This window comes from Scomber japonicus, chromosome 12, assembly GCF_027409825.1.
Source record: "Scomber japonicus isolate fScoJap1 chromosome 12, fScoJap1.pri, whole genome shotgun sequence".
Taxonomy (NCBI): domain Eukaryota; kingdom Metazoa; phylum Chordata; class Actinopteri; order Scombriformes; family Scombridae; genus Scomber; species Scomber japonicus.
Window position 1 is genome coordinate 13,998,999 of NC_070589.1, and position 236,901 is coordinate 14,235,899.

General features: G+C 38.6%; 4 protein-coding genes across 5 annotated transcripts; 3 read left to right on the forward strand and 1 right to left on the reverse strand.

Moving 5' to 3' along the window:
* The first annotated feature begins 24,091 nt into the window (after positions 1-24,091).
* Positions 24,092-59,400, forward strand: LOC128368957 (SPRY domain-containing SOCS box protein 4-like). Its single transcript, XM_053329888.1, has 2 exons — positions 24,092-24,824; positions 58,905-59,400. The coding sequence occupies exons 1-2, from the start codon at positions 24,092-24,094 to the stop codon at positions 59,030-59,032; spliced, it is 861 nt and encodes a 286-aa protein (XP_053185863.1). The 3' UTR covers positions 59,033-59,400.
* Positions 59,401-71,225: 11,825 nt separating this feature from the next.
* Positions 71,226-215,101, reverse strand: clstn2a (calsyntenin 2a). Its single transcript, XM_053329745.1, has 18 exons — positions 215,026-215,101; positions 144,596-144,718; positions 112,610-112,805; positions 107,738-107,849; positions 107,482-107,578; positions 102,377-102,526; positions 100,098-100,283; positions 99,106-99,363; positions 97,832-97,953; positions 83,779-83,941; positions 77,477-77,643; positions 76,848-76,996; positions 73,422-73,627; positions 73,142-73,309; positions 72,662-72,807; positions 72,268-72,388; positions 71,647-71,837; positions 71,226-71,462 (listed from the first exon to the last, which is right to left on the reverse strand). The coding sequence occupies exons 1-18, from the start codon at positions 215,099-215,101 to the stop codon at positions 71,226-71,228; spliced, it is 2,868 nt and encodes a 955-aa protein (XP_053185720.1).
* A 3,060-nt stretch (positions 215,102-218,161) lies between these two features.
* nmnat3 (nicotinamide nucleotide adenylyltransferase 3) lies at positions 218,162-226,321 on the forward strand. Its single transcript, XM_053329347.1, has 5 exons — positions 218,162-218,205; positions 219,824-219,967; positions 221,986-222,169; positions 223,786-223,871; positions 225,550-226,321. The coding sequence occupies exons 2-5, from the start codon at positions 219,856-219,858 to the stop codon at positions 225,963-225,965; spliced, it is 798 nt and encodes a 265-aa protein (XP_053185322.1). The 5' UTR covers positions 218,162-218,205; positions 219,824-219,855; the 3' UTR covers positions 225,966-226,321.
* A 2,172-nt stretch (positions 226,322-228,493) lies between these two features.
* Positions 228,494-236,055, forward strand: LOC128368513 (retinol-binding protein 1-like). Of its 2 annotated transcripts, none has more exons than XM_053329349.1 (4): positions 228,494-228,566; positions 229,087-229,265; positions 230,015-230,116; positions 231,547-231,597. In XM_053329349.1, the coding sequence occupies exons 1-4, from the start codon at positions 228,494-228,496 to the stop codon at positions 231,595-231,597; spliced, it is 405 nt and encodes a 134-aa protein (XP_053185324.1). The 2 variants fall into 2 exon arrangements, with proteins under 2 accessions (XP_053185324.1, XP_053185323.1); XM_053329348.1 differs by lacking the exons at positions 228,494-228,566; positions 229,087-229,265; positions 230,015-230,116; positions 231,547-231,597 and adding exons at positions 234,011-234,167; positions 234,532-234,710; positions 235,668-235,769; positions 235,940-236,055.
* The last annotated feature ends 846 nt before the right edge of the window (positions 236,056-236,901 follow it).

Genomic DNA, 236,901 nt, shown 5'->3' on the forward strand with positions numbered 1-236,901 from the left:
TTTTTGTGTGCAAATGATAATAACGTCACTCCGACATCTGTCTCTATATGATAATTGCATTGAACTGCAGGAAGCAACTTCATTACCATGTGAAAGGCCTAATTATGCTCATCAGTGTGGTCTTGTTTTTATGTGGAATATCACTTTTGGATCTTGCATCCAGACATGAAAGACGAGTTCCTTTTCATGACTACAGTAACCGTCTCTGTGTTACTGTTAAATATCTGACACAGACTGTGCAAGTTCTGCCGTCCAGCTCTTTTGAGTGCTGTGGTCGCAACAGGAGATGGGGCTCGTCTCACAGCCACCATGTGTGAGCTTTCATCAGGCCACTTCACAGCCCTCTGAGCGGAAACCAGACCACCACCACATGCTGTGGAGGCACGCTGCTGCTGCACAGACAGTGACACACACACACACAGGGATGATTATGAACGCCGGCGTGCGCTCAAAGACATGCGAACACACGTGTCAGCGCCACTTATAATGGACCACAGACTGATGAGGTGTGTCAGCAGTTTGAGAAGAAAAGCCCACTCTGTTTGTGTGTGTGTGTGTGTGTGTGTGTGTGTGTGTCAGAGAGAGGGGGAATTTGTTAGCAGTTAGTAATCACTTAATCATATAATAACCATCAGTGTTCATCAGACACCAACAGAGAGTCACTGTACTGGACATGCTTATAAGTTCATTCAGCAGCTGTGTTTGGGAATATTTATTAGCTCCCAGTAGAAGGCAGGATGAAGTAGTGGACGTAATGTATTTATTTATTTATGTTTATGTTTATTTATGCATGCATTATATTAGCTGAGGGTTGAGATAAATAAAGCTTTCCATAGTAGCTTGCAGTCTGTCAGAAACCCTTTTCAAGTGTTTTTGAGTGTCCTCAGCATCAGATATTGCTGCGTTTTAGTGGGGGTTTTTTAAATGTGAGGATATTTTCTACTAGTTTCCATTTTAAAACCAGAGCTGGTGGATATTTTTGAACCTAGAGGGGTGGGGGGGATAGTTGTTATAATGAGAGTGTCAACCAGTACTTGTCATCGCTCTCTGTCACACACACAACGAGTTAAGCTGGCAGTACAATACAAAGGAAATGGAAATTGTGTTTTTTTTCCTTTTACAGGTGTTATTGTGTAGTGGGAAAACAAGCTGATGTTTGTGTAATTCATGTAGAAATCTGTGTGATCAGTTTATTAATTACATACTGGCTGGTGGGACCGATGTTGAGACCAATACTGTTTTTGTTTTATACATTTTAGGGCTCTATTGTAATTCACACTGTCCATATAGCAATGCTGTAAATGTGGAGGTGTATTAGCATCATTTATCATGCCAGCACATGCATGTAATCATTAAGGAACAAAACCAGTCAGTTACCATGTGTACTTGTTGTTTGAGGTAGTCTAGATGATGATGTATACTGCTTGTGCCCAGGAGTCTGGGATCATATGTTTGAGACTGGTTCATGCCCCATATGTAGATTATAGGATACAAACTATAGTGTCTGAAATGTATTTCACATTAATGACAAAGTAAATCCTTCTTTTGGTTTTATGAAATGATAATTTTTTAAACAGCAGGAATAGATGGACATGTTGAAGCCACTCTAAACTGTCTTTAGTTTAGCTGTAACTCCTGGGCCACAGTGAGTATGTGCATAATAAAGGTCTTATCGGAAAAGAAACCTCCCAAAGTGACAGGAGATTTTCTCAGAAACACATAGGCAAAGGCAGCGTGGGGCTGTAAGCAAAATACTAATGAATTCCCACCTCAAAGTTCAAGAAGATGACACACAGTATGACGATTCTTCAGTGTTTTTGTTTTTGTTTTTTCTTCCCATGAAAAGGCCCACGCAGATTTCCAAAAAGACATTTGGAGACTACATGTTTTTGTAAACATGGGATCTTCCTGATTGCTGCAATACCACAAGAGCAATAGTGAGATAAGAAGGGAAGATAAGGGCCACTAGAGGATACAGGTGTTTTAGTTATTTAGGTTAATGAAAGTGGTCACTTCCTTTAGAAGATCAAACTGGCTGGCACACAGTCACTACCTCATCCTTCCTTCTCCTCTGTGGCTATAAAAGATTAATCTCTGTATTCTGTCCACTTTTTGTTTTTAGGCAATTTTTTTTTGCCTTGTGTTTTTTTCCCCTTCTGAATAAATTTTACTAGAATTGGTCTTAAATTATCTTCTTCCTCCTGTATTATTATCATGACTGTCAGCACAGCTGGAGCTTCTATTGTTTTTGTTTGCAATTTCACAGCAGGGATCATTTCCCTCATTGTTCACTTTCCAGCATAGAGGACATACCTCCAGTGGGGCATTGGTGACCAGCTACACCTTTGGCAGTCTTTGAGTACCACACCAAACTGGATTTTATAATGAGTACGCTGGAGCCTTTTGAAAGCACTCATAACAGAAGCACTGTGTCATCCAGTCAGCACTTTGTGATTTACTACTGAAATGATTCCCTATATAACTGTGTGTGTGTGTGTGTGTGTGTGTGTGAGAGAGAGAGAGAGAGAGAGAGAGAGAGAGAGAGAGAGAGAGAGAGAGAGAGAGAGAGAGAGAGAGAGAGAGAGAGAGAGAGAGAGAGAGAGAGAGAGAGAGAGAGAGAGAGAGAGAGAGAGAGAGAGAGAGAGAGAGAGAGAGAGAGAGAGAGATATGAAGAAAAATACACTGCCACTTGTGAGGGATTACAAGAGAGGAGCTCTCAGTGAAGCAGAAGTGTGAGAGTAAGGGAATGTCTGCATTTATGTGATGGAGAGAAAGAGAGGGACAAAAGGAAGCGGTACGAGATAGAAAGTTCATCAGGTTCACCTAACGTGGAGCGCTTCTGTTGTTGCTTATGACTTATTCATTCATTCATTTTCAGTTTTTCATTTAGTAAGGATCTGGGTCAGACGCTGTTTGTGTGTATGTATATGAATGAGGAAGACATTCGTAAGGACAGATGTTTTTGTTCAGTTTTGAATACTGGAATTTAACTGGATAGACAGATGAGGCTGTTGGCAGGTCAGTGGGCAGATGTAAGCAGGATATGAGACAGGCTCAGAGACGAGGAGACAGACTGGCATTCAAATAGATGAACAGACAGACAGACATATGCAAGCCAGCTGGTTCTCATCTCCCTTTCCACGGCCTCTTGGTTGGGACTGAACAGGTGCTTTTATTTAGATGACAGATGCCCATAATTTGTGGCAACATGTTGTGTTAAAGTGTGATAAGAAATGCATTGCATTTGCTTCAGGGCTTATCTGAGTGTGTAACAGATCTGACTGATAGCCTTGAATAAGTCAAAGAAACACGAGGTGGCAGTGAAACTTGAGGCTGTACATGCAACATACAACGTCTGTGTGTGTGTGTGTGTGTGTGTGTGTGTGTGCACATTTGTGTGAATATTAGACAGCAAAAGGGTGGATAAGGGCTGAAACAATTGGTCAATTAATCTGTTGACAGAAAATTCACAACTATTCTATTTTTAGTCTGCTGGTCTCATCTTCTCAAATATGATGATTATCTGCGTTGCTTTGCTTTATATGATTGTAAACTAGATTGGACCAAAGTGATTGGACAAAGCCAGCAATATGAATGCCTTACAATTTTGGGAAATTGTGATTATTTACTATTTTTATAAACACCACATGATTAACAGAGAAAGCAATCACAAGATGAAACAGTATTGAAATTGGCCATTAGTTGGGTCCTCCCAAGTGGAGCTGCGAAGATCAACCAACTGACAGAATATTATCCCCTATTACTGTACTATCTGGTAATTGATTAATTGTTTTGAGTCCATTTTTTCAGGAAAGGTTGAAATTCTCTGATACCAGCTTCTCAAATGTGAATATTTTCTGGTTTATTTAGTCTAAAACTAAATATCTTTGGGTTGTGGAATGTTTATCAGGAAAAAAAGAAGACATGTAAGGACATCATGTAGGGCTTTGACATTTCATACCATACCATAGCTGTTGTTGCAGTCCTTGATTCACGTTTATTTGTGTGTCTCTTTTTTTGTAGATGTTTTATGCACACTTTGACCTGGTTCCTCCTGTCAACCAGGAAACCTCAAGAAAGTTTATTAAAAAAAGGCAAAGAAGCAAAATCACATTCTGTCTACGTTTGATTTCTTTTCAATTCAAAAGTGTAAAAAAAAGACTGAAATCTACTACTGTATGTTCCACTTGTAAGCGATGTGCTGATTAAATTGCTAACTGGATGAAAACTACCATTGGCAGTTGGCAGACTTGAGTATTCTCTGGTTCAGGTGTGGATAATGTAGGGGTTTTTTTTTTCAAGGAGAAGCTTCTTTTGTCACATAATCGAAAATTCCTGGTGTAATATATCTCTTTTATACAAAGAGTGGCCCTGGGGAAATATTTAGTCCCATCGAAGGGGAAGGAGGAGAGGAAAAATGACAGGGAGATGGAGCGATGAGGAAAGCACAGGAGATATGGAAACGATGGAACAGATGATAAGAAGCTCATTATTCTGTTCCTATATTTGGCTTCTCCATATCCTCCTCTCTTAGTCTCCGCCTATAGCGAAGACATCCACTGTGTAGGCCTATAGTACGTCCTACTGAAACCTGTCGACTGCATGCCTGTCTATCTCTACATGTATGCGTGCGTTTTCCCCCTGTACTTCTGTAGTTGTCATGGTAACATTAGATCATCTGGCATATAAGGGTATTTTCAGTGGGGTTGATGTATAATGAGCTGAGGTCTTTGTTTTCACAGGGAGATATTCATCAGTTTGACCTTTTACCCTCAGTGGAGCAGAGAAGCAGTTTGAATGTACGAAGCTTGTTCTCTTTCTGCAACGAGTTTTACTCACTTGTCTTGTTTTTGTAGCAGCTCTCGTGTCGTCACAGCAACATCTGCGTCTGACTCACAAGCACAAAACTGAAACGCGTAACCTGGAGCTTGTAGTGTTTAAATGTTTACTTACGATCTCAACCCTTGCTGCTTGTATTGACTTTTTTTTGCCTGTAGGAAAAAAGAGACATTAGAAGTACGAAATAATCCATTTAAGGGTAATCAGATTCCATATGAGACAATAGTCTAATTAAGCAGCATAAATAATTACTTAGCCCTTTTTCATGTTCACCCACATTTTTTTGTTGTGTTTTTTTTTGGTAGAGCAAACACAGCCAGACAGTTTTAAAGTAGCATGCATGACACTTCACAAACATGAGCAACCTGCCAGGTTTTATATAGTAAAAGTAAAAAAAGTCCCAGCTTAACCTGCTTATCTAAACCATGTATTTGTGTGAACTTTACATTTTTTACCCAGACTGGCAGCTGTACACACAGCTTCATGTTCAACTATGACATATCAAACAAAACAACGATTTTACACTGAATACCTGTCTGTTCATTTGTGTTGTGATACCTTTTTTTATTCTGTTTTAAAGTTGTGTCCAAATATAACCTTAACCTGACAGTGGTAATCCTGTTTCTATGGTTCTTCCTCTGAGTTTAGAGCACAGTAGAGCAGTTATTTTGGGCATTCAGGGTATATTAGGTAAAAATCCCTTTAAATGTTTTTATAGACAGTAGAGAAGACAGAGCTACAACTGCCAGGGTAAGAAACAATCACACACCAAATGTCCAACACCAAATCCTGTAGAAGCTAAAGCTTACACTTTAAAAATCTGATAATAGATTCATCAACATAAAATCCTTTTATGTTTGTGTTTGCTTTCTGATGAAATTAGAAATGATGGCACAGTGTGTTGTTACCAAATACAAAGACAAGATACTGTGGTGAATGAGTTATTTTGTTGGAGAGGTCAAGAAAGAGATTGACAGACGGACATACAGATGGATGGACAGAGAGTGACACCTGCATAGAGCTGCTAATCCCTAAGTAAAGTAGATTACTGTAGCAGCCTGGGCCCCCCCTCAAAAAGTCTCTCTAGAGGAAATGTAGCTGCCCTAAGCTTCTGAGAAACTGCTGCCTGTGCTGACCAGAATGCTGCTCAATATCACTCAGCTCTTCTCCGAACTCCTTACCTCTTTTCTAATCTCTCTGTCATCTCCTCCATGTCACTCTGGCAAGGTCTGTCTGTGTGGCTGCTGTCAATGTGGTCTGTACTGCGGATGTATTTCTGCAAAGAGCCCTTGACTTACTGAACATCGTGTGTTTGTAAAACTTCCAAAATACATAAATATTTAATCTCTGGTGAATACTCAGGAAATACCCCCAATGATCTTTTTTTCTGACCCACATAGTTTCACTTCATGTTTTTTCTTTTGTTTTCAGTTGTACTTTTGCATTGATATTATGGCCCTTTGCAATATACAGTACATGGATATGATGGACATACTGTGCGGGTTGCTAATCATAATTTAGCATAAGTAATAATACCATGTCTCTTTTATGTGTAAAACAAATCCAATACAGTAAATCTAAAGAAGTTTTTGTCTGGATTTAAAAATCTGTAGCCACACTTAATAGCTTCATACAGAATATCAATACTGAAAGGCACCTGTGGAGTTTTTGACCACTAGTGTGAGGCACTGTTTGATTGTTTGTACTGTGTGAGCTTGTGTGCACACCTGAGGATGCATGCACAGTCCTTCTGCCAGTTGTATTGAGAATTGGTGACAGTAGCCTTGTCCAAATTTGGTTGTGGTTGTCATCTTTGGTTGACAATCAAAATTTTCCAGAATAGTTACTGGCCATAAACAATAACAGGACATGACAGGGTAAGAGATGATGCAGGTGTGCACATCTTAAATTATGGGTGCAAGTGATGTTTATGGTATGACATGGTTACAGCTTGGTTTCACATAAACAAGCAGAAATGTTGTCTCGCCAAGTGAGACAGACAAAAACAGTGAATGTGTCACACTTTGAGGGGGAAAAAAGACCTCTATGTGGACGCTGGCAGCAGTGTCGTCACACAGTATGACAACAGAGCAGACAATCACAATTTGTAAACGGGTCTCTTTGCAGTCAGTGGCAAATATGAAATTTGAAGATGATGGGATCTTTAATTGCTGTTCTAACACATATTGTATGACCTACTGTGACACAGTCTCTGACACATTGATGAAGGATAAGGCAGTAAGGACAAAACAAGTTGCATAAACACACAGACGTCTATATATAACTGATTTGCTGAGTGTATTCCTGATAACATAGTTTCTGTGTCTGGTTTACTGATGCCTGTCATCCATGAAGTATACATGCTTGGCTGATCTTTCACCTTTGGGCTCAGCTTGTACACTCACATACTGGATAAAGACATGTCAGTGTAGTCTAAACACTTTAGGTGAACTGTGAGCTGGATATCTATAGGATTTCAGTCCTAAATATCATTTAACAAAGCTCAAAGTGCACTAACCTGGTATTTTCTGAACCTTTCAGCCATATAGAAACCAAACGCAGACAGACAAATAGAGTGAGAAATTAAATCAGTGTAAAAATCTATAATCCTGATAGATTTTTACACTCACACACATTAACTTGACTTTTTATACCTATGTGTGTCACAATTTATTCATATCTTACAGTATGTGACAAATTTATCTGCACTTGACAAGAGATAAAAGGAAATCTTGTTCTGCAATTTTAGTGTGATAGTGAAAGACATACCCTCAAGCCAACATGAATTCTCGGCGTGTCCGTCCAGCAGCTTCTTCCTGTGTGTGTGAGTGTATGTGTGTGTGTGAGTGTGTGTGTGTGTGTGTGTGTGTGACAGAGAGAGAGAGAGAGAGAGAAAGAGAGAAAGAAAGAGAGAGAGAGAGTGAAAGAGAGTGTATAGAGATAATGTATCTCTGTCTCCACCGATTACCTCTGTCTCTGTCTGTGTTTTTTCAATCTGATTGTCTGAATGTCTCCAACCCGGTTTCTTGTTTTGGAGCCATGACTCGAAAGTTTCAAAACAAAAGTTGTTTCAGTTAAAAAATGACTAGTGTTAAAAAAATTGTTGTTAAAGTGAATGTGGGCTTTAAGTGTGAGGTGCAGACACAAAGAAAAGCAGATGTGTCTGCACTTGACCAGTTAGAGGAGGTAATGCGGTTTGAGAGATTCCTTTTCTGTGTCGTCTTCAGAGTTGTTGGACCTTGATGTGAAACGAAAGATTGAAGCTGATTTCACACAGTATGACATGTTCATACTTGTGCATCATGCTGACAAAAGTAGTGAAAATCTCCATGAGCCATTAAAAGATGACTAACAAGTCTGTAGAACAGCATGCTGGAAGCAAGTTGATACTATAAAAATAGTGTAATTATCTTATACTGGCTCTTTATTACAGCCCCTCAGTTCAGCTTCTGTCTGAAACAGGACATTTTAGCTCCTGTCTCTTTAAGGACACCCCCCACCCACCCAATGTCCCACCCTGTTCCTATTGACCTCTTGAGGCCTGGCAGACTATGTAAACAAAGAGTGGTGGTAGGGTTACAGTTCTCTCTTTTGGTCTTTAATCAATATGTGAGCTTTTCAAATGCAGCCTGTTTGAGTCTGTATATGATCCAAAATATGTGAGTGAACAACACGTACAACCGTAGCAACAATGGCTACCAACGGATGGCCATTTGTGGGCGTGCAGAAATGATCTGACATCATCATGAGGAGGAAGTAGAAGTAACTTGGCAACCGAAGCGCTCAGAGCAGACTGATGCCCCGGCTTTTGACTTGCAGGGAGCCTTTTATATATGTTATGGCAGTATCATCATGATGTGCCTGTAGCCGTAATGTAATCTGCTATTTTAGAATTACATCTTTAATCCATTGAGATTCTCTGCACATGTTGTCCTGGCCTATTTAATTGAAGGATTTGCCCTTTGTAATGACATTTAATTGACGAATGATACAGTGATGTAATGAGAGTCTGCAATCAGACGTAGAATTCGTGTGCTTTTCGCACTCTGTGGGAGGGAGGCGGCTACCTACCACATGCTGTTATATATATATGTGTGTGTATGTGTGTGTGTGTTAATGATTTAGGGTCTCTGTGGGACACTGAGAGGAGGACTTGGCACGTGGCAACGAGGGGTCAGGAGTGACAGACACAGACCAGCAGCTGTCGAGGAAAAGGGAGGACGGAGGTCAAATAAAGGGAGGAGAACAGAGAATAAGGGCGAGGTGAAAAGAGGAGGTTTGGCAGTGGAGTGAAAAAATGGTGGGAGGAGAAGAGTGGCAAGGGAGGTGCTGGATTGATGGATGGATGAGCAGAAATGTGAAGAGAAGTGGGGGGGGGGGCATGAGGAGACGGAGATGAGGAGGAGGCCGTCGGACAGCTATGAAACAAAGAAAAGACATAAATTCAACTGAATTATATGTTAAGGTTTTCTTTCCAGCTTTTAGCTTGCCAGCACATACACCATGAAAACAGATCTTGCTTTCGTAAGTGAATACATTTGAAAATGCTGATCTCATGTAAACAGGAAACGCTGACGTATGATTGTCAGATGATCCCAGGCCTCTATTTGTCATGTGAAGAATTTTTGAGAACTCTTGACTTGCTGACATGATTCATTCTTCAGTCTTTCCAGTAACAAACAACCCCTAAAAATGGTGGAATACAGTTTGGTGGTAATTTGACATAACTGTGCGCTCAATGTCCAATAACAGAACAACAGGGTTTCAGGAAGTGTCTGCATTATGGCCTAAAGTGTGAGAGAGAGAGCTGTATATGGTACAGACAGCAGGAGATGTGGCACCTAGTGACAGTACCAATGAAGAGCTTGAAAGGAAGAGAAAAATGCATGTGTCTTGTACGAGTGAGACTGTGACTCATGAAGAGAGCTTTCCGATAATGAAACAAGACATGGGAAGGTTGTGTTTTTAATGGAGAGAGTGAGAGAGGGTGAGAGAAGGAGGGAAATGAAAGCAGCAGATCCCTGTCTGTCCCTCCTGCTGCCTCCATTTACCATCATTGATTGTGCAGCTGGGCTGAATTAATGTGTGCCTGCTGTACTCAGATGGCCGGCATCTGTATCAATGTGTGAGTGTGAGAGAAAGGAGTGGAGTACCCGTGTGTTTCTTTTGTGTTCACACAGTACGACAGCTGACTGCTGGTGTTCTCATATTTCTGTTCTTATGAATGTTCCTACAGGCAGAGAAAGAGGAAAGGAAAACACTGACATGAGGGCACCGTTGCCCTTTTGTAAAGGTATTGTTGAGTAGGGGTTTGGGGTTAAGATAAAAATTAAGATAAGATTTTGCTCAAATAAGGACTGAACAGGATTGAAACACAGATTTAGGTTTAGTGTTGGAGATGATGAAAGATGAAAAGGTTAGATGAACAGTAATGCAGCTTGAGGTTTTTGACAATAATAATGAAGTAATAATGTGGCAAATATGAAGCTACAGCGAGATGACTGTTAACTGCTAACCTTAACACTAAGACTGGAAACAGGGTGAATAGCCTACCAGTGCATAAAGCTCACTAATTAACATGCCATATCTTGTTTATTTAATCTATGCGAAAACCAAAGTGCCAAAATGATTATTTGTGATGTTAGGGGGAGTTATGTGCTGGTCTATTTACTCCAGTGACTTCCTGGAGTGTCTGCTGGTTTCCTGATAGTGAAACACACAGTGACTAATCCCTAAGTGGGCCACAGTCCAGCACATGATGCCAGTAGAACCACAAGTGGTGCTGGTCTTCTCATCTAACTATTGGCAAGAAAGTGAATCAGTGAGTTTCCCAAAATATCAAAACTATTCCTTTAAATTAGGAGTAAAAGCAGTTTTAAGTCAAGGTAGATAATTAGGAAAGACTGCAATTAGTGAGAAGTCCTCAAAAGTACAGAATTATAAATATGTGGACAGAAAGACTGATTTTGTTTAGCATAAAATCAGCATCGTCCTTCATTACCGCTCTTTGACTGTCAGCTTCTCCAAACTGGCGAGGCTTTGTCGCAACCATCTGTACATGGTCATTCTATCATTTACTGTTTCTTTTTTTTCTATATGCCTCTGACTCTCTTTCCTCACCCTTCACCCTGAGGCTGCGTGTTTAAGACCCCTGGTCCTCACATTTCCTTTCTTCTGCGCTCCTCCTCTCCCCTTCCATCCATCCATCCATCCATCCATCCTCCTTCTCTCCCTTCCTCTCTGTCGATCCTTCTCCCTTGGGCCATGTGGACAGTTGAATGGCTTTGTGTTTGACACGTGTGTTGGCAGGAGTGAGTGCACCCACACACACACACATACACACACACACACACACACACACACACACACACACACACACACACACACACACACACACCTCCAGTTTCTATTGTCAGTAAGCTGCTCAGCTGTGAGGCCCCTAGCCCTAATTCTCTGTGTAGGGTGAGGACAGGGTCCCCATTGTCCTGCAGATTAACTCTCTCTCTCTCTCTCTCGTTTGCACACACACACACACACACACACACACACACATACACATACACACGTGTCCCCAGACCCCATAGGGTCCCTTAAGTGTGAATGTGCCTTGAGGCAGAAAATCAGGGGGCAATTTACGGCAGTGTCCAGCAGAGAAGATGGGGGATGTACCTCTGACTCAGTCCACTGTTTGAAGCTTTGTGTCAAACTAAATCTTTGATTTTCTGTTAAAGATGATACAACTGAGTCTGAATCATTTTATTAGATCATAGAATAACTGGAAAAAGTACAGGAATTTGTTTTAATGGTGTGTGGAGGAGTGTACTGACAGAATTGAATTTTACATGTTTCTAATGATGTATATTGAGCAAATAAAATAATATATAATACATACATTCAGGGTTACTTCTTGGAACATTATCCACCATGCTGTGAGGTAAATGTTTGTACCAAAATAGTCATGTACTAAAATATCTAGCATGATGGCTTGGAGGAAATTACTCATGTTTGTCCCTATACACTACAGTGTAGACACGTGCACCATACATGTTTTTTTTACACACACATCTAAACAGTGCTGCAAAGCTGTAGGAGTGCTCAGGGCAATCTGAGGTGAAGGAGAGTCAGCCACAGACCAATTTGAGCACTCCTAGTTTCGATTGGCACTGTAAACCAGCTTGGTCTGCCTGGGGTGTTGGAAACTATTCCTTGTCACCTAAGATGAATTTTAATACTCTAAGTCCGTATAATCTTTCTTCTTGCAATATGTCTTTTTATCGTGATTTAGGTGAATTGTTAAAACTGTTAAATTTACACAGTGGAACAATATTACTTGTGGATATTAACATGGATTGGCCAGACAAAGGCAATAAGAAAAACACTCAAAATGATCACACCAAAATATAACTTGCATGAAATGACAAAACACCCAAGAAGACGTACACGAAAAAGTCAAAAACGTATGGATGTAATGCTTATGAATAAACTTATTGACAGGTCTATCAGGAAAAAGACAAAGAAGTTTTTGCTGTAGACCAAACGTCAATAATTAACAGAATAGAAATCAAAAGAATGAAATCACTCAGTTTGAGAGTGAAGTACAGAATATTAATTGTGATTAAGTTCTACAAACATATGATTTTAATAAATCAAAGAGCACGCATTATGCTGTTGATTGCACAATTGGGCGGGCCGGAATAGTTCATCATAGCATAAACATATTGATGGACTTTCTAAACGAGTCTAATCAGAGAAAATTAATAATTCTACTGAATGAATCAATTAAATAATTCAAAGGTTATTTTTGTGTATACTGATATTATGATAACTATAACACATTATGATACATTTATCCTAGGGAATGTTCTCAAATATTTAAACACGAAATGACTCTAATTCTTAAGTCTGGAGAATCTGACCAAGCTTGTAATTATAGGCTGATGTCAATTCTCCCTGCGATCTTTTAAAAAGTTAGTGACAGAGCAGTGGATGAATTTTCTTGAAACAGCTTCTTCATCCAAAACAATTTGAGCCAAATATCTTTCAGTATGCTCTAAGCTGGTCTTAATTATATCTGGAATCCTGGGAGCAATGTGTCAAAATGTATGGTATGGTGTTAATAGACCTGGGACCACTGCTGTTTTGCTTATACATGAATGAGCTATCAGACAGCCTTAAAGAGGTTGGCTGTCAAATGTATGCAGATGATGGAGTCATTTATGTATGGATAAAGACTCCACAGCAGACTGCAGAGTGAGTGAATAGGGAAATGGTTGGTGTTTCTTCCTTCAAAAACTTCCTAACTCTGAACTATACAATTATATTGTGTATTAGGAGTGTCCAAGACCATCAAGACTAATCCTAACTTTTTAAAAAACTTTTCTTACCGTTTGGGGCCAGGCAACCCAATCAGTAATGAAACATATGTCATTATACAAGCAAGCTTTGAAAATACTGGCTCAGAAGTCAATACAATGGTGAGATTGTAAAATTGTGAATGGCCTTGACAGTCAAATGATTTTATAATATAACTGTAAGGGAATCACTGTAAGGGAAATAGTTGAGATGTCAATTCAGCAAAACACAAAACCACACTACGTCAGTCCTCTTTTCCAGTTAAAGGCCCGCAGATTTGAAATATGCTGCCATCACAAATAAAAAGAAGAAGAACTCATTTTAAAATTTTCAATTATATATAATACTTTCTTTCTTTGCCTTTAGTTGTTCTTAATCATGGTTTTATTGTTCTTCATTTGCTTTGTTGTCTCAATTACTGTTAGTATTGGTTGTTTGTCTATGCCTGTTTTATTGTTGATCTCTTCTCCTGTATTAGAGTGAGGTAAAGGGACAGGGGATGCAAATTAGCTATGGCCAGAAGTCCTGTACACATTGCATCGATTGCATTCTATTTAAATATAGCAATGCCTACATGTATTGTCAAATACATTAATAAATAGAAAATAAAAATATGTTTTATCAGGGAACATTTGCCCTTCAAGTGATTCTAAATAACCTACAGTATGTTATTGCTCTGATGCTGGACGGTACAATCCATTTCTGTGATCACTGGTTTGAAGCAAATTAAAACCCAGAAAAGCCTTTAATCCAGTAGAATTAAGGGGATGAGTTTGTATTTTACATGAATTAAATTAAACTGTAAATTAGCGGCAATGAATTAACGACATGAACCAGAAGATGTAGTCGAACACCTTGAAATTCGAGCTTTCCTTTGTCGTACTCTATTTAAAGCTGATCCTTTCACAACTGCCTAAAAATACTGAAGGCACTCCTTCATTTTACAGAGAAAAATAATCAATGAAATATGCCCCCAAACCATGAAACCTGGCCTCACAGCGCCATGACTCTCAGATTCTTTGCCAGATTTCTAAACTCAATTCCTTTCTCTCTACCTGTGTGTATTGTGTTAAGCCTACAGCGACTGTTCACATTCAGAACCACTGACCTACATCGACTGGTGTCTAGAATAACAGGGAGCCGGTTAGGAGGTTGAGGTCTGCATGTGTTTGTGTGTACGTGCTCAATATTTGTGTGTGTGGGGCTAAGGTAATGTGTCTTACCCATATGTCTGCTTCAGGTGATCCATGACTGACAGTGTGTGTTTGTACAGATTTCCTCTTTTCCAAATCTGTCCGAATGAGGCGGAGTTTGTTTATAGTTATATTATGTCCAAAACATATATATTTTCAGACTTCTATACCTATCTTTTACTTTTTTAACATCTGCAAGAGTCCCAAAGTATAGGCCTGTTTCACTGACCGTAAAGTGGATTTATGTATCCATTGTGGCTGCAACTGATGGTCATTTTCATTATAAATTAGTCAGTCATTTACTCAATCAGTTAATTGTTAAAGCTATGAAATAACATTTTGTCACAGGTCAAGCTGACTTTTTCTGCTTGACCAACAGTTCAAAACCCATAGATATTCAATTTACAGTGATATGAAACAGAAAAAAGAGCAAATCCTTTCATTTCAGGAACTTGAGCCAGCCTTTTTTTTTTTGCATTGTTTGCTTTCAAAAGGACTGAAACAAATAATCTGACTGTCAAAATAGTTGCTTATTCATTTGCGTTTGTGAGTTTTTGATGGGTGAGGTTGTTCATTTTGATTGCACCAGCCCTTCTTTGTTAACTGCAGATGTCTCTTGAGAACATATGTATGATTTAAAATGTGCAGACATGTGATGTAATAATATGGTAAGAGTGGGAGAAGTGGTGTCGTGGGAAGTTTTCTGGTTTTTTTGGTGGATGCAGCAACCCTGGGAAAAGGAAGTTCTTACAGGAAGTGAGTTGACTGGGCCTCAGTCTTGCATGACTGCAAACATTGTTGTCTGTCTTACCACTGTACATGTGTATATATGGAAGAAGTAAGTGTGCACATGAGAACTTCTGTACATTAGAGAGAGAGAGTGTGTGCGTGTGTGTGTGTGTGCGTGTGTGCGTGTGTGCATACTCATGTTTGTGTGAATTGTTTTGGATGCCACATGGAGGTGAAAAGTTCTAGGAGTATAAGTGAAAAAACATGTTAGGACAATATGTGTGTGTCTTTTTGTGTACACTGTATACATGTGGGATTTAGTTTGGAACGAGCATGTGCTATTTCACATAATTTTCCCCATCTTTGTGAATGAGTGATGTAGCTTTGGGAAAAGGCTCTGACAAGGAAAGACCGATAAATGCACTTAGTCATCACATCACCTCTGAGCCAAGTTATGTAGTAATGTGCAGATGTGGGGACAGCAAATAACCGGCGGCAATACACAAAGAATAGAGCAGATCGGTTGTTGATTGCAGAAATGTAAGAAACACTGTATTATGCAACAATAATCTAATAATGTGAAAATAGCACTTTTTCTTTTAATAGTCTGCACATTTACTGCAGATTCTTGTTACTTTGTATTCTTGTTTTTCCACTTCCACTTTCAACTTTTTGTGCATCTATATATGGAATGTATGTCACATGATAGGCATGTTTCAGCTTGATGCCTATAATGTGCCATATGCCCTGCTCATGCAGTAAATGTGGCACATGTTGGTGTGTGTATCTGTGGACATGTGTGCCTCTAACAGGGATGGCGAGGTCGGTTGCGGTTGGTTTGGTTGGTCTGCTTGCTGTGAGCTCTTTGTAAAGAAGGGGGGAGGCAGGAAAGGGGGTGGGGGGGAGTGAAATGGGTGTTTCTCTCTGAGCTGCCTACCAGTCTGGTTGCTGTTGGTAACTTTGCTTGATGAGATCAGAGGGGATCGGCTTTCAGCCCTTCATCTCTCTCTCTCTCTCTCTCTCTCCCCTGCTCTCTCTTTCTCTCTCTCTCTCGGAAAGTCTGAAGTGGAACTGAAACAGGAGTGGGGCTGAAAGTCTGTTCGGAGCTGTAGTTGTCAGCGGAGAACATCGTGACAACGCTGCCTTGGAAACACAATTTAGAGTCGGAGTGCAAGTGTGTTGGGGGAAGGTGAGAGCAGTAGTGGGGACAAGGAAGAAGTGATAGCCTCGGGACAGATAAGCTCCAGGGAGGGAAAGAGGGAGGGAACAAGAGAGGGAGGGAGTGGTGGGCAGCTCTCTGAGGAAAGAGGGAGCCTCTCTGTTTCTGTCTCTCAGTCAGACTTGCCGGCTGCTGCTCTGTTCTTCCTCCTGTCTGCTTGGGCTCTCTCGCCAGCGGCTGACCAGAGGAGTTTAACTGTGTTTTGTCTCCTGACTGGATTCGAACATGGACTCGAGCTGAACAGCTACACGCAGCAAGACATGAGAAGAGTCACTGGAGATTCACTGTAAGCAGTTTGATCTGTTGTGTTGTGTAAAAGGTGTACTGTGTCATCGCTGAAACATGTCACTACTCATAGAGATTGTTGCTATTTCAAGCTGATGCTTTGTGACAGTTTATACAGTACATATTTAATCTCTGAGAGTTAAAGTATGATTCGTTTTTCCTTCTATTCACATCAGCTCAATCACTACTGCTGCTGCTTTTAACCTTTTCTCAATATACCCAACATTGTCTTCTCCTGTACATACTACCATGCAGTCAGCTTCTCCTCTCTCCCCTCTCTTGTTCGTCTTCTGTTGCCTTTAATTCTTTTAATGGTCTCGAGGCCCCAGCTGGCCAGCTGGGATACCCCTGTGTGTGTGTGCTATGTGTGTGTTGTATGTGTGTGTGTCTTTTGTTTGGGATAGATAGAGAGTTGAGGGTTCAGGGATAAGCTATGCCAGGATTTCCCCCGCTCACATACAATAATAGGATAGATCCTGCTTTCTATTTTTAAACACAGTGTTTGTCTATACGTTACAAACACCCCTAATCTGACGGCTCACTCCGCTTCGCCTGCAGTAGCTTTTCTCTCAGTGTTGTGTTTAGTCTATGGATGGGTGGTTTGAGGTGGGAGGGTGTATTTGTGTGGTCCATACTGGGATAGAGAGATAGCAGTTCTCCTTTCTGACTTTACCCCTTTGTTTTGTCAGCTGCTGACCTCTGTTTCTCTCTCTCTCGCTCTCTCTCTGTTTCTTTCTTTCTTTCTCTCTCTCTCTCTCTCTCTCTCTCTCTCTCTCTCTCTCTCTTTCTTACTCTCTACATCTCTTCCATTGTTTGTGTTCTCTTTCTCTCTTTATTCATCTCAGATCCAAACAGCCTTCCTCCACCGCAGCCTCTGCCTGCTTTTTCTTAGTTCATTCCTCTATTTAAATGATGGCTCTTTTTTAATCCCTTTTTTGTATCTTTCTCTTGATTTCCTATCTTTCTCCAGAGTTTTCTGTATCGCACTTTGTGCCGTTGTATGTGTGTGCATGCTTGTGTGGCTGTACTTTTCCCTTTCAAATTCCCCTTAATAGCACCCTATGTTCCACTGTGCACGGAGCAACTTTGGAGAACACCGTGGCGAGTGAGACAAGTTCCTCAATCATAAAACATGTGCCGTGTGTGTGTGTGTGTGTCACAGAACTGTAGCTGTCTGCTATTATTTCCATCGTCTGTTGATTATCTTTTGACTAATTGATGAATTGCCTATAAAATGTGATGTATGGAGCAAAGTACAAATTGAGATGTTACAACTTTTAGAAGACTTTCTAAAATAATTATGGCATTAGTCCCATCCATAATGCTGATTGGCTAATCGTGAATACCCCGCCATTGGCGAGGAGACCACTGTTTCATTTCATGATGCCAGACCAGAATCAGTTAAGGTCTGGGCCCATGAAAGAAAAGAGCAGTAAAACCTTCATTTGAGAAGCTGGAACCTGCAAATGTTGCTGTAATGACTTAAACCGTTAATTAATTATAAACATTGTTGTTGATTAGCTGATTAATAACTTTAATTAGCAGAAAATTAATCTTTTAAGCTCTACAAAGAAGTATTGGCAGCTCAGTCTCCCTCTCTTAAACCTGCAATTACTGATTTTTGGAGGCAGCAAAAACTGTTAGCACACAGACTTTTTGCTATCTAGTTAGCAAACAGTTGCCTATTTACACCTCCAACAGATGCAGAGCATTTTTTTGGACTTGCGTTTTTTTTCACCAAATGAATATAAGTCCAATATTCACTCTGTTTTAAGCTCTATTTTGTTCTCCCTCAACTCCTGAGAAGAATATCTGTTTAGCCACTAAATGCTAAATACTCCACTATGTTCACCAGTTAGTTAACTTTGTGTTTTTGGTGCAGGGCAGGTAGCATGCAGTCAGTTTTTAGAGCTTTTCTTTCTGAAAAACAGCTGCCGTGACCATGGTATCACTATGATGTTGATATAAAAATAATATTGTTGATATATGAAATATTGATTATGGCTGCTTCAAGTGTTGTTCAAGCCTTTAAACCACCAGAAAAAACAACATACACATACCGACAATTTTGTGTCCCAAATTCTCAGAATCTATTCCGTCATGCGTGACTTCATTTCTGGTCTGATGTTTGACTTGTGTGGGTGTGACACATTTCATCACACTGTTGTGTAAGCAGTTGGATGTTAAATGAGTAACGTTAAGGCATAGGCTGTGCATCATATTACGACAGAGTTGATTCAGTTTCATTTCTGCTGAGGTTATGAATCTGTTGCTTTATGGATGGCATATATAGCTATATGTATGTCTGTGTGTGTGTGTGTGTGTGTGTGTGTGTGTGTGTGTGTGTGTGTGCGTATATATATATATGTATATGTGTGTGTGTTTGTACTGTATGTGTGTGAGAGAGAGAGAGATGAATAGATTTTGTCCATAAAGGAGTGCTCAGTCACTGCAGCACTAATGGTCTTCCCTTAGGGCACAATGGATTTTTGAGGTGTATTAGCATGCATGTGGTGAATATTAGAAATTAAGAGCAGACACACATATGTGTTTTTAATGCATCTTCTATATTTCAGCCAATTGCTCAAAACACACTGCATTTAACTAAATAGGCAACTATTTCATTTGAATTCCTACATCACCAATGATGCAAATTAAGTACTTAAGAAAAAGAGCAAGGGAGATTTAGGAGGGAATTTTTATTTCAAGAGAAGAGCCGATTAGAGCAAGCGGAGGAGGAGGATGTAGGAGAGGGAACATGATTCATTAGGGAGGCGACAACTGGAGTTACTTGGTAAAGAGTAGAGACTATATGATGGAAGAAATAACGGTGTGATTCTGCTTGTCTGAGCTGTTTGAATACAGGAAAGTGATGCATCAGTGATATTGCACCAAAGGCAACTTGGGCATAAAGGTCATACCCACATAGTCAATTTCATTTTTGTCAGAGGGGGCTTGTACCTGTCAGTGAGCATGAGTGTACATTTACTAGTGTACGTGTGAATTTCCCTGCACTGTGCTTTTCCTACTTGCTGAGCTCACATTGATTGCTGCATGGTAGACGCTGGGGCATTTGGTGGCAGGCCTGAGATAATTTGTACCAATTGATAGGGTGTCAGCTCTGCTGTGGTCTCCATGGATTTACTAGTACAGTAAGGTAGAGAGAGAAAGACAGACAGAGAAAAGTGGATAGGCAGATAGGGAAGAAAAAATCGAGTAGAGCGGGGAAGAAGGATAGAAAGTTAGTGAAAAAAGAGGAGACAGATTGTACAAAAGCAAAGAGAGATGGAAAAAGACAAAAAATGAAACTTACCAAGGAAGATGGTGATAAAAGGGTGGTGATATATCTCCCTGTACAACTGCTCAATAAGTACAGAGCTGTGTTTATGGGTTCTTTTCATCAGTTGCAAGATAAGTTTAAAGTCAGAGTCTGGAGTCTCTGTCTGTATTTTGACATCGTGTTAGTAGCCAGACGGTACAGTTTATGTCTAACTTTGGCATCTTCAGCTACCCAGAGATTTACCTCAGTAGGAATGAATGTCAGCAATGTAGAGAGGATGGTAGTTTGTATAATCTAGTGGGCACATCTGTTGCTATGAAGAGATATAATATAAATGTGTGCGTGTATGTGTTTGTGGTCGCGTGTCAGCTCTGTTTTTAAACACTGTGGCACCAAAATGTCCCCCCAGCAGTGGAAAGTGGAAGAAGTGACCACTTTGTGATTCATTTTTCAGGCGTCATATGAATTAGGCAAAGTTATTATCATTCAGCAGTTAACCAACAGTTAAGGTTCACGTAAGGTCAGAGCTGCTTTAAAATCAGTTATGTAATTGTGGTGGTAATGTTTGAGCATAAAGGCTGTGACCTTCTTGTGGGCAAAGTGCCAGTTGTTAGCATAATTTATGTTTTTGCCAGAGAAATTCATTATCAGCTCACTACCACACTGGCCTTTGGAGGACATGATTTGGGCCTTTGCCTGTTCCCAAACTTTAAATTGTTCTCTTGTTATTGAGTTTCACTGCTTTTCATGATCCAATAATCACCAACAATTCATATCTGAGTGAGCAACTTTGAACTAAATGCACACAACCTGATTTTGTACTTAAATCAGAATTTGTTCAGTTCAGATTTGTTGAATGGTAAATGTATGTTAACATTTGTAAGTGTCTCAGTTGAGGAAGCCCATTGTTTCCATGTTTTTCTGGTGAGAAAACAGCTGTTTCTGCTGCTGTCACTGTGTCTGCAGGTGCTCAGATGGTAACTTGTGGACCAGCTGATCTGGGATGAAAGACACACGCACAGACTCTCAGAACAGACATTCATGCATGAACTCAGAATTAGCAATGTCTAGCCGTGATCCTGTGTGGCCTTATGGCTCTCTGGCTGACCTTAATTGACCATCTCAGACACACACAAACACTGTTAATACAGCTGTATTCTCCGTATTACATGGAAAACTTGGTTTCTGTTAGTCATACGTTTTTAAAAAAAACATGTAAACATGGTTTCTTGGATACTCTGGAGTGCTGGGCATGATTTCTGTGGAAAAGCCCACAGACATCTCTGGTCTGTTTTCTGAGGGTGATGCAGTATGAGGCTCCTCAGCAGTTTCCTATCCCTATATATGTGTGTGTGTGTGTGTGTGTGTGTGTTTGTTTGTTTGTGTGTGTGTGTGTGTGTCTTCAAAGCCTGTCTGCCTAGTCAGAGCTTGTTGGACAGTTTCAAATGAAACAGTCTGTGAGGCAGATGCACTTGCACAGTGTCCTCCTCTCATGCAATGTAATACTCTTACAGACACACACACCGCCCTCACACACTTTGTGTGACGGGAGCTTGTTAGCAGTGCAGCAGGAGAAGCCAGATGAAGCCAGCCCACACACCAGGTGCTCACTGCTCTCTGTCTGTATTTTATCTGCCTTCTTATCTCATCCTTTTTGATGAGGCTTTTAGAATAGTTTTTACTTTAATGTAACACGTCTTTTAACTTTTGGCTCACATTGACTGGCCCAGTTGTTGCACCTCTGTCAATCCAACTGATATTATTGGTTTGTGGTCACACTTACTCATCTTACAATCTTTCTCCCAGTTTCTCTTCTCGTCCTTTGTGTTACTCTTTCTCCTCAATTCCTCCCTCATATCCACCCCCAGAAAATCTCTTTGTGTAATATGATATTTACAAAGTAATTACCTATCCCGCGTCACAGCATCACCGGCATTAGATAGTTGTGTATGTGCGTTTGCTTGCATGCAGCACCGTGTAATCTGCTGTCCCGTCCGTACCTGTCTAACCCAGTTGAATGGGCAGATGAAGGGAGGAGACACGAGTGTGATTGGTCCTAAGTGATTTGGCTACAGAAAAAGAGAGAGATAGGAGGAGGGAGGGAAAGTAAACAACAGATGGCAGAAGCATGTTGCCGCTATTCACAGCAGCAGACGCTGTGCCAGCCCACCAGCCTGTTGAGAGGTTACTATGCAACGGTGACCATGAGGACACAGGGTCAGAGGTCAAGTGTCTACTTGATGACAGCACGTAATGCCAGATTGTCATTCACATGCTGTGCCAGCCTGGACCGACTGAGACACACACACACACTTCAGAGTTTGTACAGTGCTAAATAGTGTTTTCTTTAGCTCAATATTGGCAGTAATGACTAGAATCTTCCTAGCAGCATCCACCGTTAACCCACCTGCCAGCCACGATGACACACATAGAGGCAGCTGTCTGTGTCTGTGTGTGTGTGTGTGTGTGTGTGTGTGTGAGTGATCTCACTCTGTGGTAGTTGACTGGTTTGCTGGAAATACTTGTGCTTGTGTCACCAGTATTTGATTCAAAACAGAAAATAGTGTATGAACTTTGCTGAACACAAATAAATGTGTGACAGATCAGGTACAGACTGACGTCAGAAAAATCAGACATGTGTCATGAGTGGTGTCATCCACTTCCTCGTATGTCCGAGGTGTCACTGTTCCTGTGAACAGGAAGCACCTGCTTACATTCCTGGAAGAGGCCAATACGTCATTTTAAGTGCGCATATGTATGTGTGTGTGCGATTATGTTGCGATTATGATAACTGTTAACTACAATAACAATGAACATTACACTATGTGAACAAATTAAACAAATTCAGTGTATACTAATTTGTTTTTATATGTTTTTTCTAACACATTGTCACAATAACCGAAATGCCGTGAAACTGCAAGTGGAAGTGAAACTAAGTAACAACTTCCCCACATGGAAACTAACACATTATACTGAAAATGAAATCAAATGGAAATTTCATTCTGAAATTAAAGTCTACCTCACTATCTATTTTAAAAATCTTTACTTTCAGGGAGGCATTTTCATCTGAAGTCTTATTACTATTTTCTTTATCTTGTATTTTATTATAGATTTTTATTAGAGAGCTTAAATCTTTTTTTTTAATTCAAATTTTTATCATTTATCATATTTTCTCACATGTATTGGTCACTAATTGTTCTTTGTTTTTGTATTGTACACTTCTCTGTCTTATTATCAGTGAAGTTTGAAAAGTGTAGTACAAATTAATTATATTATTATATTAAACCTGGTTATTGCTCACTATGATTAGAATTTATTGTGTACATGGACATTTATTAAGATGCTGGAGCACAAATGACCTGCTGCTGATACATACACATACTGTATCATATAGCCTTCTGTCTATCTATAAAGTGTGAGGGTAAGTCAAACTGACTTTTTCAACTGTTTTACACTCAAGAGGGAAGGTAAATTATTACCTGGTGTTTTTGTTTTGCTCCTGTTGTGTTGATATTTTTGCAGACTCAGGCAATACTCATTAAAATTACATTACCTAAAGGAGAGCATGCCAGCTTCAAATCTGTGCAGTGTTGCACAACTGGGGAGTGTTGGAGGGTTGCATGCGTATATTGGTATCGGCATTTGGGTTTGCTGGAAGGATGCGGGATGAGTCAGAGGAAATGTGTCTGTGCCAGTGTGTGCATGTGCTTGTTCATCCTGTTCATTGTTTATTCCCTTCAAAACAGCAAACTTAATATGAAATCTGCAAAATAAGTTTTACCAACACCATTCTTCTTCCTCTTTCTTTGTTCCTTTTGTATTTTCATCACCATCTCTCTTTGTTCTCTCTCTAGCTTATTGCTTAGACTATTGTTTGTTGCTAAAAAACCCAGTAATGATTAACAGAGGAGTTACCTCCAATTTTGTTAATCTTTATTTTTCTTTTCCTTCTCTCAACAGGAGTGGCAGCAGCTCTGTCTTAATGAAGACATTTGTGGCATGAAACCAGATCGTATACATCTTTCATTCATAACCTCCACCTCCTTCATCTCCTTCCACCACTCTTCAGATAGGAACTTTCACCTCAGCTCCACCGCATTGATGAGGTAACGTCAAGCTCCACGCAACGCAGCGCCCACCTGCAAAAACACCACCCGTCCTTCCCCTCCTTCTGTCAACCCTTCCATCGCAGCCATGGGCCAAAAGATCTCTAGCAGCATTAAATCGGTAGATGTACGCGGGGAAAGCGGCGGCTCTCCATCTTACCGGCCCTCAGCTCATCGACGGCAGCACCCAGAGTTGAGGGGACCAGATTTCTCCAAGCCTCCAAGACTTGATCTTTTACTGGACATGCCATGTGCTGGACCGGAGACCCAGCTCCATCATGCATGGAACCCTGACGACCGCTCCCTTAACATTTTCATCAAAGACGAGGATAAGATGACATTCCACCGCCATCCGGTTGCTCAAAGCACAGACTGCATCCGAGGGCGGGTCGGATACACAAGGGGTCTCCATGTTTGGAGGATTCACTGGCCCTCCCGGCAGCGTGGCACCCACGCCGTGGTCGGGGTGGCAACTTCTGAAGCTCCTTTACATTCTGTAGGGTACACAGCGTTGGTGGGGTCAGACTGTGAGTCCTGGGGCTGGGATCTGGGACGCAACCGGCTCTACCATGACAGTAAGAATCGGGCTCACAGCTCGCTGCCCTCTTACCCTTGTTTCCTGGAGCCAGAGGAGTCGTTCACCCTCCCGGACTCTTTACTAGTGATTCTGGACATGGACGAAGGCACACTGAGCTTCATGGTAGATGGACAGTATCTAGGAGTGGCATTCAGAGGGCTGAAGGGCAAGAAGCTATATCCCATCGTCAGCGCTGTGTGGGGACATTGTGAGATATCTATGAAGTACATCAATGGCCTGGATCGTAAGTACCACATACATTTTGTTAACTGACACATGAACACATACTTGAGTGCTGACGGCTAAGCTCAATGTGGGTGTTTGTGGAATAAGTGTATACAAGAAACTCATGATGAGGAAATGCCAGCGTTATCAACTTTCAGCAAAAATATCTGCTGAATGATGTTCCAAGAAATTATGAGCTGGGTAGCTGTTAATACCAGAATAGGAAACCAACTGTGGCAGCCAAATCAGATTCTGTTATCTCACATGTCCTCACATGTCCAATGCTGTGGTAAGACTGGAAATGTATTATGTAACCCTGTAAACTCAAAGCTTGTGCATTTGATGCACTTATTGGCAGCTAACAGGTTAGTGTAGGTCCAGTGACAAGGTAAAAATTCCAGGTGTGACAATAGGACGGGCAGCACCACTCTCTACAATATACGCTGAGGCAGGTCAGTGGTTTAACTGCTCATCATGTTTCATAATGCTCTGGTTTTGCTCAGTTTGCGGTAGAAATCATCTTTCTTTGAAGCTAAACAGTAGATGATGTATCTTTGCAGACAGGCTGTTGACTGTTGGGAAAGAAGAAGGCATCTCCCTGAGGGTTAACTTTGAGGTACAAGAGTTGACATAAGTGAAGTTTCTCTTCCTCTTGTTGCATCTTAAGCTCATTTATCATAGTATCATTGAGGCTCACTACATGAGAAAGCTCTTAAAGATCTTTTTTTCATATTTAATCTTACAAATGGTGCCTGCAGCTATCAGCTGCATGTTTTTTTTGGCTGCTTCAGTGTTTTTTTCCTCTATCTTTAGTAGAACGATTTGCTCTGCATTTAACAGTCCCTGAGTGTAGCAACACTACATTTTACTGTACAACTGTACTGGAGTTCAATGTCTCTGTAAAACAAAAAAAAGTGTAACACAGGAGACAAGTTAATGTTATGTTGCTTTCTTTAGTTTAGCTACGTGAATAATATATGTTGTGTTCTCAGGAGACTCTGCTTCACTGGCTGTTGAGAGGAGAGTCAAGCCTTTCCTCCCATCGTAGTCTAAACACTGATTCTTTGAACAGCTTGTTAGAAGAGCTATTACACACATGGACACACACCTGCCAGGAAAGGAAAGTGTGTGTTATGAAAACATGCTTATGATCTGACTCTGGCTGTCTCCCTCCCACTCTGTTTGCACAACCCCATGGGTCTTATTTCATATCACAACAGGCTGTGTTTTCTGTTACCTGGCAGAAAGCTGAAAGGAAGCCCATCTTTTTCTGTATATTGTTAGGTCTGATCAACTTCAAAGTTTTCCTCCACTCTCACAGGTCAACATAGTATTTACCACATTAAGAGCATATTTTCTACCATTTAAAACAGGTCACATGCTTAAATTGGATGTTTTGGTGAAAGAGAAACTGCAGCTGGCCAACTAAAATATGAAGCAGAATGAAAAGACAAAACACATTGCTGCTTTTTGAGACTTACATTTCTTAACCTGTGGTTTAAAATCTGCCTGACTGTCTGTGTGATGTCTGGTAATCTCCTCCACTCAGGCTTAGTTCAAAGTTCATACATTAGCTTTTGAAAGCATCTCACCTCAGCCCATTTCCTATTTATGGAGCCATCTGCCGGATTTCACGGCGAGTCTGTGCGATGGGCCACCTCGGAGGATATGGAGAATGTAGAGTCTGCTCAAAGCCTTCAGCTGAACAAGAATATAGATAGACTTCATGCTGTAAAATGAGGTTTGACTGTTGAAAATGTGTGGAGCTTAATGCAGGCAGGAGAGTGATGGTTGAAAGGCTCATCCTGAGAGGTGTATCTATAAAAGGAGGCAAGAAGGGTTGTGTGTGTGTTTGAGAGAGAGAGAGAGAGAGAGTGAGAGAGAGAGAGAGAGAGAGAGAGAGAGAGAGAGAGAGAGAGAGAGAGAGAGAGAGAGAGAGAGAGAGAGAGAGAGAGAGAGAGAGAGAGAGAGAGAGAGAGAGAGAGAGAGAGAGAGAGAGAGAGAGAGAGAGAGAGAAATAAACGGATGAAAAGAAATTTCAAAAGACACATTTGTAATCACAGTGCAAACGAGTTGAGATAAATTTGCGCACGATTACATGCTGCATCGCAAATCAATCTAAATCTAGTGAATGAATTTTGGTCTGTACCATATAGTTAAAGAAATGCTGACTATAAATAGTTTCAATAATGGATTTCAATTTCATGAAACTGTTCAAGTGAGACTTTTTCAACTTGGACCCTATTTTTGACTCATTTTGGGTCTAAGTGTGGTTATGAGTGAATGGAATGAGAAACCAAAAGTATTGTTTTAGACTTGGTGGTCCAATTGGATTTCCCCTACAGTCTCCCAATAAGGCCTTTGTCTAATCAGTCAGCACACAAACACACATTTGATTTTACTTACTTGGTTTTGGAAGTCAAAGTTGCATAATGATGTTAAATTTTAGACTGATTTCTTAAAGGAAAGTTTTCAGGTTACAATGCTTAAGGGGAAACTCCAGTATTTTTCAATAGGGAAAAGGCTGAGGCTGGCTAGACCAAACCCTCAGCTCAACACGGTAATAAAAATGTGATTTCAACACGTAACTGTGAGCAATTACAATATGTGTTACTCATTTAGCTACGCACCCTGGTTTGATTAAATATACAAGGCTGATTTTCACCACGGCTGGACTGTAAGGAAACGAAAAAGTTAAGCTTAATGCTGCTACAGGCGGCTAGTTCCTCTGTTTACTTTCGTTGTCAGACACTTACAATAACAATCTGAGCCTGTCAGCACTTTTAGTGGAAATACATTGACAATTGCCCCCAAAGATTACATTGTAATTTTGCAGCTGTTGACTGAAGCGCTCTAGCTCACTACTGAGCATTTCATTTCATAAATGTTTGTCCCCATTAGTCACTTAGACCCGAACTGATGGGAAAATAGGTTTCAGGTTAAAAAGTATTGTTTCTGTGCTGTAAGTTTGCCTTCAAGGGTTATAAGCTGAAAATAGTCTCCTTTTAGAAATCTCATTTGAAATGTATCATTAAACTTTGAATTCGTAAACTTATAAACAAAATAAGCCAAATCATATGTGTTTGTGTGCTGACGGATGAGACAAAGGCTGTGTGGAGAGACAGGCTGCAGGTAGGGGAAATCCAATTGGACTACTAAATCTAAAACCATACTTTTAGTTTCTCATTCCATTCACACGTAACCACATTCATAACTGAGAGGTCCTTTCTGGTTATTAGTGCTCCAGCCGGCGCTGTGAATCTGAAGCAAAGCTGTGTGGTGGGAGTAATATTTCAATATTTCATTCAGAGGTGAAGTAAATAGCCCGGAGGTTTTCTCTTTGTCGAAGAGTGGGCAAACAGAGTATGATTACAGGCTGTGTAGCGGCTTCATTCAATACCAGTTTTGAATTGAGTCAGCTTGTCTGCCCTGTAGATGACTCTTATAGTGAGAATGAGGTCATAATTGCTGTCTGCCTGTGAGTGTTTGTGAACAGCAAACCAGCAGTATGTGGTCAGCTAGACAACAGACATTGTATCATACTGCTTTCCACATTACTGGCTTAGTCCTTTCTAAAATGTGCGTGTGTGACTTTAGGCCTCATTAAGTGTACCATATAAATCTGTTCGGTGTGTTTGAGTGTGTGTGTGTGCGTGTCTGCTCATGAAAAATCCTCTGGGTTGTACGGTAATGACTTTGTCTAACAGGCCTTCCTATGAGCAGCAACTATTGGATTGTTTGTGAATTATTGTCGTGAGGGGAAACAGCGTGACTGCGGGGTATTAAAAAGAGATTTATAGAAGCAGCTTCTTCTCGCCACAAACGGCTTGTTTTTCTCATCACTCGGGCTCAGGCCTGACGCGCCACAAGCAGTTGATCATCACTTTGCTCCACCTCAGATCATTGCTCCCATTCCTACGGTAACATAACACACACATGTGAGACATTAAAAACCTACAACACTCCAGAGTCAACATAAATTTGTGAAGATCAGACAAAGCAATCAGGGTCAGATAAGTCGCTGTGATAAGCACTAATGCAAATAAATGCTGAGCGAGGTTCAACTGGTATTATCCTGTTAATGTGATGTAAATTATTCATCCTTCCAGACTTCAAAGAACTTCTTTCTTCAATCTGGAGGTAAACTAATCCCTCTTTGCCAGATAGTGTATATTTCACTTAATTGTTGCGGCAATACATAAACAGCATGCCTAACTAATTTATTTTGCTACCTTGAAGCACACTCATCTGCCTCTGTCTAATGTGCGTGCATGTCTCTCTCACTCACACAGCTCTCTCGTCCTGTCTCTATAATTGTACCAATTAGTGGTGCTTTGATTCTATACAATGGGAACTGTCTTAGCTTCAGCCCCAATATGTGCCACTTCCTCTCCTTTTCTGTTTCTTCCTCTCTCTTGTCTTTGTACTCAAACTCGCACCAAACCAAACTCCATTGCAAAATCTGTCAGTTAAATGTTGCCTTTCCTTATCAGCTAATATACAAACCACCCAGAATATAAATTTTAGACCTTTGCTGAATCATTAGAGTCCACTGTTGGGCATACATAGCTGTTATCAGGGGAAAAACTTTGTAAATCCAATTTGGGGTATTGGTTATAACTTTAGTTAAAGGATTACAAAGTCTGTTTCTTTCCTAGTGATGAAGCTCATGTTGGTGCAGATTTATAAGCTGCTGAGAAGTTGACATTGAAGGTTCTTCATCCAACAGCTGTGATATGATTCACCGGCGCAAACTAGTTTCAGTCTCAGACAGTTTAGCTGACCGGATTACAGGACCAGTCATTACTGTCTCAAAGTCTGTGAGGCAGGCAAAGAAAAAAAAGGAAACAGTGTGCAACAGTGAGGTTAAGTGTAAAGAGGAAAGATAAACAAGAAAGATGAGGTGGGGAGTGACAAAATGCAAGAAGAGTTACTGCAAGTGTCAACAAGTAAAAGCAGGATGAGATGTAAAAGTAGCAAGAAACACTGACCTTTTATTAGGGGAAGGATGGAAGCAGGATGTGAGAGGGAGGGTGTGAACAATGACAGAAACTAGAGAAGAAGCAGAGCTGTGCAGTTGTGTGGAATGAAGTAAACAAGGCAGTGTCATACTGACAATCAGCTGATCAGCTTCTTGATCTGACTAAGGAAGGTTAATCATCTTTTCAAAAAAGTTTTCTGAAACTGCAACTCACCCACATCTTTTTGTCTATGTTCACTGTACTATGTGAAAAATGACAAACACACATTGAGATCGCTTGACTTCCAAATGTGCTGAAAGAAACGTGGCACTCGCAGCCTGCACACACTAATACCAGGTTTTCCTTGGCAGTGATGTATTCATACTTCATAGTTAAAATCACAACTAAAGGCTTATTTAGGCGTCACATTCCAGCAGATCTGTCAACGAGAAGTGACCCACTTTTTTTCCTTCTGTAAGCCAGCCTGACATTCTGACCTCCCTCCTGCTTCCCTACTGTTTAGTCTGCATCACATGAGCTCAAACACTGCGGGTCAGACCTAAACCAGATGCTGCTGCCACTGCCGCTGCTGCTGCATGCAGCCACCCATTAACCAAAACTACAGAACACTGAGATCCATTCATGCCTGGCTTGTTTACATGAAGGCTACAGCAACCTGTGGAACCATGTTTTTGTGCTATTCAGTATGGATTGTCTGCTTGTATGGTTATTGCCATTTCTCTACCCCAGCAGCATTTACTTCTGGTAACATCTAGTCCGAACTCATATTCTCCCTAAAATTGTACTTACTATAGGTGTAAATGGGGGTTTTGCTTGAATAGATCAAGTGTGTATGATATGTTGTCCAATAACATTGAAAGGCAAGAGTGAAGAGCTGTTTTTAAATGGCCAAACTCAAAGATGGGGTGAAAAGCCATCCCTCATAAAGAGGGGGAGATGTGATAATAGTTGTGATAATAGGGCAAACCTCTAGACTGTCCTTCCTGGAAAGAATCCGTAACACTGCACTCAATTGAACACATGAAAAGTGCCAGAATCAGTTGGGTAAAGGATGAAAAATAGAGAGTGTAAGTCAGTACAGTAGTTAAAACTCTGTTTACTCTCTCACAAGCTAACACACTGTCTCTGTGTACCAGTGCATTAAGTGTTGCTCTAAAGACATTTGTTAAATTGCTGAGTCACCATTACAGTTACAAGAAAACTTATTTTCTCAGTTGCTCCATGTGGCATTGAGTCATGCAGATTTGGATTCAGTTTTATCTGTTGAGGCTTTTAAGGTATCTATCCCTGAGACTTCTGCCACCATCGCAATACAAAGGAGGCAAAATTTTATTTGCGCTGCTCAAAGCACTGCTTATATTTGGAAAATTACATTTGGAAAAACTCACCAGCAATCTCCTTCCAGAAAATACCTCTGATGAATTGGTTCCAAATAAAACTGCCCGCAGCGAGGCCTGTAGATTATCTGGTGTGACTGTGGGGAGACTGTCTCTGGAAAAGGACATTACTGTTGAGTTTTTCTAATGTAATTTTTCAGGCAGCTCTGTATTTAGATAGCAGCACAAGTTTCAGCACATAACCGAAACTGTCTGACTAGACACTGTTAGTCAGAAAATATTTTGACTTAGGTGAACTGATCCTTTAATACCAGAAGGGTTTGAAACGTTTCGGTAAGATTAGATTTCCCTCTGCTCAGGTATGACTCTTAAATTTGACTCAGGTATGTTCATCAGTGTTTGAATCATGACTTGACTTCTCCAGTGGCAGCCTGGCAGTTAACAATCTAGGTCTGAGAGATTCACACCAAACTGCTGGCTGTGTGATATATGGGTCAGTGGGTTAGTGCATCAGCTTAATTTAGCCGCTAGCCGCAGGGATAAATGGCTTGCACTCTGCTTTTTATGCTTCCCTGATTTGTCTTCGACTGCTTTTTACTGTCACGTGTACCTGCTCGTATCTTTTTGGTGGCTTGTCTTTCTCTTTCTTGTTCAGTCCTATTAAAGTGTTGGCACATTAAGACAAGCCATCAGCAATTCCTCACTAGAGCCCACGCTCTGTGAAGACCAGAGGAAGGTTCATCTGTGTGTTTGCCTTATACTATTCAGCCTGGACTTTGAGTTCCTTTAATGCACATTTTGAATGCATTTAAGATCAGGGTCGATTAATAATATGAAATGTAAACACATGCTAATGTTGCCCTAAATTAAAGAGAGCAGTTTTTGTTTGCACCCGCACTATAAACCACACAAAATCCATTACAGAAGCTGTTTGTGCTTATCTGTATAGTGGCTTATTTACAGTGGCCCCCCAGTTTTATAGAAGCGTCTGCAAATCGTAAAAAGTGAAAGTTGTGACTTCAGCAGATATTCTTCCCAAATTCAATGTCTTTGTTGTAATGAAGCCTCCGTCTTCGCAACTGTGGTTTGTGATGTTGCTCCTCTCGACATAGTAGAACTAATAAAAATGTCTGTGATTGGTTTTTCTGAAAGCGCTCCGCAAGTGAAATGACACAGAAGAGGCTCAGATGTATGTATATGTTCTTTCTTCATTCTCTGCTTTGACATCTAAACACCCCTCGGCTCCAGCAGGGAACAGTGGTGTCATGTCAGTGCAGCTCATGATCAAATATTTAACAGCAAAGATGAATAGAGGAGAGAAGAGAAATGAAAAAAAGATGCAAAGAAAGACATAAAGAATAAAATAAAGCAGAGGAAGAAAAGAATAGCAGAAGAGTGGGGAAACTGTGTGACATGTGAGAGAAGAAAGACAAACAGGGAAGCATGTATAAAATAGAAAGCCTGAAAAATGAAGATGGTGATTTCTTTTTGCTTCGCTATCTAGTGTCAGCACTTTCAGGAGAGATGTCTACTGACAAAAAGAGGGTATGAATAAATGAACAAGTGTGAGAAAAGAGAAAAACGTAAACCAAAATATATGGACAATGAGACAGGGGTAATAGTGAGAGAGATCACGGATCAAAGCGAGGCAGCTTGAATGAGGAGTGATAGAGACAGGATGATAAAAGACAAAAACACACAGGAGAGATAAAGAAAATGAGATGTGTAAGGAGTGAGAGAGGGGTAAATTGAACATTATGTCAAGCGACTGCTGACAATTCTGTTGGAGATCACATGATAAGTGATAGAGGAATCAAGGGATTCCTCTATCATGAAGGCTGCTCAGGGAGGATGGAGGCAGTGGAGAAACTGGGTGCAAATGAAGGGCTGCAAAGCTTCAACTGATTAGTCAAGGTAAAAGTGACTAGATTATAAATTTTACACACAGACAGTAAGAAGCATCATTCTCAGAATCCAAATCATCATAATCACATGTACTCAACGGTACATTACAGCTTATAAAATCCACCCTCTCTAGCAGACACAACCTGTATTTTGATTGTGCTATTTCATTCAAAAGCTTCAAAGAGAAATTGGAATGACCTTTTTCTGTGTGTGAGCAGTTCTGCTGAAAATAGCGACTAACCTCGACAAGGTAACCTGTACTTATTCTTTCAGACCTGCTGTTAAGTGCTGCCTTTGCTACAGTCAAACATTCAACCTTAATTGACTGTCTGAGGCTCTGGGTCGGCATTACAGGCGTAGCACTGATCTGATTCAGCTCCTGAACTTTAGACCTGATTCCCAGACAGAAAATAAGCTAGTTCTAGACTAAAAAGGAGGATTTACAGTATGAGCCAGATCAACTACTTGCGGTTTACTGGTTTTCTCAGAAATTGTTTATGATTGATTCATATTGAAGAAATTGAAGAAATTCTCAGAGGTCAAATTAGAGTCAAGACTTTAGAAATCAGCTCTTTATGCTCAATGATTGAGTGACACTCAGACACTATCGGCTTTTTATCGATCCATTACAGCTTTTATGAGCACCCTTATGAAGAAGAAGCATGTGCATCTGCTCTTACGAGGACTCCTCTAATGAGGACTAATACAGGTGCTTGACATTAATTAAGTTTAAGTCAGTCCAGTCCATTTTTCTTAATAACTAAATAAATCCAAATCCTTTTTTCTTTTTTTCTTACAGAAAGTTTTTTGTGAACTAGTGATATCTGGTCTAGTTTAACACCTGGTTACATTTCCATCTTATCCAGGAAACCAGAGACATAGTTATGATGGTGCTTCACAGATATATCTGTCTCTATAGCAACCTGACTGCCAACACCTTCACCTGGGCGCCTTGCAGATATTAAAAGCTGGAAGCTTTTGTACAACATGGAGACAATAAATCAAAACTAATTTTTGTTCCCTCTGCTTCGGTCTTAAAATGAGCCAGGAAACCTCTTTTCCAGTGTATTATAGGATGCAAGTAAATAGTGGTGTGATATCAGCTGAGATTTGATGATCCTGTTAGAGAGTTTATAAAAAAAAGTAGAAATAATGACCAGTTAATGTAGGGACTGTACTGTACATTTTGTGCTTTTTAATATATTAGAATAAAATTAACATGTAGTTGTTTCGTTCCGTTTGTAGTGTTGAAAGTATCTTAATTTGTGTATGATCTAGTAGTTTGAAAGACAAGGTGTTTTTAAATAAAAAAAGAACATTTACGTGATTACTTTTACGTATATTGCATACCAGTAATTGAACTGTACACAGACATGACAATCAAAAAAAATATGACAATTGAAACAACAGTGATTTGCATTATAGATTAGATTATCAAATTGATATGTATTTGTGTCTGTGGGTTTTGGTTTTGCCTGCAGAAGGGTTTCTGTGCCCTTCTTTGACACACAATATGTGAGTTTATGGTTTATGAAACATTTTGACATTAGACAGTACAAGTATGTTCCTTGCATAATTTGGATGTGTTTGTATGTGGCACATGTATTTTCTCCTCAATGCAAACCTGCTATAACTGTCCAAAGAGTCCATGTGCAACAACGCATCTTCAGTTTGCTTTCTGGCAGTCCGTTGCCAGCTAACAACCAGAACATGCCAGGCGTGGTAGCTTAGTTACCAACTGTCACGTCAATATTTCCCCCCCCCCCTCAATATTGGACTGTTGAATAAAAACTGGAAAAATCAGAAACACCCACATTGCATCATTGCATCATTTTTAGTTGACATTACCATCTATTACATCATTTCCATTTAACCTTTTTATTCTGCAAAATGATCATTCACATGAATATATTTGTATAATGAGTGGAGATGGAGGATAAAGAGAGGTACATTGACAGAAGGATGGAAAGGAAGTGACAGATCAGCTGAAAAATAATAAGTAGCTCAGGGAGAAGAGATGAAGGCATAAAAAAACGTCTTAAAAAAGCAACAGTGAGAGATGGAGAACAGAGTAGAAAGTATGAAATTTTATACACAGATGTATCCAGGGGAGTTGTCACATACCAGAGGGAGCCAGCAGGCTGTGTGTGTGTGTGTGTGTGTGTGAGTGTGAGTGTGAGTGTGAATGTATGTATTAAAAGCCAAGCTATTAGTTCTGTTAGTTTCATGTAGAACAGAAGTGGCCCTGTGCGTTCAGAGACACTGAGAGAAGATGAGAAACAGACCGAATTACTGCAGAAAGAAAACCAGAGTGATTTCACACCTGATTATCTCTCCATTTATCCCGCTGTCTGTCAGGACCGATCCATTTCCTCTCATCTGTTCCACCCAGTGTGTGAGTGTGTGTATGTGAGTCATGTATAGAGAGAGGGAGAGAGAGTGTATCAAGACAAAGGTATTGCTGTTGCATTTACTGTATTACAGCATTACCACTCTGTCATTTATAGTATTAGCCAGTCTGCGAGAGACTCATTTAAATGCAATTAACTTCCAGAAATACACTCTAAACAGCCATAAAACCTTTTTGATGGATCCGTTTTGCTTAGCAGTCAGTTATGCACCACAAAACAGCCGCCACCAGAGATTCAAAGAAATGTGTGTGAGCAGGGAAAGCTGAGGGGCTGAAATCGGTTTTGAAAGCTCAGCAGTCGCTTTTTTACAAACCCATAAATCCCACGTTTAACGCTGCCACAGACTAGAATATGACTGTGAGCCACGTTTTTCCCAGACATGAGTGACCTCTTTTAGATTAGTTTTTTTTTGTTTTTTATGTAAAGATAAAAGAGGGAAAGAACTGTTTTCTATATCTGTTTGATATGCATTGAAAAACCAGAACAAAACATTTGAATACAAACGAAACTTGATTATGACGCAAATTCAGAATGTCATTGTTTTCATTTATTAAACCCACCACACACGTACACACACACAAGGTCCAGCGTTATTAACAGGGCCATCCAATCACTCTCCATCTCTGTAATGAATGAGAGCAAAGATTATCCTCCCCAGTCATCGTCTCCCTCTGTCTTTGTCCCGGGAAGCTGTAGGATTGGCCTCTAATCAACACTTCAATTTGGCCTCCTGACATTACCAATTTACAGACAGTCCAGATTCCTTTGTGTCTCCTCATGGATTCAGTTCTATTTAAAGGTCTCTCGGCCCTTCTTTCCTCTCTTTGACATTCTTCTCCGCCGTGAATGAAACTCATCCAATTTATTTAACTGTTTCTTCATTTACTTCTTTTTGTGGTTCCTTTTGAATTAGATGTGCAACATCAGTTTTAATCAAAGCCAACACTGTGCTGCTACACCACTAGAAAGAAGGATTCAGCTAAAGCACACCTGTCGACACTGAAAGCTTGAAGGTCATCAGGGACATCATCAACTGTTTCATGCTTTATGGTCTTTCAGCAGTTCTGTTTTTCCCTCTTGTGACACATAAAGAGGAACTAAAGTCCATCTATGAACTGACTCGGAATTACATCCATCTGTTGCTGTTGAAGACGAGTTGCACCATTTCCATGACAACGCTTCTTTACCGTTTCCTGTTTTCACATAGAGTGAGAATGATGTCATGATTTCAGTCAGGTGAACGGGTTTGCCTTTGTGCTCAGGAATCCTTGCCTTTGTAACAAAGAGCAGAGACATGATGTAATGGACTTAAAGTCCTTGAAAAACATTTTTCAGTCGTGGGAAGTTGACAGTACGCTTGTTTTTTTCCAGCAACTCCCTGAATTAGGGTTGACTGCCTGGCTCAAAAGCACCTCAACACTCTCCTCTTACAGCAGTCAATCCCACTTCTCAAAACTATGATGTTTTTTTGGCTCTCAGTGTTAATAAGACAATGGAATGATTGTAGCCATGTTGATATTGTAAACTTAATGAAATCATATGAGACGTGCCTTGCTATATATGTTGCTTGTAATATTAAAAATAAAACAAAAAATGTAATGTGGTTCTGTGTGCAACTGGATCAGATTTCCAATAGTTTTTTCTGTTTGGAAGCTCAATGAATACATATCGTGTGCATAAGAACACTCTTTCTGATGTCTACAATTAGTCACGGTATTGCTTTGAATAGTCCAAAAACTGTTTTGCAGGGCCGTAACCTTGGAGACCAGCAACCGTTGTGGCCGTGCAGAACGAGTCTGGCCTCTGTCACAATTTCTCTCGAATAGCACAAACTTGTTCTGGCCTTTGACACTCTTTCAAAAGAAAAATTAGTCAAGGAGGAAGCAAACGAGGACTTTCTCCTCAGTAAACACAGTTGATGAGCCATAGTTTGTGTCACGTCTTTCACAATTATGTGAAATCTTGAGAAATTCTATCTTTAGGTGAAAAGTTTCTAACATTGTAACATACATTCTCCTCAACCTCCCAACTGTATATTGTGATGTCAGACATGACATAAAGGTAACGGGCTAAATCCTGACTTCTGGTACACTCCTTCTTAACCATTTCACCCTTTTTAATCTTAAATTCAAACATAAATTCAATGAAATATCCGTCTCACTCTTAACTGAAGAGGTAGTTCATTTCTTAAATAGTTGAGTGACACTTTGTTGATAGCTTAGGAAAATGAGATCATAGTGAAGTTTCCATGCTTTGACTTTTTTGTAATTTACCCACCAGTCTTTGCAATTTGGAGTAAACATTAACACTCATTCCTATTCAGCTGGTTCCTGTTCAGTGGTCTGAAATTAAATCTGATAAGAGATTCTGAGGATGTTAAAGTCGGTGTTAAGCAATGGAGCGCATATTTTTTCACCTTGACTGAAACTCCTCATTATTTGCAGCTCTCACACAATTGGAACGTGCAACACTGCTGGATTCGATTATCCTCGTAAGTTTGTGGTTTGCACGAGTTATGTTGTGCCAGCTTCCACATGACGTGACCGTTCTAGATAGATTTGGCCTTTTTCTACTCTCTATGGGCTGATCACTGCAGGGTGATTTCTTCCACACACATGTTACATCTGTTAACTAGAGATAATCAGCATTTTAATCTGAAACACTTCAGTGTCTGTGTCCTGTCAACCGTGCAGCTGAGCATCATAGTGCACATGTGATGCTACATGTAGAAGGATGGCAGAAATACACTGAAAGGGTTGGATACACCTTTTACTTGCTAGGTGACTTTTTACTTCTGTATCTCTAGTATAACACCAGAAAGACAATTACCTTAAAAGTGAAAGTATTACATCTTAAATGTTTTGGGTGCTTTGCCTGGGAATGTTGAAAAAATCATACCAGGTACTGAGCAGATAAGTTGGTGGAATGTCAGAAAACCAATTCTGATTTCTGTTCCCACATGACTGACTGAGTTGACAACTGGGCACCTTTTGAGCAAACATTGCAAACTGTAAACACACATGTTGTCAGTCCAAAGAAAAAAAAAGAAAGTAAGTGCATCACAGATACTTTGGTGTAGTTTTCATCACATATACTTTCTTTACATTTTATTGAATCTGTTTTAAAACCTTGGTACAAGGTTTATATTTGAAACAGGAGGCTCTCATTCCCCCACACAGTAATGTGTGCAGGGCTAAAGGTAATACAAGTATTATGAATTTTTTCTTTGAGGATACTGTTTTATTAACTGGCGCCAATCCCTTTATTAGTCTGTGATCTCCTTTAGGATCCATCCTGCCTGTGTTTCCAATTACGTTTCCTTCTCACATTTTCTCGCACAACACATTTTTCCTTTCAGCATCTCTGAAGCAACAGTCATGGATTTTTCTCTCTCTGTTGTCTATGTTGTCCCTTTACTTGCTCTGCTGCCCTCAATGACCCTCTCTCCTACTGTACGTCCTCTGTTTTATTTGTCATTCTACCTCTAGTTATCCATCACTTTATCTTCGTCTCTCTATCTAATTCACATTGCCCCTTCATTCCCCTCGCCCTCTGCTGGGCTCTGTGCCCAGGCAGCTACAGTAGCTCACTCCGTTGGCCAGCACTGCAGCAGACTGGTCCAACCCCACACTGCTGCCTCGTCCTCTGACTGCTGAAGTTACTCACATCAAAAGAAATGTTGAGACTGCGGTCAGAGAGTTGTAATTCTGGTTTCAATACTAAAGCGTAGTTCATACAGGTTTGTGATTTTCTTTTTAGATGTTAAGGTGATACTAAAGTAAGTGATGTAGGAAGACGTTAGCTGCTTAACATCTTCTCTTTGCACTTGAGTTTCATGTTCACTTTTCTTGACATGTCTTATTTAAAAAAGAATTGATTGTGACAAAATTGTATGAATGTACTTTAATCCTGTGTGTGTCTGTGTGTATGTGATGGATCACTGTTATGTAGTATGAACATCCATTGTGAAGTGCGCTGGAGTGAAAAGAGTAGAGTAAGTCACCTTGCAGTGAATCATTACAGACTGAGAATGTGCTGTCATGAGTCTGTTGAGCTCATTTCACCTCAACAGACTAGCTGAACAGTGTTTGACTTAATGAAGTAACTAAACGTTGAGCCAGTTAATAAATAAATGGAGGCAAGTCACAGCAAAGGTAAAATAGTAGTTTTAGCCTCACAGTACATAAAGAAGCTACAACACTATCTGAAATGGATTTACACACATCAATAACAGTAAATAGTAATAATGAAAATAATAAGAGTTCCATAGGCGGGGGGCAGATCGGCTGAAGGCTCTTGAACACATGGTGGTTAAGTTGGCAGATGGGACAGAGAGCTGGTTGGCAGAGGGGGATCTGAGAGTTCGGGTAGGTGTGTAGATGTGAATAAGTTCAGAGAGATATGATGGTGCCAGGTTGTGAACGTGAGGAGTAGAATCTTAAAGTCAATGCGAGATTTGATAGCAAGCCAATGAAGTTGCTGCAGGGCAGGAGTGATGTGTTCAATAGAGGGAGTTCTGGTTATGATACAAGTGGCTGTGCTCTGTACCAGTTAGAGTTTATGAAAGATTCCCACGGAAGACCAAAGAGGAGAGAGTTACAGTAGTCCAGACGAGATGTGATCAGGGTGTTTACCAGGATAGCGGTGCAGGTTGGTGAAAGTGAGGGACGGAGAAGATTGATGTTACGTAGATGGAAGTATGCAGACTCAGTAACATTATTGATGTGGGCTTCTAAAGATAATGTGCTGTCCAGGATGACACCCAGGCTCTTTACCTGAGGGGATGGAGGAACAGTGGAATTGCTGATGGACATGGAAAAAGTGTTATTAAAGAACCAAGATAAAGTACAGTTTTAATTAATACAGATTTGGAGTTTAAGTTATACATTCTTTCAATTTAGCTGAACCTAGACTCACAGTTTAATAGGTGCTGCCAGACTTTACATTAAGTCAGGCTAATCACATCCTGGAGCTACTGTGACTCTGTCCTGCACAAACAGTAAAGAAACTGAAATCTATCACACAAACAATGTCTTCCCTTTTCCCTGTTTTTGTCATGAATGCTTGTTTTAGCTGGAGCTGTTTAATGTAAACTAGTTCCAAGAAGAGAAGAATGTAACTTTTGTGTGTAGTTTATGGTGGTAGGTCACACATGTGGTTTTCTAGGTCACTGGGCCACGTTGTGACCCAGAACTGTGTTTCTCAGTATCCGTGTCTCGTGAATATGCTACATGCTCATAAACAGGTCCACTGTACCACAAAATGAGGAAGAAATTCATTTTTATCACATTACATACATGCTCATATTCTGTTGTTCAGTGTCAGATTTACCAAAATGTTTGATAAAGTGGTGGGAAAGAGTATTTATTAGAATTCAGTGCTATTTAGGTTACTTTATTGGCCTTTTTTAGACATTCATGCTCTGCTTTTGGCACTCACTGCAAAACAACAACAGTATAACACTAACTACAGCAACAAGACACCTGCAGTATTAAAGTTTTACCCTTCTCATACACACCAGTTTGTTTACTGTGCTAATTACTGAAGGATTAATGGTCATTGTTATTTTGGAAATACAGTACCTTTAACTTTGAGCCTGATGGCATACACTCTGTTCAAAGGAGGATGAGCTGCATCATTAAAAATGGATGTTATGCAATATTAGAAACTGATTTGAGTTCATTCCTTAACCAGAGAAACAACAAAGTCAAAAAGAGTAGCCTCCCCCATATCTTTTCATGATTCCACAGAAAAATACATTTTCATCTTAATTAGAACGAGCTGAACAGTCGAACTTAGTTACTTATTGACCATTGACTGTTGATGTGTAACAAGTGACACCAGAATAAGTAAAGCTATACTGGGCTGTATTCAGACCACTGGCCCCTTCATCTCCTGCTTTCAAAGGCATGCCGATCTTCATCCTGTTGCTGCTCTGAGCACAGACCATGTCTTGCACTCAGTGCTGAAAGTTAAAAATACATCAGCTTTTAGCTAAAGAATACTGCATATCAAAAGGGTTGTCCGTTGTCTCATAGCAACAGTGGTAGCCATGACAAGTGCTTCCTCCAAGCAGCAGTTGCATTGCCAGCTGCATTAATGTGCCTCTGGATCAAGAACCAAAGTTGTTTTAGCTCCATGTTGAACATTTTTTGGAGCAGTTTCTATTACTGTACCTCACTGATTTAAACCATTAAAATGTGAAATTGGTATTCCCATTAATTAATGACTCTGTTTTAGAGAGAAATGGACTCCTGACTGAAAATAATATTACATAAGACAGTTTACTAATAAACATTTAATTCAATCGGCTATTATATAAGCTTATGCGAAAAGCAATAAATATTATGTAATACCTTAAAAGATAAGACAGTACAGTATGTGCCCAGAGTGCGTCCTAATTTTGGTCAGGTGGTTCATAGCAAACGATAAAGCTGATAATGAGGAGCTGCAGTATTACCTGAACATGTTCTAGGATATCGCAATGCAGCACAATAAAAATTATGATATGGTATCAAATTCCATTTGATTTGTAATGATGTCAGATTTGTCACCAGAGAGACCTTGAGGACAACGTGGTCAAACCTTGAAGCTCTGCCATACAAAAACCCCCAAAAAACCTCAATTATAATTATATAATGTGAATACATGTTGGATGTGTTATTTGTCAGTTCTACCTTTGTTGTACCTTTGTATTTACAGATAAATCGACAGATGAAGGGTCAACTCATACTGTATTTAGGTGGTCTATTTCACTTTTCCACATCTCACATGTTAAAGCCTCTGAAAACTTGATTTCAATTATTTAAATAGTCTCTATAATGTTAATTATTAACAACTAAATCGCAACTTCCAAAAACTCAACTAATCTGCTACATCAGGACTGTGTGGATGTGGTTTGACCACATTTGGTTGACTGTGGTCTGGCAACACAAACAACCAAGCTGTCATCACATTTTGATTAAAATGTTGCTTAATCCTTATTGGTATGCAGAGTTACATGATATCACCTTTTTCCAGCTGAGCCCCAGCCACTTCAAATCAGCGTGAAATGCACACACAAAAGACAGAAAAGACAGAAATCTGTCATGTGAAATAACCAAAACTGTTCTGACTTTTATAGAAAGACAACATAGATAGAAAGAGGCTGATTGAGAAAATTTGCTACCAGGGCCGTTCAGTTCCCTAATATCCTCTAATAAATGAATTTCTTCATTAGTTTTTGGCACCAGACTGCATCATTTGCCATCCCAAGGCTTTGATCCCAACCAGACACTCCAGAAACTCAATTCTCTGACCAGAGAGGAACTGACTGCTGAAAGCATCTGGTGAACTCTGGAAACATGTGTCTCAGTGGCTCCTGTTTACACAGAAGTCTTCTCAAACCAAAGTAGTGTCAAAGTGGCTTTCTATGCCAAATTTAAAGAAAACAATTGGTATATTAGATTAAAAAATATATAATATACACGTTGTATTCACTCCATACCTCTGTTTTCAAATTATTTTAATTTTCTTAAAATAAATGGAAACCACTCACCGACAAGCTCAGAGCCCTTGGGCAGTTTTTTATGCAGGTAGAGAGAACTGAACTAGCGTGAGACTATCAAGTTTTTTGATATGCATTTGAAAAGCCTATGTCTGGTCTCGCCCGATGTCCTGGCTGAGACTGACCTCGTTGGTTACAACATGACTGACCTTGCATGGCATCATGACTGTGAGCCAGAGATGAGGATTAACTGTCTGTGTCAGCGGAAGAGAGGCAGCAATTCCCTGAAGCCAATTGACAATTTGTTCAGATTTAATGAAATGGGTGGCAGACTGCACGTCCATCAACTCTGGCATAAAACCTGCATGTGCTGACAGTGATTGCCTCGTTTTTCAAATCGAAAAAGTAAAAAAAAAGAAGAAAAGAAGAAAAACATGAAAGAATAAGCACACTCTGTGTTCTGCAAATCTCCTTCATCAGTTCATTCTCAACTTTTTCTTGCATAACAGCTTTGTTTTGATACATCTGCCTTTCACAAGCTAGAAAATTAGATTTTAATTCCTCGAATATAAGCGAGTGTTGCATGTTCTCACATTTCATAAATTACCAGCAGCATTCAGGAATGTGCTGCACATAATTAGGGAGAGTGCCGAGGTCTGGGATTACACAGTGTCTAAGATTCCTGATGATTTTAGAGGCAAAACCAATCCAAGCACTCCTGCTATGAAAGGCTTTATAATTACAAACCTGCATGGGCACTGAATGTGCAACCAACAATAGATTCACCACAGAGCAGAGTGACTAGAGAAACTATTCAAACCACAATGCACTGAGCAGAAAAGAGCTTAATTTATTATTCACTGCAGATGTATAATTTATAATGATATTGTGCCTAATGGGAGTTTTACACAGTTTTGAAAGTTTATTGGACATGAAAAAGACACTCTAGAGTCATGTATGTTCTTCCAATACATTAACCATCCTCACTATCTTAGGAGTGCATTGGTCTTTGTGCGTTGGCTTTTGAAGCTCAGTAAAGGTCCACAATTGTTGTTAGGTTGGTGGGTCATCACATGAAAGGAGTTCTCATGGATTTAGTGTCACGACATGAAAGGCTGAGTTTTCCACTGGTGACCACAGATGTTTCAATATCTCTGGCCATAGTGGCAGTTAAAGCCGAGCCAAGCTGCCCAGTTGGACGAAAAAGAGTGATTGGGATCAGTTAGTTTAGGCAAGCCTTCTCATTGGACTAAAGCTTAACTTTTGTTGCCCATTTGGCTGACATGGAGCCATTCTTCCAGTGTTCACTTCTCTCCTCCTTCTCCACTCTCCCCTATTCCTCCCTCTCTACTCCACTGTCAGAGCCTGTATCCCATCCTTCCTCCACACTGCTCTGTCTTCTCCTAAGCTCTACCTTCACTCTCTCCCCTTTATCTTCCTCTCTATTCATCTTCCTCTCCACACATCCTCCCTCATTCTCTTGCTATCCTCATTCTCTTCTTCATATCTCTAACCTCAGCTCCTGCTCCATTTTCACCTCCATCTTTTATTTTCACCTCACACCAGTCTCTGCTTCCAGCTGAGATCTCAGCTCCTGCTCTCTGCGGCTCCATTCCTCCTCCAACCTTTGGTACATGTGAAGAGAGAAGTGCCATCCTCCGTTCTCCTGCAACATGTCCTCCACTTTACTCAACAACTCTCTAACCTGCTGCTGCTCTGCTTCCTTTTTCCAGTCTGTCACTTCATTCACCTCCTGCTTTACTGTTTCTTCCTTGCCAGTAATAGCTGTTTTGTTGTCCACCACGTAGTATCGATAGCGACACTTCTCCATCAGCCAGTGCAAGGCGGAGCCCCCTGATTGGATATGCTCCTGCACGCTTTTCCCTTTTCCCCTCAACAAGTCTCCAAATGTGAACAGTACAATTGTGTGTCTCCACACTGCAGAGGTCAAGATCTCCATCCTCCTCTCCACAGCTCTTCTCTCAGGCTCAGTGAAGTCCAGCAGAGGGATTACTAACAGAACAACATGAGGTCCTCCGTGTCCACACAGAGACAAGGCCTGCAATAATTCAATTTTTTCCTCTTTGGGCACAAACTCCTCAGATGAACCCCAACCTTGTGCATCCACCACAGTCAAATGACGTCCAGAGGTGATTGCACTAGCAGCTGTACTGACTCCACCTCCTCTGGTTTCAAAAACCTGTCCCCGGCCCAGCAGGGTGTTTCCAGCAGAGCTCTTTCCTGTCCGTCTTGGTCCAACTAGAACAATCCTTAGTTCACTGGAGTCTATTTAAAAGAGATCATAAGAAATTAGGTTTTTAATCTGCATCTTATTGCTTGAACCTTATTTTATTCCATAGATTTGTGAACATTAATAATTGAAGTATGTTTTTTAGAGGTTGTAATATGACTGAACTGAGTGGAAGTACTGAATCTTACCCTCCCACAAGCAATCATATGTTTCACCTCAAATGAATCATATCCATCTCATTAGCATTTTCATTTTTCTGCCCACTTGTTTTCCCAGAAGATGATTCACTGGAGGTTTTCATGAGCAATACTTAAGTGAGAAAACATTTGTCATGTTGCTAACATACTCCTGACATTGCCTTTGACAACAGAGCTGGTACTAGATGTGAAGCTAATCGCTGCTGCTCCTGATAGTCACCATGGTTCAAAATTATGAGTAGGATTTCTGGGTATGAATAAGATTTGCTTAAAAAAATCTACTTAAGCCTTTGTGGAATATTTCAACTAATTTATATCTCAGAGTTAGAAATTCACTCACCAGCAGTTTCAGGTGAGCTCCAGCTTCCCATTGTTGCGGTCGAAGCTGCAGAGTAAAATTCTTCCACAACACTACATCAGCAAAGCACATTCACAGGATGAAAAACCTTTACCGTTAAGTCTGGTCTGAGTATCGTCTCTCTAACTGCATGCCCGTCTTTGTTGATGTACTAAGTGAAGTCTGTGCTGACACACGTTTCTCTTATCAACACTTTTATGACTTTCAATGGCCTCCCAGTTTTTGTTGCCAACTCTGGAGGTGCATAAAACTATCAAACCTTTTTTCTGATTCTGATTGAACTGTTGTTTTTTCCTCTCTTTCCGGGAAGGCTTCATCTGAATGCTGACACTTAAAGTGTTTGACAGTGTTATTCAAGATTTCCATCAGTGTCTATCATTGTTTAACTAGTGTTGTTTGCTGTTTAGTTTGACAAGCAGCATGGAGCATAATTGCAATAGAGTGAGTAAAGTCTTGGCTGTAATTCATTATAACACAACAGTCATCTACAGTATATAGAGCTGCATCAATTAAGTAAGGGTTACTGTTATGGTTTCAGCACATCCTGGATTTATTTCTTTGTTTATTATTGAAATATATAAGTACATTACAACAGCATAGAGCATGACTGAAATGTTTTTACATATGCATTCATGCTGGTATATAAACATGTTAAAATCATCATCATTTGTCAATCACTTAAACTTAAACTCACAACAAATCAGTGGCATTCTGCGATTTATGACCAAAAGTAAACAAGTGACGTGTTATTGTGCGAACACTCTCATCACCTGACTCTGTTTATGTGCACAGTAGCTTCCTTCTCACTTATTTACCTCCACCGTCATTGTTTTACAGCTGTTTTAAGACAATGGGCCTCTCACATTTTATGCATCTCAAGGCTCTTCCACATGACGTGTTTCTGTGAATTTGCTGGTATCCTCACTCTCCCTCTCACTATTGGTGCTCACATGTTTGGCCCGTCTGCGACCTTAATCTGAGCGTGTGCACCTCACAGATTATAGTTGACACTCTGGATGTGTGCATGTGCTGTGTGTCGACTTTTGTTTTTTTGTCCCTGTAGTTTGATATGTGTGCGTGTGTGATTCAGTGTGTGCGTCTGTTCGCATGCATGTTTCTATGGAAGCTGCATCAAGCTGTAAACTTTATCTTTATTCTTTTAACAGGGCTGCGTGTTGTTAGCTCAGTTAATTTGGCAGAATACAGGAACTAATTGTCTTGCATAAGTAATGTCAAAACCATTTAGAAACAATTTTGAATTATGTACTGTATTTGTGTAAAATGCCTGCTGTAGAAGAAGATTAAAGAGGCACTTATCCAACTTTACACATAAAGGTCAGTTTACTCATTAGCACTGCTGCAGTTGTAGCTTTGGAAGAGCTTTCATAGTTAATAGTAAGGTTAAACTACAGTTCTATAAGAGAATGCCTGTATTACAAACTGGAAAAGAGACACTTTTAAACTGTATTATGGTAAGTGTAGGAGCTTCAGCCATCCAAAGGACTAAAAAGCCAGAATATTTCAGCCTCTACTACTGCAGGTTGTACTTTCTATGGAAGTGGAGATGAGCATTAATGATAATAATATATAATGTACATCTTTCTTTTACCTCTTCCAGTAAATCAGCTGTTTTTTTTAACTGGGGCGAAGGAATATCAAACTACAGTGTAAATTTACACCTCTCTGTGTCTCCAGACTCATTTACCTCCCTCTGTTTGTTCTCTCATCTTCTTTTTCTTCTGTGGTGTGTGTGTGTGTGTGTGTGTGTGTGTGTGTGTGTGTGTGTGTGTGTGTGTGTGTGTGTGTGTGTATGTGTGTGTGTGTGAGCAAACATCCACACAGATAAACACACACACGCTGACCTGACAGGTAAATCCTGTGAAGGATCAGCTGGGTTTTTATCCCAGTCTGTTTCTATCAGATTGTTGGTGAGATCTTTCCTGCTGTTCGTGCACACGTGTGAGAACTCAGGCTTGTATGCGTGTTAAATGCACGTGTATGTGCGTGTATTGTTTTTCCGCCTTTATTTACACACAATCAACTGAAGTTACAGTCAAAGGGAGGGGTACTGTGTTCTGTTTTGATCTTTGCTCTCTGATCTCTGTCTTTGTTCTTTAATTTTATACAGACAGACAGACACACACACACACACACACACTCAGCTTTCCTAATCATCATATTATGTGACCTTGTCTAATAATGCTGCCCATCACACAAAAGATGATCATATCCGATTTGTGTAGCAGTTTGACATATGAAATTTGAAATATTTGCATTAAATGGAAAAAACTGTAATCTGCACTAATTTTTATAGTTAAAGGACCTAGGTATCAAATGTTGAGGTGTCTATTGGCTGAAATGGAATATAATATTCATAAGTATGTTAGTTTTGTGTGTAATCACCTGAAAATAAGAATAGTTATTTTTGTTAGCTTGAGTTAGCTAACTTTCTTCTAAATCCTACTAACTGCTCCTTTAAGTCATATTTCTAAACTCAAATATCAACTGTTCTCAGGTTCCAGTTCTTTAAATAATGTGTTTTTCTCATTCTTCTCTAATAGTAAACTGAATAACTTAAGGTTTTGGACTTTTACAACTTTGGTTTATTGACCAAATAAACTAGTAAACATTTTTATGAGCCTTTGCTGTTTGTTGTGTTTATGGTTAATTAGCAAATGTTAGCATATTATCCAGCTAAACATGATGATGAACATGCTAACATGTTGTTAAACATAAGCATGTTAGCTGGTTTTTTGAGCATGTTAACGCAAAACTCCACTGTGACAATGTATAACTTTACAGAGCTGCTAGCATGGCTGTAGTCTTTTATTTTTTATTCAGCCATAAAGTCTGTTGAGCTCTCTTTTACAACAGACACCTTGTAAATCTTGTAGTTCCAATTATTTACTGGACAGTCTCATAAAAACAGTTACTACACTCAATGCCAGTGTTATTGACACTGAGTGCTAGCAGAAATTAAGCCGTCACATTACACCTACATTTTCTTATGAACGTTTAACAGTTTACTCTCATCCTCAGATGAGTCACACTGTGACCAAGTTAACTTGATCACAGTTTTGAAATGGACGCTAACAAAATGCCACAGTGGCTCAACATCAGCAGTTTCTCTGTAGATCACACACAGAGATGAGGTGTGTAGCATAGGATGGTTTATCATGTTTGCAAAACTGTGCGTAAGCAAGAATATTAATTGAAGTAGTGCTTACTAAATTATACCAACAGATTTCCTCTAATATTGACATTTTTATGAACAGGGGCCTCCTACCTGCAGTTTGTCACTGTCAAGGATATCTGAGGGTCAGACTGCTGCCTCTTCTCTCATTTCTATCTCCTTCTTTATTTATCACCCTCTCTCCTTTTTGTGTTCATCCTCCTCTCTCATCTCACGACTTCTTCTCATCATTTTCTGCTTCATCCCCTCCCTCACTCCAGTCCTCCTACTTCTCCTCCTCTGTTCCCTTATTTTTCTACCTCTCCTTCACATCTTTCCTCCTCCTGTTTCTCTTATCACTTTGCTTCTCCTCCCAGAGGAGACAGTGAGCAGTGGATTTACAGTAATGCAGGATGGGAAAGAGAGAGCAGGGCTTTAAAAAGAAACACCACCATGGCTTGTATTACCACCAACTCCTCTATACTAGCCAGCTCTGCCCACAATTTCCATCTTTCTGTGTGACAGCAATATGGCTGGTAAGATATGACTCATACCACAGGAACGATTCAAGCACCAAAAGTTAGTTTTAGGCAAATATCTCAAGATGGAGTTTGCACAGGAAGGACTTCAAGGGGAAAAAAGGATTTTCACACCTTCCTCTCCTAAATCTGTGTGGGATGGACTTAGTGCAACTATATTTGTAGCCATTAGTCCTCCCACCTTGTGGCTTCATCCTTTTTTTTAAGTACAAAAGGGTTTTCTAACAAATCCTACATGAATTGTGGCAACATTGGTGCATTAGTCCTGCCTGCACAACGGCTGCTTCGTTGTGTCTTAAAGTGCAATTGTGCTTAAAAACTGGCAGTGTTTCATAGTGTGCTGGGGAAAAAGGATACAGGACACCAACGGAGGTACATTAGTTATGGATAACGCCAACTTCCCTCTGTGACTGTGAAGGACGTTGGTGTTTGGCAGAGTTCAGTGCCTCGTGTGTTTGAAAAGGAGGACGCTGTGCTCAAAGAGTAATGCTACACCTGCTGCTAATCCCCTTCTTTGTCGTGTTGTTCCTGCTTTAAATACGGTGTCAATACGGTTCTCTTCTCTTTGCTGTGAGGAAGAAATTGAGCTTGCTTTTCTCAATAATACCTTTTGTGTTCAGAAAAGACTTTCATTAAGCTGTTTAGATTAGTCATTGGTCTGTATGCAGGGCAGTAGAGCTCTTAAAAGTTTACAGAGTCAAATTTATCTTGTCTTTCTGATTAACCATTTAGGTATAATGATTTCAGGCTTTCAGTTCTGCTCCTGTGTTGATTTGTGTTACAAAAACTCCCCATCACATTACAAAATCCAAATGTCCTCGCTTCAGGCCCTCACATTTCATGTTGGTGTTTCAAGAGAGCAAAAAGCTTCTGCAGAAACTTCAGCTAAATGTCGTCTTTCTTAAACCTGGTAATCTGACTATTTAAGCTGAATTTGTATAAGAACTTTAAAATTAGTTAAATAATTGACCCTCTTATCTGTGTTGACTTTAAAAAATTCTGTATTTATGACAAGCGCTGCTCTAACAGGTTGATATCCACCCATCCATTTTCAATACCACTTATCCTCTGGAGGGTTGGTGGAGCTTATCTCAGCTGACATTGGTGTGGCACTGTCCTCTCTTGCTGTGAGGTGACAGTGCTAAGCATGCTACTCATGACAAAAGTCAAAGGTTTTGCTTCAGCTCACATGCTTATTTTACATATGTAATGTACAAAGCATCAAAAGTCTAGAGAAAACTTTGGGTATGAACAATGGTAGCTGTAGAATATGTTGTTGCATTAGGTTTCACTCTTGTTGCTTGTACGCTAATTCATGTTCTTATCTGGGGTTCAACCTTCTAGCTAAAATACTGGTAGCCTGTATTGTCAATGGAGCGGTAAACGACAGGACTCTCCTCTAAAGCTCTTATTTGCCGATTATCTGCCGTACAGCTGCAAACATTTATTGTCATTAGCAAACTATAATGTGAATTGTAGAAAGTTTTCTTTGTTGTATGGCAAACTTATCAAACCAGATCCAGCTGTACTGTGGAAAATGTAAAAAGTTTGGTTCAGACGGACACATTTTGGTTGGAGCCAAGAAAGGACTGAAGTACAAAACCCAGCCCTACATGTGCCTCTATTGGACCTATTTGTCCTTAACAGAGCTCATAGCCTCTATATGCATAACAGGGAAGTGGTGTGTGTGTGCCAGTGTTTGTTTATTTTGCACAATGAGTCTTTTTCGATCTTTCCTGTATTTGATCTTTGCGAACGTCAGTTTGATTTCCTGTATTCGTGACCTTGCATACGTGTTCTCACTTTGTGCCACTTTTTTCTGTGTGTCAACATGTTTGCAGGGCAGGTTTGTGGATTTCCTTTCTGCAAATGTTTGCTCTTTTATGTTCCTTTGACGTGTTTCATTGTACAGGAAAACTGTAGCGGGTCAATAGTATGGCATTGGATTAGCAGATAAAAAGCTCAGCATTGGTATGAAATATGGTCACATTATTGAGCTCTGGGTAGTTTCAACCTTGATTACACTGGATGTACAGTACAGTGTGTCAAAAGAGTGTTGCTGTATTTACACATGCATGTGAGTAGGCCCTGGGGTTTTGCATTTTACAACATTTGACCACTGTTACAGTGTTCAAGTCCTGTAATGGCTCTTTTTAAAAATTAATTTTCATATTATATTGACTTTAATTAAAGGATTAAAGGATTACACACTCCTCTACAAGTTCACAAAATTCATCAACCTCTTGAGCTTAGGATACTCTTCTAAAAAACAGCTGGATAATGATTGAAAACTGCACTGTCAGACATACACCTGTTTTTCTTTCTCTGGTTGACACTTTGAAGATAATGCCACTTTCACCCAACAGTGAGGATTTCTAATGTGGCAGAGAAGATCTGACCTTGGACAGCAGAAAAGCATTAAAAGGATAAAAAGAAGAGTGTGAAAGAAGGGCAGAATAAAAGAGATGACTAGCAGAGAAGAAAACAAGCCGAAGGGTTTCTTCTTTGCTGCAGGAGGAAAGAGGAGAGAGGTGTATTGTTACAGATGAGATGGAGCTGTGAGAAAGAGGACAGGATCATGTTTTCCTGAGCCTTCCATTCTACATTATATGTGACGTGTGTTTGTTAGCTCCTTCAGTTTTACACAACTCTGCTTTTACTTTTAGCATTTCCTCTGCAGTGCAGTTTTCTCCTCAAACTCACTGATAGTCTGTCAGGCTTTATTTAGCTCCCTGCCCTCCCCTCAGGTCAATTTTTACATCCATCATAAAAGCGAAGCCTCCGTTGCCATTTTCACCCTCGCTCCCATTATCATAGTTCACAGACAATAAATCCTGCTCTGTGCTGCTGTGCGCTGCATCTCATTACAGGCGTCATGTCACATTTTGTGCCCCTATTACTGCTTGTTCCCATTGTAGCGGACCTGGGGTCTCGATTCATATCCATATAAAATATCTCATCAGGGAAGAGGTTCCTCACTAGTCTGAACCACTTCACTCATGGTATCGATCTAATATTGCTCACTAGCCCTCATCAAGAAACCCTCTCACAAAATTCATAGAGGTCTTAAGGTTTATATGAAGGTGGCTTCATATAAATGGATGAGAGCAGATTATGAGAGAGGGGAGGGCTCATCACTAAAGTTTTGCTTGGTTTGATTCCCAACATATGCTTGAGGAAAGGCTCAGAAGAGGGGAGAAAGCACTTAATGATTCTTGTTTGCAATCTCTTTTTTCTAGATGTTTAGTGCAGTAATTGCCCAGTTTTCCCACAGGGCTTGTTCGGGATTCATCTCTCTGTTCAGCTAACAATTTTTAATTCAGCTCTGGAGAGTTCAGTGAAGAATAACACATTCAAATCTGACCTGACAAAACTCTGTTTGTGGTTTGCACCATTTTGATAGCCAATAGCATATTTTTGCCACATAAAAAACACTATAATGAATTGGAGACCCTTAAGTCTATCAGCTCCACTGTAAAAGACCAATGTTATAAATTTAAGAGCTTGACTAAATAATCAGATCTCCTCAGCTTGATCATCTATATCTGATAATGGTTTTTTACTTAAGTGAAGACATACAGTCCTGCAGCATTTTGTAGCTTAATTCATTTTAATGCACTGACTGTTTAATGTTGCAGAGGTAAATGCTCTACTGTATATCATCCACATCCTCATTAGCATCTCCTACCACTTGAGGACATGCTGATAGTGTAAAACATCATTAAAAAAATATGTCATTAGAATGAAATCTTATCGTTAATGCACTGAATATTCCAATAGAAGTTATTAATCCCAGCTAATTACTTGTATAATGGAATAAAAGGTCATTATGCACATCTGGAGGGCAGCAAATGATTAATGTGGAGATTATTCCAATTTATAACAGATACCAGAATAATATTATGAACAGACACCTGGATAATATTTTCTGTGGAGCCCATTTGATGCATTGTACTATGATGTAACATGTAATGCACATAAAATAAGCTTTTATAATGTATTTTGTTGTCCTCTAACAGCTTGAGGTGTGATCACAGTGATTTACAGATTCAACAGCTGCCATGGCCATCAAGATTTTCACTCACACAATTATTATGGAAAATGTATGACCTGAAATTCCTAGTAATTTTTGAAATGACCGGTCTTGGATTTTGACAAAAGCAGGCGTCTCATTTGTAGCTGACAACCGCCAATTTTTCCAACTAAAATGACTGTTGCAGGCAGATTTTATTGGCTGTAGATAGCTAGCTAATTAAGCTAAAGTAAACTCTGACTGACTGACTTTTCCAGTTTACAGCTGATCAGCAGAATGAGAAGCCTGTTAAAGAGGGTGTACTGTTAATGTAACCTATTCTATTCCTATCTAACCTATAATACTTTTCTAACTTTTCTAATTAAAATCTGCTACGTTAAATACCAAATTACCAAATACAAATACACATGGATGTAACCCCTGTGTAATCACCAACATTTTAAATAAATAAACATATTTTCAGTAACTCATTCAGCAACTGTAACAGATTACAGTTACATTTATTTTGTAATTTAATTACATAACACCCTCACATGTGACTCGTTATACCCCAATATGTCTGGCTGTCAGAACATCCTGCCTTTAATTCATTTTAATAAAGACTTATAGAGAGTATGATACATAAGGTTATCATTAGAATTCATTATTCAGGTATGAATAATGCATCATACAGTAGATATGGTCTTCATAGAAAGTACTCCTGATACTTGACATTATCTGGCAGGTCATTTAGCGATAGAATTAAACTCTTTGTGAGATGAATTTGTGGGCAGTTTGATTTCTTCCTTTCGTTGTAGTAGTAATTAGGTCTCTGTTGTACAGACTTTGAGTTATTTATGTCAACTTTTCAGTTATTATTTTAAGTTGTTTCTCTAGAGGGTAACAAAGAGACAGAGAGTTGACAGTGGCTCCTTCCTCTTAGCAACCACAGTGATGTCTGCTAAAATTGTCTTCACATTACTGAGCACTAAAGAGCTGACGAGCATGCTCAAATTAATTGGATTTGGTACAAAATTGTTCCCCTTGATAGGTACATGCACATGTCACACACACACACACACACACACACACACACACACACACACACACACACACACACACACACACACACACACACACACACACACACACACACACACACACACACACACACAGCTCACTTGTTTAAGCCATAATTACCCAAATTGACATTTTCTGACACAGTCTTCAGTGGTTTCAGTTGACCCTTCCAGTCAAATAGCTGCTTTTTTTCTGTAAGTCGGCAGAACAAATTATTATTTTTCCTGCAGAGCAGCAAATGAACTAAATGTGCATGTAGAACAATATGACTAATTCTTTTCATCTGCCTGTTTAAATATCATGTGTTTGTTGTGCGAATGTAATTATACCTGTCATTTTTTGGTCTTTGATCATATTACCACAAAAAAAAACCCAACATTTTCCAGATTTGATTTTTACATAAAATACAACAACTCTTTCAAGTAAACAAATACTTTTGTCAAGCATAATGATGGACTGATCAATATTCTGTTCTCATACCAAAAAACTTTTTCCAATTAGTGAGTCAGTAAACACTTTTTGTGTCATTAGCCAGGGTGGCAGTAAAGCCAGCTTAGCATCAGTGTTTATTTCTGTTGACTCTATATTTAGGGCGTTAATGAGAGCTTGTAGTGTTGTTTACAAGCCTTTACATTGTAATCACGTTTAACATTAACCTGAACTCGCGTGAGCTGTGCTTTATTAATCATTCTGTATATTTTGATATATGTTAGAGTTGAAACAATTGTTGATAAATTGAAGCCAATCTTAGCTTTTCCAATTTTTTTATGCTCGTAGTTTAATGTCATTGTAGATTGAATTCGGACATTGTATAGACTAAATCGACAATTGACTCTTGTTTTTCTCTTTTAAATAATCAACATATGAATTGATAGAGCCCTTGTATATGTGCTTCTATGAGAGCACAGATGCTGCCCTTTACACCCTAATGACTCTTTCAACTCACTTGGCGTAAATCACTTATCTGCATGCTCACTGTATCTGATGTTGATGCCACTCAGCCATCATACAACAGCATTTATCTACTGCGTGTCCTATCAATGTGACGAGAGCAGCTCTTCTAATGGCAGAGTAACTGACAGTCAAGCAGAGGTCAAACTAAAACCCGACCCGGTGCTGGTGTCATCGTGACAGGTACACAAGTGAGGAAGTGTTTTTTCTGCAAACGTGAATGAGCATTAATGCACACTGAGGTGTGTGTGTGTGTGTGTGTGTGCATGTGTGTGCATGGAGTCTTAGATGTCCTCTATCCTGTTGGTTTAACCTTGAACGCACACACACAGCATCTACAGAAGCAGGTGGTAGCGGGTGTCCACAATTACGTGCAATGGCAGTGTGTTTTTTTCCTTAGACAAGAACAGCAGGAAGACACAGACTGATAGATTTGCAGTCTATCACTCAGGATCCTCACACAGCAATTCACACCTCCAAAATAGTGATATCTCCCACTAATTACAGCCTGTTTCTTGATGAAGTCATTTTCTCATTCTTATCCCAAACTATGGTACTTACTTTTTTCTGAGACAACGTTCTAACTTGGATACTCTATAAACACCCTAAACTGCACAAACTTGTCATAAATTGCTTGCTTTCATGCCTCCTGTGCTTGATTAGTTTCCAGTATATGAGATGTAATCATTAGCATAATCAACGTCCAGAAAATTGCTACATAATACAACCTTGCATTTAAAACGATAGAAGGCACAAGCCATGCCATGGTTGTTTTCTAGAGCCGTAGAGAGCCATACATAGAGGTGACAATGTGACTGTGACTTGTTTGGTTTAAAGTAATTCAAAGGATATTATAACGTTACCACATTGGCACTGGCACTTTTTTTCTGACAGCAGAGGTATCGTCCTGTGCGTTTCGTTTCATTTTGGTGGCATTTCCTGTCCTGAGTGTTCCCACAGATGAGGCCTGCCAGCAGACTGTCTTACCATTTGCAAAAAGTTACATTTGCAAAAGTGTTGAAAGGAAGAATATAAAGAAGAATCAAGTACTGCTGTTGAGAATCAGTAGGCAGTCATAGAGCAAACTTAACAGCATCATTAGTGTTTCTTTAGTAGATTTCAGTCACATACAATTAGTTTCCCCCTTTGTGGAGGGAGGCAGATTATCTGTATGTGACTAATACGACCACTTGTGAATTTACCCAGAGAGAAGAATCTAATTAAGAGAAATTTGTTCTCCAAAATTGCCCGCCACTTAAGAACTGTTTGAAGAGCTTTTTCCTTCTTCGCCCCGCATCTCTGCTCCTGCTTGACCCTCAATCCATCCTTTACTCTTCTTTACTTTTCTTAGCTTTTATTCCTCCGCCTACCTCCTCGTTTCCATCCAAATGATTGCTGTTGTTGTTCTGCTCCATTTCTCTGCATTGTCTTCCTGTTGGTGTACTGATGGTCGAGTGCCACTGTGTTTCGGGGGGCAGGGGGGGGGGCGTTAAGTTCAAAGGCTGTTGCATGTATAGTGCAATAGACCATGTGTGCATACAGTACAGTGTGTGCTCTACTGTGTGAGCGCTTCCTCTGGTGCAAGGGTTTTGGGGAGGGGTAGGGGGTTGTTGGATGACAGAGTTCATTTTGGGAATGTCTCCCTCTCCTTCCTCACACTCTGCTTTTCTGTGTAATTAGGCCAATCAGACATGGTCATTACTATTAATTGAAACTGATGATACTATAAAAATCCATGTGGATGAAGCTACGAGGCCAAGTTGTTAATGCTCAATGAAGGGAGAAGGACAAAGACTTAATAACTGACATTCAATGAGCAACTTCATGTGTTTGTTTATTTAATGTTTGTTTTCTAGCTTTTACCTAAGGAACATGAATATGAGATCTTCAGCATTCACAAATCATATCAGAAGATCCAGACCATCATCAAAATCTTATCCTTGGGGCAGTTTTGTTCACCAAATTTCAGATATGTTCTCCTACAAACAAGCAAAGCTTATAGTGCAGCTATCTAATGTTGTTACCAGTTGAAGCACTACGGCAACATTGTGGAATGATGTGAAAGCTTCAGAATTACTGAGCCAATAAAATGAGTGACAGTCAGCATCAGTCACATTTACAGTGATTCTCACTATTACGTGCAGTGTTTAAGTGTTGGTTGTTGATTTCAAGAACTCAACTAAAACTGAATTTGAGACAGATATTGATATTTGAGAGTTGATATGACTATTTTAATGTTTCTAAATGACATCAGACATTTCTAGACTGCAATTTTTCGAAAACTATCTGCCAGCAGACACAGATACCGATATACTGTATCTGTGAAAAGTTGGAGTTAAAAAGTATTTAATTGTAATAAAATCATTTCAAATTCTTTCTTTGAACCTAATTTGGCTTTTCAACATTTGCAAATAACAAAGTTATAAATAACTAAAACTCAAAGATGCATTTGATATGAAACTACAGTTTTGAGTGGCAGCCTAATCAATGTTTATGACCTGAAAATTAGCATAACAGCATGCTGATCAGTCTGACACATTAAAATAACGTGCAGTGTATTTACTGTGAAAAACTTGAGAAACACTGAGCTACTTGCAGATGTTGAAATATTAACTTCATGAGCTCAGAATATCATGTGTGAAGGTTTAAATGGAATATTCTCCTGAAATTGACAGAACAACGACCAACAGGCTGAAGAGATTGTCCTCTCGTAGTAGTCGAGTGGTGTTGCAGTTGCAGTCTTTTTTATGTTAATGTAGATTTGCGAGTTTTGTAAATACCAGTTACTGAAAGATTCACAGAGTAGAGACTATGAGACGACAACAACAACAACAAAGCTCAGACAGGTTTCTTCTTGCCTCCTCCTCCTCTCCTCTGCGGTGTGTGTGTCCTGCAGCTCAGACCACAGACTCCTGTATCAATTACCTCCTTCACCCTCATGTGAAGATGAAGGTCAGTGGAAAGGCTGACTGGTAGTGTAAAGGGAACAAACAGAATTCTTACCAAACTTCACTCTTCAAACTATGATGCTTCTTTTCTGTAACAATCCAGCAGTTTCTGTCAGAGTGACAGATGGTTTATGTGTCTGTATCAGCTATTAAGAACAGGTGTCGTTGGTGGTGTGCATGTATGAGGTGGAGGAGGAGTTGTAAATATTTAAAGGTGTGCAGCATCACTCTCCACACCTTTGCTCATGTCTCTCATTCATTCATGCATACCAAATATTGAGTTATATTATGCATATATAAAAGGCAGAGGAGCAAGTATAAATATAAACATACCCGTAAGCAGATACATAACAGATATGCATGTCCAAACAGCTGTAAGTTTGTTCTCAATTCATGTAAGTCTTGGATCTAATGTGTTCTCACAGATATTGACTGTCCTCCTAACCTGTTTCCTCTCTCTCTTTCCTCAGCTGAGCCTCTGCCTCTGATGGACCTGTGTCGGCGTGCGGCCCGTCTGGCACTGGGTCGAGAGCGGCTCCAGGAGATCGAGTGCCTCCCTCTGCCCCAGTCTCTCAAAAATTACCTCCAATACCAGTGACTAACACCAGCAGGGTCAACTGCAAGTGTAAGGACACAAACCAGACCACCAGAGAGTCTAAAGATGAAGGGATGAAAGAAACTGATTAGAGAAAGATGATGGGTGACTGATGACAAAACAAGCAGGAAGAATGTCCATACCGAGGGTGCCACAGCTCTAGAAAAGATGGATTTATGAAAAGGAAGACTTGAAAGATGGTGGATGAACTGACAGACGAGGTCCAGGCTTTCAAACTAAGGATAGGAAAGCATTTTTTGGATTTCGAGCTGCTTTTTCATTCATTTTGGACTTGAAATAAATTATTGATGATGGTATCCCATCAGTCTCTCTCATCCAGAAAGAAAACCCATTCTCCTGACTGCACAGTGTGGTTAAATGGTGGAAGAGGTGGTGGCAAGTCGACTACTGCCACCTAGTGTTGAGAATAAAAACTGCGCTGAGAAAGCACACTAATCCTATCCCTGGAGGCCTTTATGACAAACAGTCAGTGACCATATCATTGCTGTTGGATACTATTGTGTGTACCTATGGTCTCCACTGGCACAGGTGACAGGCTGCAGGGCCTAGATGACCAAGAGGATTTTAGCACTAATGTGGTGTTTTTATCTGACCGACTCTGGGCCCGACCAAAAGCTCACACTGCTCACAGAGTAGATCTAAACGTGTGTATGCAAAGTTTAGTACAAGAAATCAGCATGTTAAACCTACCTGTCTTTATGCAGACATTTAATGATAGTTCAGCCCTTTTCAGACATGTAACATTGCTGCTTCACCTGCCTGTTAAAAGTCTTTATGTCAGTCAGACTTGGATGTCTGTTACGTTAAAGTTCGTTGTGGCTTTGTTCATAATGTATGCATGTTGTTTCGCACCTGCTGCACGACAGGAAGCGCTGGGGCTGCTGGGAAACAGCAGTGAGTTAAAGAGTAAAAATGTGAAGGAAGATTCTCTCACAGGCTACATAAGTGATGGATTTATAAAACGTATTATGCTTTGAAGTCTTAATTAATGACCATCATCAATGTGAGGGAAACTGGGCACTCGTTAATTTCATAATTTATTAGTTCCGTTCATAAAGTTTACTGCTCAATTTATACACAGTCCCACAGTGCACAACAATGGAACGACAAGACATTAAGTTGGGACTCTCATTTGTTCATACTCTGTATGTAAAGTAATCATCCCTGCAGTTGGTATGAATGAATTTTAGGGAGAAAAACTGCCAACTGATGATCACCGTTACCTTTAACAATTTTTTCCCACTGCACTACAAGGGTTAAAACATCATTGTTACAGACTGATCTGACAAAAGATGAATCACCCAAACATCTAAAAATTGGCAGGTGGTTTGATGAGTTTTTTAAACACATTTTTTTGTTTTGTGTGTGTGTAAGAAATTAATTAAATTAAGTGATACATTTGTATCATTGCTCTTAATCAAGGGAACCTGATTCCCATTTAATCCCTTCCTGTGCTGCTGCAGCCTTCACATTAATGTGAAAACAACATTCACTGGAAGTCTATCTCAAAACAATAGTAAGGTGCCCAGATAAACACTTGCTTGTTGAAATCATTCTTTCTGTTCATACTGGGCATTAAAATGTGACATCCCAATGTGCTTTCAATGTAAGTGATTAGTTACGACAAAATCCACAGTCCTTTATATAAAAACACATTTGAAAATGTATCTGAAGCTAGTATGAGGCTTCAGTGGGCTGTTATTATCTAATCGAGTGGATATCTTCCCAAGTTACTGGGTCATAGAGGCAAAATTCCCTCTATGTGCAACTTTACCTCCACCTCATATAAGCATGGAAACACTTTCCAGGCAGAACTTTGGAAGACCCCATTCGAGTTATCACAGTCTCATGTTCGTGTTTTACACAAAAAATGGACAATGGATTTTGTGCCTCTATTCGTCGCATTGCAAGTTCTTTCAGAAGAGATATTTTAATGGCCTTAAAGCAGCAAAAACATGTTTCAGTGTTAATATGGAAACCTGACTGTTGTTTTAAGACTTTGAAAAATTGTGAACCTATCCTTTGTCTGCATGTCTGAAAGGGGCTTTGATGAAGAAGCAAACTGCTCGCCATGTTAAGTTGTATTGAGAAGCATTTCCTCACAGGACACTAAATATATTTTGATGACAGTCACGACCAAAGTATTTCTTACATGAGGTACATATTTAAGAATGTGTGTGCTGGAGCTGCAGGTCGTGGTCCAGCACAGTGTAAGTAGTGCTAACATGCTGTTGGCAGTCTAGGACAGTAAGAGGAGCCTCACCTGCTGTTGTAGCACTCCGCTGTAGCTCACTGGTACCAGACAGTATCTGTCTGCTCTCCGCACAGCTGTCTTAATGACCACAAACCAACAGACCAGAGGAGATCTACTCTCACTGGCTGTAGTAGGACGTAGGAACAGTACTGCTAATGCAGCAGCGGAGAGGATATAGGATGTAGATGACTAATACACACACACGCACATACACACATGCATACACACACAAACTGTAGACCAATCATATTATGTTTCCTAAAAAAAAGGCTTGAGTCACTTTTTTTTTTACTTCTGAGTTTGTATTCTACATTATTATTAATATTATTGTGAGTGTGGAGTCTGTTTCTGACTACGGATGATGATGATGTTTATTTATCACAAGCTAGTTCTATGTTTGTTTTTTAAGTGATGATGGTTAAATTCAGGTAAATATAATACAAAGATGCTGGTGATGAAGGGAGAGAGAAATCAAAACTTGTTTCTTCAATGCTGCTTTTATTATTATTATTATTATTATTATTATTATTATTTGTGATGGCGATGGTCTTACCTCCTCTTTCCATCAGTCAGGATGAGGAGAAAAGGACCATTCAAAAAAGTAGTCGAATGTATGGACAGACGATGCAGTTGAGATGTCAACAGATAAGAAATGTGAATAAAAGCCAAGTGAATTTGAAAAATGTCTGTAAAATATTCTTTGTGTCTCTTCCCCATAAACACTCTTGCACAAAAGTCAAACCTAAGACTCATTTTGTGTCCAAAGGCTGTGATTTTTAGGAATGCTGAATGAAATATATGTGTTAAAGCCATCCAAAAGACGATCTGAGAAGACTGGAGCTGAGACTTTTGCAGCATTTATTGTGTCTGAGGGAGTGTTTAACCTTCTCAACGAGGCCTTAGTGAGTAAAACCCGGGCTGTAAAGTATTTGGCTGTGTGTTCTGCCTTTTGTCAAATGTGCAGTTTCCCCTTCAGAAAGTAAACAGCTAATTCAGTGCTCATCAGGCTCCTGCAGCTGTAAATACAGCTTCCACTCTCACACTCAGCCAGAGAGCTATTGATGCGCTCAAAGTCCAAAGTAAAAGCAGCAGGGCAGCACAAAGTGAGAACATTAGTGAGGCCTGTCGACGTTACAGGTTTCATGTTTCCTCTCTGCATGACGCTGGATCAGACTCTCACTAAAGTCTCATCAGGTCTTCTTCAACATGGAATCTCAACACACAAGGACTGCTGCTGGTTTCTAGATCAATAGCAGACAGATGCATATTATAGATTGTCCAGAGTCTCCCAACAAACATGTATACTCAGACACATTCCATGTTTGCTTATCAGTTTACTCGCACATGCTAACATAAATACTCAGAGGAACATGTGGTGCGGGCCACTTTGATAAGGCCACACACACTCACACACCCTCACAGCAGAGCTACAGGTCTGATAACAGTAAAGAAAAAAGGTTATTGCTGTTGCGGTTTAAAGGTTTTCAGGATATCAGACCCTTCAGCTGCCTGCATTTTACACATATTGTTGCATTTTTGCTACAACTATTGACCATTTTTTATTATTGGTTAAAAGTAAAAAAATTATTTTCTTGATTTGTGCTGTTCTTGTTGTTATTTGGTATCGAAAATAACAATAATGTAAAACATAATGATAAGAAGCAGAGACTGGTTTGCTTTTGGCTTTAAAAAATGACTTAAATAACTGATATTATAAAAAAAGTTAAATAAACTGAATGTCTTTAACAGCTAAATGTAATGTTAAAGGAACTATATTTCTGCTAGTCAACTCAGTTTTATCTATATTTCTATCTTTATTCTGTCTAGTGCATAATTGATATTGAATTGATTGATATATCACCATATACAGTATCCATATAAATCATATAATAGTTAACCCAAATATTAAACTCAAAGTTCAACAGTTTAGAGGTAAGACTGGAAATTAAGTCTTACAAACAGCAACTAACTGCTGCAACTAACTATTGTTCCAATTATGAGTTAATCGATTAGTTGTTTGTTCTATAAAATGTCAGAATATCATGAAAAATATCTCCTTTTCACAAAGTCCAAGGTGCAACCTCAATTGTATTGCTTGCAAAGATGTTCAGTTTACAGTTATACACTAGACTAAGAAACCAGAAAATATTCACATTTAAAAAGCTGGAATTTTTAAATTATTTTTTCTTACTCAAAGTGATTATTTCATTATTAATTAGGGACCGAGCCGAAAGGCAAGGACCCTATTGTTCTTGTGTCGTTTATTATTATTCTACCAACTCTTTGAGCCTTAAATCTGCTCAAAAACTCACCAAATTTGGCAGACACATCAGGTCTGGCGAAAAATTCGATAAAATGGAAAAACAGAAAACATCAAGCTCTCTAGCGCCACTTAGAAACACTAAAACGGCCACTACGCCTGATAAGAATGTTGTAGAAAGATCAAACCACAACTTAATTATTTGTCTTATCAAGACCTACAAATCATGTGCCGATAACCCTGACCTAAATCCAACAGGAAGATGATTTTTGGCCTCCTACAAACGTTATCTTGTCCGAGGGCGTTCATCGTGGTGGCCTCAAACTTAAATAGCTGACTTAGCACACCCTGCTGAACAACTTTTTCATTACTCATTCGGTCTGGATTTTAGAAGCTCTCAAAGGTCAAGTGCCCAAAAACCCTCGCCAAAACGCTCCCATAGACAATGAATGGGAGGAGAGTCTAATGCCACTTTGACCATAAATTTGACCATCTAAACATGCTCCAGGGCAGTATCTGCAATCTCCAGGATTGTTTGTACTTGTAGGCCTCACTAACAAGATTATTAAGAAGTATTTCAGCATATCAGTAAAATCTAATTCAATTTGTTGTTGTTTAGAAATCAGGTTACAGTAATATGTGGAAAATGAAATGCTAACCAGATAGCTTTCAAACAACAACTACATAACAGTTACATAAACACTGAGTTGAGATTAAACTGTCGCTAAAAACTTTATATAGTTTTACTTTTACAAATCTTTAAGTCTTACAAATGATTTAGAGAAATGTTACCAGTAAACAGCAGCAATGTTCTTCAATATTTTCCTTTCTGTCATCAGTTTTAACATGAAAAATATGTTGTTCAGCAGACGTGACTGATCCCACTGAACTGCTGAGAGAAACAGACATTACAAGTTGCCAAGATGGTTGAATGAGCCAATGCACTTGTCAATTACAACTGCAATGACTGCAACCATCTGGGGCTGCATGGAGTGTTTGTGCTCAAGTTCTGTTAAAACATCTATAGTAAAGTACTTTCAGGAAGAGCTCAATTTACCTTAAAAATATGACATTGTTGCATAGACAAATGGGAATGAGAGAAGATTCAGCACCAGTGTGAAAATCAGATGCATACCAAGCCTCACTCCTGCTGAAGTGTTGTTAAAAAAAAACACACATTTTACCACAGTGCTAATTTTAAGAATCTGTAGGTTACACACACACACACACACACACACACACACACACACACACACACACACACACACACACCTCCTTCAATTAAGCTACACACAAAACACAACTCCCTCAGAAGCATTTGTGAGGAGGCAAGAACCTCATTCCCAGAGAGAAAAGGGACAAGCTTAAACACAGGTCCTGGTAGCAGAGCTGAGGTCACTGGTAATGGTCGACTGTGTCACACACTTAAGAGTGTGTGTGCAACTGTGCATGTGTGTGTCCGAGTGCAAATGTGTATTTTTGTACCATGTGTGTAGATTTTATAAACGTTCGTAAACCATAAATAAACAGCCAGCTTTATACACCACCCCCCCCCCCCCACACACACACACACACACTTACTTTGGTTCCTAAAAAGGCTGGAATTGATTATTGTTTTCATTTGTGTTCATTGACAATTAATCTCTATTCAATTAATCACTTAGACTGAGTCAAAAATAGTCAAAAAATAGTTATTAATACCTGTGACAATTTCCCAGAGCTGATGGTGAAGTCCAAAAACCAAAAATAGCTGACATACAATCAAAAGTATCAGCAAGTGTTTAACATTTTTGCAGAATAAATCATCATCAAGCACTTACTGCCTCAGCACGTAATACTGAGGACTAACCAAAACATGAGCTCAATCACTACATGAACTTCATTCACATTCATTACCATTTCAAATGCAGTTATACAGACTTCCACAAGCAGACCCACTGGACACAAAACCAACAACAGTGTCTGAATCCTTATTGCTAACTTCCTGCAGCACACATATGCTGGTAAAAGTGACAAATAATCAACTCACAATCATTATGTGTTTTTAGCACAGTGTGTAAAAATAATAATTGTACAATTGCTTTATAGACTCACGTTTTGAAGCCTCGAGTTTGGCATTTTCACTGTAATCATCTTGGGTTTTTGGAGCCAGAAGTGATGAGGAGTGACCATATTTAGACGAGAGGGTGTAGCTGATACTAACACTAACTGCTAACAGCGAGCATGTTGCATTTACAGTCTCTACGATAATGCTAATGTTAATTTTCTCTAGCAAATACAGGGTAAAAGGCGACAATAACAAAATACACTTAGAGGAAAAACTGAACATCAGACTCCTTATAAGGTCTTAATACAACCAAGCGCTGAACAAGGATTCACGTTACTGTCATAAACTGAAATATGCCTAAACTCTGTGAATTTGTTACGCCATGTTAACGTTACGTTGTCACCATGGCAGCAAATTGTTCATCATAACGTAGCCACGCCCTAAAGCATATCCTGCTCTATCTTCAAATGTAAATTCAATGAGGCCATAATTTAAAAATTAACATCATTCAGCATTGAAGAAGACTTGAAACTAGCGATTGAAACTATAGATAATTAGGAAAATGTTTACTGAGGTAATAAATCAAGTGAGAAGTCGGGTCATTTTCTCATAAACTTTTTGACAAGTGGAGTTGCCCCCTGCTGGCCATTAGAGAGAATGCAGGGCACTTCCTTATTGGCTTCACTTTCTAGACCCGGTCTTTATCAAAGGTAGCAGATACTAAACTTGATGAAATAAAAGTCAAATCCTTTATAATCTTTTAATTTATAATCTGTATCAATCCACCGATGAAGATCAGGATGAACTGAATCCTTCAACAACACCAGTAGCAGCAGACACCAACATGGTTATATCTTCCATGAGTCAAAGATGGCTTACTTGTGAAATGCTTTCTAAACATCTATTGAGACAGCAGCAGTGACTGTCGGTGAACACTTGTAGGTAGCAAAGCTGAAAGTTTACATACATTGGCCTGTTTCAGAGGGTGTGTTAAATTTGTGTAAGAGTGTGTGCAAGATATCATGTGGAAGTAGCCTAGGCTATGTCCCCCTATATTTGATTTGTTTTCAATAAAACCATAAAAGTTATATTTTGGGTCAAAAAAGTAAGCAGGCACAAATGTAAGCAAGGTCTTCTCAACACACAACAGCTTCAATTGAGTTGCTACACTGAATAACAACAGAGTGACAAATTAAAAAAGTTAATGGACTGTGCGAGTGTGAAGAAGGATGTTTCTGAAGAGGCATCTGTGCTCAGAAAAACCTTTAGATGAAGGGAAGAATCTAGAAAAAACATGGATTACCATGTTTTCTCAAGAATGTATTGCCAACCAACAAGCTGAACAAACTCAGCAATTTAAAAAAACAGCAGCAATTAATCGCATTCACGCCAGTCTTGGGTCCATTAGACTGTTATTGAACATGTGGTGCTCATCAGTAAAAGGCACATTAAGCTACTAATTATCCAATTGTATTTCCTCATCCTCTGGGAGCTGCCGAGTGTAGAAACTAAGACTCAGCATTATTGCAGTAACACTTTATCTTCCCAAGCTCTGGACTTGTAATAGATTAACTCAAATGAAGGTCACACATAGTCATTAATAACTATGTGAGGCAGAGATTGATTTAACACAACCTCAACTAAAATTTCAGTAATTAGAAAAAAAGCCAAGTATAGTACTGTATTTACTGTAGGCATTGATTTTTAAATGTACCTTGTACTATGGGATAAAATAGAAGATGCCCTCTTGCTTGTCATCAGTATCTGCAGCAACTAATCAATATTATCATAATCGATTGATCCAGCAATTATTTTATCTATTAATTAATCTTTTTGTCTATTACGTGTATTTTTCCCCAGTAGATGTTACAGGAAATACATTTTTGTTTTGGGGTTTTTGCTTAAATGAGCTGTCAGTGAAGTCAAATTAGTCCTACCAGCAGGGTAAAGGCCTGCAGGTCAGTTGGACTTGTAGCAAATTGTTTTTAGTGAATGCACAGTGATAAAATTAAGTCAATTTTCTTATCTTTCAGTGCCCTTAATTATTCATTGCTTTTCATATAAGTTTGCCATTTGTGTGGAGTTTTCTGGTAAATCTTCATAATCATTTATTGAAAATGATTCCTTTCACTAAACTGTTGTAAATCCCTATCCTTATATGGCCCTGTTTTCATCCTTCTCCATACAGGTTGTTGCAGTTGGGCAAGTATATAGTATTATATTCAAATTATTGCCTTTTTTGTATCTTTGTTACCTCGCCACCTTTGTTGTTTCCCTCACAGTGGTCACACCAACCTGTAAAATGATCATGACCATCACCAAATGCAACATCTCATTGTGTCACTGTGTATTTTTACCCTCACATACATTGTTTTGGAGCCAATAAAGAAAAACAAATGTTGCATGTTACTACAATTATTTAAGTTGGTCTTCACTGTGGGCCCGACAGTCAGTCCTTGTCTTCTTCACTGTTGGTTCTGTGGTTTGTGGTTAGGGTTAGGGTTAGAGTTTTTGCCCTAAGAATAACATTAATATAGATACTGTCATCTCTAAACTTTTGGACTTTGTCATAGAACACAATTAATCACTTAACTTAAACTTACATTTATATACCTGTATATATAACTATTCAGATTCAGATGGTGATTCACTCACTGGTACACTTATTGCCAAAACAAACTCATTGACAAGTTTTAACTTTTTGTTTGTTTTCAATTAAAATTATTAACTAATGTTTATTCTATAAAGCACCATGGCTGATATTCAGTTGTACAACACCTTTTACAAAGAAAAGCAGCACCAAGATTTTTTAAAATATAGTTTAGAACTGACACGAAACTTTGAAAAATATCCTAAAACATGCACTTTTTCTTTCTTTGTCCAAACTCAGGTGATGTAGTGGTGCAGTGTGGTTTCAAATATGCATCCCTTATCGTCTGTAGAAAAAAACAAACATTATATTTAGACATTATATACAAAAATACTTGAACAAATTCAGTGATGTGATGTACGTCATACACCCTTGCACCCCCCTCTGTCCATGTAAGCTTATTATGTAAAAAAAAATGAAAACCCAGTCAAGCAGCACCAACATGTGATGAGTTCAGGCAGGTTGCCAACATCCACTCTGACAGCTTATTTATTATGTAATTTAGAAGTCTCTCAGTTTGCCAACACACACGCATACGCACATACACACATACTCTCACACACACACACACACACACAGTTAGAGAGTGTAGAGACGATGGAGAGATGTGTAGAGTCTAAAACAAGTCTTTATTGGTCAATATACAGAAAGCAGTGGGATGACCACTAAAGAGGGAGAAATCCCAACCATTTTGTTTACAAAAAAGAAAAAAGAAACAGATATATAAAATAACTGTCTTGAACATTTTTACAGGGTTTGTTTTTTATATGTAAAACAATCATTTTCTCTTTCAGAAGCACAATGTGACAAAGGGGGGACGAAGGGAAACAAGGCAGTTGTTTCACAATGATGACATCACGACCACAGGTGCTTAAAGGCCAAAAAGAGGGAGGGAAAGGTGAACAGGAGACATATCTTGATGAAAGGGGATTCTGTCCAGACATGAACAGATGAGAGTTTTGGGGTGATAACTGAGCAGAGAGGGAATGTCATCTGAATGCGACTTGAAGATTCAGAGTACTCAGATTTTCTTTCAATAATTTGTTGTAACGAGAATATAATATGGACCCATCATCAATAAAGAGTCCATTTCTGCTTGTAGTAAGAGACTGCATCTTTGCTCCAATGTTTAGCAAAGAGTCTTCATCTGAATTTAAAGGGGAACTCCATCAATTTCACACATGAATATCAGTTTACTCCTCACAGGAAGTACTACTCATGATTTTTTGTGTTAAATACATTATACAACTGATTTCATACAAAACAGGTGTATAATGTCATTTGTGGCTCTGGAGGAACCTTTGTCAAGTCTGACAGAATCACCCTGGTGATGACACTAGGGTTATTTTCTTGACTTTAACTTGAGACTTAGGTTTTTCTTTTTTTTTAACAGGATGTCTATGTTAAAAACTGGACATGTAAGGTTTAAAAAGACATTTATCAAGCAGGAATAGTCTAAGAAAAGATGCCATTAAGTTGCATTATGGGAAGTGTAGGATCCAGTTTTCTTGGAGGCACTAAATGTCAGGATATCTCTGCCTCTGCTGCTTTGATTTTGACCATTCTTCCCTTTTCTACTCTCGCAAGCTTGCCAACTTTAAATTGCTGGAGTACCCCTGTTTCTGTGTACTGTCCCTTTTTTTTTTCTTTACTGGGCCCATAATTGCATAGAGGGCTCTCTTTATTATGTAGTTCAAAACAAAGATAGGAAAGACAAGATATAGATAACGTGACATCTTTTTATAATTTCATCTGCTGAAAAAAGGAACATAACAGATCTAATCCTAAACAGCAACGGCTACATTCGGCCACAGTATGGATAGATATGTTAGAGGACACAGATGCAAACAAACCCTTTTAGTCTCCAAAAGTATTTTACAGCCAACTTTAGCCATTAGCTTAATAGCATTAATACACTTTGGAGAACCCAAAGGTGGAATATATTGACCTGGTAATAATCCTGCTTTGTACTGTATGTAAATCAGGACAAATGTGGAATGTTTACGATGAGAGAAAGTGTTTGTCTTTATTGTCCAGGCCTCTGAACCACAGCACTGTGATGCATTTGGAGAAACTCAGGGGTGGTCACACAGACTTCAAGGAAAGAAAAGTGTCAGGTTTGAGTTTAAGATGAAAAAACAGGATATACACTGAGTTATACAACTATATTAAACCGACCACACAGAGCAAAAATTATGTTAAAATATGCAAATGTTAAGTAGTTCCTTTCTGGTGTATCATCCATCTAGCTGTTAAATTCCTCCTCTGTTAATAACTCCTACAGATAATCTGTTTAAAAAATAAACAATACAAAAGTAATCTGAGAACATATTTAATTGCAAATATTAAATGTTGGGTGAAAAGCCCACACTATCCTTGTGTTTTTGTAAGAAATGGAGTGAAATGGTTTCACTCTCTTTAAGATCTGACTAATGATTGTTGCAAAGTTGGAATTAAAGTTTTAGCAGAACAGATACGGCTGATTCTGCACATATAATGAGACGACTGTGCTTGTTTGATATTCATCATATATTTTGCTTCGTTGACTGTGATATGAATAATAATGTACATGTTGCTAAGTTATGATCAACCAGATAATTGTTTTTCTGCACTGTGGGACTACAGTGATGCTGTAGTTCTGATGTTGCCCAGCAGAGGGAGATGTTTCATTAAAATGACAACCTGGGATGATTCAAACTGTTGTTTCCAGCAAAGATTGAAGAACAATTTGTGTGATTTTCTATTGTGTGTACCTATAGGTGTGCATGAAGGACTGTCTGCATGTTGTGTGTATGCGTGTTTGAGTGTGTGTGTGTTTGAGTGTGTGTGTGTGTGTGTGTGTGTGTGTGTGTGAGAGAGAGAGAGAGAGAGAGAGCGAGAGAGAGAGAGAGAAAGAGAGAAAGAGAAAGACATGATGAGTGTGCATGTGTGCAGGTATATTTGCATTTGTGTATTTGTGTGTGGTCAGTATGTAATGGAGGAACTGTCCCACTCAAGCTTTCCCTTCTGCTTTCTCCCCTTCGCCTCTTCCCTCTCCTCCTCTTCCTCCTCCTCGTCCTCTTCATCACTGTTGTCTGACTCGGTACTTATCATTCCTCCCACCTGTTCTTCATCCTCTTCTTCTTCCTCCTCCTCCTCCTCCTCCTCCTCGCGTTCTTCTTCTTTTACCTCTTCATTGAGTGTCTGATCTCCTCTTACGTTCTAGAAAAAGAGGTGTGCTTTAGTAAAAAAAACCCCATCCAGTTTACATAAGTACAACAAATACAAGTGATCTCCTTTTTGGAAGGTATAGAGGACAAATCAATGTTCATTCATATCAGCCATTTTTAACATACTGGATGAATAAAATGCTACCAAAATATCCTTAAGCCCTCAGCTCAGTTACCTCCATGGGGTTGACAGTGATGGTGAGTGCGGAATTGTCCCAGTCCACGTCAGCATCTTTCACTCCATCCTCATCCTCTCTAGACCCCTCCTGATGTGTGGTGTGGATTCTGTAGACGCCAATCACCACAATCACCACCAGGGCGGCGATACAAACCACAATAACTGCTGTGGCTGCGGGAGGTGCTGCCCCTGGAGGAGATGAAAAATATTATATTATATTATTTTGCTCTATCTGCCTTTCAAAGTTCATAGCTGAAATCTAGAGATGGAGCTACTCTGAAGTAATCCATGATCAGGCAGGTTGCAAAAAATTCCCAGTTTTACCCAAAAGTAAAAATGTCTGATATAATCATCCATTGCACTGTAAAAATGCATCTGAGCTCAGCTAAAGTAACTACAATAAGTCAAAGCTGAACCTGCAGGAAGGAAATCTACTGTAACTTGTTTGGACGTGCAACAAAACATAATTTATGATTCTATGATACATGGTTTTGGGGAATTGAAGGACAGCTGGTACAGAAAACGTAAGTGCATCAGCTAGTTACAAAATTATAGAAGTCGTTTTCAAAAATTAGCCTTTACACCATCAAATTTTCATCTCACAATATCTGTGGCTTACCTGACATGTGTGAGTTCATAGTGTGTATCATGAGTGGGTGGTGGACGGGTCTCATGTACTGGGGCTGAGCGGCCATATGGTTGATATGCTCCACTGGTGCGGAGTGGTGAAGAAGACTGACCTGCAGAGCCAGAGAAGAGTATTAACCTAAGAAAATAGGCTGTAAAACTTATGTGACAACAGAGAGACAATGCAAGTCAATTTAGTGTGAGAGCAGAAGACGAAATAAACATTTGAAGGATTGATAATTATTCAGGAAAGGACGAAGAGATAAAAGTGGAAAGTGGAAAAGAGCAGGAAGACAAAGATGGTTGATGGATGAAAGGAAGAGAATTAAACAGCGCAGGACAGAAAGAGAAAGAAGAAAGTTGAAATATGATGCAGCGAGACTGACCTCCAAGTTGAACTCATTGCTGGTATATCTCCCGTTGAGTTCAGAGCACGTGAGTCTAAACTTTCTTTCATTCAGGGAGGCAGGACGCCCATTCCTGTAGCGCACCTGCCTCAGTGCCTGCTCGTAGTGGGCCATGGAATCCACACCTACACACACACACACACACACACACACACACACACACACACACACACACACACACACACACACACACACACACACACACACACACACACACACACACACACACACACAGAGGAAGATCAGTATTACACTCATGTAGTAGATCTGCATGTCCGCCAGTATAATAAATATAACGGTAATATATTATGACAGGACTGATTTATTTATAGCTATGTTACAGTGCATAGAGGAAACGATAATCTCCTTAAATCTATTGACTACTTTTTAAAGGGGAAGTTATTTTTAAAAGTGGATCTTCCTTAAAGCAGGAGGTCCCACTTCATCAATATGTCCTACCATATATTGATATGCCAGAGGTGGAGTTGGTAGCATCCAGATGTTTTCCCAACAAAGCACTGTGATGAATCTCCAGACTCTCTCTGTCAGGATTCAGTTCTTCCCCAATCACCAGGATGTCACAGTAGTCCAGGTTATGCATGACCTCCATCACACCTGGCCTGCGGGCTATAAGCACAAAACCCCACAAATATTTGTCATGCGTGTAAAGAATTAAACATACACATTTACTGTCATAATACAACAACATCCAAACAGCACAGGCGGCCTCTCCACTCACATCCACCGAAGCTGTCTCCCTTCATTACTGTGCTGGTGATGTGAAGCTCTTTGAACGGAGCCACACCCAGCGGGCCCCGCAGGTCGCTGGCAGGCCTGACGAGTCGATTAGATCCTGTAATGGTGATTCTCGGTTCACTGGGAGGAAGGACCATAACTACTGCCTTAATGTCCGGGATGGAGAGACACGTGTCCTCCCCGAAACACCTGACACACAGAGGAAGAGAGGAGGGGGTCACAGGTTGAGACAGCACCAATGTTACTGCTTTACTGCTTATTTGATTTATCTGCAGTTATGTCATGTTTGCATTTTTGTGTATCTGTATCTTTTCTTGTTACAAATAATAATCATTAAAACAAAATAAAATAATTCCAGATGTTGAGAAAAGGATGAGACATTCCCAATTTTTCCTGATTTGTTAATCTTAAGCAATTATTCCACTCTAACAAATAAGCTTCATAAATATATACATAGATGTACACTACACTACACTAGTACTTACATTTGATCCTGTATCCTAGACAATAGAAAACATCAGTGTCTTTATCGAAGCATAACAAAGATTCCTAACATTAACTTCATGTTATATCCAGGATAACCAGTACAGAATCATACTCCATAATTCAACATTATTATTTTCTGATTTTGCCCCAAAAGTGATGTATCTGCTTTCAGTTCTAGACAAAAATTTCCTCTGTTCTTGGAGATGAGGATGTTACATAATGTACCCTGAAATTGTATTCACTTTGATATACACCTTTTATTTGTCTGAAAATTGTATCTTACAGCAGCCAAATATTACATGTTAGAGTGGATTTTCTATTACAGCAGACTGGCAATAACAATGGCAGACAGCAAAAAACTGGTTAAACTGGTTACAGTGTGAGTGTGAAAAAAATAAAATGTTGCAATAAAGTGAATCATCACTTTAAAGTGGGAGGTGAGTGCAGTTATCCATGACCTTTGCTTTCACCCATGCAGGAGTAAATACCAGTAATACTTAAAATAGGCATGCTTTAAAGGTTTAAGATTAACCCAGGCTTGTTTGAACCATTAAATATTTCAACCCCGTTGATACCCGAGCAGCATTTAACACTGAACTACTCTTTCTGCTCATCAAGACCTATAACACAAAGACAAGAAACAGAGTAAAAAGGAAAGTAATATCAATGTGTAATGGGACTAGATATTATTGTGTTTTCCTCAGTCACAGATTCAACACATCTGCTGAGTGTTAAGCTGGATATATCTGTCTTTATCTCAAGAGGAGCTGTGAAGTGTTGTTCAGCCTCTATTGCTGCTCCACCAGCTTGCTTCACCTTATTGACCAGCACACGTCCAGGCTGATTTGTCCTATCTACGTTTGCTGCTCAACAAATTAACAGGCACCGCGAGACCATGGAGACAGAAGCAGACGCATACAAGTACATGTGCTGCTAGACACATGATCAAGCACTCACATCAACACATGCAGCACACACCTAAACGCACCCTTACTATACGTATGTGGGCACACAAGTTGCGTGAGAACTAACAAATACATAAAGAGTGAGGAGAAGCGAGGCAGACACATACACACTTCAGCACACATAGATGCAACCAAGCATGCTACATTCAATGTTCCTCAGTTTAGTTATTTGAGAAGGAACAGGTCAGCCATGAGACCTGCAAAGGAAATCCAGATCACAGCTGTGCAAATGCTATTAGAAAATTCAGCTATCAGTTAATTTTAAACTAGAAATTTACTACATCTGTTCATCACTGACAAATGAGGATTTTTGATAGCTTGAATATTAATCTATATTACAACCTACAGTCAGTAACAGTTATTTTAGTGAACTGAAGTATTTTCTCTGCTAACCTGTTGTTAAATGTAGGTATCTTTTTATTCACAGTTTATTTTGAATAAAATGTTATAAAAAACACCATTTGTTACATGATATGCAATGTGAAGAAAATAAATCAAATCGTTCCACTAGAAATAAGTTATTGAGACAGCCTATTTACCTGTCCATTAACAATGTAATTGACGTTTCATGTAAGAATGTCAGTCGGTCACCAAAAACCTTCTGGGTGCTTTGAAAATCCACAGCAAATATTTTAAAAAATCCAACCATATTCGATATGCTGTTTTAGACCTGAGTGTGTGCAGATTTCTTAGCAATCTGGTGAACAGATGGCAAGATGCTTTCCTCCAGACAAGTGCTGGACAGAGAGACAGACCTTGATTTCCTAAGGATGTGCTGCTGGTGGGCCAAGTAGGCAAAGTAATTCAATCAAGCCAAATCGAGTAAGATCAAATCCAGAGCCAGACCCGCAGAAAAACAGAGACGGAGAACAAAAGGTAGACGGAAGACTAGATGCAAGCACTCAAGTCTTTCTAATCACCAGAAGGCTTAATGTCTTTAATTGGCCAGCTGGTGTGTTTGTGGTTTAATAGTTTTTACACTAATGATCCATCCTTTGCCATCTCACTGCGAGATTTGTGGTATAAAGACACATCTGACACAGCCTTGCTTAAAAAGTTTTCACCACCAGTCCTATAAACTTCTACAGGATCTATGTTTACCAATTGCTTTATTGCATTATGTATGCACCATTTCACACTAGTGTCCTAAGGATAGTTAAAGACTTTGCACTTTGTAAAGACTTAAGTCACATGAGTCAAAGAATGAAGCTGTAAAAATAACTCTGCATTAACATTCACAAGCTTTCTGCACATCATGTCCCTGTACCTCCCGATGACCTTCGGATGAAGCAAAGGAGACATTAAATTGTCTAATGTTAGCTAATTCTGGGTGATATACATAGGTATCATATGGTATATTTCCATTGTACAACCCATGAGATTAAATACCACTGAGTCATGTAAACATACAGATAAAACCAAAAGGCAATGACCACACACGCACACACACACACACACACACACACACACACACACACACACACATACACATACACACACGCTTGCACAATATGATATATGCAGCTGATCTACAGCATAGTCGATAAAGATTTTTGAAACTTTTATTGGTTCTTCTACTGTTTCCAGTAGCTTAGATGTAAATAAAATGATTATTTAAGAGTATTGTCAGCTTTGCCAGTCTGTAAGTAATACTAGTATCAGCTAAGTAGTTGGAGATTATAATACAAATATTAAGCAGAACAAATGTCATCAGTCCAACAGAACAATTGGTGGGTGTGAACATGGATGTCTACATGGACATCATAGAAGAGAATGAAGTGTGTGCCAACAGGAATTCCAATCTCTTTTAAGGAGGAAACAGAGAGGTTTCTGATGTGCACTAACAAACTGCTCCAACAGAGCTGCTTAATGACCCAATAGTTGAACTGGACAACTACAACTAATAAAAGTAAAAATATGCTCAAACATTGTGGATATCTTTGTATTAGAGTACTCACTGCACAGTAGTGGCGATGTGTAATCGTCGCAGACCAGGCGTAGGGAACTGGCGAGAGTTAATGTAAGAGACTTTGGTCATTGCTGTGTTGATGCTGTCCACATCCTGTCCTTCTACCACCAGCACAGACTGTGCAGGGTTAAAATGGAACTGGAAACAAACACAGACACAAAAACTACTTATGGTGAAAGGAAACTTAAAATCCTGATTCAACTACAGATTTAACTCACGGACATGATGAGGAAAACCATGTACCAAAGAAGAAAAGCGTGTTTTAACTGCATACTAGTGGCCTAATATTCATTTTCTCCTTGATCCTCATAATCATGCCTGTGTTTTGTTTTTTTATTATAATTCACAGTCTCTGTATAGCTCTTTGGTCAACATTTAATTTATCAAACATGCTCTAAATTGAATTGACTCCACTAGTATGACATAAATCCTGAACTGGACACAATGTTTTACTTCCTTGTGTGTTGTATGTGTGTGTGTGTGTGTGTGTGTGTGTGTGTGTGTGTGTGTGTGTGTGTGTGTGTGTGTGTGTGTGTGTGTGTGTGTGTGTGTGTGTGTGTGTGTGTGTGTGTGTGTGTGTGTGTGTATTGGTAACCTCGTCTTCATTTTTCCACGCACCTTGATGTCCTTAGCAAGGCTTTCAAGGGAATTGATATCAAGGCCTTCTTTGCAGGCCTGCAAACAGGAGATAACCTTCTGGGTTTCAATGCGGCCTGGTCGGATTGTCAGACCTGACAGGCTGCCATGGAAATACTGGGTGAACCTTGGGGTTGCTACTTCACCACCTAATGAGAAAGAGGGGAGAGGAGGAGAAGAGAAAAGAAGACAAACGTACAGGAGAAAGTGGAGAAGTGAGATAAGAGAAGGTTAAGGATAGGAGTGGAAAGTGAGGAGTAGAAGGGCAAAAAAGGACAATTGGATCAAAACAGATTGACAACATCATGTAATATGTATGTTTCCAAGGGAAAAACACACAGTTTTCTGAAAATAACATCTGTGAATCTACTTCAGAAAAAGCTTACAAGCCCCAAAAGGTAGCAAGCTATGAAGAATTTAGTAGTTATTTTTCCCCGAGTCTACAAGGGAGGTAAGAAAATAAGCATGAGAGACAATTCTGACTCCAGTTCTGACAAGAAATAGATGTTCCTGAATTGTCTTGACACTGAAATATCATTTTTCTACTAATGTGCATTTATATGCAGACAGCTACCACTGTCAGTGTTTGCATATATTATATATAACATCATATTTTAGGATATAAATATTAAACTGTTTACTGTAGTTGACAAATACAAATGTAAAGAGACAGACTGTGAGTAACTAAATAAAGAAAAACAATTCTTGCCATTTACGAAATGCTTGTTGTTAAGACTATGTCTGTCTGGCTACAGTCACACTAAATATGTTGTGGGAGTAGGTGGCAACAACTGTGTGATACTGTTGAATAAAGATAAAAACCTGTATAACAATAGATGGCATTGCGTGAGTAAAAGCAAGCCTGCACGGTTCAAACAAATGTTGTATGACAGACTTTCAACACCTGGCACAACAGCGGTTATTTTGACATTTCCTGTCAGGTTCAGGCAAGGAATTTGATGCATGAATTTGACAGATGTAATGCGTGCTTGACCTGAAACGCTCTGCAACTGTCACAGCAAGTAGGGAGTAAATCCTTTCATACAAAATAAATGGAAGCTCTAGTTGAAGCCAACGTGCTGGCACAGTCTGAGTGTCCGAGGTATCAGAGCACTGCAGTCTGTGGGGTCTGCTCCATCACAAATTCAGTCAAGGCCTGACATCTCCTTAAAAGGGTTTTCTTGGTCCTCAGCACCTGATGTTGTAATAGGAGCCAGTGCAATTTCTCTGATGAAGTGTGTCATTCCCACAAAGTCATATAGATCAAGTCCACTTTACACAAATTACTTTCAGAGTGAGTTCCTCAGGTCATCTATGGCTTGTACATTTTTGAGAAATTGTAGCAACATTTAGGTTAAGTCTACTTTATGCAACTACTTTATATACCAGAATTTAATATCTTCTTATACTTATACCATATCAGTCAATGTTCAAACACATCACTGTAGCTCAATGTGTGTTTGTAGAAAATAGCCTGTTACACATTTACATTGAAGTTCTTTAGACATGTACTTTTTCCAATGATGCACTTTATTAACTGGAATACCTAATTTGGACAATAATCTAAACAACAATAACATTATTGGATCATTATTTCCAAATGTCAAGTAAATAATAATGTGTTTAGTAATGAGATTAAACTGACAACTTACGTATTCACCAAAACTTGCAATTATTAAGATTGATAATTACAAACAACTAGTGATTTCGTATTTTGTGTTCAAAATGACACACTCTAAAGTGAACTACACTGACAATCAATGCAAAACATCTTTTTAAAAGTAGATATGAAAACATGTACAAGAAAAACAAAAAACAGGCATAGTTTCTCTGATTTCACAGATATTGTATGACTGTGTTTGAAAGTTGATTTGATGGCTTTAAACATATTTGATTATATGTCATCTTGAAAAAAATGGAAAAAATAATGATAATAAAAACTCAGGGATTTTGTTGTCTGATGTCAGTAACTCAGTAGACTAGAGTTTCTCCTGAAACAGGCTTGGGGGCATGGTAAACAGTAATAGCAGATATTATGAGGAACAGCAGCTACCAGTTAGCCAGCATACAGGGCTGGATATGAATCATACACTAGAACTGTTTACATGTTCAGCCGAGAGCGAATATCCCGTCACAGACACACTGAACAACTGCCTTCAGCACACTGGGCAGCTGGAGAGTTTTACGGCACATTTTACAAGAAATGAGACTGCATACAAACTATTTCTAATAAGTATTTGTTTATTTTATATATGCCAAGAGGAATAAGAAAGGCTGTCTGCAGTACAAAAATAACTATTAAGTAACCTTAACATTGTTTTTGATTGATTATCCCCATCTTTGTTGTCTCCTCCCCCTCTTTTTAATCAGAGCGTCAGTCCAGTTTGTGATTATGTTTATCTCTCCTGGAAATGTGATGTGCAGGGAAACTCCAGTGGGTGGAGATAGATGATGCAGATAAACAATGGTGCAATTTTAGGCTGCAGTTCATATTCCTCGAAAACCATTAGGAGCAACAACCTACTGTATGTGAACACTAATAGCCATGTAAACAACATTACAGCATCTGGTATGCTCTAAAACAGAAGAAATTAAAACAGACAGACACTACAGAGGTTCAGCCACACTCAATCACCAACAAGCTTGGTGGCAGTGAGATCTTTGCTTTCCTATGCCCTGTTTACATCTGTAGGGGTGTAGACAGCGCTAAATAGTGTAAATGACCATCAAGATGCATTTTGATCTGATCAGTTACACCACTGCTGATATAGTCTGGGATGCATTTACAGGAAAATATGTCATCATTGTAGGACATGACGGTTGTTTTGGCAAAAGGATGCTAGTGGTTAAAAATGATGATGATGTACATGGTTGGAGTAATCTGAACAGTTGGAATAGCCCGCACATGTTCCTGAAACATTTTTATTAGCTCTTTAGCCCGCACTAAAACAAATCTTCAGTCACTTGTCTGATGTTATAACTGTGCACAGGGCCCTTTTACCTTCTATCAGAAGTGACGTAGGCAGCAATGAAATCTGTGCACAAGTGGTCAGCTCAAGACCAATAATAGAGACAGCAATGTGTCTCGGGTGTCCACTTGTGATTGGATCACCCGTGAAGCATGTTAATGCCAGGTGTAAACAGGGCCTTATTGGATTATTGGACTAATCAGCCCATGGGCTTCATGACACTTTTTGATTGCTCTGTTTGTTCTGTGCATGTATGCAGAGTCAGCTTAGCCTCAAGTCCTAAAAACACATATGTGTAACAAACTGATTCCCCATCCCCATTTCACTGATGAAAACTTTTCTGCTGCAAGAGGTCAAGGTCACACCTTGAAGCATTTTTTAAAATTATACTTGAAGGCTATTTTTCAGCTAAACAATATAATAACCAGAAAATAGTGACACAGTGCAAAAAAAGTAACATATTGTTGAGCTTTGTCAGTAACTGAGCACTAAATTGCTGTGGCTGCATTTTACTATAGCACTTTCTTTTAATATAGTCGCACATCACATACATATTAAGATGATGTGGGAGCCCTGGAGAGCAGCAGGATTGCTGCTGTACCACCTGGTGTCTGGCAGAGTGAGTCATTTTCCTAGTCTGACTGCCCATCATCTCCCTTTCCCTCTCAAAATGTAGAAATATTCATCTTCATTCTGCATTTTATTCTCTATAGTCATTTGTCTGACAAACACATTATTAAAAGGTTTTCATCAAGGCAAGGTCTTTGTATTTAATGAATAAATGGGAACTAATATTTTTAGATTGCTTGTGTCTAGACATGCATGTGTGTTTTTATAGATCCATAAATGAGAGAAATGAATGAAATAAAAGAACAAGAGGAAGAGGACACATGTTGCATAGCAGATCTTGCACAAAATATTAACATAAAGGGAGCCTTAACAGCTATGACCTTCTTGAAACTATTTCTTTCTTTTTTGACTAAACCAGTGAAGAATCTACCAGTGGTTCAAATTTAGATTGAACAGCTTCTTATCTAATTCATTCTAATACATTTCATTATTTTGATATGATTAAATGCAATCAGGAAAAAAAATACTATACTACAAATGTACAGTACTGTTTGTCCAAGTAAGCAAGGATATTTGCACATTTTCAGTTCTATAGGCTGAGACTGTAAAAAAGATGAACGGTATTTTCAGTCTGTTCTTTGTCCTTTTCATCAAGCTTCCCTTTGAATCTCTGGCAACGAAGCCCAGGCAGTTCACCTTGCAATTTTGTTACTTGAAAACACACATTTCAGAGAAAGACTCACACACACACCCTGCCATCAATTGTGAGGTTCAGAATGAAATATGATGGTAGCGGCATTTTCACTGGATTGTCATTGAATCAATACATCTGCATGATTTCAATATTTTAAAGGTTTTGAGTTTTTTCCAAGGACCAGTGCGCTCCTTCAACTGGACCTCGTTCAAGCTTGTTTTCTTACAGAACCTTGTGATGACACACATTATGACTCACCATAAACACGTGTAACTAATAACATTAACAACTGTAATAATTGTGATCATTTCATTTAGCTGTTCCAGTTCCTTGGCCCTTACATTGTGCATGTTGGCTCAGTGGCATATCTTACTGGGACACCTAAATGAAACACAGCCATAATTAATCTTGTTAGTTACACCGGAGCTTTTCCTCAAAATGAAAAAGGTTTTATAGATAACCTTTAATGTGAAAACAAATATTGTTTATGCTTGTCGCAGTGCACTGGGAAATTAAATGTGACTGCTCATTTCTCATTTTGCAGAGTACTAAAAGCATGCTAAAAACTATCTGTTACCTCCATGTATCTTGTTCTTTTGCATTAACTGCTGATTCTCTAAATATGCTGATGATGTATATTGATTCATTTTTTCACTTATTGCCTACATAAAATTACCAAGATGCATTTTTTGATGCCTACACTTGGTATTTTGATTAAATATTTGTATACTATGGGGGTTGCTATGAAATATCCCAACCGCTCTCCTGTTTCACATGAAATGAGAGAGCAAACACACATTTCCCTTCCAAACTTATAGGCAGCTTATCACTACAAAACACTGCTTTAAAATGCCACTAACAACCAAAACATTTTTCTAGTTAACCTTGTATGACAACATGCGTCTTGTTTTTGCTTCCAATGCAGTAAAAGTACCATCTGAATGCCTTTCAGACCACATGTCTCATCATTATGTTGTTAATTGTGAGGAAAAGGGGATGGTGAAATGAAAGACTCTGAAAGGCAATCTTGCTCACTAATGGCCTGCAAAGTTATCAGTTGCGGCTTAGTGAAGCTTAAAGCGGCTTCATTGGGATGTAATAGCTGGCAAAGTTGTCCTCCATTCACTCTAGCTAATCCTTCCTTCAGGGCTTTCTCTCACAATCTGAGATTCATGGAAAGAGGCAGCAAGAGAGGGCTGTGTAAGTCAAGGAAGAAAATGATGACGACAAAAGGAAAATTGCAATCAGGCGTAGGATGAAAAGAAATTTAACCACCAAACCAAAATGCCATCAGGATTGAAGCTTTGGATGATACTGGTGTTGTGTTATTCAGTGTTATGAGTGTGATTTAAGCAAGCTGCAGAACGGATCACTGCTGCCTCTATCTGCCCTCCTGTAAAGCACTTTTTTTTATAATTATTCTAGTCATAAACATGACAGCGGGGGAGCTCTTATTCATCCCAATGTGATCACTACTCGCTCTCGTTCCCTGCCACTGGAACTGACACACAAAATTTCCTGTTTGATACCCACTCCACTCGTGCCTAGCCATTTCAAAAGAAGAAATTCTCGCAGCCCCGGGGCATAAATCTTAATCTTTTTATTTACCCTAACAATAAGTCTCTCTCTCTCACTCTCTCTCATTTTCATTTTCAACATCGTTTGGCTGCTGTTGATGCATTTTCCAGGTTGGTCCCTTTGACATATAAAAAAAATGCTGTGTTTTTTTGTTTATGCACCTACAATGTGTGCATTTATCTCTTGGAAACTGTTGCATTACATTTCATTACACAACACAACATATTAATTTCATGATTTTATGTGGAGCAAATGAACATATCACATTAAATTGAACAGGCTGCTCCATAGCTCCATATGGAACAACTGTCATGTTATAGCATGCAATTACGGTATAAAATAATAAACAAAACCAACAACACAATGTTGTAGCACTTTGTATGTCATTCCTGTCTGATTTCAGCTTCCCTTTATGCCTGCATTATGATAACGCTACAGTACATATTATTACATAGTCAGGCACATACACTGACCTTGCCAGCAGGCGCCCACAGTCAGCTGCGTATCAATCTTTGAGGCGTGGATTGGCCAGTCATCTGTCACCAGATAGGGTTCATAGGTCACACCATCCACAAATAGTGTCACTGCAGGAAATTCGACGTTGATCACATAATAGTGCCATTCCTTGTCACAGATCTGCAGATGGGAAGAGGAAGGACATCATGATTCATTACCTCAGCTCCAGTTCTTTCTGCTCTGTGTCCACTTTTTATATATTCAAATAAGGAAATATTTCTTGGGTTGTAAATATGCAAAAATAGGGCAGCTTTAAAAATACATTACTCTGGCAAACTAGATCCCTTTTTCGAGGGTCTTATTTAGGTTAGGAGCATTTTTCCATAGAGGATTATGTTTATGGGGATGCTGTTATGAAAATGATGATGCTTACTCCAATCATGCAGCCGAAACGGTAAGAGCATCCTTGAACATTCCAGCCTTTCTACCTTCAAGGAAAGAGATTCAACAAATTCCTCTCGTCATTTCTGGATCATTTGCCCCCTGTCATCAGATAGCTAATGAGATTTCTATCTAATGAGGTGTTCATTGAAGGCATATGATGAGTGACAAACATGACTGCTGAGGAGCCGTGCAACATGAAACTTTTATCAACCGTCGCAAACATTCTTTGATTATTTGGAGAACATGTAACGACACATCCTGCTCTCTCCGTCTATCTCTTGTCACCCCCTGCCTCTCTCATCCACCACCAAATACAAACACACTTCCCTCCTACCTGCAATATGTCACTGCATATTTGCAAATATGTAATGACACATTCTGCATGTAAGTCCCTGCAGTCGTGCGGTTGTTAGTAAGACAGAAAAGAGTAGACCTGACACGGCCAGCTGGGGTCTTTCTGTGTGTTTCCTACCACGCTCCAGGGAGTTTCCTCCCACAGTTCAAAGACACACAGGTTCAGGTGAACTAGAAATTTGAACCAGCCTGTAGGTGTGAATGTGAGTAGGGTTGTGCTAGACTTGTTTCTCTCATGTGGGATGTAAAATAGAGATAGAGACACATTCCTATGTTTATTTGGGAGTGAAACTGGTAATTACAGTAACTCCATGACGACATGAATATGACATAAGCCTGTGATTGACCTGTACCAGTCAAATGCTTGGACACACCCACTCATTTTTCTTTATTATTACCATTTTCTACATTGTAGAACAATACTGAAGATATTAAAACTATAAAATAACACATATGGCATTAAGTAAGATTTTTTTTTTTTTTTTTTTTTAAATATTCCTCATATTTTAGATTCCTCAAAGTAGCCAAACTTAGACAAAATTTAAGATTTATATGTCATATTCTGCGAAACATTTTAGATCTCATATGCTGTAAAATGGCTAAATAAAAATAAATCTGGCTTTTACAAATAACATATCAGTGTCACAATATATCTAAATCACAGGAAGATGTGCAAATACCCTCAGCCTAACCCACCTAAACTGTAACTGTATTTCCTTTCCATTTATGTTCACAAATACAGTTTCAAAGCTTTTAGTAGCCTAGTTATTGTTCCTGCTGTCCTGTCTATAGCATCTGTGCCCCTGTAATCAGCTTGGTGTAAAAGATTTGGCCGAATTAACATTAAACTATTTATTTGCACTAAAGAGGATCAAATCTGCAGTTTAAAGATGCACAGATAAAAAAAACAGCAGGAAATCATACAGCATACAGATAGATTTACTTTGGTTGGATTCATTTTTAAGGCTCAGTAGCCACACACAGATAGTCTACAGCCACTGGTAGTTCATTTCAAGCTGTGATATGAACTAATGGGGTTGAGACCTGTGTTAGATCAACCAGGAATCTCCTGGGATGTTTGATTTAGAGCATGGACCCTTTACAAGTGTGAAGAGACAGAAATTCCCACTGGACACACTTTCCACACAGTATCAGATCTCCCAGCAGATATTGGGATGTCTCTGACTAGTTTTTATGCTGTTCTATGGATCATTACCTCTTATGACCATATTATATGCATCTGTATCCCCCAATTCAAGCTATGACAGTTTGATTTGGTTGTTGCTACAATGCTTTGGAGCTCAGTTTTGTTTTGTGTGGGGTTTTTTATATAACAATTCATTGTAAAAACCTTTTTCTTTTGCTACAGTGGTTTAAATAGCAGAAGAATACATTGTATAAGAGCAGAATAATCAAAACTATGGAAACAATTTTAGTATAATTCAACTACTATTTTAAAGTATAATATATGTTTTTAATCTTCAGCACATATGTTCAAGTATTACAGTATATTAAATGTTACTGACAATGGCAGCGCGTTTTAGTTTCATCAGCTCACATTCAGGATTTGGATGTGCACTTGACTAGAAAAACAGAATGAATTGCTATTTAACTGCTGACTGCCTGTGGAGGTGATTGCAAAGTTACAGGCCTCTACAATTATCTCTACTGTTTGTGTAGGTGACCGTTTCTGCTATACTGCACTTAATATTCCCAAAGTAGTGATTATGTTGTGATTATACAAGCATGAACAGCTAATAGTTCAACAGCTGCACTATAAATGTTTCTTCAATGAAAAAAACACCAAACAGAAATCTAACAAGGAGAAAAAATGTGTCTGACAGCGAGAGAAAAATACATACCCTGCCATTTTCTGCTACAGTTAACACCCAATCACTTTCACTCTTTCAGTCTATGGCACTAACAATAGTGAGCTACCTCTCTGAATATTGGTATTGGGTACCACTGACTTCAATCAAATCACCCATACTGTAGTAGTGATGGGGGTCAAATACTGGAATTATCTTTTTGGGGCAAGTTCAAAAACAGCTTTCACAAAAAAATCTATCAGAATGTTCTTTTAATCCTGTTTTTATATTTGACACCAGGGCTTGAAAAAGAAATAAGAAAGTGGTTATAATTGTAACCATGATGACCTTATTTTAATCCAAACCCTGACTTAAACAAGTTTGTGTCTAAACCTAACAAAACCTAGTGGTATATGTAGCAATGTATTTTGTTGTTTAATTTGCAGGACCTTTTAATACATTTTTGGCAAGACCGTAAGTCATCTCGTTATTGATCAACTTTACTGCATATCATGTAGTGCAATATATATTTGCACATACAGTATCTGACAACTATAACTACTGAGTTTGTTTATGTTGCTGACTTGAGAAATCATACTGTTACACTTGCAAATGCACAGACACACACACACACACACACACACACACACACACACACACACACACACACACACACACACACACACACACACACACACACACACACAGATCATTAGTAGATACCATCACCAGTGCTCTTTGTACTGTTGAGGCATGTTTGTATACACTTTGCTTGTCTGAAGGCACATTAGTTAGAGAGAGCTTGAAAGCATTTCTCCTCTGCAACAGTATAACAAGACAATGAATGCTGAAACACTGTAATGAGCTGGTCCCCAAGCAGGTTACAGGCCTGCTTAGGAAGAACACAATCATCTGATCCCACTAGGGAGAGAGACACTGAGACAGGGATAGAAACAAACACAGAAGCAAAGGAAGAGACTAAGAAGCTGCCGCTGCAGTCTGGATAAATTCTATACCACAGTACATCTCTTGTGCTGCAGTTTGGACTTTAATTTAAACTTTGGTTTTGTTTTTCATCACTGTGCTTTCTAGGGGATCACATCAAGCACTCACAGTGAGAGGATCAGTTTTGGTAATCTCCCACTCCCAAAGTTGACTATTTTGTTTTGGATGAAACAACTTTTGTGGACAAATCAAGGAAAAATTGTCATTCATGATAAACTATAAGTTGATCATGCTTTGAAGCCAAAAACATAAACATAACCCATTTGAATAGAAGTGTGGAAAACAGCAACAGCATTTTCACTGATGAAAAATTTGGAGCTTTTCCTTCAAATGGAGCAGATGTTGACCTAACTATAAAACCCTCTTGACAGAATGAATAGCTTTATTTAAAACAGTACCAAAAGGGTGAAGAACATTTGGCCTCTCAGCGAGGCAGGGTCACTGAACTTGGCCAAAGACTTGAACATGAACTAAAAACAAGCTGAGTGCAGCAAAAATGGAAGATGCTGGGACACCATGAAAGAAATTGGACATAAAAAGGGTACAGAAGGAAGTAAACTTTTTCATGTCCTGGTTCTTAAACATACTGCATCTTCAGACCAAGCAAGGACATTAAGACTGACAGGATTCACAGAGCACACTTTCCATGTCAAGTGATTGCTTTTTTCTTTTCATGTATCTTCTTAACATTATTCCACTTAATGTGAAGAGCATATTAACCATGTTATCAAACATCAAGAAATGTCAGACCTTTCTTTAAGAAACCCACCTTCAACACTTTCAGAGCATATTAACACCCATGATATACCCACACAGGTGCTTTCAATTATTTTGTCTGATTAGACCTCTTCACGGGACTGTGTGGGTGTGTACAGCCTGTGCTTGATTGAACTCTCCATCACTGACATCTTATTTTTATTGCACCTCTCAAGTCAGGACAGCTTACGTCTTTGTCATTACATTTTTCATAGCAGACATTTTTAATGAGTAAAAATAAGTGAAAACACTTATTAACACCTGTATGACGGTGCTAGGATTTTTGATTAACAAGAAGATGGATAGGGAAGCTGTTTTACTCATTTGACAAGGTGTTATATTCACAGTTGTCACTGCTATGAATTTCTGTCTGACTTCATTTACGGCAAATATGCAATCTTTGGATGCATTCATGCTCTGACATTACATAAAAAGCTTAGTTTTTATCCTAAAATCTTTTGTTGACTTACTGTAGCTACATTGCCTTTTTCTCTTTTGTTTCTAACCCTAAAAATAACATGTCACTTCCCAGGTCCAAAAGTCCAAACAGCAATCATGTTTAAAAGACCTGGGTTGATAAAAAAAAGGGAACATCCTCTACCCTTTGTATAAAGAACAAACAATCTCCTCCATCAGGTTCTCTCTAGGATAAATTACTTACTTTAAACAGTCCTAGATCTTGGCCTATGTTGGACAGGATCAAGGATTGTATAATTGTTACCCAGACATTTTCTGATGATTCCTGTATTGTTGTAACAATCTTGCTTCCTTATAAATATTCAGCTCGCAGATGCTGCCGACTAAACCCATCCTTACTGAGTCAGATTCCCTTTGTCGAGTATATTACCATGCAATAGGAGTGTTTTATCGCTGAGAATAAAACACCAGAGATAAGCCCGTTTATCTTGTAGAAATCTGTCAAGGCATATTTACGAGGAGCTATTACGTCTTATACATTGGCACAAAAGAAGGAAGATCATACCAGCCGGTTGTGCCTAAAAATTACTATACAGTCAGCAGGCTGAATTTAAAGGAACTCTGGCAAAGCAATTTGATGCTGCCTGCTCTACGTTAGACTGACTACTAACAGGGTAAGTCGAGTCCAATTTTTTATTTTTTCATATGTAGTAAGTAATTCATTGTAATAGTAATAATAATGACACTAATCAAACATGACTCCTCATTCACAGATATCAATGTTGCACTTTATATCTGCTGACATAAACAGAATAATAAGGGGTCGAGTGTATTTGATGCACTGAAGAGAGAGAGGGTGAGACTTTCTAAAATGGATACAAATCATAACACTATTATTTATGTTCTGTTTTTTTGTGACTAACAGCAACCGACAGGTATGCCTGCTTAGACCACTGAACCACTGGCCGAGACCATCAGGCTGCCTGCTGATATGAAGGGTATAATGAGTGGTACAATAACTGACACTGACTGGAGCATGAATTTATTATTTTGATATTGTACTCTCCAAAGCTATTAAGTATTTGATCATCTTTATGAATTTAGCACTCTCAAGATTAATTTCAGTAAATCTGAAGCTTCACCTCTAGGCACTGCTATGCCTCTTCTCCTCGTCTCTGCTGTGTCATGTGCCCTTGTCTGAACTACTTCTCTCTGCTCTGCCATTCTTCAGCTATACCCACCTCCACCTCATCACTCCCTCATAACTTATACCTCTCTTCTTTCCCCTTTCATCTCCTCTGTTCCTGTTCACATTTCTCTCCTCTTCTCTACTCTGCCACTGTTATGGCACTGCATTATTGATGCCAGGCTATTATATTTCAGTGTGGTGGTTGAGAAGAACAAGAGGGTGTGAAAGAAAGAGAAAAATAGTGAATGAAAGAAAGAAAGAAAGAAAGAAAGCCAGAAAAAAGCAAGAAAGCAAGAAAGCAAGAAAGCAAGAAAGCAAGCAAGCAAGAAAGAAAGAAAGAAAGAAAGAAAGAAAGAAAAGGGTTTAGTAAAATGCTAAACAGCATGTGAGTAAAAGGGTTAGGGTTCTTGTAGTATAAAAGCAGCTCTATCACTGATTAACTGTGATGGGCACAAAGCTAAATGTAAGATGAAGTGCACTAGTAAGCAAACTATGTAACACCCACAGCTGTACCTGCTCCACTAGTTGAAAAGAAAGTATAACCCATAATATATAATTCAAAAATAGTTATCTAAATATTGCATCACAATTGACTTTTATAAGTTTCGCCAGAGTATTCCAAAAAAGGGAGGCTAACGCAAGATCTGATTCATGTCAGCTATACAACTGAAAAAGCTAAGAAAAGAAAGATGTGAGGCCTAAGATTAACTAAGATCAATGCAAGACATGTTGCCCACTGCAAGTCAAAGGTCTGCTTTGAAATTGTGTTTTGCTGCAGGACTTTTGAAATCTCTGTGTGTCTGTCTCTTTTGCAATGTCTTCTCTGTTCTTACTTAGCTTAAGTAGCCATGTACCAATCAATTATCTAAATTTCACCTTTATGTTCACTGAAAAATCAAAGTAAGGCATTAAAGCAGAATGGAAAGACAATGAGACAGAGGGATGGAGAGGAAATAGGGAAATGGAAACAAGCTGTCAATGCATTAGTATGCTGACTGAAGGCTTATGTGGTGCTTATGGAGCACTCAGCAGACATGCTGAGTGCTCTAGAAGTAGCAAATAGTAGCATTAAGGGCCCCACCTTTTACACACATACTCTCACACCCACACGCACACGCAAGCACATGCAAGCACACACACACAGAGTAACATCCATCACCCTGTAGTCTCAGCACGCAAACACACTGCAAAGGCATTTACATTTAGTGAGATGGTGCAGCTCTACATAGGAGTAACAAAGGAAGTGCCTAAAGGAGACAAAGTACAGCTGAGCTCTCAAATGAGGTCATTTGAAAAATAGAAGCTAGAAATAAAATAAACAGACACACTGAAATGTATACGCTAGAGGCAATGCTCAATATTTTCTCTGTTGCTCTGTTTTTTTCTGTTTTGCTTTCACAGAAAATGAAAGAAAAATGTCTGTTTCATCATTGCCAGCTCATGCTTATTTATACTTCTGTAAATGTGCTGCGTATTGAATCTTTGCAATAGGAAGTCATACAAAATTAGAGTGATTCATAGCTGACAATATTAAAACTGAAAAGTGAACACAGCAAAGTCAGAAAACACATGATGCTGACTGAAACAAATGATGGATTTCAGACAACACAAAGCATTCACTACAAGGACTATTTCACAAAAAGCAACAAAGATCTTATTCTACTGGTTTCACTATAAACTTTTGAACTCTCACTGTTGCCTTTGCTTTATATTTTGAAAAGGTACTCCAATCCTTACTGCTAATTCTAAACATTTTAAGAAACAAATTGTGAATTTAAAAAGTGAACTGAAACATTTATCTGCTAGGCTTGAATGTTTGGAGATGGCACTAAATCACACTTTGAATAGACACTTCAATCTGTCCTGATATCTGCTGCAAACACAAAGAGAAGCAATACAGACTCTCTCACACACACACACACACACAACACCACCAACACCATCCAATTAATCTCCTGAGAAACAATAGGAGGTTTCTAATCACCACAGCACAGAGAACAAGCCATGGTACTACACGCATGGTAATAATAGGAAGATAAGACAGATAATAGTAGATGCTGTACAGACAAGCAATGGGGATAATTTTGTACTACCCCCCAACAGTCAGTCAGTATAATCAAACTTAGACATAAATGATTAATAGCAGGAGGTCCACGGCCTGTTCAAGAAATTGGAGAGTTTATCTATGATTTACACATGATCCGCCACCACGCTCCATCACCTGTACAGTTATCTTTCGACTTACGTGAAACAGCTGCCAACACAAATAAATCTTTGGCTCTCGACTAATTTTTTCCACGTATCAGGTCTCAGTTGTGTAAAATGCTTGTCTCACCTCTCACCCCTCTGTTAGCATAGATTTGTTTTCCTTCTCTATCTATAAAAGGACCTTGCTGAGGGTAAATAACACCTAATTTGTAAGGGTTTAAATGAATGACACAACATACATATACACACATATGTTCCTTATCTCACTTAGCTAGGTAAACTTAAAGCCATTCAAATGTGAACTATCTGGATAAAACGGTGTAGACAATTACCTTTTCCTTATCCTCTATCCTCTAATTTGTTTACATGCTTGACAGATTTCTACCATCTTTGGCTAGCAGGATAGTAGAGGAGTGGATCTTTATTTGTGTGGGACTTTTTGACTGTGAGTGAATATATTTTGGACAGCTGAATTGAACTGATAGGCTTTCTGGACTTGGGAAGAATGAATAATGTGCACAGAGAGGAGTGATCCATCCTCTAGTCTGAAAGAGCAAGAGGAAAATGGGTATCCTGTGTGTATATGCATGGTTGTGTTCTCATACACACTCTCAAATAAGTTAGTGCTTGTGGGTGCGTGTGTAAAGGTTTCTGTCAGATGTGACATTCCTTCACTGTGTTCGATCGACATGGAAAATGGAAGCCTCTTTCTCTCGCACTCTCTCTTTGCCAGCTTTCTTTCATCCCTCTCTGCCTCCTCTCTCTTGGGGTGAGAATTGCAAAATCAATAGAGCTAAATGGAGTTGCCGCGGAAACCATTGAGTGTCCTTTCGGTGTGCTGGAGAAAAAAAGGACAGTAAGAAAAAGCTGTTACATCTTATAGTCACCTCTACTCCTTCCCATTCCTTATTTCCACCACAGTCCTTTACCAGCAGTCTCTAATACTGTTTGAGCTTGTGCTCATTATCCACCACTATACTGTAACAACTCCTGTCCTTAGTTCAACCTCTATTTAGTCCCATTCATCTATGAGATAGGCCTACTGAACAAATACAATTTAAATCATTAGTGATACTATGAATAACATACAGAAAGCAAGTTAAAAGAAAAAAATCACATACACTGTAAAATGTGCAAAAATCTTTCATCTTTCATAATGTTACATTCCTTCCTTGACTTCATGGTTTGATTTTGGTTAGCAAGTTCCACTACATGAGGTAAAACTGACATTACATCATCATCTAGCACTGTGTATCTGCAGTGCTGTGAACCACATTTAAGTTTTGCTTGAGTTTCTTGTTAAACAACATGGTTTTACAACAGCTGTCGATGGATCTGTGCTGTACTGTGAATCAACTGTTTATTATACAGAGCTTGAGTATTGAGTTATAATGAGCTAAGTACGGCCTGCTGTAGCTTGCTGTTAGTATGGTTGTAACAGTGAAGTAATAAAAGGGACTGTTTTGTAATCTTTCTTATTATTTCTTATGAATACAAAGAATTAAACAAAATGAATATCAGGGTGACCAACCTGAACACTTGATCTAATCAGTGATTAATCATTAGACTAGACTAGAAATATTGACTTGTCATAGCAGGTAAGTCACAGGTATAACTAATAATATTAACAATAGCTCTGGTCCAGTAAGGGTCCCTGTACCTTTCCAGTGCACCACAACCACAATACCTGGTATCTGGAAAACGTCTGCAGAGAACAAAGCAGATTTACTAACAAATATTTGCTCAATATTTCATATCTACTGCACAAAAGATGTTTTACCAACAGGTATTGAACTGTATTTACCAAAAACTATGACAATAAAAACTAATGCAGTTTTATTAAGATTTAAATGTATTTCATAGATAACGATTTAGAAACCCTTCAGTCATAAATTTAAGATAAATGAGTGATTTAAGAAAATACTGCATATGAGTTGCCCAGTCCACTATACCTTATATTATCAGCAATAAAATCCAAATAGTATGTTGTATGTATAGAAGGCTGCAGCTTCTCTCATTCAGGTAAAATACTGTGTGTTGCTTCAGGGCACACATGAGGTTTTGATGTCAGTTCTTTAGTCTCAAAGAGCAGCAATTTCTTTCTGTACTCACCAGGTTGTGCTGAGATTCAAAAATAACAGGAGCAAAAATCAATTGGAAAAAAAGGTAAACACACCTGTCTGTTTTGGACTTTTGTCAGTAATGCAATCCAGCTGCAAGACATGTTGAAATCCACGCTAAAATGATCTGAAACAACATGTCAATTATCTGCTGCTCTTTCTAAAAATGATCAGGCTTTTGTAAAAAAAATAAATTTAAATTTAAAAAATGCAGGAAACATACTGTATAAAACATAGAAACAGCACATAAGGCAGTTACGGATAAACTGCACTGTACATTACTGATTGATGATACCACAATATGAAGAGATCACAAAGTCGGTTTTTTATTTTATCCTGTCCATTTGTGCTCATATGATGTCATCTCATTTGTTAACCTCTAGCATTTCAGACCAGTTCCCATTTTTATTTAATGAGAATCTCTACACAAGTGATTTGTACTGGTGAGTATCTCATTTATTCTCTTTGACTGTGCAAGCATGCTTACTCCATAGTCGTTCACAAGATCGAGCTAAAAGAGCAAATGGGATCCCCACTATCTCTGCTATACATGTGTGTGGGAGTGAATGAGAGACAGAGAAAGATAAAAGGAGACAGTGAAGAAGAGAGACTGAAATAGAACTGTGTCTAGAGGTTGTTTGCTAAGAAAACTCAGCAGTCTGTTTCTTGGCTGTCCTCCTCTTTGTCACACATACCTCTCGAGGCCTCAGGAGAAAAGAACACTGGGCTGAGAAAAACAATTTTAAATCTACCTTTGACCTAGAACAAACAACTACCTGGTTGAAGGTACACATGAGAAAAAATACATTTTGTTGTACTTGTGACCTACAAACAAACAACTCTCTGGCTGGTAATTACACATAGGCACCAGAGGTACAGTAGCACCAAGAAAACATACTCAAAAATGCACATGCTGATGAATGGTCACACATTGGTAAATAAGAAGAACCCAAATACAAATCTTTTATACTATCTATCTACTTAGTGAGCAAAACTCTTGAGAGATTGCCGCTATTATGAAGCATTTTTTATAATTTCAGTATGAGGTGGATATATACTGTATCCCAAGGGTAAAGAATTAGATTAGATACATCTACAGTACCATGCATTATTAGTGAGCTACAGAGAGTCTGTGCAAATGGGAGATTCCCTTACAAGATAGTTCATTGGCTTATCACTTAAATCATTTTGACTCCAGGGATTTTATTTCCATTTTCACACTAGGATTTTCTTTGCTCAGCTTCTGCCTGGTGAACTGTGGCACAGTGACTACTAGACGCCCTTCGGCCAGATGATTCTCATTCAAGCATCCACCTTGCTGAGTGTCCTTGAGCAAGGTCTTTATGCCTGCCAGTTCCATTGCCAAAGGTCTGACCCTGCAGTGGTGTCATTAGGCTAAACATCTAAGGCTACAGCCCTGAATGTATTACGATGCGTTTCAGCCCCACATCTCAAAAAATAACATCTATTCATCTATCATTCCGATCATGCATCAAAGCCCTTGAAAAATTACATGATAACGGTAAAAAAAACAAGTATGTTTGGGGTACTTTCTGTGGCATTCAAGCAGCAGACCTGCAATACTTCACACTATTTGGCACATGCGTTTTGTGTGGCCGCGAGACAGAGAAAAAGAGAGAGCGCACCAGGTTGTCATTGTTGGCTAGGGATATAAGAAGCTTTTTCAAAAAAAAAAAAAAAAGGATGAGGGCAATGAGGCGCAGGCGAGGCTAAAGGAGGTGGAGGAAGAGTTCTCTCCCGTTGCTGTAGCAGCACATGAGTCAAGAACGTCCGAGTCCCACTGCCTCATCTGCAAGCTCAGGTTGGTGAAGAAGAGGGCTCTTTAGCCAGCTAGCTAGTCTAGCATAAAACACATAAATAACAGGAGTTTATGAAAAAAAGATTTGAAGATTTGAAGATTTGAAGAGAGATTTGGTTAGATTTTGATTTGGGATATTCTGATAGCATCCCTTTTATGACTTGGACAGAAGAGAGTAGAAGAGAACGGGAGAGAGGAGAGGAGATGAGGAGTGCGACAGACAGATGAGATACCAAAAGAGCTGCTGGAGAGGTGAACAAGAGGACAGTGTCAGATAGATAGATAGATAAGACACAGAGTTAACACAGTTTGTCACTGTTTGAATGTATCACAGTTCAAAAGGAGCCCTTGTCACACCGTAGAAGCAGAAGCTATGAGACTGGTGTTGGTCAAAATTCAAAACCAGTAGACATATAATATACCATATGACTGCTTCATCAGTGCCATGGCTTTTTTTTTTTTTTTTTTTTTTTTACAGCTTTACTGCTGCTGCTGAAAATAGAAATAATATTGAAGTTGAATGAGAACTCACTTGTTTATGTTCATTTCAGTTGGTAGAGCACAGTGTCTTACATCTTATATTCAATGTTTCAAGATCCTATGCATTGTATGTCTTTAAAATGTATAAAAATATGTTCTTTTCTTTATCTTTATCTAAAAATACCTGCCTTCTGTGCATTAATGTAATTCAAGGGTTATTTACAGTACCACTGTGTACATCTCCAGGATAACTCCAGGAGGATTATGACTGTTTAATGCACCTCTCTGGCTAAAGAAACTTCACGGTGTACAACCTGTTCCTTTCAAAGGATTTCTGCTGGACTGAAACATTAAGCTTCACTGCAAATTACTTAAAGGACCACTGTGTCAGATTTAGGGCAATCAACTGGCAAAAATATTGGCATACTGTAAATGGAATATAAAATTCATCACTATGTGTAGGAGCCAAAATATGTTTTGTTTATGTTAATAATTTGCTTCAGCTGCATGTATTGCATCACATGCATTGATTGACACATGGGTGTGGTTTCCCCTTATTTTACCTGTTCACTTGGGTGGCGGCGGGAGTTTTTGGACAAAGGGAGTTAGTAGAGCTCCCATATTTTCTGTTGACCGTCACCATCATCATCTTTCATCACTTTATTCTTACGGTCGGATCACATCAGGGTTTTTATATGTTTGTAGAACAGCTGCTTGTCAGTCCTTTTTGATTTTTTCATACAAATAAACTGAAGTAAAAACATCATCTGGACTTCAGTTTGATTTTGTGGACGTGTCACAGATAAGAGCCTACTAAGTCTCTCAGCGGCCTTTTGGAAAAGTAGTCGCTACACTATGTTTTAATTAGTGTATAACCAATCACAAATACGAATTGTTGTGTTTTCAATGCCTTACAATGATCCTTTTATATCTACATAGAGAATGGATCCACTTCCACAGTGGCTGCCATGTTTCTACAGTAGCCCAGAATGGACAAACCAAACACTGGCTTTTGCAAGTTTCGTGGCCACAGTAGATTGTCCTACATGCATGGAAGAGGAGGAGGAGGAGGAGTGAAGGGATATTCAGTTGTTTGCAATCTGCAGCCTCAATGCTAGATGCTACTAAATCTTACAAACTGGTTCTTTAAACAACTCTCAAGAAACACAACAAATAACAATAGCTAAGTAAGCTATTACCCATAACTAAACAGACTTTCCACTTTGAGTCTATGCTTGTGTGTGTATATATGTGTAAGCGTGTAGGATAACAGTATCTACCCACTTATATCCTGCAGTAAGCAGAAGAAAGTGATGGAGGACCTCCGGTAATTAGAATAGAGACCCTCTTCCTTCACTACACAAATAATGATAGCCCTTCACCTGCTGTAGATTATCACTATGAATCTATGTTCACACTTCAAACACAGTCAAGTTCTCACACACACACACACACACATACACTCCTCACCTGCTCCAGTTTCCAGTGGAACTCGGCAGGTCTGAAAGTGTCGACTTGAGTGAAATCTCTTCTGAGCAGGAACACCAGACGGCAGTTGTGAACATACAAAGAGTAATGGTGTCGATTCATTTCTGCGACAGGAAGAACACGTTCATGGTCACACATACACAAAAAAACATGGACAAAAATAAACATAATTATACATGAAGATTAATGAATGAATTAAGAAGATTAATCAACAGGATTATGGCCTCTAACCTAAGTACTATGTTTTCTAATGGAGGCAATTTAATTTACTCTGGCCTGGTTACATGACAGGCCTGGTAGAGAGGAGATTCATAGCACTGTTCAGCTACCTCAAACAGCAGCTGCCAGCATGAATCCAGTGAGTGTGGTCAGGATAAATGTTGCATGTGTAACTTTTGATTACTGATTAATAAAGTGATTATTGCTAAATTCCAATCACTATATTATGATTCTTATATCTAAATGAATGATATTTTTATGAATACATTTTTACCAGAAATCTGCCACAGTGTGAACTCTAAATAATATTTGTGTTAAATACTAGAGAGGATATTAGAGGGATTAATGAGAGTATGAGTTTTGACAATGTGTTTAGAAATGATTTGATAATTATTTTCGACACATTCCTCTTGAGATAAATGCCATAAAAATGAATATATTAGTCATTTTATTTCCAACCCTTATTGTTATCTGGTTCAGCCCGAGAGATGGTACTTAATATGTGGACATTTTTGGGCCCTCACCCTGAGCCTCCGGACACCATTCACATATTTTAGCCACAATGTTATGAAGGGGAAAATAGTTGGGAAGAGTGTGATAACATGTACTACTCTGCAGTTTTGCCTTACAAGATCAGACTACACACTTTCTAAGCTAATAAGCCTTTTGTGAGATCATTGTGAGAGTGCAATGCGCAGATGGCTTGCTTAACTACAGTACAGCCAGCTCAGTTCAGAAATGCATCGGGGGAAAAGGTTTAAAGTTTCAAGGAGTTTTTGCCATTGTGGGCTTCAGACTTGACTTAGTTCCCTTATTATTTTAGCTTAGAGTACCTTTTCAAAAGTCTTTTTAGTTTTTCATCATGATGTAGTGTGTTTCTAATGCAATGGATAGTAAGAAAATCAAAGTCTAAAATGTTTAATCTTTAATAAAGGACCCAAAGCGTCAGTAGTTTTCATTTTTCACCCTCTAACATTTGTGTTAGAGGGTATCACCTTACATCTTATCAGTGAGCATGTGTGAAATCGTTTCCTCACCAGTTTTGTCAGAGCTACAAAGTAAGGTTTCCTTCTCAGCTCTAAGTCCTGGACTGGGTCCATGTTTCATCCATGTTGCTATGGTGAACTGATCAGTCAGGTTTTGGGGCACTACGTGATCTGGGACATTGGCGGCCCGGTGTCCATCGAATTGGTAGATGAGGTCGCTGTCTCGCCCGCTGTCAGTCAGCAAAGACGCAGTCCAGTTAGTGGAAGGGCTGGGGGCAGGAAGGAGATCAGTGCTGCCTGACGCTGCACCTGGATCAACCAATCAGAAGAATATCACATAATCATTCATCAAAAACATAGATTTACAAAACACTTTGATTAAGAACTTTGTCAATCCAATGATGAAACATCCCTTTTTGTTTTGCTTTCCTACAAATTTTAATTCAGATTTGAGACTGGTCGAGGTGATCTGATCACAGAGGGTCAAATAACGATGTGGTGTATGAAAAAAATGTTCAAAGTGATCATTATGCATGACAACAAAAACATCTGTTAAGACTTTCATTATTCCTCAGCAAGGAACTGATTCTAGTTTTCTCAACAGAAATACTCTCTCTGTTAGTAATAGTATTCAGTTCATTATTAACGTGGCACTAAAGTGTTTCACATATTGTATATTTAATAATACAAAGCAATGGTCCAGTGTATAAACGGGAAGCAATAATGAGAACATGTCACAGTTTGGAATGGTGTTTGAAATTTAATTTAGAACAAAAAATGAAATTCAGAATAGTCTCCAGGATTAAAATGGCACACTGGAAATTGGCATATTAATATAATGAATAAGTTGAGACGTCAAAAGGTAATTTCTTCTTCAAATTAAAATTTTTCTTGTCTCTCATCATTATTACCCTCTGCTCCTAAGGAGAAATACACTATTTCAACAAGGCGTTTCATTTCATTGTTTTTTTAACCTCTGGATCCCACTCATCATTTCTACTGCCATCAGTTGCTATTTTCTCTTTTCATTTCTCTCTACTCACCACAGAGTTTTTGCAAAGACTTCTCAGAGTAAGTTTCCCGGTCACAGCCTTTCCCAATGTGATTGGTCTGCAGCTCTACCATGGCTCTCACACCAGATAAGGGACCACCGCATGTTTCCAAGTGCATCTTAGGAAACAGTTGCTTGCTCCCAGTCCCTGGCTCATAGTCCACCCGCTTGTTCCATCCTTAAAGGGGCAAATCAATTATCCAAAGTTTATATACAATAAGTAGTTTATTTCAGAATTTTAGAAGTCTCATCTAATGCAATTACAGATAATTTGGTATCACATAATTAACTATATTTATCTTGTTTGTTTGTTTTAAGGTTAATTAAATCACATTTTCATATGACATAAAACATAGTAATATATTATGTACACATTGTTCAACAATACTTCAATTTAGAGCTGCCTCTCTGTGATGATGTGTGTGGAGCTGGATCTGGTAATCGTTACCAAATTTGAATGACTCATATTTAGCTGATGTTCTTCTGATAAAAAGGGAGAGCTAAGAAATCTGTTGAAGCAGGATAAAATTGAAATGCTATGTGAACAGTGTATTATTGCCTGTCTGCCTAAATATGCACTTACAAATTATTATTAACTAACCCTAACCCTATTCAATCTGTTTATTGTAATTTAAAGTTTTATTAGACCAGTCCACATTAATGTAGGAGACACAATGATACTGTTCTACTGTACGTGGTTTCATAATGAGCATGCTGATCATCAAAAGATGACAAAGAAACCACACAGGTTGGCAGTTTGCTCAGTGAAGCCTTGGCCTGTGTCACATTGACAAGATGGAAATGACCCATCTCTCTACCAGGCCGGTTACATGACAGGCCTGGTAGAGAGGAGATTCATAAGCCTATTGTGTATGGATACATGTGCACATGTGTGAACATTTATGTGTGTGTGTGTGTGTGTGTGTGTGTGTGTGTGTGTGTGTGTGTGTGTGTATACAGTACTGTACATACACATCTGGCATTTATTACCAAGACTACAGATTGTTAAATCAAGTGTCCTGAGACAAACATTATGGTTATGAGCCAAATTGTAACATATCATGAAACATTAATGGTAATGTTAGCAGGGTATAATGGGTATAAAGTGTTTCTTTGTAATTCAAAGGTGCTGAACTGACAACCACGTGATACCATCTAGATCTTAGAATTTTCTCTAAGCTCTAAACTCTCCAGATCAGACTATTTATGTGTTGTCAGTGGTTTTATGTTCTATAAATCAGTGTGTTTTGGATGCCACATGTTAGTCCCTTCTATTTTCTTTAGGTCTTTGTTGAGTGCCATTTCTCAGTGTTCAGATATTTTTAAATGAAAGGATGAAGAAGAGCTGAAGTATCATCTAGTGCTGCTTTCCAACTCTAAGCCATACTTTATTACTATCTCCTATAGGAGTATTGCATGAAATTAAATGACTCCGAGAGATATTTAGAAAGTTAAATTATGTTGTTTTCCACTGACTGACTGAGCAAATTCCCATATAATGTGAATAGGTTCTTTCATGCTAAAATATTATTATCCTTCAAAATGCTTGTCAGAATAAACGATTAAAGACATGTAGCATATGATGCAAATACATGAAATTTATAAGGGGATCTAGTCACGGACTGCAAAACAGCACTACCAGCTCTGATGTTTCAAAGCTGTTACACTTCAGATTACAAGACCATAACTTTGCAGAAGATTGTGTTTTTTCTAAACAGTACACGGTATAGCCTGATCAGGTCATTTATCTCCACCTGGGTCTGTGACTGTTAGAATAATCATCACTTCTCTCCTTCACTGTAACATTGTTTCCCCTCTTTCCTCCCTCGGGTTGTCTCCTCATTCAGTCTCTTTCTTAGTCTCTTCTTCCCCGACCCCTCCTCTTATCTTTCTCTGTCTTCCTCTTTCATTCCTGTGTGAGCTTGACTCCTGAGATGCTGTCAGTGCTGACAGGTGAAGCAGCAGGGGAGACGGTCGGGCTCGAATGCCAAGCTGCTAGCTTGTTGAAGGGAAAACACACTCCAGTCAACTTTTCCTCTGGAGATTTTTGTCAGCTGTTCTAATTCTTCCTTCCTCGAGAGACATTCATTCTTAAATGAGATTGAATTCCCTCGAGGGATAGGATATGCTCAAACTGAAAAGACTTGCTTGATTCAGTTTCAGTGGTATTGCTTTAAATTTTAAACTTTACATTACATTAAACTGTCAATTACTGCAAGATAAATGAAGGAATGTTGAAAATATTGCAGTGGTTGTTTCTTTATCTCTGACCTTGCCATCCAGGTTTGCAGACAGGCTTGACATCAATATGCACAGCAACATCCTCTCTTGCTCTCTTCTGACCGCAGTCAAAGGCCGTCACCATAATCTTGTAGCTTTGCTGCTTGTCATAGCTCAGTCGCTCTGTGTTTCTGATATTACCTAAACAAAACAAAAACACACAGGAAATGTTATTATGATTATTTACCTACAGAGAAAAATCAGTTATGCTCATTTGGCAATAATAAAGTGAGAAAACCTCTAACTGGATTTGCATTAAAGAAACCGCTCCTTAAAAATAAAGTAAATCTTTGTACTTGTTGAAGTTTTTTACTAAAAAGTATAGGTCCAGTAACCTTGTACTGCCTATGAATATTAAAGCCTCTCTGTAAACAGTCACGTAAAAGTGCAATACTGTCTATAATATCTTCACCTATTATCAGGGTAAGTGTATGATAGAGGGGATGCTATAAGCCTTTGGAACATATTGTTAAATTGTTATATGTCTGACCAAAACACTTGATCAAGTTTAATTAACTTAATAGACTATTAATCCTGATTGTGCACTCTCTTTTTTCGGTTAAGCTCAGGCCAATTTTAAGTTAACTAGTTCTAGAATCATGGCCACAATCACAGAAAGCTCTTTACTATGCAAAACATTTGTTCAGACTTTTCAAGGAGCTGGCTGCAAATTACAGATTTTCATTTAAAATGTGAATTTGTTGGCGCATGGAGAGTATAAGTTGAATCAAAATTTAGGTCAATAAGAGACTAATCTTGCTAATCTTCCCAGGTGTAGTGAGGAGGTGTACTCAACTGTAACCAGTAAGCACTTGGCTTTGTCAAAAGTCGATGGAAGACACAATCAATCACATCCACAAACACACACAGCATGAGAGGATGGAAAGAGAGGGCCAACAGAGACAGAATGTATAGTGTATCTTATTGATCACTGATTGTTTCATATAAGGGATGCCTTAGATACCTTTTCGAGTTGATGAATAAACACAGATTTTTTTCTGAGACTAGCATACAGATGTTCTACAAGATAAATAGTCTTCAAAACAATGTCATTCTTATTTTGTCTTTTTTTATATTAGTCACTGCAAACACAGGGTCTCTCTGGACCTATGAGGAAAACTAAAGCTATTTTTGTTGTTAGCATTTGAAAGCTTGGCAGTATGAAAGACTGTCACTCTGATTGTTGTCAGAAAAGAGATGATACAAGAGGAGAGGAAAGGAGGGGAGACCAGAAAAGAGGAAGAAACCAGAGGCGAGGACACCAGAGGAGAGGAGCTGCTTCACTGAGGTAATCAGTCCAGAGCCCAGCAGTAAAGAAAAGAAAAGAGCTTGAAATGTCAGAGGGAGGAAGGTGAGGAGGCCAGAATCAGACAGCTCCTACAAAAATCTCCTACAGAGACTATTTGATCCGCAGCTGGTGTGAACAACAGTACACTTAAGGCACTAGATATATACCATTTGCCACATTTTCAACAACAGGCAGAACCTAAGACAATTTCACCTCTTGGTTTATTGAAAAGGAACCTTAGATAGCAGCCTCTCTAGGGACATACTGTGCCTACCTGGATTTAGGGGTTACTTAATCATCAGTTGACTGACATAAGTTATCCAATCCACCAAAATCTACTAAAAGTGAAGAGATCTGTGTTGTGTGTCACTGCAAATATAAGTGCTATACTCAATTCTGGGCAAGCAAGCCGTGGTCTTCACATCATAAAAAATATTTATTTAAAAGATATTTGCAAAGGAACAGTCAATGAAGACTATCTAGGACAGTGAGTAGTCGTTACTGTGTTCACCTACAGTATGTAATCAGGAAAATAAGACAATTTGTGTATGGTTGATTTAAAACTACTTTTCAGTTTATTTTTCATGTGGGTGTTAAACACTAGGGTTAGAGGGGGGGGGAAATTCAATTCTTAGATGTATCGCAATGTGGATGTAGATGATCACAAAAGTTAAAAATCCTTTTTCCAAACAATTATCTACAGTAATAACATGATGCTGACAGAGAGAAAAAAGCTCAACTGCGAGGGCAGTGCAGCACCCCTACAGTTTAGAGTTCATCCTCACAAAAAACAGCAGTTGGAAGTATTTTTTCATTTAATGAATGATTTAATTACCTTTGCATGATTAACATGAAGTATATTTTGACCTTTCTATGTCACTCAGAGAATAATGTTAGCGGAGTAGAGCAGCAAACTCCAGCAATAACAAAGGAGAGTGCCTGACCAACACACACTGCAACAACTTAAATCAACACTGAGGTGAAGAAAAAAACTTAGTCTGCTTAGTCTGTTTCACCTCAACAACCCTGCGCCTGCTCAGCTTGTTGTACAGCAATGTCTTTCCTGGAGCTAACAGTGCAGCAGAGATGCTGCTCTCCACTGCGGGAGACATGACATTAATAACAACACAGTGGTGCACTCCACCCTTGGTTTGTTATTCTCATACAGGCAGGAGAGTGTAAGATGCTTTCAGATTAATTAATTCAAATGCAGTTAACTTCTTAAAATAAAAAGACTGCAGACTTTTTAGCTTATGTCCTAGTTATATGTCATATTGTATTTAAGTGGACAGAAAATTGTGCAAAAATAAGTTGTGTATAGAAATGAAACATTTTGATGCATCAAGATGTATCAATAATCGTTTTATCATTGAATCAAACCCCTCTGCATCAGAATCAAATCAAATCGAGAGGTGCCTTACATGTGCAGTAATATAGCAAATTGAGTTTGAGTTGTTTCAAGAAGGATCATGATGCATCGTAGAATGGAAGACAGTGAAGATTCACACCCTGATTAAACAATATCCTGTATCAAATGTTGAAACTACGCAAACATTTGAACTTTGAAGTCTAATACTGATTAAGAGCAAATTCATTATTGCCACTCTAAACAAAAGGTGTTTCTGAATTAATTCACTGTATGTTTTAAATGGATTATTTAAATCTGTATAGTAGATATATAACACACTGCACATATACACATACAGCCTATTTACTTCGACACTTTACCAAACTTCCCCCAGCACACGAAATTACCATTGTTCTGAAAAGTAGACCTACACAGTACGTTGTGTCTATGAGTTTCTCCAAAACAATATTACTGTATCTAGGAGGAGATCAAATCAAATGAGCTAGCCTACAGTACAACACAGTGAGAAAGACCAGAAAAAGGAGCGAGAGGATAAACTTAAAAAGCAGTGAGACAAAATAATGAATATGACCCAGAGAGAGAACAAGAGCGAGAGAGAGAGAGAGAGCGAGAGAGAGAGAGAGAGAGCGAGAGAGAGAGAGAGAGAGCGAGAGAGAGAGAGAGAGAGAGAGAGAGAGAGAGAGAGAGAGAATGATACAGTGAAGAAAGCAGGGTGTGCTTCTATCTGATCTATTTGTAGAATTCAACATACACATACACACGAAGCCCTGCAGTCTCCCTCAGTCTGGATTACACTGTACTGAGATCAACACAACGCGGATGTGGAGGGAGAAGCCAGCACAAAGCCCAAAGCTGAAATTTTATATAGGCAGAAACACACTCAGAATAGCACTCAATCAGAAATAAAATAATAAAATGTATTCCGCTAGTCATCTAGGAATTGTGTGAAGCCACAAATGTACAAAAGAAAATTGGAAAAAATAAAACAGGAGGCTTTCAAAAGCTGAGAGGGGGAACTTTGTCTAGTAACTTCAGCTGTGAACTGATGAAAAGCTACTTCATGGATCTCAACATTATTGCATAAAGGAATCAGCCACAATTGTCTGCTTGCTTTTTCTGTTCTGTACTTCTATTGATAGGATCATTAGATATATTAACATTAATCTGTTGCAGTACTACTGTACATGCAGACAGCAATTAAAGGTAAAACCAGTTATTGGAGTCAGATAATCCTTCCAATATCACCATAATGTGACCTTACTCCTGTAAAGTCAGCCTAGATAGCATAGAGTCGCCACTCTCTCAAGTCTATCTTTAGCAGAGACTTGTTCATGTTCATGTGAAGTTCAGCTGGCTGAGACCATAAGAAGAACATGCAAATTGAGCTGGCTTCATGACTTTTTACTTTTATCAAGACATTGACTATGCTGTTTGTGTTCAAGTGAGGCACAAAGTAAGGTTCAAATATGTTTAACTCCGAATGATTCAGTGAAAATACTGCAAATATAATTTCATCATTTACCCTTGAGTGTTACAACTTACACCATGATGAATATATATATATATATTATATACATTCCTGGTTCAAAGGCAAAATGTTAAGTACTGCAGGGACTTTTCATTCATGTTGGCTTAAAAACTGATGTTCAGTCTGTGCTTGACCTTGTAAACAGTAGCTGAAAGCAGTCTCACCACAAGCTCCATTTAGTTCTGCATCTTTTTTTTTGTTTTATTTCCTGATATTTGGAAAAAGCAATGAGAATGTTTTTATAGCTGTCAGACCAAAACTCATCTAAGTAAAATAAAATGTGTCCACAAGGTGTTTTTAAAAAGAGAACTCACAAAATTTCATATCACAGCCAACAAAAAAATGGGTCTATCTACATGTATTTGAGGTTGCATCCATCCATCCATTTTCCAAACCGCTTATCCTACATTGGGTCGTGGGAGGCTGGAGCCTATCCTAGCTGTCATTGGGCGAGAGGCAGGGTATACCCTGGACAGGTCGCCATTCCATCACAGGACTAACATATAGAGACAAACAAACATTCACACTCACATTCACACCTACGGGCAATTTAGAGTCTCCAATTAACTTAACATGCATGTTTTTGGTCAGTGGGAGGAAGCCGGAGTACTTGGAGAGAACCCATGCAGGCAGGAGGAGAACATGCAAACTCCACACAGAATTATTTTGGGCTTGGGTCATGCCTTTGCTTTATTTAAAATTAAATCCAGCCATTCTCAAATGTCATACCAATAAATGGACCTTCAGTGTAATTAAATAAAAACGTCCCATAAATTCAGCCTCCAGGCATGCAAACTGTCCCTCTCTCTTGTTTTGGTTTCTCTCTCTTTATATCCCTCCTAATTACATCACTATCAGCAGTCTCTATCCAATCTCTCATTCATCCCAGATTTAATCAAACACACACTTACCATTGCGGTCTATGGCAAATGGTGTGCCTGCAGTGATTATTTCATAGTTGCAGATCTGGCTGTACTGTGGAGAACAGTCTTGGTCCCAAGCTTCCACCTGTAACAGTTCAGCATCTAGTGATAGCCTTCAACAACTGCAGGTCAAGTGTCTTGTGACTGTTGGTCATTTGTTAACATTTATCTGTTGATTCCAGTAATAAAACAATGACAACAATAACTAAAAAAATACAAACATTAAACTGTTATATTTAAATACCTGCAAAATGCTGTCATAGATCTTTCCTTCTGTAACAGATGCTTTGTACAGTGGCTCCCGAAACACAGGGGAAAACTCATTGACGTCATCCACCTGGATGTGAACCACCGCCCTGGATGAAGGAAGAAATGGAAAGAAAAGAGGAGAGAGGGAGCGCAGCAGGGAAAAGAACAGAGAGATGCAAACAAAGTGGAGTGGAAATGATTTATGGAGAAAAGGAAAAGTAAGGACACAAGAACAGAGATGGATGGAGGAAGAGACAGAAGAGAGAAGAAAAAATCTCTTTAAGTCATTAGAGACGATCAAAATTAATTACGACCTATTTCACTGTCTGGTTGAAGAACATTGGTTAGATGAAGGCAGGGGAGAATGAAAGAGACAAAAACATAATTAAAACATAAAATGAAGTGTATAATAAAAACAAGGGGAATAAAAGTGATAAAAGAGGACTAAGAACTTGACAAACAACAGAATTACTATAAAAAAAGCCTTCCTGTGAAAGTATGTTTTAGGAAGTGATTTAAAGGAAGGCCACAGCTGCGGGGCACTAACAGAAAAACGACCAGTTAACATTTAGTAAAGAGGCAGACTGTGAGACCAGTTAGGGTCCTATCTGAAGATCCCAGGTGGTGGCTAGGGTGTGATTAACCTTCGATATAGGAAGGATCATGTGGGGCTTTTAAAGCATTCAAAGCATTGCAAGGATGCGAATGGCACGGTCATGTCTCTTGCAATTCATTATTCAATTCTGGCAGCTACATTTTGTACAAGCTGGAGATGGAAGATGGGAGATGGCCTTTTGGCTGAGCCCCAAATTAAAGGACCTCAAATTTGGACTCATTGAGCTGCAAGAGAGACAAGTATGTGTCACTACCAGTAAGAGGAACATAAAGTTGGGTGTCATCTGCATAATGGTGTAAATTAATATAATAGTTACTGTCTGGATAATCTGATCCAAGGGAAGCATATAAATAGAAAATAATCCAGTACCAAGAACTGACCCCTGGGGAACACCACATGGGAGGTGGCCGGAGATGAGGAGAATTCTCCCATTAGAACAGAGATAGATCTGTCTCAACTTCAAACAATCACACTGTAGTGGCCAATCACAGTTGGCGATCATACTGATCACAGCTGTAAGGGGGAAGAGGGGAGGACATTTCTCTTTGTTTGATAACTGAGATTAACTAAGAGGCAACAGACTTTTCTAAAATTTTAGATTACAAAGTTAAGTTTGAAAATAGTTTTAGGGTCAAATGTAGGTTTCTTTAGGAGAGGTCAAACTATAGAAATGTGCTTAAAGTGAGGCATAGTGGTGGAGGGTTCAGTACAGATGAAGAGATTTCTCATCACAGGTGTAATATGTAGCCTAATATCATCTATTTTATTCATAAAATGGTGGAGAAACTGCTGGCATTTCACAGTTGATGCCTCCATATGCTGGCAAGGAGGAGGGCTAACCACTGAGTTGACTGCCTGAAATAAAATCCTGGGGCTGTAGCACTGGCAATCAAACTGGAAAAAAATGATTAAAATGTAACTCACATAAGGTCTTGTTTCTTTGTAGATGGGTTTCCATAGTTATCTAACGTCTATCAACCTTTTATGAGGATGTCTTTTGACACAGGCTCATCTACAGCAAATATTATAAACCAAGATTGTTTTTTTTAAGATTTCTCTCTACATTTACCTTTTTTGTCTCTCCCATCTCCCTCCCTCTGAGACTGATACAAACACGCAATCTCATCTGCCAGAAGAGACTGCTGACAGTATTAACAAGGCACACTGATAACATTTGTGCACAAAAGTACATAAATGATGCAATAATTCAGATGTATCATGAAGTTTTCCTTCCCTGTGACCTTCTCTGACAACAACTTGCAGTATATCTGAGGAAGCACATCTGGCTAATTAATGACATTAGCTTAATGAGGCCTATTTAGAATGTCACGCAGTGATAATGTCACACATGCACACACGTACACTGTGTGTCATTCATCTTCCACTGAAGAAATTCATCACAGATCCCTGAGCTGATAAATTTCTCTGTTGCTTTTTCCTATTTTCCCTTTAAGTACCAAGCCAGCAGCAGCTTATTTTAGTAGCTTCTTGTTTGTGAATGAAGAACCAGAGGGTTTGATTTGCTGCTGTCCAAGCCAGTCTGCCTCTGTCAATCTCATTCAAAATAGTACTACCACACACACACACACACACACACACACACACACACACACACACACACACACACACACACACACACACACACACACACACACACACACACACACACACACACACACACACACACACACACACACACACACACACACACTATTTATGGGCCATTAGGGGAACATATCCTGAGAACAGAACTGCAGGTCTCAGCTGTCAGTGCTTCTGTACAGAGTACTGGGTAAATGGAAAACAAAAAGAAAAGGAGACAAAATTGAAAAAGCAAAAAAAATAAATTATGAAGCCATAGTACATAACACTGAGAACTACAGTAGTGCGCTGATATTTCTACTTTTAAAATACTTTACAGTAGCATAATTCAAATAAATATTACTGCTACTACTATCTTTTATAAAAAAAATATCCCTATTATATTCCCTTCTTATTGTTTATTTATATATTTGTGGTTTATCTGTAATTCAGTTCTAGATGTTATTTGTCATGCTTGTCATATATTAGCCTATATATGAACATGTTCTATTTTGTGTAGACCTTATGACAAGTAGCTGCAGTGACACTAAGTTAAATAGCTAATGGGGATTCTTAATCAAAAAAAGACCTAGCCTAGCCTGCTCTCTCTTGCAGTGTCATGCAGCCACAGGTGAAAAAATCACTGTTGCAGTCATGACCTCACTAGAAATAAGTATTAGATCACACTTTTGGAAATTTGATCCCAGTTGTTAAAATGTTCATGTGTATGAAGGAAATACTTATAACACACTCCATTATTGTGTATGTACAGTAATTACAGCAGTTTTAACAATGAAGCAGTTTGGCTATGGATAGATATTAGTTCAGCTGTGGTCAATGTTAAGGCTCTGCTGTATTTTCTTGTAATGTTACGCACATATCCTGATTTACTTCTGTTTATGTTGGTGAGGGTCAGCTTCTTCTTAGTTGATAAAGTTTTCCTCTGCTTAGCTTATGCTGTCATGATTTTGGAGACTTTTTGAGAACTTAATATGACTAATGTGCAGCTGCCTTTGTAACTTTGATACTTCAAAAATCAATATTTGTTTTCATGTCATGCTTCTGTTATTTTTTCCACCCTCTGTAAGTCAGAAATACAATAGTGGCAACATGAGTGAGTCGTGCTAAGTTAAAGTATGTGACAGCTATAATACAGGGTCTGACAATCACCATTGTTATAACAGAGTTTTCAGGGCAGCATACAGACACTCTCAGAGATACAAAGGAGGCGACATAGTCACTATCTGAAGTGTTGATGAAGTCACAAATTGTGTAAAACTTTGATGAAAATCAGAAAAGAAAAACAGTGACCAAAACTTAGTTGATCCACAACACCATAAACTCTATAGAAGTAAGAGGTAACACCTTCACAATGACTCTAATTAATTATTTTTTTTATATTTTTTGTATCAATATATTTGGTGGTGGGGCATTTTGAGTATATGATAATATTGAGGGGAAATAGTTATGGGAAACTGTACATGTATCCTTGTTTACAGTCTACAGAAGCTGTGTGACCTGTATACAGACATTGTATGTTGTCATTTGTTGTGTCTGTATGTCTATTTTAGCTATAGGCCACAGGGACCAGTCCTATAAACACAAATGTCTGTCCAAAATGATCAATAGCAAATGTAACTCTAACCCTAATCATAACTAAACTCAGCAAATTGCCATTATTATTCCTACCAGTTCTAGTTGTGAAGCAACTGAAGGAGAGCTTGTTAAGTGAATAACTTGTCATGAGACTAGGATGTCTTAGGCAGGAACCTTGATTGAAGCTCGATTGAGGAGAACAGAGTTACAGTACAAGTGAAAACACTGTGCAATGCCACTCAATTCTGTGGTTTGCTTCCAGACTAGATTATTTAAACTCTTCACCAGATTCTTAACCTTATTATGTGTCCGAATAAGGTTATTAATCTATTGGTTATAGAACTATAAATAACACTATGCTGACTAAAGTTAACTGAAGTCACAAAGTCTTTACACAGGTCACATGTTATCCATTTTAAGAGGACATCATTTTGACCATCTGCACAAAGCACAGCAAATCTCCACCTGACCCTGGCTGCTGTGGGACACAGCCGGCCTTATCATGACAGCTGCTTATCCCTGCCAACCTCAGTACACAGAGAGATGAACCGTGCTGAAACAGACAGATCATGACCGACTGCTCCCAGGATAGAAGATGACCAGAGAATGACCCAAGAACACAGATATTTCTGCCACATGGGTATACTGCAGTTCTGCATGTGGTTTGTCAAGTTGGTGTTGCCATACCTCAGCAAAAGCCACTGCTGAACTGCTGTGGATCTGTGAAACATGTGTAACTCAAATTCACAGCTGACTCATGTCGTACTATAAACTATAGGCCATTCCTGTTATTCTGTAAATCTCTCCGTAATTTTTTTCTTTAACTTCAAAGTTAAAAGTTAGTATTTGGTCCATGCATTTTGTTACAAAAATATTCTCATTGTACAACAAAACTCTCTGTTGAAATAGAAAAGAAAAAAAACTAAAACAGACATTAACAGATAGGTCTTACAAGGGATGAAAACCAAAAGCTCTTGTTTCGGTAGAAAAACAACATATCTGACTGATCAATCTTATTGCCCTATAAACTAGGACTGATCGAAAAACACACACAAGTACTAGTGCTTGACTCACTTGTGAGATTTCTTCCAGTCAGCCCCGCTGGGTCCAGCTCCACAGTCGTAGGCCTGGATAATAAAGGTGTACTCTTTCTGACTCTCACAGTCCACAGGGCCACTGGCTCTCAGGACTCCTTCCCCTGATGTGCGATTCAATACCACTGCCTCGAATGGAGCCTCCTGACCATAGATCTTAAAGGCACAAATCTCCCCTAAAAACACAGGGAAAGAGAGATATGAGGTGGTATGTTTTCACAGTTACACTGGCAAAACAAACAAATATCATTTATTTAGGTTTATCTTTAGTAATGGACTATGCTTGAGGATTCCTTCACTAGACCTGATAACAGAAAAAAAACATGAGAATGTGTCATCAAAACTCATTTCTTTCCACTTTGTGTCAGAAGAAAAGCAGCATTTGCAGCCTACAGTGCAACCCAATGTCCTTTAGTAAGTCAGGAACAAAGTGAAAGAAAAAAAGAAACAAAAATGGTGTGAAGACAATCAAAAAGACAGCGGAAGAGATTAACATCAAATGAAAATGAAAAGAGCCAACATTCATGTATATTGAAGACAATTTTGAAAAGGAAAGTAGTTTATCAGTAGGATGTTTTGAACAACCTTAATCTAAACCATATGAGTTCTAAAAGAGAAAAGAGAAATGATCAAAAACATAGTGGGCTTCAACACATGTGTTCCCCAACAGAGAATAAAAACATTACTCAGCGTATGGGTCATTAATGGGCAGACATTTGGGGACTTGGGATGCTTAATATGGATGCCGTCTACACAACAAACATCAGACTTAGGATGAGAAAAAAAGTCTCAGCCTGCAGTTAATTTCATGTCAACTCTATGAAGGAAAAAAACATTTTCCATAACAGGATTTTTCCCCTTTATTCTTTTTTTTCATGATACTGCTGGTAAAAGCTTATTATTTTTATTTTCATTTTCTCACACACTGCTTTATCTACCTAACAGCTTAGACAGTTGAGGATGAGTCAAGCTGTGGCTAATGAAGTAAAAACTGACAATACACACTGCTGAGGTTTTCTTAACAGCACAGCTATCACTTCAAACTTCAGTCAAGGACATCATTTCTGGACACAGTGATATTTGTCAGCATGAGCTACCCACAAAACACAGTATACAGTTTCTGGGGTGTAGTTGACAGAAAAATAATTTCTGATTTTGAATCATAAAAATGTACTATACTGTATATACTGTATATGTTTTACATCATTTCTTTTTTTGCTCTTTATATATGTTCACTTTATATTAATTACTATTTCTATTTTATGAGCCCATTCACAGCCCATCCTCACCTATACAGTACTCACCTGGACTGTCCTTACTTTTCCTCCCTGTTTAAAAGGCACCTCATTAATCTTCTAGCTATAAATAGATTTGAAATTCTAGTCATAGTGATGTAACTGGAGAATATACCAGTGAAAAACAAAGAACAGTCCAGACATTGATCAGTGATGATGGCAAATCACTGTGCATTATGGTGGAGACAAACTTGGTCACCCATCCAGTAACACTGGGTTTGTGGTTTGGCCTAATGGAACAGGAGAACCAGGAGACCAGACCAGGTTGCAGTGGTAGATTTACACCGATCACAGATGGGATCAGTGTTTTGGGTATGTCCTTGCCAGTTTATCCTTAGTGAGATGGAGACAGTGAACATCTATGGGGGTACTTGGAGGTCGCTCTGGAAGAAGGTTTTTGTACAAAGTGTCTAATCTGTAGGTACTGAAAGAAATGGGAGCATGGTAGTGCATACTTTTTGCTCAAATGATGCTAATCCCCCACATGTATAAATCCTTAGCAGCTTTAATACTGTTCTCATGCCATGTGGTCTGGATGGAGAAATATCAGTGAAATTGCTCTTTTTTCTGTTTCATAAGCAACATATAGGTTCACAAAACTAAAAGTGGGTCATAAGTGTAAAGCTGCTAAATATCACTATTTATGTTTCCCTTTCTCTTATGCAACTGGTAGCAAGATTTTAGACACAATTTACAAATAATAAAGATTATATACATATAAGCAACATAATATATGATGGTGAAGTGCAAAAGACCCTCGGGGGGGGGGCTTATTTTGGGCACTCTCCAGTGCAAGGGTTACATTAATCAAAGAAAAAACAAAGGACTAAGATTATTAGAAGGAAGGTCAAAAGAGAGAGAGATTAAGATTTCACAAGATAACAGATTCACATACTTTATATACTGTACAATTGCACGAAGAAAACTAAAATTAGGATTAGCGGGTTGTTTACAAAGATAATCCATGAGGATAACATTGCTGTGATAGAAACAAACCTTTTACAGCTTTCTTAAAATTTCCGAGTGCTAAATTAAAAAATGGTTATGGTAATAAATCACTGAACCTCTGTACATTAGACCAGACTGTAACTGAGATGTTCGACAGATAGGAGGCCTGAGTTTAAAGTTGTTGAATAGTTATGAAATTGGTGACAGTAGGAATACAATTCATGATAGAATGATAAAACCAAACACCCAATAAAAAGTCATGGTCAGTATTCACAATGACAAATCAAGAGAACAGACGGTCTATTCCATCTTCACTTCCAAAGTCTCAGTCAGCTCAAGAAGCAAGCATGTTAAGCTTTGTGAGCATGTAGGGGCGGTCAAGCTCCCCACTCATAACAGCCCCCTGCTCCCACTATTTTGTTCTGTATGTATATCTAGTTGTGAGTGTGGAATCATCTGTGTTTATCCCCTGCACATTTCAGGGATTTGGGAAATCTCCTTGCAGAGGGAACAAAAGCTGCAGCGCGCTCTGACCCTGTGCTAGCTGATATCTCTCAGAACTCAGAATTTGACTTCCTTTTAACTTGATTCAATTTTTCAAATCCCCTTCTTGGTGAAATATTGATGCTGCTAAACATGGTGGGCTTCAAGGTCTGAGTCCCAACCACTTTTTCAAGATGTCTGGCCTTTATATCAGACCCTCTTGAGGTCTTATCAAAATGAAAAGGTCTCCAATATGGCAGGGGAAGTATAGAAAAATAAAAATACACACAGTTGGTGGTATGGAAAAATAGAGATAAGCATGACAGTGATCCTGCTTGCATGTTACACATTCATGCACACACACTGAGCAAATATGGTCTTACATGCAACTAAAATCTGGTTTGAAATACCAGCAGTTATAACATACCACTGTAGCACATACATAAACCTTGACTTAGGTGGAAAGCAGGAAGAGGTACTTCTACTTAACAGTTTGGGGTTTGGATGCAAATCCATTTTCCGCTCCATCTGTTGTGGCAAATACATTTTTCTGGATTACATTTTACAGTAGAATGTAAGAGTAATGGAGGGGAGGAAAGATAGAGAAGTAGGAAAAGAGAGATGAGGAGGAATGTGCCAATGTATATGTAAATGGTAATGACAAAGATTTGCGAGGGATTCCTACCGTGTCAGCAAATATCTACTTTATGCATACATACATACATACATACACACACCTTCTATCCTGCCACTTAGTTTGCTTCTCACCAGCCCCAGCAGAGGAAACACTACAATTTCACTCAGTTGAGGTGTATGGACGAAATGAAGTCTAATCTTTTGGCCTATACGTCATCAGGGTAAGGAGTTATTTTTCAAAGTAAATATCAAAAGCATAGATTTTTGCTGCAGGGAGTTGGCTTGTTGCCATGGCAGATTGAGAGTAAAGAGTCAGCGAAAAATGGCTCGATAATAATAATCATCTAAAATAGATGATACTCCAAAGAGAGCTTGAGCAGCATAAACTGCATTGACTGAGAACTTGTATTTCACGGGATATTAAATTGCCAATATAATGGAAAAAGACAAGATGGATACAGTTTTTTTTTTGATTATTTTTTAGGCTCTTTGCCTTTATTTGACAGACAGTGTAGAAGGGTAGACTGAGAGAGAGAGAGAGAGAGAGAGAGAGAGAGAGAGAGAGAGAGAGAGAGAGAGAGAGAGAGAGAGAGAGAGAGAGAGAGAGAGAGAGAGAGAGAGAGAGAGAGAGAGAGAGAGAGAGAGAGAGAGAGAGAGAGAGAGAGAGAGAGAGAGAGAGAGAGAGAGAGAGAGAGAGAGAGAGAGAGAGAGGATGCAGGTCCCTCAGTCAGGAGTTGAGCCATGAATGCTGTGGTTATGTGGTATGTGGTATGTGGTATGCGCCTTAATCATTAGACCACCAGGGCTCCCCAAGATGGATACAATTAATTAGAAAATGATGCTAAACAAACTAACACATTTTCACAAGGAGCTGAAACTAATTTGGTGTATTCCTACCATAAGTAACAAGAGTTGACAGAGCATTTAATTTCTTTCAAGTTCACTGGATAGAACAATTGATTATACTTTAAATTAAGTATTTAATCTTGAACTGAATATAGTTTTACATGCTTCTTAGTATATAATATATTATACTTTTTGTGTTTTGTAATATGAGGTTTGCACATAGTTTAAAAACGTTTTCTGTATGTATGCATGCTACATGAAATTCTGCATTCTGCCCACAGTTTGGTTTGATTGAACTTGAATTAAAAATAAATAATTGAGTACATCTAAAAAGTGTTACAGATTTATAGTGACAACACTAATGAACAATTGAAAAATGAGCACATAAACTTTATAACAAGGCCTTTGTTCAAAAAATGATGAACTGGTTTCTAATACATCTCAATACGTGATACTGTGGAGAACAGAATCCTGTCAAAACAGATGTACAGTTGTTTGTGGACATATTTCATTAAAAGAGACATTTGCAATAATGTAATATTCCTCTATATTATAGCCAATATAACACTCCTAATGAAGAGAGAATTTCCAAACTAGCTTTGCAATTGCACTCCTGAATTTTCGACAGTGTTTCCTCCACTGATCAGTATTGTTTCTATAAGAGGAGACAGGCCAAATGCAGCCACAGATTTTCATAGATAATAAGCCTATACTGTATATTATATTGCTTATTCAGATAACAGAGGGTGTGGCAATTAGGATTGCCAAGGCAGGAAGAAAAAACCATCTTCCACAGTAGTTTAACAAACCGATTAGATCAGTTCTCCTGCACAGCACTAAATCATCTAATCATGTCACTGGATATGTTGTTCAGTATTACACTATGCAGGATTTTCATATGGGCCTGATATGTATGCATATCAAAAACTTATATGATCAAACTAAAGCTTTTCCACACTTGTTTTTTCATAAACTATCTCATGTGTCTGTCTAGTTCTCCATAACATGGCCATACTACTGCATAACAAGCTGATCATTCAAAAATACATTATTGATTAAACATATTTTATATTTAGATTGTTAGATTGAAGAACAAGCTGCATTTTAATTCATGAATCAGCATCCAGATCATCAAACTTACTTAATTAAAGGCAGCAACAGCAACCACTTAGAGACAAACAAACATAAATAAGAGTGGGCCACTTAAGGTCGATAGAGTTCATGGAGTTGAATCACATTCAGCCATAGCAGTTTTGCTCTAGTGTCCAATTTACCACATTTAGAATCTGATTATAAATCGCTTAAAACAATAAGATCATGAAAGAATATATAAATCAAATAAAACTTTAATACAGCTTAAAAAGATAAGTAAGTGAGCTTTGACCTTGATTAGTTAGGATGGATTCAACTCTTCTTTTACAGACTATAAACAGGTTTAATTAATACACTAACGAAGAGCCAGCTGGAAAAAAGCAACAACAACAACAACAAAATCTTTAAACCTGTGATTTACATATTATGATGTGTCAAAATGTCACCCTGTCAGACAAAATTCTATCATTGGGTAAATGATAAGTTACTGGACAATAGGTAAATGTAAAATGCTAAGTCGCCTTTCAATTTCAACTTCTTATAGACGATGGAAGACAATTACAATCAAAGTATAGTGTGTCCAGTGCTTAGAAGTTAAAAAATATAATTAATACAGAATCTCTGTTATGCAAAGACTTAAAACATTCAGAGTGTGGCAGCAGAATAATGCTTGAGATGTGGATGATATAATCTAAGGATGACTAACTATGCAAGTAAATAATTAAACAATTACAGTAATCTGAACATCATGTAACAAATGCATGAATAGCTGTTTTCAAATGACAGTGCTCATCCTAGCAACAAGATAAAAGCAGCATGCTCACAAGAGTCAGGATAAAAAAGACTGAGACACAGGTACTACATTGCAGTGGGGTCAGGAACTGTGATTAGATTTTCTCTCTTTGCCTTTAACTGGCAATTTTGGGCTATTCACCCTCTGATGTCAAAAAGGTAATTATGTAAACTAGGCAGCTGAAGTCCTTAGGGTTAAAAGAGGAAAACAATTGTCATCTGTTTAAAAAAAAGAATGTGTCATGCTGTCCATTAATGAGACCCATATAAGTGGAAACAAATTAGGCTCAGGAATGAAGCTTCACATTTATATTTGGATTGACAATCATCATCACCCACTTACAGTAACAAGCTTTCAGTGGTAAACAATGCGATGTATCACCTTGCCTCAGGGTTGTGATTCTATGACCTGTACTGTAATATCAGTGATGTTATAAAAGCCCTGGAAGCCTTGTCTGAACCCATTTTCTCAGTCAAGCCTCAACAGAGAAACAGAAAATTCAAACATGTTAATTCCTCTTCTTAATCAAATACTGTTGTGATTCCATCTGGTGTGTCTGTTTGTCTCTCTGTGAGGAGTATTAGACGCAAAAGCTTCTGTATCAAGATTTTAGAGAGAGAGTGTGTGTGTGTGTGTGTGTGTGTGTGTGTGTGTATACAAGGCAGTGGGGGAGCTGTAAGACCTTGATTAAAGTCAGTTTCTAAGCAGAGTATCAGGCAGTTTTAAGCCTTGATTCCTCCACTCTCTGCCTTCAGTGCTGAGCTCACACTCACCCCAGTTCCTCCCGTTTAATTAATGACTGGATTACACACACACACACACAGTATACAGAATGTGTGCTCACACCCATACTATAAACTCGAAGAAAGTCAAATTATTTTGAGGATAGGGAGCCTCACTATATGGAGTTTGATAGGAATTCAGTGACTCGGAGCTTTTGCTTTATGTCAGCTGTGTCTGTGTCTTTTTTGTGTGTAAAATTTTAAAATAAATAAAAAGGGCTTTCAATACATGACAGTCAACGTTTAGGAAGCAAAGGCATATTGAATATATTAGATTAAATTTAAAAGAGTTCAATTCATTTAAAAATATATAATACATAAATATTTAGAAATGTACATTTGGAACTTTCTGACTAAAATATCACTTGATTCCGATGAGTTTTTTGTTCTGCTCTGGTTAAATATTTTATTCATTTCATGGTAGACACAAGAGAATTGAAGTGAAATATACACAATACAATGTGTTATATCACTCCAGCTGGTAACACTGAACAGTGAAAGTCTCACACAGGTCTATTTGGTTGGAATGCATTAGACTGTATTGGTGTAACTAATTAACAGGTAACTCAGTGTACATTGGGTATTGGTGAGATCCCGTTCAGGCAATTATAAGTGACTCAATATCTTTCAAAATGCATGTTCTGATACATATTTTGATGCCAGGCATTTTTAATATGGATAGAACCTGAAGCTTTAAGTAGTGCCTTTTGCACTATTTGAAATTTTATTGGTGGGCTTTAATGTATTTTAGCAAAGTGGTTCATTAGTCACAGTTAAAGTGTAGTTTGTGTATCTCAGTCATTATAGGGGATATCATGGTTCTAATATTACTGTATATAAGAGTCATTTTCTGTACTAATGTTAGACATTTTACACATCATTTTGCAAATTGTATTGAGTTTATATCAGCCCATTTTTGGGAGGATATGCACTGTACTCAACTTTGAAATGCCTTAAAATAAATTATAAATTAAGTCATAGCCTTACAGTTATTTGGGAATTTCTCTTTCAAATTACAAAAACTAATTTCTGCCATGAATCATTAGGAAAAAAGGCTCGAAGCTCAAGTTTTGTAATATTGGGAGTAGAGGAAGAGGATGGATGCAAAGGAAGAGCAGGAGGAAGATGAAAACACATCAGGGTTCATGGCCTTACACTAAGCCCATCTCCTGTTGGCTTTAATTGGATTTTCTTTGAACTGTCACAAGGTTTTTAGATGAGGACATGATGAGGACACTGAGCAGCAAGCAGTTTAACTAGAGGATAAGTTGTCAAATGTCAGTGGTGGCTCTAGAGACTTTTGTCACTGCCTGACTTACAGCTTTTTAAATCTACACTCAAAGGTTTACTCTACTACTCCACACCAAAGTAACCTAAAAAAAAGGAGCCACAGTGTGAGAAGCAAAGTTCATTGATTATACAGTAAGCACAGCTTACTAAGTCATGACAAGAATTAAAGGTCTCTATAGAGATAACTTGAAAGGCTGTTGATAAATGGTGCAAAATGACTGCACAAAACAATCTGTTCAAAGTACTGCATAATGCAAACCCACACCGTCGTCCACTCTTTGAATACTAATAAATACATATGGCATTGATCTAAAAAAATCTCCACCTTCTTAAATATACACACCCACATGCAAACAATTTACAGAGATCCTCCAAACTGAGCTATAACAGAAAACGGCTCCTGGCAAGACTAATCTAAAGCCTTACTAGCAGCTGTTCAGAGAAACATCAATGCTTTGTTCTGAATGGTCACATCAGCATGCTAATATGCTCACAATGACATGCTTGTGTTAAGCAGGTACAATGTTTACCATATTCATGTTCTTATTTTACAGTGTTGACAGGCTAACTATTACTATGTAGTAATTCATATTAAAAACAGGATATAGCTGCGGCTGGTGGGAATATCAAAAGTAAAAATCAAAGTAATTACAGTTCATATTTTGGTTAGACATGAAGGTTTGTACCACATTTTAACAGCGATCCATATCATTCATCAGATTGTTTAATAAAGAACTTAAATATGAACTTTGTGGTGGCGTTAGTGTACCAAAGTTTATGATGCATGGTACAATAAATGGCTGTACCAAATTTCATGGCAATCCATCCACTAGTTGATATTTCATTCTGTACCAAAGTGATGAACCACCAACCAACAGACCGACCGAGCTTCCAACAGACTAAGCCATCTCTAGTATGATTAAAACTGTCTTCTGATTCAAAAACATCAGCATATATTTTCCCACCTCATTCCCCCTCCCTCCTGTAATGAAAAATCGGTAATGAAATCTGTAAAGAAAGAACAACCTCCATCAATTTCTTTGTAGCCTGGGTGGCACAGGCTAGTATTCACACAATGTGTCTATGTGCATGTGTGCATACATTTGTTGTCTGTTGCGACCACAGTGTGCTCCCTGTCAGTTAAAGAAAGACATGTTGGAGCAATTCATCAGCATCTCACTGGGCTCCTTTAGATAGCTGGCCACTTCCTAATTGCATTTGGGAGATTGTCGCCCCCTCCACTTGACCTCGGGGCGACATATCAGCAGCTCACACACAGGCAAGAAGCACATGTACGCACACAAACACACACACACACACACATTCAGGTTATCTATTCACCCAGCACTGTTGATGCCTTGGACAACACAATATAGGTATGGGGAGAATTCAATATCGCAGACAATACACATTCATTCTGCTGGGGGCTTTGGTGGTCTGCAATGCAATTAGTGTTAATTGTAGCCTCTGAAGATGTGGAATTAGAATTCATCAGATGAACTGTGACTGTCAGTGTTGCCTGTTAATTGAACTGCACACCGCTGTAGCTGTGTGACTTAAATGCTGAAGAGGAGAGCTCTGAAAATGATTTCATCTGAAGTGTTTAAAGCAGATACAAAGCAGAGTTTGAAGAGTAAGTTGAGACTTTTAGAAAAACTATGGTGTGACTAAAAGATCATAGGTTTGGGTGCATTGACAGATTGTGAAATAACTCTCCTTCAGCAAGGTGCTTCACCCCAAACTTCTGGTGGAGATATGTAAATATGAGGACATGAATGAATGAATAAATAAATAAATAAATAAAGAGACAGCTATAGAAAGTTGTTTACCAAGTTAGGGAGGAAAATGAGCAAATTGTTTGTGTCTGGCAGAGTGCATCGAGATGGACCACAAAGAAAACCCTGTGTTTTTCCACTTCAGAGCTTCACAGAAATGCAGAGCCTGGGCATGATAGTGACAGCAGTGGAAGAAAAACCCCAAAAAACAAAGTGAGAACGCCAGAGACATGAGCGACGGGGAGGATACCACTGACATGAGTACAGAAGAGGTCAAAGAGATACAAAGGAGTGGATTAAAAAGTGAGCGAGAGGAGATGAGAAGCTGCGGGGGACAGCGACAGGAGGAGGAGGAGAAGGAGGAAGGATATAGAGATAACTACAGTGTAAGAAATAAGTAATGCAGGTATAAATAGCACCATCAACCTCTAGAATATCTCACTATCCTAACCTTCTCCTCCCCGTGTTCCTTCTTCATTCCTCTGCAGCAGATTTCACAGCGGTAAGCAATTATTCAGCTCTTAACATCTGCACTCAGATGCACCACTCAACCTTGCCCTCTTTTACCCCTGACACGCCTCACCCATTCTTGTTCTACCTTCTTTCTCACCTTTCTCCCCTCCTCCTCTGTTCCTCAGTTATCTGCTATTCGCTATAGCTGACAGTCCACGGCTGTCCAAGGGTCACCAGTTGACAGTTAAATGGCTTTCTGAACAAGGGGACTTTGACAGTTTGGGGATGTGTGTTGCAGTAGCTCTCTCAAACACACACATACAGTACATTATCTGCATATAAATACACTCACAAAAAAAGAAAAGGTGCTACAGTATGTTCAGAAGTGCTGGCCTGGGTCAGACTCTGATGTCTGTTGCCAAAATGCACACAAAGTTGTTTTTTGTTGTTGTTGTTTTTGCAGTATATTATTAAATCATAGAAAACTGTGTGAAGAATAGATGACATATTTACTCATATGCAATAGAAAACTCTATCAGTATGACACATTCCCCATGATTGGGATATGAAAATAATACATCAGTCAATGCCTAACATGACATCTATTTTATTTCCTTCTTTTTGCTAATTTGAAGTGGTGCTGTGAGCTCAATGCTAACACATCTTAATTTTGGTCATTTGGTCATAAAAGTATTGGACAAATTAAAAATTTCACTTGATGATGATGCTAGATGAAAAGTTGTGGGATCACCACAGTTCAAATTCAAATTAATTCATATCAAATTTCATGACAATGTATATTCAGTTATTGAAACATTTCATTCAAATCAATACACAGCCTCATGGTGGTGATAAAAGAAAAAAAATGTATATTTAGTATTATTTAAAAAAAAATCAAAAACAAAATCAAACTAAATCTTGTTGGAGGCTCACAAGGAAAAATAGAGGGAAAAATCCTCTAGGGATCTTTGATGAGCCAGTCTGCTCTCCAAGTCAACCTTTTCATACCTAACATCATCTGTTCATTATCTTTTCAACCCAATCACACCTCTTACAAGTGACAATCTTAGTGCCGTTGTTCCTTTTCTTTCTACATTTAACACCCCTCAGTGAGACTGCAGAGTAATATGATTCTGAGATAATCACAGACTTCCAGGTACGGTGGGGAGTCTTCATAAGCCTCTGAGCTGTAAATGTCACAGTGGCTCCAACTACGACCCCTGTCAGCTCAGCAGCTCACTGAGAAGAGAAGGACATGGCCCAGTGGTTTATAGAAGGCATACATACACACACACACACACACACACACACACACACATTTGCATGCAGAGGAACAGTCAGCAACAATAGGAAGAATTTAAAACTAATCTTACAAAACAAAATTCTAATTACAAACTGTGTGCATATGTTACATACTGTGCAATTACAAAGAATTGCTTAACATTAATATAAATCAATTGTCTACATCACCTTTTCGTATTTTGCTTTTCATTAAGAAAGTCTCACTAATGCTTACAACAACCTATATCCTTAGATTAACAACGTCTGCTTCCCAAACCACAAGCCCTGCACTGTTCAGCTCAACAACACACATAAATAAGTGAACATTTATTCATTGTGAGGGAAGAGGCTGGTGTATGTTTTTCAGATTAAAAAGCCTTCTGACACAGACTTCCCGACTTTATAAATAAAACTGACCTGACTCGGCAACTCAAATGCAGACATTTATTTAGAAAGCTAAAGTGGCATGGATACATTTTCCAAACGGATACCAGCTTTATATCATGAACAACACATTAATTCAACACACATCAACCCAGTAATGAATGGCATACTGGCATCCACCCAAAGCTACTACTATTAATTTATCTCTGGTCCTGATGCTGTCTAGTTACTTTAATGATATTATATAACCGTCAAATTTATTTTAAATACTGACCTGTTGCTCAGTTACACAAAATTCTAATTATGGACCCACATTCCACACTAAAAAGATCTGGACTCAATATAAAGCCACAGCATACCTGGGCTGTGGCTTTATATTGACTCATGACAGAAATACACTCTGCATATAAATATAACTCGCATAAATATCCAGTGGATGACAGATTGCAGCTCTATCATCAAGTCATCAAGTGTAACCAGCCAAATAGCCAACTAATAAACCTTTAATCACAATATATAATCCTGAATGTGACACAGCTTCACCAGACTCATCATAATCCCCCTATAGTGATTTAACAGCATTTAAAAGTATGATGTGTTTTTTTAACCACTAGCAGGACTGCAGAGCAATGTTGTGATGAAGAACCAAATTGTTTGATTCTTTTGATCTGCAAGAACAGAACAGAGAGTGATGTGAAGCACAAAGGTGATATTTCTGCTTATTGTAAGGGGCAAAAATGTACACGATGATGATGTAGTTACTCTTGAAATAGAGGCTACAACAATGATAACAACATCATAGTGCATGGTGTGCTGGCTTTTTGTTTAAACCTACTATGAAGTTACCAGAAATTCATATATTTTAAATTAGATGTTGGACTCTTTCTCTAACAGCTCATTTATTTATTACGTCGCTTTGCACTAAACGGTGGTGTACAATCGTCCACTGTGAGCTTTTTTTGCTGAGACTGGCTGCCAGCATCTTTATGTGGTTTGCCTGAAACTGGCAACCCACAACAATGGGATGAAATCAGCTTAAAGTACAGACTGGTGTGTCAGTTCTCAAGAGGGTAAACACTGTAGTGTTACAATGAACCCTTTTACTTTACACTAAGTCACTTCATTTATTGTTGATATTAACATACTGTTTGGTAGGGCTTTAAAATAAGATGCCTGTAGGGCTACTGTTTCTCTATGTAGTGTCATACAAACAGAAGTCTATTCACAGACAGTGCTAAGTGAGCAGTGAGTTGAAATAAATACAGTATTTCCCTCTGTCTCTCTTGTACAATTCTCTTTCTCCCACATATCAACACGAGGATGGATTTAAACTTTCTCAAACTTGATGAAAATAAGAATGAGATCATTATGTTTGGATGACTCTGGTGGTACTCCTAGCCCCTTACAATCAATCTTTTGTTAAGATTCTTGGTTACGATTTGACAGCTCCTTCACATTTTATAAACATATTAGTTTAGTCATTAAAACTACCTTTTTCAATTAAAACTTTAAGTCAAGTTAAATCTTTATTGCTCCCCCACACAGCTATTTTTGACTTTAATTCCTCTCAATTTGACTATTGTAATACTATGTATATGAGTGTAGAACAGTTGTCTCTCCATCATCTGCAGTTAGAAGATGAGTGGCTGCATTTTGTACTAACTAAAAAAAGAAAGCATGATCACATAACAGCATACTGTCCGTTTCAGGATTGATTTTAAGATTTTATTGCTTGTTTTTAAGGTTTTAAATGGGCTGGCGCCACCTTATCTAGCCAAACTCTTACATCATCATAATCCAGTTAGAGCCCGGAGGTCGACCAACCAGATGCTCTTGGATGTTCCGGGATGCAGGCACAAAAATAGAGGCGACCAAGCCTTTGGGTGGCTGCCCCACATCTCTGGAAAGAACTGCTCAGACCTTTTAAATCTTTAAGTTGCTGCTGAAGATCCACCTCTTCTGGCTGGCCTTAAGCTCGAGTTGAGCTAAATATCATGTCTTAATCTTGTTTTGTGCTGCAATTTTTCTTATCACTATTTTTATTGTTTTCTTTTATTCTTATGTATTTACTTTTATATTCATTTATTTTAGATATCTTAAGTCTGTTCAGCACTTTGGTCAACTGTGGTTGTTTTAAATGTGTTATACCAATACATTGTGTCTTGACTATCTCAGTCCCTCTGTCTTTCTCTGCATTTGTTGCAAATAAGTGGGTTTATAATCATTTTCACATTATCTGTACTAGATGTTAAAGCAAACAAACATCAATGGAATCTGACAGGTGGCATTTGAGAACCCCAAGAGACCTTTTGCATGCTAATGCACACTTATTAAAATGACATAACTAAACCATCTGAGTCAGGCTGCCAGCAGGGGTGTGGACTGTGGGGAGAAACCGCATGAAGCATTCATCAGGAAGGTAAATTCAGAGAAAACATGTTGAGAAGAGGTAATGAGCAGTGTAGTTTTGATATGCTGTGGAGGTTAAGATAACCTAATCTGTCATCTTTCATTGATCTCTGCATGCTAGTTATGTTTGTCATAACAGACGGCAGGCAGTAGCTCATGCATGCGTCGCTGTCGTGTTTGATCACTTGTCGGGTAGTCAGCTGAGGTAAAAGTGAAGGTGTCTTTTTGTTTTTAGAGAGAATGGCTTCATCCATTTACACAGATTTGCTATATTGAATCACAGAGTGAAACTGGAGAGAAGCAAGATTTTGTGCAAACCAATGTTTTTCAGTCGTGGTAAACATTAAGCTGTCATATTTACTTTGTCTGAATACTGTAATAACAACATTTCCAGGTTGAATAGGACTACCAAGTCCCATGAAAAAGATTTAAAAGAAAACATACAATAGACACAAAGCATGAGTGAAAATCATGATCTTAGAATAAAATTGTATCCGGGTAGCTGTTAAACAATATTTACGGCCTGTCTTTTTTCTCTCTGCATTTATTTTGTATCTATATATTTAACTGTTCTTTTTGAAAAATAAGAATACCATGTCTGCACAGTCGCATGAAAAATGTAGATAATACAATTTCAAAAAATGCCAGACCCGCACAGTCAAACGTCAAAGGCCAAACGAGTATTCAACAGTTGTTTAGTTGCTAGTTGCTAATGGCATTTAATATCAAACTATAAACCTCAGTGGAAACTGTGGAAAAGTCCCCTCATAAGTTAAATTTGGAACATCTTTATAAATGTATATAGGCAAATAACAGCCTAAACCAATAAGGAAATATTTTCTGAAGCCTGGTGTTGATGTTTTAGCCTCTGAGGTTAGTAGCAGGGCTTCTTTTTTTTTTTTTTAATAAATGTTGCTTCACCACAGTCAAATCTATCACCCACACATAATATCCAACCCATATGGACTGTGAGCTGACAAAATCCTCATCTCGTAGCGACAGCCCCACTTGTGATAGTGTTAAATGACACAAAAAGGTCAGCAAAAGGTCTTAGAAGGGCAGGAAGGGGCTAATATTAGACTGTCTTCATTTGTTCGTGCCATGGGAGTTAGACAAACACAGATAAGGGAGATTTCATTATTCCCCTTTCCCTCCCTCTTTTTCCACTTTGCCTTTATTCTCTCTTGCTCTCTCACAATTAGCAGAGACAAAGAAATCCTCAGGAGCGTAACACTAGATAAAAACCTGTGAAAGAATACTAATAATACTAGAGGAAATGGTAAGTTTAAATCAGTTCCTCAGCTGCAGTGCTGCAGAGCTCAAGGTGCTTTACATGCTATCACTATACTGTACACATTTTGTACCAGTATGAGAAGCGGAAGATATTGAACACACTGTATTTTCTTTTCATTTAGTTTCTCCTTTTAACTATTTATGAACAATTACAAGAACTGCAGTGAACTAAATTTGTATTGATGCACTCCCTCTAATTATTAAACACATGAAAAAATCCATAAGACTCTCAAAGTTCAAAGTAAGAGAAGAACAAATATGTCTTTTATGTGCTTTTTATGTGTATTCTTCAGTTCCTGTTCATCTGTGGTCTAACTGGAAGCGAAGCACTAAAAGGTCATTTCATCTAACAGTTACTTTGGGCTGACATTGTGTCTGGGATTGTCTTATGATATCAACAGAGGGAAAATAGCATTTAAGGATTTTTATTTGTGTTTTATTTGCTTCATGCCATAATTCCCTTTAAATGGCAGATGATCATGGGAAGCCACCTTTGAGAGACTATTCCAACAGTATATATATATATATATATATATATATACATATATATATATATATGTCCTTCATACATATGTATTGTGAATAACTTTTCAAAGTAATTTCCTGCTATAGTGTTCTGCCTGTAAGGGAAATTGAGTCATTTGCAGGGTTTGCAGAGGTAGGAGAGTGGCTGTACTGTAAGTATATGTTAGCTAGAACTCTGACTTAGTTCTGTTCAGCACTTGACTGATGGTCCTCGCTGCCCTCATCCATTACTCTGCCACTTGTTTGAAATTGCCTTTCAAGCATTCTGGCACTTCTGAAAAAGTGAGTGCTCCTCCTTTTTTGTCTGAATAGCCGGGAGAAAGCACAGTGGCAGGTGAAGATGCACAAAAATCTTATTTCACTTACACAGCTGTCAGATCCTGCGGGACCACTTCAGAGCTGATCTAGCTGTGCACTGTGATTGGAAAATCATAATGTAAGCAAAATACACTGAGCAAAGCAAGTAGAAAAGACATTGGGGGGAAAAAAGACATGCAGACACACACTGCAAGAAATGTTACCAGAGATTACACTATTAACTAAAACACTAAGAAATGTTGGCACAAAGCATGACACAGATATGACTTGTGTAAGTAGCTACTGAGAACTTGGTAGATTTAGCATGAAAGAGTTAAGAATCCATACATGTGGACATCTGGTTTGTAATTCTGTTTAAGGCACACATATATACTGCCTGTAATCCTTCACACTGCATCAAGGGCAGTCTCTCCTGCCTCTCACCCTCTACTCTGTCCCTGAATGTGGGCCTTGTGACATGACAGCTCATTCCTAGACACTATTAATGATGGAGCGCTTCTTTTCTAGCGCTGACTATCATCTATCATCCAGAGTCACACCAGCAATCACTTCTTCACTAAATTACAACTCGCTGAATGAGACAGAAAATAGGGTAATGGGCTGAAAATTAGCCAATTACAATCATTACACTGCCATAATTGACCCTGGAGACCCTTGTCCTGCAGTACACTCTCCGCCTTAAGGTTGGAGCACAAGGATGAAATCTAATTTACTGAACATCAACAATCTAACAGCTAAGTGGCAATAAACGGGGACCATTTTTTTTTGTAGTTAATTAGGTGAAATGCTACTTTGCGAGACAACTGGATTCACAAGATGACCACATCATGCAAGAATCCATCTGGTCAGGCCTTAAATTATACGCTTTTGTCCAAACCACTGCTAGTTCAGACCAATCAGCAACATTGAAGACTCTTGCTTGATCTCATCATTTCTCAATCTTGTGAATCCAGCTGCCTTACAAGGTAAGACAGTGAGAGACGGTAATAGACAGATGTTTCATCCAATCATCTGCCAAGTATTTTTATGCCAGTTTCCAAGGACAACTTCTCAGATGGTTCTGTGTAATAAACCATCTGGTGTGTCAGGTTAGCTGAGATACACTTAACAGAGAGAAGAAATGTTGGGAATAATTGGCCATTTTTTTAATAAAGGAGGTCGGCTAATAGTTTCGAGCTCCAGAAAATCTATCAAATACGCAGAGTGCTCAACATTTATTATTAAGTGAATAGTTTTAGTTTCACAAGCAGTTGGGGTCTCAGTATAATTAAAGGAATAGTTTGAAGTTTTGGGAAATGTCCTGAAGTCTTGTCATCATTGTGATGTTGTCAGGTGACCAGCAGAGACTTCAGGGGATTACTGTGTGTGGTCAAAAATTAGTCAGGCACATAATCTCCCTTAAAACCATAATGTTTCATTTTTCCAAGTAAGTTTTTGTCCAGTCCAAGTTACAGTATAACATTAGTGAGCTTTAGGTAGTAGTAGGTAGATTTTATAAATGAATAATTAATAACCATGCCTGGCTTGCTGCTTTCCCCTGTTGTTGTTTCCGTCAGGTTGAACTTTGCTTCCTGCAGCCTTATAATTTACCAAACATAGATGAGTGGTATGGAATTTCTCATCTAATTCTGGACAATAAAGTAAATAATTGTATTTCTCATATTGTTCAACTACATATATTGGTTTGTTACAAATTGTTGAATTATTGTCTGATACAAATGATTTCACAAAACACTGTGCTTATTTTTTTACCAATATTATGGGGGAGAAATGTAATAAAGCACTGGCAGTTTTAGAATCACAGCCATCCATTCAGTTTCCATAAACAGTATTTATATGCATATGAATATACTTATGCCAGCTTGCCATATTACAACGGACATATGTCATTGGGAAAAAAATACTATCTATATCTCCAATTAACTTTGTCCAGGTGGTGCTGTCCTCCTGTTTACTTTTTGTAATTAGGAGTTGACAAGGATGAGAGGGAGAGAAGGATGAAAAGGGTGGGGGCTAAGAAAATGGGAATGGGAAGGTGATAGAACAACAGAGGTCTAAGTCGGTTAAAATGACAGAGATGGGGTGGAGGTGGGTGGGTGGAGGGGTCATGGATGATAGAGAATAAAGTTAGTCTGAGTGACTCTGATGTCATACACAGGTTCAAAAGCCAGATTATCCTATTTTATGCTCACATGAACAAGGCAAATGGAGCAAAGAAGATATGCAAATTGCTGTCTAATTGGCCTGTCAGGTTACTGAAGCCCTGTCAAACCACTGTCAGAGAGAGAGAGCATGAGCCGGAGAACACAGAGAATTACTGGATTAGTTTCAGCTGCCATTCACTGCACATTTCATTAAGTAATTTCAGCTCACATTAGGACCATGGGTCAGCGCTCTATCCTTGAAGAGCGGCTCTTTTCCGCCATCATTTAGAAAAAGAGAAGCAGCACTTCTCACCAACACCCAACCTTCTACCTCCTGCCTGTGTCCCGCAACCAATAACACAAACATTGCCAGTATACAAGTTCTTACTGGCTCCTGTCCTCTGCAGATGGCAAGGAAAACAAAAACAAGTAGTGTCAAAATTATGATATGATTATTGTCTTGTCATAAATGTCAGTGAATTGATTATTTTAAGATTTTGAACGGTTTGACGAAATTGAAGACATCACATGTATTCTGAGAAATTTAATTCTGAGTGCTATTTTTTCACTATTTTTAACATTTCATTGATTAAACTATTAATAGTTGTGACCTCTTCATTAATACTATTAGCAGTGAAATAGTGAGCAAAGCATGCTAATGTTTTTTGGCTTAGTTGAAGCAGACAAACACTTTGATACATTTCTTACACTTTATAAATACATATTTTTGCTATATTTTAGCTCCAACTTAAGTTTATCAAACAGATGTGATATATGCAACATTTAATTTCTTATACAGTTTATTGTTGTTATATTACAAGATGTATAGGGGTCAGCTGGAAAGGTTTGTGAATGAAATGATACTTTCTTATAAAAACACTGGCACCATTGACATGAAACAACTTCTTCAGCAGATTCATCAGGAACCAATGAACACACACAAGCACACATATGAACACATACACACACACACAGCCTAAACTCATTCAAAAGAACACACAAAAAAAGAGATAGAGCAATCAAGAAATTGAAAATCATTACATGGTGTCAAGAAATGAGAGACGGAGCCAGTGCAGAATAGAAAAAGGGGGTAATAGGGTAATAAGGGAAGGGACTGGGTCCTCTGGAAAATCAATCAGAGGCTAAGAGGTTGTTTGACGCTGTGAGCGACTTGACAATGCATTGATGACAGAGCTCCAGTGCAGCATTACTGGACATGTAATCACTCCGACCATCGTATATGAAGCCAATTAGCTTGACTCAACAGTGAAGAGGCATGGAGATTCCCATCATATAAATGGGTCAGGTTTCATATCACGGATTGTTTTATAAAATGTATAACACTACGTTAACTAGTTAGTCCACTCAACCTTCAGCCATCCTTTGTGCCAATTTAATTAAATCACTCTTCTTGTTTTTTTTACTCTGGCAGTTTTTATTGCACTTAAAGTAACATGAGTGTAGCTGGTCCAGTCTTTCCTGTGTGTGCAGCACACACACAGAGGGCTCAGCTCCGCCCACCATGAACCATAGAGAGCAGAGGACAGCAGCGTGACCATAAATTACAGCAAAATGCAGTAGAGACTCTCACACGGAGCTGTAGTGAAACGAGTGCACATAAATTTGGTAAATAACATAAATAAAGACAGTCTCTACTGTTTTGCTGTCATTTATAGTCGCCGCCTCGCTGCTTCTCTTCTCTCCTCTTTTCTTTCTCAGCACAGGCAGGGCTGAGCCCCCTGTGTGTGCAACAGCAAAGACAGACATCAGTGAAGAGTTGGAGAGTTTACAACAACTGAAGATTACTGGAAATTACATTACTGTAAGTGCAATAAAAGCTTTGTGAAGACATATAAGATATGTAAGTGCAAAATATGAAACAAAAGATGTTTGTCATATCACACAGGCCTAGTTGGGTGGTATGTATTATACTAAAAAGAAAAAAGGAGTAGATATGTTCATAGTCTTCATAAAGTGGCAAAATGCTTCCAGTCTGTGTTTAAATTAGCCTTGTAACTTGCACTGTGGTTGGTATGTTGTGGACATAAGATCACATGGCCTTCATCACTAATACAAAGTGTCCTTACATTTATTTCATCTTTCTCTGAATTGAGTTTTTAATGATGTATTGATGTAACCAGTCTCTAGTAAACATTAACACTCTAATCTTTTTAGTGATATGATCCAATTTTGGTACAATTTACATGATTAACTATCAAAAATATCACAAATTATCCTTAATCTTTGCGTTGCAGTCCAATTTACTTCCTTTCTTATAACAGACTAATTTTGTTGATGTCAACCTTACAAACCAGACGGCAAACATGTAAATACAGTAGATCAGATACAAGGCCAAGGGAAAGCAACATCAATCACATGTGACAAACATGATATATATCTGGTTTGTAATAAAGAGGATGTCACAGAACGCGGTGAGGAGTTGTTCAAAGGACGATTCAGGTTCAGGGACAGAGACAGTGAGGGAAAGAGAAAATCTGAAAAGGGCTTGAGAGGACAGATAAAAGGAAAAAAAGGGAAAATGCATCCGTCCTGCTGCAAGAAAACACAATGAGATGGGTGTGGAAACACTGCACTGAACCTCATGCCCTAAGGCAAGGAGGAGATATCAATACATGCAGTCTAACAGTTCACTGACAGCCAGTCTCCTGCCCTCAACAGAAAGCAATGGAGGGAGATATAGTACATACAGTACAAGTAAAATACAAGGAGAGAGGCTTGCACAAATAAAACTACTACAACTCAAGAACCTCAAGGGACTTGTGTCTGGAGTTGGCATACGTCTTTTAAAGTGTTGTATCCCTTTTTCTGAACTTTACCATTTTTTTGTCTATATCTTTGTGGGAGGTATGACACACGCAGCTCAACAATGCAAAAGCAACCAACATATTATTCCCATTTGTTTAAACTGTGAACTACTAATGCTGATGATACCAATTATTAATTGCCACCATTTTATAAATGATGATGCCTAAAACTAAATTCATGTCATAACCCAACTTACATGTTATAAGTAGGGATGCTCGATATTGGCTTTTCTGCCGATATTCCGATATTGTCCAACTCTTAATTTACGATTCCGATATCACATGTTACCGATATATGCAGGCTTTTTACAACAAAACTGTAAGGTAACAACATAACCTCTCCTATAGTGGAATTAACACATTATGCCTAATTTTATTGTGATGCCCCACTGGATGTATACATGAATGCAACATGGCTTTCCAAATGTAAACACTGTAGAGAACAATTTCAACTTAAGTTATGGAAAAAAGTGCCAATATGGCACTGCCATATTTATTATGCTGCTTTGCAGTCATTGCAAATTGCAAATTTACTATCTGTAGGACACACTTGGAAATAGTTCCAAACCACAGACATAACATCATGCACCGGGCAAGCAAGCTTGTTAGCTATGGTTAGCGACCCATGAGTCTCGTGTGTTGTTGTTGTTGTTATACGTCATCAAGCGCGTTATAAAAACTGATACCGATATTTTCTGATATTACATTTTTAAGTAAATATCAGCTGATAATAAGCTGTGTAAAAAGTATTATAACATATAATCACCTTAATGTTGTTCCAATGTGCAACAAACATAATTGTCTATTTAGACCTCCAGGAGATGCAGAACAACATTATCTTTCATATTTGCTCTCCTTGTCTCTCCTTTTGGTTTCCAGCAACCCAACCCTACTAAGTGCTTAGCTACATTCACCAGCTAGTTTCTAAATGTTGTCTCCTATTTGGTGCTGGACATAATAATGTCATGTTATTACTGTATTTAGTAGGGGTGGGGAAATTTCTCAATTATACAATGCATCGCAGTGCGATTGTGGGCAATTTTGCATCGATTCACAAAAGTCAAGATTTGATTATTTAAACGTTAGTTAATAACTTGATGTTGACAAAAGCGGAACCAAACTGTGAGGGCAGTACACACGTGAGAGTTCATCTGTAGTTCATCTTAAAAAAGAAGCGACTACAGCATTTTTTGATCGAATAACTAAATAATTACCTTTGTGAGACGATCGTGAAGTTTACTAGGAACGTTCAACACTGTTCAACACTGCAGCGCAGCTAACGAGAGCAGCTGACCAACAAAGACTGCAGCATGTAACAACGTAAACTTTGAGGTGAAGAAAATAACTTGGTGCTCAGTCTGTCTCACCTCAACAACCCTGCAGCTGCTCAGCAATTTGGACAGTGATGTCTGTCCCAGAGCTAACAGTACAGCTGAGAGGCTGCTCTCCACTGCTGGAGACATGATAACAAACACAGCGCTGCACTCCGCCCTCAGTTTGTTACTCTCATACAGGCAGGTGAGCTTCACCCCTAGGTCTATTCTACTGACTTTATTTTGGTCTACTTATTTTAATATGAAGACATTTATGTTTTACATGTATATGTTGAATGTTGACATCCAGATTTTTAAATTACCTTCTAAATAAAAATGGATATTTTTCTGACTTCAATTGATGAGAAATTAGCTGCAGTAAGAAAAAAATACGAGGATGTGATACGTTGAGATGCATCAAGATGTATCACTTTAGAATCAAATCACAGCCCTCTGAATCGGAATTTAATCGAATTGTGAGGTGCCAAGAGATTCCCGCACCTAGTATTTAGGGTTCAGTATAAACAGACATACTGCAAGCAGGTCTACTGTAGACAGATCTGGTTTGTGGACAGGTGTCAGCTGTCAAAAGAACATACAGAATCTTTGATGTTCAGCATTTGTTTCATGTTGCACACCTGTCTTGCCATTACCTCATGACTAAGCACTTACTGCAGAAATTTAACAGCTACATAGAGGCAATGAGAAGAGAGAGGAGAGAGAAAGAAAGAGGCAGGCTAAGTGATCTGTTCCTCTTCTCCTAGACCTAGACAGACAGACATCTGCGTGGTTTGATGAGACTGTCCCTTCAACACTCTTGCTTAACCTTTGATGATCCATCACATCATCTGTCTGTTCCCCTTCTCACTCGCTCTTCTACACACACACACACACACACACACACACACACACACACACACACACACTACACATCCCAGTTTCCTGGGTCTACCTTTGTTTCTCTTTCATCTCTTCTCCCCCCACCTCCTTTTTTCTAACATTCTTTTTGTCCTTCCCCCTCTGTGCCTTGCTTCCTTCTTTGCCTCACCACCTTTGAAGTGTGTCATAGCTTCTGCTTTGTTGGGTCCTACAGTTTAATTAGCACCTCTGGTTTTGACACTTTGGTGTAGGTTTCACTCTCAGGTATTCACTGCAGGTAGACTGGGATTTGGCAGAGGGAGGGATTATTATTGTGTGGAAATGCCTTACAGCAACACAGCCAAAACTATTGCTGTTATCAGTAATATTGTACTTTAATTCAAACATGAGTATTAGTTTATTCAAATTTTCATTTTTCTCATACTGTTCGGTTTCTCTTTTTATGCCATCATGCTGTTTTGAGCAGATGGAAAATATTGTGGTTTATACACATGTACAGTATATCAGACACTGTCGTTTATGTGCTAAGAGAAAAAAAACTAATGCAGTTCAAGCAGCAATTCAGGCAGTACAAGTAAAATAGCGTTATGCAGCAATGAGAACTTATCTTTCCACCTAATAATTTGAATTATGACTGGAGAAGTCACTGGAGCACTTCAGTACAGACCAATTTCTCTGTGCCCTCATTGCCGGTAATACATGATGTGCTTGTTCCTGACAGGACTTCAGGAATATGAAAACTCTTCACTCACAATAAATGAACTCAGCAACCCTATTCAGCTGTATTTCATGGTGACTCATTTACAAGTAAGGTATTGAACATAATGCACGCTCATTCAATTTAAAGTATTTGCTTTTTATTAGAAAACTCCTGCTCAGAGGGCCCAGTAGCTGAATGCTTACTCCACATGCCACATAACTGCAGTGTCCCTGGACGAAATTTACTGCATGTCATACGTAGCTCCCCGAAAGAAAGAAATGGTAGAGAAAAAAAGATGATGAATGGTTATAAAAAATGTTTTTCTTAAGGTAAAAATGGAAATGGCTTTCAGCAATGGAATATATATATGCATTTCTAGACCAGCTGCAAAAGTGTAACCAATGCAAAAATATATAATATCAAATTAATATAATATCTATTTTCTAATAGAAGTAAGTGATCCAGTCATGATCAAGAGGTTTAGTAGCAGTTTCACATAGTAGCAGTGAAAGTAAAGACTTGATCAACTTTCATGGGAAAATAATGTTTTTGGCCATTTTAAAATGGTGGTTGATTTCATTGGTGAAAGTATTTATATCGAAACATGACCTCAACTTTAACCTGATTCTGGCAATAGATGGACTGCCACACAAGTATCATGGGGAATTACTTAATGTGTCTACTGAAGACTAGAGTTGTTCCGATTCCGATACCAGTATCGGAAATGCCTCCGATACTGCCAAAAATGCTGGCATCAGTATCGGAGAGTACTGGAGTCCAGGCACCGATCTGATACCACGTCATTTATTAGAAATAGGATTCTATTTACTGGTTAGCTCCGTTAGCTCTGACACACTTCTTCTTCGCTGCTCTTAAAACAGTTGTGCTATGCTGCCATCGGCAGCTACTGTTTTAGAGGGGCGAAGAAGAATTGATCACCTGACACCTGTAACAAGGAGCTAACGTTAGAGCATCATGTTGGCGGTTTGGCAGTACTTCACAGTGGATGTCCCCACCAGTAAGATGGCAACATGCAACATATGCAAAGAAACAATATCGAAGGGTGGCCCCAAAGCTAAGGGGAAAAAGAAGGACAAACTGCATTTATTTAGTTAAGTTGCTGTTGTACTGCTGTTATATACTGTTCTATTTAAAAAATAAATGGCTTCCATTTGCTGTGTTCATTCATGTTTTACAAAGGATTTAACCTGAGCCAGGCTTTACCACAATGATAATCATATCACAATCATGCAAATTTGGGATTCAGGATCAGAAATATTTAAAAACACAAGAAGTTAAGACATATAAAACAAGAAGAAATATTTAAGATTCTGCTGCAGAAAGTGGATCGGTTGTGTCCAAACCACAATCAGGCAGACCAAAAGTGACCACTCCATAAGAAGATCAATCTATCAAGCTTGTTTCCCTGACAGATAGAAAAGCAATGTCATAACAGATACAGAATTTGCTAAATAAAGATTGTAAGACTCCAGCAAAAGTACTGTCAAAAGTAGTGGTCTCAAAGGAAGAGCAGCAATTTAAACCATTTCTCAGGAGGGGAAACCAGGCCAAACACTTGGGGTGGGCTAAGAAATACCACAATTTCACAGTGAATGACTGTAAAAAGTCTTTACTGATTTACTGATGAATTCAAGTTTGAGATTTATGGCAGTAACAGGAGGGTGTGTGTAAGGAGATTAACAGGAGAGAGAATGATACTGCAGTGTATCAAACCCACAGTGAAACATGGTGGTGGGAATATTCAAGTGGTGGCGTAGGGGGGCTTTGTGTATTTTGGAGTTGAAAACCTGCACCAAATTTACTACATTTTGACCAAGAAGTATCACATGCTACAGTCTGGTTTGCATATTTGTTAAGAAAATGTCATACTGCAGCAGGTTAATAACCCTGAAATAAACCTCAAAGCTTTGCAAGAACTACTTGAAGCCCAAAGAAGACCAAGAAGTCCTGACTGTCATGGACTTTCCTCCACAATCATCTGACCTTAAACTCATTGAACATTTATGGGGGCACTTGAAGACTGAGAAAGCCAAGCATGCTGTGGCATCACAAAAAGCTCTGGAACACTGTCAAATCCTGCTGAGATAACATGGGTCATCAGGTTTTGCACAAACTTGTGGAATCCATGCCAACTCCAGTGCATGCTGTCATTAAAGCAAAAGGAGTATAAACCAAATACTATGATGATAGTCTGAAATTCATGTACATTTGAAAAGATTGAACTTTTTATTAAAATTGTTAAGCAGATGTTATCGTTTGTAAGTGATCTCAGATTTTTGGACCCTACTGTATGTCCCACGGATGCATGACAAGTCATAATAAAAACATTAGAAACATGCTTTCGTGAACTCGGCGGGCACTCCCCACAGCATTTGGTAGCAGAGAAAAAGGCTGAGTTTTACACAACTTTGAAGCCTAATTTCATTTTTTTTTTTAATCATTCAAATTTGGCAGGGTGGTTAACAACACACTTTTCTGTGGTATGTCAAACTGAGAACACATATTTATTCTTACTTTACACAGACTTTAAAACAGCGGGGCAAAATGAGTCAGTTGCTGAAGGTGCATTGTCAGCAGTTTTGCCAGCATTGTGTCTTCAACCACCTCCCCCAGTGTGACTAGCTTTGTCAGTCTCAAAGTCAATTGTATTTGTATTATTTGTAATGCTTGATATCACAATCACCAATTTGCATCAAGTGGCTTGCAGTGATTATGTATCGGTCTGTGAGTATGTCAAAACAGGTCTCTGATTACAGCAGTGCAGCTGTAAGCAACCAGCAGAGAGGCTAACAGAGGACTGAAGCTGCTGCATTGCTGACATGCTGCTTTAGCCACATAGCAGGTATAGAGAAAGGAGTGAAGGTTCGCAATTCAGTTAATATGGATAAAGGATGCATTCAATATTAGGGATGAAAATGAATGATAATAATCAAGTATCAACAAAACATCTTAACTCTTAAAACACATTCAATTCAACAATATTACAGACAATGCTGAGAATGAAAATAACAAAACATTCACATGCAAACCCGCAGGCGCACAAATATAATTTCAACCAATGGGACTAATCGCTCTTTCTTCGTGACAGCCGCTTGTGATAACCCTCTCTCATTTTCATTGTCAATAAGTTGCTTCTATTTTGTCTCTCAGCTATCCATTCTCCCTTTCTTCACAATTTTCCAACTACTTTTGTTCCTTTACCCCATGTGTGTTCTGCAGAGGAAACAATGTACCACAGCACATTATTCTGGTAGCGTGATGAATGGGAGGAATCTGTGTCTGTTGACTGTGGCCTTGAGATAAAGAATAAGCAAATGAAACTGCCTGCTTGCCTCGCAGCACCCCCGAGTCCACTGCCACCATACCTCATGCTAATTTGATTGAGAACGCTCGATCAGCACATACTCCTCTACCCACACACCTTTGCTCCAAGGGAGGTGTTGGGGGGCAGAGGATAGAGGATGCCATCATGGCATGCAGTAATAATAATTTATCTCCAGGATGCCTGTTTCAGCGTATAATGTTGAAGTTAGGCCCGCTGTGGGTAGTTTACATCAAAGTGAAATGTGGTGCTGCAGGAGAGGGCAGGACAGAAAGAGAGACAGGAAGGAAAGGAGAAAAAAGATTTAGATAAAAAAAGGTGAAGGGAGGTGAAATGAGCGGATGAGATGATATGGGAGTCACAGCTGATGGAAGGCCAAACAATTGGAGGTTAAATAAAGGATGGGGGGAAAGGAGAAAATAGGCAAGTACTTAACAATCCTGGTCTGTGTTCTCACACTACAATTAATGGGAAGCCAGAAGGACAGCCTACTCCTTTCTGCACTAAAAGAAAAAACAGGATTGATGAGTGTGTCTATAATGCATAAGCGACTGCCTGTACACACTGTAGACTTGCTAGAAGCAAGATGGAGAAGAGGAGAAAGGATTGCGAAAGAAGAAATGTGGCACTATGTGAAGAGAAAGACATAGGCAAAAGAATGCATTGAGATAAAGATTTAAAAGAATGGCTAGACAGAGAATCCGAGAAGGGGAGGGTCGTATGTGTGAGTTTGTGCAAAACACAGGGAGGACTGTAGCCAGAGACAATCGTAAAGCGAGATAAATGGGGACAGAGCTGCTCCTTTGATGGCCATTTTTTCTAAGTCTCCTTGGTAGCTATTATAAGGGTTTCATTCATTAGACTGCATACAATGAAAAACATTTAAGGAGAGAAGAATCACCAGTCAGCAGCCAAAGCAAAGCTCTGCTGGATCTCTCAGGTGATATTTAACCAGGCATGACCTTGTCAAGTCAACAAACCAAATGTTAATCATTGAGAAAAACAAGAACATTTTATTTCCTCTTTTGTCCACCTGCTTGTTGTTTTGCCATTACAACTTCACTGCTTCTGAGTAAGGATTAGGTTATTTTGTTATATATTATAAGGATAATAGTCGGCATCCACATTTGTGATATGAATAAAAGATTAATTAAGTTTTTTACATGATATATTCTGTTTTTTCCTCCAAAGGATCATTAAATTTTCATAAACAGTACATATACCACATTATTTGGGTTATTGTATATGTAAACTACAAGGACCTGTGAGGAGGGGGGGGGGGCTTTAAAATGAATTCCAGCTCTTCAAGGTCAGCTGAAGCTAAACAGCTCACACATAACATTGAAAAAAACAAAGCAATGACTGTGGCATTAGAACACAAAAAAAAAAGAAGACGGGGAGAACAAGACTAGGTCAAAACCTTGTCTACTTCTGGATCATGTTTGGGTGAGCTAATCTGTGGCCAATTTGTTACAGGGACAGTTAGTGGTGGTGTCTATATTATGAATCCACTGTGTTCATGATTTGTAAAGTGAAGAATTCCTCAATACCCTACACACAGTAAGCCTCTTGTTTTACCTGCAAGACTCATGTTGTAATACTATTATCTGTCCTTTGTGATATGAAAACGTGAGAGAAATAACACACCACAAGCGACAACACAATCAGCCAAAGAGTTGCTCACACTGGACAGCAGAGGAAGAGATGCAGAGATGCTGGTATGTGTATATCTAAAGAGGAGTTTAATTGACTACTTTACATTTAACAGCAGGGCTGAGAGCTTGGAGCATATAGTTGCTCTGCATTATGTTGTCTTCTGTTTCATTCACAGTTATGTATTTAGGTCAGTTAGAGACAAGACTGTAAAAATGTGCAGCCTGTCATGTTGCCATGCATATCTAAGGGAATAATCTCAATAAATTTGAGTAAAATACAGAATTCGGTTGTCTGTGTGATTGTGCTGCTGTTTTCCAAATTGCATCAGGTCACCAGGTAATATCTACTCAATGTAGTTGTGATTTGTTGTTGTGTTTTTGTTTTATAAATTGTGAACCTCTTAAAAACTGAGTAATATATATAGTAAATGCCCCCTGAGCATGTAATAGAAAACTTTTCACGCTGATTCATTTTGAAAGTGCAACGGCCAACGGAGAAAGTCCAACACTCTGCCAGCCAAACAATGGTGTAACTTCATCACTCAGCTACTCAGTCATTCACGGACAGCCTCATGTGTAGAGCTGGCCCTACTGTTTTGGTCCAGCCAAAAATAGCTGAGTATCAGTTTTTCCATGGTTGACAGTGTTGGGATTAATAGGAGTCATTTCACAGTAATGAGCTGTTAAGTGTTAGCTGCCAAAAAGACTCTTTGTTTGCCTTTGAGTCTCAGAATACTTTGTCTAATTATAACAGCTCTCTCCTTCCTGTCACTGTCAGCACCGCTGTACCTGTATGACGGGTGTCTGATTTCAGGTCTTGTTGACAACACAATCAACATCTGAAACAATCACCTGGAGATGAGAATTATAATGATATAATGATGTCATTAAAACCTGGGTACCTCTTCTGTGACTCAACCAGACTACTCAGGGAAATTTTACTGCTACCATTAGACTGTGGAAACCTTTTTTTCTTAAAGCTGTACTGAATACTTGCATGCTTGAATAACTTTCAATGAATGCAGACCATCTATAAATCTGATACTGCCACTAAATATTGGCTATAAAACTTTCAGTTCAGGCTTACTGATTGTGTTTTTAGTAGAATTTTGACTAGACATTAATTTACTCAAGTCAAAAGATGAATGTATACATGGTAGAATAAAAAAAACAATTTGTTAAAAAATCTGCAATAGGGATAGTTTAGTTCATTTTGAAAATTGAATAATCATTTTAGTCATTTGCAAAAATACCAAATCAGTTTTCAGCTTCTCAAATGTGAGGTTTTGATGCTTTTTTTGTCATGCATTTGGGTTTTGGACTCATCAGACAAAACAAGGCATTTAAGAATGTCATCCACTGTCAATTATCACTTATTCTGGGCAACAATTAATTAATTGATTAATCAAGAAAATAATTGGAAGATTGATCAATAATGAAAATAAGATTTAGTTGCAGCACTAATCCAGAATTTAGGCTACTCATTTAATCTAAACCCTAATCAAAGAAGACACTAATGTATGAGAAAAAGGCCTGTTCCACTTTGTGTGATTAAGATTTAAGCTAAAAAATGAACAAAGCTGACATGGCACACAACATATTTTTCCACTTTTGAGAATTTTTGGACAGTTAAGCTAGGCCAATTTAGCAGCAAGAATAAGGATGACACACAGACCTCAATTAGAGTCAGCCTTAAATAGATCCTTGTGAGGGGAATGAAGAATATGTATTATACCTCAAAACCAGACAAGATTATGAAAATAAATGCATTCTCATAAACCTCAGCTGTCTTTCCTCCATCTGCCTCCATCTTCTTAAAACAGCTCAACCCCTGGCCACAAGTTTTATAAACTCACTTAAAATATTAGGAACACCATTCAATATAATACACCCCAACACCACCACCATCCACTACAGCCTCAAACTGAAAAAGTGTAAGCTTCTTAAATGTAGAATTTATGGCAGAGCTGTTGTAATGGATTGCATTATATTGCACAGGTGTTCCTCATGAAGTGGCAGATGAGTGTATAAAATAGCAACACTGAAGTCAGGAAAGTTTCAAGTACATTTTTTTTTTTTGGAAGTTTTATGAATGTTTATATTTAATCATATACTGGTGGAGCCTAATGTAAGCAGTGATAAGACAACAGTGCTCTTTATAAAAACAAAAAGAAAATCACTTGTTTTGCTTTGCTAAGGGTGATAAATGGAATTCAGTCTCCATGACAAACAGTGAGTACAGAGAACTGTTGGATCATCAGTTTTGTCCTGCGGTGTGAAGTTGCCACAGTTGCCTGCACAGAGTACTGAGGCATGCTTGTCTAATGTGTGTGTGGGAGGATGTGTACACTGCATGTGTGTTACTGTGAACTTTCCAAAAATCCGTGTGCACCAAAGTGTTCAAAAAACAGCAGATGTTTCTAAGTGAGCACTGTGTTGTTGTGTGTGTGTGTGTGTGTGTGTGTGTGTGTGTGTGTGTGTGTGTGTGCATTTGTGTGTCCTACCAGCAAAGGGGACCGGGGCATCCTTGTCCAAAGCTACAAGTGGAGGGTCCAGCAACACCGTGTCCATGTTCTCTGTGATCACACCATGGTAAGATGTCTCTATCCACGGCTTGTGCTTGTTGACTGTGGAAGAGAAGGAAGAAGACAAAAAAAGGATGGATGCACATTTCAGTTGATAGCAGTTTTCTAACAGATGTTATTATAACACCATTACATTTTTACCCTCATGTCAACACTGTATCCAAATGGGTCAAGTCACTCCATAAGGACAGAGTAGGAGAAATAGTAGTAGGAGTTTTTACAGATGACAGATGGACTAATGTAATTAAGATGGTGAGCATTGGGGGGGGGGGCATTTTTTTCTTTTAAAGAAAAAATGGTTCCGTGTACACAAGGTTTGCAAATAACAAAATCCCCGTTTTACTTTTCTTTCTTTTTTTTTACTCACAGTGTTGTCCTTTATTATGCAGAGTCAAACTGTTGTTCTCCATACTTACTAAAGCAAGGTGAAATGGAAGAAAAGCGGCACCACGTATGGTCCCATGTGGTATATTTTAAGTCTAGAGGATACCCCTTTCATATTTTACAAAATATGGCAGGAGGGAATGGAAATTTATTGAAATATCCGCTGCACCCGATTTATCACCACAGACTAACATCTACAGCAGAGGTGTAAAGTCTCCATACATATACAGAGGATGAGAGACTATAGCCAGGCCAGAGCAGTTAAAGAGGGAAAGAGAAAAGAAAGAGAGAGAGAAACACAATTTACAAGAGGTATTACAAAGTTCCATTAGCAGAGCTCTCAGTTCAGCAGCACATCAAAAGACAAAAGTGCACTGATGCAATAGTCTGTTTTTTTTTCACAGGACTTTACCTTTCCATTTCCCGCGGGTCCATCTTGCCTATTTTTCCTGACTTTTAATGGCCTGCACTTCCTCAGGCAGGAAGGAGAGCACATTTGCAGTTGCAGAAGTGTATCCCCCTTCAACCGATATCTCAAGTTCAGCAACAGCAAACCACTCTATTCTACACACACGCTCTATTAGTTTCCAGACAGGTGCAACACATGTCACAACAGCCTGCCATCAGATCTGGTTTAGCTGTACTTTATGCAAATCAGATGAACTGTCGCTGGGCTTATTAACAGTTGTAGTCTTAGTGAATACTCAACTAAGTTCAGAAATGACAAGCCTCTTCCTGTCACTATAACTCTCTCTGTTGGCCTGAGGAGGTTGTAGACAGTCATGTGTCTCCTCACCAGGTGCCTAGCCATTTGCACTTGATGGCATCAGCAAAGCTATACACTTCTGACTTAGTTGGGGAAACAATAGTAGTCTCACTTTGTTTTATCCATCAGCCCATTATTTTTAGTGACACAGTTGTAAACAGTAATCTTAACCCAGACATACTGCCACAGTGATCTGCAGAATCTATACCCGACTCTGTGTTAAGCTGTGTTTTGACCTCTACATCTCCGCCCTTCCTCCAGCACCATCATCCTCCTCCTCTCTAGTGCTTTCTCGTCGTTTCTTTTTTCTACTCGCCACAAATGTGATTGAACAGTTGAGAAGATGAGCTAGAGATTAACAAAGATCGCCATCACACATAATTACTTCCGGTGTAAATTAAACTTCCTCCCACTTCATCGCAGCAGGGCTTCACAAGTAGATAGAGACTGATGCACAAGCCGCAAGAACAACCATATGTCCATGTGTACTTTTGTCTACAGGCACACAAACACACATATACTGTACACAAACATCTCTGGTGTACAAGTGTCACTCTCTGCTGGGAGCTGCGATGTCAACTTGACCTTTCAATCCACTGAAGAGGAAAGCTTTGTCTCATGCCAATGAGCAGATGACATGTCCAGCTGGCAGTGATTTCATAAAACCTTCTCACAGTGTTTTATCTGTTTGGACAAATTTCACCAGTTTTGTGCTACTATTCCATTTAACTCCCCTGCTCGTCACTATACTGTGTGTATGGAACAGGGTCAAAGAAAAACAGGAAACAGGAATTTAAATAAGCAATGTAAAGTGAGAACCAAATGTAAAAACTTGTAAACTTGAGCAACTGGGAAAAACTAGTTGTTAGGCTTAGACACGTAATAACTGAAAATGCTTTATCTGTGGTTTATTATTGTTTATAATGATGTAAACCACACCTTACAGATAAGATTAAACTAAAAGGAGATAATGTCACTGGTGTATTCATTCTCATGAATATTTGCCTTCTACTCCTTCAATTCTATGAAAAAAACCTACTGATCATTTTGGATGAGACTCTCGCCCTGCTGTGAGAGTAGAGAGTGGATTATAGGGAGCAAAAGGGAACCACAAGGGAAGACATTATTCATACTAGGAGTCTCATCTCATGCTCATGCAGGAGACTGAAAGCACTGCAGCACACAGCAGGACTCTGCTCTGCTGGAAAGTGGAGAGGGGAGTGGAGGTCTACATTAAAGTGGCGATTAGATATATTAACACCTGAAATATTTTACATGTAATGGTTGGCAAACGGTATATTAAAGCACACTAGCATACACACTTTATTGGTGTATTGTAGGCACCGCTACCATCTTTTACTTCTAAGGCTTAGATAAGATTTTCTCTTCTGTTTTACTTAGGAGTAAAAGTTGTTGTTTTGGGGGAGGGGTGGGGGGTTGTTGTGAAAAGCAGATGAAATGAACTCAAATTATCTTATAAAGAGATTCTCCAAAACCAAGACCATGACAGATTGAGCTGCTGAGGTGACTTTAAAATAGATTATACAAATGGGCCTTATTCAAGTGATTTTTCATTCCTATGTCACTGTAAATACATACTGCTCATCATGATCACATAGCTTTTTATTTACATTTGAAGATGTCTTCAGTAAGTCTAATAGAAGCCCACAGCTAGTGGAGTTTACTCATGGATGGCAGGTTCAATTTCTGGCTCAAGGTCTTACATTTATTCCAAACAAATTGGGTGGCGGTCGAGGCAGCAGAGCTGTGACTCTTTAAAGGGAGTCTAATATAAAGACCTGTTTTGTAGAAAGAGCACACATCAGACCATGGAAATGGGCTATTTCCAAAATGGCTTTCCTGACATGTAGTACTGTAAAGCCATTAGTGATGTGTTTAAAGGTACTCATCTTTGGCTTCCCAGTACTGAGCTGCAGGAATGAAACAAAACTTAAGGTAAGCTTATATTTGAAGTCAGCCCTTTCAAAAATATACCGCGCAGTTTTCCATAGGATTATTTCTGATACTAAAAGGCCACTGTTGAAGCGTGCGATTCCTCCTTTAATAAGTGTCATTGAATGCAACATGCATGGCCTCTTTCATCATTTCCTAAGCAGCCATTACTGCACTACAGCATCACACTGGACATTATGGAGGACTAATTCACTTAGTAGGACAAACAGTCTAAAAGTGGATCCAGAAGGGCACTGGATAAAATCTGATATGACAGTAATGTGAACACAGAAACCCAGTAACAAGATTTTCTGTAAATAGCATTACTGCAGTCAACTTATCCATCGTGATACTGAAATCAAAATATCTGCTACCGCTGTCCCCTGGGACTACAAGAAAACATGCTACTGTAGAGACGTAGCCTGTTGATAATCTGCATTTAATTTGGGTCCCAACTCATATCCTGAGAGGCACTTCCTACTGCTCCATCAATGTACTGATCAAGTCAAATCACATCAAATCCTTTTCTGATCTGGCCTTTATTTGATTACTATGATGTCATTTTTTGCAGTGGAATAGAGTAATCTTCCCATAGAGAGAAGAAGAAGAAGATGAAGAAGAAAGAAAGTTAATTTACAGGACTAAGTGCCGTCACAGACAGCAGAGCACAAATTCAAATTACCTCTGAAGGTAATAGAATATAGAGGATTAAAGCAGTAATTATAATGAACTAAAGGCAAAACTTAAATAAAAGATGATAAAAACTAAATAAAAGATATGTATATCATACAGAGACATGGTCAAACCCTAACCCAAAAAATTTAATTGTAGCCACAATATAGCTATAACTTCCGCATGAAATACTAATTCATGGACACGAAATAGGTATAACATGCGCGCAAAATACTAATTTGTGGCCACGAAATAGGTATAACGTGCAAGAAATACTAATATTAATATTAATATTAGTAATATTAATATAATTCCTGGACAGCTGGGTAAGCAAATCGAGCACACCTTCTCTAGAACCTGCAATAGCCTACGTCTGGACCAAATTCTGTTCACAGTTTCAGCTTGAAATCAGCTGAAATCAGTGGCTGATAAGTAGCAACACAGAGCTATCAGGACGCTTTGCTCTCACACGTGCTGCATTGATAGTCAAACAAACACACACGCAGACACTTTCTAGCGCGCTCTTGCTCGCTCGCTGCAGATTCCAGGAGACTGTATATATAACTTGCGGGCATCAGGGAGCCGCTATGATAACAAGCGAGAGACTCCCGAAACTTCCGGGAGAGTTCGTAGCACCAGAAATGCTACTGTTAGGATACAGTTAGGAACACTGTTAGGACAGTTAACACACTTAATTGTTCATGGATGGCTATGGACATTAGGCTGTTTTAATTTAGTTTTTGTTTTATTGTGAACTTGAATATCATCTAATATGAAGAGTGCACACTGCAGTTACAAAAGGGTAACTAGATGATTCTAGTTAGTTTCCAATTGACTACTAAAACAAGTTATTGTTACATTGCTAATAAATTATTTTAATTTTGACAGTAGAGCCAGTACATTGCAAACAACTGATGGAGATTATATCACTAATGATTAGTCTAAAAATGGCATCTGTGCTAAAAGGAGCCCCAAAAAAAGATTGAGAATCGAATCAAATCAAATCGTGACCTTAAAATCGATGGACGATTTGGAGAATCGTGACACCCCTAGTAGAAAGGGATAAATTGAAGGGATATACAGTAATGTAATTGTGTCTCTATACTTGTGCGTCGACCTGCTTGGAGCAACACAATACTTTGCTCACTTAATTTAGTGAAGTTCCTTCTATATCCTTCAACCAGCTGACATGTGATCACAGAGAGAAAAAAAAAAACAGTTTTATTCCAAGAGAGGGAATGAAAATTAATGAGAGATGCTTATGGTCCAGAACAGTTAGTAGTCTATTCCGACGGCCTTTACCCTAGTGATTCTCTTTACAGCCATCTGAAGACGGATTGTATCTGTTCCATCTACCCTCTCTAATTAAAGTGATGTTCTGCTTTGTCAAGGCACAATTAGATCTGCTGGCCAAGTTTTGTAAAACCAGCACCAGACAGCTGCAGAAATAACCCCAGAAACCTCTGTGATTATGTGAACACCTGTTAGTTATAATTTATTATTCCACACAGTTTCTACAGTTAATCAACAGGCGTGTTAGAGATTAATGCATTAAAAACAATTTACACAGTTGAAAAATCAAAAGGTCACTAGAAACCTCTTTCTCCACTAATAACTCTCTCAGGGCCATCCCTTCCCACCAATCCTCTACAGCCTGTGTTTCCATGAAAAAGCACTGGATAACATGTAATCTTTTTAACAAGTCTGGCATCATATATCTTCTACTTCTACTGCAATCAGTGTTGCATATAAAAAGGAGAATCTAACTAAAGTACACCAGACCACATTTTAAATTCTGCTTTTATTGCATTTCAGGCACTGTGATGGTATTTAAGTGCAAATGGCAATTGTATAAATCATTGTGATGCTTAGTAAAATCGTGCACTACTCCACACAGATCTTCAATATGTTCAGGAAAGCGAATTCATCTTTAAAAGAGACCATCATCTGCTCAGGGCAGCATATTTGAGCTGCTGCTTACATATTGAAACTCAAGTGTGTAATGATGGGGAAAACCTTGTGTGTAAAGGGATGTGATTGATCATTATTGTTACAGCCTCTAACAGTAACATCTATAATGCATGGTAAGATACCCTTTCTAAACATATTCAGTGTCCAAGTGTGCCACAGGGCAAGCCTGGCTGTATATTTACTAAAAGTGTGTTGGCATGTCCCCCGACTCACTGGACAGAGTACACTTGACTGCCATCCTGCCTCGCTTCATGATTTACGAAAAAAAAAAGCCCTACAGTGCATCATAAATACCCCTGTGCAGTAATACAGCACCACCAGGCAACACAAGGGGGAAGTGAGATAATGTACACTACGCCCATAATAGAAATATGAGAGAGGAGGATGAAAGAAGTGGAGTAAATCAGTAAGGGCTGCTCAGAATAGAAAAACAAACTATATCACAGACCACATAAATATTTCAGTAGTGTAACAGAATAATGATAAAACCCTGGAGAATAATATAATGAGTTGTAATTAAACTTGGGTGAGCGCACAGATAAAACACACACATGGTCACCCTCACACCTACATGCCCATGCACCAACACAGATAGATGATTAATTATAATGTCCTCACAGAAATACAGTTCTGCATTAATGTGCAACTAGCTGTGGGACAGCAACAGAGGGAGTGAGAGCACGACATTACAAAATGTGGGGACATGAAGAAAGTGGGTGAAAAGAGGAAGAAAGAAAGGGTTAATATAGAGATGGAATTAAAAGAGAAAAAAGGAGGGAAGCAGAAGAAGCAATACTGGAGGCAGTGGTTAAGGGCTAGGGTGAGGAGGGGGGATAATAGAGGAAGGAAGTCAAAGAGAAAATGGGGCACTCAAAGATAGAAAAGAGGCATAGCGATCACTTCCTGTATGAAGAAAAGCCAACTGCCTGTAGGCCTTCACAAATCCCTCAATTTATTTTCCTATTAAAAATATTAAATTGAATTCCAATTGGAGACATTAAATGCCAGACATCACACGTCATTAAATTATAGCTCTGATTGAAGGAGACTCCATCCTTGGCATGTATGGAGCAATCTACAGTAGCAGTGGCGTCCACATAGTCGTCTAAATCGTCTGATCCAAGTGGATGGGGACCTTTTCCATGTGTCACATTCCTCACCTCACCCTGTGTTGCCTGTCTCTCTCTATCGTCAAAAGCATCCAATAAGTGTAAAAAGGTCACATTTGTCCCATGTCATCACTCTTTCTCTTCCCTTTTTTCCCCTCTGTCTGTCTTTTCTGTCAACTGTCATATAACAGAAAGATGCCACTAAATATTTTCAGACATAGAAAAGAGTTGCCACAAAAAGGCCACAGCAGATATCTTATGAGGGGATCAGTGATGACTTTTCTCCCAAAAAACTATTATAAAGAGATATATTAAAGCAAATCAAATGGTAAAAATCCAACTTTTCTGATGCTATATTCCTTTAAAAGATGAATATCTTTGCTATATTTTTTAATGACATCTTATTCAGTGATGGTGTGGTCTTCATACATTATCTCATAGTCAACCAGAGATAAAGCTTTCCCTTCTTTCTCTTTACAGCTTAATTTACAGAACATGAATTTTCTACTGCTACTACTTGCTTTTCATTATTGTTATGCAAGCATGTTAATTTGGCAAAAAATACAAACATGGGAGAATTAAAAATACTTTCAATTATCTCACAAAAAATATTACACATTCATTTTCTACATTTGCAGAAACTTGGGAAAATGTGGATTGTCCCCTTACACAGGATGGGTATTGCTATAATTAATCATGTTTTTTATTCTTCCTTCCTTTAATGAGGTAGTTAAAATAAACCATCTCATCCCTGTCTCTTATAGTGATGTGTCCATGTGGGAAAGTGTTTATGATGCTGTTAGTTTCACAATAAAAAGCAGTCAGAGAATTGAAACTGCAGATTCAGATCCATTCAGCCCAGTTAGATGGTGATAATTGCTTCAGTGGTCAATGGTTATTCTCATTATATCACACGTCTAAGATTAATTGATGGCACATTCATATCTAAGCTATGTAGGAGTTAATTATGTGTAGATGTTATAATACAGCATGAGCAGAAGACATGGACAAGTTAAATACAAGTCATTAGTGTGTCTGAAAATATCCCCAGCATAATTCTTCAGATGTCACTCATTGCTGGGAAGTAATGACTAGTAATGACTTCAACACCTCTGTGCAGAGTTTACAGCATGGAGTCAGAGATCATTAGTATGTCAAAAAATCTTAGTGTATGCAGAGAATAAACATCCCCCTACAAACCTAATATGTTACTGTAACTGTTAGTTAAGGCAACTGCACTGTACCTTCTTACTAATGTAGAGGACAACATTAAAGTCCCTTTCCACTCAAAAATCTGTTGTTCCTTGAGCTTAACTGTGAAAAATGATGTATGTGCTGAGTTTGACCCCTGCTGAAGAGGGAAAGTTTCCAGGTGCTGACTTCAGGAAAAAGACCTACAAGCATGATTTGTGATATCACAGCTACTTTTGAGCCAGTTGTGGTCCAGTATTAACTTACATGTGATATGGAAATTTGAAGCCCTTTGAAAAGAAAAACATTGCATATTCTTAGATTCTGAACAGTGGATGTATTCTTTAAAGTTTTAATATGGTAACTGTACTTTTTGATGGAAAACCCATCAGGTACAAGTTATTATTCTCAGCAAAGTCTTATAGCATATGCAGAGGGCATCTTTAACTATTTGTCAGAGGTCAATGTTATAACGTAACATGTAAAACAGAAACAGAAGAGTAGCTTTATATTATAGATAGCTGTCACTCAGTTATCAAGGGGGGAAATATGCTCTCCTTAAAGCTGCAATAATGAATATTTTTAAAATGAACCAAATGACTAACAAGAAAGAGCTCCCTTATAGTGACATACCCAAAAGAGCCACAAAAAAACCTCAAATGTACACTACCTGCCAAGCACCAGATGGCAAACAGACAACGTTAGCAACAAGCTAACGAACATAGTGAAGCATTTAGCAGCAAAAGAACCAGATATTTTTCTCAAGAGTTGAGGTGGTCAGAAACACGATATTGAATGCTAATGTTGCCCTATATGTCTTGGATGTGTAAACAGACAACTGTTTGCTGATACATTCCCTGTTATTACTTTATAAGGTCAGAATGTCATTAAATATAATGCAGTTTTCACCAAAATACACTACACAAGGTACTACACTTTTTTACTTAAACCTTTTCTTTATTTTACCACCTTATTTCTCAGGACACTGCAATCAGTTTATTTTGTTTCGGGGACCAGCAACCACACTGTGTTTTACAAGCAAGGTACAGCTTGCTTGTAAAACAGTATTAGGTACATATGTAAATTAGACAGTTTGGGGACTGTTCATAAATGTGTCAGCACTGAGAAACATTGACTTGCAAAGTAAAATTACGGTTAAATGCATTACAATGAACGAGAAGGGAACCAACTACAACAGCAGTAGCACCTAACAGAGGAGGGGGACAAATCATTACATTAGGTCCATAAGTACTGTGAGCATCAACTCTGACTTTTACAGTCCCAGTGCTCAAGTGTAAGATGCAGTTAGCAAGAACAGAGTAATTAGGTATATTGACTGCTGCATATAAGTACTGCACTTTAAGCAGAACTCTGTTGGAGCTGGCTAGTGGGTCATTTTCACAACATTAATTCTTCCCACTCACTCTCTCCCAGGACCCTTCCTCCTTGTACAGACAGTGTTGTTGTTTTTTTCTTAACAGCTAATTAAAGGGTCCATAAACTCCAATCTCCGCCAACCATAAACCCCCCTCACCTTCCCAGTTGTAAACGGATTTATGGATATTTTTGATTTAATTTGGCTTTTTCCACAATCCCATAAACAGAATTTTGAGGTTGTTTCCTATCTGAACAACAGTGTGTGAGATACAGATGTGCCATAATTGCTCTGCAACGTACAGCTCCCTCCTTTTGCCTGTCCGTTGTGGACAACATCAAAACAAACTGAGGAAAGAAGCAAAGACACTTTGTTTAATTGGCATCAAATATTTTGCACATAGAAGTGCAAAGAGTATAGGCATCCACAACTGCAGAGTTATTTGAGTATATCTGAAGACAAAGTGTTTGAGTGGGTGAGCAGACTGTAGAGGCTGGCCACAGAAAAAATAATAATAATGAGAACAAATTTTAGAAGGTAAAAAAGTGACTTGCCCCCTATTAAAATACAGGAGAGAGAGAAATACAAGTAATCACAGAGAGAGGAATGAAGAGCAAAGGAATAAGGGGATAAGAAGTTAATAGTCTTTGGTGGTATGCATCTCTTTGAGAGTATGAGATAAAACTCTTGAGGTAAGTGGGTGGGAGTTGTTTCAGAAAATGACAACAATTCTGAACAGGAAAAATTTAATTATCCAAATCCAAAACAGAGAGAAAGGAACAGCATGCTTTGCTGTCTTTAAAGTGGTTATAATTGATTTAATTTAAAAAAAGCTCCAACAATCAATGCTACCTGTTTAGCACCAAACTGTAAACATAGAAATTAAGTAGCAACTAGCTGATGAACACTCTAAAGTATTTAGCAGCTAATGAGTTCCAGACCAGAGCTAAAAGGCTGGTACAAACTCCACTCTAAATGAACACTAGTGTTGCACTGTACCTGCTATGTGCATGTAGCCAGCTCTTTGCTGACACTATGTCAACTTAAAAAGTTATAATAGATCAGTGTTTTGTTCACAGTTTGTTTCTGCTGCCCTCAAATCAAGTTGTTCAGCTGAAAATCAATTGTTTAGGTGTAAATGGGATCTAGCTAAGTCTAAAACCAACAAACAGAAAAGCAGCTGAAGCTTGTCAACAGGCTTGATAATGAATTCGTTATTAGAATGTGTTAGAGTGGAGTGATACCTAAAACATGCAGGGCAGTAGCTCTCTAGGAGCAGGGTTGGAGACCACTGGCTTAACACATAATAGGCTAGATATTACCAGTATTCAAATGTGAAAGTATGACATTAATCTAAAATTATTTTTGGACCTAATGTCATGTCCTTGAAGGAAGATGACAATTCTTTACTTAATGCATCACTTTGCTACAATAAATGTTTAATTAGCACAACTATTAACTTAACACACTATTTGCATTAAGTACATTTCAAACAAAAGTAATTGGTCTAATTACATTTTAAAGAGCCCCCTATAATGCTCATTTCCAGCTCTATTTTTTTATTTTTGGACTCCACCAGAGTGGCTTTGCATCATTCACAGTTCGAAATACTCCTTATTTATCTTATACTGCTCCTTTATGCAGCTCCACAGTTCAGCCTCTGTCTCTGAACAGTCCATTTGATCACCTGTCTCTTTAAAGACCCCTTTTCAGTGAGCTTATTCTGTTCCGATTGGCCAGGTTTCAGGAAGCCTGCCAAGGGGCAGCCATATCACAGTCGTGTTAAATTACTGCCAATGCAAACCAAACATTTCCTGCTTTACTGCTTTCAATCAAAAACATTTTAATTTACTAAACAAAGACTTTAATTTACAGGAAATTAAATTTACAGGAAGTAAAATGTGTTCCTCACTGAATTAGCAGAGCTTTGTCAGTGGCACTAAAAAACATTCCAAACAATAACACATGGAGATATTTACTGTGGTCAGACGACCAGTTAGAACTAATGCAGGGGGGAATAGTACAAGCAGAAACATGCAGAAGACCAGCATACTACCAGCATGTAAACTACTTATTTTACTTTGCACAGCTGTGTAACAGAGTCATTGAAAAATACCATAATTTTAACAGTGGAGCAGCAAACTCATGGAGTAGATGACCATATAAAGAAAGCTGTCACAAGCACACATTGGCTCAGGGAGAAAGTAGAAAAAAAAACCTGCTGGAAATATTAGCGTTCAGTAGTCTGAAGCCAGTGCTATTTGCTCACAGGGATTACTTCTACATATTTTAACCTCTTATTTGATGCTCTGGCCATGTTTAGTATGAACATCTGACATTGTAACATTATATATATGACTGAAAAGAAGGAAAAGCATAATAGGCTCCCTTGAAGAAAACATTTGAGGATGTTTAATTCCATAATTATGTTTTTTTGTTGTTTTTTTTTTGCAGCTGTGGCATTTCCTGATGCCAGAGCTAAAGCAATATCCGAGGAGTTACAAAATGTCAATTGTCTGCCATTAGAGCGCTTGGCATTCACTACAAGGAAATACAGAGCCTCACTTAAAGAGACCGTTTGCCCGCCTTCCAGTATTGCATTCAATAATAAACCTTATTTGTTTTCTTCCTCATCTTCCTCTTCTGCGCGTTATGAATCATTTGTTGATTTATAGTACGAGAGAGAGGCAGCGAGTTTGTTTTGGATAACCAACAATGGCCCTGATTAGTTTCTGTAGAAAAAGAGATGCAGAGTCCTCTTAGTGATGGTTTACTGTCGATTAGTTTCACTGAGTAGTCCAATGAAGAGGCACAGCAGAAGGATTTCAAAGAAGTGAAGTGAAAGTGGAGTGGTGGGTAAGGGCAACAAAGAGAGAACAAAGAAGGGTATAGGAAGAAGGAGGCGGGAGGAAGTGATATCTCCATTAACAGAAAGCAGCAGGCGGTGAGAGGAGCCAAGGTGAGGGGAAATGGATGGCAGTGTGACTGGATTGAATTAGAAACAGTTCCACCCTGGAGACTTGGACTTCATGTGATGATCAACCAACATAAACAGTCTACTATTTGCACTTATTTCAACTTTCAACTTCAAATGCAGCAATCTTCTAAATGTCAAAAAAACTTTAAATGGCCATTTCACACCCTGATTGGATAGAGTGAGTGATTCCTCCATCTGTTCTTGTCTTCTTTTGCATCTTATATTCAGGGACAGTTTTTTTTACACCTTACATGCAAAGTAATGCTATATGTCAAATATCCCCAGCCCTTGTGTCTTGTAATAGTACTTTGTACCTCAAGAGGGGAAAATGAGTCAGTGTAGTGTCAGTCTGCCCTCAGGTTTGAAGAGAGAAGAGAACATGAGAAGATATTTTGAGCCAGGTTAAAAGTTGTTGTCATCTAGGATCATTATTATGTCACTTTAAGTTTTAATATTTTTAAGGCAAGAAATTTGCTCTGATGTTCTCAGAGATGTTTTGCTGCTGTTGGCCACGTGAGACAAACTGGTCATCTCAGTCGCCAGCAGCGCAACACCTTGAGGATCAGTCGGTCAACATCTGTTGTCACTTTAGGGAGAACATGATCTGATGAGGTAGATCTGCGTCACTTACCGCTGACTCTAGCATTTTGATATTTTGACATAGTGCAGATTGACTGTAAGCAGTGGGCTTCTTCATCCTCTCATGTTAGGTTGAACACAGACTGGACACTACAGTGACTCACTATTGAGGTACAAAGTGGAGTAGACAAGCTGGGGCTATTCTTAATATAGCACCTTCAAAGAGTGCAGTAACCGACAATACGTTTTGACAGTATGATGAGATTCATATAGTGTGGAAAAGTAAAATGAAAGGCGTTTGAGAAAAACAACAACAAAAAACCTGAGAAAAAAAACATGGCACTTCATAATGTGAAATGGTAAGATAAATGTAAACTGACAGTATAATTGAAATAATTTCCTGCTGTCAACATCTAGTTTACATCACCATGATAATTTTGTAATGCATGCATGTAATTATATTTTTTGACATCATTTGCTCTTGTTTTGAGCCTTTCAATCAGCCAGTTCCAATCGACAAATTTTGAGTAGTTTTATGGACAAAAATGACTGGCAGCAGATGGTTTCCTCTGGAGGGCTGAAATGAAGCCCATGGTATTTCTAACTATACTGAATGTGTGTTGACGCCAACAGGAAGCAATCTGGACAGTCTGTTCAATTTTGCAATAGCTCCATCCAACTGCTGCACAATTTTGGAGGTGAATTTCTGAAGAGTTGATAAAATGCAAATCAGTATGACACTCCAATCGACTACTGCTTTGGGAAATATATGTTAATGTGACAAGATTACAGAATTAATCGAGCATCAATAAGTCACATCATGGCATTTCATTTTTGCTGTTTAATTTTTCTCATAATTTAACTTGTTTTGAAATTATTTAAAAAGGCCCTGAATACACTATTTTTTTTCAATCAGCCTATTACTACGAGAAAATTGGGTGCTACATAAACCTTCAATTTTCTGCCCAAGTAAAAACCAGTCACAAGAGATTGCATTTGTTTTTATATCTTCTCACTGATTCAAAATGAGCAGCTCAGTCGCAAAAGGGTACCTTACTGTGCACCTGTCATGGTCTTGCTCTCTAAAAGCTGGTGTCTGTACTCTGTAAAAAATAAATTGAGAGGGAAAGGTAAAAACATTCTAACATCATCTAATGAACAAGAGAGTGGGGGTCTATCATGTTCAATTTGTAAAAATAATATTATGCCATCATAATAGTTCGGCACTGAGCCCTCAAATATTTGAAACGAGCGAAAAAGAAGTAAAAAGTAGACGTAGGCTAGAGCTGTTATTTACTGTTACAGATAATTGACATTTCATTTATTTTCATCTAATTTTCTGATCATTAAATTGCTACCATCCAAAACTGTTAAACAAAAAGGTGATTACAGATATCTGAAGTAAATACAAACACCAATTGTAATCTCTGCTATGTAGCTAAGCAACTGATTAACTAACTGTCATTGTCATTGATTAATCCATTATGTCACATCAGGTCAAAGTTCATCAGATCAAGAGGACAAACTCTGCTAAGTTGGATAACCCTAAACCACCCTGGGTGAGAGAGACATCTCTTGCAGTCCAGTCATAAAAGCTGTGCTGTGGCAGACATCTGTTTGGTTGCTGCCTCATATATCTTTTTTGTTGCTGACTCACAACCCAGCTGTATGCCTGACTGTCTCTAACTTTTCGCTAACTTTTCTACCCCCCAGATCTTCTGTGTGTTACTGTTTGCCACTGTAAATCTGTCATCTACACCCACTTAACGCACACTCTCTCTGTCTCAGTGATATCAACTAACAGGTGTTCACTGTCAGGCTGACAATTTATCTTGGTTCCCGTAAAAGACAAGTTAAAATATCTTTCTTACTTAGACAAATATTAAAAATCATGGAAAGAGCAAGCTTGAAGAATTTTAGAATGACAGTTCAGTGTCACTGACAAAACACATAATGTACAGGATGTGCATGGATGTTGGTGGCTATATTAATGATAATCATAACAATTATAAAAGATAAAAGTGGGTTAACAGATGAGAGTTCAACATGTTTGTTGCTGTGCACTTGTCTAGCACTGTTAATAAAATGAATATCCTCTCAACAAATGCTGTGATAAATGACTAAAATACTGTACTGTACATTCAAACTGTCAAACACCTGAATGAAGGAACAACTCAGAGAGGGAGGTTTTAACATCAACAACAGTTTTTCCTCAGACTGCTTTTAACCTGCTTTCTCTTGGCCTTTCATTTCAATTACTACTAGACAACATCTAAACATCTACAAGTCTACCAGAGTAATCATGGATTAAACAGAGCAGGAAGATGTTGGATTCAATTAAATACAAAAGCTCTTCCAAAAGCTCTCTACCAAGGACGGAGCAGAAAATGATTTCCACTAAGGTGTCCTCATCTGAGCTCATAGCCATGTATTCTTGCTCTAAAAATGGCAAGTCTTTGTGAAAATGGCACAATAATACATTCTGAAACTTTCCCTCTTTGTGACAAAGAGATACAGCTATAATTTCTAGTTGAAGCAATATGACTCCCATGGCCTGAGACATACTCTCAATTAATTAAAAAATAAATAAAATGCTTTCCTTGTGATACATTAAAACATTGTGTAAATGTGGTGCTGACTGTACTGAATGCCCCTTAGTTAACAAACTCACTATTGAAATCACAATTGAATATGTTGTCACAGGTCATGTGGTTGCTACTATTGTGATTTTAGAATTACCTGTGTCTGCAAAGTGCCCTTAACATGATAGGTAATTTTGTTTTCGGTTATAAGTTCTCCAGCTGAACTTGAGACATGATGGAGGAACTGCAGTGTTTTCACAGTTCCAATTATCTGCCATTTTCTTATAACACCTATACAGTTGTTTATCCGCCTTTAGAGTCTTTATTCAGATTCATTTGGTGTGTAAAAATGTGGAGGATGGAATTAATTCAGAAGGCGAATACCGACTTAAAGAACTTTAAATATAAAAGGTATAACATATGGCCGGAAAATAGTTGCAAATCCTTGTATGGCACCATGGATAAAGAGTGAGAAATCACCGCAGGGAGGTTAAAGTTGCTGGCAGAGGCATTTTTAAAGTGGGAGAAAAGCTTTAGTCATGGCTGAAGGGGCCTATAAGCCCCCTTAGAAAAGTATGAGCATGAAAAACAGTTACTTTCCACAGTAGACTCATTTACTACACACACATATGTGTATGGAGACACACCAACACACTGAAACCCAACCACACTGACAGAATTAGTAAACTACTGCACCACTGGGAGTGAGGGTTTAAAGCTTTTAAGTACCGTTTTAGTACTGTTTCTCAACAGTCCTCTGGTCACAATGGTGTGCACAGTGGTGTGAGCACAGTGGTGTGTGTCTTGAACCCTCCTGTTATCTTCGGGTCAATTTTGACCCGTAAAGACAGGTAAAAAAGCTCAAACACAGAATTGGGTGATAATTGATACAATATGCTTTTTTGCAACAGGAGGGTTACGCACTTCATCTCAATTTCAAAATTGAAAGATAAGGTTGATGCTGAAAGAGATACATAATATAATGAAGAATTGACATTATTATAGAAACCTGTTTATGAGTAAAAAAGTACATGAATTTAATTTAGACTACAAACTGAAAAGCTGCCATAACAATATAATCAGATTGTAAAAGATTAACATTACATACCATATTATCTGGGTACAAAGGCAAAATGAACAAACAAACTAATGAATGTACAAATTATTTTAAAAGTATTTCTGTGGTGTGGAAGTGGATGTTTATAATCCCCTCTTCAAAAGTTGTCTAAATCTTAATTGAATGAGCATCTGTGTTTACTTTTTTCCCTATCATTATGCCTCAAAATCAATGTTTTACTGGTATATTTGAAACATGGAATTGCTTGTAAATGTGTGCATAGCAGATCACTTAACAAGCACATCACTAAATATTAAAGCAATGCTCAAAGTGTGGCACAGAGAAATACTGATACATTCCCTTATTTTAGTAGCCACCTGCTATGTAACTCACTCACGGACATTAACTTAGAGAAACACTAAAGCACACATGCCACTGTTGATAAATGTGCAAAATAAAGCTGCAACTTAATCTAATCTTAATCTGGCTCTTCTGGCATCACTGAACAGGAAGTTTTTCCATGTAAGAATTTAATCACATAGTCAGCTTTTGTTGTATGTATAAATGATGGCTCATGCCTTGGCACTGGCATGAGTTTTGTGGGAAAGGTCTCTGTCGAGCTAAATACATTAATCATATTTCATAATGTTATGTTTTACTTCAGTAACCAAAAAAGGGTTTGTTTAAGCTTCACACTTGTTTTTCAAATGGCTTGTTTCGCCATATATTCTGGAGATAAACACTGTTGATACTCAGCCTGTGTGGAGCCATTAGGACTGGAACGAGGCTCTACCTATTGGAAAACTATTCAACTCTTAATCTGTTGATACATATTTTAGTATTTCCATCGCTCTGTCTGTCTGTCTGTGTCTGTTTGTCTCTCTTTCTTTTATCTCTGTTCTTTCTATGCCTTCAGAATCACAAACACACAGGCACACACACTCTCACACACACATAGCCCTAGGCTATATCCAAACCACCATGGTAGAGAGGACCAGGGGTGATGGACTATTGACTGATAGAGTTCAAGCAGTCCATGTAACTCTTGGTGGTTAGCCAGTCATTTCAGCAACAGCCTTGGGCAACCTGCTGCAATTCACCGTTTGTGTGTGTGTGTGTGTGTTCATGTAGGTCTGTGTGTATAAGCACAAAACTTGTCTGGGCCTTTAGTCCCCATGGGGACCAAAGCCCGGTCCTAATGAGGCAAAATGCCTGCTGGTTAAGGTTAGGGGTAAGGTATGAAATGAAGTTAGGTTAAGATTAGAATTAGGGTTTGAGTTAGGTTGTCCACAGTGAGTGGAGGTCAATGCAATGTACTAACAAGGAAGGGTAGCTGTACAAGCTCTGTGTGTGTGTGTGTGTGTGTGTGTGTGTACGTATCAGGATTTGTGTGTTTTTGTCTTGCTGCTTGACTGATGGAATTCCCAGAAGACTGTGAGAGTGACAGGGAGGATGTCTGACAGGTGAAGATAAAATCCAACAGCCAGCAGTGTGGAAGCAGTGGGCTTTACAAGCACAACATGCCAAACAGACCACATTGTTTGCTCTGCATAAAAATTAATTATGTATGGGATTTCACGGATAAGATGCTCCTGTAACATATGTGACAGCCTGGGCAAAGTGCATGGGCTGTAGAGGTATGTGTAGATTATACAAATGTGTGTGCTGGTGTGGGATCAATGTATCCTTCATGCTTTTAAATTAAATCTGAATATTATGGAATTGTTGAAACAATATGTCCAATACAAGAGTCAAAACGGAAACATTTCAGACATCTGGATTACACGGACAGTGTTGTGCCTACAACTGCACCTGATCCAGTTATTATACATTATCAAATGGCCTGCATGTACATGGAAGAGGGCAGGAGTAGCAGGATCATAAACAGCTAGGCAACATATCCTTAAGCTGCAAGTGTCATGGTGGTAAGAGTCTTTCATCTTTTTACACTATCTTAAGAAGACACACTGATACATTTAATCCATACTACCACACGCTGCTCCTATGCCACTTCTTCCTTTACCCTTAAGTACCAACCCAGATAAGAACAGACACCATAAGGGTCACTGATATAAAAACACACACACACACACACACACACACACACACACACACACACACACACACACACACACACACAGAAGTCTGAAGAGAGTCCTGATAGACTGATGAATGCACCCTGCACTGACTGTAACAAAAGAGCACACTGTGTGTATGTGGTGTGTGTGTTTGTGATGTCCATGTGTCATTTTTCATTCCCTCACTAAGCAGGATGTCTAGATAATCTTGTGTACTGAAGGCTCAATTAGTCTGTGCAGGTGATCAAAGCAAATATATGAATAATAATAAAATATTGTACACATACTCAAGGCTTTTTCACATTGAGAATATAATATTCTGTATGTGGAAGCACTGTAAAAGAATAAAGGGTAACAACTGCAGTCATAGCCTCCCTGGTGTAGATGTTTATATTGTCACTCCTGGTGACAGGAGTGCTCCTGGCTGATAGCAATTCCACTCAGCTAGAGAGGGTACAAGTCCTTCAGCCTTTGAAGCCCCATTTTACATTCTGAAAAAATAATTAGCATTATTTCTGAGCTGTTTACAGCATTCAGTCTAGCTGTATTTTTATTGACTGAGATGACACAGCTGCACCTGGAAGGGATTATACCTCCACACAAAAAACAGTCAGGGTTAGGCTTATGTCCTGCACCAAATCTTCTCTGTCAGTGTTCTTCACCAGAGTTAATGAACTGGACCACATCACAAAAAACACCACAGTTTATATTTGCTTAACTCAACAGGTTATATTTTTATAGCATTTTTCATGAATAAATGTTTGAAACAACTCATAATATTTGCACATCAAATGTCATATTGATCTTGGAAACAGTAGTGAGACAAAAAAAATCTAAACCCAACTTTCTACCCTTTTCCAGAGCTTTTTACCCGTATCTCACAATCTTCTTATTCTTTAAACTCCATCCAGTGACGAAGACTGTGAGTCAGGGGGCAGGTAAAAGCTGTGGAAAAAGTTAATAAGTGAACCTCTAGTTGAGAATGTAACCCAGTTAAATAAATGTTGTTACTTGCTCTTTACAAACACTAATTTATATTCTTTAAAAGAACCTGCAGACAAACTGGGTTGGTTGGTGTGTGTGTGTGTGTGTGTGTGTGTGAGGGAGAGAGGGAGAGAGAGAGAGAGAGATAGTCGGAGAGACAAAGGAGAGGTAGGGAGGGGACAAGTCAGCTAAGATCTATGAGCTGTCAGTAACACTAATCAGGCTTTCCCCAGCAGCATTCATCTCTGGAGCAGCACCAAGAACCAGGCACTGACCAGCAGCCGGGCCAGCTACAGTAACTAACTAAGGGCAGCCATGACTACGACGTCACTTCAGCTGCCCGTTGATAACAAAGCAAAAAGCATATTCTTTTACTGAAACATTGATTTGCAACGGCATCAAACGGTTGTTGATCTCAGTTATGTTCCTCTCATTTTAAAAACTATGTGTCCACTTCAAAAAGCTTTTTTGCCTTTGAGTTGTCACCAAGCTGCCCAATGACCTCATTGTTAAAAAGACAATAAAGGAAATAGCCAACAGGGTATTCTGAGATTGTGTTACAGTGTATCATATATTCTCCACAATAACATGATAGTTGGAGAATGATACAACATTGTGAGAGTGTGATAGAATGTCATGTAAGCTACAGTATGTGAACTATGTGCACTGACTGACTTCAATGATATAATTATAAGAAAACAGTCCTTCAGCATTGCCAAACTAATAGCATCTGAACCCTTTTCATTCTTGTTGTTTTACAGTTGTGTCATTTCCAGAACATCGCTGCCTCTCTCTGTGCCAGCCTTACGCTCACTTTCAATCCTCTGCAGTTTGCATCTGACTTTGTCAAAGTTGTCCGCATTACATTGCATTTGAAAGAATATGTCATTGGAATAAAAAGGCATGAGGGAGGAAGGGTGGGGGCCAAAGTAATCAAGGGAGCTGAAAACCGTGAAAGTACCATTACTCATAATGCCATATACACATAGCAAAGATAAATGACTGCAATCCAATGGCAGCCCTCCAATACTGGATCCAGTTAGGCGGAAAGGAAGAGAAAAAAACCTTCCCCTTGCTTACCGTCTTACCATTGTTTCAAATAATTGTTACATATTGGGAGCTCATAGGAAAACGTGTTCTAAAAAGGACTTTAAAAGAACAACAGGTCATGGCTTTTTAAAACAATGGTCAGATTTGTGTCACGTTATCCACTATCAACATTCTTGTGTATATCCCGTAATTTGCCAATAACGTTATTTTCAGTAATGTTATGGATGTTTTCAGGCTGTGGCATTTGCTGTAGATGTGTCACATAGTTGTAGTTGTCGAGGCAAGGCTAGAAGCCCTCATGTAAGGAAGGCAAAAAAGGCAGAAAGAAAACAGAACTCTCTCTTTAAAGAAACAAAAAGTCAGGCTGAACCTGCAGCACACAAGACAGTCCCTCCTTCTTCAACAGCTGCAGTATCTTCACAGGTGACAGTTATCTTTGCCTCAGGCTACATGTTCTCTAAGGCTAGGCAGCGCATCAGGATGAGCAACTTGTGCTGGCGGAGGCTGACCGACTTAGGGAGAGGGAGAGGAATACAAGAAAAGCTACACTGCCTCAAGGATTCTTCTGCCCAGGAAAAGTTACATATTGTAGGAACATGATATAAAAGAGTGAAAAACAGCATGATCTGACAGCTCAACACATCTGTTCAAATATGCTACAGTGGTCTTGCAATCTAATTCAAAGTGAGATGCAGCTTTATTTTGGCCTCGTGAATCCGATTTGTAAGACAGCTAAAACTATCCAATCAATCCTGTGTGTTACACTGACATAAAAACTTCACCTGTGCAGGATCTATTGTAATGTAGTTTAACATAAGTCCACTGACATGAACTGGTACTGTAATCTCAATTCTCTAAAAGTTTTCAGTCTGTTAGGCACACTCATTTTCTCAACAATTACGGTGACTTGAAATAAATAAATAAAATACACATGCAAATAAAAATTCACACTTTCCAGAAGCTTCAACTCTCATATGCATGCTGTGCCAAAATCGTGTTAGAACATCATTCGTCATAGAAATGCCATTCAGTTGTCACAGTTTGTATAATGTTGGTTAAAAACAAAAGCTTTCGACACGGGCACATGACACATTCACACACCTCCCAGTGTGATTTCAGTTTTTCAGAAGTTGTTCAGCTGCTCAGAAAGAGAAGCTGTGGGAGTTAAGGGGAGGGGTAACAATTGCCAACAGCAAGAGAAACAATAGAAAGAGATTAGAAAAGTTAAAGTAAAAAATAAAATACTCAGAAGGGAAGGAACAGAAATATGAAGAAATAAGGAGAGTTATTAGGTAGCCATGAGGTTCACAAAATATATATGGAAAAGTGGAATGTCAATGTACTGAAAACAGCCTGCAGTAACACTGAGAAACAATGCAGTATTACATCACGTTTGCTTCTGGGTTTCAACACAAAGGTTCTCATCATGCCACAGTCACACCTGGGTTAGGGTTGCAAATTTAAATCAGCCCATGAAATGAGTGGTGACTTCAAAGCATTGAGTTTGCCAAAGAATGTCATTTTGTATAAATATAATTTACTGGCTTTGCTAATGCTGTACACCTGCTGTAAAGGTAAAAATCCTAATATGCTAGCAGAGGAGCAGATCTGTAAGAATATGTATTTCATCATATTAGCTTACACAGTAGTCTAAAATACTTGTAGGCTAGAAGACACATCTTTTTATTTTTTTCATTCTGTCATTTGTTTCCCATAAAGAGGAGATGTATCTTGTATTTCAGTTTTTACAAACCTAAAAGGAGGAAATCAGAAAAAACATTTTAAAAAGTAAAATGAGATTTAATTATGGCCAAAGTTCTGTAGAGCAGGCACACAAAAACATCTATTGTCACATTTAATATCACGGCAAAACTGTGACAAACTATAACATGGATGAATCTGAACATCTAAAAAGGAATCCTACAATTCAGCATTGCACTCCCACAAAACTATTGGATTTTAAATGAATAATTTTTATATTCAACTAAATTTCAGCTTCAGCCCAGCCGACGTTGTTTTATCAGACTTTGCACAGCTCCCTCTGGAGCTTCAAACTTTCCAAGACCTGTAAACAGACCTTGATGCAAAATCAGTGGAGGTCCCCTTTAAATAAAACGTTTTCATCTAGTTTTGTCTGCCACACTGATAAAGATGTTATTGGTCCCAGTTGCCGACATCACAAGGCAATGAATGACATTCCTCTCTGCCACCCTCAATCCCTGTGGGTATCTTTCTCCTCATATTCAGTCTTTTTATACTTTTAACATACAGAAGATTGGTCTGCCTAACTGTACTGGCTGGATCAGTAACATGGACTAACTCACAGACTCACTCGTGCACTCATTAAACACACAGATGCCAGAAAACATAATTTTCTTTTGATTTCCATTAAACACAAAGAATCAATTGCCGAATTAACCAATTTAAATGGTTTATTAGCTCTGTTATGAAAAAGGTAGAACAATTTTTACATCAAGCAAACATAAAACCCTGATGAGTTACTGTGAAAATGGCCAATGAGAAACAGTGGGACACACAAACACAACACTCAAATACACACACAAAGCAAAGGTAATATCAAACACTCCAAACATACACACTCCTCCAGTGTTTACCCATCCTCGCATACACATTTGTTGCTTTCCCACACAATGTGTTCTCAGAGAAGAAGAAATTATATGTTGCTGGAAGAAAAAGTTTGCCTGACACAAAGCAGACTGGCCTGCATCAGCAATAGAGGAAGTATAGCTTCAAGACCTTGTAATATACTACAAAGAAATGTAAAAGATGTTTTTCTTTTTAAGATAAGAAAGAAGCACTTTAAGGTCTGCTTTATATTTTCTAGATTGATCTGAGTCATCTATGACACGACATTCATCAGACACGTTATTTTTACTATAAAAAGGGATTTCATTTAGACTTTACATTTTTCTTCTAAAGGAATTTCATTATTGATTGAAAAATGGAAATGGACATGCAATAAAAATCCATGGACATGACCTCGGTGCTCGCAGTGGTAGTTACAGCCTAATATATGACAGCAAAAAGGGGCCACCGCACGCTGTGAACACCAGTCAATAATCCGATAAGCAGAAGGACAGACGGGACAAAGTCAGTGACGAGTGAGCTGGTCACACAGAGTCAGTGTTCATCACCAGAGCGCTTTATCCAGAGGAATTACAGCACTGAGGGGAACAGAAGTGTTTTGAAGTCATTGTATTTCTCTTTTGCCCAGCAGACTCTGAGCTCACACTGAGGCATCAACCAGCTCTCATCTTGCAGCTGCTGGTCGTTGACTCTCTGTCGGATATTTCTTATCAAATTCTATTCCATTCCCTTTTACTGTGACAGACACCAAGAGAGAATCTGGCTTACAGTGGAGATGTTAGAGGAAAGAGGTTGATAAGAACAGGCTCAGTGCGTCATTTTTAAGTGGTCACTGAGCAGGAAACTGTTGTCCTAGATCCACCTCTTTCAACTCTCAGTACTGATCATGACACAACTCACTGGTGCTTCACATGCAGGGTCTAGTTTGGATTCTATTCAGAGCCAAACATTTTCCTTAACTTTCAAGCTTTCAAAATTCTTCAATATGCAAGAGGCTTTAATTAAATATGAATTATTCTTAATTGTTTTTAAACCACAATCAAAACCATAATTTGAAAGATTGTATGATGAGCTATGATTTTAATTATAATTTAGATGCAGTAATTAACAATGCTGTAACATGCTGTAGCAAGTGAAAGTTTAAGCTGACGACCAATGCATTCACCAGCTATAATGACAATTGTCATTAATAAATTTACTGAGCTGTGACTAATTAACATTCATTTTGGGAGTTGGCAAAACAACAACAAAGAAATATTGGCCATTATCTGATTAATATGTAAATGTAATATGTGCCCTTCGTGACAATGTCAACAGAGTGTGGAGTCTCTCTACGTAGATGATCTAGGTGAAGTCATTAATTGAAGAGCGTGAAAGACAAACAGTTGCTGACCAGTCCTTACTACCAAAACTGTCCAACTATGTAGCTGTTATCAAAAAATATCACGTCACTTATGATTTAATAACTTAATGTAATATAAATTGAAACATTTTCCTCAAATAATACATAATCTTTAGAATCTGATTGTAATCCTCACTCAAATCTTTGAGCAATTCAAAATTCTATTTTACAAGAGATTATCAAACACTTATAGCTATTTAACTTCAAACTGAGTCATTGCACAAAAAGAGTCTGTTGAAGTAATATAGTAATATATTGTTCTCCCTTTCAAGTTTATACCAAGCTAGTCACAGTGTAGAAGAAAATACATGACTGAGACAGGGTTAATGGGTACAACTGCATGTGATTTGCAATTGAAACAGTATTGTGATTCAAAACAACATTATTTAGTTGGTTTTCACGCTGCTTCTGCCTCTGCACATTTCTGGCTCGGCCACAAAAGTAGGGCCAGCCCCTTAAACATGAATGTCCCTGACTGAATGAAAAGCGTTTCATACATGGTCCAGCCATATACTAGGTTTTACCCAGTCTTGTTAGTATGATGCTTGGCTTGCTTCTTCATTCTTTGTGCACTGGTCATTAGGCTGTTGTGTTGGTAGGGACACCACAGTATCACTGCATGGCAACTGCATCACAGCCACTTGATAAAGACATCAGGGCCAAAATGCAAAATAGCTACAAATAGGTATTTGGTGCTGTGAACATACATTCTGTACACATTTGTAGTCTGCTGAAAAACTGAGCAGATGACTCACAAAGTCTAATGAGGGAAGGCCAGCTTCTTTTATAACTACAAGTATGGTTAAAAGTTGCAGAGCATGACTATGTCGATGGTGTCTGTTGCAGTTATATGAGGTCAATTCAAGTCTTTTAAATAAAATCATTCTCTCAATGGGAAACTGCATCTCAAAGTAGTGCAGAAGTGTAGTCATTCATAATACCCGCTCACTTATTCCAGTGCTGTGCCTGTGCATCAAGCTTTTAAGTCAGACATCTGTGTTTGTTTTAGTCTCATAGCACAGAGGTCTTTATATCCATCTCTGGCTGGCTTCCACTTATATGCTAACTGAGATGCTGTGTGGGGCTAAAGCCAGATAAGATGTGAATTTATGTTTGACTTCTCTTTGAAAGTAGGTTTCAACAAAAAAAGAAAAAGAAAAAGAAAAAGATTCGGGGGGGAAAGCTGAGGTAACGGCTCATTGCATTACATTGCATCACTCCTTGTCTACCTTTGCAGGTAAACAAGTACCTTTGTAAAAATAAAAACACCTAGAAATATAGAAATAAAGACATTTGATTTGCAATCAAGTTGTCAAGAGGTCTGAAACAACTATTGAGCAGGGTGGCAATGACCTTTTTTGTTAAAAGAAAAAAGTAGTTTCAGTTATTAAAAAGTGCTTGCTATGCCATGAAAGCCAAACTAGTGGGAGTAGAGCTGCTTCAGTTACCGCATTACTGCGGTAACGCAATCATATCACACCCACCGCAGTCTGGCTGATCACCGCTTCACTGTGAATGGCTCAAGTGATGGGGCATTAGTTATTCTGTCAGGCTTGACATAAAGAATGACGTGCCTGCTGAATGCCGACAAATGTTCCTGCTACGAAGTGGGCTTCTTAATGACAACACTGGAATAAAGACTGACTATAAAGAATAGACTACTACAACAATAAATGCATTCAAAAAGTTTACCGTATTGGTAAACTTTGGTAAACAAATAGAAGGCTTTTTTTCATAGAGATATGTCTAAAAAAATGGGGTTGTCTTATATTTGGGGTCACGACATTTGCGTGTTCACATCAGATATTCTTTTTGAATTGATACTGGTGTAAAACCAACTCCTACACTTTGTTGCATTATGGGTCATTTGTAGCCTTAATGTAGGCTAGTGGGTGTCTTAAAGTGTGTTTGTAGTGACTGTGTTAGTGTCAGTCAGCTCTAAAAGGGCTTTGTTGCACGAGCCTATAAACACTATAAACATACTTTTGTTTGTGCTGTTTAACTGCAGGTTAAACAGGACAAACAGAAGTGTGTTTACAGTGTTTATAGGCTTGTGTAATGTGTTTTTCTGCCAAGGAGGAAATAAATTCATGACGAGTGAAAAGGAGTCCAAAGCGTCTTCTAACGTCTTAACTGCAGAAACCGAACATGTCAATCTGCCAGATACCACTGTGACAGATGATAAGGAGCTCAAAAAGACAAACAGGCAGTCTTGTAAATGCTAAGTGGTGGAGAAAATAATATTTGACTGCTTCCAAGAGCCTGGTAGGAGATTGTGTGAGTGTGTAACTATACTGTGATGTAAGTTATATTCAAAAAGTATTTTTTGGGCCAATATGGTATTTAGGAATTAATTAATTTTTAATGTCTGAGATTGAAATGATTATTTTATGTTGGTTACTGCATGGTTTGAATGGCTTTGTTAATTTTTGCAAGAAGGAAAATATCAGTAACACAGCAGCTCTAAGTGGGAGTGTTACTCCAGGCCAAATACCAGACAAGAAATTTTCACTGAAATTAAGCTTTCAACCATGGTGGAAGAAAATGAATCCAACAGTGTGACGAAACCATCTGATACATATGAGGGGGCAGAGAAAACATGAGGTGGAGGGGGATGGGAGCATTTGACCAGCCAAGGTCAAACAACAGGAGGAAACTGCTTAATAGACAAACTATTCTGATGGCAAAGTGTGTGTGTGTGTGTGTGTGTGTGTGTGTGTGTGTGTGTGTACGTGCATGCGTGGGTGCGTGTACATGTGTCTCAAAGAGAGAGATAGAAACAGACAACTAAAACCAACAAACAAGATGAACACAGAGGGATGAGTAAGGGAGACCAATGTGAAAAAATTAAACAGGTCATATTCATTTTTCCATTTAAAATCCCTCTGGCTGCCCTCCTCCCTACACCTACACTCCACCCATCACATTTTCTCTACCTTTTGGCTCTTGATTTGAATTTAGACAGGGAGCAGTGAGCAGAGTGCATGGCTAAGGTTTGCAGCGGGTGATTTGTCCTTGCTACCCTTGGAGTCAGCCAGAGGGACAGAATTCAGTTTTTTTTCAGCCAGATCTGACAGCGGGCAAACCAGAAACCGAAACACATATTGAGATAAAAATTGTGTGCATTGGAAGGGGGCTTCCTGGTCGGAAAGGGGCTTTAAAGGGGATGTATTAGGCTTTCTCTGGTCTTCTGATATTTATCTACTGTTATGATGTTGGACATCTATGTTACACATTGTCAAATATGCAAAACTTGTTTAGAGCCTGGACTTCAACCTGCTCTAAAAAACTTCATTTGTGGTGTGTGATTGTAAAGCCACAACACGATTAAATAACTGATGCTCACCTACAATGACACACACTGATACACATACCTAATAGAGGACATACAGTATGCTGGGTATTTAGGTCTGTAAATCTAAAGTGAAAACATACCAACATAGAATATGCTTCAGTGGCTACCTTTATTGGAAATTACTGGAGAAACATTGTATTTTCTTCTGTAAAAATTGCACTGGGGCATTTAGGATTTAGAATAACATTTTGGTAAATGCCGTGAGAGAGGAATGATATTGAGAAAGGCTTAGAAGAGCTGAAGTGGAACCAACAATGGCAATCTGCGCCATGGAAAACAAATTGAACTGTGTTGCATTTTCTTCAGTGAAAACTTGTACCAGTTGCTTAGGTGGATTAAGCCAGTCACACTGAGAACTGTCTGTCCATGAAGCAAAGGTTTTATAATTGAGGGTAAAATAAGATGTTTATTTTACAGTGCCTTGGCGACAGAACAAGAAATAAAACATTTTGTTGTCTGTTTGATAGATTACCATCTGCCAACTATTCCCTCAGCATGATTCTCCAATCAGACACAATCATAGATCTTCCCAGATAAATCCCCTTCTCTAATACTGTAAAGGGGTAGAGGAGGGGGACAGGGAAAACAAATGTGAAATCTAATTTTTTCTCACAAACAGTAGAATGTGTACATCAGATTACAATCAAATTGAATTTCCTACTCCCCATGTCCCAAGTTGTCTTTTTCTACATCCATTTGTACACAAACCTCCCTGAGTTTCTATGTTTGCTTTGATATTACGAGACATCAGTTGGGGCAGTCCATGGGGCTTCCCTCAGCACATACTGAGCACTCTGATGCTTTCCTCTGTGTCTTCTGACATTTTCATTTTCAGATGGTCGGGTTCAAATACTTTTGCAGCTACAGCGTTCATGAATACAATAGACACTAATCATCTGCAGGTAATTTCCCAGGGTAGAGAACTACACTCAAAGATTTCCCCTGAGGTAGCCGTCTAAAAATGCTCCTACTTTTTTGCAGTTCTTGCTTTACATACTTTCTATCTTTCTCATGTTTTCATCATCTTCTTCTTGTTGCCCCCTGACAGACTCCAAAATCAGAAACATTATTTTTGGAGTCGGTGCAGGACTCAGACTTTGTGCTGTAGGGTGTGCATTAATCATCTATACAAGTTAATTTAAAGCACATATTGTATATTTAATTATTTCATAAAAGAGCTAGAGCTGTAGCTGCCCCAACAAAGTGAGACATTTTAAGCTTACATCAAAAACATGTTATTTAATATCAGCTTAGAGCTATTCGGCATGGGAACTTTGCAACTGTGTGCGACCTGTCACATCTCAATAAAGAACCCATTTGAAATTTTATGTTATGGTGCACTTAGCCCAAATTTTATTATGTGAAAATTACGCATGTCCACACAAGCATTTCCAGTGTATTTTCAAAAAGATCTCTACAATGCCAGAACATTCGGACGGACACCTTGTTGGTGACTGGGCTTTATTTCCAAAAACACCATAATGCAACACCAGTGTTTTAAGATGTATCCACTCTGGACAGTTTTGGAAAGCTTTGGGGTGTCAGAGAAGGCTAGTTTAAAGACGGCTGAAATTAAAAATAAGAATTTAAAATTTAAAAAAAGACCAGAGTAATGATAATTATGATAGTCCTGTATAGGTTTTTCTATTTTCCCTAGGTTGATCTTTTAGTTTTATGGGATAGCAAATCTTCATTACAAAGCAACAAAAGAACATTTACATCTCTTCCTGTCCATCACTAGGTGCTGACATTAATTAAACTGTATCCAATCAGGTCTGAGGATCTAACTGTATGTTGTTTGTGCAGCTCCTATGAAGAGATAACAGTTCACTGAGTTCATGGGCTTTATAATAGAGTTTCAAGGCTGAGACCTAATCACATAGACCTTGTTGCTTTACAAAATGAAGGGCAGGCCTTGAATACAAACAGACTTACATTAAGCATTTAAAATAAGCTTTTGAATATAACTGTGAACTCTGGAAGCCCATAGTTAAACACTTTCTAAGTCTATGGATTGAGGAAGGAGTTGAGTAATGAACAATCCCACGTTAGTGACAACTTCACAGCCGGTTCGGTAAATTATAGTAGTTGTGTCGTTAACTTAGAATTGGAGAATTGGAGACAGCTGCATGCTTTATTTTTAGTTGTTACTCAAAAATAGCATTAACTTTGAAGGTGCAGTCAGAAGTTTCATCTCTCAGTCAGAGCTCATCTTATTTTACATATTTTCTCCCTTCATCACTTTACTCTTGTTCCCTCTCATATAGTGCACTACCAATCTTGTTTTTTCTCTCTCTTCTTGCTATTTCTCACACTTGCACGCTTTAAGAATGATCACATTAGAGGATCCATTAGGTCAGAAGTGAATGGAAAGAAAAGGCAGCTAGCAGACAAACTGTGAACGCAGCAAGGTCAGCAGATAGCAATCAGACTGCTATCAGTAAAGGTTAACAGCCATAATGCCAATATGTGTGCATTTGTGTGTGTGTGTGTGTGTGTGTATGTGTGTGTGTGTGTGTGTTTTGTTTTTTTTTTTTACAAACACGCTTAAGTTTATTGTATGTGAATGAGAGATGTGAACACAATGTAGCCTTCCAAAGTAAAGAATCACTTACGCACCTGACTTTCTGTCTGTATCTTTTACCAAAGTTTATTACCTCAAATAAAGCTCTATGCTGTTCTGTTCTGTCCCTTCTGAGGAAGAACACACTGATATAATAGGACCATCAGCAGTCTGTTTTTTAAGCTAGTTCCCCCAGGCCTGAAATAAACCAGACATGGAACACTTCTATATTAACCAACCGGAGAGAAAACAGCAGCAGATGCTATATGAACACAGTAGATGTTTCTTTATCAGACATATCATAACTCAATCATGTATCAGAAGAAGCATAGAGGAATATAGTGTAGAGAATATAGTAATATATATTGCATATATCAACATTTTTACTGTTGTTGTGGAATAAAATGTAAATTTCCCATTTCGATGTATTGTGACATTTGCCGCTTTCACTTATTTTATTTGTGAAAATGACTAAGAACAAGTTTCCTTTTTTTACTTCCAAAGTTAGTGAAATGGAGCTTGTCGATGGCACTTCAAGGGTTTACTTCAGTAGTTTAGTGGTTATATCATAAAAATGAACCCTTATGGCAATAAAGAATTAAGTGTACTGAATGCTCAGTGAAAAAGTGGCTGTTTTATGTATTATTTACTTTGTAAGCTTGTGTGTCGGTATCATGTAACACTTCACATCTGCTGTGTTTGTGATCTTAGTTTCCTTTCTTTCTCTTGCTGTGTTTTTGCCCTCTGCCTCCATCAGTCGGTTTATTGATCAATCTATTTTAAGTGTCTTGCTCACTCTCACATTTGTATAGCGTCAGGGTGGCAACCCTGCCATCTGTCCTCTGCACAGTCCTTCCCTGTTTGCAGCTTGCTAATTTGCTGGTTAATTTTAGAAATGCAAGGGGATCAGTGCAGTCTCTTCATAACATAGGCTGCGTTTATTGTCTTTGAAAAAAGCTGAAACTAATGAAGTGATCAAACATTTTGCCTATAAGCCACTAAGTCAGGGAATGGATTAAAGTATGTGCACATTCATATCCACCTACAGTGCAGATTCTGTCGTCAGCCATGCAGGCCATTCCCGGAGAAGATGAGTAGCTTCTGTAAAATTGCTTGGGCGGCTGAATTCCAAATTGGTGTTGTGAAGCCAGGTAGCTCATCTGTAAAGTCCTCCAGCTGGCCCCAAAACATGCACTGCAATAATAGAGCACGTACTGTATCGTTTCCTTTTGCACAGTATACTCTCTGAATCTGGGGGTTTATATCATATCCTATAAATCTGTATCAGAACACCCTGAACAAGTAAAAAATGCTTTAAATTCTTGATAAAATGGCAAAGGCAATGACAGACTCAATAAACTGAGTCACAGCATGCACAGTGTTTTTTTCTGTCATACCCATCATCCCCACAGTCTTCTTGATTCAACAGCATGACAACCAAAGTGTGTAGGTAGCAATGGAGCACGACTGCTTCTTGGCTCTACCCTCTGCTTTACAACTGCTTTCATCTGATGTGATTTAATTGAATGTTTTTCCTCAAAATGTGTTCAAAAAAGAATTTTGATTAAAAGTTTAACTGAGTTAGTAAAATTTAATTCAACCATTTAATCTTCAGCTTTGCAGGCAGAAAAGTTGCAATATTGCTTGTGACTGGATGACAACTCCAGCTCCCCGAATAGATCAGAAATATTAAAGAGCTTCACTTTCATCACTTCTTTAGCTCATGTAATAATTTGCTCATACTTACCAATGGAGATATCTATTTTTTTGTGCGGGGGGAGGGGGGCAGCATTTGTGTTCATCTAAGATAATAAATATAATAATGAACATTACTAATTAGAAAATGTTTTTTGAAGTAATACAAACGTATGCTGTTTCAAAGAAGACACACATTTGTTGAAATGAGACATTACAATTCAAGAATTAAAACTTACGGAAACTCCTCGGAAAAGGGGGTCATGAATTTACAATGTGATATCCATCCATCCATCCATCCATTTTCTGACACTTATCTGGGGACGGGTCGTGGGGGCAGCAGCCTAAGCAGGGAAGCCCAGACTTCCCCCTCCCCAGCCACTTCGTCCAGCTCTTCCCTGGGGACCCCGAGGCGTTCCCAGGCCAGCCGAGAGACATAGTCTCTCCTACCAGTGGGACGTGCCCTTTCGGTCACTACCCAAAGCTCATGACTATAGGTGAGGGTAGGAACGAAGATCGACTGGTGAATCGAGAGCTTTGCCTTTCGGCTCAGCTCTCTCTTCACCACGACGGATCTGTGCAGAGTCCGCATTACTGCAGACGCCGCACCGATCCGCCTGTCGATCTCACGCTCCATCCTTCCCTCACTCGTGAACAAGACCCCGAGGTACTTGAACTCCTCCACTAGGGGCAGGATCTCCACCCTTTTCCGGCTAAGGACCATGGATTTGAAGATGCTGATTTTCATCCCGGACGCTTCACACTCTGCGGCGGACCGATCCAGTGAGAGTTGGAAGTCACGGTCTGATGAAGCCAACAGGACCACATCATTTGCAAAAAGCAGTGACCCAATCCTGAGGTCACCAAACCGGACCCCCTCAACGCCCTGGCTGCGCCTAGAAATCCTGTCCATAAAGATTATGAACAGGATCAGTGACAAAGGGCAGCCATGGCGGAGTCCAACCCTCACTGGAAACGAGTCCGACTTACTACCGGCAATGCGGAACAAGCTCTGACACACCGGAACACACCCTCCGGTCCCCCTTCTTAAAAAGAGGGACTACCACCCCAGTCTGCCAATCCAGAGGCACTGCCCCCCATGTCCACGCAATGTTGCAGAGTCGTGTCAACCATGACAGCCCCACAACATCCAGGGCCTTGAGGCTTGGCCTGCCGATACCTGCCTGCTGCCGCGTCTGGGCAAGGGAAACGAAGGACCATATATTTCACTCATCATAAGGGGTGTTGTGAGCTATGCTTTGTCTGGTCCCTCCCCCCGGGCATAAAGCCCCCGACAACTGAGCTCCTGGGGTCATTGGGACACGCAAACCCCTCCACCACAATAATGTAGTAGCTCAGGGAGGGGTATGTGATACCTTCAATTTAATTCAAACAAATTGTAAAAGAAAAGTAATTTTTTACCACATATAAATAGATAACTCTGAAGTCTTATTAAAAAGGGACCTGTGGGAATACAGGCAACAAAGCAGTCCTCTTTCAGACATTTCTGCGCTACAGCTGAGGTTATTTAGACCTTGGGTTGCAGGTGGGATGGCAGATGTCTGACGATGAAGCTAATCAGACTTCCTGCTTGGTCTAATGGTTGAATAATTGTCCCAGCCTTAGCTGTGGTATGATAACGCCCTATCATCCTGGCGTCGTCTTACAGAGTGGACAGGGATGGAAAGTAATGCAATAGGGAGAGCGGGCAAATTTTATTAGAGATGATAAAAAAATGGATTCATAAGTCTGGATGGGAATAACAAGAACCAGGGAGCTGCTCATTGCTCTGAAAAATGGCTTTCATCCTCTGACCTTTCAGATACAGTATACAGTGAAAGAGAAAGAGGATCTCATTGTGTGTGAGGAAATGTTACCTTGTGTGATGAATTATTGTCCTAAGCTCAGCCATATACTACTGTAGACTATTGTATTTCTCTCCTATAAAAGCCCAGCAAAGGGGTAGACACTTTCTTTTCATTGTTAAGATGTAACAGTGCAGTTAAAAGAAAAATGCTAGATCAAGTCCTGATTAAAAAAAATACAATTATGGTTTTATATAAAAGACTTCATAACTAAGAAATCAGTTGAGTAAATGCAATTCAAAATTATTTACTATCAACAACTCTGTGTTTTTCCATGTCCAAGACAAATTATCTGCCAGCAACATCATTTTAGTAATTAATCATACAGGAAGACCTCCAACCGAAATGATTTCAGTTATAGTAGAGTACATTTCAATAATGGCACTTTTAACATAAAATGTTACTGCTTACTGTAGGTATGTAGTTCATAATGATAATAATATGGTGATGATACAGCTGTAGTTGAGGCCATTTCCCTCTTGTGACAATAATATGCACGTAAAAATGAAAACTATCTTGTTCTTCATTAGACACTATAAACTCAAGTTATTAAAAAAGCTTTCCATTTGTTCTTAGTTCCTACAGTAACTAAAAACACTATATGCAGTACAGAAAAGATAAATACCCTCAATAAAAGTCTCTCTCACAGTACAGAATGAAGATAGGATGTGTAAGTTGACTTAAGCTTAAAAGAAAATTACCATGTATTGACCAATGAAATGGCATTTGGGTCAAAAATACATTTCTAAAGAGTATTTTCATAAAGATTCTCATTTGTAAAAAAAACTATTTCAGTGCATCAATGGCCTTGCCCCAGATTTACTGCCAATTGATCAAAAACTGTAACAGCAGTGGAGTCACGACCAGATGAGCTACAACTGTAGAAGCACAAAGCACAAAACAACTTTAAGTCTTTTTTGTCATTTTTTCAATACAAGGCTCACAACAACAGTATGGAAGCCAAAACACACACACACGTTTAGAGTTTTCAAATGTATGTGAACATTGACTGTGTTTTGAATGGATCTGCATGACATGCAGTACACATCTGCCTGCATACTGTACACTCACCCACGCATAGTTTAACACCTATATGTCAAAGCATCCAGTCATGTTCATTACACACATATATACATACATTAACACAAACACAGAGTTTGATATGTCTGCTCTTGCTTTCATTTCATATCTATCTGATTTATATGTTTGTTGGTTTTGTTGTTTTAACCTGTATTTAAAAAGCTAATGAGGGAAAGGGGCAACAAATTATTTTCAGCTAAATGTCCTATATTCTTCAACCTATTTAACAATGTTTTTCTGTAAACAAACAAAACTAAAAAATCATCTCCTCAAAAGTCTCACGCGTAATTAGATTTAAAAGAAATCTCTTTCTTATGCACACACTCACACACACAATTTTTTTTCTTCACTTTTCAAATTAAAATCCCCTTACATGCTGGCAGCATGCCACTGTCTCCTTGATTAAATGAGACATTTTAAATAAGCTTGAAAGCTTTTTGGTGAAAAGCTTAAAACGTTTAAACATTTGTGGCACCGAATATTAGATCACAATGTCAACTTGTGTTGTTTTGCTTTTCTACATAAAACATGAGATTAGCAAAACACTTTGACAGTAGCCTTGGTGCATTCACTAAAACTTGAATTCAATCCAATTGTCTGTATTTTACAGTATTCAGTGTTCGGTGTGAGGGCTGCTTTCCTCACAGCCATGAGCAATGATTGTGTAACAGCATAATGCATATTATCTTCCTCTGCCAAACTACACGTCAATTTCTTCAATTTCACTGAGCTTCCTCGGGCTTGTGTCTTTGGAATTTTTTACAGTAAATTTTGTGTTTTTTAAGGCTGTGTTTGGTGTGTGGCTGCAGTGAAAATTCATGCAGCGTCTTATCACCAGCTCACATGGTTCACCCACATTGTACACAGTGGGTAAGAAGCCCAGATGTTGGATATGCAGTGTTTGTTCGACTCTATGTCTAAATTTGTTGTACGGTAGCAAGTGTGACTCATATCCACATGAAAGAAAAACACATTCATTTAAGTTTTATTTATGTCTTACTTTATTGACATTAAAAACAGTAGATAAAATAAGATATTTGTTTTATATCTGTTACATTTACACTGCAGACAGGCATTGAAAGTCTGCATGATTTTTATGCATAATTAGGAAACTATATCAGCAAAAAATTCTATTATTTTTTGTTTTGAATTTTGTGTTTGAATTCTTACCTTCAAACAGGTCTGTGAGAACTTCATCAGTTCAACTGAATGAATAAAGTCATCCTGAATCCAGCAGGGCCACCTTAAATTTTAATACTGCAGATAATCAAAGTATTTTGAAAATGATACCAGTCTAAAGATTATTGCACTCATGCTTTCAGCAGTTTAAAGTAGCTTTAAAGTTTTGTTGCTAGTGGTGATTCATGCTTCAGAGTTCAGACAGCAGCTTATTGATGGGCTAAGGCTGCCAGTGTCAATCACTGATTTCACCACCACAGGGAAAGAGCAATGATGCAAAAGAGGAAAAAACACCCCAAACTCTCTATATTTCAAACATAATGGAGTGCCCATGGATGAAGGTACGGCAAGCAGGTAGGTTGTTGTAGAGCTGTACATACAAATAGAGATATGATTTTCTCTACCAGACCAATTCAATCTGTGTTAATTGTATGACTTTATGACTTCAAGTATATTCTTCACTATGTTAAGTGGCAGTAACAAGTTTCTGAATCACAAACAGAAATGTTAAGAGCACAAACACATATCGGCCCCTGGTCTTTGTGTGCCACCTGATTGGCAACACAACAACAGGCTGCGGGGGGGGGGGGGGGGGGGCATATGGCTGCAGCTCCAAATTGCACCAATTTGGACCCAGATAAGTGGCAGGAAATGGATTCATGCATCAGTGTTTTGCAGTAGATGTGCCACTACCATCAAAGGAAATTATAACTATATGAAATATAACAAGAAGAAGTGCCATATCAAATAGCAAAGGCCACATATATAATGTACATGTTTCAGCCAATCATATACATCAGGACCTGTCAACATATGACATGGTATGACTGCCACAGTAATTGATCCAGCAGGTCACAATTTTAGAAAAAAGAAAACCTTAGTTTTTAACCATTTGGATGAACAGCCCTGGTGGTTACATGTGAGTTCTGATGTGAAAGAGAAAAACTCACTGCCCTGCTGCAGATAAGACTGAAGTTTGATTATCAACAGTTTTACCAAATAGACTTGGCATCAAGTTGAAGTTTTGGTCTTTCCTTTTAAGATTATTTATTGGCATTTTGCCTTTATTTGATCATTTGTAAGTAGCAGTTAGGACAGGACAGTTAGCAGAGGTAGAAAGAATGTTATACTTTTTTTTCAGATTTATTTTTAACAATTATACAGAACACAAAACACTAAAGAAACCCCAATCCCCTACCCTTCCTGTATAATCTCAAATTAGAAACATGGAGAAAAAAAGAAAGAAAAAGGTCAGTGCACAGAGTGAAATATAAAGAGACACTGCACCAATGTTTTATGTTTTAAAAGAGGCCTTTTGGTTGACTAGAAATGATCACATCCCTATGGTGGTGTCAGTGATGTATTTATATAATATATAAAGGTGTTGTATCTTTCTCCAAGACTATATGTAATCAGTTGAGGAGGAATGCAGGTGTTAATTTCTAAACACCATCTATTAATGAGGAGAGAGGAGTGGTTCAGGTCGTACTTGGCTGATTGAACTTTCTATGTCAGCCTTGGTGACTCTGTATCCTCCTCTGGTCCTCTCTTGCTTTTAAATCTCTCAATGGTCTTACCCCGCCCTACCATGGGCAAATGTGTAGTGTTTTCAGCCCATGGTTTATGATAAAGGGTTTTTTGCCCAATTAATAAACCACTGGCCAAACCCAAACTTGACCAAGGCTTTAAATAAATATGGCCACTCCAGCCGACCAAAGGGTCTGCTCTGGATTTATTAATTGTGGCAGGTATTGGCCAAGCCTGTTAGCCAGGGATATCAATGTATAGTCTGTAATTAATAATGAAATAGGCTGAAATGAAGCACACTTCAATAGGTTGTTTTTTGGGTTGTTGGGGGTTTTTTTGGGGGGGGGGGGGGGGGGGGGGGTTGGTGAATAACAGTGATTATGGCAGTAGAGACATATTCAAGGAGAGTTTGAGTTTTAGATGCTATATTAAATCACATTCATGATGGGAAAGATGAGTAAATCCTTAAAATTCTCTGTAAAATTCAGGGGGGAAACCATCTTCCTCTAGTGACTTATTAGACTCTAATGAGCCAAAGGCCTTTTCCATTTCTTTCTGAGTAAAGGAAGATCAAAACTCTTTTGGTCTTCTTGGCCAACAAGTTTAGGCAGTTCAGTAGTGGACAGAAATTCATCAATCTTTGATGTTCTGTTGATACCGATGTATATAACTTGGTCTAAAACAGTTTAAATGTGTCTTTTATTTCTATTGGCTTACGAGTATGAATGAACCCATTTCATTTTGAGTAACATTAATTATCCTAAAGCTTTCCTCTGTTCTCAGTTGGCAGGACAAGATGTTTTATGCCTTCCCTCCCAATTTATAATATCATTGTTTATTTGTTGAAATGGCTTTTTCAATGTTATGTATGTAATGTATTGTACTTGAGATTTTTGTTTACCAGCAATTGGTATAATTCCTTGGACCAATTCTCCTCTTTCTGCCATGTATTTATTCTTCATACTAAGACATTATTTGTTCCCTTAAAATAAGTCTCACAGAATAGCTCTCTCTTGTTATTTTGAAGAAGAGTAGAGTTTAAGGTTTTTTTGGCATCCAGACAGACAGGGTCGAAGGGGAATGACCCAACAGGGTTCTAGATAAGTACTCAGATTCTGATGCTTTATGAATTATCTGTGTTGACAACGAAAAAAAAGGTCAAACGATGAGAACATATGAGATTTATAGAGGTAGAAATAGAAAGGGTAGTCTGTGGTTTGAGGGTGTATTTGTCAGCACACATCTGTCAAGTTAGTTTTGGCGTCTTATTTTTATTTTTTTTAGTGGATACTATTGAGGTTAACTTAACAAGATCCAAGCAAAAATTAACAACTATATTTTTGTCACCCCTCTGATACCTTGAGAAAGATACCTTGAATAAAGGATTTATTATCATATTAGGTGCATGTATAAGTTTAAAGGTGTCCAGAACTCTGAAACTGAATAAATTCGAGAATTAACTAATATTAATTTAATCTTCATCAGCAATAAGTATATGCATCTATCCTGAACTACCGCTGAACATTCTGCCCCATCGACACACTTTGCACTTATCAAGCATGACATCTTGTCCAGCCCAGCAACTGAAAATTAGAGAAATAATTACCTTACAAAATTATCCATTATGTGAAACAAGAAATTATTAAAAATGTTGAAAACACATTCTAATTGTCACTATGCAAATGAGTTGGCTTAAGCTGAAACCAGTCTATCAAATGTAAATTTACAGTGCTGTCACTACTTAGATACTTACATTGAATATAACAAGAGTGACAACTGTTTTAAGCATAAACCTGGCAGTTCATAAAAACTAAAACTGCCTGTCCAGTTTTCATTCTAACATTTTCATCTGTTATGTTTTCCCTGAAGAGTCACGCAGGAATGCTGCCACTTTCTTGGGGGTTTTGAAGAATCTTCTCCTTCCATCGGGAAGCATTATCCTTAGTCTGGTGGGATGGGGTAGGGCAAATATAATATTCTTATATCACAACTCCCTCCTAATTTGTTTGTACTCCTTCCTGCATTTCATTAAGCTGATGCACACGTCAGGGAAAAACAGCACAGGTTTATCAACATGCATGACGGGACCCTTATTCTCTCTGGAGCACCATACAGTGATGCAATCTTGACATTTTTAGCAGGTATATCAGGACAGGTCTCAGTCTCAGATCTGCAGGTGGAGAAGGGGGGGGGGGTGTTTATTCTATTATCAGGGGCTCAGTGAAATACTCTAGACTCGGGATGGCCAGGATCCAGTTAACAAAAAAGTTTACAGGGCCATTTCCCTTGAAGCCTTTCCAAAGATTAATGACACATATATTGTTGCGTCAGCTGTAGTTTTCCAGTTGGTCTACTTTCTCCATTAAAAAGTCAAAAGAGAGTTAAGCTCCACCAACTGGTCCTCCACTGTGCCAGTATACACTTTTCTGCTTCAGATACACAGAAGCTCAACTTATCCAACATAGTTTTCAGTCTGGAGATAAGCTGATTAATTTCTGTGGCTTTAGAGTTGAGTTTACTGGAGAGGGCTTGATTAGTATTTCTAATCTCTTGTAAATAATTGAGTCTCCTCCAGTCAGGTGTTCCTGTGCCGCCACCATTACACCAACTTCTTCATCATCAGTCCTGAGAATTGTTTTCTTTGCAGGTGTTGGAATTTGCTCACTAGCTCAATTAAGTTGTTTGTTCCTGAGTCTAAGGTCTATACTGCAGCTGTCCAAGCAAATCAAAAGTGGTCTTGGTGTTTTTAAATCAATTTGTCTGGACAGCCCCTGGGCTAGTGTCTACACAGCTTTGCCACGTCACGTGACTCCCCATCAAGTGTATTGAATTTAATTTTTAAATCAAACTTATTGCTGTGAGATGACAACAGCAATTAAATAAGGTCAAAAGGAAAAGAGCCTACATTCTGCATTTGTTTAGTCAGCATGAGAATGTCTGAAAAGAAGATGTGGATTAAAGTGTATAGTGTACAGTAGTAGGAGTAGTACTAGTTGTAGCTGCCTAAATTTAGGACAATGTTACGATAGTGTATTATTTTAGCTTTTATGCTGCAGAGCAGTGGAGTGAGTTTCTCAGTTTCTCCATTTTTGTGTTTGGATAAGGTCTGAAGAAATGAAAACGTTATTAAACACCAGAAACAGTTTTCATGGTCCATGATTTCTGTACAATATCTCCCAACCTGCCTTTGTTACTCTTCGTTCATGCAATAAAGGCTAATGTTCCAAGACATAATCTTAAAAGCTGCCATATCAAATTACAGTCTATGGCTGTGTGTGTGTGTGTGTGTGTGTGTGTGTGTGTGTTCGCCTGTCTGTGTCTCTGTGTGTATGTTTGTCTGTGTATACCATCGCTGCCCACAAAAAAACATGTATCTCCAAAATTAGCAGAAAAGCTAAAGGACTAAATGCTCTTTTGTGAGCTTGGTAAAAATTAAATGCTCCAACTTCTAATATAGAAAAGCAGAAAACTGTTAAATACTTTAATCTGACATCAAGGTCAGATCCATAATTTTGTTTACTTATTCTCTAATCGCACAAACACACAGAAAAATAAATACTGAAACGTTTATACTGTACAGTATGTTCATGCCAGTGCTGGAACTGGCCATTTTCTGCAACCTGCACTAACCTTTCTGCAACCTTTCAACACTGCATTAACATCCTGTGTGTATACAAGCTGAAAATGATGTGTTTGATGTCCCTATCTGTGAGGTAGTAGCAGCTGGAGGTATAAAAAACTATCTTCACGCCTCATTTACACTATAGAAAGCTAAAATGCAGTGATTTGAAAAGTTGGGATTGAATAATATCTTTTAATATTGCATTAGGTAGGTTTGTTTTTATTGATCTTTTTTAACATATTTCTGTTTCTTCAGCTTCCGTCATTCACATATCAATAAAACATATTGAACGGACCAGAAATCAAGTTAAATCAATTCAATCAAATTGTAAACGTATATGATTTTTTTCCATTGAATCTCTGATAAATAATACTGATATGAACAATGAACTATGAATCTGGGGGGGTGGGGGGGTGGCTTAATGACTGTAATCACTAATTCCACAACCAGCCAATTATTCCATGAAGTGTTAGAACTGAACAAAGTGATCATATATCTGAAACAACAAAAAATAAATAAATGAGTAACCTGAACCTAGAACCCCAGCAGGACATTGTGCAGACAAACTGTAACTACTGTTCTGTCAAACTTGACTGTGCTTCAGGCATTCACCAATTTTTTCAGCAGTCTTGTGTTTTCACCTAAATAAAACATTTTTTTGTCTGGTACACAGCAATCAAACAATGTCCAACTGATGTATTCTGCCTGAGTGTTATGCAAAATGTATATATTACCTCCCTTAAATGTAGACCTGGTTCAAACATTTAAGTACTGTAAGCATGCATTTGTAGAGTCTGTGGATGCACAGTTCAGTCAGCTCAGGTTACAAAAATGTGCAGTGTGGTGCATTATCCCATAATTATCAACCTGAAAATGGTACTGGTCCACCAAGATTACTCCTGATCCTACTGATTACTTACCACTCTACCAAAGAGCTGAGCTAGTTCTGCTGGTTTAAAGTCTCAGTTTTGGTAAAGGAAAGGTGACTAACACTGCTGTGATGGTGTATTCCATGAATATTATTAATAGGACAATATCATCAAGAGGAATTCATACTATCTAGATACTGTATACAGGAATATATCACAAAGCCTAAGCCTAGGTGTTAAAATATTGGTGTGTCATACAAGCAGCACTACATTAATTTTTATTGGACTGCCCTGTGTTTTGTTATAGTCCAGTGTGATGTATTAGAGGTTCTGGTAGACTAATGGAGTGTATGGATGACTCTGAGTAAACATCCTGCAGATGATAAAGCTCCTGCATCCAGCAGTGATCTATTCCTGGATAGGAACACATTCTGTTTCTACTGGGACAATGCACACACACACACACACACACACACACACACACACACACCTTTACAAACACACAGACCAATACATATACGCACACACCAAGCTATTCCTGGACACACAGCCAGACAGAGGGGCTGGCCATGTCTGGCTGGCACTTCCAGCAGCACAGCTGACACTGCAGCAGGTTGTGTGTGTGTGTGTGTGTGTGTGTGTGCGTACGTGCGTGTGTGTATGTGTTTTTCTATGTCTATCTTTGTGAGGTCCAGTTAGGACATTTTGAACAGTCTTATCTTCTTCAAAAGGCCTGTTATATAATAACATACATATATATATGTAGTTATTTAGTGTGTGCATGTGAATGTATTTGAGCTTTTGTTTCTTTGCCATATGGTACTTGGAGTAACTCCATGGCCTCGAGGTGCATTGGCCTAGATAGTGAAGGTGTATGCAATCTAAGATGCATAGCTCAGTGAAAAGTAAAAATGGAGCACTGGTTTCTGGGGGAAAATAATTTACATTTTAATGAAGACAGAAACTTAACACTTTAATGAGCAATGACTCCATGCAGTTGTGAAACATATTCAATCCACTGTTCAATACATGGCCCACTAGCAGATTTAACATGAAAGAGCAACTGTTTTAATGAATCTTTACTTGTAGAGGAAGGTTTGCAAGGAGGTTAAAATGGGAACAGCAATATTTTTACATGAGTTTCCATATTTCAAAAGAGTGTGTCTGCTCTCTCATCAGTAAAGTTGGTGGATGTGATCTCAAAAATACAAAAATCACTGGAAAATACATTTGTTCTCAATTGCACTACACTACATAAATGTAATGCTTTTAAAAGTGAAACCCAGAGGAGGCATTACTTTTGGGGGATAGGGAAGGGAAATAAGGGAACACTAATTTTGGTTCAAATAAACAATAATCTGCATCTATTATTTGGTGTCAGTGGAGCCACTCCAAGTATTATCTCATTATTTTTGCTCCTTAATGAGTTAGGAAAAGAGGTGTTGACAAGAAAAATATAACTACATTGCAAAAGATCCTTTCTACTCAATAGAGCCAATAACAAAAAAAGATGTCAGTGAAAAGTTGTGTGTTAGTATGTGTGTGTTAGTATGTGTGAGACAGAAAGAGAGAGAGAGAGGCAACAGGGTGGAAAGTGAGTCACTATGTGAAAACCTGCAATCATTCAAAACAGCACAAGCTCTAACAACATCTCGAGACAAGTAATTACATTATCTCTGTAAATGTTGTATTTTTCATTGTAGATTATTTATTCATGCAAAAGGCAACTTGTTTTCTGTCCGAAATGATCAATGGTCTCGCTTTGCACTCCTGCGGTTTGTTATTTATCATCTTTCTTTCTGTCTCTCTCTCTCTCTCTCTCTCTCTCTCTGTCTGTCTCTCTCTCTCTCTCTCTCTCCTAAACCTTTTGTACCTGGGTAGAATCTGAATGTTAAACAGAAAGGAAAAAAATCAATGGATCAAATTAACTTTCCCAGAGCAGATCGTCCGACAACTTGGAACAAGTTAAATTATCCACCCCTGCCGATTTTCAGTCAATATGAATACAGGGGTTTTAATAAATATTATTCAAATATTATGGTGATGAATAATATAATTATTATATATCAATTATTTCCTTCTGTATTCATCAATTTATTTTGTTTGCTTTATAGAATTTCAAATGGTAGGTTCTGTGTGACAACAAAATAAAATACATCTTTAGAATAGAAAGTTGGTTACACTACATTTAACAACTATTTTTGAGACATTAGCATTAATTTTAACTAGCTTCATTTCAACAAAAATCATGCATAATCTAATGTATAGCAGTAAATTAGGTAAAAGATTCATCTGAATATTTCTGTCTCTGTAATTTAAAATACTGGCTCCCTCCTGTTTTCTTAATATTGCTGAAAAGTAAAACTGAAGGCTTGAAGATATTTTGTTGATTCCAGTAATTCTGTCTGAGGAGGAGGAGGAGGAGGAGGAGGAGGAGGAGGAGGAGGAGGAGGAGGAGGAGGAGGAAGAAAGAGTTGTCTGTTCATGCTCCCCAGGCACTTTCTTGAAGTCTGAAAAAGATTCAGAGATCTCTGAATGGAGAAGTCGGTTAGTTTGCCATCTTTTTTTTTTACAGTAATAGTCCTGAGCTTTGTCAATTGATTGGTCTGACACTTAATCGCTTTAGCTCAAAGCTGCATTGACACAGCCATTATCTCTCCATCAATAACATCAGTTCACTGAAGGGAAGTGGGTGTGGAGAATATGGGCATAATGTAGCATTGTTCTAAACAGTTTGTACTTTGTCTGAATGCTAGAGCTTTTGGTGCCATTATAATGCATCATTTACATATCATTTGTTTTATTTCAGCATCAAAAATATGTGATTTTAGAGGCAATCAAGAATTATGAAATCTTCACCAATCTCCAAACAGAAATGTTATGCGATACTTATATTTAAACCAAATACATCATTCATTTCCACAACTATATCCACTGTTTTTCAAATTCATTCATTCATTCACAACTCCGGTCTCCTATTTCAACCACGGCACCGAGTGTCTCTCACAGATGTGCATACACATGAATGAACACTCATGTATTCTACACCTACAAATCATTCTACACGAAGAAGCTGAGAAATGCATCTCATCCTCTAACACGATTGTTTCTGTGACGTTCAATTTCCTGACTAATGAAAAGAAAATACATATCAGACACAAAATAAACAAAACATATAGAAGAAATCTAAGTAATGAGAGCAAGAGTGACGGTACAATATACAGCTTTATAGCTGAGGGGAAAAGAAAGCTAATAGATGGGAGGGATGGTGAGAGAGAGGGATCTGTCTGTGGTAAATAAAACCTTGTGAAAATATATGAAGGAAAACATGTAGAGGTGACAGCAGGTGTAAAACAAAAGGGCAGTTCATCATCACCTCTTGAGCAAGAATAGCAGCATACTGTCATGTGCCACAGATGAAAATATACTACAGTGACAAATCTATTTATTTATTTATTGATCTATCCATTCATTGAAATTACAAGAAAATCAACTGACCTCTAAAGGAATAGGGCTTATTTAAAGCAAACGCTCAATGTAAAATAATAATCACAATATATTGACTTAATCATGTCAGTTCTGAACATATTCTTTAGAGATCCACAACTGGTAAACATAAAACAGATTTCTCATTACAAAATAGGACTAATAATACATGCTAAGGTTAAGTTTACAGAGCAAATAGGCAGTGACAAAAAGATGAAGAGTTTTGCATTCACTTTTCACAGTATTCAACTTGAACGATGAGTGAAATAAAACAGAGCATCTGCAAGTTCTACAACAGAGAGACATTCATCACTGAAATACTAAATGTGACAACCCATCGCCATTACTCAGCCACAAAGTTGTTCAGGGTGAAGGAACAAAGAGAGACAAAGGGGAGAGAAAAAAGTTCAAGAAGCAGGGAGTGAAGGATTATTTGTTTTTCTATCTGAGGCTGTTTTGGTCTGCCTAACTCATTCTTCCAGGAAGTGAAATCAAATCAGGAATCATTCAGTTGTCCAACAGTGTATTTACTCTTATCTTCTGTCGCAGCAGAAAAAGAACACATGGCAGGATAAGACAGAGACAGCTTAGAAACCCCTCCACACAATATGACTCAGAGGTTTTGTTTCCAAAGATAGACCATCCCCTAGTTTTCTATGTATTGTGGAGACATCTAAGTTGCATATAGTACACATACAATCCCCTTTAACAATCAGTATGCTGATGAGGGGTGTCTTAAATGACAATGTAACTGGGAACTATTCTCCAAAAGAAACTAATAGGTTCACACTTTTATAAGTCTGACTCAAAACAATTCACATATCACTATGTACTCTGAAACAGTTTTTGATCACTGTAATTGTCCCTCCTTTCTATACTAGCCAAGAAGAGACCCCTCCCTAATGGTATTAACACTGTAAGTGAAGGGGAGCAGGATCCACAGCTCCATCTCTGTGAGGCTTCCACAGTTTGACAAAGAGCAATCAGTTGGGTTTAACTTTATTTTTGTCCAAAAAGATTCACATATTTTTATATTTCCCTTGAGGAAACAGTGTCCAGAAAATTCTGCACAAAAAAGACTAACTTTGGACAATATCCATTTGATTTGTATAACTCAGACTGCTGAAGCCTTTTGGCTTTTATCCACCACCACTTATCTTGGAATAGTAGAAAAGATCCTTTCACAGCCAGGAAAAGAGGAATGATTATAGCTAACAATAAGTGTTTAATTCACATACAGGCATAAGGATATTGTTTTAAGACAGACTTGAAAAATTGTGAACCAATCTTTTAATACAGACCAACAACCTGGGCTTTTTAGGTAATCCTATGGAGTCAGCACTTTGCAAAACACAAAGAGAAGCTGGAGATTTTTAAAAGCAGGAGTACAGAGAGTGATGAGCCCTGGGCAAATCAGAAAGACACCAACAGCACCATCTGTCATCACTGCTATCTCAGCTAACAGGGGCAACTCTAAAACAGGCGAGAGGCCAATGGACCACACTTCATCGGTTCCAGCTTGGTTGAAGGACTCAAAATATATGAATGGTTTATTAAAACAAAATGATATTTAAGTAGATGAATGTGATATTCAATAATAGGCTATGTTTGAAATTAATACCTATTGATAAATTTGTTATGATGTTTCAGTAGGGATATTTCCTTGGGTACATAGAATACACACATTCCAAAATGTGAAGCTCAAATTAAAGAAACTGGTCGATGTGGTCTTTTTTTGCTTGTTTTTTATTGCTTTTGTTGGTCTAAGTTGGTTCCAGTTGTCAACGTGTTTTGAAGGAAAACTGCTCTTTAGCAGTTTATTTACTCTCAAGTTTATTGGATCAAAAAGAAATTAAAGGATTTATGCCCAGTACTAACAAAGACTATGAAACAATTAATTTTATTTGGCTGGACCGGCCACAGAGCAGCTCTATAACCCCAAATTTCTGTCTGTCCCTGACTGACTCACTGACAGGCAGCTACTGAACAAAAAATATAGAAAAATATCCCATAGGACCTTTAGCCAAACATGCTAGGGGTGAAAGCAAAAAAAGATCCAATTTAATACAGGTTAATTACAGCAAAACAAAAAGCAGCGTAAAGATGTACTCACATAAAATGCAGTGCTATTGGTGAAATTCCTGAGGACATAAAAAATGAAGGAAATCAAATTCCTACTATGAATCATTTAAATAACCTTGGACTTGTGTATAACACACACTATGAAGAACTCAAACTGTTAGAAATTGTTCTGATTGCTAGAAATATTCTCTTTCAAACAGTTTACCAGCTTCTCAAGTCGTGGCAGTGTGCAACTCTGGAATTTTTTGACTACGAATTCACAAGTGTTTCTATCCAGGAGTCGATGTGAGACACAACATAACCTACTCAAATGAAGACTCTGCCATCAGTTGCTCACACTCAAATCAACCCATTGAAACAGCACCTGGCGCAGGTAAAACACCAACCAGTATCTCACAGGAGTGTGATTGAAATGTCAAGTCATGCCCATGTCATCCAGATGGCAAATATGGCTTACGTGAAACAGATTCATTTAACTATGCAAGAATATTTTCAACAGACTACTAAATTCAGATTTGCTAACATGCCCAACTATACCTTTACTGTTTTTGCTTGTAATAAAAAACATCAGATTGAAATAAATATAAAGAAAAGAAAAAAGCATGCACACAGACAAACAATGTACATAACATAAACGATGTACTGGTGACCTGAAAGATCCACTACATCACCCATACAGTACAAAACCATTATTCAGAGTTCAGTTGTTTGGTTTTAAGTGAATCAAAGTCTGTTCTCTGTGCAATACTACAACTACGGAGTTAAGTTTCAGTATTATGGTGCTGCACATGTACATGGAAAATGATGGCTTAATTGGTACAAATACATCAAGAAATTGGTGAGGGAACCAACTACAGAGACTCAACAAACTAACCCTGGTCAATACTACTCATAAACAAAGAAGCACAGCAATATAAAACAGTATTTTAAAAAATACATAAAAGGTGAGGAATTGGGTATAAAAGAAATAACACCAGAATAAAGAACGATGCCAATCAAAACCTGAAATCAGCTCATTAAGAAGTAGCAACACAAGCCAGCAACCCTTGAGTCATACGTGTCTATCACAAATAATGTTTTTGTACCCCTTAAAAAAAGATAGCGTTGGATTGTGAAACACATGAAACATCACAGCCTGGCCTGATTGAGGAACAACCACTACAACTGTTGGCCAATTTTGCAGATCACTGGATTTCTTGCTCTTTGATGACTCCTAACCCTAACCCTAGCCCAGCACTAGAAATCTTAGAAATAAACAAACATCACCATTTTAAAAAAGGACCAAACTGTAGACTCTATTTCTCATGGTTCCCCTCAGTAAAAACTCTGGCAACAGTTCAGCAAAGAATTAAATGACCTACCAATGCAGAGCTAAGGGGGAGGGGGGAATCCTACAGAGTCATGAAAAATGCAGAAAATTATTATTATACAAAGTATTTTAGAAAATCAAGATGTACACTTATCTATGACACTTATCTGAAACTTTGTGGGCAAGTTATGGTGATTGAATAAATCTTTAATGACTTCAATGACTCGGTCACAACCGTCAAGCAGGATGAAATCTTGATAACTGATCTCAATAACTTAATTTCATCAGAATGTACTACACGTTGGCAGCATGTCAGCTCTAATGACCTCAAACAGTTCATCAATCTGAAAAAAACAAGACATAGGGCATGCAATTAATCAAATTAAGGCAGAACAACTCAAGCCAATTCTTACTGGAGCGAATCTTGAGGGGAACTTTCATGAGAAACTTTCCTAATATGAAGAGACTCTCACTCTATCATCTCTTGGTTATGAGGTCATTCTACTGAGAGATATTGATGAAAAAATAATAATTATAACCCAGAATGGATCAAAAATGGATATGCAAATGTTTGGATTATTACATAGTAAGCACATCATATACTATTACATGAAAGATGAGTTAGGAACTATTGGAAGAAATTGTATATTAAAACATTAAAACAAGCAAGATGGAGAATGTGAAATGTACCACAAACCATCCCCTTTCTTACACCTTGCACAATCTAATATATCAGCAATCTTCAAATAGGAGAAAAATCTTCCTAACAAATGTGAGAAAACATGAGGCAGGACTTTAATGAAGATATTGAAGTTGAAGTAAAAGATGGAAAACATCATATCAAAAAAAAGAATCAATTTTGGAAAAATACATGACAAGCTACAGTAGTACCTTATCATATGCACAATTTGTTCAAATATATGAATCCTGCAGCTCTGCACCAGAAAACTATGACATAATGCACGATCTGTATAAAGAAATACACAAGTCACCGAAAACATGCCTACTAATCTGCAACACATAATTTCAGAAAATGAAATTATTTATGAATATCCATCCCTACCAAAAAGAGACTTCATAAGTACATCCCTCCAAACACATCCACTCCAGGACAATATAAACGGATGAAGCTTAGATCCGCAACAGACATCTGCAAATAGAAACAGATGAAAGAGCGGGGGGGACTTAACAGATAATTAGAATCTTGATAATTAAATCAAGTTCTCTTTCATATCAAACATCCCAAGATATGAGTGGAAAGTTTTGTTCTTTCAACCGCATTTAGAAACTTTTTGGACTTACATGATGAACATTTCACATCCTATAATTTCCATTATAGATAGTACCACTGACTATTCTTGTAACAGACCGGCCATAACTTTCATGTAACCATACATACCATACACAATCCAGCCATATACTATGTTGTCACCTAGTCTTGTTTTCCTCATCTTTGCTTACTGAAACCAATTACTTTCCCCAAATCACTCTACTGGGAACATCCATCCTTGAAGTGTGCTGATCTGTGAGTGTGTTTGTGCCTGTGAGAAACTTTTTTATGTTTGTTACTGTGTCCTTTCTGCGGTTTGAAAGTCAAACTCTGGCTGCCCTTCCCTCCCTCAGAGCTCGTGCTGTCTGTCTTCCCACCACATGCTGGCCTCCCTGTGTCTCACTCAGTCTGTCAGTCAGTTTGCCTTTGAAATACAGTACACCTTTGTTTTGTGCAAACCTTTGGCACAATTTGGGTGATTGTGAAACTCTGCAATGTTTGTAGTGAGGGTACTCATCCAATATTTTCACCAAAAAGAATCGCTCTAGGGAGGATTTCTGAGAGCTCAATGTCAATTACCACCTTTGCCCTGCTGCTAGGTATGAACATTTAATTTAATACTGTAGGACAACACTGTAATTCTACAGAAAAAGGAAAAATGAAAGAAAGTAACAATCATAACTGGAAATTGTCCATTTATGAAATCTAACACTAAGAACAAGAACTGGACAACACAAACTTCAAAACACCTAAATCATGTCATTTTTATCAGTAATGACTTTACACCATAAAACACAAATAATTGATTTACACAGAGACTGTAATGTCTTCAATATATGAAGAGGATTTTTTTACATTTCTTTTTGTTCTCAGTCTTTACAGACACATACTGTCATACATCATGTTTGACATTATTCCACAGTTTTAATACTTTTAACTCCTCTTGATTCATATAATTATTATGTTTTTTTAATTATGCTCTTGTTGGTGAGTAGTTAAAGCTGGAATACAAATATACAGACACGTTATGGACCTCCTGGGTCATAACCAGAACACAGAGACATTTTGATAATGAGTTATGAGAGAGAAGTGACTGAGCTGTTTATCTGAAAGCTGCCACCTCTTTTACCTGATCATTAGAGTAAACAGTTTCCATTAATGTGTCTCGTTGACCAGATAATCTCAGGGAAACTGACTGATATTGTTCAGTGAAATGACCGTGATCGAGGTAATCACAGCTGCTTCCATTTAATGCTTCACAACAGCTCCCATGTCCAAACAGCCCATTAACTGTTTGAAATGGAATGATGCCATTACTGGTGAAAGAAAGGGCACTCTTCAATGTGAGGTTTTTATTCTGTTCATGGAAATAATAGCAGGGGGGTGTGACAATGTTTTTATTTCAGCATCTGCTCACATTATGACTTGAAAGATGTTTCCGGTTTTCCCACAGCTGCCCTGCTCTCTCACACTGTTTTGTATCAAGTGAAATGCAGCTTGATGTTTGAAGCCTAAACAGAGGTGAAGCACTATGAATAGCAAATCAGGTTTTCAGACATGTAAGGCAAATGCACTCCATCTATTAAAAACTCTGATAAGGTTAACCACTTAACATACGCTGTTCCGTCTACGGGACGGTACGGATGTTAGGAGGTAGCCACACGTTATTCTGAATGTTTTAAACACCAACCCGTAAACATATATATTCATGCCGTACATCGTTGGAAAGCTTAGATTGTCCTGATTCATTCAAGACCACTCACGACTTATATGGTTGCTCACAGCCGTAATAGTATTAGCGATTAGCTCGGCTAGCCCCTGAGCTAAGTAAGAAAAGCTATAATGCCTACATACCTTCAAAGTCTTCCCTTTATCCACAACGATCATCTTATGACTCAGGACTTTCTGTACAGCTCACCAAGTATCCATTCTTGTGAAATATGAAATCCGTTTCCATAAAACCGGAATACTTTCCTCAATATGCCCATGAATTTAGTCCAACACGTAACGTAATAACACAAATAACAAACCATATACGGTCCGTTTACGTCATTTCCTGACCTGCACGTCCATCTCAGAGTACACGTGACTAGATGTTTACGACCATAGACATATATACGTATATATGTCTATGTTTACGACCGTGAGCCTCTTCTGCTTCTGACGACACCACACACAAGCCAATCGGTGTTTAGGATTAGGCAGTACATGTCTCCAAAGCCAATGAGGACATGTGACCGACGACAATGACGACATAGCTTTGATTGACTGCTGTTCTAGCCTATGGAAATATTCGGTGAAATGATGTTGATAACCTTTTAGCCAATAGTCAGAGGTTTCCAACGGTGTATGACACTAAGCTATTAAGTTTGGCTGTCCATAAACAAACTCCAAGCGTAACCGGCGTGCGCCCTGTGCGTAAAAGAGTTGAAAATATGTGAACTGGAAGTGTGCTTGCAGGGGTCTCAAATGGGCATAAATTAGCCAAACATTTAAACCCTGTCTTACAGGTCCCAATAGATTAGGGCTGCAATTAGAAATTGATTTTCACTGTTAATCTATTAATTGTTTAGTCTATCAAATGTTATCGATATTCAAATTATTGTCATATATGGCTAGAAAAGACATCAAGTCATCACATTTAGAAGCCATAACCATTAAATATAAAAGGCATTTTTGCTTGAAAAATGAATTAATTTTCAAAATAGTTATCATCAATAGTTCTACTGATCAAGTAATCAGTCATTAGAACAAGCAGTTATTAATGTTGTTTTTAATAACACTTACCAGAACATTCAAATTAGTAATATAACATTTGAGAGTAAAAACAATACTACAATTTATCATGGAATAGGTGTTTTTTAGCAGGAACACATGACATGAACAAACATTTTGATAAGGATCCCTTTAATTCAAATGTTATGGAAATCAGCGGCCATTCACACTCTACTATAGCAGCCAACACATCAGCATGGTTGATACAATTTATCTTATGATGGATATGTTGTTATCAGTGTACATATTAGCTAATAAGTAACAATAAACTGTAATATGGAAATCTGTTTAAAGTCATTTAAAAACAATCTTACCATTTACAAAGTTTGTCCACCAGAGAGTTTACTTTTAAATGTAAAATGTTGGTCACACTTACACTCACTCACTTAATAACCAAACTTAAGGTATCATAATCAAAAAATGTTCATTTAATGTGTGAATGTAAAAAAAAACAACAAAAAAAAACATATTAAAAAGATAAATCATTATCAGATGTATTAACCAAAACTGGGAGATACTAAAACTCTGTAGAAAAATCTCTGTGGAAACTAAGATGCTATAAATAACACAGAAGACAACCTAGTTACAGAAATAAATATCACTTTCCACAAGTTACATATAATGTAGACTATAACTAGGCCACTTAATTATTTTCAAAGGGAAAAAACAGCCACTCAGACAGTAGCGCTCATGAGGTTCAATTTGTCATACCTCACTCTCACCTTGAGCTCAGTCGTTTGATGTTAAGAATGTGAGCGTGCTGTAGGTGTTGATGACAGCATGGCTGGGTGAGAAGGCGTTGATTGCAGGTGGTAAACATGTCAGCAATGCAATTAACAGAAAAATATTATCTTAAAAGAAACAGAAATTGACGGATTTTTTGCAAAACACAAAGCAAAAGGCAAACACACACCAGAGGTTGTGCATAATATCAGAGAGCGATGCATACAGTACACACATGCTGCTAAACAGCTGTCCAAGCACACTGTCAGGATAAAAAAATCTAAATGACGTTCTGCACCGTTTGCCTCCAGGATTCTGCTGACGATGCAGCACTGTTGACGGGTAATCATATCCCAGAGCACCTAAGGGCACATAGCAGCACGCTAACACGCTAATACTTTTCTGTAATATAGACTGTCAACTGAGTGATTACATTACATGATGACTTTGACAGCACCTCCCCTGTTTAAGCACACAGTTAAATAGATATTGTCAACATGAAGCAGTAATCAAATTGTATCTCCTATTTATCTTTAACTTATTATGTTTGGCATCTTTGGTACTAAATGCTCATTATTGTGATGCTGCACTACACCTTTACATATCATTTATCAGTAAACAGTGTGTCCTGTTTAAGAGCTAATATTGCTGTACATTCACTGGAAGAAGTGATAGTCAAAGGACTGCAAAAGATTTCAGACCATTACTTCATCACATAAATGGACAACCCATAAAATAATTTGATGGATTGGGAAAATGACCGGTTGGCGGTAGATGGACAGACCTGGACTTATTTTTGAGACAAGCAAGTCCATATGCTATACAATATTCATAGAATGACAGCAGTAAGAGAGAATGGCACTGGTTTTAGCTCCAGCCTTGGCAGACACACCACAGAGGCGATCATTAATCATTTACAACTCCCTAACTCCACACTGTGCATTAGAGACTTGGTGTACAGGAAGTGCATATGACTTTAAACTGTGTCTATATGTGTGTGTTTGTGTTTGACTGCTCCAAAAACATCCACCCACAACTCTAATATACACAAAAAGCTGCAAGCATACACACAAATACAGAAAGTTACAAGCGCTTGGGGTTTGTCCTCATACACACATAAACAACACTGGCTTTATGAACAAAACTGCTGACATTGGGATGAACAAACACTAGTGTTCATCAGTGCAAAGTGTGTGCTGTTTTCAGAGGAAGAGAAAGGTGGCTGACTGGGATTGTTACAGAGAGAAACATAAAAGAGATGTAAATGATCAAGGTTAGACATGACAGCAAATGCCACAGAGAAAGTCAGAAACATCAGAAGAGTAAAGATAGAGAATCACTAAAAATGAGTGAGTGAGTGAGTGAGAGGGAGGAGAGAGACAAACAGATGGAGACAGAAACCGACATTTGACATTTAAGACTTGTAGAGTCACTGAAGCTTCGTCTAACATGACAGACAGGAGAGGGGAGAAAAAATAACCAAAAACATCAAGCAAAAAACACACCAACAGTTTGTAAATATAAAGGAAACACATGGTGTGGCCCTGCACAACAAACAGCATTACCCATATACCAGACATTGTCAAGAGTCAAATAGAAAAAGAGAGAAGAGACAGAAACAGAAAACGACAGAGAGACATCCAGAGGACACAGCAGAGACACAACACAGGTTGATGTGACCAGCTAGCCTGGCCGGCAAAGACAGATGCCCAGAAATAGCGGCAGCCTCCGCCTCGGGTGTGCCCGGCCCTGCCTACTGTGACATTACCTGCCTACCACCACATAATCATGATGAATCGCTCTGGGCTGGCCGCCGACCGCTCACATCACCAAACAATGAGTGGCAATGGCAAACACCAGCACACCACGCATTCTCTCTCCCTCTCTTTATCTTCCCTCTTTTTCTGTCATGGTCTCCTCATTTTTTTCATTATTTTCCTTATCTACGCCTCTCTCTTTCTCACCAACATCTCGTTTGTCTGCTGTCCTTGTCTCCTGTACCCTCTCCACATTGTCTTTTTTTTTCTTTTCTGGCCCTCCTCTTCTCGCCTGGTCTGACTATTTTCTCTCTTTTGTGTTTTCTCTGATGCACCTCTGTCTTCAATCTTTTCTTTCAGATTCAAGGAGGGCAGGCGCTAAAGAAAGAAAGCTAGTGGTTCAATAAATAGAAGGACACTGTAGATGACTTCTATGTACACCAGACAAAGGATAATTATATTTTACTTGATGATAATTCAACAATTTCAGCAAGTAAACTGTGTGTTTATCATCAGCATGTTTTAAAAGAATTCAAGGGAAAATGCCTCTGCTCAGAGAGTGGTAATTAACATGCAAGTAAACATTTCAGACCTCAGTGAATTGTACTTCTCAGGCAAGAAAGACATTTACGTGAAATTTCAGCAAATATATTCCTCATGGCATGTGTTGTGCAACATTGTTTCCCAGCATAAAAATTGGGTGGTGCAGTCGCTGCAGGAAGGGGGGGGGGGGGGTATTATTGTTACACTTCCACAATATCATAAGTTGGTAGACTGGTGAAGGCATTTTCAGAATTTAATACCAAGCTGAGCCACATTATTTCAAGCAGCACTCAGTTTGTTTTAATATACCACAGGGATCAGGGTGGGAAAGAAAACATTGTTTATCATTACTTTTCTTCTAAAATCTCTATCTGACAATGAGAATGAATCACATTTTCTGCAATAACAAAGAGGGTAGCGTCACTGTTTTATATTTTTTTTCAAAATCGCACCACGGGTACAAAATTGTTCTCATTTCTAAAATAAAGTCAGAATAACGCAGAACTAAATAGAACAGAGTCTGTTAATCTGATCATACGAGTCAAAAGAAAAGCCTGTAAGAGCTGGTAAAATCCAAGATGGTGAATTTTCTGTCACGACTTCCCAAGCAATTACCAGTATTTCCCTTCACGTTGCCCCTCTAGGCTACTGTCTAAATAAAGAAATCAGGCTTAAGAGGTAAACACTGTAGCTCTTTAATATTGTATGACGTTTCAGTCTTGTTGCTAGTGATGTGAGTAGTCCTATACTACAGTATCAGTCATCCAAGTGGGTATAAGAACGGAAGAGAGACAAAAGTCATGGGGTTAACAAGATGAGTAAGTTGCCCATCCTCTCCCTGATTTGTCTCATCCCCAAGCATCTGTGTGATCCTTTGTGGAGCTGCCATCTTGGAGCGCTTCACCCACGGCTGATCCCTATTACTGGGGAGGACAGCAGCCTTATTACAGCGGCTGAGGAACTGCTAAGTGAATGTGTATGTGTGTGTACATTTAATTGTGTATGAGGAACAGAGGGAAGAAGTCAGTGCGAGGGCCATAGGGGGAAAAGGGCAGCAGTGGGAGAGAAACACAGAGAAACCAGACTAGTATACAGTAGAGGCAAACAGCCATTACTGTACGTTCCTAACTCTCAGGCTGCCATATCTGCTAACAGGAACGCTTTCCCTACTGATGACAACTCAGAACCATTTTCTGGCCAATTACTTTAAATAAAGTATAATGGATGAGTGGTCACACAGAGGGAGAGGAGAGGAGGGGTGGAGAGAGGATTTATGATGTGTTTTAATGCTCATGCGCCCCAAACCAATACATCAGCAGTGTGATCAGTGCTCTCTTATTCACTTCCACACACTTTGATTCCTGTTATTTCATCTATGACCCTCTCCGCCCCTCTCCTCCCCTCTCTCTCTTCACACTAGGGCCTCTGGGAAATACCTCCTTAATGGCTCCTCTTCTTCTACACACACTTCTCTCACTAAATATTTATCTCCTGTGACGTGTAATAAAGCATAATCATGAGTTCAAAACAGCAACAATGAGCTCCAATTCATGTGTACAACATATTTCTGTAAAACAGTCGATGGTGCCAGCAGATGACATAAATAGTAAAATTAAAGTTGTAAAATTTTTATTGCATGTAGAGTTGAATTTACTCATCCAATAATCTGTGAGAGAAAAAGCACACTTGTGACTGTGTTGTTCTGTTGAAAAGTGTATTATTTAGTCTCAACAGGATGTTAAGAGTAGGTTGCCAAAGCAAGGACACTATTCTCTTGATAGTTTCAATTGTTCCCTCTTCTTGTTTTTAACTATCCAAAGTCATTTTTGCACACCGCCCTGATGTGTCAGTACGGTGGCACTGTCATTTCAACTCCATACAATAAAGTTATTGTCTCCTTGTGAAGAAAATTGACTATGATTACAGAGGAAAGGTGCCACCGAGATATGGGGGTGAGCAATTCAGACAAAAAGCCTTGGCATTTTAATAATAATTCAACAGTTCAGTCGTGGGTTAATTATGACAGGTAGACTGAAGAGGATGTTCTTACTTTAGATTTGTCTTCTTGCCAGGCCTTTTTGTTTGAAAGACAGTCATTTCTTTTATCTGACTGCCTTTGTCTCTCAAACACAATGCAGAAAAGTACACAGAGAAGGAGTCATTTTACTGTCTTGCAAAAACATAATACAAATATATCTGTCTGTTGTCTCTGTGTCATCAGACAGAACAGACCGTTTGAGAGACACACAGCGATACTATGACAATTCAAGTTCTTTATTTTCTCTTTTTAACAAAGCTATTCAGACACTAATGCATGAAAAAATATGGTAATTATTCAGCTTCACTGCAGAAACCAAAAGGCAAAAAAGATTTACACAAACAAATAATGCAGAGGCATTAAGAGAGTATGTGACAGCTAGCCATCAGCACAGACAGCTAACACCTTATTCAGGCAATAACGTCCTCAGAAAAAATCATCACAGTTGAGCCACATGAAGTAACATCAAACAGGAAATACTGCCTCACAATATGCCTCCACCAACTAGTCATGTTGCAGATAACATCCATGTCTGTCAAGGCTCATATAATATTTGTAGTAAAGACTAACAGGGAATTTAATAAAAAGGTATGAAGTGTATTTTCCTTGTATGTGGTCACATGCTTTCCAGTGACAATGATTCTGATAAAACAAAGTTTTAGCAAAGAAGGTAGATATGGATGCTGCTGCAAAGAACAAAGGACACATACTAAAATGCTTCACACACATCTTCAACTACACAGAAGATCTGTACAATTACCACAGTTTCAAGGTGGACACCCTAGATTAGTGTCACAAATTCAGTATTAAGGGTCGACCGATACATCGGCTGGCCCATATATCGGGCTGATATTTGCGTTTTTTACTGGTATCGGCATCAGCCGATGCAAGGGTTTGCCCTGTGTTGCCCTGTGTTGTTGGGGGCGCTGGAGAGAGGGGCAATGCATGCGCTGCACGTGCTCTCCAGCGCATGCATTGCCCCTCCCTTGCTAGCAGCATGCAGCTGGAAGTTTTCGAAGCCTGGCAACAACAATACAGCTCCCAGAGTCCCGTGAGAGAACGGTCAGTTTTCACTCTGACTGAGAGCGGGACAGAGCAGCCATCACAGCGGTGTGTGTGTTTGTGTGAGCGCTGCTCCTCAACTGGAGGGAGAAAAAGCAATATCAGCTCCAAATATTGACTCCAGCCATCGGCTAAGGCTGATGTAAAAAAAAAAAAATCAGTATCGGCCATAAAAAAATCTGTATCGGCCGACCTCTATTCAGTATGCAGCCAAATGTGAAATATGGTCACAATCTCTCCTTGTGTTGCTCTGATATAGTGTTAAATAACAGCCAGAAACTGTTTTTTGCAGAACTTTATGATGTCACAGTGAAGTTGACCTTGGACCTTTTGGATATAAAAATGTCATCACTTCATCATTTGATCCTGTTAGACATTTGTGTGAAACATTGTGAGGTCACAGTAACCTGATCTTTGTCCACCAAAATCTAATCAGCTCATCATTGATTCAAAGTGGATATTTGGGCCCGATGTATTAAAATTTCCTCCAGGTAATGGGACAGACATGAGGTCACTGTACCCTTGACCTTTGACCTTTGACCACCAACATCTAATTAGTATATCCTTGATTCCAAGTGGACATTTGTGCCAAATTTAAGTGTTCAGGATAATGGGACAGACAGGCAGAAAACCAAAAAATATAATGCCTATAAAAAAGGCGAAAGCATGAAATCCTGACTGTCAGTGTAAGGACCCCACATCTTGTCATTATCAAAGCTTCAGCTAAGAAAATATTCATAAAAATACCACCTCACCATAAGCACATACATACTGCACACCCTTGCAATATAAAACAGTATTAACACTATGTTGTATCAGCTTCAAATGACATCCTGTTCTCAATCTCTCCTCATCATCTTCTAAAAGGAAATATCACCTTAGACGAGGACATCATTGTCAAAACTGTTGTACAAGCGTGTGGGGGATTCTTCAGCCGCGTTCTTGCTGATTAAAAGGGATGTTTTATTTTTCGCCTGGGATGACAAATGTCAATCGATTATCAATAATGAGCTTAAAAAACCTGGGTAAGCACCATTATCAGTGCAAAAACAATGCTGAACGTGCAGAAAGATTAATAGGATTTTTTGCTGACAGAGAAGAGAGTTGTAATAGCAAAAGCTGTGGACCATGAATAAAATAAACAGAAAATGTCATTACACCAGAGTAAGTAAAAATTAAAACTCATCTGTTGTGACACGGACTTGATGGGAAATTCTGCTACGCTGACACAAGAGTGGTGGGTGGTAAAAATTTTGCTCATTCCTTTGGGACAAAGATAGAAAAAGAGTTAGAGAGAGGGAGAGAGAGAAAAAGCAGAGCGGGTGTGTGTGTGCGTGTGTGTATCAGGTATTCCTCATGTTGTGGGGACTCGCCTCCCTTATGGGAACAAAAAGCAAGTCCCCTTAATCATTCATTTTAGGGTGAAGACTTGGTTTCAAGTTGAGGTTAGTTTAGGGTTATGTTAAGGTTACGATAAGGGTTAAGGTTAGGCAAGTAGTTGTTACGAAGTGATGGAAATACGACTTTGTGCGTGTGTGTGAGACAGAGGGAATTAAATAGTTGTTATACTATAGTTAAACAGCTTGGTTGAACACAAACAAGATGAACTCTGGAGCAGATTTAGTTGAAATGCCGAATGAACATGTAATAAGAGTATAGAGAAGGTGGAGCAATTGACTTTGAGGCCAACAACAATACATCAAAAACACCACAAAAAGGAAAAATAGATGAAAGCAAAGCAGGGTAGCAATTTACAAATCAGAAATTGAGGCTCTGTACTCTCCTGGCACATCCAAATTTATGGATTAGAGGAAGCATGCAGTAGATGACTCACAATCACACAATGTATTTATCTTTCATGGGAATGCAGTGTTAATGGACTCGTACGACCTATGCCCACACTTCATCTTTCATGTAGAAACACATACACAGCACAGAGGAAATTAGGCTTTGAAAGTATAAAAAGGGGATACTACAAATGAGGTCATCAAGTCCCTGGACAACACTTCCTGTTACAGTAATCGTTGACTTGGAAAAGTCAATATTTGTGCAGGTGCTGCTGAACCATAGCAAGGTTGTATATGGGGAGGACACTCATTTAAGGGCTGACAGACACTATGTTCAGATTGGTGGATTTGCTGTATATTGACAATTCAGCAACAGCCAGATGAAAAAAAAGCTAAAAATGTTTTTTACTGAACTACAAAGACTTTTACGTGGCATTTTTGTATGTATTTTATTTGATGCCAAACCAGCATACTAACTTTCCCCTCTGCTCATTATACAATGAAAAACTGAAAAGCAGGACAAGCATAAAAAAGGATGTCTAGAGCCTACAGTGAAAAAGACAGAATAAAAAGAAAGTGGGTTTTGTCCAGAAATATACTTGGGAGAAAAAAAGACCCATGATTTTAGAAAGAAGAGAAAATAAACCAGTTTCTCTTATTCCCACTGGTCTCTGGGAATCATTTTTAATTAAACAACACAAAAATATTTCAAAAGAAGTATTGCCCATTTCTCATTACGGTGTATGATAACTTCTTTCATGACATATCAATTTTTCCCAGCTCAGTGTGGATCCATTAAGTATGTCAAGCACATGTTTTTGTGCCTGATAAGACTTTAATAAATTAAAAGTATTTCATTAAAGAGGTCATAATTTTTCAGAAGAAAATTCAATTAGGAAATTAGGAAAACAGAATTAAATGTAACTTCTGCCTAGGTTGTTTTGACTAGAAGGTATATACAACTTTCATGTTCTGTTCTTAGGTAAACTAACAAATCTTCCTTTAATTTGCCTTCATTTCATTACATGCAACATAATATCACATTACAAATGTAATCCACACCCAAAAAGCATGGAGCATCATTTTTTTTCAAATGTCCCAGGTAAGGCACCGTGGTACATTATAAGTTGCTAAAAAGGATTTTGCCCAAAAAATCCATTATACACACCCAAAAAGCATGAGACACAAACAAACAACTGTTTTTGAATTCAGTAATGTCACCTCAAAACAGTTATGCTTCCTAAATACATCATTTAAATGATTTACAAACGCACCACTGCAACACAAGAGAGAGAAAGACTGTTAAAGGGACATGAGGCGACAGAAAGCAGACAAGGACAAGACAAACAGCTGAGAAGGGCACTGACAGAGGTGAAGACCCCCTTTCTGTAGTGAGCTGAGGCTAAGGAGTGGCAGCTTCACAAAGGAAAGAGAGGATGGAAAAATGAAAGGGAACGGAGAAGAGAAACAGGGATATTTGCACTGACACACACACATCCAAATGTCATATCTAATGTGCTGGTGCCATGAGGGGAGGAAAACAGAGTCAATGACACAGACAGGTGGGTTGGTAGAGAGAGACTCATAGAGGAAGAAACGAGACGATAGAGAGAAACAGAGATAAGTCTTGACTGCTGACTCATGAAAATTAAAACCGTTCTTCTTGAGGACATTCTTTCATTTCCCACCCCTGCTGTGATCCTTTTCTTCCTAAACAGTGATTGTAGCTGCAGGTAGACCAGGTGCATGAGTCTGTGTATGCATGCGGACATGACTGAAGGTGTGAAAAATACTATGCCAAGTCTGCCTTTCTTGTCTGTTTTTCACAAAAACTCTCTCACACACACACACACACACACACACACACACACACACACACACACACACACACACACACACACACACACACACACACACACACACACACACACACACACATTTGTGTTCAGTCTCCTCTAAAAGGTACTCTTTTGTTGTTTTAAAAGTGATTTGTTTGTCAATCACACACTGGGTTGCCTTGTAGACAAAGCATTAGAAAACATTTAAAAGAATTTCCTTTGGCGTGACTTTTCCACAACACTTGTTATGTTGCACTACATAGTTTGACTTTGTAGCCCACCTCTCCAATTCACCCAAACATGAGGTTGTAAAATATCTCCAGAATCATACTTCACAATGTAAAATACATGAGTGTTTCATGGTTTCTACTTCAGGGAAAAATCAAATACAAAGCCATTTATAAAGAGTACAGTGAAGCTTTGGACTGACTATACAAGAGACCCACACAGAACAACTTAAAAGGAAGATGAAGGAGATGACTCAATCGAGTTCTGGGTAACATGAAAAGAGCTTTGTGTGTATGAGTGGGTGTGCATGAGTGTGTATCAGTGTGTATTTTGTTATGATATTTTTGGTTGGAAATGAATACACATTCAACACATTTCATTACGTGTACAAACACACAGCGGGCTAATAAGTTTGTATTGGAATTATAATTAAAACACTGCGCAGTGGTGCATGTCTTCATAACTTGAGGCTTTATCATGAGTCACAACAGACCGTCGTCTATTGTTTAATAAAGGATTGCTGGGCCTGTGTGCATAGAGAAAACAGATAACACTTCAATGACACCAGCTCACGGGACACAGCTGAAACACAGCTCCTCTGTTCTGTCTGTACATCACTGTTGAACATTGCTCTACTCAGCCAAACTGATCGAGGACCAGCCATTTTTAAAATTGGTACAGTTTTGCATGCTTTTCTGAAGACACAGAAGTTCAGAAGCACTCAACTTCCTTCCAGTTCACCCTTGCTAGCTGTTGCAGCCAGAACAAATACTATTTTTACATTATTTAAAATGTCCAACAGAATCTGTATTTAATAATAAAGAAAATCTAGTCCACTTTCATCAGAATCCATGACTTGTTTTATATTTTGTAAGGTCACAAGTAAAAATCTCAAGGCTCGGGAATCATTTATACATTAATTTTGACACACTGAAATGCCACGAGTTAGTACTGATAATATGTAAAACAAACTCATAGAATCTATGCCTAAATAGACTTATGCTGTAAAATACATGTTAGAGCTGCCCCAAGTCTATCCTAGGGATCAGTATCAGGGCTGATCTGAGCATATTTTAATAGATTGGTATCGACTAATCAAATCTGATCAAATTCTGGTCCTGATGTATGCTGCTGTGTTTCATTCACCTCAGCATGCGAGTGTTGCACCACTGCTCTCCTTTAGAACAGCAGGGCTTCATACCTCAACTATTGTGAGAGTGAAAATAAGAGCATATGAAAAATTATTTGGCCACCCGAGTGCGAGTTCTGACGCTGAGGTTGGCAAAATTTCATAACACTCTGACAGAAACAATTATGTCATCACTCCTCTCTCTTTCTTATTAACAAAGCAACAATTTACAAAACATTCATGTTGCAGCCTCTCATTTTTAGCCAGTGCTTACTGTCAATGTCACTGGTTAAAGTGACAAACATCACAGGTGGCAAGTCATATAAGCTATCTCTGATGAACAGTAATTCTGTGAGTAACTTGATGACAGGCAACATTTGAATTTGTCTGTTTGTCAGGCTTGTGAGCTCTCTCTGGTGTCTGTTCTAGGCCAAAAACTCCACTCCACTCAGAGAGATAAAACGATCGAGCTGTCACATCAGTTTCAGGTGTGGCATTCTATTAATTAAACTTTCATCCACACCATGTCAATAATTCAAGTTTAAAAACAAAATAAAACCAGGATATCCAATATTTGGACCATGATCCCTTCATGGTACTCATGAAGTGTGTTTGCGGGACACACACCTAATGGCAAACAACAATCTGACCAAATTATTTGTGTTACAGGATTCATAGGGTTTTTTTCATAGTTGTCTGGATAAACCTCATACCTGAACAGCTCGCGTCTCTAAAGAATAAATTCACTTTTTAATGTTTATTATATAAATGCCTACAAAAGCAAAGATTTTTTGGGCACAGACACCTTTATTTAACAGTAATGTCTACATTTATTGACAATTGACATTACAAATTTTGAAGGGTTGCACTATAGCACCAGCATCTCAGACCAAAACAAATGTACATATTGTTGACTCTGTAAAGTTGGAGGGGCAAAATAGAAAGCAGCTCCTAAACTGACAGCTCACAAAACTCAGATCAAACTGTCAAACTAAGCAGCACTGCTGATCAGTGATGTTACTGTGTTGTCAATGTCTTGTCTCAAATGTTTTCAGAAACATATTTAAATGTCCCGTTTGGTTATATGTAGTATGATAATGTTTGAGACCCAGAGGGGCTCGCCTGCATTAACATGCACACACCACCCCCTTATCAAAACAAAGAACAGAGAACACACACAGAAATAGTGTGACTTCACTCTCTGCTTACTCCACTATATCTTTAGATAGCTAATATTTGTTTGCTGACATCTAGTGGGGTTGATTGTCATAGAGTGCACCTTTAACAGCACATCTCATTTGTTACTGGCTTTATATATATATATATATATATAGAGAGAGAGAGAGAGAAACTAAGTTTTGCTACAAAGAGCCAAAGTGAACACAGAACTTCTGGGTCTGTTTGCATTGACTTTGTATGTAATTATGCTGCATGTAAAATTTGCTTCAGTTTCTGTCTGAACACACTGTAGTAACACAAATCATTAATAATATAGTCTTGGGAAATAGCCTTTCTCAACAGTATGTTGTGTTGTTCAATCAATAGACAGGGAGGGAATTTTTTTTTTAAATCTAATATCTTTGTTTATTCAATATATTTGTTTAAGAAGCCCCTAACAAACTGTATTTCCTAACACCCTAGATAATCACAGGATAAACATCTCCAGATTGACAAAGGAGGCACGCCTGTTGTTGAGGCAAAGGGCCGCGGTTTGTTCCGACATGCTCAGACAAGAAGAAGAGGTTCGGTCTTTGAAGAAGACTCTCTGTCTCTCCTCTACTGCACCATCTCAGTCGTTCACTGACAACCAGCCACCTGGCGAAACTTCAAGGGAAAATATGTGTCTTTATTAAGAAATAAAAAAGTGTTTACTCAGATAGTTTTGAAGTAAAGCAATGTCAAATGGGTGTGCTATGTGTGTGCATGCATTAGTAAAAGAACAGGGAAGAGTGTGTGAGGATATCTCTCAGAAGTCAGCACTGCATGCAATGTTTATCCACCACATATTGAGCAGTGCTGACCAGAGAGCCCCAATGGGGCCATTGGACCAGCTGGTGTAATACTGGCATACACAAACACAAACACCTCTCACACACACACACACACACACACACACACACACACACAATTATTCTCTCTTCAACACACATACATCATCCTATGGCAGCCCTTCCATTACACTTCTCTCCTCCACCTTACGCCTCATCAGACATATTATAATTAGCCATACTGAGTAATTAACATCCAAATTAGGACATTCATTTGCATATCTGCCCTCATTTGCATATACTTCCAGCAACACACAGACCTGACATTCCTCCACACATTTATAAATGGTAGTACAAAACACAAGGGTACTCAGTCTTTTTTTAACACAATTGTCTGCCATCACAGTGCATGCACACACCTTTTCACACACAAAAACACACAAATATTATCTCCTTTGGAAACCATTAGAAAGCACAAACAGGACAGTGAAGGACAGACAAGGGTTGGGGTGCAGAGAAGTGGATTAAAGGCAAAGCAGGGTTAAAAGAAAGAGAAAATCTGGACAGGCTAGCAAAGAGGGACTGAAGAGGGGATGGTAATAGAGGTACCAGAGATAGAGTGTGAATGTGACACTCTCAAGATGAGAAAAGGCAAAGTAAGACAGAAAGAAGAGAGCCTCACCATTTATACATTTCACTTAAGCCCATAAAACTTTGGAATTGAATCTCTGGCTGTGCAAAGAAAGAGAGAGATAGAGAGAGAGAGCAGCAAGTCTGGAAATCAGAACGGAGGCTGTTCAAGCTTGGAGACAGAAGTGTGAAGAAGGAGAATGACGAAACACTTCTCTCTCTCTCTGACATTTGCCCCCTGAATGGCATCAGCTCAACGGAGCGCAGCAAAGAGTGATGCAGAGTCAAAGGAAGAGACACAGACAGACAGGGAGAAAAACACAAGTGAGAAGGCAAAAGAATGAAAGACAATAGAAGGGGCATGACAGTGAAGACGAAAAGTGCGTCAGGACAGGCAGAGCAGTTTCCACCAGACATTATTTAACATTATAAAGAAGAGGGAAACCTGAGTTATGCTTCTGCGTTCAACATCGCTATCGCGATTTATGCTCCAGCGAGGATAATGCAGCTAGACAGCTCTGTTGAAAAGACACCCATAAATCTGATCTTGTTTTCAACTTCCCCCCCCATTTCATTCCCTTTCAGCATCCCTCAAATCCTCTCAGGCTGTATTCTTTGGCATTCATCTGCTCTGGTCTATTTCCCGTCTTCTTATGTGAAGGTAGTCGGTAGCAAGCCTTTGTCTCATGCATATACTGTATTCTGCTGAGCTTGTAGAGCTTGTAAATACATCTACACACACAAAAACTCGCTTCATGTGTCTCTCTTATTCAGCATGCCAGTACACAAAGGCCTTGATCTATTCCTCTTTAAATGTTGAGAGGGCTAGAGGTGGGGGAAACAAATGAAAAAATCAACTCTTAGATGCATTGAGATGCAGACGTGGGCAATTCTGCTTCAATTCACAAATGTCAAGAATCTATTTTTCTAAATGTTAGTTAATAATGTGATGTGGATGAAAAAGGCAGAACTCAACTACAAGAGTAGTGCAGGAGCAGTTTACGGCATGCACACACTAGTGTTATATTGTAATTCATCTTCACAAAAGGCAGCAGTTGCAAGCAAGTTTGTACTTAATGATTAAGTATATTGTGAATACTTTCTACGCTAACGTTAGCGGAGCAGAGCAGCAAACACCAGCAGGTAACAAACAAGAGCAGCTGACCAACACACACTGCACCATTAAACAACTTAAACCAACTCTGAGGTGAAGAAAAAACTCTCAGCTCTGTCTGTTTCACCACAAAAACTCTGCATCCACTGAGTGTGATGGACAAAGATGTCTTTCCTGGAGCTAACAGTACAGCAGAGACACTATTCTCCACTGCTGGAGACAAGACATTAATAACAACACAGTGGAGCACTCCTGCTCATTTTATTATTCTCATACAGACAATATTAATGCAGTTATCTTTTTAAAATGAAAAGGCTGTAGACCATTTATCTTAATTGCCAGTTATGTTTCATATTGCATTTCAGGGGACTAAGGACACCAAGTAATGGTTTGACACACGGTATACTGGAGCGGGAGACTAAAATTAGTGCCACTTTCCTATTCACTCAATCCAGAACTGATTTAGAATGAAGAATCAATTGTGAATTGACTTGGACACCAAAAAATCTGAATTGAATGAAATTATGAGATTCCCAAAGCTTCCCGCCCCTGAAAATGGCTTTACTAACCAATGCCAAGAAAACTGTTTCACACTGAGTCAAAGCCAATCCAGTAATTTCATAACATGCTGAATGATCTGATATTTGGCCACAAAACCAGATTAAGTATCTGTGCACTGCATAGTCAGTGATGTGTGGATACATGCTGGCAATCACAGCTGAGTTCACACATCACATTCACCTTAGAAAATTGAATGGGTCATTTTAGGTTCTATAGAAAACAGGCTCTCCTCTAAACTCAATCTAAACCTAGTTAGCCATCATTCTGGCTCACAGTCATATTGAGGTCTGTTATAAACAGGGAAAATAATGATAATATTTGGCTGAGTGCAGACAGCCAGTCAGCCTCATGCTCTCACTCCAGAGACCCAATTAATACCACTGTAAACCGCTGCTGCCCTTCTCAGACAACACCAGTCGGCAGTGTGTATGTGAAAGACAGAGAGAGAGAAAGAGAGGAAGATGTGAGAGAGAGTATCACAGGGTGAAGATGTGATTGAATATAACACCCTGACCATTGCTGCCCTTCTCTAGCACTAATCAATGATTATAGACAGAAATCATCTTTAGATCACTGGCCAACCAGTCCATCATGACCAGCAGCGTAATGGCTGAAATCCTGAATGAATGTTGTGTTTATGGTGTTTAGCTTTTGAAGGGAAACTGGGGCATGAGGTTGCATCCTCGACATATTATGGAGGAGAGGAGTTCCCAAGTAACCTTTCAGCCTTACATTGATATTTAGCTACTATCTGATGTCCTTGTGGTATAAACAGTGGGAAACTGATGTGAGTTATGTCTATTTGAGATTTAACCAATAGTCAATTAATCAATTGGTCCACTGGAATTAATCTCAGAGTAAATCTGCAGGTATTTTGATAACATATTAATCATTAAAGTATTGTTTCCCTGGTAAACATACCAAACACTAAAGCCTCTCAATTGTGAGTATTTTCTGCTTTTTTGGCTTGTGTAAATTCCTATCTTTAGAGTGTTGTTAGGGCAAAACAAGATAATTCAAGACGTTACCTTCATATTTAGGAGACTGAGAAGGGCATTTTTACTACTAGGCTATTTTCTTAAATTTAATAGGCTACTGGAGGAATTGATTGAGAAAATAATCGATGATGAAATTAATTAGTTGCAGCCTAGTATCGATACTGACTGTCATGTATCCCCCCAACATGTCACTGCTTAGCGATAACAAAGCTGTAACTTTCCACCTGGCTAATTGCACACCTGTCTCGTTAATTGCCCCAGTGTCAACCGTCACACATGAGCCTCGACCAACAATTACCACGGGAAGCCGGGGGGACGAGGTTAACAAATATTCAGCACAACTTTGCTAAAAACGGACAAAACAAACGTAAAAATGCCTGAAATACCTACGAAGTTGTTAGACGGACCGTTGCTGCCAACTTGAGCAACTCAAGGGCAAAAAGAAGCAGCAACATTTTGAAACCAACTTGATATTTTTTTTTTAATTTATTTTTATTTTATTTTTTTGGCTCCCATCTCTTTCTTTTTCGTTTTCCTACCTTTTCCGCTGAGAGCGCAGGAGTGGCCCCAGAAAAGCCCAGAAAACAGCAAAAAAGGGACCCCGAGTGCCTGCATGGTTATCGAGCTGTGTGTTGGGTGATGTCTCCCCCGTCCTCTCCTCCTCTGAAAACCTGGATCACCTCCTTAGAGCGAGGGTGTTTCTCCACGAGCCCGGCAGGTAGAGAGACCTTCACGGGATGTTGGAAACGGAGAGAGAGAGAGCGTCAGTGCAGCAGCGTCAATGAGAGGGAGTTTCCTGTTATTTGTCTTCAAGATAAAACTCTGTCTCTTGTTATTGTTATATCATGTCAAATAAAAGTACCAAAACATGGCTACTGTTATACCAGATGGTCATGTTGACTGTATTGTCACATTTTTATGATTATGGATGCACAAAAAAATGTTTTTAGATAGACTACTACTAATATTTACCTTTTATGTTGAATAAAATATCTTATATCCGGTTTCAGTGTGGCTTAACTGGCCTAACTTGACTATTAATGAGGCAGCTCCCCTTAGATCAGTAAAGAGAAGGCGCAAGTGGTAAAACATGAATGCAAGTAGGGGAACCACACTGCGATGAGTGTGAATGTGTTGAGTTTAGTGTTAAGAAAGGGGGGAGAGTTTGATTTTGACACCCAAGGAGAGAGCTGCTGTAGCTAATGGAGAATTTGCTTCCAGTAATTGCACTCCTCTACAGGAATACAGCTACAGTTATTCATTCAGTTAAATAAACCCCAAGCTATCAAGCATCAGAAGCTTACCACATTTACCCAAAGTGAAGAAGTAAGTGATTTATGGTAGCTGAAGGGGTCATAATACTGTGTGCATACAGGGAACCTTAATTCCTCTGCGATTCATGTTTTTCACCACATGAAACAGCTTGTAAATCAGTGTTTCCCAACTCCTCTGGCTTGTCACCCCTTAAAGCAAAGAAACTACTTGGGAAAAGTTCAAGTAAAAAGTTTTTTTTCTCCATCTACTCAATTTTGTTAGAGACGGAAAGAGGTAAAATGATCCAGTAATTTATTAAAAAGGGTGCCACACCTGAATACTTAAATGGCTATTTTGATATTCAGATTAGCCTGTAACCCATGTGCATCCTAAGTCAATTCATGTAGCTGTTATCCTCCATTAGTTGCCTGTGTTAGCTCTACATTTTGGAAATGTTAAAAAAAAAATTTAAAAAGCTGTCACTTTGATTAAGTGAAATGAGAACTGTGGATTTTTGCATTTTTTTTACAGTGATGTTCCTTTTCTAATCAAATGAAGCAGCTGCTACAGTATGATGTTTTTCCAGCTGTATCCTCCTAACAAGAGCCCAAACAGCGAAGCTATACTCCCCCTCACAGATTTGAGTCTTTCAGTTTTCACCCTGTGGCAGAATCACTGGTTTTCTCTAACGGCCGTATGTTCTTCAATTATTCCCCCTGTTCCTTCGTCTGTTGGGTGGATCTGGGGATTAGAGAGAGGGGGCAGACCTCAAGTGAGTTAAGAGGATAACAAAGATAGAACACACACACACACACCCACGGACAAATACATGCAGGACCACATTTACATGTACATGCAACCACTTACACACACATACTCCCAATTGGCTGTTTCCATGGGTAGTGGTAGCTAAGGGGAAAAGATGCTTTAGGGAGCACTTTGTTGCTCTACTTGTGGCCAAGTCTTCAAGTAAGCAGGGTTAGGGTTACATCAGGGGACAGTAGGTGTATTTCATGATGGCATTAAGGTATTGCATCCTCACAACGTTGAGAACTTTAATTTTGCCAAGAACTTAAATTACAAAACATTGAATATACACATGTTAAACTCTAAGATCTCAGACAGTATAATCAATGTGTGTGAATGTGAAAAAGTTTTTTTTATACCAACAAACAGTGAAACAAGATATATACCTGAGATACCATCACAATATAATATAGATATAAATAGATAATGAATCTGAATGCTGTCTTTTTTGTCTAGCTATCACCGGCAACACTGGTGTGGCATCACAGATTATTGGACCAGACAAATTTATTTCTGCTGGTACGGAGGGCAGTTGTGGATTTTAACTGAGACTGACTGAGCAGTCGAATGAATAACGATCTGAGGATTCAACCTAGAAGCATGATGAAATGTGTTTGTTTCCTCACACACACAAAAGCAATCTTGTATACATACATCCACACTTCTGTTTACCACAAATATCTTGCTAATTAAATTCACTAATAAACAGCACTGCAAGATATGACTCAGAAACCAGCTTTCACTGCATAGACCTTACACTCAAACTCATTTCTGGGTTTAGTACTAAAAGTAACAACAGTCACAATGCTATGAAATAGCCTGATGAAACAGGAAATTAATTGTTTGTGTGTGCATATACATAATGCATGTTCACGCAATTCCTGTTGCCATTATTGCCCCTATTGACAATGGTTTGCTCTATTTTCTAGTGGTACATAATAGTGGTTTCTGAAATGCCAAAAGATTTACTTGAACCTTCACATTCTCTGAATGTTTTTCTTGTTCGTCTACGACAAAGCAGAGATATCGGAAAAGCCATTTGCGGCACAACCATTTTATAACCAGTTGCCGCTTGCACTACAGACAGTCAATTAGTGTTTGACAAAGCTTCTCCTTTTCATCTGACAAGCAGTTAACAACAATGGAATGAAAGGTTACCAGGAGCATGAAGGTGTTTGATACTGTGCCGCTGTAAAGGTCAGCTTATGATAAACTGCTGCTTTTGGCAAGAAAACGTGTTCTGCTGAAATGGATAAAGGACAATCATTCTACTGCCACAATGTGGAATTGACAGATGGGACTAAAAGGTAAAGTCTTTTAAGATAAAGATATACGGGGTGGCGCTGGACACTTTAGACAGTTTTTTGTTGTGTTTTTGTTTGTTTGTTGCTGTTATGTTGTTGAGTCTTAATGTGTGTTGATATGGGTTCTGTTGAGATTATAAAATGAATAAACATTTTAAAAACTAATAATTAAGACCAGGCAATGCGTCAGTACCTTGGAGAGCTCCATCACTTTGCTCAGAATAATATTCATCCACCAGGGGTCGCACTGCAGTCGGGATTTTTCTCTGCGGAACCTTCGTGCAGCATCTCCGCAGATCCAGGGAGGAGAATAAGTGTGGCACTTATACCCAAACAGCTACAATGTCAGAAAAGGTAATCAAGTTATTTATCACGCTTATTTTTTAGACATTTTACATGTTTATACGAGCCTTTGAATGTACTGTTTTTCAGTTTTACAGATTCATGCGAGTCTGTAAACGTCCTTTTACGTGTAGTTTGAGCGGACAAGCTAATTGATATTAGCTGCAGACATCTCTGTGTACTGAACGTGCTTGGTGTTTGGTGTCCTATCAGTTAAATTGCGCTGTTAGCAGATGTGAGAAACATGTCAACTCACTGTCTTATCAGCTTAAGTAATAAAAAGACACACAGAGGCCTCCCACATCGTAAAACAGTGTCTCTCAAACTGGGCATGTGCACTGTTTGTACAGATCCAACAGTACTATGAGATGTTACCTGCATTATAGATAGAGAACAAAACTGATAGTAACTGTAGGAGGGAAAAGGCTAGATGTTTTTACTGTTAATAATACAATTAAGAAGATGAGGAATGTGTTAAAGTTAAATCAGACAGATATTGGTAACATTAATAAGCCTCCAAGTAGAAAAAGTCTCCAGGTTGGCTTTTTGTTGAGACATCTTATGATTTTCAGCACGGTATAAGACAAATAATACTGCTTAAATGCTCAGTATGTAGACAGTAGTCAATTACTGTGGACTTGGTTATATGACAAAAGCTACATTCATTGTTGACATTAGGACTTTATTTGGAGATGTTTTTTTATTTAAACACAGAGCTAAACATCCAGTGCTTCATCGTGAAATAATAAAAAAAAATACATGTCAGTCAGTTGACCTCATAACGGGCAGCCCTGATTTTTATTGTCTTATCTGAAATGTAGATGCCACTCATTTCACTGCAGCAACTGTCATTTATTTGTAGTCTGTGCACATGCAATGGGCTTCAGTGTGCTTTAGTTTGCCGTGTTGTGGGACAAGCTCAAAATGTGCTGGCCTGTTTGTTTGTTTTAAAACAGTATTTTAATTTTTAGCCTGAAACGGTAGTTGAGCAAAAGCACACAAAAGCTGTAGGAAAACTTTGGATTAGTCATACACAAGGCAAACAGTTTAACTAACTAACTGACTGACTAACTATAGCCTATGTTTAAAGTGGTACCTGTCAGAGTGGCTGATTGAAGCTACCATCATTCCAATTAATGTGTACCATCAGGATGTGGTGTTTAGTATTAATTTCCCTCTAAGACAATCTACATGTACACATTAAAATACAATGCTGCTGCAATAGTTCCCTTCCTCCAGTGTCTGACTCCAGCTAAATGCCACCACATTTATTCTTGCCAGTGTTTCTAGTTACGCTTGGTGTCCCGATGATAAATGGGTAGGGATATATATGCTATGAGTTTGGCTCTCACTGGGGTCAGTGAGAGACAAACCCATAGCTAAAGTTGTGTAAAGTTCTCTTGAGATAAAAACTCCCACCAAAAGACAAATAAAAAAAACTCTTCAAATATAACAACACGATTATAGGTAGATATGAGTAAAAACTGACTTTCAGCTATAGTTATATAAAATTTGTATTCTTTGGATGATCTAGAGAACTCTTCCTTCAGTCCACAGTCAGCTTTGTGCCCCATCGTCTGACTACCACAATAAAAACACTAAATGACTTCTCCCTCTACTTTTCTCCAAGGTTCTTTGACTGCGGTGTGAAGTTAAACCAGGATGGCCGTCCACCGGGTTCCACTAGTCTTGTTAGCCTGCGGCTCCTTTAATCCTATCACTAACCAGCACATGAGGCTGTTTGAGCTGGCCAGAGACCACATGCACAGCACAGGTTAGATCAAAAGTTTAGTTTTAGAGCTAGTTTAAATAGAAAAAGGTAGTAGGCTAAAGATGTCCATTTGCTTTTTAAATGTGCGCCTTTTTTATATTTTTATATAGACACTGAATCAAATGCATACGTGTATTTTGAAATATATGGCTCACTGTGATGAAGCTACAGAGAATCATAAGCCAACTTTGGAGCTCTGAAGGCATTTATAGACTCTTGTAGTCTCTCATTTTATGGGCCATAGTTCACATGTTCTGATCAGCCTGATTTTCAACAACAGCAGGCAACTGTTCTCAGCAAACAAGCTATTTCCAACCTACTTTACACTACCTGCCAGGCACCACACGGCAGACAAAGTTAGCAACTACATTAGCTGGTGAAAGAAGTCTAACATTGATGTCAAACTGGAAGAATCTAAGTTTCCATTAGAGGTTTCACTGATAGATTCTATTCACATTGGCAACCGTTAATCAGCTGTTTTGATTGGCTGCCTGCCAGTGAAATTTCACAGTAGAATCAGCTTTGGGCCTTCCTGCAGTGTTGGAGTGACTTGCTGCCCAGGCGTGCATACCCTAGATTTTGGCCTCATACTTTATGAATTTATGAATTACTTGGGACTCTTGAGACAGCCTCCGTACTATTAACAACTGATTTTCTTTTTCTTTTTGTCATTTGTTATTTATATATTTACTTTTATTTATCTATGGGTTTTTTTTTTAAATCTTATTTACATTTTTCTCGTTCTTCTCCATATGAGTTTCATTATGATAATTTGTTACTGTATTATTGTCTATGTTTTTTGTTTTCATACAAAATTTTAATGTTATTTTTATTTACTTATCTACTGTCACTTCTATCTTTGTTATCTGTACTAATATACAGAAATGCAGCAGTATGTTGTTCTTATTCCTTGTTGAATAGGCCTGCAGGATGAGGTGTAAGTAGGGGGGTGAAGGGGTTTCTGGTTTGAGGAGAAACATGGCAAAACTGAATATTCCTTGTGTATGACTTTTCTGTTTGTATACAACAAGACAGAACTCAAATGAGATTGAATAATACTTTAAGTCCACATGAATACTAGTTTTGTTCTGTCTTTCTCGATATAAAAAGTACGAATTTTCTTGCTAACACATTAGCCATCGCAATTTTATGATGCATATCTAGGCTTTGTTCTTCAGCTCAGTCCTTTGTCCCCTGGTGTCAAAAAAGTCAATTAACACAAATCAATTACTCAATAACATAAAAGGAAACATACATTTTCTAGGGAGTTTACAAATGTACAGACATGCTAAACTTTGGTTTACTGCAGAGACCCACAGTAAACTCTAATGTGCTGCCACACACAGTCCCATGTAACAGCCGTGTCAGTGGACACAGTCTCCTTATATAAACTCAACCCATTTACCTTTTTACATCCTAAATCACATCAGCTGATCAGAATAAATATACCAACCATGTCACATGGTTTTAATGTGCTATACTGGTCCTGAATCAATGCCTTTATTCTACAATGCTCTATTAGTATATGCACAGTGCAGCACTTGAGTGGGCAGGAACATACATAAGGCTCTTACGGATTCCTTGTTGACCTTTACGTATAAGGTATTAGCTGACTGGTTTGAGAGTAACCATCAGAAAACACTATAAGCTGCATACATGAACTGCTTTCATCCAGTTGCAAATCAACCTGTTCTGTAACCCTTTAACACTAGAATTAGCACAATGTGCTACTGCATTGGGTTGGATTGAACAATTTTAGTTTAAAGATGTTTCTAAAACCTTAAATATCAATTAAATGATAAGCCACAAATTACTTCATTGTTTGATAACTTCATTTCATTAACAAGTACAAAGAAAACATCAATTGCATGTGCAGCACTTCTCCAATTTGAGAGCTGACAAAGCACTAATGGTATTAACATCAGTATCTCTTCAAGATCACTGTATCTGCTGCTTTGTATTCCAATTCTGTATCGGCTGTCATGACCCAGAAAAACTGTATTTATCTCCTCTCCCTTCAGGCCTTTACCAGGTGGTGGGTGGCATTGTGTCTCCAGTGAGTGACGGCTATGGAAAGCAAGGCCTGGTGCTGGCTAAGCACCGAATTGCTATGGCGAAGCTGGCGCTCCAGAGCTCCGACTGGGTCACAGTTGACGAATGGGAGAGCCAGCAGCCAGACTGGACGGAGACAGTGGTCACCATGAGGTAGGAAACAGCAACAGTTGTTAGACCGTTAAAAGTGCTCTGTTCATGAGAGGCTGCTACAGGAAACATGCATCAAAGTATTGGATTAATTTAGTCTCTGCTGTCATCTGTTGTCAACACACCTCAACTGATTATTATTACATCCACTATTACACAAGTTGTTTGTAATACCTGCCTTCAGTACTTCCCTCTCCCTCCGTAATTCACAGCACTCCAGTGATTAATCAGAGAGGAGATTTACTCGTCAAATTTCACTGAATGAAGGTTATTGCTATGTGCGTCCAGCTACCATGAGATTAGATTTTCATGTGTGGCTAGTAAATGGATTTCAGCCTTAATATAAAGTCCAATATACTGTAGTGTCAGTCCTTCACTTCTTTTTTTCTGAGTGGACCTATCTTTCCCTTGCCATTTCAATATCAGCTGAAACTTAAATTGCTATATCCCAAACTGTCCCTGTCAACTACTAGAAGATGCAGTTTTCTTAAAGTCTAAAAACAGGGCCACCACAGTGTTAACTCATTTCCTCCTATATGTTTCCTCTCACCTCCTTTATACCCAATAGGATATAAAAACTTTTTTTTTTTCACTACAGCAGCAGTACATATCACTGGGATGTATTCTTCTACGCTGCCCCTGCTAGTCCTGCATCAAGCCAACCTCAACTGTTTATGTAACACAGTGTTGCCATGTTCCCTGAGCCTAAAATTACGAGGTTGTCGTCTTTTTGGGGCTGCCAGACTTGACTGGACTGATGTCAGGCTCTGGGTTTTTCATGGGGTGAAATTGAGGCCACGGGCTGCTTAATTCACTGGCCGAGTGGGAATGGTGTAGTTGTAAAAGGCTGCCCGGGACATAAATATGGGTGACGAGAGGCAGGCAGAGGAGCTGTGATGTGAATGTGAAAGAATATCTGAGTATTATTGCAACTAGTTTACTGTACAGAAATATGCTTTTTGTACACCCCACACTACATGTTGTGAAATAATAAGTTATAAATGCTTGAAGATTTGGGAATATTTTTAAAAGGATCTCTCCTACTTGCATCATTCTTCCACCTTGTTCACTTTCCTTCTCTGATCCCCATTTCACATAAATTCCCTTATGAGTCCCCCCCCCCCGCCCCCACTCCCCCAAGCTGGTTGTCTCTAAGCCACCTTTGTGCAACATTAATGCTGATCAAGGCATGAAGTGGCCTGTTGTCCCTGAGGCTGTGAGCCGGCCACGTCACACATCATCTCACTCCACAATACACACACACACACACAAATCTAATACGTCACCTTTAAGAGGCTTTACTTCAAGTTTTTCTAATATCCTCTGTGACTCATGCTTTCTTCTCTATCTTTCTGTCTAATTTAGTTCAGTTTGATGAGGATTTATTGGCATAATGTTTTGATCAAAAAAGTTTTAGTGAAAGTGAAATAGTAAATGAGTACTTGAAAAGTAGTAATACGCAGTAAAACAACCAGCTTCTGATAATTAATGAAGATCAAGTAAGAAATACTCAAGGTCAGAATGAGAAAGGATATTATTGTATTATTGTATCAGTGCCATATATAACATTTAAATGATTAAATTCTCTCTCTTCTCTCACACCTTTGGTATTTGGGCAGGTATCATTATGGCCGTATCTTAAAGGAATATGAGCAGAGCAAGGGAACACACAACCACTCCAATGGAAACTCCACTCCTCTCTCAAGTAAGAACCTTTTTACTCTTGGGAATTTAGGATAAGCTCAGAAACTCTTTGACCCCTGACTTAGTTTTAATATCCATTGCCGTCCATGAACTCTTCTCTGCATGTTGTGTTCCAGCATGATTAGAAATTTGAAGACATAGACATTAATTACTTTTTTAGCCAGGCCAGTGGCGTGGCTCGAGGGATGGTAATGCCATTCTGTTGGTCGATCTACCTACTTTGGTCCAGGTTGAAATATTTCAAGAACTACTGAATAGATTACCATGGACATTTTGTACAGACGTGTATTCCCCAGAGGATAAATTCATACTTTTCATGTAACGCCAGCACCTGATTTCTGCTTCAACCGCCATTTGATTGATTTCCATGGAATTCAATAGACACTAATTCACCCTGTCACCTATTTTACTTTTCATCTATCACCATCATCAGGTGAAAATATCAATTTGTAAAATACTTTAATGAGCAAATACCTGGAGATGTTGGTGTAGATTCGTAGATTAGTCCCTATATACATTCTTTACTGCAGCATATTGCTTTATCACATTTTTAGCAAGCCGCCTAACAGAATTAGGGTTACGGGTTTGTGTGTGTGTGTCTGTGTCTGTGTGTGTGTGTGTGTGTGTGTGTGTGTGTGTGTGTGTGTTGAACTCACATTTACATAGCTATAACATTTGTGAGGTGTGTGACGATTGTTGTATAACTAGTAACTAGCCAATGAGAATTCAGGAACATGGTAGGGGATTATCTATGACTTATCAGAATCAGGTACAGGGATATTTGATCACTGCTGTACAACACTGCACAACACTTAACTGAGATGAAGGGAATAAAATCAGAACTGTTGTTTGGAATGATGGGCATACCGAAGAAAAATATGTCTCTCTGTGTAGTGCTTTTTCCTTTTCAGTCCATTTAATGTAGAGCCATATGGGTGTTGGACTGCTTGGGTTAACAGTGTTGTTATGCTTTGCTTTATCCTACAGCACAATGAATATATCTGAAAAGTGAAATTTCTGAAACCCCATAATTCAGTTTTAGTCATGTTCTGTTATTTGCAGTGTCCAGACTCATTCTTTTTCTATTTCATTGCCATTCACATCACCATTGCCTCCAGTTTTCAAATATGCTCTTCCAAAGTCAAGGCTTCCTCTGAGGAGACAGTTGAGTAATGTAGGCAGTGTGTGTACTTTTATTGCATTCCTTATTTTTTTAAGCTTGATTGAGGACTAGCTAGGTGGCAAGCACTCACTGGACTTTTTCCATATGTCCAAAACTAGCTCCTTTGGAAATCAAGGACAAAATGACGACTGAGACATGTCGTCATTGAATGATTATTTTTTTGGGTAACATCAGAAATGTGAAAATTGTGTCTATCACTGAAAATACATTTTGAAGATAAAAAACAAAGCATTTTAGGTTGTGGCAAGCCCCTTATTTTAAAGATGCATTTATAGAAATATTGGTAGAAATATTATTCATGGGCCATTTTCCACATTGAAAATTAATCAAATCATGTTGAGTTGTAGCTCTGGCCCCACACTGCAAATCAACACTTAGCTTCAAAATATCAGACATGACAACATATTTGTAACATAACATGTAGCCCTTTTTATTTCTTTGCATTTTGATGCTTTTCTTGAAAATATTAAAAGTATTAAACCACGTCTTCCCTCAGGCCCCGCTCCACAACTGAAGCTCCTGTGCGGGGCCGATTTCCTTGACACCTTCAAAATCCCAGGCCTGTGGCGGGACGACCACGTGGAGGAGGTGGCTGGGCATTTTGGCCTCATCTGCGTCAGTCGAGGGGGGCTGCAGCCCGAGCTGGCTGTACACAAATCAGACACGCTTTCAAACCACAGACAAAACATTTACCTGGTGAGGGAATGGGTGAGGAATGAGACGAGCGCCACAGAGGTGCGGCGGGCTCTGAGACGGGGGCTGAGTGTCAAATACCTGATCCCAGACAATGTGATTGAATATATTCACCAGCACAACCTCTACACCGAGGACAGCGAAAGGAGAAATAAGGGCATGGTGCTAAAGCCGCTCGCCAAACAGGCACAGCAGCCAGTGAAGAGTCTGGATGACTGACAGACAGACTGCTGCAGCACTGAGCTGAAATCCTTGAAGTGGGAATTCACTGACAGATCAGTGATTCTCTACAGGGGCTGGAAGCTCTGTTTACTTCCACTGGACTGCAGTGTGATAGAGATGCAAACATCTGCAACAACTTTCATGTTTTTTCCAGGCATCACTTGTTTTCAGTAGGAACCATCTGCACAGTTCTGTGGTGTGTTTCGAATCAAGGACATTCAATGTTGCAAATCTTGAGCCTCATCATTGTGCCAGTGTTGAATGAACATGCATCTCTTAAGTTTTCCATACCATATAGTTTTTCACATTGCTTTTCACATTGTTGAATGTAAATAAAATCCTATATATTTGGAGCCTTTTTGTCTGACTGTTATTTGTCTTTCTCTCTGAAAAAGTATAAAATCACAAACCAAACAGGGCCATAACCCCATTTTTTTCCAAGTTCCAAGTGTCCCCATCAGCACCCCAACCCCAGAAACCCCAGAAAGGGTCAGGGTTAGAATGACTAAACCACATTACTACAATTCCATAGTTCAGACTAAAAATATTTGGCTTTGGATTATTGATATTGTTGTCATACCTTATTTGTCTGAAAACAACACATCAGTCTTTGTCAGGGGGTTAATGATAAAGTCTTGGACTTACTCGACGTATTTCTACCATTGTACCTGCTGTTTTCACAGTCCTTTATCAAAACAGACAATCATACAATGTCTCATACATTAAACTATATAGAGAATATAAGAACTAGAGCAATACAAAACTGAATCTTATGAATAAACTATTGATATTGATGTCAGAAAGTACTCAAGGTCAAAAAATCACCAAAGACATCATAAAAGACACCAGTTATGAAATACCATTGAAAGCATTTGGGCATTTTACTTTTCTGTGTATGTAAGTAAACTGAAGCAGAGACTTTGCAGTTATATATTAACCACTAGGTTACTAGGGTGCCCCATGAGTACATTTTCCAATTGTTAAAGTCTAAATTACCCAGGTTACATGTGGTAGAAAAAGAAAAATATTGACATGAAAATCCAGCTGCTGTCAATAACTTGTGTTGTGATCATAACATAATGATCTTATCTGCAGCAGCAGCAGCAGCCTGGTAGGCGTGCTGGTAAACACAGCCCAGCATGTATGAGCCGCCATCAAATTTCATTATCATTCACTATCTGGCAACAGAAAGAGAAAATATGTAAATGAGGACAACTAAAGCGTGAATACAGCTGTATTAAAGCACAGTTCAGGTGATGACAAAGAGCAGGACAGGCCAGAGCACAAGATTAATCCGTGCACACAGTTTGCCAACCTGTTCGGATTTCCCCTACAATATTTTATTCCACCACAAGAACCCTGGGGGTCTCCCTACCAGGTTCCTTAAACCCTAAAATTATCTGGGAAAAACACAGTACACTACCCTCAAAGCTACAGTAGCGATGGCCTTGACCACGGCCTGAATTCCTGTTTTTAATTTCCTCACATCGGGAGTGTCTCTGCACTCTAGCAGCCTCCCAGCAGCATTTCATTCCGGATCTATTCAGTTCCCCTCCATTATCATCCACACTGTGTGTCTGCGAGGCCTGTATGTTTTTTTCCACCAAAGGATTTAAAGTAATCCTGACAGTTGCTCAGCTACAGGAGGTGTTTTCTCTCTGAGGCCAGTTGCTGAAAGCACCACTGTGATAGGCCACTGACTGGCATCCTTTGAAAGACTGGTGTGTGTGTGTGTGTGTGTGTGTGTGTGTGTGTGTGTGTGTGTGTGTGTGTGCGTTTGTGTGTCTTTGTCTGCTCTCCATAGTCAGAAAGGATTTAGACTGTGTTGGCTGCAGCTGGCACGAAAGCGAGATTATCAAATTAATTGAGTTATTTAGGCGAGACAAAAGATGTGGCAGGCGTATTGTACGACATTTAATTGTTGCTGGCTGTTAGATCATTTTCAGCTCAGGTGATTCTGCTTTTGTATAGTGAATATTACCCAAACTGTGCCCTTCATTCAGCCTGATTCAAAAGCTGATCAATGCTTTAATAGATCTCTGGGTAAGATGTATTCCATTAGGCTGATGTTGGTTCCGCATGATGATTACACCCCTGACATGAAGTTAATTGAAAAAGGCCTCATTTTATACAACAGGAGCAGGTCCAGGCCAACTCTGCCACACGTGGAAGTACATATAAGTGCCCCATGTCGATTAATTAAGGATGTATATTCATCCTAATCCCATATAGGCAAAGTAAGCATTCTGCAAGATAAAGCACACAAGTGTATTGTATATGCATGCAGTGTGTTCCCATCATACAATGCGTGTAGGGAAAGCGTGGTGCGGATTGAGGGGTTACGTAGGGTAGATGGAGTGAGCGCGGTGGGAGGCAGTGAAACCCAAAGTAAGTAATCGGATTAAAGCGAGTCCGGTTAAAATTGAGGCTTTTGACGCCAGGTTCTGCACTCGCTCACAAGTAGCCGTCTACAGCGGACCACAACATTCACTGGAAGTAAGAACACTAGCAGAAAAACAGCCAGGATGCCTGTTGATCTGAACGGATATTGGAAAATGATTTCCAATGACAACTTCGAGGAGTACCTGAAGGCTCTCGGTGAGTTTGTTTAACGTGTTTAAAGAAGAAAGTGACAAAGTTATATTGCAAACATCAAAACTGATCAGGTTTTAAAAAATGATCTTGATATGAAACAATTGAAACAATCCTCCAATACTCCAAGCAATATTCCTCCTGTGGTATAGGAAGATTTGTAGATATTTTGCAGATTACAGTATCTCATTCATTTGTTTTCACCATAATGAAGCAAATGGAAATTTGATCTTATATACAATTTCTGTTGTGGAATAGCTATAGACGAGTTATTACCAATGTTAATACTAAACATTTTTTTAAATCTTCAAACTTGTACAAGTAGGCCTATAGATGCATCTGATGCAGCAGATTCAATTTCTAAAAACTGGACATCCATGTACAGTAGGGTCTGAGACCACTTTATGGGAATGTGGTCTCAGACTTTTGGACCCAGCTGTATTCGTCTGAAGTTGCTCTAAAATTCCCAGCTCCTCACTGTCCTCTTCTTATTCATGTTTCCATTTCTCCTGGGGACCTGTTGCAGATGTCAACGTTGCCATAAGGAAAATTGCCACCTTGTTGAAGCCTGACAAGGACATCACCCACGATGGAGACCACATAGTCATCAAAACCCTCAGCACTTTCAAAAACTACAACATGGACTTCCATGTGGGCAAAGAGTTTGAGGAGGATCTGTCCGGAGTAGATGACAGGAAATGCATGGTGAGCAATTTGGACTGGGGGAGGGTTAATACATTTTTATGAATGTATACATACTACATTGCAATGTTTACCAATTTGGAAAACCTGTTGAACTATTTGTTATATATATGTAATTCAATTACATCACAATCTAGAGAGTGTGAGTACCTGTGGTATTATTACATATCCTATGGGTGCAAAACCCAGTGTGTATAAGCCTCTTGGTGGCATACTTCCAGATTGTAATTAGCATATGGTGTGGCATGATTCAGCCATTTTATACAAAACTTACACCTACTGACTTAAAAAACTTTTCCACCAACTTTTCACACCCTTGTCTGGAATGGAATAAGATGTGTCAGATCCTGCAGGAAAAGAACTTTAGTGTTGCAATAAGAAATGAGTAAAATGTATTTAATCGGATTGTGTCACTGAATACTGAATAGGATCAAAGATTATCTGTTGTTCCCCAAGACAAACCCATTTTTTGTATGCTGATAGGCTGATTATAGATAAGCTATAAGCTGTTTAAAGGGTGGCTGAGAGAGAAGGTCACGTGCATCCGTATGTGCTGATTTTATCTGAAATTGTTGTAATTATTTAATTAGTAAGAGACATGAATTATTAAGGAGGATGGAGCCTCTCAGGTCAGCATATTACATATATTTAAATCTATGAGATGTGAGTGGAAACATCCAGCTACAGTGTTAAATAAATGTGGAACATATTATATTAACGCTCATGTCTCTCTCCCTGACCTGTGACCTCAGACCACCATCACCTGGGAGGGAGACAAGCTGGTGTGTGTGCAGAAGGGAGAGATTGAAGGAAGAGGCTGGACCCACTGGGTGGATGGAGATGAGCTTCATCTGGTAAGAAAACATCGGTTCCTGTCATGAATATTCATGTATGCTATTGGGACATTTTAATCCATATCCAAAATGCCTCTCAGCTCTGTATGTGCAGTGCATATATTTTTATGTGTGACTCCAGCGTGAATTAGCCCACCAGCTCCAGCAGAAGCAATATTCAGCTCTGTGAGGGGCACATGCACACAGGATAAGTGACATACGAGTATATGAATCTAACTCATTTACAGGCAGATAAATCCTATTGTTTCCACATAAGGAAGGGCTTCTAAAGGTACAATTTCAAAGGGAGACACATATTTTATTTCCAAAGTGCTCCCGGCATATCAAACAGAAACACTGATGGAAGATAAAAAGTTATTTATATATTGTGAAATGAAAAGCCATTAAGTTTCTGCCTCTCATTTATTTGGCACTTCTCTCTGTCATCGTGAACTGAGACTTCCAGTGATCCAGTACATATCAACATCAGCCTCTGCTGTCTTATTATCTTGACTTTCCCGATCTAATTTCTGTTAGAAGGACTTCAATAACTCATTTATTTACTTATTTATTTATTTATTTTACATCTCCTCTGTGAAATTCATAGTGTGGCCTAGTGTGGCCTGTAATGAAAGCATTTGCATCTGAATAGACTTTAAAGTAATGAATAGCACATTACCATTTTCATTAGCTCAGCATTATCAGATTTTCCCTCAGTGTGATTACTGCTATCAAAGCTAAGCAAAAATAATCTGCCAAATTATTTGGTTTAAGTGATGCCAACAGATGTTTTCAATCAGCAGTCATGAAATTGGTTATTAGTGGAAAGTTCCCAAGAGCTAGTGGCACGTTTGAATGTAGAGCAACAGTGGCCTCCTGTGGCAGAAAATGTATTGCAAGGTGATTGTGAAATGAAAACATCTCCAGTGTTGGTCATTCTGAATTTATCAGTTTTCCTTTGTGAGCTGAGGAAACAAACTGTCCGCTCAAACTTAATAACCCATTTTGAAACCCACTGGATCATCTGCATATATCATCTGGATATACTGTCTCAAATTTGAAAACTGAAAGGTTTATAATTTGTAGATTCATGGTTTACTCAAGAGAACAACAAACTGTAGATTGGATCAGAAATAATTCAGAATTATGTGGAGGGCTTCATATTCAGTGTTTGCAATACCCTCCTAGCATCCTTAATCCATCCCCAACCTGTCCTGTCCTTTACCATTGCTAAGTCTTTTGTACACAGGTTGACTTCAGGTTGTCTTAACCAGGCTGTGATTGCAGCATTGAGGGATAGGAGCAGGGCTCACAATCAATCAATCATGAAACTGATTCCCTATATGGAATCAATTAAAAATGTACAATATATTGTATAGTTGTTCAGCTTTTGGTTGTTCTTGTTTCTTTTCAGATTAATCTAAAAACTTCAAATTGCTATTTGTTTGCAGGAGTTGAGAGCTGCAGGAGCTGTTTCCAAGCAGGTCTTCAAGAAGACTTAAGTTGGCTGTTGTTGAACGAGACGGTTACCCCAGCTGACTCACACTGACACACCAGACAAATCCCTCTGAACATACCACCCAGCCTCCCTTTGGTCCACTTATACATCCCTCCATCTGTGTATCTACCCACATACTTTTCTATTACAAATGTTATTTTCACCAAAAACAGATTTGCTGTATATCCATCAAGATGGTTGCCTTCTCTGCTAATGCCAATTCAAAGGGGCGGGGCAGTATGTGTATTATGTTATATCCCAAAATGCAACACTGTATATCTGTCTCAGGGTGGGTGCTTCTTTGATTAACATGTTTAGATATATTGGAGGCATTGTATACTGCTAGTGTAGCTGATCTGATGATGGTGAGCCACACTGAGAGTTCTGTGGTAAAGTTATGGACACGGTGAAGGGAACAGGGAATTAAATGCTTAATCCCCTTTTAAATTCCTGAAAGGACTGATTTGGATTGAGATACAGAAAGGAAAAAGGTGAAGATTTGGGTGTGGTTGAGGGCTGTAAACATCTTTATTTTTAATAGCTATAATCTAATATAGCTATCAGATACAATGTGTGTGTGTGTGTGTGTGTATATATACTGTATATCTTTCCCAATTCCATTGGGATTGTGCCATTGATAGTAAAATGAATCAATCAATAAAGGAAGCAGTGCTCAGTAATGTAATTGGTCTTTTCCTGAGTAGTTACTTTAAACCTTGTATTATTTATTTGGTTGAACAGACTCATTGGAAAAGGAAATGTTTTGTATGGCAAATCAGCATCCTGCTATAAAACCAGACAGCCCACTGAATTAATTGATGTTTCACAGGCCAATAGACTTAGTGTTAGAAGTGCCTTTTATCTGAAAATGCCTCTCCAGACATGCACAAGGCCTCTGAGGGCCTCTAGTTGAGAATTTCAGTGAGTGAAGAGGAGCCTGTGGAGCTTCAGCCAGAGAACTCAAGCCACGCTGTGCTCCGAATCAGCTAATCCGTCAGCTCACTTTATGCATTGCCACTACCAATTGGGCAGTCTATATAAGCTGTCCAGCTCACTTGCTCATTCTTTGCCACTGCTGCTTCTCGCCTTGCTGTTCTACCTCCTGCTGCTTCTTGTGCATTCACTCCCCGCCACCATGCCAGCATCTACCTGCAGGGTCTATTTATTTATGCTTCCCCAGGGAGTTGTTATTGATCCCTCCCTTCTCTTGCTTTAGCTGGTCCAAAAATTATGCTCTCAGAGGGGAGGCCAAAGCAGAGTCTGATGCCAGAGTGAAATCAGCATTTGCATTTATTCTCAATAAAACGGACTATCAACAGACGAATAGCTCAACACGCTTAAGAATTTTTCAGTTATTGCTTAATTTTCAAGTCCCCCTCTGCTCATAAAATGTGTTTGTCTCATTGGTGCCGCTTAACCTTCACTGTACAGAAGGCTGTTCATGTACATTACTGAGGGGAGACATTTCTCTCGGTTCACCTTAAGTCTGGGTTTAAGATGTGTACCTCAAAGTTATTTTGTGTTATTTTATGAGACTACAAATAATGTGTAAGCTAATTGTGATCCAATATGAAAACAAATGCGATGCAATCATGTGAAATGCACATACTGAATGGGCTCTTGAAGTAGGAGACGTCTTGTGTCCACTGTCCACATTAATGGCGTTAATACAAGTCAGTCATACAACTTGCACAGTTCCATCAGAAAAGGTCAATTTACTGCTCACTGGGGCAGGAAATGTGTTTTAAACAGGAACAAGGGTCCTGTGAATTCATATTTATAGATTTTAGATTTTTCAATGAGGCAGAATGAGCAGATGTGCTTGTAAGAATTTTACACTATTGAAAAAACACATACAAAGCAGAGTATTTTTTATATGTCTTTAAACATGTCTGCAGGGGATCTATAATTCACTCGTTAGTCTTTAACACTTAATCGGAGAGCAAAATTGGGAAATTGCATATCATTTGTTCATATTTTACTGCAAGACAAGCTGAACTTTATTAACCCTCTGGTTTTGTTAAAGCTTAGTTTATTCAGGTTTAGTATTTGAGTTTGCCACAGAAAAAATCAAACAAAGAGCAGACTGTACTGACAGATGTTACAAAATAGCTTCTCGTCTGTACATTGTACTGTCCATCATGACAAAGTTCAAACTGTCACTGTAGTTTCTGCAGTGTAGGAGAAAGAGTGAGCGATGATATATGTGTGTGTATGTGTGTGTGTGTGTGTGTGTGTGTGTGTATGTGTGTGAGCACCCACGTGTATGCCCTTGATAACCTCCCCCGAAGACCGTGCAGTGACAGAAAGAAAGGGGTAATCTTCCCCAACCCCCTCCAAAACAACTGCCCCTGCCAATCCCATTCAACCTCTATACTCACTTATCAATAGTTCTCCGCCCTCATGCCCTCGGACTCACATAAGAGCTGGAGGACACCCTGCACCTTCCCCCTCGTCACACTGTCTAAAGTCTACATACAACAGCGTCACCAGCTGCCACAATGCCTGTAGACTTCAATGGGAAATGGATACTGGAAACCAATAACAAATTTGAGGAATATTTGAAAGCATTGAGTAAGAAATATTTTTATTTTACTGGGTTTAATTTTTGACTTTAATGTCTTAATTATATGTAAATAATTTGACATTGTGAAGTGACATGTTGGACAAGCTGTACATCTGCCTTGGAGCTAAAGAGAAAAATGGTTTTCTATGGCACTGATTTTACAGCAAATTATCGAGTGTACAACAACCATAGTTAATCTGATTTTAAAATCATGCTATAGTCAACTGCATATTTTTTTCAGCCATTTCCATAAAAGAGTATACTACAAGACTAAACATAGAAATCAATTCCACATTAACTCATTTCCTATCAAATATAATCTATGCATTCTGACCTGACTGTATAATCAAGTCTTTCTGTGTCTTTCCCTAGATATTGACTTTGCGACACGGAAAATCGCAATCTCCCTTTCTCAGACCAAAGTGATTGTCCAAGATGGAGAGAAATTCAACTTTAAAACACTGAGCACCTTCAGGAACTATGAGCTCTCCTTCACTGTAGGAGAGGAGTTTGATGAGCAAACCAAAGGACTAGACAACAGAAGCATCAAGGTATGAGAGTAGATCTCTTACATATGGAGTCCAAGAAGAGGCAAGAGCACTAATAGTTTGTCTGATGAGTCAACATTTCCCATTACTCTTGTTGTTTGTAGTAATGAAAAAAAGAGCATATGAAAAATGTGAACCTGCAAGGAACTTTTACCCAACTGCAGCTCCCCTTCAGTTCTAACACTATATAGCATCTTTTACTTTACCAATTTGGTTCACACTTACCACTCTCTTAGTAGCAATTTCAATCACAAGCAACTGATTTCAGTAAAAAAAACTTAAAAAAACAACCCATGGTACACTAACTGACCAACATCAATGACAGGCAGATAAAGTTAGTGACTGGCTGATGAACAAAGTGGAGCATTTAGCTGCTAATTAGCTAATGAGTTGGTGGAGAACAAAAACAGAAGAATAGTGGTGCTGAGAGGAATGAGTGAATGAACGATAATGTTGCTCCATGTCTGCTGGATGTGTAAATAAACAGCAGTTTGCTAACAAGTTCACCAAGCTAAGTTTATAATGTAATAACATGCTGTGTTAATAGCATTTTTTTCTAGCTGCCCCCAAGCAGGCAAAAAAAAAAAAAAAAAAAAGTACTGTAATTCAGTTACATAAGATGCCAACAATGGTAAGTGCTTAATCACCAGGAAAATAAAAAATAAGTCATTTGAAAATCAAGGTCCAAAGAGAAAAGAAGGCCAGAACATCTTTTGCTTCTCAAAATGTCACCTTCAATTTTCATACAGAACTTGAACCAAATAAACAGCTAGACACTGCTCAAGGCCATGAGCCATGTTTGATCAAGCAAGGGAGAAGATGAAAACTGTTGTACTCTTAATGATATATTTAATAATTTTGTTTGTATGAACAGAGCACATATGATTACTAAATAAAAATACACACTGAGTTATAAATTAAGTATATTGTTTAATGAATGTAGTATATGTTGCCTTGTAGTGTCTGGTTGTCTGGGAGGGGGACAAACTGGTGTGCACCCAGAAAGGAGAGAAGGCCAACCGTGCCTGGAAGCACTGGATTGAAGGGGACAAACTCTATCTGGTGGGTTCACAGTACTGACTTTTTGTGACTTAGTTGATAGATAAAAAAAAGAAATGTGTTTGAACATTATGTGACTGCCACATACTCTAAGGAAAATGTGAATGCTATAAATATAATCATTATCCCTCTGCTTAATAATATTAATGTAATCACTTTGTTTCTACCCACAGGAGCTGTCGTGTGAAGATGTGGTTTGTCTTCAGGTGTTCAAAAAACAAGAATAATATGTTCATGTTTTCCTAATGTTATGAACAAAATTAATAAATGTGCTTTTCTGAGAATTTAACATGTTGTGTATTAATACAGACAAACTTTAATACTTCATAAAATCAACTGACTTTAAGAAGAGTATAATTTTCACTTTGCAATACAATACACAGTAAAAAACACATTTTTATTACTAAACTTATTCATTCAACTAAAGATTAAGATCGCCATCTGCTGGAAATGTATGGTATTTATCCTTTAAGGTGAGATGGGATATAATAAAATAACACCACATTAATAGACATGAGCCTAAGATAAGGCACCTATGCTCTCTGCTCATGAATCAGCAGAAATCTATTCCCTTGTCTAGTTTATCAACCACAATTCAAGAGGATCTTTATACGACGGTGTATTAGGGCCATATATTTCAATTCCAATTCTGCAATGATGCTGCATATTTGAATTTTAATAATAAACAGCACTACAAATGTTTTGGTGTGTCTCTCAGAGGTGACTCTGACTTCTATGGTTATATTATAGCAACTTTATTATTTTACTCTTTATTAACAACCCAATGTATTTCAAAACCCATTTCCTCATTGCTGCACGATGAACTGTTTTATGAATGTGTTATAACAGTATAAAAAGTCTAAGCCTAAAAAGAGGCTTAGAAGGAAGCACTGACATCCTTGCTCAAATTCAAGGCCTTGCCACTGTCAAATCTCATCTGCAGTGTTAGAAAATGAATTAATTCCACTCAAGGATGTTAGATTTGAAAAAGTGCTTTGAAGACTTGTTTATTTTCAATTAGGTATTTTCAGGTAGGTATAATGACAATATAACAGTTATGTCATGATGCATTGTAATGTGTGCCTTCTATCAAAGCTCTATGAACAATTCACTGCTCAGTAAATCCCTGAAAAAG

Bases quoted from the DNA above. Each gene is read 5' to 3' on its own strand.
- LOC128368957 (XM_053329888.1), top strand. From the start codon at position 24,092: ATGGGCCAAAAGATCTCTAGCAGCATTAAATCGGTAGATGTACGCGGG. The intron at 24,825-58,904 runs GTAAGTACCACA...CTCTTTCCTCAG, and splicing joins GTACATCAATGGCCTGGATC to CTGAGCCTCTGCCTCTGATG.
- clstn2a (XM_053329745.1), bottom strand. From the start codon at position 215,101: ATGCAGGCACTCGGGGTCCCTTTTTTGCTGTTTTCTGGGCTTTTCTGG. The intron at 76,997-77,476 runs GTGCGTGGAAAA...GTTTGTTTCCAG, and splicing joins GCCTTGCTAAGGACATCAAG to TTCCATTTTAACCCTGCACA. The intron at 73,310-73,421 runs GTGAGTGGAGAG...TTGTGCTTATAG, and splicing joins GGGAGACAGCTTCGGTGGAT to CCCGCAGGCCAGGTGTGATG.
- LOC128368513 (XM_053329348.1), top strand. From the start codon at position 234,095: ATGCCTGTAGACTTCAATGGGAAATGGATACTGGAAACCAATAACAAA. The intron at 234,711-235,667 runs GTATGAGAGTAG...GTTGCCTTGTAG, and splicing joins TAGACAACAGAAGCATCAAG to TGTCTGGTTGTCTGGGAGGG. The intron at 235,770-235,939 runs GTGGGTTCACAG...TTCTACCCACAG, and splicing joins AAGGGGACAAACTCTATCTG to GAGCTGTCGTGTGAAGATGT.
- nmnat3 (XM_053329347.1), top strand. From the start codon at position 219,856: ATGGCCGTCCACCGGGTTCCACTAGTCTTGTTAGCCTGCGGCTCCTTT. The intron at 219,968-221,985 runs GTTAGATCAAAA...CTCTCCCTTCAG, and splicing joins AGACCACATGCACAGCACAG to GCCTTTACCAGGTGGTGGGT. The intron at 222,170-223,785 runs GTAGGAAACAGC...GTATTTGGGCAG, and splicing joins GAGACAGTGGTCACCATGAG to GTATCATTATGGCCGTATCT.